Source organism: Pelodiscus sinensis, chromosome Z (assembly GCF_052426305.1).
Source record: "Pelodiscus sinensis isolate ZL-2025 chromosome Z, ASM5242630v1, whole genome shotgun sequence".
Taxonomy (NCBI): Eukaryota; Metazoa; Chordata; order Testudines; family Trionychidae; genus Pelodiscus; species Pelodiscus sinensis.
The window spans coordinates 4,150,368-4,413,705 of record NC_143085.1 but is presented as its reverse complement, the minus strand read 5'-3'; the positions used below and the strand labels follow the sequence as shown (position 1 = coordinate 4,413,705).

The 263,338-nt window shown below is 48.8% G+C and overlaps 3 protein-coding genes across 6 annotated transcripts; 1 reads left to right on the top strand and 2 right to left on the bottom strand.

The window, feature by feature from the left end:
• Nucleotides 1–32,830: 32,830 nt before the first annotated feature.
• Nucleotides 32,831–61,834, bottom strand: LRRC75B (leucine rich repeat containing 75B). Its single transcript, XM_075897983.2, has 4 exons — nucleotides 61,209–61,834; nucleotides 52,852–52,980; nucleotides 44,953–45,065; nucleotides 32,831–34,633 (listed from the first exon to the last, which is right to left on the bottom strand). Exons 1-4 carry the CDS (start codon nucleotides 61,491–61,493, stop codon nucleotides 34,087–34,089), a joined length of 1,074 nt encoding a protein of 357 aa, XP_075754098.1. The 5' UTR covers nucleotides 61,494–61,834; the 3' UTR covers nucleotides 32,831–34,086.
• Nucleotides 61,835–103,554: 41,720 nt separating this feature from the next.
• Nucleotides 103,555–170,637, top strand: GGT1 (gamma-glutamyltransferase 1). Of its 3 annotated transcripts, none has more exons than XM_075897976.2 (13): nucleotides 103,555–103,893; nucleotides 141,819–141,977; nucleotides 142,958–143,085; nucleotides 143,821–143,910; nucleotides 146,105–146,297; nucleotides 146,731–146,888; nucleotides 151,976–152,125; nucleotides 152,737–152,873; nucleotides 153,849–154,036; nucleotides 155,386–155,513; nucleotides 156,931–157,043; nucleotides 165,620–165,733; nucleotides 169,160–170,637. In XM_075897976.2, the coding sequence occupies exons 2-13, from the start codon at nucleotides 141,823–141,825 to the stop codon at nucleotides 169,298–169,300; spliced, it is 1,695 nt and encodes a 564-aa protein (XP_075754091.2). In that variant the 5' UTR covers nucleotides 103,555–103,893; nucleotides 141,819–141,822; the 3' UTR covers nucleotides 169,301–170,637. The 3 variants fall into 3 exon arrangements, with proteins under 3 accessions (XP_075754091.2, XP_075754095.2, XP_075754092.2); XM_075897977.2 differs by lacking the exon at nucleotides 103,555–103,893 and adding an exon at nucleotides 111,214–111,344; XM_075897980.2 differs by lacking the exons at nucleotides 141,819–141,977; nucleotides 142,958–143,085; nucleotides 143,821–143,910 and having other exon boundaries at nucleotides 103,557–103,893.
• A 155-nt stretch (nucleotides 170,638–170,792) lies between these two features.
• Nucleotides 170,793–234,478, bottom strand: GGT5 (gamma-glutamyltransferase 5). 2 transcript variants are annotated; one of them, XM_075897981.2, is made up of 12 exons: nucleotides 234,143–234,478; nucleotides 206,778–206,908; nucleotides 203,313–203,402; nucleotides 187,770–187,965; nucleotides 186,806–186,963; nucleotides 182,608–182,754; nucleotides 182,095–182,213; nucleotides 180,331–180,521; nucleotides 178,525–178,622; nucleotides 177,494–177,606; nucleotides 173,983–174,093; nucleotides 170,793–173,705 (listed from the first exon to the last, which is right to left on the bottom strand). In XM_075897981.2, the coding sequence occupies exons 1-12, from the start codon at nucleotides 234,298–234,300 to the stop codon at nucleotides 173,562–173,564; spliced, it is 1,656 nt and encodes a 551-aa protein (XP_075754096.2). In that variant the 5' UTR covers nucleotides 234,301–234,478; the 3' UTR covers nucleotides 170,793–173,561. The 2 variants fall into 2 exon arrangements, with proteins under 2 accessions (XP_075754096.2, XP_075754097.2); XM_075897982.2 differs by lacking the exon at nucleotides 234,143–234,478 and adding an exon at nucleotides 233,106–233,127.
• Between the last annotated feature and the right edge of the window lie 28,860 nt (nucleotides 234,479–263,338).

The window sequence follows — 263,338 nt, the reverse complement described above, 5'->3', positions numbered from 1 at the left end:
AGTAGAGAAGTGAAGGAAAGGCATGCAACAGACCATGGGGAAGAAAAGAGTATTTGGACTGGCTACTTCAGTGGGTCATAATGCAATTGAATAAACAACTGTTTGACTGAAGATTTGCTGCCAAAAATACTCCCTCCTATGTTCAGAGAAAGGGCCAAACGAAAAATAGATCCTTGTCTTTCATATCACAGTGAAGATGCATCCGGAATCTGAGTTGTGATTTTTCTCTCTCAAAAGATAAGATAAAGAAGCCTAAACATAGCTTCTGACTTTGCAATTATGAAAAGTTTGTCAGTAAGCTCCTGCCATCGATATTTCAGTAGAGTGACTTGGTGTATTTGGAGAGTTTAAAATGAGACTAATTACTCAGCTGCTACCACTTGATCTGCTGTAGTTTTAAGAGATTAAAATAATTTTGATTTGCTGTTTAGGGGTTTACCAAGTTGAATGCTCCTTCAGTTCTAAACCCATAAATATATGTGAAGAATCTCCTTAATTTTCAGTCATATTTTGCATCTTGCTGACTTAATGCTAGTGAACTTGTGACTAGCAATGTTAAATTTAGATTAACTGGCTAATCGAATAGTCGATACAATTTGCATTGACTATTTGATTAGTTGCTAAGCCTCTACAAAGACTGGAACATAGATAAGTAGAAATAGGAAGTTGTGGTCTATATTCCTGAGAATAGTAGTATACAAGCACGGATGGTATCCGTAGGGACTCAGCCCTCTCCAAAAAGACCTCCGGGAGTCAGTCTGCAGAGAGATTGTACCCCTCAAACTCACTGAACCTTGTTGTATCCCCTAACCCAGAGGGTATGACTACTGTATAGAAAGACTTTCACTAGTGGGTCCCAAGCTAGCATGCTCATAACTGAATTTCACGGCTCTGGCCAAGACTGACTGCCACCCTAACTTAGACCCAGGGTGCCAGGTGCACTTGCAGCATGGGCAACAGCTCAGGTTCTCAACAGCCACATCCCTGTTTTCAGCAAGCTAGCATGAGCTGGTGTAACCAGGGTCAGGTTCAGTCCCACATTCAGTGTAGACCTAGAGACTGCAACCTCACTGCACCTCAAAAGCCCCAAGCCCCACACAAACCCACAAGATGGGTTTGATTCTTATTTGCCTCATTTAAAATGAGCTTCAAAACTGATTTTTTTTCAATGACTACAAGATGCTCATTATCTAAAGTGCTTGAATTAAAATTTCTGGTGAGACTGGCAGGCTCCCCTCTCGGTCACTTGAAGCATTGTGAGAACCTATTTTATGTTCTGTGCATCTTGGAAAGGTCCTTCAGAAAGCGCTCGATCCTTCAGACAGCATGTGTAGCGTCTGGGGCTGGGGTACAGCGCAATGCTTTGCCACCGTGACAGGCAGATTATTTAAATTACTCAAACCTATTCCATATTATGTACTAGCAGACTTACCTGGCATTGCCTGGGTCCTTCAGGGCAGAGCCTTGAAGTTGTGTGTGTGGGGGGGGGGGGGGCTCACTCTCATGTCTCTCTGAACAGCTGCCTCTCCCTTTGCATGTTATAGAAAACAGTCCTTTTCCTGGGACTTCCAGTTGTCTGTGCCAAGACCTTGCTTTATATTAGGAGAGGAAGCTGCACACTTAATTTGGTGGCCCTAGTTCTTATTGTTTAGGAGGAGCTTTTGAACAAATGGACTCACAGACAGACACTCTAAAACTGGTGGCCAACCTGAGCCTCCCCACCCCCCCCCCCCCCCCAATGGCCGCTGCCTCCAGTTCACCTCCAGCCCCTGGCTCCGCTGTGCTCAGCGGGTTGTAATTCAAGATGGTGGCCATCGACGGGCGCCTGAGATGGCCCAAAAGCCTAAACTTGTTTCTTAAAGAGGCAGCCTCCTTTTTTTTTTTCCCCCTCGATAATTCTGGTGCAACTCTTCGCATTTTTTCTGCCGCTGTTTCAGCTCTCTTTGTTAAATGGGTTGGCCACCCCGGCTCTAAAATATATATTAGATATAGATGAAGATATGAACTCACTGCATATAGGCCACACTTTAGATGTGGACCATTTCTGCTACAGCATGTTCTCTCAGAGTAACAATTCTAGCAGAACTTGTTCTCTGAAATAAGAGTATAAGAATGGCCAGACTGGGTCAGACCAAAGGTCCATCTAGCCCAGTGTCCTGTCTGCTGCCAGTGGCCAATACAGATGCCCCAGAGGGAGGGAACACAACAGGGAATCCTCATGTAATCCCTCCCGTCACCCACTTTCAGAGAAACAGGCTAGGGACACCATTCCTACCCATCCTGGTGAAGAGCTTTTGATGAACCTAACCTCCTGGCTACAGGTATTGAAACAGGAGCTATTTCTTGCTGTAAGGTAGTAAACAACCTGATAAATATCAGAGCTGTTAAAGGATTCAATAGTATGGTTTGGTTTGTTCACACATGCATGACCACAGTGTCATAAGGTTTGGTGATCTTTTGAAAATGGAAAGCTATTCTTCTGTGTCTGAACACAGTGGTGGTAAAACCCAATCCTGTGTGTTGCTCAGCAGATTTTAAACATCTTCACAATCTTTAATGTATGTAGCTTGGTTGTACAGATAGGCTCTCATTCCTTGACATAAGCATCAAATATTTTACGATGTCTAACTATAATGGGTCTAGTTGATCCCTGCTGCAGCTGTACTTCTGTGGAGTTACACCACAGATGAATTTGGCCCATTGATTCCAGACTAAGTCCAGTACTGACTCTGTAAGTGTGCTTTCTTCGCATAGTAACAGAGAGGTAGCCGTGTTAGTCTGGTCTTGCTGAAACAAAAGACAGGACTATGCAGCACTTTAAAGACTAACGAGATGGTTTATTAGGTGTTGAGCTTTCGTGGGCCAGACCTCAATTTGATCTGAGGAAATGGGTCTGGCCCACAAAAGCTAATAAACTATCTTTTTAGACTTTAAAGTGCTACATAGTCCTGTCTTTTCTTTCTTCGCATGAGAGAATTTGATGCCAAATCTAACTTTATTTTAGATCTCAGCGTATTACCTTAAAAAAACCCTCCTAGTAGTTACTGCGTTTATGAAGAAATGCTGAGACAAATCAAGCCAAACACTTTCTGTAGGAGCAAAACAAATCATAACTTTAATTCAGTGTTGCATGGGTGTAGATCTTAGTGTGAACTAGAAAATGTACATTGAGCTTTATAATCCCTCCATTTTTCCTTTGGCTATCGAGGAAACATGTTTACTGTTTTGTAAAAATACTTGTAAACTTTATGGATTGTAACTTGATTGCTTTTAGCCGGGAACATTGTCTGCATTAGATCAAAGATCAAATCAATTCAGATCCTGTTAGTTGGTTTAATTTTGTGGCTGAGAGATGATGTTAATCATTGGAATTAGATTTAATGCTGTTTTCTAAAGATCAAAATATTTCATGTAGCCAAAATCTAGTGGGCTGAGAAAAATATAGCCGTGTAAACTGGTATGTTATGTTAACTGGCACATTCAACGGGGAATAGCCTTTTAAACAAGATGCAGAACTAACCTGAGCTACTGTCAAGATGATATACACCACACTTGGCAGATCCAAACAAATTCTAGGAGGAAGACCAATTTAGCCCTCATTTTATCATATTTGACTATATGTAGATGATATGGCTATTTTTGTTTAAACACTTGCTATAGGTAGAATTTGGCTTTAACACTTTTTCCATGTCTGAAATTATTCGGTTTGTTATGTATACATGAGGCTATATAGCAGTTATCTCGTCCTGCCTGCTTCCGTTGAGACCCTCTGTGGATTGATCTCCAAAAATGAAAGTCTGTGTATGAACTTGCCTACTTGTCTGTAACTGGAACCCCACTTAAGCATGGATCACTAGGAAAGTTCTAACATAGCGTTGTGATCAGTTTTATCGTGACTTTAGACCCACCCGCTCTGCAAGTTTACTTGTGATTTGAAGTTGAATCCTGAAATTGGAGCAACCCAATTGTGATTCCTGAATCTAAATGCCGTATATACACTTCTCCTTAAAATAACATAAGAACTATACTGGGTCAGACCAAAGGTCCATCTGGCCCAGTGCCCTGTTTTCTGACAATGGCCAATGCCAGGTGTCCCAGAGAGAATGAACAGCAGGTAACTAAGTAATCCTTCTTGTCACTCATTCCTAGTTTCTGACAAACAGAGGCTAGGGACACCGTTCCTGTCTACCCTGGCTAATAGCTATTGATGGACCTAACCTCCATAAATTTATCTAGCTCTTTTCTGAACCCTGTTAGGGTGCATCTGCTCTGCACCTGTGGCTTGAAATAATTTGAGCTATGCAAATTGCATGGCTTATTTCAAGTCAGTTTCAAAATAGCTAATTTCGAAATGTGGCGCTATCTACACAGTACTTATTTTGAAATAAATCACTCTTCTGAAACATCCCTTACTCCTCATGGAATGAGGTTTACAGGGACATTGGAATAGCAAGGCCGTTACATTTTGAAATAATGGGCGTGCTCAAAAGATGCAGAATAGCTATTTCAAGATACCTACAGTATCCCAAAATAGTGCTGCAGCATAGATGTGCCCTTAAAGTCCTGGTCTTCACAACCTCATCTGGTAAGGAGTTCCACAGGTTGACTCTGCGTTCTATGAAGAAATACTTCCTTTTGTAAGTTTTTAAACTGCTACCTATTTATTTCATTTAATGAGCCCTAGTTCTTATGGTAACAAAAAATATTCCTTATTTACTTTTTCCACACCTATAGATCTGCATCTTATCCCTCCCCAAAGGCTACGTCTATACTGCACCTCTCTTGTGCAAAAGCCTATGAAAAAATGAGGAAGAACGGCTTTTGCGCAAGAGGGGTTTTTTACGCAAAAAGGAACCATCTACACAGCTCCTTTTTGAGAGAAGGCTCTTGTGCCAAAACGGCCCCTTATTATGCAAGTGAAGTGTGACAATATGCTAATTTGCACTTCATTTGCATACACTTTTGCATAAGAGAGGTGCAGCAGAGGTGTAGCCTGTGTTGTCTCTTTTCCAGACTGAAAAGTCCCAGTTTTATTAATCTATGCTCAATGTCAAGAGATTTTTTTTTTAGATGAGGTGACTGCATCTGCATGCAGTATTCAAGATGTGGGTGTATCTTGGGTGTATATAGAGTCAATAAAATATTCTCTGTTTTGTTTACCATATATTTGAAAAAGTAATACTGAGTAGACCTGCAGGCTCTACAGTTTTACGTTGTTTTATTGTTGAATGCGGCGCCTTTCTACGTAATTTCACATTAGCAATGTCACCTTTCATGATAAAGAGATTGCACTACGGTACTTGCATGAGGTGAATTGAAAAATGTTATTTTTTTGTTTTTTACAGTGTCAGTATTTGTAGTCAAAAGTCTGTACTATTATAAGAGGAGAGGCGTCCGTCACACTGTCTGTCTCAGGGAACAGTTGAGAATACACGAGAAGACTTGAGAAGTTTAGGTTTGGAGCGGGTTCTCCAGTGGCCTACTGCATCCGGCCTAAGCCGCCAGAACCTGGGGTTGTGGATTCGAATCCTGAATCTGGACAGCTGCTGCCAGCTTCCCCAGGGACAGAGCGGGCACCAGCTGAGAGTAGGGAGATGAGCAGGAGTGAGCAGCTTGCTCTGGAACCACGGAGCTTCTTTCTCTGGCTGCAGTGAGACAGAAAAGGGAGAAACTGTGTGTGCAGGGAAAGCTGCCCCAGAATGTGCCTTCAAAATTTCCCCACCGACTGGTTGGAACACACGCTGTTTTTATTTTTAAAAGTTCTGCTTAAAGCTCTGGAGGGCAACACTGCATCAGCCTGTTTGGGTGAGAGGGTGGCTTTCCTGATCAGAGGTAGATGATGCCTTTAAAAAAAAAAAAAAAAAAAAATTGTTTAGTAATTGTCCTCAGCTGTTGTGGTTTTATGGTGGTGGAGAGGCCATTTGCTATCTTCATGGATTCTCTTAGCAACCCAGTCCAGATTTTCACAGGGACCACCAATGCAACTGAGTTCAGGTTCATGGGTTTTTTTATGGTAGGGCAGCCATGCCAGATATTTAACAGCATGTTGACTTAGGGTTTTAATAAAGGGGAGGATCCTATGCATTGGGAAGGGAAGTTTATTCATAGAGAAAAGTTAGGTGAAGTTTGACAGACAGCCTATTGACATCTTGGATGGATTGGTCCAGGCTGGCACTGCATGTGGCTTTTGGAAGGGCTACATCCAGGCATTAAGCAAGTATTTATTTGCATTTCTCTATTGTCAAGAGTTCCTAGTCATAGACCACAGACCCACTGTTTTGAGCTGTGATTGGAGGACAAGCTCAAGTTGGGAGCACATCATGAGTGGCAAAGTTGATGATTTGTATGAAGTTGTGGGGGACCAGTAACAACATCAAAGGCTGAAAGGAAAAACCTACAAAGGCCCTGAAGAGTGGGAACAGAATGACACAATCTTGAGCTCTCACCTGAGTCTAGAGCATGTTTCATTAATTGGCGGAGATTTAAAATCATGGATAGGATATCAGAGGGTTAATTAGGCACTGAAGTCCTTTGTAGAGAAAGGTGTAATGACATATACACTATTGTATATCATATTAGGCTACGTCTAGACTGCAGGCTTCTTGCACAAGAAGATTTTATTGGAAGAGATCTTCCACAAAAACATGGACGCGCTCTCACAAGTAAGCTCTGATTGCTATGGACAGAATGGCCACCAGGGCACCTGTGCTTTTTCCTCTTTCCTCTTTTTGCACAAAAAAACTCTCTTCCCCGTCCACACATGTTTTTTTGTGAAAGAGCTCTTTCACAAAAAGACGTTCTTCTTTATAGAATAAGGAATACCTATGCCAGGAACCCCTCTGTTCTTTCAGTTTTTTGGTGCAAAAATGCGCTTGAGGTATGGATGCTCCATGAGTTTTTTTCAGAAAAACTCTGTAGTGTAGACATAGCCTTAATAGGAATGTAATTCTTCAGGTCTTCATTCTGACAACTAATTGACTCTCCACTAGGTGGCTCTGTGGCCAAAAAAGCCAAACAAGGAAGGGGTCTAGCTGTGTGCGCATCTACAGATCCTAATTTTATTTGCCTTCATCTATTCCTTTTTTAAAAAGCAAGGAATGAATTTTTCTGACCTCAGACCCATAAACACATTAGATCTCTTCATCCAGAAGACAAAGCTGATTTCAGAAATTCCCTCTTAGCATCAGGTGAACCCAGGAACTCCTGTATGTGAGCCTCATACCTCTGTAATTCAGTTCACCTGTTCTTTTCCCCAGGCCTCATTTTCACTGGCCACAGAGCTGTTTACATTCACAATCACAGCAAAACCTGTTTATAAAAGCAATCTGGCTGGCTTGTATGGAAAAGGTCTAAACTAGGGCGGGCTGGAAAATGGTAAAACTTTTTTTATGGGGCAAATGTTGACGGGCTCTACAACTTTAATTGGAAACTTGAAAACATGGTCTAGGTCTAGTGTGTGTGCTAGTCTAATGTGGAAAAGCATATCTGAAGGGTTCACATACATGTCTAACAAAGATGCCTTGTTATAAATCTATGGTGTTGTAGGTAAAATAATGGAGCGGGGCAGCTTTAACCAATAAGTATGGTTTAGTGTATTTTTATTACTTTAGAAAAGTTTGCAATTTGTTCGCACAGAAACCAAAATAAAGTGTGCTAGGACATCAACCCTGGGTAAGATCCCTAGATTGCCAGAATAAATGTGTTCTCAAGTCAAATAATTTTTAAGTAACAATTAAAGAAAATGCAGGTTGGTACTTTTGTTCCCTAATTGTGAACATGGCAAACTGTTCTATTCACTAAAAGCAATCCTCAGAAGTGAGGTCTTCAACGATTGATTATAGCAGGACTGAGCTCTCTTAACTTTGTAGCCCAGACTCCCCATAAAGAAATACAAGCATGCTTGGCATCCCATTCTTACCTTACCATTTCATTCAAGTACACAAAAAGAGCAAATGTTATCCTGTCAAAACTTCGCAAAGCAGTAATGCAAATCTGATGTGTAGTTTACCCCTTTTGCTCCTCCAAAGCCCTTCAAATCCATTGGAAACTCTAGCACACTTTGCAGACCACCTGGCTTTCCAGAAGGGCGCTAGAGACAGTGAGCGCTGGATTTCCCTATGCACAGCTTGTCCCTGTAGCTGCTGTTGACTATTTGACCTCCAGATGCTGTTTCCTGACTCATGGCCACATTCTATCTCCTAGGCATGTGTGCTCAGGCATTTGGTGCATGTTCTTCCGGTTCGGTAACTTGTAAAAATGACATGTTTAGATTCAAGTGAGGCTTTTCTACTAAAGGTAGTGCAGCTGAGCAGTATTTTAGTGTCTCTGGCTTTCCTTGCTTTCATCTCAAGCTCTTGTATTTCTTTCCAGTCTGACAGTTGTTCGTGTCTTTTTCATCAGTGCTGATTGACGGAAGTTTTCCTATACCACGTTAGGCTCTGAATAAATTTCTGCCCATAACTTCCCCATCCAGGATGACAGGCCATACTATTGGTATGAAGTGATGTGGAGAAACTTGTCTGCGCTTCTAGAATCAAAAAGGGGCTCTTCTCTGAGGCACAAATGATGGTGCTTTGGAACAACAAGGAGTAAAAGGTTTTAGGGGTCAGTGGGGGATTTTCAGTGCAAAGAACTTGAGGTTTCTTTCTCATTGTGCCAGATGTGGGCCAGCTGCAAGTCAGCCTCAAGGCAGCACTGCCCCTCGAAAGTAGCTGTCGGAGCCTGAGGCCAGTTCCTCGGAAGGGAATGTACCCTCTCTTCTGTTTATTTCTGAGAGCCTAGTGCTCTCCGAACTGTGCCTGTCTTATCCTTTCCCCACTCCCACCCACGCTCACGGCTGAGTAGTACATAGCCTGCCAACTCACCGCTCACATCCCCACCTGAAAGGCACAGTCTTCATATGATCCAGACACTTCTAGCGCCCTGCCACGGCTGTAAGCAGTCCTGCCCCCCGAATTCATTTCTCATCACTGTGTGTGTTCTTCACTGGTTACAGCGAGAAGCCTTGTGCTCTGTCTCGGGGGAGGCAGCAGGGAATGGGAGGCAAGCAACTGCATTGGTTTCGTTCGTGTCATCACACACCCCAGTGTAAAAGCTACTTCCTGCCGGGTGCTCGGCTTTGGCTTGCTTGCAAAGATTTGGATGGGTGTGGGGCAACAGGCAGCAGTCTATGACCCCTCCCCACTCCTGTAACGTCCTTGCTAGCGCAGGGATGTGATTCCTGAACCTCCTTTTCTTTCTTTAGGCGTCCCATCCTGGTAGGTTGGCTGGAGGGGGCCAACTGGCCCTAAAATTACCTTGTGATGTCCAGAAGGGCAGCACATTCCAGCATCAGATTGCAACCCTCGCTCCCTATCATACTTAATTATTTCTTAGCATTTTTGGTACAGAGAAAGGATGTAAAATCCCATTTAATTAGTTAAATTCTTAATTATTAAGTTTAAATGGTTAACAGAGAGGAGCTCCGGCTCCTTCTGGTCCTGGATTAGGCTGTCAGCTCCCAGCCTGCATGGGCTAGGAGCCGGCAGCCCCATGGGGCTGGAGCCGGGCTGCTCCCAGATAACAATTAACCATTACCGGTAAGCACCACCTGTCAATAGTGATGGTTACCTGTTCACATCCCTAGTACAGAGTTGATCTTGACTTTAATGTCCCGTCCTCTTTAAAACTTGAACAAAGGCAGTGGGCTAATAAACTTCTGTGATGTTGAAAAACCTGGATTGTTGGGTTGCCAGGTAGAGAAATTAATCACAATCTTGGCCCTCTGGAAAATGATGATTTGTCCATTCACTGACCAGCCGAGACTGTTACCGCTGAGAAGAAAAGCTCCTTCAAGAAGTCACAACAGTTGTCATGCCCTACATACTCAAGCTGAACTGAATTTAATCTTGGTTTAAACATAGTTGTAGCTAAGTTGGTTTCTGACAAGGGCCAGATCCTTCTCCCACTGAAGTTAATAAGATTGGCTTCAGTAAAGCGGGAAACTGCCCCGTACTTTTTCTGCCAAGTGTGAAGGGGACAAATTACATCACCACCAGCTTTGCAATGTCTTCTGGAACAGTCTTGCTTTAGGAGCTGGAGCCATTGAAATTAATTTGCCAACACATGAGTGTCGCTGTACTTCACCAGGGCTGCAGAGGTAATCCGAGGCAAACGAGGCCTCTATCCCTGCTGTGCAAAGCCACCGTATCATGGGACGGGTCACAAGATGTTAGCAAATGGCCCAGCCAAAACATCAGTGGACTGTGCCTACTCGGCTACACCAAATTCTGCCCTAGTTGTCTCAGGTGTCCAGCCATCTGGTCCTGTGACCCAATAGCCTTTGGCAGTGTAGAGGAGCTGCAGGTTATCGGAATGGTTCTCAAAGCGTGGTCGGCAGACTCTCGTGGCAAGGGCGGAATTTCTGGAGGGTGTGGGGGGAAGCAGCTGTGCACTCCAGGACTGGTGAAGGGAGCTCATCAGCCAGACGTGCGAGGCTCGCACGGAATGCAGGCACTTTTCCCTCACTTCCTGATAGTCTGGGGACCAGGATGAAAAGCAAGCTGCATCTCGACATGCATGGCTGCTGCCCCCTCACCCTCCCGATTCTCTGCCCTTGACTAGTGGTTCGCAGCCATCTTGCAGTTGGGCCACGGGCTCAGGGCTTGCTCCCCCTGCAACTAAGAACGTGCACTGGTGCTCCAGCTCTGTCCCGCCCCACTCCCCGACAAGGCTGGAGCGCCAGCGCCAGCTTCTTCTTGAGGGGAGGGGGGCATGAGCCTCGTGGGCAGGGTCTGCTTGGTGGGGGGAGGCAGGGGCTCCACATGCTGCTCCTCCCCCTTCGCCAGCTGGGGGAATAGGAAACCATTTGCCTGGAGGCTTTCCCCATTGCTCCCATTGGCCAAAATCACGGCAAGAATGAGCAAAGAAGAAGAAGAAAGTTTCTCTGACGTGAAGGATGGGGAGGGGAGGGATGTTGTGCAGGACCTTCAGGGTTTGTTTTTGTATTTTTGTTTGTCTATCTGCTTTTTACATTCTAATGAGAAATATATCTGTGTGTGTGTGTGTGTGTGTGTGTGTGTATTAGCCTTGGCTTAGGGCCAAATTTTTGCTCAAGCTGGCATTATGCAGCGTTTTCCCACAGAAATGTTATCAAATAGGGTTCTTTGAAGAGTGGAGGTTTCCAGCAGCTGTAATTAGATGGAGAATTGTGCAGCCGTGGTGGAGAAAGATTTTGTAAGTCATAGGTGTGTTGGGGGAAGCTGCGAGAGTCACAGGAGAGTCCTTGACAGCTGCTGCTGTTATTGGACTGGCTGCACTGAGCATTTAATTACAGGTTTTTTTTCACTTTGGGGTTTAAAACATGCTGTCTGCAGTGATGATTTCCCCTGGTTTCAGCTCAGCAGCCAGACTCTAGTCTAGCTGTACCAATGCAAACCTCCAGCAGGATCAGCCATTATAAACCGTGACTTGCATGGGTCCTAATGGTTTTGTCTGTGTGTACAATGCTGCTCTAGCAGTGAGTTAAGCTGAGGCAATCAAGCCCTTACTATTTGTACGTGAGTAGCCCCTAAAACAGGTATGGGGAGCCTAACGTCCAGGGGTCGGATGCAGCCCCTGGCTTGCCTGGATTTGGCCTTCAAGGCTCGTGGCTTTCCCCCCCATCATTGGGGATTCCATGTTGGCACTCCAGTCCCTCCACCCCACTGCATGGGGTTGAAGCACACAAAATCTACTAGCCTGCCACTCCCTTCTCCCCCCCTCCCCCCGGCTCTGTTGTGCAAGGGGAATGTGGGGCGTGTCCTTCTGCTTCTCAGTCAGGGGCCACAGCAGTGAGAGTTGGGCCCCCGATCCAAAAAAGACTCCCCACCCCTGCTCTACAATATGCTAAGTGCTAAGCTCTGGCTGCAAAGCAGAAAGGACGATTCCCGCTCAGAAGTTTTGCAATGTTCAGTAAAGTTTTTGCAATGTTCGGTTTATTTAATTGCACCACACCCCAGGGGAATCGGGCTCAGAGCAGCTGCAGGCTGTGCAGTGGGAAATGACACACGGTGGGAAAGTCAGTACTTCCTGAGGCAACACAAACACTCATTCTGAACATTGATCTGCTTCCAGCTTGGTTGTGCAGGCCAATTAGACGGGGTTATAATGTCCAGCAGATTATTTTCTGGCATACATTTGTGGCCGCCCCTATGATGCTATCTGAGCACCTCGCCGCCTGTAACAGGTTTCTTCTCCAAGTCCACATGAGCCCGAGAAATAACTACAATCCTCTTATAAATGGAGAACCCAGTCAGACAAGTGAGGTGACTTGCCCGAGGGGTCATAGGAAGACAGTGGCAGAGCAGGGACTCACGCTCCAGTCTCACGAATCCTAGGCCGGTGCCCTAATCGCCAGGTTAACACCATTTATTGCTGAGACACTGGCTTAGCAGACATGGTCATTGACAATATTGAATGTTAATGGTGAGCACTGTGATGGGAATGAATGCTCCTACTCTAGAGAAGTCTGCTTGTCAGGAGGCTGCTGGGGCTGATGCCTTTCCAGATAGCCAGGCTGGATATCTCTGATTAAGCCGCTCTAATGCTCAGTTTTATAAAGGGGTTCTGTAGCTTCTCTTCTAGGTTTACTTCTTCTGGCCATTTGGTCTGACCATTCGAATTCCCCTGGAACAGCTATTAATCTGCCTTGTTGGGCAGTTTTGCTAACGTACACCAGATTTGCTCTTGCTTTGATTTTTTGCCTTTCCCCCTGGGCTTGTATCTCCCTTTATTTTTTAAAAACTGTCGGCAAGTGAAAAAAAGAGTCAATTGTGTGGAAGAGATTCTGGGGGTAGGTGGCAGGGCCGACTTATCCATTAGGCACAGTGCCTAGGGCCCACGACACTTTTGGGGGCCCACGAAAATGTTTTAATTTCTTTTAAAATCAGAAGACAAAAAATGAACTTTTAGGGTCGAAGAAAATGTTTTAATTTTTTTCTCACATCAGAAAATAATGACACTTTAAGGGCTCACGAAAATCTATTAAATTTTGCCTAAAACAGAAAAAAAATAAAATGTTGAAGTATTTAAAGTTATATCAAAAATAATTTTTAATATTTTTTTATGGAGGAAGGGGCCCACGAAGGCAAAAGTGCCCAGGGCCCACGAAAGTCATAATGCAGCCCTGGTAGGTGGATATGAACTGGCAACAGTCCAGTTCTGTTGCTGGGTCATGTTGTCCTGTCTCTTACCTCTGAGTGGCTGGACAGAGCATGCACAGAGAAAGGAAAGTGTTGTGGGCAAGATGCAAGACTAGAAATCAGGTGCTGGGGGTTTTGACCTTGCTTCTGTCATAGCCTCACTGGGTGGCCCAAGGTAAGTCACTCCACTGTGTTTCATTCCTATCTGTGTAAAGATGACAGCACTGCTCTCCCTCTGGAGGCTGTTGTGAGGCTCAATACATCAAAACCTGCAAGCTGCTCGAATACCACGGTGTGAAGTGCTACACGCACCACTCCAACCAGATGGAATTGAAGGCTGATCAGAGCATTCATAGAATCATAGAATCATAGAATAATAGGACTGGAAGGGACCTCGAGAGGTCATCGAGTCCAGCCCCCCGCCCTCAAGGCAGGACCACGCTCCGTATACACCATCCCTGACAGATGTCTATCTAACCTGTTCTTAAATATCTCCAGAGAGGGAGATTCCACCACCTCCCTTGGCAATTTATTCCAATATTTGACCACCCTGACAGTTAGGAATTTTTTCCTAATGTCCAATCTAAACCTCCCCTGCTGCACTTTAAGCCCATTACTCCTTGTCCTGTCCTCAGAAACCAAGAGGAACAAATTTTCTCCTTCCTCCTTGTGACACCCTTTTAGATATTTGAAAACCGCTATCATGTCCCCCCTTAATCTTCTTTTTTCCAAACTAAACAAGCCCAGTTCACGAAGCCTGGCTTCGTAGGTCATGTTCTCTAGACCTTTAATCATTCTTGTCGCTCTTCTCTGTACCCTCTCCAATTTCTCCACATCTTTCTTGAAATGTGGCGCCCAGAACTGGACACAGTACTCCAGCTGAGGCCTAACTAGTGCAGAGTAGAGCGGCAGAATGACTTCACGATTTTTGCTTACAACACACCTGTTGATACAACCTAGAATCATATTTGCTTTTTTTGCAACAGCATCACACTGTTGGCTCATTAGTTAGCTTTATGACTGTAGCCAGACACAAAAACCCCATCTTGTTTTTCCACGAGCCCCATCTTGTTCCCCCCTCCCCCCCCCCAGAGAGCAAGAGAAAGGCAGTCAGCCTTTGATGCCCTGGGAACACAGGTTTGCTGCCTGTCCCTGACTCTACCATAAACAGAAACCAGACAGTAAATGGGCTAGCTGACGACCCGGGGCCTCCCGTCGCCCTGATGGCTAGTACCAGTAATTGACACGCCTGCACTGTCCCAGAGAGGAATCTTCGCCCATCACATACCAGAGGTGCCCATTGTCTGCATTTTCCCAGGTGTGAATTATGCTTTGCACCCTTCGTGGGAAACTTGGCATTCAAAGCCATTTTTCCTAATTGGCCACTTGAGCCCAGGAAGAAGCCTACATGGACCCAAGGGGTATAAAAGAGGTTCAGCAGCCCACCCCATTTGAGCTCCAATCATCTATACCTGCTGGCAGGTATTGATTGTCTCCCGAGGTCTGTGGGATGCCCAACCTCGCCCTACTTCTTCCCGAGGGATTGAGAGAAAGACGCTGGCCATGCCAAGTCTGGAACGCAGGGGTGAGAATATATACCTGCTATGTGTCTATTTTGCATGCATTTAATAAGAGCTCAGAGAACCAAAGGGTTTCATGGTACCTGTAAGTGACTTATTAGTGTAATTTCTGTCCTGTCCTTTGTAGTGTCTGTGTTATCTGTAACACAGTAGTAGCATTTAACAACTAAGTTTACCCTGTAACAATAAAATAGTAACTGTTTAAGCTTTAACCTGACTCCTTCAGTTGCTGTAACAGAACCAAGCACAATTTAAAAGAACTTCAGCCGGTCATGAGGGACTCACTGCCCTGACCGTCGGCTGACAATGACCAAGAGGCCTGATGATTCCTTGGCATAAGCGACTCACCCGATGAACCGGGCTTTTCAGCAGAAAGGGAACTTTGGGCCACTTCTTGTACCAACACTTTTCTCATTTGAAGCATGCTGAATACTGTAGAGCTGAAAGGGGAGAGATTCCCTGACAGCTGGCTGGAGATTTTGGGGCCTGCTGAGTTTCCTTGACTTTATCCATTGTTGCTGGGGTCATAGGATGGTGATTGGTAGGTATTAGAATATTTGAGTTCAGTCCATCTGAGCCTAAGGCCACCTTAGCCATTCAGACTTAGTGGCCTCCCAAAAGGTTTGAACCACTTAGAGATGGTGTGGAGATATTCGGAGGCTTCTCCAGACCAGCTTGCTCCTGGTGAAATGAGCCCAGCGTTTCAGAACCAAAAGTCACCCGCATTCCACGTTCCCAAGGGAGATTGTGGGAACAGAAGCTTTTTCATTGTGTTTGCAGAATTTATGTGTGTTTCATTTGCCACACTTTGTACTTTTCAGCTGCAGCACCAGTAAACAGGCCCCTGCTTTGGGGAGTCGCGTGTGTTCTTAGAAGAGCCGTGCATGCTAAGTTCTCGCTGCCAGGTCGCTCCTGTCTGAGGGAGATGTTTGGGAGAGGCTGAGCAATACAAGAAAGACCCTTTAGGATAGGTTGGAGGAGTCCTTGTCCTTGGATGGGCATCAGCTCAAGGACACAATATCATCTGGTCTTGAACTAGTGGGGAGAAGCAGCTGTCCCCTCCCGGCTCTGGAAAGTCACGCAGTGGGAAGAAGACTGGCTGAGAGGCAGGAGTTTAGGTGCCGAGCTAAAGCATTTGTGCTGGGTGATTAACGTGTTTCCCTGAGCCCAAGGAGCAGGAGTGCTGCTGGTGAAAGCTCGTTTGAACCCTGCAGGGCTTCAAGCACCCAAGGAATGGAGCTTGGCATTTAGCCTCTGTGTGATCTGGAAGAGCTGAATCCCTTCTGTGCCCACGAGAGTTCTGGCACGAGAGTTCACTGCGCTGTCGTGTACCTCCGTGGCCTTCTTCCTGTGCAGAGCTCGCAGACCAGACTGCACTCCGCCCTGCACCCCTGCATTCCCGTTTACTTTAGTGGGCAGGTGCAACGGAGAGCAGAATGCAGTTCACTGCCTAATGAATCCTTCTGCAGTGTCCCCTGTGGTGTAACCAGGTGAAATGTTCCCATTTTACAGAGAGGTCAACTGAGGAGGAGTCTCTGAGGGAGACAGGGATGCGACTGTGTTGTCCTCCTGGCTTGGCTGGAGCAGACCTCCCTTCTACTTCACCTCGTGCAGTGGTTGCTTGCTTAGTGTTGGTCCAGCCCAAACGCTGAGCCTCAGTTGCAGAATCTGGGCAATCATAACAGCCTCCTCACTTGCCCACACACCCGGCTCTCCACCCTGTCACATCAGCTGTCACATGAGGCGTATGCCTCCTTCAGGGGGCTGTACTGACCAGCCCAAACACAGCGAGGGTGCATGAGTGGCCAGATTCTAGCCCAGACGGGCCCCGTGTTCATGTAGCACAATATGCATCTGCACGTGCCTGTCTCAGTAAAACACAGCAGCAATGGGAAATGATTTGCAGCAGCTGCATGTTCCAAAGCTAAAGTCCCGTCCGTCGTCAGACAGCTGGACCGAGTCACTAGTGCTTAGGTTCCACACTTCCCCGGCGCGCTGCTTTCGGAGGTCGAACACCTGGAGCCCCATGGCGCTCTGTTCCGGCTTCCACTGAGCTGCCCTTGCAGTTGCTGTCCTCCCTAGCAGTGCACCTGTATTTCCTTTGGAAGGCCAGGGGGCTGGAAAGGAATTCCTGAGCGGGAGCATCATAGTTCTTGCACAAGAAGCCCTGATTTCACACATTAGAACATCAGTGTTCTTGCGCAAGAACTCCCTGCCAGTGTAGACAGGCAGCATGTTTTTGCGCAAAAGTGGCTGCTTTTGCGCAAAATCATGCCAATGTAGACACAGCCTGAATGTTCTTGCAGCACCTTAAAGACTAACAAAAAATGGAGATGGTATCATGAGCTTTTGTTGGCCCAACCGACTTCTGATGAATGGAGCAAGAGCTACTGGGGTACAAATAAATAGCTGAAAAAGGGGGGAGATAGGGAGGGAAAGAGAAGGAAAAAAAATCTTAATTAGTGTGTCCATGCTAAAAGAGACTAATTGTCATTTGGGTGTTGAATGTAGTGGCCCATCCAGGTCAGGTCTTCGTTCAACCCTTGATTAAAGGTGTCAGATTTGCACATGAGGGCAAGTTCGGCAGCTTCTCTGTCCAGCTGGCTTTTGAAATTGCTCTGTAGGAGTAGAGTCCCGTTGAGGCCCATTAATGAGTTCCCGAGAGGCACAGGGCACAGTGGCTGTCCTGAGCTAGATTCTGTGAGGAAGATCTAAATCAGAACACAGAACCGGTCTGGTCCGCAGCCTGTCACACACGCAGGAGATCAGATGTGAGGCTTTAATAAAAGGCGGGCCCTGGAGGCTTTTCAAATAAGCAGCCCGATAGAGAGGGTTCCTGCTCGTCTGACGGTGAAGCAGTAGCCCAGCCCTGGGTCTTTGCACCCTTGTTCCCTTTGCTATTCTGCATCTCCCTCTCCCCAGGAATTGCATTCATCTGGCACGAGATTTCAACATCGCCCGCCCTAATCTCCAAGTGTAGCTTTGACACAGAAACATACAAGGCGGGATGTGTAATCTGGGAGGGGGCATGGCACCACCCTGACGATGCAGAGATTTAAAGAGGCTGCAGGGAACAAATTCTGGGTTTCACAACCTTTCCCATTGCTCCTGTGTCTGCCCCTGAGAAATCTTCCTAGCTTCTCTGTAGGCAGCAGTCCCTGGCTTTCCAGCAAGGCGGCTGGGGCTGAACTCTATTCAGAGTCTACCAAACTGCTTCTTAATTGGCTGTGGAGGTTGGTGTTCAGTGATGCAAATTGTCTTTCATGGACGAGCAAATCGTCCCCGTGTGCTCCCTTCAGGGACCGAGGGAGCTGTCTACGCAGCCGTCCTGTCTCGCTTCAGGGTCGCATGCGCTGCCCAGAGCATACATGTGTATAGCCAACCCTGAAGCCCACGGGGAAGAAGGGTTTTTAATAGACCTGCTGTGGGCTTCTTAATGGCATCTGCTAGTACAGCCACACTGCCTTGAACAGAGCACATCTGTACTTGCCAGGGAGTCATGCAAAGCCCCCCCCCCCCACCGATCTCCCCCCTGCAAACCAGATGCAGCAGGATCACATTGACAAGGGAGCCCACAGTAGGTTACAATAGGGCACATCTATCCCACACACCCAGTGTGGTTCACTGTCCCATGTAGTGGCACTTAGACCACTTGCAGAGAGAGATCAGAATGAGGAAGCTCTACTCCTTCAGCTGAGCTCCAGCTGGCTGCATAGTTCAAGGTGCCAGGCCTTCTACACTAAGCTGCAGAGGTGCTAGGTTCAAATCTGCCGTGGTGGTGGTTACACAAGCACATCAAGCAAGTACCTCAATGAAAAGAGGTGACTTGCGGTAGTGCTTGGGAGCTCTGCTCCTGCCAACGTTTCTGTTGCTAACTGGGGTGCCTCCTTGCGCCCCCTCCCTGTTTCTCTGGATGTCCCTCCCTGCACCCCTACCCCCACGGCACCAGACGGAGCCTGGTCTTGAACCTAGATCACGGTAGTTCCTTCTGTCTCTTCTTTTGACAGGGAAATGTGCTGTGGCTAGAAGAGGCTGTGAAAGGCTCTGAAGGGGAAAGAGAGCAATGCAGATAAAGTCTAACGACCATCCGTTCAGAAGGGGCCAAATCCTTTTACCAACAAAGCTGAAGCAGATGAGAGTTGGAACCATTTGCAGGTTTTTTTTTTTTTTTTTTTTTTTGAGGCAGCCGCCCTTTTTGCATCAGCTCCCTGGTGGCACGTATCAGGCGGGTGATTGAAACGAGGGTGAGGTGCTTGACAGAATTTCCATTCTCTTGTATTTGGCCTATGGAGGTGTGCGTCTTCCCGCAGGCCAGAGGCAATAGAATGGAAGAGTGGCAGTGTAACGGAGGTAACGAATCTCAGAGGGGTATAGCCGTGTTAGTCTGTAACTGACAAAACTTGCAAAACAACAAACAGTCCTGCAGCACCTTAGAGACACACAAAACACGTAGACGGTAATGAATGAGCAAGGAACATTTGAAGGATGTAAACATAATACACGGAGAGAGTTTATTTCTGCACATTCTACTCTAAATAATCTCAGGAGGAAGGGGAAATGTAGGGGAAACAGCAGGAGAAAACTCTCAGCAGTGCAGTGTGTTTAGGCTGTGGCTTAGGCTCTTATGGGAAGTGATGGAAGTCTTCTTATGCATTAGTCTATGCCCCACTCCTCAGTTACTATTTATAATGCCAAGCTGCCTTGCCACATTTCTCTTTGCTGCACGTTTCCCAATAGACAGAGGGATCATCCGGTGGTATCAACTCTGACCTCCTACATGTTAAGTGTCTTTGTTCTTTTGGAGACAGGATAATAGAGCCCTTCATTCATGTTGCTGTTTCACTGGAACACAGGGAAATGCCAACAAAGCCCAGGTATCTGATTACAGAGGTGCTTAGTGATGTCTTTGTTTCGGTTTTTGTCAAGAAGATGGATGGTGACGGGATGTCTAGTACAGTGGATGCTAATGGAAATGCAGTAGGTTTAGAAGATAAAATAAAAGAACAAGTTAAAAATGACTTAGAAAAGTTAGATGTCTGCAAGTCACCACGGCCTGATGAAATGCATCCTAGAATACTCAAGGAGCTGATAGAGGAGGTGACTGAGCCTTTAGCTATCATCTTTGAAAAGTCATACAAGACAGGAGAGATTCTAGAAGACTGGAAAAGGGCAAATCTAGTGCCCATCTATAAAAGGGAAATAAGAACAACCCAGGAAACTACAGACCAGTCAGCTTAACTTCTGTGCCAGTAAAGATATTGGAACAGGTAATTAAGTAATCCATCTGCAAACAACTGGAAGATAATAAGGTGATAGGGAACAGCCAGTATGGATTTGTAAAGAGCAAATCATGTCAACCCAATCCGATAGCTTTCTTTGATAGGATAACAAGTCTTGTGGATAAGGGAGAAGTGGTGGATGTGGTATACCTAGACTTTAGTAAGGTGTTTGATACAGTCTTGCATGATCTTCTTATCAATAAGCTAGGAAAATACAACTTCGATTGGGCTTCTACAAGGTGGGTGCATAACTAGCTGGATAACCTTTCTGAGAGAGTAGCTATTAATGATTCACAATCATGCTGGAAAGGCATAACAAGTGGGGTTCCGCAGGGGTCTGTTTTAGGATTGTGTCTGTTCAATATCTTCATCAACGTTTATATATTGGCATAGAGAGTACTCTTATTAAGTTTGCAGATGATACCAAGCTGGGAGGGGCTGCAAGTGCTTTGGAGGGTAGGGTCATAATTCAAAATGATCTGGACAAGCTGGAGAAATGGTCTAAGGTAAATAGGAGGAAGTTCAAATGCAAAGTGCTCCACTTAGCAAGGAACAATCTCTTTCACACTTACAGAATGGGAAGCGACTGTCTAGGAAGGAGTACTGCAGAAAGGGATCTGGGCTCATAGTGGACCACAAGATAAATATGAATGAGAGGTGTGACACTGTTGCAAAAAAAGCAAACATGATTCTGGGATGCATTAACAGGAATGTTGTGAGCAAGACACGAGAAGTCATTCTTCCGCTCTACTCTGCGCGGATTAGGCCTCAGTTGGAGTATTGTGTCCAGTTCTGGGCACCGCATTTCAAGAAAGATGTGGAAAAATTGGAGAAGGTCCAGAAAAGAGCAACAAAAATGATGAAAATTCTAGAGAACATGACCTATGAGGGAAGACTGAAAGAATTGGGCTTGTTTAGTTTGGAAAGGAGAAGTCTGAGAGGGGAGATGAGAGCAGTTTTCAGGTATCTGAAAGGGTGTCATAAGGAGGAGGGAGCAAAATTGTTCTCCTTGGCCTCTGAGGATAGAACAAGAAGCAATGGGCTTAAGCTGAGCAAGGGAGGTTTAGGTTGGACATTAAAACACTTCCTAAGTGTCTGGGTGTTTGAACACCAGAATAAATTGCCCAGGGATGTTGTGCAATCTCCATCTCTGGAGATATTTAAGAGAGGGTTAGACACGCACCTGTCAGGGATGATTCAGCTGGTGCTTGGTCCTGCCGCAAGGACAGGGGACTGGATTTGATGACCTCTCAAGGTCCCTTCCAGTTCTAGCACTCTATGATTACTTAAGGGATTGAAATGTTGCCAACTGGATTTTGTTCCAGTTGCCAACAATTAAATGAACAGGAAGTAGCAGTTTTCAAATTCTCTGTCTGGTTTCGGATACTTAAGTTCCCAAATTCCTATTTTAGGCACCTGCTGCCTGTGCTAGTTTGAGGCCCCAAATATGAAACTGGGGTGCTGTGAAAGTGAAGCTCTGTGCCTGGGCAGTGGGCTCACAAATCCCTTGTCCCTCTTCCCCCTCCCCCAAGCCCTGAACAATTCTGATGTAGCTTTGGAATATATTCTGCTTCCGGCAACCCGATCATTAGACGTGTCAATGATAGTGGACTGAAATACCAGGGGAAGGATCAGATCTTATGTCCTTGGAGTATGTGTCCATGTCGATTCCACACTAATAAAGCTGCACATGCGCACAACCAGTGACTTCTGAATTGCAGTGTCCTTTTGGGGCCACACTTTTGCCTCGTTAGCCTCCCAGACAAGACCATAAGGATGGAGCAGCTACATGCATCCCAAAGACCTTGTCTATACCTCAGTGTTAGATCAACCTAGGTACATTCCTCATGGTTGCGAAAAATTTTGCACCCTGTTCAGCGTAGCTAAGTCTGCCTAATACCCACTATAAAGTTTCAGAGGGGTAGCTGTGTTAGTCTGTAACTGAGAAAACTTACAAAATGAATGGTCCTGCAGCACCTTACAGACTAACAAAATGTAGATGGTACCATCTTGAAGAACCACATTTATTGCAGGGTAGGTAACCCACCCAATTGCTGGCTCTCTGGGACTTTAAAACCGCGCATAGAGCCCTAGTTTGCGATCACTGGAACATGTCATTTTATTTCACAATTGGCCACATTTTATCCCTTGTAAATTTATTTTTGCATTGTGGCTATAAATATCTATTCCACAGATGTGTACCACAATTATGAACTGTGCATTACTAGTGATGAGAGTCAACGACCGATTATTTTTATTTTAGGGCTGTCGATTAATCACAGTTCTCATGTGATTAACACAAAATTAATCATGATTAAAAATTCATCACGATTAATCACAATTTGAATTGTATTGCTAAATAACAGAATACCAACTGAAATTTATTAAATATTTTCGGATGTGTTTTTACATGTTCAATTACAACACAAAATACAAAGTGCGCAAAGTGCTCACTTTATATTTATTCCAAATATCTGAACTGCAAAATTGATAAAAGAAATAGTATTTTTCAATGTACCTTTCCCAAGTACTGTAGTGCAATCTCTTTACTGTGACAGTGCAACTTACCAATGTAGGCTGTTACATAACTGCTCAGAAAAAAAAATAGTAAAACTTCAGAGCCTACAAGCCCACTCAGTCTTTTTATTCAGCTAATCACTAAGGGTGAGTCTACACAGCAGCGTCATTTCGAAATAACGGCCATTGTTCTGAAATAACAATGTGAGCGTCTACACGGCAATTCTGTTATTTCAAAATAAATTAAAAATAACAGAGAGCTCATTCCAATTCTGGGTGTGTCTAGACTACAGGGATTTTTTGAAAAAAGTGGCCTTTTTTCAAAAAATCTTTACCTGCATCTAGACTGCAGCTGCATTCTTTTGAAAGTAAATTGAAAGAACGCAAGAGTTTTTTCGACTGTGGAAAACCTCGTTTTACGAGGCATAACACCTTTACGAGGAAAAACTGTGCTTTTTTGAAAGAGAGCATCCAGACTGCCTGGGTGCTCTCTTTCAAAAAAGTGGCTTGCTTTTTCGAAAGTACTGGTTGTAGTCTAGACGCTCTTTTTCGAAAGAGGCTTTTTTGAAAGTATCTTTTGAAAAAGTCTCTTTCAAAAGAGGCTTGCAGTCTAGACGTAGCCTAGCTATAAACCTCATTCCACAAGGAATAACACCTCTTCCGAGAAAGCTATTGAGAAACGCAGTAGTGTGGGTGTTCCACTGCTGCTATTTGGAAATAGCTCCTCCCCAGTCAATGTAATGACTCCTCTAGTCAATGTAATGACTCCTCAGTGCCTCCTGGGACTCTAACTCAAGGTGTCATGTTCATATTAGGGGAGCCGGCCTCAGACTAATTTTGAGTCTACCCTGTAGTGTAGACGTGCTATTTTGAAAAAAGCTATTTCGGAGTATTTCTTCTGGAATAGCTTAGTTCAAAATAAATATGCCGTATAGATGTCCCCTAAGAGAAATGAGTTTGTTTACTTTCACAGAAGACAACGCTGCCACTTCTTATTTACAATGTCACCTAAAAGTGAGAACGGGCATTCACATGGGACTTTTGAGGCCGGCATTGCAAGGTATTTACGTGCCAGATGTGCTAAACATTCGTTTGCCCTTTTGTGCTTTAGCCACCATCCCAGAAGACATGCTGATGATGCTTGTTGAAAAAGACGTGTTAATTAAATTTGCAATGGATTCAACTCCTCGGGGTAGAATTGGATGTCTCCTGTTCTGTGTTTTATCTGAGTTCTGCCACATATTTCATGGTGCAGCTGCCACAGATGACGGCCCAGCACATGTTGATCATTTTAAGAACCCCTTCACTGCAGATTTGACAAAATGCAAAGAAAATTACCAATGTGAGATTTCTAAAGACAGACACCGTGCTTGATCCCAGGTTTAAGAATCTGAAGTGCTGTCCAAAATATGAACCAAGTGAGGTGTAGTCCAAGCATCTAGAAGTCTTAAAAGAGCTAAACTCCAATGTGGAAACTACAGCACCTGAACCACCAAAAAAGAAAATCAGCTTTCTGCCGGTGCCATCTGAGTCAGCTGATGATACTGAATATTTGTGAGCAGCATGGACACACGTCCCCTGGAATAGTGGTAAAGGGACACACGAATCTTTAGTGCAGAGGTGAAAGTCAGTGGGTGCGCCCTGGGGCACAGCTCCCGCAAGAGATGGCTGAGCTGCTGCAAAAGCCAGCAGGGAGCTATTGAAAGAGCCGGCAGGGACCCGGGTTGCAATAGGGCAGTACTGGTAAGAAATTTTAAATTACATTCACCACTGCATTAGCGCCTCTGACATGTAAAAAATCTCAAACAAACAAACAAACAAACAAACAAACCAAAACTTCATTTGTGTGAATGGAAAAAAAGTAATACTGAGTAGACCTGCAGGCTCTACAGTTTTACATTGTTTTATTGTTGAATGCAGCGCCTTTCTATGTAATTTCATGATAAAGAGATTGCACTACGGTACTTGCATGAGGTGAATTGAAAAATGTTATTTTTTTGTTTTTTACAGTGTCAGTATTTGTAGTCAAAAGTCTGTACTATTATAAGAGGAGAGGCGTCCGACACACTGTCTGTCACAGGGAACAGTTGAGAATACAGGGGAAGACTTGAGAAGTCTAGGTTTGGAGCGGGTTCTCCAGTGGCCTACTGCATCCGGCCTAAACCTCCAGAACCTGGGGTTGTGGATTCAAATCCTGAATCTGGGCATCTGCTGCCAGCTTCCCCAGGGATAGAGCGGGCACCAGCTGAGAGTAAGGAGTGAGCAGCTTGCTCTGGAACCACAGAGCTCCTTTCTCTGGCTGCTGTGAGACAGGAAAGGAAGACACTGTGTGCGCAGGGGAAGCTGCCCCCGAATGTGTAAAGAAGCCCTTGACCTTCCCTGGGGAGCCACGCTGGCATAGGGGAGCTCCCAATTGTGGGGGGCAGGGAGTGGAGGTAAGGCTCCCTGCTTTCAGCACCTCACCCTGGGGACACCCTTCCTCCCCTGCACCAGGACAAGTAGAAGTAAAATTAGCGCCTTTAAAAGCAACCCTACAACAAACCAGCATGCCTGCCCAGGGGGAGAAAAACAGATACCTTCCCAAATACTTGCTATGAAGAATGAATTCAAAGAAATAATCGTTTCAATGTAGGGAAAACACCTTAACAGGTTCCATTCTGAAATACGTCGTATAAAAATAAATCATGCAAGATGGTGCTTCCAGATGCTCTCTGCCTTCTTACCTCTTGGAAATAGTTACTCATTTATCTCTACAGACCCCCCCCCCCCCTTCCCAGGTGTGCATGGCCCTGTGTCAAGGATCTGACAACCTAGACAATGTGAGAACACACAGCTCTTGGAGTTGAACATTGTAGGGCTCAGGGCAGCCACCAACACCCTCAGGAAAGGGTGTGTCAGTGTGCCTCAGCAAAGATGGACCAGCTGTTCTGGATCCAAGAAGCGCCGGCTTTCATCTGGGCCTGGACCCAAACCTAGTTGGGAGGCTGCTAAAACCTTATTTGTGACTTTGTTATTTCTTCTGCCTCCTGCTCCGTCAGCACCGCTCTTCCCTGAGCACTTAGCTGACTTCCCACTTTTCACAATTTCTAGCGTCCATGCAGGTTAAGCCACCGCGCACACCACAGCTCCTGTGGCTACTCCGCTAGGGAGACACCACGGGGGAAGACCCGCTTTGTCACTCCGGCTGGCCATGTCCCCCTTGACCCTTAGCACAGGGTGGGCCAGAAATACAGCAGCAAATAGCACAGAGTGAAGGGAGGGGGTGAGCTGTGTCTAGCCTGAGGCAACCACTGCTGCAGCCTGGCATTGGCGAGGAGTGTGAGTGGGAAAGCGTGTTTCTCGCCGCAGAGGGGGGGAGCTTTATTGCCTCAGTCAGCAGCAGAGTGGTTCTGAAAAGGGGCCAGGAGGAAGCTTTCAGTGATCTTCAATACAGCAGGGCAGAGTGTGCGCCTGAGGGATGGGATAGCGACACAGAGCATAAGCTGCAGGGTCAATGCTAGTGAAGCAAGAGCAAGCCAAGGGTGCCAGTGTGGTGCTGAAAGCTGCCACCCCTAGAAGGTGCATTTCAGGGCCACACGCGGCCCTATCCTCATGAGCTGGCTGGCCCGCCTGCTGAAGGGAGCAAACTCAGCTCTGCTCTTGGCCGCAGCACTGTGGATCCAGAGGGGCTCAGCGGGCATAGGTTTGCCCATTTGCTTCATCCAGCAGGGGGTACCTCTGGGCTAAATCAGTGGGGGATGACCAGGGAGAGCGTGTCACTGTGGACAGGGTCTAGTCTGGTAGCCAGGTGCAGTGTGAGCTCAACATTGGCCCTGGCTACACCGGGGTCAGGTTTGGCTGCTCTCCTTGCACAAGCCCCCTGCCTCCACCGTGGGTGTGTCACTCTCCTCTGGCCACACTCCCCACCTGGGTGTGGCTGTGCTGAGGCCCGACAGCTGGGCTAGCACTCAGTGAATGCCCCAGGAACGGCGGCTTGGGTAATTAGCTAATCAGGAGAGGCTGGGGAGGTGAGGAATGAATTAGCCCTCACCTGACTGGCCTGGGAAGAAGTATTCCAGAGGAAGAGTACAGGGCTGGGTGAGCTGGAATGAAGCGGGGGCGAGACCTGTGCCTGCCCCACTGCCTTTCGGCCGAGGGCCCCAGCAAAGAGAGGCTGAAAGGCGAGGTTAGGCATGCGGTGTTGCACTGTATGGGAGGACCAGGGATGTTAAATTTAGATTAATGGGCTAATTGAATCATTGCTGCTATTTCCATCGACTATTCGACTTGTCGATAAGGGCGCCTCCGCCTTTAAAGCCATAGCCCCAGGGCTGTTGCTACACTTCAAAGGCGAAATCACTGCAGGGAGCATGGGGGAGGGGGAGGAGGACTCAAGCAGTCCCCACTGGCCCCGTGCTCCCTGCGGCGTTTCAAAGCAGCAGTGCTGCATGGAGCCAGGGCTCAGATGGGAAGTCCCCAGCTGACCCTGGGCTCCATGCGGTGCTGCTGCTTTGAAGCAACCCCTCACCCGCTGCCTGAGTTGTCGACTAGTCATTGACATCCTGAGGGTGGATGGGTGTGGAATACGACCCAGCCTGCCCCCCAGGGAGGAAGTGGATCTGAGCACTTTGTAAAACTGGGCCGTGGTCCTGTTGCCATGGGTCCTCCACTGCCTCCAGAGGAAAGGCTAGTGTAGCTCATGTTCCCCTCCGGTGTCTGGGGGCAGCTTCCAGTGAAGCCTGCCTCCTGGAAAAAGGCCCTTCATCCTCACGGGGCCATTAGCCTCCCTCAGCTGCTATCATAGAACAGGAAGGGACCTCCAGAGTCCCCTGCCCTCACGGCAGGACCAAACACCATCTAAACCAGAGGGGCAAACATTTTTGGTGGGGGGGGCCACCCCAAGATTTTGGAAAGTGGTCAGGGGGCCGCGCTTTTCTGTGGCGGGGCTGCGGAGTCTGGAGTGGAGGCTGGGTGCATGTTTTCTATTGTGTTGTCACGTTTATGTAGGCTGGCCGACTAGATCGCCCTCGGCGGAGATACCGGATTGTGGGGATGGAACAGCCAAGTGCACGCCTGTGAGTGAACATCCCTCCAGATACAGCTTTTGAGTTTGCCAGCTGGCTGCTGGACACTCACAGCTGATGTAAGTGACAGCAGGGGGCTGCCTTATGCGGCAAGCCTAGCTAAGACTAGAAACAGGACCCTCCTGGTCTACAGGCAGTGGTATGAGTTGGAGAGGTGGGGCTGAGTTAGTCAGAACCGCACCTTGGGCAGATATACCTGAGCTGGCTCTACTCTGGCTAGCTTGGGTTCTAGTAGCAGGGAAGCTGTTACAGTGCCTGCTTCAGCATGAGCTAGCGCCCTCCCCCCTCCCCCAAAAAAACCCCAAAACCCAGTTGCTGGGTGGGATGGTGCAGCCAGTGCAGATGCATGCACTGCAGCCTCACTGCTCGTGGAAACAGCTAGCCCAGGCAGGCCCGAGTGAGCGGCACGCACATTGTGGTAGCTCCATGGACACCCTGCACAATGAGTTCATTCTGATCCACTCCTAAGGGCGAGAGCGGTGGTTTTGTGGGGACCTAGTCACTTTGGAAGGGAGGTGGCGAGTGAGTTGCGTTCTTGTTCTAGAGCCCTGAATTAGGCAGGGTGCCTCTGGGGCAGTGGAGGGAGCAATGCTTAGGAGCAGCTTGTTCTGGAGAGAGGGTGCACACCCCACCCTGCCATGCCCCTTTTGGAGTGTAGGGCCCTGGCAGCACTAAGGCTCCCTAACCTGGCCTTTGTATGCAAGCAGCAGGATTCTGGCTGCTTCCTGGACCTTTCCCCCTCATCTTCATCATGAGAATGACTGTTCTGGGTCAGACCAAGAGCCATCTAGTGACTTAATGCCAGGAAGAAGGAACAGAACAGCACAGTTTTGAGTAATAACCCCCTGTTGTCCAGTCCCAGTTTCTGGCAGTGAGAGGTTTAGGGAAAGCCAGAACAAGGTTTTGCATCCCTGACTGTCTTGGCTAATAGCCATTAATGGATCTATTCTCCCTGAGCTTGTCTAATTCTTTTTTTTTTATACCCAATGATCCTTTTGGCCTTCACAACATCCAGTGGCAATGAGTTTCACAGGTTGAGTGTGCGCTGTGTGAATAAACGCTACCTTATGTTTGTTTTAGATCTGCTGCCAGTTAATTTCAGGAGAGGACTGCGAGGTCTTGTTATATGAAAGAGTAAACAACACTTCACTCTGTACATTCTAGTCATGATTTTGTAGACTGTAACCATATCCTCCCTCAGGGCAGGACTATACTACACGGTAAAGTCAACTCAAGTACTGCAACTCCAGCGAGATGAAAGTAGCTCAGCTTATTGCGTTGTCTCCACTGTGCTGTGTTGCTGGGAGAAACATTCCCATCGACACACCTTAAGTTTCTTCTTCCAGTGAAGTACCAGAGTCTATGGGAGCACATTTGGCGATCAATTTAGTGAGTCTTCACTAGACCCACTAAATTGACTCCTGCTGGATTGATTACTGCAGCATCAAGCAACCAGTAATGGAGACACATCCTTAGTTTTCTCCTGAACTGAACTTTCCCTGTCTTTTTAATCTCAAATAGAAGTTGTTCCGTGCCCCTAATCATTTTGGTTGCTTTTCTGTGCACCTTTTGCAGTTCTAACATACCTTTTTTGAGATGGGGTGACCGGAACTGCATGAAGTATTCAAGGTATTGGTGTGCCCTGGATTTTATATAGTGGCATCCATATGGGGCAGCTGGGATCTGTCCCAAAATGTGCTTGCCTGACCATGCTATATCCTCCATGCCTCTCTGCCATAATACCCATTGATCAGGCCCTCAGTTTGCAATGTGCTTACTTAGCTTTAGCCTCCTGTAGGAAGACCAGGAAAATAGTTACCGTTTGGACCTTTAGATAGCAGCAGAGTGAAAAGTTAGGAAATAAATGTCCATGAAATCAGCATGAAGATTGGTTAGAAATAACAGTGCATGGTACTTGCCTCGCATTCAGGGGCATTAAAACACTCCCCGTCCATTCATGGATTTCCTCTGACAGCACCCAGGGGAGGCAGGCAAATGTCCTAAATCCCCTTCCGCAGACATGCCATCTGAGGCCCTGGAGTGTTAAGTGGCAGGTCCAAATCCCACCGTGTAATGTGGCAAAGCTGGCACTAGATTCCAGATCTCCAACTTAAATAGAACCCCCCGGTCACCCCTCCTTTCCCTTAGCTCGATCAATAGTCTAGAGAACATATGTTTTCTGGACGGGGGGTGGCGAGTCAGAATCCTGCCCCCTCCCTTCATGTGCTTTATATGTCAAAGTACAAGTGATTATTTAGGCCAGAAAAGTGTCCTTTTAAAGAACGGCAAGTCGGGAAGTTCACACACTGAAGAGTCACCATCCTTAATTTGGCTTTACTAACAAATAATTTAATAATTGACAAAGCTGAGACCAAATCTTTTCCCTGGGCATAGCTGCTCCCAGGGCTCCTCGCCCAGATCTACTCAGCCCGCACTCTAGATACGCTCTTTAGAGAGCCCCTTTTACTGCCTATCTATACCCAGCTGGGGGAATGAGCTGCCTGCCCCAGTGAGTCAGCTCAGCCCCCCTTAACCATCTCTCAGCAAGATCTGCACCCGCTAACAGGCTGGAATGTCTCAGACAAAGTCTCCCTGCCTGTTACAGCCTCCCTTTAGTGTCAGCTATGACCGTCTTTCTTCCTGATGTGTGCGCATGGGCAGTCGGTGCAGCTGAGGCTGGGGGAGGCAGCCTTGTGGTCCCTCCTACAGCCCCGCCCCCTCTGCTGAGGCCCCGCCCATGCAACGGGAAGAGCGCATCTCCCCAAGCCTCCCCAGTGCGGGTAGCAGCAGGAGGGAGGCAGCCAGGGCCCAAGTCTCCCCACAGCCACGTGCGTGGCTGAGAAGGTTCCTGCTTCTCCTCCTTCCCAGCTGCCCTGGAACCTGCCTGAGCCACACTGAGCAGCCCACAGCAACTGCACATGGCAGCTGGAGGCAGGGCCAGAACAGCTCAGCACAGCTCTGTCTTGTTTTGCTGTCAGGAACAGATGCCCATGTGTGTACAATTTGTCTATCCAGAAGTGGACCGAGTCCTCTCAAGGCAACTCAAGTTGGTCACCAAACTGGTGTGTGAAGGTATAAATGTTCCCCTGAGGCTTGATTGGAATCAGTGACATTCCCTCTTGGGTCCCTGCGTGCCACTGGCAGTTTTCTGGGCTACCTGTCCCCCAACAAAAGGCTGCCTTCCCCATGCTGGACTACTATAGTATCTCTGTCTTCTAATAACAAGGCCATGGATGATTCCAAAAGCAGGCTGAGAAAAGCCAATAAAGGCAGGGGACGTGTTTCTCTGCTCCATTGCACTATACCATTGTGTGCAGTGTGAATGGAGAATGGCCCTTAGGTTTGATTGGTTTGGAAGAAAGAAGAGTAAAGGGGAACTTTGACCGAATTATAGATGGTAATACAGAGGAAACCAGCTAAATAGTTCTATTTAACTTTTCCCAGAGTAATCAGGCAAATAGAAGGGCATCTAATGAAATGTAAAGGCCACAATTTTTAAGTGGGAAGAAGAGAATAGATTTCCCTGTACAACATATAGATAACCTGCAGAACTCACTGCCACATGATATTGTTAAAGTAAATAGCCTGGTATGATTATAAAAGAAGATTCACACACGGTGGCGTCTAGACTGGCAAGATTTTGTGCAAAAGTGGCTGCTTTTGTGCAAAAACTTGCCAGCTGTCTACACTGGCCGCTTGAATTTGCACAAGAGCACTGACATTCTAATGTAAGAATTCAGTGCTTCTTGCGCAAATACTTTGATGCTCCCGCTCAGGGATAAGCCCTCTTGCACAAGAATACTTGCACAAGAGGGCCAGTGTAGACAGGAACCTTAATTTTTTGCACAAGAAAGCCTGACGGTTATCGGAGTTTTCTTGCGCAAAAGCACGTCTATACTGGGCACGGATGCTTTTGTGCAAAAACACTTTTTGCACAAAAGCATCCATGCCAATCTAGATGCTGTTTTGCGGAAATACTTTTGAGGGAAAAACTTTTCCGTTAAAAGTATTTCCGCAAAATCATGCCAGTCTAGACGCAGCCTATGTGATTAAAAGTGGTGCTTCCTATACCAGTAAGGCAGCTAAAAATTAAAGGCTTCTGGATTTCCTGGTTCATAGACTAAGAGCTGACTAGAATCAGGAGGAAATTTCTCCTCTGGCACAACATTGCACAGGTGAGGTATATCAGAGGATTTTACAAACCTTCTCCTGGAACTTCGAAAACTGTCCACTTCTGGGAGAGAGGAATTTTTATAAGATAATTAATGTGCTTGAGAATGCTGATTCTACGCAGGCAACAAACCTGGTATCGACACCCTCGGATAGACTCCCGGTTGATGTAAAGAGAAGCACTGTTGTGTAATGGTTCAGACAAGAGGCTAGGTATCATGGCTCTGCAACTAGCTTGCTGCATGAACTTGGGAAAGTCACTTAACTTCTGGGGGGGCAGGGCGAGGGCCTCAGTTTCTTTATCAGTACTTATCATCTTGTGCAGAGCCCCAAGCAGGCCTTATGAAAGAAGCATACTGGGATCCCCATAGAGACGGTGCTAGAGAAGGCAAAAGCATCATTTTTAATTGCAGAGCATTAGCTGCAGTATCAGAAAATAGGGGGATGGAAGGGGAGAGAAGAGAGAGGCTTTTAAAAAGGGAACTGCAAGCGGTTTCTTAAGCAGATCTGCACTGGGCAGCCCCAGAGACAGGTAGCACCTCTTGACTACAGCTGAGGACACCCTGGCTGTGTCTACACTGGCACAATCTCACACAAAAGCGGCTGCTCTTGTGCAAAAACTTGCTGCCTGTCTACACTGGCCACATGTTCTTGCGCAAGAACACTGACGTTCTACTGTATAAAATCAGGGCTTTTTGTGCGAGAACTCTGATGCTCCCACTCAGGAATAAGCCCTCTTGCGCAAGAGCTCTTCCAGAAGAGGCCAGTGTAGACAGGCATATGAATTTCTTGCGCAAGAAGCCTTTATGGTTAAAATGGCCATCGGAGCTTTCTTGTGGAAGAGAGCGTTTACACTGGCATGGATGCTCTTGCGCAAAGGCACATGCCAGTGTACACGCTCTCTTCTGGAAGATTTTTTGCAGAAGAACTCTTCCGCAAAAGAATTTTTGCCTGAGAATGCGCCAGAGTAGACGTAGCCCCATGTTTGTACCTCCATGTGTGTCCAGCATCTTGCACAGTAGGGCTCAGGCATCTCCCATAGAAAACCAAATTGCAGTTCTCCTAACAGCACTGCTGCTATTCATTTAAGCTATGCCCACTGTGGCCTCTCCTGTGCTGTGTGGGCATTGCACCAGGACACTGAACTATATGTTGCAGCCAGTGCACTGCTAAAGCTAGAGGCACAAACGATCCAGACACTCACACATGGCATTAGTGCTTTACGCTCGTGTCCAAGAGAACCATTTATTGTGATCGCATACAGCATGGCAATGTGGAAAACACTGGAAATCTTGTGTCGCTGGTTTGGTTCCCTGGACAGTGCCAGAAATGGCGACTTGGCCATTCCCACCCCATCTATAATATTAGGAAACCCTTAGCCACAGATGGTCAGACGCACGGAATGTCTAACGGGGAGTAAGCCACAGTTCTGCTGCAGTGTGGGCTGTGCCCAGATGCGCTGCTGCGTCTCGCCCTCTAGCCCCCACCATCCATGGACTTTTCAGTGAGCTCTTCTTCCCCGCCTGCCTTCGGGTTTTGTCTGTGTTGTACGAAAGCAGAGTGTGCAACGCCAGTGGTGTGCATCCACAAGGAGTGGTTCTTTCCTCCCCGTGTGCTCCCCACCCCCAGAGCAGTGTCCCTGTCACGCTCCCACCGATGCCCACTCGTAACCTGGCCCTAAATATCCTGACACTGCAAGTCCAAGTCACGTGCCCTCACCCCCCTGGCTGGCCAGCACACTCTGTTGGGCCCCCTGGTTTTAACTCCCTTTGTCTGGACATTACTACAAATCACACACTGGGAAAATAGAAAAACTGAGCCAGGCTCAAGGGGAAGATACACTCTGCGGGGCTCTGACCTCAGTCTCTGATGCATTCAACAAAGCCGGACGGAATCTCTGCCCTTGTGGCAGCTCCCATTCCACAACTGCAGGCCTCAGACCCCAACAACTACCACACACGGAAGAAAAAGGAGGAAAGAAATCACCTAGACGGAGACATTGCTTTTTGCTTTGGGTCCCCCCCTCTCCTCCCACCGCCGCTGCCCTCTATAGACTGAGGGGGAAACGCCGAACCCTACAACTCAATTCCCATCTTCCAACGAGCCCCTGCTCCGAGGCCGGGCTGGCTGTGAGTATCTGCTTCCTGTCTGGAATGGGGACGATGGCCGTGGCGGTGGGGGAGGGGGAGGCAGGCTCTCACTGGGATGTCAGCAAAGGCGAGAGACGCGCCAGCAGAAGCCGGTGAAGCTGGACCTTCTTGCACTGGGGACGCTCCTTGCCGCGGCTTCCGTCCGACAGCCAAGGCCTGCCGCCGCGTCACCTTTCGCAGCACTGCTGAGGGAAGTCCCCGGGGGCGTCCCTGTCTTCCGCCACGGGCTGCGGGCCTCCCTCGCCCCTCTCCTCCGGGCGGCTGACTTCCTGCCCACCGGGCAGCTCGGCGTCGCAGTCGAGGGACTCGTAGATGGTGGGCAGGGTGGTCTGCTGGCTCAGGCGCTTGCGCAAGCCCACCAGCAAGGGCTGCGGCATGGAGGAGACGTCCACGTTGTTGCCCAGGTCTATCCAGGCCAAGCAGGGGAACTTGCTCATGTCCTTCATGGTGTCCGTCAGCTCCTTCATGGTGGCCCGGGTCAGCCTGTTGCCGTTGAGGGAGAGGTGAGTGAGCCTGGGCAGAGCCCAGAAGAAGGGCAGTAGCAGGCGCATCATGTCGTCGGTCAGCTCGGTGAAGCTCAGGTCTACGGCCGTGAGGCTGTCACCGTTGTTCTGTAGGTAATAGGCCATGCGGTGGACATCCCGCATGGTCAGGGGGATCCCTGATAAATCCATGGAGTCTTGGCTCAGCTTTTTCTGCAGGTTGGTCTTCAGGCTAATAAGGAAGAGAGGGAACTTGTTAGAAATATGCACCTGGAGAAGGGAGGGAGCTCGTTAGGAATCTGGAAATGGAATGCAAATCACATCTCCTTGGATGGAATTTCCCTTACGAGATGTCTTGCTCCCATTTATTTCCTCTTGGCCAGCCCAAGCCAATGGCTAGCTGGCCCGTGCACAGAGCTCTGGGTTTTGGTTGTGGCAGAGGTTGATGTCCAATAATCAGGCTCTAAAGTAGTGGTGGGCAACCAGTGGCCCACGAGCTGCATGTGGCCCCTTGGGATTTTATCTGTGGCCCATGAGACATTTTGTTTACTGCTGGTCAGATACAGGGTTGCCAGATTTTGCTGGTTTCCATCTGCATGGTTTTTTCCCTACTGATACTACAAAAGTGACACGTAAGTAAAGCCCGGGCACATACCGTTTGCACACAATGCTGACTGTGGGAGCCGTGTGCTCCCAGTGCATCCCATCCCAGCGCTGCTGTGGTTCAGCCAGCACACCCCACAAATTCTAGGTACGCACGTGCAGTGAGCAAACTGCCCCATCCTGGGAGCCTGTCTTGGTTAGTATCAGAGGGGTCGCCAGGTTAGTCTGGATCTGCAAAAGCGGCGAGGAGTCCGGTGGCACCTTATAGACTAACCGAAGTGTTGGAGCATAAGCTTTCGTGGGCAAAGACCCACTTTGTCAGAGTACATGCATCTGACGAAGTGGGTCTTTGCCCACGAAAGCTTATGCTCCAACACTTCAGTTAGTCTATAAGGTGCCACAGGACTCCTCGCCTGTCTCGGTTAGGACGATCTTGTGGCCCACTGAGACGAAGGAGAGCCACTCGTGCAGCCCACTCGCTAGCCCAGGTTGCCCATTGCTGGTCTAAAGTGACTTTAACTTCCAATCCTTCCACCTTGACTTCTGCTTTACAAACGCATGTAGGACATAGCCCTGGTGAAAGCCCGCGTCCAGCGGACGGGTCTGCGCTGCTCTGTGTCTATGGGTTGGCCGGGTCCCTAATCGAGTGCAGCGAGCTCCCGAGCCTCAGGATGGTTCTTGGGGTCATCTTCTGTGCAGCAGTCTCCCCTCCCTGAAGATCTAATTTGAAGCACGCAAGTGCCCCTGCTGGAGTCAATGGGGACCATTCACATGATGCTTCATAGGCCCCAGCTCTGCAAGGTGCCTAAGAATAAACTAAACCATTTCTCACCCCTACTCTCTGTTCTCAAGGAGGTGGCTAGGATGTGATCACACTTCATTGCAAAGCCATTTTCAGAGGCTGCAAGGAAATGCAATCCTCAGCAGGCAGGACAGTCAGTGTTCTTGGCGAGTGCGACAGCCAAAGGGCTACCGCCCTCTACCAAGCCTGAGACAACAGTGTTATCCCACCAGCTTCACTCTGCAGCAATTGCTCCTGAGCAGGTGTAGCCGTGAAAGCATATTTATGTACGTCACGCCTGCAGGGCACGGTGGACTCTGGGATGCTCTCTGATGAGTCGCAGGACTATGAGCTGGAAAAGGCCCCATCTGTCCCTCTGCACGTGCAGAATTTGTCCCTACTCGACACTTCGTGTCTGGGCTAGTTTCCAATGTCTGTGCGTGTCCCTGAGAGTCCCTCCCTCGGTACGGAGGCCCTAGTGTGGAAAGCTGTAATCTGGAATGGGAAATTGCTGCGCTAACTCAGTCAGTAATAACCATAATTAGCGACTTATGTTCCTGTGGCGCCACTTGGCCTGAGAGCCTTCCTTCTACGGCCATTGTTACAGACTCCATGGGCTGCGCGGTAGGTTTGCAGAGGGTACGTATGCAAGCAGTTGTGTGCCTCCATACACATCTCACACCCCACACGCTCGCATTCCACCCATCCCACCCCCTGTCCTCACCGTGCTGTGTGGGGTTATTTGCACCCATGCAAAGGGGCATCAAACCTATCAAATCACACTCCCTGCTTGCTTAGCTCCCACGTTGGGACAGGATCGATAGAGTTGCAAGGCCACGAAGAACCAGCACAAACTGCTGTTGCTCCATTGCAGAAATGCAGCTGTCATTGAACTAGCAGTGGGGGGTTCAGGTGGGCAGTGTATAATGCTCCACACTGGGGCTTTGCCAGATGCCCCAGAGGAAGGGAACACAAGAGGGAATCCTCACCTGATCCCTCTCTTGTCACCTACCTCCAGAGAAACAGAGGCTGGGGACACCATTCCTACCCATCCTGGCTAATAGCCATTGATGGACCTGACCTCCATGAATCTATCCAGCTCTTTTTTGGAACCCAAAAGCCAGGAGGGGGCATGTTCCTGGCTCACAGATCAGGCCTCTCTCAGGGCGACAGCAGAGAGAAGCCAGGCAGGGCCAAGAGGGAAAAAATTCAGGGCTGGGCCATTACCCACTAAAAGCAATGATGGGGAGGAGGGAGGGAGAGAGAACGGCAGAAACCCCCCTTTGTGCTCCACACATGCTGCCTGTGCCCAAGGTTGCAGGGTCTTGCACAGGGCCAGGTGAAGCAGCTGGAAAGTAATTGTGTGTTGGAATCCATTTGGGCTGCTGCCTATTCTCGTGCTCCGACAGTGAGCTGAGGAACCCAGTGCCAAACCGCGGAAGAAACACTCAAGCCAGCTCATAGGGCAGCCCCTGGGACCTAGTGAGGTGGGTTATGCTAACGAGGCGATTGAAAAGGGCCCTGTGCCATGCCAGGGATACAAGGGATTGTTCCAATGGCTTGGCTCCGTGCAGAGAGGAGCTGCCAGAACACGGATTCTCTGCTAATTAGCTGGTGGCAGCGTCTCCTCTCATTCGGGGCGGGTTGAGTGTTGACAGGAGACAGCAGCGCCGGGAAATATTGTGACATGTTTACGCTGTGGATGCAGGGGACCAAAACACACAACGCAAAGAGGGAGCAGGCTAGCAATTAGCCGGGGAGACAGACACGGCTGTGTGGCGGGTGCCTCTGGCAGCTGAAGTCCCAGCTGGCAGGAGCTGCGCCAGGACGCAGCAGGACACAGGGATCACGAAGTCCAAGCCGCGTGTGGATTGGGAGGCAGCATGAGCGGTTAGTCTTGGCTTCAGACAGCAGAGGGGATGGGTCTGGTCCATGTCACTTAGCATGGCAGCCTTCGCGTCAGTGAGGGAGCCACATGAAATGGTAAATCCTATGCAGGCCCTCTTAGCAGAAACACTGGTGTCCCCAACACAGGTCAGGCAGGTCACGCTGGGGTCTGCATCATGACCACTGGCCACTGCTCAGGTTGCAGCCTGCTCCAGTGTATTCGCAACTGGGGTGAGCCCCCACGCCCCAGTTCTGGGCAAGCTATCCATTAATCAGAAATGGGAATCAATTATTGGACTGTATCTTCGGAGCTCTTATGCACCCACAGATCCACGCAGCCTCCTTGTGAGGCAGGGAGACTCAGACAATGAAGGGGAAGTGAATTGACCAAGGTCACACAGAGAGTCGGTGGCAGAGCCAGCTGGCGCTTGCAGAGAAACGCCAGGGAGGGCCAAAAGGGAAAAAGGAGGGCACACAGCTCTCAAACAGGCAAAGTCTGGGCCAAAGGAACAAGCCCTTCTGAGCTGGGGAGCTAGTGCTGCCTGAGAAAATCCAGGTGTCCCTCACGGCTGCGGGAAAGAGCTGCTCTGTAAATCCTCACACTGTGACAGCACAGCAGAGCCACCACGGCAGTACATGGTGCATGCCCAGCAGCACAGCCGACGAGCACGAGGGGAGCTGAGCAGGGGCCAGTGAAAATCTGTGCTGATGGAAAAGGGGCGAGCTCTCCTCTTGGCCCCAAATTGTGGAAAGGCGGAGGGAAAGTGGGCGGGGCCCCTAGGACCTGGCAGGCACGGCATTTGGGCCAGACACGGAAAATTTCTTGTGGACGGATTCTTTCATCTACAGCAGTGAAGCTTCCTGCATTAGTTAAGCACCAGTTTGCAGGAAGCTGGCGTGCTGAGCAGTGTGCAGAGGCTTTTTGTTATCCAGGAGAAAAGCTGGGAGGAGGCAGGGGGAATGCATACGGGCGAAAGAAGTCTGCCTCTGGTCGCGCTCTTTCCACCAAGACTGGCTGCCTCCCCAAGTTTGCTCTGATGCCAGCATGCCTGGCCTGCTTTTTTGTCTCGACTGGCTGGGGTGCCCCATTTTCCTGCCCGAAGGGAAGGCAACATACATCGCAGGGAAGATGTTCACATTTGGCCCTGCGGTTTCCGGGGCTGGTGCAGTGTGAGTTTCACACAACCAGCTCTGCAAAATATTGCAGGGAACAGTTGGGGAACGGCAGGGTAAAACACAAGGTGAAGAGCGAATACAGCCCCTGTCATCTTGTGGGTGGAGTGGTTTGAGATTCATAGCTTCTAAGGCCAGACGGGACCATGGTTACCTTCCAGTCTGAACACGGGCCACAGAACCTGTCTACTATAATTCCTGGAGCAGATCTCTTAGAAAATCTAAGCTTTCTGTGTAAAAACAAGCACAACCCTCTAACGCACACAGTGGCACAGAGAAACCTCCAAAGTGTGACTTGGCTACGAACCAATGCAATGGTATCTGGCAATACTGGGGAGAAGCCTGACTCAGATAAAAGGTTTGAGAGAGGTACACCCTGTCCTGCTCCCTTGCGAGACTTTTTCCACTCTGGAGCCTCAGGGTGTCCATTGAAATGTGAAGAATGGTGATGATTTCACTGTGGATTAAGTCATGGAAGAAAGCAGCGGGAGAGTTACGTTCCAACGATCTCCACCAGTTATGGTGAACTCCCCCTGATGTCATGGATGGCCGGAGCCTGGAAGAGACCCATCACTATTCTACCCCACCCCTGTGCGACCCCTGACGTTCTTCACATACTAAACACAGAATCACATTGAAACACACGCTGGCTGGTTCTGACCTTGCCTGTACCAGCTTTGCCCCCGTGTCACGTCATTGATGGCAGTGGAGTTACTCCTCCCTGACACTCGCATGAGTGAAAGCCGCAGCTAGGGCCGTTACCGTGCCGTGAAGCAAACCTGGCTGCATGTCAGATAGGCAGGATCACTTTCTTTGCAGGCGGGGGTCGAGGAAACACCCCGCGTGCAGCTCATCCTTCCCTGAGTCAGGCAGGCTGCTGCTGTGTCTGTGTCCCACTGGAGTGGGAGGTGGGGGGGCCTTCGCCCAGCAATTTCCACAATTGCTTCACCACGCACGTGACCAGGATGTAACACGAGGCACGAAGAAGGGGCTGGATGGTGTCATACAGAGCTCAGCAGCTGCTGAACGGCCTTTGGACTGTAAGGAGCACTCTGCTCCCGGGTTCCTCTGTTTACTACACTGCTGGCTTGGGGAACGCGACAGATCAAGTCATGGGCCATGTTCCTGGCTGATGCTCTGTATGCTGACTACTCCCAAGCATCTCAGGACCAGCGAGTGCATTACAAGCACCTTCTGCTAGCCGATCTTTAGATGACAAAGCAATGCCATTGCATTTAATTGCCCCTGGTTCAACTTAGGTGATTGGCACTTACTACATTAGCGCCTACGGCTCTGCAGGGTTTCACAGCAATGGCTGAGCAGAGAAGGCCGCTGTGTGGCATGTGCCCCCTTCGCTTGTGCCAAGGGCTATATTAAATCCATGGTCCATTTTGGTGAATTTCACAGTCACACGATTTTTAAAATCATACTTTTCATTATTTCACCGATATGACTGAAATGTCACAGGGCTGTAATTGTAGGGGTCCTGCCCAAACAGGAGTTGTAAGGGAGGTTGCACGTTATTGAAGGAAGGATTTTGGTCCATATCCCCTGTAAACTGGGCATGTATACGGCATCTTGTGAGAGATTCAATGCTGCCCAGTTGATTAACAGAGTGCCCACAGCCAGGTTTTGTTTATACTGATGGTGCACATGCCTTGGTGCACATAAAAAATTATTCCACACGTGGATGGAAAAAATTCACACTTGGATGGAAAAGATTAGAGGGAACATTAGCTGCCATTGCCTTCAGAGCTGAGAAGTAATAAGAGAAACAGCCTATGGCAATCCTCCCTACAATAATCCTACAATAATGGTGAACAGCTGGAGAGCAGCAGCTGCTGGACAGGAGCCTAGCTTTGAAGACAGAGCCACCACTAGCACAGCGCAGAGGTAAGGATGGCTTGGTATAGTGCTGCCAGCCTTACCTTCCATGGTACTGCCTTCCATCAGCAGCCACCACACTTTGGCCACTCAGCTTTGCAGGCAGCAGCACAGAAGTAAGTGTGGCATGGCATGGTATTGCCATGCTTGCTTCTGCACCGCTGCTGGCAGGGCGCTGCTTTCTGAGCTGGGCACTCAGCCAACACCCTCTGCATTCTGGCTGCTCAACTCCCAAGGCAACACCAGAAATAAGGGTGGCAATACAACCCCCCCCCAATAACCTTGTGACCCCCTGCGACTCCATTTTGGGTCAGGACCCCTAATTTGAGACACGCTGGTCTTCCCCTGTGAAATCCCATACAGTAAAGGGCAAAAACACCCCAAAGGCCAGATTTCATGGGGCAGACCAGATTTCATGGTCTGTGAATTAGGCAGGGCCCTTGTCAAGGCTACAGCCCATGTCTGAACAGCTGAGTATGCTTTCTTGTTCAAGTTTGACTCCACAATATTGGGAGTCAATAGGAGCTTGGCCTCTGAATGCACTGGAATCAGGGATTGGTCTTTAATGAAGTGGAAGTCCAGCCTGAAAGCTCCAACAGAGCTTGGTTGAGAGAGGCACTTTAGGAACATAGTGGCTGTGTCTACATTGGCATCCCTTTCCGGAAAAGGGATGCTAATGAGACACATCTCAATTGCAAATCCGCGGGGGACTTAAATATCCCCCGCGGCCTTTGCATTTACATGGCTGCTGCTTTTTTTCCGGCTTGGGGATAAGCTGGAGAAAAGCGCCAGTCTAGACATGATTCTCCGGAAAATAAGCCCTTTTCTGGAGGATCTCTTATTCCTACTTGAAAGTAGGAATAAGAGATCCTCCGGAAAAAGGGCTTATTTTCCGCAAGATCCTGTCTAGACTGGCGCTTTTCTCCGGCTTATCCCCAAGCCGGAAAAAAGCGGCAGCCATGTAAATGCAAAGGCCGCGGGGGATATTTAAGTCCCCCGCGGATTTGCAATTGCGATGTGTCTCATTAGCATCCCTTTTCCGGAAAGGGATGCCAATGTAGACACAGCCACTATGTCACTGGGTTTTACAAGAGCGTGCTTTCTAGCCTAGGTAACCTCCTACTGTCCCTAGGAGATAGAAGCCTGATCCATACCTAAGAGGGTTAAACTCTTCCACTCTCGCTCTGCTGAAGTGTGTCCCAGTAGGAATGGGTTAGAAAAGAGTTTTCCTCCCCGCCCCCCACCCTGTTGCCTTCAGTGCGTGATTTGCTGGGCACGTTGGCACCATCTTTGAGGATGGGGACTGCACCTGGTTACATTCTAACCTGCTGGGTTTCTGCAGGAGATGAAAGGCTGGTGCATGGACCCCCTTGGAATGCAGCAACCGCCTCTGCGTCGCCTCCACATAACTACATTTCCATAACAGCCCAAACTTAATTGCTACCTGGCAGATGCTCCCAGTTCGCACCATGGCAGGGCTTGTTAATTATCTTCCGGACCCAGCTGACATACTGCCAGAAAGCGGAAATAGCATTTCAGATGAGAACTGGGGGAGGGAGGAAGGGAGTGTGTTTCTGCCTCTGCTCCATGACAACCAGCTGCCAAACTGGGCAGGAGATGGAGCAGGCAGGAGGAGAGCTCATCCCTGAACGCGGCGACCCTGCTCTGATATTTCCCAGCTGCCCTGGGATCTGCCTTTGAACTTCATTAAACAGAAGCTGACACTTCTCCCCGTTTTGTTCCACGCAGTCGCATGGCAGGAAGGGCTCCAGGAATGCGCTGCAGAGGGGCCGGTTCTGCAGTGCGGGGTGGGCAGAGGGGTTGAAAACACGTATGGGCAGAATGCGGGAGGGAGCAGAGCAGTAGTGTGGGTTTTATACACACTCTGCACAGCTGGAAAGGGCCAGGCGGTGGGGAGACAGGCCCAAGGTTGGGTGCGGGTATTTCTTAGCCTCCTGCTCCTGGCAGCTTCTTTCACTGCCGTGACATTGGACCCCAGCTCCATGGGAGCTGGTTTCTCTCCAGCTTCCATGCCTGCTTAAACACCTGAAGCAAAAGATCCCTGTGTGACAGTCCGTCAGGACTTGGCTTGGCCCAGGGGCTGGAGATCTTGGAGCTAAGCCAGCCCCGATCACAGCATGAGACCCATCTGGACCAGGTAAGAGCGGTATAGGGAAGAGCAGGGCATTGCAGTGAAAGGGGGAAACTGAGGAAGCTGTGGCAGAGTCAATATGGCAGGGGTGGGCAATAATTTTTTGCCAGGGGCCACTTTGAAAATTTTTGAAGTGGCCCCGGGTCACACAGGAAGGGGCGGGGCATTGCGCGGAAGAGGGGGGGTGTTAAGCAGAAGGGGCGGGGCCAAGATATTTCTGGGTTCACCACCCCCAGACAATGACTGGTCTGCGGGTGAGGGAGTGCCTTTGTCCCCACCCATGTTCCCCCAAGACTTCCCTGCCCCTAGACCAACTAGGGCCTGGGGGGGAGGAGCGCGCTTAGCCTCCTCCGCTCTCCCCCCCGCTGCGAGCTGCATCCAGTGCTTGAAAGCGACACGTGCTCCTGGCAGGCCGCGGAGGCCCCTTTGCCCACCCCTGCTATAGAGAGCAAAGAAAGCTCTCCAGGCAGGGAGCCCGGTGAGAGACCCTGACCGAGCAGGAGAGGAGGAATTTAAACCCAGGGTTGTGTGGAAGGACCCTGGTTTGGGGTGTTAGTCACAGTTTATTTGCAGTTCGTAAGCCCAGTCCCCAAGCAGGGGTGTGTCTGGATCAAGAGACACTGGAAGTGGGTTTATTTGAGCAGTCTAAGAGGGGAAACTGGGGCAGGCTACTGCTCATGTGACTCTACGCCACGAGGGGGTACACAGAAGGCACCCCTCCTGTTTACAACCGGCGTAGCTTGTAGGAACCTGCAGGCCCCTCCTGTCAAGGAGAGAAACTGAAGTTGGGGGCGGAGGAGGGCGGATGTCAGATGCAGAGAATGGAGAGAGCCATTTGTTGTCTGACCAGCAGCGATGGATTCAAATATTTCCTCTGCAGGACGGGGTGCAGAAGGCACGGCGAGCCATGCAAGAGAAGGTTCTGGTGTTAGGGTGTGGGGCCCAGATGTCTGGAAAGCCATGGACCGGGAGTAAGGTGTTCCAGAGGTTTTAGAGGCGGAAAGGCTGGGCACATTAAAAGGGCCTGTTCTTATCTGAAATCTGAGATCTGAGAGGAGCCCTGTAGATCAAGGGGGAGATTCAAAGAGAAGTTGAGTCAAAGGGGGAAAAGTAAGAGACACAGAACACTAGAACTAGAAGGAGCTTTGTGAGGTCATCAAGTCCAGTCTCCTGCCGCACGGCAGGACCCAGCACCATCTGGACCATCCCTGATAAGTGTTTTTTAACCTACTCTGAGAAATGGGATGAAATTTAATAGGGCAAAGACATCAGTGTAGGGACTAGCTATAAGAATGTTTGCTATAAACTGGGACTCCATTTGCAAACCTCTGGAAGATAAGGTGATAAGTAGCAGCATAGATTTGCCAAGAACAAATCGTGTCAAACCCACCTCGATCTGCAAGGAGTAAGGGAAGCCGACAGGAGCGTGTGCTCTTGTCAGCCCCCTGCAGTGTGGATGCCGAATGCCGCTATGCAGTTCTGTAGCTGGATAGTGTACTGTAAGTGTTGACCTAGGCCAAGGTGCCACAGGACTCCTTTTGTTTTTAGAAATCCAAGTGCCCTCCCCTCCTTCGAGGCACTCCCTACAGGGTGCTCTCGTTACCCCTCGGCAGACTGCATCTGTCGGAAGTCACTCCCCTGAAATGAATGGAGTTGCAAAAGGGTAAAGCTGCGGTAACCAAGGCCCCCTCTGGCCTTCTACCAATACCCAATTCATGCCATGTGACAGTCCTAGGGCTTTGAGTTATTGGATAGAATTCTCCATGGATGGCTTGGGGAGCTTTTAAGACCTAGGAGCCATAAAGAAATAACAAACGAAGCCTGCGGGGTTGCCATAAATTCGCCATGAACAATTTAGCTGAAGAACCTTTAAGAGATCAAATGCCAAGGAGGCATTTGGTTGCCACCCAGGTGCTTTTTGACTGTGGTCTTTCTCGTGGCTCTTGAGGGCGCAGGCAAGGCGGAGCTAACCCACAACCACAAGAGAACGGGGGGGGGGGGATCTTTTCCCAGCTCTCTCCTTGCCTCCCCTTCCCTCCCCTTTCCTTCCCTTCCCAGCCGGGTCGCTCACCATGCCTGGGACTTCCTGCGGGGCATGCCATGCCTATGCCATGTGGAGTGAGGGCTCAGGTGGTAAATCAGCTGCCTGCAGATCCTGTCTGCGGACTTCCAGGGGTCGTATTCCTGGAAATAAAAGGACACGTCAGCCCCCGGCCGCACGACTCGGGCACGTGCCAGGGTTGTGGGGAGAACGTGACACTGCAGAGTGTGTCAGAGAGGACAGATGGGATGGGGGAAGGGTAGGAGAGGCACGGGGCTGAGAGAGAAAGCGAAAGGAACAAGAGAAAGGGGGAAAGGCAAAGATGGGGCAGAGGTCTGGGGCAACAGGAGATGAAGTAATGGGCAAGGTGACAGGGAGCGGGAAACAGGAGAGTGGAAGGGGAAAGAGCTCTAGTGCGGGGCTGCCAGAGCTGAGAGTCAGGCTGAGAAAAGGGAAAATCCCTCCTACCCAACCACACACTTTCCCCACCGGCCCCTGGTGTGCTCTGGGCGGTGGGGGGGAGGGTAGTTGGAGTTTGTCCTCTTCGGAGTGGGAGGCATACCTGGCACCCGAATCACAGTTCTACACAGGAAGCCTTCTAGTCCCTTTTGCCATCCATGCAGAATAGCTGCATCTGCCATACCCCAAAGGTTAGGTGACGTGGAACAGAACGGCGCTTGCAGGCCAGTTTCATCCTGTCCCACCCACTTTTACCACCGCATTCGAACACATGCAAGCACACACGCACACACAGAGTTCGGGCTAAAGACTTACTAGCAGTCACTAAACCTTTTCTTACTCCAGTGGTTCATGGTAGCCCTCCAAGCGTCTCCCTCTTTAACACGCCACTCATCCCACTTTACTCAAAATGGAAAACCAGTATATGCTGGTTTCCTGCCCTACATGGTTAAAATGACAAAGGTGCAGACTATACCTCCATTTACTGAACCCTGCCTCAGCTTATGGTCTGCCCACGTCAGGGCAACAAACACTCCGCCACACCGTGAGAAAGTGGTCAGAACCGTGATGTGACTGAATGCGGCGTGGGAATGTACCTCTTTACAGTCATCAGGATACATCCAACAGTGTGTTTCCATGGCAGAGAAAAGCAATGGAGAGATGTCAGGTGTGGGGGGGGGGGGGAGGTAGGGATTTTTTCTCTCTTGCAAATGGTAAGTTTTACCGGAGAAGTTCCATTTTCTCTCATTTAGCTTTGCCAGAAAACATTCCATTTTTTGACAACAGAAAAATGAAAACTGTTGGATTTTCTGTTTCTGAAAATGGGAACCTATTGTTTCAGGTTTTGGTTACCCAAAAGCCCCACAATTTTTGTGTTTGGATTCTCTATGAAAACACGAACATTTTCAAAGAAAATGATGTTCCTGACCTGTTCCAGGGAATCTATTTTGGGGCAGGAGTGGGAAAGGGCATTAGCAGACTTCCCCCCAGGGACACAGTTTAAAAGAATAACTTTGTGAACTTCTATTTTTTTTCTTTTGTATGAGAAGCTGCCCTAGAGCAGATAGTCTCACACTAAGCTAAGGGTGGGGAATCTTTTTTGGGTTGGGGGGCCGCTGACCCACAGAAAAATCAGTCGGGGACCATACAAATGAGAAGCAAAAAAAAAAAAAAAAAATCGAAACGAAACGAAACAAAAAAAGCCCTCACTGAAGTGCCCCTCCCCGCCGAAGCAGAAAGACACTCCCCACATTCTCCTTGTACATCAGCACCTAGAAGTTCCAGGCTAGAAGATTTTGTGTGCTCCAGTCCCCTGGAGGGAGGCAGGCTACCCAATGCAGGGTAGCGGGGGAGCAGTGTGGCTCAGGAGACCATCCAGGCCCCATGCAGCTCCCGGGCCTTAGGTTTCCCACCCCTGCATTAAGCCCATTCTGAGCAGCATGTGGGAAGGCTCTTAGCAAGGGTTTTTCTGAATGAAATATATGGGGAACTCCTGCCAAAGATTAAATGCTCCATGGGGAGGGATTTCTTTGAGCATTGGATAACGGGAATGGAACTCAATGGTAATTATACTGTAAAGCCCAAATGAAGGCATTTGGATGTTTCTCATTCAGGGTATGTCTACACTACCACCCAGGTTCGAACTAGGGTGGTTAATGTAGGCAACTGGAGTTGCAAATGAAGCCCGAGATTTGAATTTCCTGGGCTTCATTTGCATCTTGCCGGGTGCCGCCATTTTTAAACGTCCGTTAGTGCGGACTCCGTGCCCGCGGTTACACGCGGCACGGACTAGGTAGTTCGGACTAGGCTTCCTGTTCCGAACTACCGTTACTCCTCGTGGATGGATGGAGCCATGTAGTTTAGACACACCCTGTGAGATTATCCTGGCCCTGTGCTGCACGGAACTGCTGGCCAGAGGAATTTGCACGGTGCGTAACACAGGGAATGGATGACACGATTTCTCTCTATCCAGGCAATGGCAGGGGAGGGCATGTGCACGCCCACGGGGCCTGGGGAGCTTCCTTCATCCTTTTGCCGCCCTCTTCATGAATGGTCATTGTAATGACCAAGACCAATGTTGGACATGTTGCTTGAATATAGGCAGGCGGCACCACTTAGCCTTGATACAAGAAGTTCCCGGGTGACTGCCATTGCTTTATGCAGTCAGGACAGAACATTTCCCAAGCCCTAAATCAGATTACCGTAAAATCACGAGTATAATGCGCACCGATGTATAATGCGCACCCTGACTTTTGAACCTTAGCATAATGAAAAAAACTGAACTCCTATCTATAAGGCTCTCCCCACTGTACATCGAGCTTACCTCAGACATTTTTCTTTAAAAAGGCCAGGAGCCGACCCGCCAGCACCAATCCCAGCCTTGCCCACTTCCCGGAGGCAGCCCCAGGCTGCAGGAGAGCGGGAGGGAGGGACATGCCGCTCCTACCTGCAGCCTCGCCCGGGAAACGTGCGCGCAGCCCGGGGAGCCAGTGGCGGAGTTTGAAACCTGTCCCTCACCCCTCCGGACAGCTGCCCACGCGCCGTGCCGAACTCGCACCTCCCGTGGGGACCCCTGGCCACAGCCAGAAGGAGCACCGGGCAGGCTGCAAGCCAGGGTGCTGCAGTGTGCTGGCACCGCTGGCTCCTTGCCTTGTCTGGGAGCCTGGTGGGGCTGTACGTTGCAGCGGGAAAGTTTCTGTGCGGAGGAGAGGGGGAGTTCCCCGGCCTGAGGCTACTTGCAGGTTCGTTGGCTTCTGCCAAAATAAAACTTTAAAATATAGCTCCTATGTATAATGTGCACCCCGACTTCGACACTAAATAACCCGGAAAAAAAGTGTGTATTATACTTGAGATTTTACGGTATTATTGTGATTTAACTTCTGTCCTTCAGATATTGCAGTTCCAGCCACCGGCACTCCCGCCCCATCCCCTCCCACTCCGAGAGGCTGGGACTTAATATCTGTTCTCCCTCCATTCCTGCCATGACGTCTGCTCTGGGTTACTGGAAAGAGACAGGGGGAGCTCCCAAGGGTCCGTAGTCTCATGCCGTTCCCTACGGCGCTTCCCATTGGACGGCACCAAAATAGCCGAGTTTGGTTGCACAAGTTCTCCTTCGTGCACACTGCAGGGCGACTACGAGAGAGGCAGAGCTAAAAGCTACGTGGGGGAGTCTACGCTGCACCATAGGTCAAAACAAGATAGGCAATTTGAGCTCTGCAAACAGCGTATCTTGTTTCAATGTTATTTCGAAAGAGCTTATTTTGGAGATTTCTAAATAACCCGCTATTCTGACACTTCCCTTACCCCTCATGGAACGAAGTTTGCAAGGGATGTCAGAATAGTGAGCCCGTTATATTTCCAAATAGCGGGCTTTTTGTGAAGACACGGGATAGCTCTGGAATCCCGAAATAGCGCTGCTGTGGGGACGTAGCCTGTGAGCACTATGGGAAGGTCAGGCTAAGACAATTTCATCCAGTGAGGATTCCCCAGTGTCCCCGTCTAATTTTAAAAACCTTCACGGCTATCCAGCCCGTACCTGTGCGACTGCAACACAACATGTGGAAGTGGGAGCCGTCCAGGAAAGCTGAGAGAAATGATGCTAATTTCATTCTTTAGGGCAAATGATTGAAATGCCATGCTTCTGGGCACCGTATCTTTACAAGGAAGGAGCTGAAGCATCCCAGCTCCCTGGGGACATGGGGCATGCATAATGCCAGCACGTGGCTTTCCGCTCTCGCTTACAGTGCCGCTTACCGCAAACAGCTGGCAGGGACTTGTGCACACCTGCTCTGCTGCAGCCTGCCGCATGGAATCCCACGCAGACTGGCAGGATCCCTGTGGTTCGGGGGGGCCCCTGCCTGTCTCTCTGCAGCCCACGGCGGGGCGCAGAGCTGGGAGTGGGGTCTGCGCAGTTATATACAATGTGACATGTTCTCCGAATGCCGTAGGGCTTTGTGTTCAGCTGCTTTCATTTTACAGCCTAGCACAGTCGGCTGCAGGCATTCCTACAGCTGAGCCCTGCCGCCCGTTCCTTAACTAGAAACCTGCTGCCCTGTAACTAGAAACCTGCTCTGATTTTAATGGCTGGATGGGAAATTGTGCACAGTCCCTGTTTAGGATCCAGAGCTTGGTGCTGCCAGGTATCCGTCTGGCGAACAGAACGAAGCAAGGGAGGGTGACTGGTCTCCACTATTTACCCCTTTACATCCCTGCAGGGCTGATACTGCGAGGTGCTGAGCCTGATCTACTCCTTCACTTCGCTCCTATTGACTTCAAGGGCAATTGAGGTGCTCAGAATGTGTACCCGCCCAGAGGGGTGTTTATAGGCAGAGTGCGCTCTGTCTGCTCACCCAGCAGAAGGTAGCACCATTTATCATCACCTCCCCTGGAAGGCACCGCACTTCCTGAGGTCAAAGAAGCAGTCAGCGTGAAAGAACTCGTAAGCCCAGAGGCCACGAGAGTTGCAGTTGCAAAGCACTTCCATTGCAAACCTTTATTTTGAGATGCTTATAACCTGCGGAAAGAAATAACCCTCTGAGAGGACATTTTTCATGCTGCTTTTCAGTGTGGAGGTGGTGGTTTAAAGTTTCCCCCTGCTGCCATTTGCCTGCTGGCAAGCCAGCTGCGTGGGGGTCAGGGTGGGGTGGAAGGTTGTTTCTCTGAGCTAATGGCCTATGGCAGCCCATGTTCCCTGTCAGCTGAGCGCTTGGGCGGCCGCCCAGGAGAAATTCAAGTGCTGTCCTGCTGACTAGCAGAGCACCCACAGCCTCGCACAGCCAGCAGCATGAGTTTCTATTGGTGGTGCACCTCCACACATACCTGGCTGCTCATAAAAAATTTATTCTGCACATGGATGGAAAAAAATTAGAGGGCACGTTGACCACAGCCAACCCGTCCTGATCCAAGGAGCCCTAGGCACTCCCTGTCACACTGACACTCTGCTGCTCTCAGGAAATGATGCAGGTGCCGTTTTGGGGCTTGGATACCTGAGCTGTCCCATGTGGGATGGTAGGAAGAACTCCCCCCTCTGCCCACCCTTCCTGCAGCAAAGGTCTGCCATGCAGGCTCTGCAACGGGGCTGACGCAGCATCCCACATGCACCCAGCATGGGCCTTTCTGCCCTCCACTCCCACGCAGGGCAACAGAGGGGGCAGCTCCCCACCCTGCAGGAACAGGCCCCCCGGTCACATTTTTAAAGCAGCTCAGCTCCTTTACTTGGGGAGTTTTCAGAAGGGCTCTCCCTAGCGAGCACTGGGCTTGACTGAAGATCTGTCCCCATGGGACTAATGGGAGCAGCTGGGGGGGCGAAGCACATCTTGAAAAATCGGGCTCTTATGGGCACCCAAATGGGAGCTGACCTCATTTGAAAATCTACTCCCCTATGTGGATTCTGAGCCCTGGGTTAAGTGGCCCTGAGCTCTTGGGGTCCCACAAGCTCATTCCTGCAAGGAAAAGCTGGTTGACTGGATTGGGAGTTGTGCGCGCAGAGGGCTCGCCGGGTATCTCTCCAGACGTACCTGCATGCATCCCAGTGTCTGCCCGAATGCATGCATGCACAGAAACACCTGCCCACAGCTGATGCAGAGCCCCAGGGATATTTGGGGGATGGGTGGGGCTATAGCTGGAGCTCCACACATTTGCATCTCACACCTCACCACCCAATACGCGGTTCAGTCCGATGGGTGGTCATTTGACTATTCCTCCCCTCCCCCTTCTTTCTGAAATAGGGAAACCCACAGTATACCGCTGATGTCAACGCCATGGCAGGATAGACAGCCAAGTCAGGGGCCTTGATCCTCCACCCCTTATACCCGTTTTACATTGGTGCCACTTCTTTGTATGGCCAGACAACACCTGTGAATGCACGTAGTGGGTTTGTGTGATGAAAGCTGGGCTTGCAAACACGGGACAGATTGCCCTAGAGACACCTGCACTTTTAACCCTCTTGTACACAAACGTGCATTGCAACTCAGTTTACTATTGTGTTGGGAGGGAATTTCCTGACTTCCTTGCACTGAACACTTAACACGCAGACTCTATGGGTACGTCTAGACTACAGGCTTTTGTTGACAGAAGTTTTGTCAACAGATATTGTCGACAAGGCTTCTGTCGACAAAGAGCGTCTAGACTACATCCGGTTTTGTCGACAAAGCAAGCCGCTCTGTCGACATGACAGTGTAGGCGCAAAGGACAGTGTAGATGCAATAACGCCTTCTGTCGACAGAGCTCAGCGGCAGTGTAGACGCAGGTTTAGTTTTGTCGACAAAAGTCCACTTTTGTCAACAAAACCCTGTAGTCTAGACACACCCTATAGATGTCACTCCCATGGGATTAGGTTGGCTCATTCTAGAGAAAAAAAATGGTCACCTCTCTTTCATGACTGTGGTTCTTCAAGATGTGTTGCTCATGTTCATCCCATGTAGGTGCGTGCATGCGCCGCGTGCACAATTGTCAGATTTCTCCATCACGGTACCTGTTGGGCCAGCCAGGGAACCTCCGGGAGTGGCGTTGGTATATTGGTGAATATATACCCCTGCTGGCCCTCTACCCCCTCAATTCCTTCTTGCCGGGACACTGATGAAGGTAGGTGGGATTTGGAATGGACACGAGCAACACATCCCAAAGAGCAACCGTTACAAAAGGCAGGCAACGTTTTTTTCTTCTTCCAGTGCTTGCTCGCACCCGTTCCATTTAACTGAATCCCAAACCCACGCTAAAGCAGGTGGGCTCAGAGGCTCACTGGAAATAGACTGCAACACTGCTCTGCTGGAGATGAGTTGCCCTGCCGATATTGAGGATGGGTACCCGCACTAAAAAGGCTGCTGAAGAGGCCTGGGCGCAAGTGGAGGGGCAAGGATTACTAGCCAGCACTTTAGTGAGGTCATAATAGGTCCTGATGCAGGCTGTGATCCATGATGATATACACTAGGCAGACTCTAAATACAAGGCCAAAGCATCCAGGGTTTGGTAAGAAGGCACTTGCAGAGGCAAGGACTGGAGTGTGCCAAGAACCATCATGGGTGGCAAGATGGAACTGAGGGGATGGAGAGAAATGCTCCCGCTTATCTTTTCCATCTTTGGGTGGATTTCTTCCACCCAGGTGTGGAATAAATTTTTATGTGCACTAAGTCACGTGCTGATGTGCACCACCAGGGAGAAACACAAACCCAGCTGGGGGCGCTCTGCTAATCAGCATTAGAATCTCTTGAGTGGCTGCACAGGCATCCAGCTTACAGGGAACTTGGGTGGAGGGATAGCCCACCCAGTGAGTACAGCCGAAGGAAAGCCTTCTGATGATCCATGGACACGGTGCGCGCACATCTACATGGCATGGAGGAGAACACACACTCCAAAAACTACAGCTCCTCGGTTCAAACGCAACAGAGAATAGAGTGGCACCGGCCAACTCAATAAGCTCATTCCTGGGTCAGCTGTTTCTCCCAAGGGCACCACTGTATGAGCAGACGTCACCTTTTTGGGGCACTGCAGGTCTCTAGCGAGGCTCATCAGCAGGTCGTGGGAGATGGGGTCCACCAAGTTGAGGAAAGTAGCGTTCTTGTAGAGCACTTCGCTGAGGAACGTCCCTTCCAGCCCCAGGTCCTAGGAGAGAACACAGGCAGTGAAACGCAGGGGCTCCTGAAGAACAGAGAGTTGTGACACTTTTTTAAAGTGCAGCGTGAAAGCCACGAAGCAACCCCGCAAGGGCCCAAGCAAAACAGATGGCATAAGGGAGGTGAGTACCCCTCCACGAGGGGGTTGGATAAAGCACTCCCACTGCAGGAGTGCCTGTAAGCATCGGGATGGAGGCGGCCGAGTCGCTGGCCACAGCTGGGTTGGACTGAGTAAGACTGGAGATTGTCTGCTGCTTGAGGGGAGGCCTCAACAAGTTTCACTCTAACCGAGGAAAGACCTGACAGTCCAAACCTATCTGCACGCTCCCAGCAGCGCCAGCCCTGCTCTGACTCAGCAAGAGTCACGGCTGGAACAGTGCAGGACAAGCAGCACGGAGGGACCCAACAACTTGCTCACCCGCAGCCGTCACTTTTGAGTCACAGGCGGGAGAGGAAGGCCCTAAGTGGTGGCAGTTTGAGGAATCTATTTGTAGCTTGTCCTCCAGGGCTCTCACAGGATCAGCAGGGAAGCAGCTGCCTGCTTCCCTCGTCTCAGCAGCTGCCTGCTTCCCTCGTCTCAGCATCCTTGGCACGAGCCCCCATCGGGAACGCGGTCCCTAGAGCTCCCCTGTGGAGTCAGGGCAGACCAGGAACATCGGGGGAGCCGGGGAGAGAGGGTGGGGATGATGGGGGTGATGGGACGGATCACTTGAACCAGGCTTTGCTGCTCCCTCTGCCCTGGCACATCTTTGCTGTGCTAAAAAGGAAGGCAGATGTCCAAGTGGGAACTGAGGGAAACTCTGATGTGGCAACGGTAAACAGAGATAGCAGGAAGGTGAGAAACTGAGGAGACAGGAAACCTGGCAAGGAAAGCGAGACACCGGCTCTGAGGAGGATGAAGGCAGCTGAAAGGGGAGGGGGAAGAATGAGAGAAGTTCTCGGGGTGGGGGGACTAGGCTGGGACTTGGTTCAGTCGACAGGGAGGATTCAGAGGAGGGAATAAACAAGTCCTCTCTCCAGTCTGTACGGCTGCCAGGAGACATGAGGAAGCAAATGGGTGGCCCATATGTCCTCATCACTCTGCCCCGTCTGTGCTTAATTCAGCGCGGGGCGAAAGAGGCATGGCACTTCAGCTGCCCCCTCAGCATTGCCATGCTACTCCTGCCCTTTGCCTTGGGCCTGCCCCCCACCTCTGCCCCCGCTCCCCACAGGAGCCTCCTGCTTGCTGTGCAGAGCAGGGAAGAGAGAGGACAGGGAACTGTATTATATCTCCACAGAACAGGGGGCAGAGGTGGCATAGCAGAGGGATGGAGTTTGCTGGCTGCTTTTGGGAGTGGTGCAAGGCCAGAGTAGGGGTGAGCCTGCCTTAGCCCCACTGCACCGCCACCCAAAATCCACCTGTGGCAAGCAGTGTCCAGCTAGAAACATCCCCAAACCCTCCTCCAGTCATGAACCTCTTCCTGCACCCCAAGCCCTGAGCCCCCAAACTCCCTTACAGAGCTTGTCACCTGAACCCCCTCCTACACCCCAGCTCCCTGTCTCAGGCTCAGCTCAGCGCCCCTTTCACACTCCAAATCCCTTAGCCCAAGACCCCAGAGCCTGTGCCCCAAACATCTGCCCCTGACTGGAAAAAGGGAGGCAGGAAGGAGGAAGGGAGGGAGGATGGAGTGAGAAGGGGCAGGGCCTTGGAGAAGGGCACAAAAGAGGCGGGGCAAAGGTATTTGGGTGTGAGGTGGATCCTGGATTGCATTTAAATTCAAAAAGTGATCTCGTGCTTAAAAAGGTTGGAGACCCCTGACTTGAGGGAAGTTGGCACAAGCTCTTTAGTCCTTTACTCACCCTCCTAAATATAGCGTGAAGCACAAAGGTGAAGAAAGCTATGGGGACCGCCGAGGGCAGGGGGGCATGGCTGGAAATACTGCCGCTGTAACTAAACCCTCTGAGCAGCAGCAGCAGCAGCAGCAGCAGTCCAGTTAAAGAAGATTCTGCATTCCCATTATAAATCCCTTAGGTGACGGGCTTGTAAATGACACGGCTATGAATACTGACTTCAGATTGATAGTCTGCATGTTCTCAGCACAGGAACAATTCCCCTTCCCCCTCATATTGTTTTAACGGGTTTGATTTGCAATTAGCCAACAGCACAGACTGATGGTTTTGATATTTTTGAGAGTTCTGTTAATTCCAGCGGGCCCGGTCCTCAGCGGGTGCAGCTCCCCTAATGTGTGTGACACCTGCCAGGCCCTCTGGTACCCCCAGAGCCTCTGGCTCCTGGTTTTGAAAACAGCAGCTGCAGCTGATGGTGCTGTCTCAGTGGTGACCCTCAAAGCCCCGCTTGGACTACGTCCTGGTAGTGGAACAGAGCCAGTGAAAGCACTGCTCACCCTCCACCCACTTCACACATACTGGCTTTTCTCAGATGAACTGCAGAAATGGGGAGGCTGGGGGCATGTGGCTGAGCTGGATAAAGCTGCCAACACTGTATTTCACAAACAAGGGCCTGTTTCCTTAGCACATCTGCTCCACCCCGCCTCCAAATATTAGAATTGATCAGGGTGGATATAAGGCAATGATGCTTTAAAAAAAATTAAAAATCAGATTTTTTATTTAAAGTAGATTTTTAATTGAAATTTGATTTTCTTTTTCTTTTTTTAAAATCATCAATACATTACTAAATTTCTCCTTTCAAAATAACAGTGACAACTAAATCTCACCACACACGTGCTACACCTACAGCCTGATGAAAAATGCACTAACTGGCTCCAGTCTGCCCACCCTAAATACCAGCTCTTGCTTCTCGAAAGTTCTGGGCTTCCAATTTCTGTTTCTCAGCTGAGTAATGTAGCATGTGCAAAGACACACACAGGCTGGACAGGACTGGTTTTGTTGTGTGCTTATGGAGCGATGGCCCTGGGCCAAGCCCGGCAGAGGAGTTAGTTAAGACATTGTCTTAAGACAAAGAGACAGTACATAGGAAGGGACGGAGGCAGCACAGCAAGGAACAGTGGCATGGACTGGAAAGAAAAAGGAAAGACATCCAGCACACACACAGCTTCCTACATCCCCCCACGCTTCTGCCACAGAAAAACTGGCCTGACTTCTGGGCATAAAAGAAACCCCATCTGGGAATATTTTGAAGAAAGTTGTTCCCTGGGTAAAAAAAAGAAATGGTTTCAACTGTAAGCAATGCAACAAGAAGTCGCAGAGCCTAGTTGCAAGAATGAAGGAAAACTGCTTATTGGAAGAAAATGACGTGGATATGGCCGAGTGGATAAACTGTTTAGTAACTTAAATCATTCATTTTGCAATGCATCATTCTTCAAGACTCTCTCTAAAGCCAGGTCTGCACTGGGGGAGAAATTCGACTTAAGGTTCACAACTCCAAATATGAGAATAGTGCAGCTGGAGCTGACGTACCTTAAACTGAATGTCTGTGGCAGCCCCACTATGGGAGGTCCATGTGAGAAACTAGCCCGTCGACTTCCCTTACTCCCCATGACCCTCTGGAGTACTGGAATAATGGCGACATCACCAACAATCAATTTAGTGGGTCCTTACTGGACTTGCTAAATCGACCACCGGAAGATTGATCTCTGGAGTGTTGATCCCCAGGAAAGTATAGACAAGGTCTAAGTGTGATTTGACAAGTAAATTCCCAAGCTGTTTGCTGTGGTGGATGTTGCTAGAAAAAAAATTGGCTAGCCTCGCTCATCCTTGTGGCTGGTTTAAATAGTTAACTAGGTTCAGAATCTGTCATCCTAATCTACAGAACAGATAGCTGCAGTAAGAGGAATTTTGAGTTGCCAGTTGCTGAGTGTAATTTTTTAAATGTTATATGACATAATATATGCCTCTTATTTTGCGGGATCATGGCCAAACAGTAATGGTGAAGCCTTAAGTCTATTTCCTCTTTTACTTCATCATAACTCAGCTTTTCTTAGAGAACCTCATTCTATACTTTTCTCAAAAAAAAAAATACCGTTGAGTAAACTGGGGCTCACTCCAATTAAGATTAAAATTAAGAAACAACGAACTGTCCTGTAGCACGAGACTAACAAAACATGCAGATGACATTATGAGCTTTCACGGGCACAGCCCACTTCTTCAGATGGCTGGAGTTTAAAGGGTTCAGTTTTCAAATAAATAGCACAAAGAGGGGATGCGGGGAGAGAAGGGGAAAAAAAGGTGGGAAAGAAATTGTCAATTACAGCATCCATGCTAAATGAAGCACTGCGTTGGCCATATGGAGTAGAAATCCATCAGCCACACAAGGAAACTCACACAGATCCAAACAAACATCATTTTCCTATCCAAGTGCACAGCTTCATTTGGCATGGACACGCTAATTGACAATTTCTTTCCCCTTCCCTCCTCCCTTCTTTTTCTTCTCTCCCCCCATCCCCTTTCTCTGCTATTTATTTGTCAACCCGGGCCCCTTAAACTCCAGTCATCTAAAGAAGTGGGTTGTGCCCATGAAAGCTCATAACACCATCTACAGGTTTTGTTAGTCTTTAAGGTGCTGCAGGACCATTCATTGTTTTGTAAATTTTTCCAGTTACAGACAAACAAGGCTACCCCTCTGCAAATCTAAAGTTAAGGGCACTGTATGCACAATCAGTCTTACCTTTTTTGGTAACTTGATTTAAATATTTTATTTTTTTTGGTGAATGACATCATGCTTTAAATCCATTATTTAAATCTCCTTGGTTTAAATCAATCCACCCGGTTATTGATTTATTTTACTATGCAGCTGCACTCTACATTTGCCAGAGTATGTCTTGCTGCTTTTTGCACCACTCAGCAACTCCTGATTTTGTTGTGTAGAGAGGAAGAAAAAAGGGATGTTCCTTCTCACCAGGAGTTGTTGGCAGCAGAGTAGCTGGACCAGAAAGAAGCTGTCTGGCCACGTGCAAAAGGTTTCAAAATGACCTTACTCTCCAGATGGCCCAATGGCTCAGCATTAAACATCCTAGCTGCCATCTAATGACCGTCTGGAGACTTTAAGATCCAAAAGGGGTTTAAATGTTTGTTTGGGTAGGAGTCTGAGCTCCACAGGAAATGACACTGTAATTCAGCCTCTGGCAAAGCCTACAAAAGTCTCTTCTTGTCCACATCACTGCATTTTGGAAGGAGGTCACAGACGATTCCTCCCTCCTCCCTGAAATAATGTCTCCTCTTAGACCTCTGTCAGCATGAATTGCCTCTTCCCCCACTGCAGGCTTTCTGTAGAACATGTATTCTACATGATTTAAAGTGAAGGGGCAGAAATGCTGGATTTATACCAACACCAAGACGAATGTATTGAGCCTATACGTGAAGGGAGTAGGGCAGTAGAGGAAATTCTTCTGCAAGAGGACACAATGGAATTAAGAAGCGACAATGATGGGTCCCGATTCTGCAAATTCTTGCTCTTCACTTGCTGTTACTCATGTGAGTAATCTTTCAAATAAGGTTACTCATAGGAACTAATTTTGTAGAATCAAGACCTTACACAAAATTGTATAAAAGCCACTCTTTGCGCCAGGGATCTCCAACCTTTGTAAGTACAAGGGCACTTTCTGAATTTAAGTCAATCCAAGATCTACCTTGCACCCAAATACCCTTGTTCCACCTCCTTTCCCATCCGTTCTTTGAGGCTCTGTCCCAACCCTTCTCATCTGCACGGTCTCGCCCTGCTCACTCTGTGGAGATGGGGTACACCAGTGGGTACACCTCTTGTGCCTCCCCACCCTGCACACAAGCAGGAAGCTCTCAGGGGGCAATTCTAAGGCAGAGGGTAGGAGCAGCAGGGCAGTAGGCTCCAAGATCTATTGGTTCGTGACCACTGCTTTACACAATGCCCTGTGAATCTATGGAACTCACTGCTACAGGATGATTGCTACTATACTGTAGTAATGCATAGAGGCCCACTTTAGATACATTAGTCAAGACACTGCATGAATATGACAGATGGCCCCTGCCCAGAGAGCTGACACACTAAATAAGTATAACTACTCAGTCTTATGCTGAATGTTTCAAATGAGGGTTAGATATGAACAAGGCTGACACCGGCTAGGATAAGACATGGTTAAGGACTTTTAGTCCTCAGAACTGCCTGCCCACCATGGCCAAAGTGAAGTGTCCTGCTATGGTACAGAATACAAACTTAACTGCATGGGGGTAGGAGGCTGTACCTTTGCTGGATGGACTGTTCCAGTAATGGTACATGCCCGTCTGTGGCAAACCCCCTGAGTTGATGGACCTATTCCAGCAGGGAGATAGCTGTGTCCCTAGGATCAATTTAGCACAGCGTTGTCTGTATATTCCCTTTTAGCTCCTGAATGGACACAGACAAGAACAAGTTTGCCTGCGATCCACTAACCCACTTACCTCTCCCTTCTTGACTGGGTTATCCTCAGACATTCAGTATTCAGGTCCATAGACAGACCACCAGATGTTTTACAATGGGCCCCAAAACTTTTGTATTTGTATCATCATCATCTCTGGAGTCTGGATCTTGACTATATCTTGATCAAGATATTTGGATTTCGGCCAAAAAAAATGCATCCAGGCTCCTTGGTAGCCCATTTTGAGAGAATCAACAGGCAGGATTCATCTATGAAAGGGGGCTATTTATCTCTGGTATACAATGGCTTTGATTAGTAGGTAGCTTTGCAAGGTCCTTGCCTGAAGTTTTGCTCACAGATTTTTGGCTCTACAGTCCCGTTATAGCACAGCCCTGGCTGTGACCCTAGGTAATGCCCTCTAGTGCCCTCTTCCTAAGGAGTCTGGGTAAGCTCTCCCCCTCCCACACAATGGGTATGTCTACACTACCCCGCTAGTTCGAACTAGCGGGGTAGTGTAGACATACCCAATGAGACTTAGATGCTATAGCAATTACAGATGAATGTCTGGATCGGTGTTTCCCAATTGGTGCTCCGTGGAACCCCAGGGTTCTGCTAAGTGAAAGTAAGGGTTCCGCGAGAACGCGGCATTGCCTCACCCCCTCTCAAAGAGACAGAGTATTTTGCAGGTTTTTTTGCTCAACCAATTCTGGCGGGGCTTTTTTTTTTTTTTTTTTGCTTGCCAAATTTTACTCTGGGAACCCTAGGGGTTCCTTGAAATTATTTTAAGCTGAAAAGGGTTCCACGGCCAAATAAAATCAGGAAACACTGGTCTAGATGGCTAGCTCTCTGGGTTCCCCTGGTTCCTCCCAGCACCCCCCCCCCCTTAGAGGGCAATGTCTCTAACCAGCCTTCCGGCCACTAGAACAAAGAGGCTGCCTCCCTCTCTCCTAGTCCACACCCATAGTGGGACTGATGACCCAACATCCCCATGCCCTGCTAGGTAACGCAGCACTAAGCTCAGACCAGTCAGGGCGCAGTCACTGGAGGACTCTGCACAAATTCACTCCCCGCGCCCCCAGCATCCCAGAAAGGGGCAAATCTGACCCCGCCTTGCAGCTTTGCGGGGAGAACATCTGGGGCGGAACACAGCAATGGGGAAGGAGGAAAGGACTCTGCTCCAAAGGGACCATGTGCAAATTCATTTCAGAATGAGGGGAAATCGGAATCCCCTCCCCAAATTTCTCTCACGCTGACAGGACCAAGGGCTATTGTCTTGCCACAGACTCAGTGACGCCCAGTTCCTAACAGCCCTCCCCAAGATTAACCCCTCCCCTGCTGTCATGTCGGGGTGGAAGCGCTTTGTTGTGTTTTAGCATCACTTTGTGTGTGTGTGGGGGGGGGGGGTTTACACCTGCTTGCACTGATATATTGCTTTATTAGCACAATGCATTTCACCCCTCCTCTCACTTCTTAAAGGGCCTTGCTTACGTTCCAAATTGGTCTATTAATTGTATCCATTTCCCACAGCTCTTTTTTTTTTTACTGCTTAATTTTGCATGCACTTTCTGCCTGCCTTCCTAGTTTGCCCTGCTTCGTGTATGTCCGCGTGTTTAAACATTTTGCATCGGGGTATCGCTTTTCCGCATTCTGTGCATGCACATTTTTTTTCGCACTGCCTTCTTGCTAGTCAGCATTGTTTTATTTCTGCACCCCTTGCCAATGTGGTCAGCATTTTGCATGCATGCACTTCTCCCCCCCCCCCCCCCACACACTTTAGCTGGGCTTTACTCTTTGGCTTGCCCTTCTCTTTGCCTTGCTTGGGGATTTATTGCAACAACTGATACCGCACACACACACCCATACTCTTCCTCCCCCCGGCTTCGTCTTTTACCTTTCTGAGCAATCGGAGAACGTGCACCGCATGCTCCCGCTCGTGCTCCCGGATGGTCGCTTGGATCTCTCGGATCCAGCCCACCCTCCGCACGTAGGGCGCCGGGCTGCTCTTCCTCAGCACCCCGGACAGCTTCTCGGAGTTCAGGAGGGAGGCGAGCTGGAAGTCCCCGCGGCTCCTCTCCGCCCTCCGGCGCGGCTCCTTCCTGGCTACCCAGGGGCGCGCGTCCTCCCCCGCGGCGCTCTCCTCCTCAGGGCTGCTTTGCCGGCTCAGCCGGGAGCCCATGGCCGGGCTGGCTGGCACCGGCTCCGCGCCGGGTTGGAACCAGGCGCCGGGCGCAGGCTGGGGGGCGCCCAAGTCAGCGCCGCAGAAGCAGCATCCGAAGCGCAGTCACGCCCGTTTGCAAAGCGGAAAAGCAACCGACCCACCCTGGGAGTGGGAGAAGGGAGCCCTAGCGGGCACATCCCCCCTCCCTCCCCAGCAGATCCCCCCCCCCCCGCACCCACACAGACGTGCTTCCCCGAGTGAGGTGTAGCCGGGGGGCTGGTCGAAGGAGGCGCTGGTGGGTTCGTGCCTGTCTTCTGCAGCCAATCGAGGATGGAGCCAGGGCGGGAGCGGTTGGGTGCGGGTCCAGATCCCTCTGGAAAAGCAGAGTCTGGGCTCCATCGCCCCCCCCCCTTCCCTTCTCCTCCCTCCTGTCCCCGTGTCCTGTGAGATTTCTGCAAGAGGAATACACACGCACACACACACACTGTGCTGCTGCGCCCCGCTGCAATTTTTTTTGGAAGGAAGGGAAAGAAATGGCCACGGTGCCTCTTGCTTCAGTGGCTCCTGCCCAGGCGCGTGTTTATGTCTGCCAGCCCCGCGAGTGGGTAGCGCCATACACGCCTGGAGTGGAGTAAATTAGAGGCTGCAGTAACCGCGCCGCCGCGCCTGGCTTTTTGTGCATTCAAGCGCGGTACCGTCAGCCTTGCGATTCCAGACTCTTTTCATCCGCTGCTGCCACCTGGTTGCCCAAAAGGGACTGATGGCTGATTTCACAGACTCATAGAACACTAGGACTGGAAGGGACCTCGAGAGTCATCAAGTCCAGTCCCCTGCCCTCACGGCAAGACCAAATACTGTCTAGACCATCCCTGATAGACATTTATCTAACCTGCTCTTAAATATCTCCAGAGATGGGGATTCCACAACCTCCCTGGGCAATTTATTCCAGTGTTTGACCACCCTGACAGTTAGGAACTTTTTCCTAATGTCCAACCTAAACCTCCCTTGCTGCAGTTTAAGCCCATTGCTTCTTGTTCTAGCCTCACAGGCCAAGATGAACAAGTTTTCTCCCTCCTCCTTGTGACACCCTTTTAGATACCTGAAAACTGGCTGTCTTCCATTCTAGAGTATCAGGCCCTTTCTGTAAGCACCCACCTGAAACTTTAGCTCAGATGTTACACCTTCCTGGACAGCCCTGGGAGGGGGGTATGTTAGAGTGCAGTATTTTGATCTCCTGACTGTGTCTTTTATTTAATCCTTCTCTGCCTCTCATCTGCCACTTCTGAAAATGGTGAACCCACCCTGTAGGTTAAAAAATAAACTCAGGAGCTGGTGGCAGGGTAATAGCCAGTTTCTGGTTCTTTTCTGTGTCTGACCTTGGATAGACTTGCCAAAAGCAGCCAGTCCTGACCATCATGGGCAATGTTTTCCACCACTTCCCCTCTTAGAGCCAGTCACAGCGATTTTAGAAATCCAGACTACCCTAGTCACCCATAGTTTGCAATGGAGACTAAGATTCTGGCATGTTTCCTTGACAGGGTGTGGGAAGAGATTTTTTTCTTCCTTAGACACCCCCACCCCCACATCCTCACCCACCCACACTCTTAAGTTTCTTCTCTGGCAAAATCATCTTTACTGGGTGAGGAAAGGATGCTAGAACCCCACTAGGAATAGCTGTGTAGCTAGCAAAATTCTGATCCCAACACTGATAAAGCCTCCATCTATCCTTCCATTGCTAGAGGTACTGGAGCTGTTCTGGACCCTCCTCCTCTGTGGCATGGCTTTGGCCCTGTGAGAGTAGATAAGAATGTGCAAAAGGTTCGGATCAGGGGTATCTGGACTCACAGTGCTGCCTGGATGAATACATTGAAGGTGCATAAATATATTTACAAGGCTGGGGATTCGCTCATTTTGGTGATACTTGTGCACGTTGACTGTGTGAGGCTAGTCTTGTGCATCTGCCAGCTTCCCATTTCAAAGGTTGTTGCGAGAAAGAGAGAGGAAAAATGGTTCTTGTTAGGATAAGGCAAGAAGCAGCGGGCTTAAATTGCAGCAAGGGCAGTTTAGGTTGCATGCCGGGAAAAACTTCCTGTCAGGGTGATTGGGCACTGGAACAGCACCACACTTACAAAACAGGGTGCTGTGTGCAGTCTGAGGCGCTCGGCAGGGTAGCTGGCCTCTCCACAAAGGGGGAGTTCCTCAGGGTGGCAGGGCCACGGAGGCAGGAGCTGTGGGGGGCAGGGCCAGGGCTGCTGGGGGCTGGAGATAGACAGGGAGGAGCAGGTGGGAGGTGCAGGTGCCAGCCTGCGAATGGCACGATGAGCTGTGGGCCAGAGACAGAACGGGGGGTAGATGTGCAGCCAGCCCGTGACGAGTGACCGTTTCCCATTCCACTGGAAGGGAAAACAGCTGGTGAGAAGTGCCAGTGACTGCGGGGGTGGGCAGCCCACAGACCCTCGGCGGGGGAGGGGCCGGCTGCCAGAGTTGGCGCCGTGGCATATGCAACATGCCGCTGAGTAGGGCACCAGGAAATATGGGGGAACCTGCGTATGGCCCTGCATTGGAATAAGTGGCCTAGTGGCCAGTGACAGAGGGTATGTCTACACTACCCCGCTAGTTCGAACTAGGAGGGTAATGTAGGCATACCGCACTTGCAAATGAAGCCCGGGATTTGAATTTCCCGGGCTTCATTTGCATAAGCGGGGAGCCGCCATTTTTAAAACCCCGCTGGTTCGAACCCCGTGCCGCGCGGCTACACGCGGCACGAACTAGGTAGTTCGGACTAGGATTCCTATTCCGAACTACCAGTTCACCTCGTTCCACGTTCCTCGTTCCACGAGGTGTACCGGTAGTTCGGAATAGGAATCCTAGTTCGAACTACCTAGTTCGTGCCCCGTGTAGCCGCGCTGCACGGGGTTCGAACCAGCGGGGTTTTAAAAATGGCGGCTCCCTGCTTATGCAAATGAAGCCCGGGAAATTCAAATCCCGGGCCTCATTTGCAAGTGCGGTATGCCTACATTACCCTCCTAGTTCGAACTAACGGGGTAGTGTAGACATACCCAGAGACTTTTAAGAGCAGGTTGGACAAATACGCTGGGGATGGTCTAATACTGGGCCCTGCCGTGAGGGCAGGGGACTGGACTGGACGGCCTCTCCAGGTCCCTTCCAGTCCTAGTCTTCTCTGATTCTCACACAGAGGCCTCTAGAATTGAAAGCTGGAAGCTGAAGGCCTTATCCGCAAAGCAAGCCCAGTCGCAACCCAGCCCCCTCAACGGGCAGGAGGGGAGTACTGTCCCCAGGACCAGAAAGTCCTCGACATCTCTGGGGAGACACCGACAAGGTGGCTTGGATGGTAATTGTGGTTTGTGGCCGACTGTGTGGGGTAGGTTCATCCGTGAGGGCACCAAAGGTGCAATGTGCATTGGAGCAGCCACACACAAGAGAGCCCACCCCAGGGAAAGTCTCACCACACACTGGTCCAGGGCAGCTGCCACTCCGCCTTGCGCGCCATAGAACTCGCGACAGAGACAAATCAGTAGATCCCCCTGGGGCCGTTCCTTTCCCCCACCTTCCAGCCCCATCTACTAGTGCTGTTCTAGCCAGCTCCTGGCCCCGGCACAAGAAGGGGACTGCTGGTGACTGGCATCACCGTGACCCCCTTCCAGGTTCACTTCCCATCACCAGCGGCCCCAGCCAGCCCAGGATCTGGAGGCAGAAGCGAGTCTGAGCTGAAACGGGTACCAGGAAATAGATCCCTGTTGTCACACTAGATCTCGGGCTCTGGTTATGATGGGCCCAGTCTGGAGGCCCTGCCTCGGCTTTTACTCAGTCTCAGCCGTTAGTCCCAGGAGGACTTTTGCCTGCCCGAGCTGCTGCAGCAGCAAGTTCTGAAATCAATGAAGTCCCAAGGTGAGGCTCAGTCGTTACTCAGGCAACCTCTATGGAGGGAGTAAATCCTGAGCAAGGATGTCAGGGTTTAGTCTGATGACTTTGCAAAAATAACTGGGTGCAAACGAAACTGATGGTTTTGCAGTTGGTCCCCGGGGTGCTGGCTGTGTCTCCAAGGAATGAGATCACCAGCCATCAATGGGGGAGAGCAGGAAATACCAATCAGTGGTAAGTGGGGAAAAGTGAGGTCCAAACTGAGACCAGGGTGTCAGCCTCGCCCTTCCTCTCCAAGGCTTGATGGGACATTTCCGTTCCATGCCCAGTCTTACTGTGCCGCATGAAAAGGTACAACAATGGTAGCATTTGTAACCCAGGGATCAGTTTAATAAATGAGTATTTTGGATGACTGACTTATTTCATGGCTTATCTCCGGGACACAGGGAATAGGAACATAATCTCCTGTTGACACGTACTCCAGGATGAAATCAGCATGCATTGTTCCATGGTGGCGGGAGAACTGAAAAGAATTAGTTAATCAAAGGACGGTACCGTTACCAAGATACATCCTCTGTGCACTCAACTTGAAAACAGCCCACCAGCGAGCAAATCCTCTTCACAAACAGGGGAACTGTCTGCAGAATGAATTGTCTGTGTGCTTTAAAATAGGAAACATAATAGTAGGAATAATGGGCACTAATTAGAAATACACAGCAAGGCTAGGCCACTTTTGAGAGGGAAAACGGGAGGCTACTGGCTTATTTTAGACTAGCTAGGGCAAACTCTGTTCCCTCTCTCTGCATGTGTATGCAAAAGGCCCGTGAGCAGTGGAGCAGGGGGAGCGCCACAGCCAAAGTGGACGGCAAAGAGCAGAAGTTTATGAGGGATCCCTGCACACTGCCGTTCCGGGAGGAAAACGGGTGTGTGCGTGGGTGAGGGGGGAACAGGGCCAGACTAGAGGAAGAATTAAATGAACTCTTCCTCTCCCAGAGGCTGAGCAGGCTCTGGTTGTCATTAGAACATGGGTTGTCAGTCCCGGTTTTTATAGGTCAATGGGCGGAGAGCGGGGAAAGAGAGCTCAAACTAGGGATGTTAGACAGCGGGTAATTGGGTAACCATGTAACCTCTGAAAATCTCAGGGGTTATACGGTTACATACTGTGGGTTTTGCAGAATAAATCTTACACTGCACAGCCCACAATGCAGCTGGCTCCCTGGGAGCAGAGCTGGCTGGCCCCACTCCCGGGGAGCCGGCTGTGCTGAGGGCTCTGCAGTACAAGCTTTATACTGCAGAGCTTACAGGGCGGGGTGGCAGCCGGCTCCCCAGGAGCTGGTGTGTGCTGGAAGCCGGCTTTTAAGCAGGCTCCTGGTGTGCACCAGCTCCAGCCTGCCCCTACTCCTGGGAGGCTGTATCAGAGGCAGCAGCGCGGAGTGGCAGCCAGCTCCCCAGGAGCCGGTGCACACCAGGAGCTGGCTTTTAAGCCAGCTCCCAGTGTGTACCGGCTCCCAGGCCTACTTCCAGCTGCTGCCCCACTCCCAGGGAGCTGATTGCTGTTCTGTGCTGTGGGCTTTGATTCAGAGCCTGCAGCGCAGGGTGGCTGCCAACTTCTTGAAGCAGAACTGGAGCCTTCATGTACCTATTAATGTTAACTGATGAGCCCAGGTTTATCAGTTACCCATTTAAATAGTTATCCTCTTACATCCCTATCTCAAACCAATGCGGGGGAGAGGAGGAAAGGGGATGACAGTTCCCTTAGCTTTTTTTCTGTGGAGGAAAGGTGGGGAGAGGAGTTTAGCTCTTATTGTTATAAAAGAGACTGACTTGGTAGAGGAGTCATGCTAGTAGGTGCTAGTATGGACGGAAAAGCAGGTAACTCTCAGCAATTATAAAACAAAAAAAGCAGTCATGTAGCACTTTAGAGACTAACAAGATGGTTTATTAGGGGATGAGCTTCTGCAGGCCAGACCCACTTCTACTTTCAACATTTGGTGTTGATGGTAAAGGCCCAAATACTGGAGCTAGCTGAGCAGGGGAGACACACGGGTTTCTTTTTTGTTTTGTTTTTTTGCTTTTTTTAAGGAAGGTCTGTGCCTCGCCCTCAGGGTTTCAGAGAAAAGCTTGTAAATGCCACCTCTCCATGAAGCCTAAAGACTCCGAAACTGGAAAGGCCTGTAAGAGAACCCAACATTTATTATTTAGGGGGAAACATAAAACCCTTGGTTCTTAGGCCAATCACATTCATTTCCATACCTGTCACATAGTTTTTTGAACCCTTGTGTTGGGAGCCCTGGAAGGACCACCTGTATGCTAGCATGCACGGACTCCAGAAACCAGCACTCTGCACCGGTTTGTGGGAGGTGCTACACACACGCATCTCTAGCAGGGAGGTCCGTGTCACCCTCTGTCCCTGGTCCCCTCCAAACAGGAGATGCTGATGGACATCTCAGGGCAGGAGCTAAGGATTGGTGCATGTGTTCCCTGATCTGGCAGTGGCCACTAGGCACCTATCCCCATAAGGATCATTTGTAGGAGGAGGGGAAGAGTGGTGCAGGAACTTGCATATGGTTGGATATTAATGGTGGTTCTGCAGCACTACAGCCACTTCGAGGCAGCTGGGCTGAGACACAATTTTCCCCTAAAAGTGCCCTTCCATGTGAGAAAGCAGTTGGGGAGCACAGAGGAATGCTGTTGATGGGTCGTGCTTTGCTCTGTTTGCACAGCACCTTCGCACAGAGGTCGTGGGCCTCCTGGCCTCTACAGATACACACGGTGAATGCCACTGGCAACAGACCCCACCTCACCAGTGCAAATACATCTCCTTATTTCCAGCCAGTGGAAGGGTTGTGATTCGAGGTCAGCCACTCCTGGCTCCGAGACTCAGACTCTCTCCACTAGGCAGGGTTGCCTTTGTCACTGTAAAGTCGGGCAGCACAGGATGTGGCACTTACTGCCTCTGGGCCTCAGTTTCCTATATGGATAGTCACTGCAGACCCCTTAGGGTTATCCATGTCTGCCAGGTGCTTTGAAAATGCCCATCGCTGTCATTTTTGTACCATTTCATCCCAATTTCTCCAGCAATTCCCCAGTCCTAGGGTCCAGGCACTGTGACTTGGGGACTTTCTTCCTTCCGCTCCATGGTTTTACAAAGTATGTGTTGCATTGTCTGTCCCCCCTTGTTCAGTTGCTCCTAGGGATGTAAAAGGTTAACTGGTTAACTGGTTACTCAGTAAGCATTAGCCTTACTGGCATGCCTAACTGGTAAATGGTTAACCAGAGGGCCCCGCCAGTAGGAGCAGCTGGATCCCACATCCCCCGATGGCCCAGCCAGCAGGACCTTGGCCAAAATAGCCTGGAGTAGCCCCCCCAGTCGAAGGGGGGCAGAGCAGCCTGCAGTGACGCTGGAACAGCCCCTGCTGCCTGCAACAGGGCTGGCAAGACCCTTGCTGCTAGGGCCCAACATCCCTCCATAGTTAACTGGTTAAATGATTGAAATTATATTGTTCATCTTACTTACTTAGTTCTGCAAGCCTCAGCACTCCTTCAGAGATTACGGGGCTACCCCGGTGCAAACAGAATTCGCTCCCTCCGTGGTTCATGGTGTGACGGCAATGCCAATAGCCCCTTGCGTGGGGCAGACAGTCTATCACACACATTGTACGCTGGGCAGGCCAGCGGTGGATGCTGCTGCTCATATATGCAGTTTTGACTGTTGTTGCTAGGCAGGAAACATAACTGATTAGCCCCTGTTAAGGGGATTAAGGGATGTGGAGAGGCTGCTGTGCCAGGCGCCCGGGGGCATTCAGAGCATCATTTTTGGTTTACCAATAAACTGGCTCCGTAGGCCTTGGGCGTGGCCAGCTCGCATTGGGGTGCTCTGGGCAGCAACATCCCCTCTGGCAGCCTTCTCCAAGCCCACCCTGAGCTCATTGGTCTTGTTGTCTGAACGTAGCTATAATCCCTGGAGATCCGTGCTTGCAGCTCTCTGTGCCACTTGCAGGGAACTTCCCATCGCTGGCAGGTCAGTCCCTCCTACTCTTTGTGTCCCCCTCTCCCCCGTTTAACGGCCTGGCCTCCATGCCCTCTGCCGCGGGGTGTATTGGGAAGCAGGGGCAAAGTCTGGCCAGTGCTAGTTTAAACAAGGCACTGCGGGTTCCAAGTCTGGGGTGGGGGGGAATTGCTGTCTGGCCATTGGGAGAGACCAGTTTCAGGGGAGGAAAGGAGGGAGAAAGGAGGGAGAATTTCCTACCTCTCTTCTCTGGATGCTGCAAAATCGCTCCGAGTTTGGTGGGCAGCATAGTGGCGGATTCCCCCCATAACAGCACAGCATTTGTGAGAAGGCACGCTGGTTTAGGGGTGGGGGGAGAATCTTTCTGCCTCTTGGTGTGGGGGACACATGCAGGCCATCCCTGCTAGCAGGAGCTGGGCTACCGTACAGGGAAATCCTTGAGAGCAGGGTCTGCGTGGGCAGTTGTGACAGCCCCGTGCAGACACAGCTGTGGCCTGCACTGCATGGCATGTTTGTAGCAAGGCCCCAAGTCATGTTAAGTAGCTCTGAAGCGTTCTTCCTTCTCTCACAGCTGCGGCTCCCTTGTCAGCTCACAATGTCCCTTTAAGGTTATGGCACTGCTGGGCAGGGGCCTGTATCTGTTCAGTGCCCCGTAGGGAGGGCAGAAAGGACAGAGCTCTGCTAACTACTTATGGATGAAATTCCTGCTGATCGTGTGCAAACAAATCCAATTCCAGTAGAGCTCCCCAGAAAACACACTGGCTGGACTGAGCATTCCCTAGATGTCTCAGAAGGGCAGCTGGGTTAGTCTGGAACTTTAAAAACCACGAGTTGTCCTTAGAGACTAACACAAATATATAGAGAGAGTATCATGAGCTTTAGTGGGCAAAACCTACTTGCTCATCTGAGGAAGTGGGACGGGCCCAGGAAAGCTCATGATATTACATTGATATATATTGTTAGTCTCCTGGGTGCTACAGGACCCCATGTTATTCCCTGTGGGTATGTCTATCAGAAAATGATACGCAAAATGCACTCCACATTTTGCGTATTTTTTTCCAACATTTTTGTTAGAAAAGGCTTTTCTGAAATTTGGCCCATCTACACTGGGCCAAATTTCAGAAAAAAACCCCTCTTTTGAAAGCCCCCTTCTTCCTCGTGGAACGAGGAATACAGGGGTTTCCAAAAGAGTGTGTTTGCTCTTCCACAAAAAAAAAAAAAAAAAAAAAAAAGTGGAAGAGGAAACGCTTTCCCTGGACACGGCGGAGTTTTTTCAGGATACCTCTAGTATCCCCAAAAGCCCCCACAGTCTAGCCACACCCTAGATTAGGGATGGGCAAGAGGCAGTCAGCAGGATGGATCCAGCCCCCCAAGCCACTGGATCTGACCCCCAGCTGCCTCCCCAGAAACTTTAGGCAGAGAGCAGTTCAAACTGCACTCTGGTCTCTGGGAAGGGAGGAAGGAGGCTCCGGGTCAGCCCCGCCCTGTAGCAAAATCTCTCAGTTCTCATTGGCCTGTTTCCAGCCAATAGGAGCCAAGAAATTTGCTGGCGGCAGGGTCAGCATGTGAAGCTTCCCTCCCTCTTCCCCCTCCCCCAATCCCAGCACAGAGCCACATGGTCAACCAGCCCAAGAGCCTGGGACTGCAGCAGACAGACTGCCTAAAGTTCCTGCAGGGCTGCTGGCTGGGAGCCACCTAGGTAAGCGCCTCCCATCCAGAGCCTGCCTCTGGCACTTTTCCCCCTCCTTCTCCTCCAACTACCTGTCACAGGCCACCACCCAAATCCTCTGTACCCCGTTCTCCCAGGCCACAACTCCCTCCCTTCTACAGCTCTCCAGGCCAAAATCCTCTCCTGCACTCATACCCCCTCCTGGACTCTGCACGCCAACCCACTGCCCCAGATCATTGTCACCTTATTCACCCAAACTCCCTCTCAGCCTCCACACTCCCTCCTGCACCCAACCTTCATCCCAGGCCCTGCACCCCTTCAATAGAAGTGCGGCCCTTGACAATTTGCCAAAATCTTGGCATGCCCCCCCTAAAAGTTATTGCCCCTCGCCCCTGACCTAGATGGAAAGTCTTGGCCATTTGTGCTCTCCAGGTCACACTTAGAGTGTGTGGACACGTTACTGCGAACACAGGGGAAATGACTGACCTTAGGCAGTGCTGCATGGCATGGCCACGCCTTACCTTCCTCAGGGATCCAGGCTCTTCCTACGCTTAGAATGACCAAATGATAGAGAACCTGGTTTTTAACCAGCAGTAAATAGTGGGTCTCGCAATCCATCCCCTGAAATGTCCTTTATCCAGCAACGACGGCTCCATCCACTATCTGCTCCCCGGTGGCTTGGGCAGCTTCTGAGCACAGCTTCACAGAGGGCGTTCACACCAGAGGCTTACACCAGGGCATCTGACAAGGTGGGGTTTTGCCCCCGAAAGCTGATGCCCAAATGAATCGGTTAGTCCTTCAGGTGCCACAGGACTCCTCGTTCTTTTTGTGGATACAGGTTAGCATGGCTCCCATTCTGGGACTAATCTACACCAGTGATACTCAGACTGAGGCTTGGGAACAGCAAGCAGCTCTTCGGTGTGCTTCCTGTGGCCCTTGGCAGCACATGATATTAAAACACTGTGATGCAATTATTAACCAATCAGAATCATAGAACCATAAAACACTAGGACTGGAAGGGACCTCGAGAGGTCATCGAGTCCAGTCCCTTGCCCTCACGGCAGGACCCATCACCGTCTAGACCATCCCCGGCAGGTGCCTGTCCAACCGAGAAGGCTTTTACTATGTTATTAACCAATGGTAAGGTTCCGTCCAGCCCTATATTTGTCTAATTACAGCCAAACCTGTTGCTTTTCATGGTGTCACCTCTCTCTTCTAGCTGAAGCAAACTCTTCACTGATTTGATCAGCTACAGAAGGTGGAAACTCCAGCCCTCAGACTCCACCCCATCCTTCCATGGCTGTCACACTACCCAGTCTGTCACTCTTCTTGGGCTGAGCATTGTTATTCCTTTTCTGCAGTTTAAGCCACCCCCATACTGCCCCAGCACGGCTCCTAATCCCAGACCAGTGCTTTGTTGGAAAGCCTGGCCTTAGCCCTTCATTTTCTAGCTCTCTAGCATTGTATGGTTTTGGCGCAAATGTTCCTGGAAGGGAATATTCCCTTAACTGGCCAGGGCCTTTTCTCCTTGAGAAAGCAGCGGCAGTTTCACATAAATCAGTTCATAAACAACATAGTTAAAGTAGAGCAAACCAATGTGCCATTCTCTTATTTTTGGTGTAAGAGCAGCTGATCTGTGCATTAACGCCTGTGGGGGCAGCGCACACACACACATGCACACCCCTTCAGGATCTGTGTTGGCTCAGAACTTGATCAAACGACTAGTCCTGTGGCACCTTAGAGATTTAACAGATTTATCAGGGCAAACATTGGTTAAGTCTCTAAGGCGCCACAGGACTCCTCGTTGTTTTCGTAGGTACATACTGGCACAGTGACCCCCTCTGAGACTCGGCACTAGAGGTTGTCAGGAGGGCTGAGCTGGCTTTGTAAGTGCAGGTTGAATCTCTCTAGTCCAGCATTCTCTGGTCCTTAAATATCCATGGCCTGGCATGATGTTAGTTCACTGGATATCCACTTTTCATGGGTGTGACCAAGTTTACTGCAATCCCAGAAAGTTTATTTACAGCCAACAGTCCTGGCTCTCTGTGGTCTGTGCTGTTATTTAGCTCTTATTTACCCCTGAATGTTGTCTAGCAGCCCAGTATGCAGTGGAAGTGTTGGTGATGCTGCTAGACAACACTGAACTCCTGTAGTCCAGCAAATTCTCTGGTTTGGAACCAGTCAGGTTCTGAGGATGCTGGACTAGAAAGGTTCAAACTGTAGCTCATTCAGGGTGATGCAAAGCTCCATCAATGGCATAAGCTCTTTAACTCACAGACCAGAAGAATAGAAAACTTCAGAGGCCTGATCCTGCTCCCCTCTAGGCAAAACTTTTGCTTATTCCACTGGGCGCTGATGCAGGTCTCCAGGGAGAAATTCACTCTGAGTAAACTTCCAGCACAAGGCCCATGTACTATTAAGGCATGGAACTGGGCCCGCTGCAGAAGGGTCCGGGCAGGAGACGATTGCTCCAGAGGACAGGAGCTGTGTATGTATTGTAATTACATGCAATGCTGTAATATCGTGTCATTTGGTGCTCCAAAAATGCAGGAGAGTGAGGTTAGGATTGCCAGTTTTGGTTGGACGTATTCCTGGTGGTGTCACATCTGTTATCGTTAATTAACGATAAATCTTTAATTCTTGGAGCCTCCAGGACAGTACTGGAGGCCAGTTGGCAACCCCAGCTGGAGAAAGAGCCTCATGCCATTGCTTAGCCAGATCTAAGAGTCTGCAATCCAGAGAAGGACGAATCGCGTGTCTCTGTTGTGTGGGAATTTTGGCCCTTTAGTTGCCATATCAACCTGTTTGCCGTTCACTGCAGGCTTGGGAACACGACCAACTGGCTCTGTTCCTTTTCCAATCAATCTGCTTTTCTCTCACAATCTCAAGGGAACCTTTCTTTGAAGAAACTTCTATCAGTTAAAAAAAAAAAGTGAAGTGTTTCCAGGAGAGAAGGTGGCTCAGATTTGCAGTGTCAAAGTCAGACAGGACTCACAGTTTTGTCAGACCACTCTGTTTATTCAGCAAAGCTCTGCTAAAATGCATGGAGAAAATGTGAGTGCCACACAAGGTTCAAACCCCTTGATTTATACAGTCAAAAGAAAGCCAAAATTAACAGGATTAAAAGGGGGGCAAAACTTCACATAATTAGTGTGAGGCTACTTAAGTATTCTTCATTTCCACATCAAGCACACAGCAATCTCCTGTCCAATTGCTTGGTTATCTCAATTGTTTTCTCCCTAACACCTAATGTTCCTTTTCCTATTAACTCTGGCTAGCACTTTGTAATCTGCATACCTACAAACAACATTAACATACTTTTCTTCTTCCTGTTCAGAGACAAACAGAATTCCTTCAACTTATTCAATTATTACAGCATAATTCATCTTTCTCTTATAGTATAATTCTTTCTACTTTCACAGCAGACTGGAACATAAGTGCCTACCTTTCTGCTGCATACACCTTTGGAGTCACAGCAGGCAGTTTCATTGGCTCACACTGCCTCCTGGGACTGCAGTTATTAAAGGTGACCTGGCAAGTAGTGAAAATAACTGGGCGGGGTTGTGCCCTTATGTTGCTTCTTTGAGGTGCATAAAACCGGCCTCAACTTTTCATTTCCTGCTCTTTTTTTCACTTTAGAAAGCTAAGTTGTGCCAGGGTTCTAGGATGACCCAAATGTTTGTGGAATAGAGACCACCCCGGAACTGAGAACGAGACTTGTATAGGGAAAGGATTTTTGAGTCAGACTGTTTAATACCCTCTGTCTTCTGGTAACAACCCAAACTTCAAGGACTAGTTGAGTTTTGCATAAGCGTTGTTTTCACCAATCCTTCCGTTAAGTTGTGAGCGTTCCCATTGCACATCCGTGGAGAAGTGCACAAGCCAAGGAAGAGCTAAGCTGATGTTCCTGATTCATATGGCCAAGCGGGGAAAAACCCCGCAGGCCAAAAATGCTTTGTGTGGCTTATGTATTCATCTGGAAGGCAATTATATGATGGCTCCTAGTTCCCATCAGGTGGAGGAAGGAAGCAGTGAGATGGCTGTTTCTGGTTTAGAACATGTGGGGCTTGTTAGAGGAAAATAAAGCAGAGAGAAAAATGGATTAATTCCTTTGCAGCTTGCTTGGATCTGGCCCCTGAAGCACAGGACTTTTCCCTCCTCACCACTGGGGGTCCCATGCTGGTGCTCCAGTCCCTCCTCCCCCTCCCCCCCCCCCACTGTTCTCCCTCAGGCTATGGCTACTCTGCTGGGTTTTTTTTTTTTTTGCAGAAGAGGATATACAAATCACACTCTCATTTGCATATCTTCTGATTCTTTTTGCGGAAGAGGTGCTGCCGATAAAAAGACCTGCGTAGACGGGGCCATTTGTTGGGAAAAAAAACCCACCTTTTTTCGCAAGATGCTGTAAACATTGATTTTGGAGGAAATGCCTGTACAGGTTCCCAGCTGTGGAAGGGGACGAGAGAGGAAAAGCCCCAAGCCTGCAGCTCATTTGCAAGACAGTGGCGGACCACTAGTGGGCTGTGGACCACATTTTGAGAGCCACCAATCTGCAGTCACCATGTTAACCTTTGGAGTAAATGGGATTTCTAATGAAGCGATATCAGAGGCCAATGGGCATGTTATAAAAATACATTGTCCTTCTCTGTCCACTACCTCTGGCTTATGTGTGTTAGGCAACATTGGCCTTGTAACATCCGGCACAAAAGACCCTTCTTCATCCTTAAAGGTTCCAGCAGACTCGGAGGTACCTGCTGCAAGTAGATCTGCTGGGAAGGAAGTACTTTTCCATCAGCAAGAGCTGACTCATCATAACTGAATGTTCTGCAGGAATGGGATGATTCTGAAGAAATTCTGAGGGAACCAGCCAGGCTTTTGATTTTGCTGCTTGTTCCCTTGGCCTGAGGGAGTCCTAGCTTCTAGGATCCCAGCTCCTCAGTGGGGTACCTCTCAATTAGAGCAGTCCACCCGATAGGCTGCCTTGGCCTCCAAGCCCCCAGGAGGGGGGACCCAGGGACACAGGGACACAGGCTACAGGGCAGCCTGCTAGGCAAGCCCAGGCTTTCTGAATTGCTGGGGAGTCAGTTGGCTAGTTCCCCACCAGGACAGCTTCCCAGGTTGCCCTCTTGCCGGTGGGCAGGCTGACTGTGAGCTGGCAGCCGGGACAGCTATTCAGATATAATTCAGAGGGGTTTTGGTTGTTTTTCGTGGAGCAGACAATCCCGTCAGGGTCAGCCAACTCCAAGCCTTCGACGCTCACGAGCCAGGCCCTCAGGACATACGAGACTGGCTTCAAATACTGAGATTTTTAAGAATAACAACTTTAGGGATCCATTTATGGCTTGCTGGGGTTATAGCCTTCCCGGGCCATGTTTTCACACTTTCCTCTGCGGCCACCAGGAAACTGACCCGGCGTGAATGTCGAGATTGTCCCAAAACCTCATGTCACCTGGAGCTGGGACCTGAAGAAAAGCACCCAATATTTCAAGCGCAAGAGTCAGATTGCAAGAGCTGACTTTATAGCCGGAGAGAACGGCAGTAGTTTCATGATCATTTTTTACTCAGTGCCCCAAGAGGGAGACCAGGGTGCCCGTCTATCTCGAGGGCGCTGGGTTACAATCCTTCTTCTGTCTCCTCCAGAACCTCCTGTTGAGGTTCTGGCTGCACCTCTCCCCTTACTTACTAATCTATGCACATCCCATCTGTGGCCCCACAAAGTCATGGGATCTCCTGGTCAGCCTCCTCCTGGCTTTCGCCAAGATGGCCATTTATAAGACCAGGGAACAGAGGTTGGCTGAGGTAGGGGCAGCGACTGTATCCTGTATATGCCTCCAGGCAGAGTTCCATAGGGCGGTGTCTTCGAGGGGCAATGGGCGCTGTCCAGGGCTCTCTGCTCAGTGTCCCCATCCGGTTCCTTCATTTTAGCCCTTTGATCTCTTCCCCCCTGTTTTCTTTTAATTTGTAATTATTTGGTGTTCTGGGTTCTGTGGACACCCCGTAGGCTGTGTGTGAGTGTGTATATCCCGAATATTCCCGGGCTCCAAAGGGAGCAAACATCAGAGACACAAAGTAGTGATAATAAGAATGATCGTTATTCTTATTAAACTTCGGTCACTTTACTCTGCCCCTACGGCCTGGCCCAGGTTGAGTGGTATTGTGTGATAGCTGTGACCTCACCCTATGAGCCAAAATGGGACAGTGGGGGCTACTTGACAACCTAACTTCAAGAGGGAAGACAAAATCATAGGTCATTAGCTGGCTTCTCTGTAGCTGGGCACTTTGATGAGTCATTTATCTCAGTGCAAAGGGAGTGCAGTGCAAAATGCTACCCAATCTGAGCCATCGTGTAATACACAGTCACCTCTCCAGGAGCAGAGGTGCAGAGAGGGGAGGGTGGGGGGGAGGCAGTTGCCCCCGGGTGCCATGCGAGGGGGATGCTGCTGGGGTGGGAGCGCACAGCCTCATGCGTAGTGGTGAGACCAGTGCTGGTGGGCCATGTGCTCCCTGCAATCAAGCTGCCTAGGTAGGGCCGGGTGGTGGGAGTGGGAACTTCAAAGGTACATTTTCAGTACATCTGGTGCTTGGCTCTGCGGGAGATGGTGGGGGGGGGGGGATTGGGTTAGAGTGGGAGGCAGTGCCTGGCGGTGGAGGAAGGGTGAGTGCATTGGGTTAGGGCAGGGAGGCTGGGGTGCCTGGCTGTGGAGGAAGGGTAAGGCATTGAGTTAGAGGGAGAGCTGGAGGGCTGGCTGTGGAGGAGGGACATTAGGTTGGAGTTGGGGGGGATGGTGGTGCCTGGCTCTAAGGGAGGGCATTAGGTTAGAGCGGGGCAGCTGGGGTGCCTGGCTCTGGGGCAGGGGTGGGTGTGTTGGGTTAGAGCAGGGAGGCTGGGGTGCCTGGCTCTGGGGCAGGAGTGGGTGTGTTGGGTGTACTTATACTTTTTTTAAAGGGGTATTTTATTTAAAAAAAAATTGAGAAACACTGCTCTATACTCTACCATTCCTGTTGGCCTCCCTGTTTCCTTTCTCCTTCGGCAACTTGGGCAGGCAGCAGTTTTGGTAAAAATACCTGAGCCATGTGCACTCAGTGCCGCTCAATACCTGAGCCATGTGCACTCAGTGCCACTCAATACCTGAGCCATGTGCACTCAGTGCCACTCAATACCTGAGCCATGTGCACTCAGTGCCACTCAATACCTGAGCCATGTGCACTCAGTGCCGCTCTACCTCCGCTGGGGCGGGATAAGCAGAGCCTCAATTCTAAAGGAGTTGGCATTACAGAAGTGATCGATCCCCCCATGTTTTGTTGCGGATTTTCCAGAGCAAACGCTGGTGTTGCCTATAGGCCACCCACATCCCCCAGTCCTAGCAGAGACTTGGGATTAACGTGGCTTTCTCAGCTCACGTTTTATACATGTTCGGACGCTGTGATTGTGGACACCTGTTAGGCAATCTGCCCAAGGCAATCTTGACATCTATGGCTTCAGCAGTGTGTGCAGTTTGGAAGAGCAGCTCAGAGAGACCTCTCCCCTTTACTAAGGAGAGCATCTCACAGCAGCATGAAGGAAAAAGTCCCCGTGGCAGACAGAAAGCCAGGCTTGCAGGGTATCCTCAGCCCTAGGCTGCTTATTGCTTCAAGTGCCTTCAAGGAAGTGAGAGTGAATCTCATGTTGTGTGTTAGTTTTATTTAAAAGTGTTTCTGAGTGTTATTTTAACAGGAAACTTAATCTCTTAGGGTATGTCTACACTACCCCGCTAGTTCGAACTAGCGGGGTAATGTATGCATACCGCACTTGCAAATGAAGCCCGGGATTTGAATTTCCCGGGCTTCATTTGCATAAGCGGGGAGCCGCCATTTTTAAAACCCCGCTGGTTTGAACCCCGTGCAGCGTGACTACACGGGGCTCGAACTAGGTAGTTCGAACTAGGCTTCCTATTCCGAACTACCGGTACACCTCGTAGTTCGGTACACCGGTAATTCGGAATAGGAAGCCTAGTTCGAACTACCTAGTTCGAGCCCCGTGTAGCCGCACTGCACGGGGTTCGAACCAGCGGGGTTTTAAAAATGGCGGCTCCCCGCTTATGCAAATGAAGCCCGTGAAATTCAAATCCCGGGCTTCATTTGCAAGTGTGGTATGCCTACATTACCCTCCTAGTTCGAACTAGCGGGGTAGTGTAGACATACCCATGCATTCATAACTCTCATGTAGTTTATCGCTGTGCGATAGTGTGAAACTCGGTAAGTAACCAGGCAGTTAGGAAGCATTACAGATTGCAATTACAATAAGTTTGATATGCTCAAAATCTTTTTACCTTTTATTCATTAAAGCAACAAGTTGGTTGTTTGCTATAACAGTGGGTTTAAATGCTTGATTGAAAGATAGTGATGAAATTCATGGTTAGGTTGTATAACATTTCTTTCTCTTGTGTTTTATAACACTTACATATGTTAAGCATTTGACTTTTTTTATGAAAAGACATGAACCTAATGAGAACAGGATATGAACAAATTAAAGAGAAAAAATGATTTAACAGACTGTAAACCACAAAAACTATCATTTGTATTTGTCTGTCGTTAGTAAAATAAGTAATTCGTTAAACGATAAATATCTGAAGAGGTGGATTATTTACAGTGGAGTAGCGAGGGCGATTGGGGGGGCAGTTGCCCCTGGGTACCACTCTCGGGGACACCAATTTAGTCCCGCTTTCGCTCTCCCTGTGATCCCTCAGCTCACCTGCTCCTGCTGGTGGGTTAGTACATGCAGGGGTGTAGTGGGGCCCGGAACCTGGAACACGGCTGAGCCCAACCCTGAGAGGAGGGGGTGGGGGAAGACATGGTGCCAGCTACCCCCCCCTCCTCTCAGAGTTGGGCTCAGCCGTGTGCCAGGTTCCATGCCCCGCCGCATGGTGGAGGTGGTGCAAATTTTTCCTTTGCTCCTATGCACATAACACCCTCACTGCGCCTCTGCCCAGGAGCAGGGGAGTGGAGAATCCAGCCTAGCAGTGCAGAATGCCTGATGTAGCCTGTCTCCTTTGAGGTCTCTGAGACATACCTTTGCATGCAAAGTAGCTCATTCAAACAAAAAAAAAAAAATCACAGATCGCCTTTAAATTTCCTATAACTCATGGCACATGCCATCTTCTGTCCAGGCAAGGCATTGCAACTTACTTAAGCTTGTCTGTTTCACCCAGGAGACCAGACAGAGGGAAGTTGTTCTCAAGAAGTCTCCTCTCTCTTCAAAGAAGCACATCATCAGATAAACAGCCTGTGAGGTGATGTGTTGAAAACACCTGTGAAATGCCTCACAGACTCTGTGGAAAAATCAGACATAGTTCCAGGTAGGCTTATGTGTGTCCAGGTGTGTTTGGGGTTGGGTGGAAAGGGGAAAGAGGCGGTTATGGGGTAAGGTTTCAGGAAACATGCCCACAGCACACATAGCTGGAGCAGCCAGGAGCTGAGGATGCTGAAGATTTTGTAAGTAGGAAGGGGAAGAGCAGTTGCTATGACTGCTCTTTTTCCCCCTTCAGATATTAAATTACCTTATCAAGGTCTCAGCATGCCAGCGGCAGAAGCCCATCATAATAAATGCAGTGACCTACCTCTGTTTGATCTTGAATTGCTCTGTCTAATGAGTTGTCATTTCTATTGCAATCTGAGCGATACGCAGCTGCCTGAGACTGGAAAACACTTTTCTTTTAGTACAGGTTGCCCAGCACAGTCTCTGTTGCGCCATTTCCTATACAGGCAGCATAGACAGAGTCGTATTGTTATTTTTCAGCGCTGAACTCCGGCGGTTGTTGATTGATTTGCCAGTTCTGATGCTTCACTCTCTCCTCGGTCCCCTTTCTGCTTTCCAAAGAAATGCCTTCTCCCCTTCCCAGGCACTATTTCATTTATATGCCATGGAGAAGAGGGAATGAATTAGGAGCTATCAGGATCTGGATGACACATGCAGTGCCTCCTGCATCCACTTCTTACTGCATGTCTTCACACATGGATAGAAAAAGATTTTTGTTTTGGGGTGAAAATTTCTCCTAAACCATCCATCTGCATTGGTAAGCTGTTCTTTCCCCCAGGTATTACACGTATCATCATCCTATTGCCCCACTTCTTTTCAAGCTCTTCACGAGCTCCTTGCAAACTTCCCTGGGGTCTGACGAACCTAAATTTGAATCCTCACCCATTTCCTCAACACTCCCTCTTCCAGATCATTAATAGATATATTAAACAGTACAGCTCCCACGCAGCCATAGGGCAACCCTACTTCTAAGCACTCCCCTGTGCTGAGTCCAGGTAATTTATTTCTATATCTTTTAACCAGGACAGGGCTGCACAATGAAGAAAGTGCTTTCTTGATGGTTCCTTTATTAAAATCCTTATTTAATAGTTCTGTGGCTCATATCCAGCCGTTCCACACAAAGGATCCCCTTTTGCTAGCACGTGATAGTCGCCAGTTTACCCTGACACACTGCACTGATCAGAAAAGGGTTGTAACTCGAACGGTTTTTCTCGTTTAGCACTCTCAATACTTAGGTTAGCATTACTGGTCTAGAATTCCTGGGAGCTCCCTTTAAGCTTTTTAAAAAGTTACCACATTGATCCATTTCTGGCCCGCTAGAGTAGTGGCTGGTTTCACTCATCACTCAGCCATTTCATTTGCTGCTACCTCCAGCGTTTTCACAGGCCTGCTATTTGGTCTTGATGATTGATTGTAGTTTAAGAAGCTGATCCTGCAAATAGAGGCTGGAATTCAGGAAAACGTTCAAGACTTAAGTCCTTTTGAGCTGTGAAGGTGCTATTGACTTCAATGGGACTTTGATACATGGTGAAAGTTAAATGTGTGCTTAAATGCTGTGGAGATGGATTCAAGCCTATGCTAAAATGCTTTTCTGAATCAGGGCCCCATATTGCTGGTACATGGAAGGTACTTTTGTGAGTATGGGAGGCTGCTCTCAGGCCTTCTCTGCACTTACTGGCACAGTTGATTTACTGGAGCTATACAAATAGCATAGCTGAAGTCAACATACTCACCGTGGCATCTTGCATGCAGTAAGATTGGTGGGGGCTGCACTTCCATCAGTGCCGGCTACTTTTCTCGTCTCGGTGGAATATGGGGATTGATGGAAGTGTGCCTGGAGATCGATTGATCATGTCTTCAGCAGACATGATAAATCAATGGCTGGTGGATCAATCGCTGCAGCGTTGATCCACTGTGCACTGTGGAAAAGGCAAATGCTGTGCCCACTAGGGAATCATTGTAGGACTGGGCTCTTGTTTCTCAGGCTATTCCATCAGCTTTTTATTGATCTCTCCGCCTGTGTTGAGGCCTTGCTCCTGCTGCCTGGCAAGAGTAATTTGGGTGTTTGTTTCTGACAGTGATTCAGGCAAACAACTCAATTAGCTGAGTTGCAGCTTCTTTGGCTGCTGGCTCCACAAGGTGCACTTGCAGTTCTGGCTCTCCAGAAAGCTTCCACCATGGACATGCCCAGAGAATTCCTGTGAGTGTCTCTAATCTCTTTGGCTATTAGTTTGCCATGTCCCTTCTCAGACCTCACGACATCTGTTGTGTGTCATGCTATGCTGCACCCAGTACAAGGCACTGAGGAATTGCAGGAAATGCAGAGGTTCTCCCCATGGTATCTATCAGCACTTCCCCTCCATAGCTCTCAAATGGCTTTAACAAAGGAATTCAGGATCAGTATTCCTGTTTTACACACAGGGAAACTGGGGCATGGAGCAATGAAGTGACTTGTCTAAGATCACCTAGCAGGCCAGTAGGAGAGCCAATAATTTCATCCACAACCCCTGAGTTCCAGTCAATGTTTCCAATAATTTTTCCATCCACGTGTGGAACAAATTTTGTTATGTGCACCCAAGCAGGTGTGGACGTGCACCACCACTAGAAACCCAAGCTGCTAGCTGTGGGAGCTCTGCTAATCAGCTGGGAAGAATTTGAACCTCTTCTGGGTGGTCAGCTAAGCGCTTAACTTATAGGGAATGCTGGTCCCAATCCAGTGCACCATCCACTAAGTTACCTTTTTTCCCGTGATATGGAAGACCAGGGAGTTTGCTAACATTGCCTGGCTGTAAATGAAGACTGACCTAGGTCACCATCCCCACTGCTGAGAAGGTGCTTTGCTGTGTCTACTGTATCCTCCCTCATCACCGCTGTGGCTGCTCCATTAGGAGAGTGGTTGAGTTGAGGTTGGGCTTCGATAACATGGTTGCTAAGTAGGGATGTAAAATCCTATGGGTATGTCTACACTACCACCCTAGTTCGAACGAGGGTGGTTAATGTAGTCAGTCGAAGTTGCAAATGAAGCCCGGGATTTAAATATCCCGGGCTTCATTTGCATCTTGCCGGGCGCCACCATTTTTAAAGCCCCGGTAGTTCGGACTCTGTGCCCGCGGCTACACGTGGCACGGAGTAGGTAGTTCGAATTAGGCTTTCTAATCCAAACTACTGGTATACCTCGTTCCACGAGTAACGGTAGTTCGAATTAGAAAGCCTAATTCAAACTATCTACTCCGTGCCGCATGTAGCCGCGGGCACGGAGTCTGAACTACTGGGGCTTTAAAAATGGCGGCGCCCGGCAAGATGCAAATGAAGCCCGGGATATTTAAATCCCGGGCTTCATTTGCAACTTTGATTGACTACATTAACCACCCTCGTTCGAACTAGGGTGGTAGTGTAGACATACCCTATGTAATTAGTTAACTGCTTTAACTTTAAGTTTAACCAGTTAACTGATTAAAGGGGGGTGGCCGAGCGTGGGGCACAGCCGGGTTGGATTGGTACCCCCATCGTGGACAGAGGCTGCTTCCAGCCCTGCATGGGGCTGATGACTCCGGAACCGCTCTCAGACACCACCACTTGTAGGAGCAGCTGCTGCTTCCACTTGGGGGGGGCCACTTCCATGTGGGGCTAGTAGCCAGCAGCCCCATGCCGGGGCCCAGCAGGTCATGGGCGAGCAGCTGCTCCCCGGATACCAGTTAACCATTACTCAGTAAGCGTCACCTATTAAGAACACTGCTCACCAGGTTACCGGTTAACTTGTTACCTGTTAACATCCCCATTGCTAAGCCAAACTCAGCTTGGCACCTGGGAAGCCCCTTGCATCTTGACCCAGCTGGCTGAATTCTAGCCAGACCCATGCGGTCACGCGTGATTCTCAGGTGAGAAATTACAACAGGATTTTAATAAGATGAGAGCAACTTAATTTGCCCTGGCATCATAGCGTCCGTGCCAGTCTAGACGCACTTTCTATACTAGAGCAAAGAGTAGGATATGCTTCAGGGTACAAGAAGCAGTAGTTTACTTTCCTCTCCCCCGCCAGGAAGGTGGGTTATTCGAGTGAACTCCTTCCACAGCTGAGTTTGCAACCCACATCGGAAATTGGGATGGAAATGTGACAAAGAAGGACCTGTTTTTTTTTTTTTACATGACTTGGACTCTGGGGATCAATGATTATTAGGCCCAATGAAAAGATCCACAGTGTGTAGCTTGGGTTAGCCCTAAGACACAGAGGCTGCGTCTAGATTGGCATGATTTTCTGGAAATGCTTTTAACAGAAAAGTTTTCCGTTAAAAGCATTTTCGGAACAAAGCATCTAGATTGACAGGCAAAAGCATTTTTTGCGGAAAAGCGTCTGTGCCAATGTAGATGTGCTTTTCTGCAAAAAAACCCCGATCGCCATTTTCGCCATCGGGGCTTTTTTGCGCAAAACAAATCTGAGCTGTCTACACTGGCCCTTTTGTGCAAAAGGGACTTCTGCCTGAACGGGAGCAGCATAGTATTTCTGCAAGAAGCACTGATTTCTTACAGTAGGAAGTCAGTGCTTTTGTGGAAATTCAAGCGGCCAGTGTAGACAGCTGGCAGGTTTTTCCGGAAAAGCGGCTGATTTTCCGGAAAAACTGGCCAGTCTAGACACAGCCATAGAGTGTGCTTATTATAGAAGTGTGTTACGGAGCAGGCTCATCCCACACTGGGCAAGAGAGAGTGAACCTTGTGCTGAGGGCTGAGAAAACCACGCCCCTTCCACCATACTGGGTGTGCTCCAGGTACACAGGTATAAAAGGGAGCAGCTCAGCTCAGTGGGAGCTGATGGCCGGAGGGAGAGGACTTGCATTGCCTACTCTGGGCTAGCCGCCGCGGAAACCCAGCCATTGAGAGTCTGTGACTTGGGCTGAAGGCCCACAGGCCTCATCGAGCTTGGAGGCGATGAGGAGGGAGCAGCCCATGAATCAGGGAGATGAGATGGAGGCCCACACCCCAGCTGTGGGGACGGTGGCAGGACGTAGCTCAGAGGAGGGTGACAGCTAAACAGTGAGTGAGCAGATGCTGGGGAGTCAGCATGTTTCGGCAGGAGCGTTTCCCCACTGACTCAGTGCCTGAAGCTACCACCACTAATAGGACTGGGATCCAGTGGACAGGGAGGTCTGGGCTTCCCTGCTAGGAGCTGTAACCTCTTTCCATGTCACCTGCCTCTGGCCATTGGGCTGCACTGCCCTGCCCTGCAAACTGGGGTGAGTTTAAGGACTCTGACTATTAGGCCATACTGCCCCATGACTAAAGGCAAAGCTATAGGTTGAGGAGAACAAAGCTGGGGATGGCAGGCACACTCCCCAAGGAGGACAGATGCCCTCTCCCCATGCTGGGTGTGGTTTTCCCCAGGGAAGTCCCGCTTGATGGAGAATGTTGCTATCGGTGCTGAACCGCCCACAGACGATAACGCAGGAACTGGCAAGCCCAATAGGAAAGGCTTGTCCCGCAATAGGCAGCGCTACTGCGATCTGACAGCGCACCAACCAGTCCTCCAGGGGATGCCGACCTGGGGTCTTTTCCTCCTGGACTCACCCTGAGACTCACGGAGCTGGAGCCCGGAGACGATCCAGAGGCCTTTCTAGCTCTTGAGCGGGTGGCTCTGGCTACACAATGACATTGGGCTCCCCTTCTAGCCCTTATGTAACAGGGCCCTCCCAGGCAGCCTGCCCCAGTTTAGACCCGCGGGACGCTCTGGCGTATGAAAAGGTGGCAGCTGCCATCCTGGCCCAGGCGGGACTTCACCCTGAGACTTACCGGCAGCGCTTTTGGCAGGGGTGATACCCGGCGTGGGATTGTGCGTGGCAATGGCTAGCGTCTGGCCAACGGCCCAGCAGACGGGGAGCAGAGTAACATTTGAACAGTTCGCCCCAGTGCCCCCAGTGGGAGGGAAGGAGCGGGTGCACAGGCACCACCCCACAACAGTTACGGAAGCAGCCAGGCTGGTGGGAGATTATCCGCCAGCAGAGCCGCTAGACCACAGAAGGTGAAAGACAGAAGAACACACACGGACAGGACAGTCAACCAGGGGGCAACCCCAACCAGTTCCCCAAGGGAACAAGTTCCCATGCACGTCCCCTTCCCCTTCGTCAGAGATCGATTGCCTCCTGGGGTCCCGCCTGGTGGGAAGAGGTGCCCTCCTGCTGGGAAGGGACAGGCCACCTGGAGGAGTGGGAGACCGTTCCAAGTGCAGCCAAGAGGGACACTTTCAGCAGGACGGCCCATCCACGGATTGCAATTACAGGCAAGTCTGGGTAGCTTGCCCCCGAGCCCGGAGATGGGACCCCCAGCAGCGTAGCGCGTATTCGCATGCCCCAGCGCTTCTCTCCTCGTTTCTGGAGGGAGCCGGTGGCTGATTTGTGCTGCAAGAGTGGCCGCTGTGGGTAGAGAGCAGGTACAGAAGCACATGGGCTCTATGCCCCTCAGCCCTGGCCTCTTGGGGATCCCCAAGACCTATGTAGGTCCCAGGAATGCACAAGTTTGGAAAATTTAGCCTCCCTCCCCACCACGTTTTGCAAAGGGACAAGCCAGGTGTGTGTGGGGGGGGACCCCCTCCATTGCTGCCCAAAAGGATCTGGTACATGTCAGCTCACACCTCTGCATTCTCTTTCTATCAGTCTGTGCATTGCTGTGGGGGCCCCAGACTGAGCCTGGGGGTAGCGGCTGGCTCACAAAGGGCATGTTCCTGGCCCACAGGCTGCCAGCTACTCACAGCTCTGGCTGTGGGTAAAAAGAAGCCGCAGTAAAATCCTGCCCGGAGATCCTGGCACAGCGGGGACAGAGATCCACGTTCCCTGCCGGCTTCGGGAGCAGCTGCCGCAGGCGTGGGGTAAGGCAGGTGAAAGCAGCATCAGGCCCTCTTTGGCACCCACACTAGCCATCGGGGCTGGCGAGCTGCCGCCGTCCATGGCAGCAGCAGGGTTGGAGCTCGTTCCCACGGCAGTGCCTCTGACACCAGCGTGGGGGCAGTAGCAGTTTCTCCTGCGCTCAGCCGGAGGTGCTGCCGCAAGCCCGCTCTGAAAAGGAAGGGGACTTGGTGGTGATGCAGCACTGGTGAAGGGTGTAGCCTTTCCTGGCTCTTCCGCTGGGGAGCAATAAGCTCACCTCTCAAACTCAGGGCACCCCAACCTTCCCGGGACCTTGCGCCTCTGGTAGCGGGTCCGCACGCTAAATAACAACCCAGGCGGACGGCTCGATTCAGCTTGCTGTGGGGCAGAGACGGCCTCTCCTCGCTGTGTTAAGTTGCCTGGCCCCTGGGCGGCTCTGCACATGATCCAGGCGATGGGGGCGGCCGATTCTCTCTTCTCCTGGCAGGAGTGCAGCTCTGTGCAGAGCCAGCCCACGACATTTTGGCACCTGAGGCGGGGAGCTCAAATGACGCCCCCATGCTCCCTCGCTTGGGCCAAAACTTGGAAAGGTCTCAATTCTGCCTCCTTCCTGTTCTACCCCTCTCATGGTACTGCTCTGCTACCTACCTATGCACCAGCAGCAGGCACAATTTCTACACTCTGGGTCCTAGTGGTGCCTCTCCATAGTCTGGCACCTGAGGCAGCTGCCTCAGTTCCCCTCATGCTGAGGCCGGCCCTGGCTCTGTGTGTAATTAGCATGTGAGGCTGGCAGGAGCTCAGAGCTCTGCGTTGGCTCTAAAGCACCAGGCAGCCCCTTGGTGCAGGAGAGACTTGCCCATATATGACCACGTGTGCATTACCGCTTCTTCATGCTAAAGGCTCCTGCAGAGCTTTATCCAAAAGAGCTGGCCTGCTGCACCTCCGCCTCCCCCGCAAGCCATCCTATCAGAGTAATGCTTAAACGGCTGGGGCCCTGGTGCCCACACTGTACAGTCGGGGGGAGGGGAGGCACACCTGCTGCTTGAGATGGGGAAGAGGAGCAGTTTTAACCCGTTCCCATCTGTAACGATAAGCTTCGTGGTTTCGCACCAAAGTGGCCAATAGCAGGAGCCTGGGCTTACGTCCACTGACGTCAAGGGGAATTAAGAAAGTGCTGCAAATTAGACACGTGCCTAATGCTGTGACCTCAGTGATGAGTCTGTCCATCTCCTCTGTGGCAGTGACTGGCAGCTTAGGCTAGTAAGCAGGCCGCAGGAGTGGCCCTCCTTCCACTCCTTGGGCCGCAAGAGCGTGGGAAGCAAGACTGTCTCCCGGGACGGGGCAGTGTTGCTCACTGCGCTGGCGTACCTACAACGTGCGGGTGGTGCCGACTGACCTGTAGCAACGCTGTGATAGGAAGCAGAGGGGGTGCACGGCTTGTACAATCAGCACGCCCCTCCCTTCTGGTGCCCTGGCTTTACATGCATGTGCCATTGTAGTGAAACAGGCATGAAAAAACCAACATGGATGGAAACCAATGGAATGTGGCAACCCGGCATGTGGGCACTAGGAACGAAATGTCTTGCGGGCCGCACATAGAGCCCTTGTAGGATGCATGTGACCCTTGGGCTGCAAGTTGCCCTTCCACAACTCTATGGGGAGGTCTAGGTTCACTAGGCAGCAGGGACAGCCCAAGTGTTTTTGGCCCCTCAGGCAAACTATGACTTGGGTGCCTCCTCCCCCAATTCAATATAGAGAAAAATTAGAAGTCTAGAATTAAACGTTTCCTTTATTGACTTGGCATTCGAAATGAACAACATAAACATAAATATCGCATTGATTTTTTTCTTTTCATGAATCCTAACATAATTATACTATACATCATTAACATTCAACATAATTATAAACTACCTAGTGGCTGATACTTTAAAGTGTTAACCATTTGAGTTGTGCACAGTGTTTCTAGTCAGCACTTTAAACAGTTACATTTCAAGATGCACCCGTCTTCCTTCCAACGGAACTGTTTTTTGGGAAGGGATGAAAATCTTTATTCCTTAATATTGAATGAAGTCTGGTTTTGAGTTGTAACCTTGCCTCATGAGTTACTACGCCTGCAATGACATTGTAGTAACATAAATCTGGTGAATTTTAATTGATTTTATGAGCTCAATGTTTATTTAAAACTAGTTAAAAATTAAACAGAAGGCCAGAATTTCTATTATTATTCAACATGGATTGCAATTAGAATGGAAAAGGAATGTATACGTTAAGTGGTATTGGTTAACATTAGCAGTCAGGTGTTCAAAAATCTGGGCTTTACTACTATTTTAACAGTATAAATATACAATCTTAATCTTAAAAACACTTGTGATTCTCCCTTTACAATCTTGATCAAACCTCTTCCTGAAATTTTTAAGTCTAATACAATACAAATTCTTTGTGGGCATAGCGTGTTTTGGATCACGGCTTGTAACATGGCAGGACAGCTGTTGTGGGTTGCTGATTGGCCTTCATTAACTGGTGAGCAAACACTCGGGCTACATCTAAACTGCAGAGCTTTTCCAGGATACTGGAGGTATCATGGAAAAACTCTGCTGTGTCCAAGGAACATGTCCACTTTTCTGGGAAAAAAATGTTGGAAAAGCAGACACTTTTTTTGGCATTCCTGTAAAACTCATTTTATGAGGAAGGAAGGAATGTTCTGAAAGAGGGTTTTTTTCCTGCAATTTGGCCCTGTATAGACGCAAATTTGCGTACCGCAAATTGTGTTTCTTTTTCCGATTTATCTTTGTAGTGTAGACATAGCCTGAGTCAACTGTCTGTCTGACCAACACTGAGAGTGACTGAACTGCCAACCTTCCCACACTGCCCCCCAGGCAGCAAACTCAACCAGTGCTCTTTTGAAGCTCTACTATGACACAATTCAGCTGTATATACCTGCACAGCTGTGCTCCACAATGTGAAATAAATAACACAACCTAACTTCCGATGTGGCAATGATGTGTGCTGTTTGAGACATCTGACATTTTTGTTAATGAGATAACACATTAATATGTTTAAACAGAAAAAAATCATTTCCGTCTGATTTCGTGTCCCTTAAAGTCTGGTGTTCGAGGCAACCTGCTCAGTTTGCGTTTATGGTTGGGCCAGCCCTGGTAGGAAGGTGGGGTTCCCTAGGGAGGGGGTGGAATCTCCATCCTTAGAGGTTTAAGTCTTGGCTTGACCAAGCCCTGGCTGGGATGATTGAGTTGGGATTGGTCCTGCCTTGGGCAGGGAGCTGGACGTGATGACTCCTGAGGGCTCTTCCAGGCCTAATAGTCTTTGATTTGGTGAGCCCCTGGTACAGCCCATCTCTTGTACTGTTTGAGGACACTGGCAGCAAACTCAATCTTTGTTCACTCAGTGCTCCTCCTGCTGTTCATTCCCATTCTGAAACAAAAGGCAGGACTATGCAGCACATTAAAGACTAACAAGATGGTTTATTAGGCAGGAGTACAGGATCTTTCGAAATTGGCAGGAGTACAGGATCTTTCGAAAAAGCCTGTCATTTTCGACAGAACTGTGTCTAGACCTCGGTTTTACTTTCGAAATGGCACTTTTTCAAAAGAGCCATTACATGCTTATGCAAATGAAGCTAGTGATATTTAAATCCCCGCTTCATTTGCAATTTTGAAGTGTCTAATTTATATCCCTCTGTCAAAAGAGGGATGTAGTCTAGACACAGCCCAAGTGCAGTAGTTTATTCTAGGTTGATCTAACTATGGTATAACTACTATCCACAGGGAAGTATTAGCAGCAGGGGTGGAACTTTTCAGAAATAAAGATCCTATTTAATGCTAGTAAGCAAACAGAATGTTAGGAGTATTAAAAAAGGGATAGAGAATAAGACAGAAAATATTTTATTGCCTCTGTATAAAACCATGATATGCCCACATTTTGAATACTATGTACAGATGTGGTCTCCTCATCTCAAAAAGATATATTGGCATTGGTGTGACGGACCCAGCTGGGTCCGCACTTGAACCCACGGGGGAAACCCCCCCCGCGACAGGAAAAGCGGCCGCCGCGGCAGCCGAACGCACCGAGGCGGCGGTGCTGGGGGCCGGACGCCCCGCAGCGCCGACAGGAGCGGGGAGCAGGAGGCGGGGCCGAGCACGAGCGGCCAGAAAGCACCCGCCTCTGCCGCCCCGACTGACACTCCAGCCGAGCACCCGGGAGCGCGCCGGGACACCCGTGAAAGGGGCGGCGCCGGGGGGGCAGAGCTTACCACTCCGACGTCATCCCCCGGCGACCATAACAGCCGGGAGCGTCCCGGCAAGAGGGGGGAGAGTGCAGCGGCGTGCGCCCTGGCGTCCAGGAGCACCAAACCCCCATCCCTCGGGGCAACCCGGAGGGAAGGACTCGGCAGCTGGCGGCTCGCCCTGGGACGGGCCCGACGACTCCGACGTGGTGAGTGACCCTGAACTTGTTCCGCCAGCAGGACAAGTCAGCGGGGAGTGGAAGGAGCCCGAGGCGGGACCCTTTTGGCGCCCGTGGGCGGACGAGCTGAGGGCCGCAGCCCCGTCTGCCGCGGAGGGCAACAACCGGTCGCTGACCTCCGCTTAGGGCCTCGGGCTGGGACCCGGAGGTGAGGGAGGGCCCGGGTCCCCCACTCCCCTTCCCCTTCCACGCCACAACCCTCTCCTACCCCGCCAAGTCGAGGAGCAGGAAAGACCGACAAAGGGGTCGCAGAGCCCCCCCAGTCCCTTGGGGGCTGAGGGGTGATCGCCCCCGCAACTAGAGACTACTACCAAGACCCCGGGTGGGGCGACCAACGAGTCCAGTTCAGACGGTGGGTACGCTGGGCCCCGCCCCCTCCCCAGACTAGGGCCGGGATCGGCTGGGGGAGAAGGGGCGAGGTGCTCGCACCCAGGAAACTCTGTCACAATTGGAAAAGGTTTAGAAATGGGCAACAAAAATGATTAGGGGTTTCGAACAGGTCCCATATGAAGAGAGATTAAAGAGACTGGGACTTTTCAGTTTAGAAAAGAGGAGACTAAGGGGAGATCTGATAAAGGTCTATAAAATCATGATTGGTATGGAAAAAGTGAACGAGGAAAAGTTATTTACTTATTCTTACAATAAAAGAATCAAATGAAATTAATAGGCAGTGGGTTTAAAACAAACAAAAGGAAGTTTTTCTTCATTTAGCACATAGTCAACCTGTGGAACTCCTTGCCAGAGGATGCAGTGATGGCTAGAACTTTAACAGGGTTCAAAAAAGAGCTAGATAGATTTCTGAAGGTTAGGTCCATCAATGGCTATTCGCCATGCTGGGTAGGAATGGTGTCCCTAGACTCTGTTTCTCCGGAGGTTGGTGACAGCAGAGGGATCATGTGAGGATTAACTGTTGTGATCTCTCCCTCTGGGGCATCTGGGATTGGCCACTGTGGGCAGACAGGATACTGGGCTGGATGGACCTGAGCTGACCCAGTCTGGCCGTTCCTACGTTCTTATGTTCAGTAGCGCTCATCAGAAAGAATAATGGGTGGGTAGTAGGCCGACAGCCAAGGCTAATGACAGACTTCATCAGGCCCTGGGCTGTGTGTGTGTGTACCCTTGGCTCCAGACTCCTGGGAGGGGTGGGGCCTTGATCAGAAGTGGGAGGGGCTAGGGGCAGCCAGCCCTTAACACAGTGGTTCTCAACTCATTTCAGTCCATGGGCCACCAGGCCAATCAAAACATTTTCAGGGACCACCTCCAGCACATGTAGCACAGGGCGAATGACACAGCAACCTCTCAGCACGATGGCGGCAGCTACACTGATGCTCCGAGCCTCAGACGGAAGTTACTGGCAACACAACGTGGTTGCGTCCTAGGTGATGCTATGGATGATGTGCCGTGTGCTTGTGAACACGGCGTAAAACAGCCTAACGGCGGCGCCTGCTCACGCCATGTGACGTTGGACAATGTTCCTGTGGACCGCCGAAAAAGTCACCATGGACCGCCAGTTGAAAACCACTGCCTTAGCCTAACCCTGACCATGCTATGCCTGCCCAGCCAGCCCTGCCCACAGCTCACAGCATCTGTGTGCATTCAGGTCTTGACTCTGCCACTGGGATTAACAAGAAGTGGTTTATTGGCTCTTGGATAGAAAAGAGAGTAGGATTGATTTGTGCAGCTACCGAGAGTGGACTTTGGTTACTCCTGGAAATAGCCCTCATTACTTGGGTTTACAGCCCTCCCACCTGAGTAGACTTTAACAGGAATCAGTCACCTAACAGCTCCTTACAGCAATCTGAAGGTTTTACATTAAATAGCAGGTACTTTGAACGTCTTTTCAACTCCTTTGCCGCAATGCAATGTGCCCTTGTTTTGCTTGAGGAGTCTGAGTTGTCTTCATGTTTTATTCATTTCTTGTTTACACTGGAGGAGAAACCAAGCCAGAAGAGCCAGTAACAGCAGCCCACACAGCTCCCTATATTTGTGCAGTCAAATCACAGCCATCATTTTCAGTTGCCATTTCCAACTTAGCCTGGGTTTAACACCCATGTTAGCTAAATGAAAGAGAGAAGTGTTGTCTGTTGACTGGAGACAGAAGCTTTTTGAGCACTGATTTCAGCTCTGACTCTGTTTTTCTTCATGGCCTTGAGCATGAAGAAATCTTTCCAGGTCTCTGTTTTCCTGTCTTTCCTATGGGGATAATGATACTTATTTTATCCAGAGTGGGGGGATTAATTGGCCCTACATATCAAAAGCTGTCAAGAATAAAAGTGTTACTTAGGCATAAAGCTGTGCTAAGGTTTCCAAAGGAATGTGGAAAGGCGGACATGTGGGATTGGGGAATCCTTTTCGTATAGTTTAAACTGTTTTTAAATAAATTACCAAGCCCTCCCCTTCCCTGCAGTTGCAATATTCTGTACTTCTGGCCCAAGCCGGCCTGTGTTGTGCATTGTAACAGGGGCATTCCCCACTAGGGGTAGCTGTAATTCAGTGGTAGGGGTAGCTGAAACAAAAAACAGGACTATGCAGCACTTTAAAGACTAACAAGATGGTTTATTAGGTGATGAGCTTTCGTGGGCCAGACCCAGGCTAAGAGATCCCATTGGCCGCTGTAAAGCTTGGAGGAGATTACACAATTGTACCTACAGGCCACACTGCACGTAAAGAAGGAACAGAGAGAGACGTAATCTCTGCTTCTCACTCTACATCTGCCCTTTGGGCCCTCACAGTGTGGGAGGGACCAGCCACAAGGAGCAGAGGCAGGGGACACTGGCTGTTTCTAGTTTCAGCAGTCAGCTCTGACACCTGGCCAGTGCCTGCCCCTCCCTTACGTTGGGAGAGCTAAGAAGGAAGGAGCCTTTTTTAAAGGACGTGTGGGCAATCGCAGCCCACTGGTTAGGCCCGGTGTATCACAGGGCATGGGAGTCTGTCCCTGTACAGCACAATTCGCAGCGACTGCTGCACCTGTCTTCCTGCTCTGTGGCATGTGAAGGGTTCCTAGCTCCTACCCAGCACCTCTTTTGGGCAGACGTATGTGTGTCTCTTTCCATCCACAGCAGGGTTTGAAGGCTCAAAGTTCCCAGGATTATAAAGTGATGTGCCCAGGAAGCCAGACTGTTTAAACAAGCCAGTGACTGCTTTGCTCGCTCTCTCTCTCTCTCTCTCTCTCTGGGGTCTATGACCAGTGTTTTGCTGCAGTTTCAGGTTACTATAGCTCCTTCCAAGCAAGATGAATGATAGAATCATAGGGTTGGAAGAGACCTTAGGAGGCATCAAGTCCAACCCCCTGCCCAAAGCAGGACCAAGCCCAACTCAGTCATTCCGGCCGGGGCTTGGTCAAGCCGGGACTTAAAAACCTCTAAGGATGGAGATTCTACCCCGTCCCTAGGGAACCCATCCCAGGGCTTCACCACCCGCCTAGGGAAATAGCTTTTCCTAATATCCAACCTAGACCTTCCCCACGGCAACTTGAGACCATTGCTCCTCGTTCTGCATCCCTCACCACTGAGAACAGCCTCTTCCCTTCAGGAAGTTGAAGGCTGCTGTCAAATCCCCCCTTGCTCGTCTCTTCTGCAGACTAAATAAACCCAAGTCCCTCAGTCTCTCCTCATAGGTCATGTGCTCCAGCCACCTCATCACTTTGGTTGCCCTCTGCTGGACCCTCTCCAAGGTGTCTACATCCTTTCTACAGTGGGGGGCCCAGAACTGGACGCAATACTCCAGATGTGGCCTCACCAGAACTGAATAAAGGGGAATAATCAGTTCCCTCGATCTGCTGGCAATGCTCTTCCTAATGCACCACAGTAGCCCATTAGCCTGCTTGGCTACAAGGGCACACTGTTGGCTCATCTCCAGCTTCTCATCCACTGTAACCCCCAGGTCCTTTTCTGCAAAACTGTTACTTAGCCAGTCAGTCCCCAGCCTGTAACAATACTTGGGATTCTTCCCTCCCAAGTGCAGGACTCGACACTTGTCCTTCTTGAACCGCATCAGATTTCTTGTGGCCCAATCCTCCAATTTGTTTAGGTCACTCTGGACCCTGTCTCTACCCTCCAGTGCATCTACCTCTCCCCGTAGCTTAGTGTCACCCACAAACTTGCTGAGGGTGCAATCCATTCCCTCATCCAGGTCATTAATAAAGATGTTGAACAAAACCGGTCCTAGAACCGATCCTTGGGGCATTCCACTTGGTACTGACCACCAACCTGATATTGATTCGTTGATCACTACCCCTTGAACATGACACTCTAGCCAGTTTTCTATCCACCTTACAGTCCATTTATCCAGTCCATACTTCCTTAACTCGCTGGCAAGAATATGAAGGCCTTACAGAGAAATTGTGTGCAAATATAGGCAGGCTAAGAGCTCACCCAGCAGGCTGGTGTTCCAAGCAGTCCCATATTAAAAGGGATGTCCCAAATTTAAATAGAAAATTGCCTGTCCCGTACGCCATCCCTGTATAACAAGAGTGGGAGTTGCTGAGTACAGCAGAAAAGCAGCAAAGAAACACCTCGGTGAATGATTGCAATAATTAATTAATGGCTGGCAGTGGGGTGGGGTAGGGGTGCTAGGAACACCCTCCTTTGTATTTTGAAATGCAAGGTTGGCAACCCTACAGAATTCTGACGGGGCCTTGGTAGGTCAAGTCCTTCTAGCCCATCTGCCAGGCTAGGACTCCCCTTGGCAGCGGGGCTTTTCTGTTTGTTGGATCATAAAGGAGGCCCTGAGCGAGCTGAAACTCAGGCTGTTTATTCTGCAGGCCTTTATTGGTTGGTTTCTGGAGACTACTGAATGGGGTGTGTCTGAGTGTGCCTGGGTGATGGTACCTCTCTGGGCGGGGAAAGGGCTGATCACCAGCCACTGTTTTTAGTTCCTGGAGGCAGTGTGGTAATCCCTGCTCCGATCAGAACTGAATCTTTATTTCAAACAATGGCTCCCCTAAGATATTGCACGGCATTGCAATTTCTATCAAGTTTCCCCTAGAGAGATGACATACTTCTCAATAATACATACACTTAATACAGGAAGTCTCAGAGGGGTAGCCGTGTTAGTCTGTAATTGGAAAAACTTAAAAGAACAACAAATAGTCCTGCAGTATCTACATTTTTTTGTTAGTCTCTAGGGGTATGTCTACACTACCACCCTAGTTCGAACTAGGGTGGTTAATGTAGGCATTCAAAGCTGCAAATGAAGCCTGGGATTTAAATATCATGGGCTTCATTTGCATCTTGCCGGGCACCGCCATTTTTAAATCCCCGTTAGTGCGGACTCCGTGCCCGCGGCTACACGCGGCACTGAGCAGGTAGTTCGAATTAGGCTTTCTACGAGGTGTAACAGTAGTTCAAATTAGAAAGCCTAATTCGAACTACCTACTCCATGCCGCGTGTAGCTGCAGGCACGGAGTCCGCACTAACGGGGATTTAAAAATGGCGGCGTCCGGCAAGATGCAAATGAAGCCCATGATATTTAAATCCCGGGCTTCATTTGCAAGTTCGAATGCCTACATTAACCTCCCTAGTTCGAACTAGGGTGGTAGTGTAGACATACCCTAGGGGTGTGTCTACACTACAACACTATTCCAAAATAACTAGTGCTATTCCAGAATAACTTAGTCCGTGTCTACACAGCCGGCAATTATTTTGAAAAAGTGTGGAAATACTGTCAAGCTGAAGGACTTCTTATTCCGACTCCTGTAACCCTCACTGTATGAAGAGTAAGGGAAGTCAGAGGAAGAGTGCTCTACGTCAAAATAAGTGCTGCGTGGACGATACCTATTTCGAAATAAGATACACAATTGATGTAGCTCAATTTGCGCAGTTTATTTCGAGTTAAGCCCTGCTGTGTAGATGCACCCTAAGGGTGTGCAGGACCATTTCTTGTTTTCTAAGTGAATACAGGAAGGGCTTTCAAGGGTAGTGCAAGAAATTGTTATATCTGTCCCCCTCTTAAAAAGTGATTGTAACTTAGGGTACGTCTAGACTACCGCGTTTTGTCGACGGAAGTTTTGTCGACAGATACTGTCGACAAAACTTCCGTCGACAATTTGCGTCCAGACACATGGAGTTCTGTCGACAAAGCAAGCCGCTTTGTCGACAGAACTCCGTAGTCTGGACGCAGTGTTACAGGCAATAACACCTTCTGTCGACAGAGTTCTGTCGACAGAAAGTGTTATGCCTCGTAAAATGAGGTATACCAGCGTCGACAAAACCGCGGAGTTCTGTCGACGTTATGTCGACAGAACTCCGCGGTAGTGTAGACGCTGGTATTGTTTTGTCGACAAAAGTCCACTTTTGTCGACAAAACTAGGTAGTCTAGACACACCCTAACAGTGGCATAGGGCAACCCACTAACTTACTTCCGGGCCAGGATTTAAGCCATTACCCTTCGACACTTCAGATTTCAACAATGAATATAACCATCTCTGTGACCACTCTGTGGCAATGTCCCAGTTGAATTCAGTCAGGTTATGTAGCTTGGACAGGCCATTGTATGAAAACTGCAAATGTTTACGTATTGTTGTGGGATTCTATGCAATGTCTGCATGAAGCGGAATCTGCTTTATGTATAACCTGGAGGATGTGTTTGAAGTGCCCGAGGTCTATTTTTAAATGCGGTGACCTTTCAGAGGTAAGTGGATTTTCCAAGATATCTAGGCAAAGGTGTATGCAAATGTGACTCCCCCGGTTATGCAAAAGCCCAGCCTTTTGATGTTGTAGCCTCTGGAAAAACACAGTGTCTATGAACTACCTATGCCCAGATCAAAGACCCAAGTTGTTGACAAGCGGGACTAAACTTTTCAAAGTGGGTATAAATGTGTAACCACAGGGCTTGAGGGGCTTTTAACCTGCCAGAGCCCTTTGTGACATTGGGGTGATCCGTGGGACCCTTATTTGCTTTTCTGCTTTTGCCTTTTTTCTGCAATGCTTTCACCTTAAGAATAAATGCGCCTGCTTAGAAGGTGCGGTGTGGGCCTTTACCCATGAGTATTGTATAGCCTCTGAGGAAGGCAGGCAGAGCAGGCCTGTTCACAATGTAGGAAAGGAATGGAAATACCCAAGACACGGTCTCCCTCATTCTCCTGGGCAGAGCCCGGCACCTCACTCCCTCCTGACCTGTGCACTCCCTGATTTACACCTGAAAGCCCCAGCAAGCCAGGCTGCCGAAAAAGCATTTTGTCATCTCTCCTTGGGCCACATGTATGATGTCCTGGCAGCCAGGCTCCTCCAACGTGGGGCCAGCCCTCTCCCTCGTCCCTGCCTGCCAGCCCCGTGCACTACCCCGAGTGTTCCTGCCTGCTGCCTGACTTGAGAGACCTGCCCTGCGTTCTTCCCTGTCTGCAGCCTGTAGCTTTGCTGGGGGTGCTCCACTGCCTGGCTATAGGGAGCAATCGTGACAGCAGGCTGGCTGTTGCATCTGCCGAGGGGAGGAGGCCCATGGCATTCCCCTCCCTACCCCCTGCAGATCCAAGTGGAGACCTTCATGCTTGGGTCTTGTTGAGTGTGTGTGGTGCCAGGAGTGGGGAGGGGGTTGGAGGAAAAAAGGGGGAGGAGAGGAGAAGAGGGAAATGGGGGCCCCATCCCCATCCCCTCCCAAACTCCAAATCCCTCCTTGGCACCCTAGAGCCTGCACCTCAACCCTCTGCCCCAGCCCTGAGTCTCTCCCACATGGATCTCTGAGGCAAGGTGGATACGGGGCAGTTGGGGTTTCCAGGGAGAGGAGGACCCCAGAGTTCAGGGGCCCTGACTTCGGACGGGAGGAGGAGGAAAGGTCACCATGGGCGGGAAGGGGGCGATCCAGGGCTGGAGAGCTAATTCCCAGAGTGACCAACGGGCAGGGCTGTGGGAGTGAGTGGTTGTCCCTCATCCCCTGCCTCTCAGCCCGACAGCCTTAACAGGCAGGTGTTTTGGGAGGGGGGCTGGATTTGGACTGGTTCTGGGCACCACCAAAACTTATGCCAACCTGCCGCCTAGGGATGTCTAATGCAGGCCGATACAGATGGTCACACACATCTTTCTAAACAAGCCCCTTTAAGGTAAAGGCACTACAGAGAAAACAAACCAAGAACACCGGGTAACCCTCCAGCCATGTTGAAAGGCTTAGGAGAGTTCAATTCAAGCCTCAGGTAGCTTCGAGGCCTTTAAAAGGACCCAGGATTCCTGGCTGCTGCTGTGACTGTGGCAGCAGTGGCCAGATCCCTGGGCCCTTTAAATTGCCACTGGAGCCCTGCATGGTGTGCTCTGGAGAAGACTAGCCCTCGCCCCGCCCCTTCCACCAGAGGATGCAGCTGAGCCCTGCCCTTCTTTGCCTGTGGGCCCGATGAGTCTGTCATCCCCACTCGTTACAGCCAGGTTATCCTTGGTGTTATTAGTTCTTATCTGTCATTAGAGCAGGAGCCAGAAGGAAGGCTGGACCAGCTATTTCATTACACCGCTCGGGAGAGTTTTTGACTCGAATCCCACGACTTGAACTCAAGTCGGACTTAAGTCGCCGAGGTGACTCGACTTGAGACTCGACTTGGGTTCATTGTTCATGACTTGAGACTCGGCTTGAGACTTGCTAATTTTGTTAAATCGACTTGGTGAAAAAATGGTCCAAAAATGTCGATATTGATGGCTTGTACAAAAGTGACTTGACATTTTTAAAATTAAGACTTGAGACTCGACTCGAAAGTGACTTTAGGGACTCGAGACTCGACTTGAGACTTGAACTGTAGTGTCTTGAGACTCCACTTGGACTTGATGATGACGACTTGAAGACAATACTGCCGCTCGGGTCTTAGATCTTCATCTTTTGTAACAGGTCAGCGCGTATAGCTTCTGAGTTTTCTTTAATTCCCCAACTCTAGGATTTCCTGACACATTTTCAATAGAGTCCTGTGAATCCACAAGCCTCTCCTCTGCCACATTTCCCTTCCTGCCCCACATTCTCCCTGTTCCTGGAGAGATTACCTGCAATCTCAGCCCACAATAATACAGAAACTTAATACAATAATAAAAAAACGCACCCCAAATAGTCTGGTAGCACTTTATAGATTAACAACAAATATAGATGGTATCATGAGCTTTTGTGGGCACAGCCCACGACTTCAGATGCCATCTAAAGAAGTGGGCTGTTCCCATGAAAGCTCATGATGCCATCTACATGTTGTGTTAGTCTTTAAGGTGCTTCTAGACTACTTGTTGTTTTTTAAGTTTTTCCTGTAACAGACTCACTCGGCTGCCTCTCTGAAACTTTTAATGCAATAAGAACTTTCAGGTTCCATCAGGAAATTGTCATATCTGTCACAAATACATAACAGGGCCCCCAGTGTCCTAAGGACCTAAGTCTGTTATAGCCCCTCCCGGGGAGACTTGACTCTTTAGTGCCTGTTTTCAGCTCTGGAGGTCCCCAGCTCATCAGGGCATGTTGGACAAAATGGTGGCTGTCTCCTACACCAGCTCTCAGCAACAACGTTATCAGCCCCCTGCCAACTTCCGAACAACACCGTGTGTCTATGGCTGGAGTTCTTCCTGCAGTGGGGAAGATGGGCTGCAAGGGGTCAGTAGGTTTAAGTATGATTGATGGACAGCCCTTGCCGCCCACCCCAGCCTGGACACTCCCGCTCACCTCAGGGAAAAATAGCTACTGTTTTTCATTGAGTTTAATAAGAGGGGAACTGTTCTGCCCTGGTTCCCCATGTGTTTTGGCAAGATGAGCTAGTTTGCAGGGTTTTTTTTCAAATGCTCAAAGATGCAGGTAGATACAAGATGCTGAATGAAGCCACTGGCATGATTACGAGGCCCTTCCTGGGTGTTAGGAAGGCAGTTCACAATATGGTAAATGAGGCAGTGAGAGAAAGTGCTTCACCCAAGATCAGAGTAAATCATAGGTTAGCATCAGGAACTCACACCTTCTGAGTCAGAGGCTTGTATGGCAGCCTGAAGGCCCGGCTCCCAGATGTCCAGATGATGCTGTTTATACCCCGTGCACAAGCCGTGCTGTATAGTATGTAGGATGTGTCACACAAAGACCATAAACCCTACCCCAGAGAATTTATAATCCCTGGGTATGGGGCAGACTGGTGCCATGGAAGGTACCTGGCCGGTGTTGCTGGATGCCTTTTTCTGTGCAACGTCTATGATTTCTGGTAGTAACGAGAGATATCCCACAGCAATCTTCATGCCAAAGCTGGGTGTGCTCTGGGTGCAGGCTGCATTCATGACCCTACTGGCTAATAAGTGCCTTGTCATCTGTTGAGGTTCTTGGTGTCCAGCAGGGTGGAGCTGCTCTTGGAGACCCTGGAGAGATGCAGCTAGACTCAGTCCAGGTCAGTCGAACTAAGTTTCATTTAGAGGGTGAAACAAAACATCCCAAGGTTGTGAGTTCAATCCTTGAGGGGGCCATTTAGGGATCTGGGGCAAATCTGTCAGGGACAGGGCTGGCTTTAGGCTGATTCCCCTGAATCGGACCCTGTGCCCTAAAGCCGCTTGTGTGCCAGGCATGCTGCAGGAGGGGGGTCAGCCCTAGGGTTTGGCAGGAAGGTGGGTCATGACTCTGCCCTGTAGCTGGAAATTTAAAGGGGCTGTCACTCTTTTTTTGTGTGCAGGTTTTTTTTTTTTCTCAACAAAAAATCCTGGCTGCTAGAGCCCCATCGAGACTGTTCGAATTGGGCCCCACACTTCCTAAAGCCGGACTTGCTCAGGGATGGTACTTGGTCCTGCCGTGAGGGCAGGGGACTGGACTCAATGACCTCTCAACATCCCTTCCAGATCTAGGAGATAGATTATATCTCCATATATTATATGACTGCTCTCCAATTGGTCAGCCAATGGAAGTCACATGGTGCAGGGTGGGTAGAAGGTTCTCAGCTTGGAAGCCCAGGAAGACTAATAGATATCTGAATGGTAGTGTGTTTTTAAAGTGCCATGGGGGTCTCTTTGAGACTGATAAGGGAAGAAAGATAGCAGTGTTTTTCTCTGGCTGTGAAGTAATTCTCCATTAGAGCTGGAGTATTACACGGTGGCTACTTCACAGCCAACGCTGCAAATAAGTTTCCATTATAATCCTTCTTTTTATCCTGACCTACTTCTAGGTCACTAAAATCCATTAACAAAAGGAAAATCAGCCTCAGGTTTGGCAGGTTAGGATTGGGACTGAGGCTAAATATAAAGAGAATTGGATACGGGTTTCCAGAATTATCACAACCCTCTGAAATGAGAGGTGTTCTCCTCCTCCCAGTCGTCTAATCTCTCTTTGCTCCTTGGAGTGGAAAGAAGAAGAGAAATAAAACTTTACTGGACTCACCTAACTGTGGTCAAGCCTAATGATTAGCTTTTTTAGGGTTTCGTTTTAAAAGTTGTTAAGGTTTTAAATACTAACGTTCGATAAGCCTATTGGCTCCAGTGCACTGAAAACTGAGTGTTGAATGACCTCTGGAGTTCTAGGCTTCCATTTAAAGCAGGGTTGAGGAAACTTTTTTGGGTTGGGGGCCACTGACCCACATAAAAATCAGTTGGGGGCCACATGCAAGTGAGAAGGGAGTGGGGGGTCGGGGGGAGCCACGCGTTCACTGAGGTGGCCTGTGCCTGAGAAGGAGAAAAGCACTCCCCATATTCTTGCACGTCAGAACCTATGGGGACCCAGGCTAGTAGATTTTGTGTGGTCCAGCCTCACAGTGGGGCAGTGGAGGGCTGGAGTGCCTGTGCAGGCTCCCCAATGCTGGGGGGGGGGGATGAGCCTCAGGGGCCAAATCCAGACAAGCTGGGGGCCGCATCTAGCTCCCAGACCTGAGGATCCCCACCCCTAGGGACATGCAACCCTAGCTCCAGCACTTACGGCTGAACCTTCCAAAGTCCATCTCTAATTCAGTATCTGAGACAAAGCTTCCTGCAAGGGACAGAGCAAAGCCACAGAGAAGGAAACGGAACCCGAAGCGAGGGGGTAAATTAGCCAGGGTGGGAAAAGAAACCCAGAACTGAGGAATGAAAAGAAAAATGAACAGGGAAGCAATTTTCCAACCCCATCATTGGTGTTCAAAGAGCTGCCAGCTCCTTACATCAGACTCCGGAGTCCCTGTTCTGTGTCTGACCACTCCCATTTATAAAGTTTAACAGCCACCAAGCCCTGCCAGGAAGGTCTCACTCCTGAAATCACTTTGCAAGTGGGGACAAGGCAAGAGGGCCAAAAGAGCTGTCTTGGGTGTCCTGGCAGGAGGTGGACAGCTCCCAGCTAAAATCCCAACTTTTCTGAGGGTAAGTAAGGGCATTATCATTTGGGGTTGTGCTGTGTCCAAATCTTGCTTTTTGCCTTGAAACAGCCCCTTTCTCTGGCTGTTTTCATAATGCTGCAGTGTCTTGGCTTTCTACACAACTGGGTCCTGTCCACAGATCAGGTTGTGCAGAGAGAGTGTGTCTGATTTAGCTGGATGGTATCTCTTTGCAGAGAGTGTGGTTAGAGTGCGGGACTGGGCAACCCATGTCCTCTGATCGTTTCTCAGCTTTGCTAGTGACTGGTTGGGCAACCTAAGGTAAGCTGTTCAACCACTGTGTGACTCAGTTTACCAGTCCATCTATTAGTAATAGTAATTCCTGCCCACCTCCTGCAGGAGTAGTGAGGCTTCGTTAATGAATCTGTGTAGATGAAAGGGCCGGTAGCAGTGCCAGGTTTTTGTGTCACAAGCCTGAGTCACACACTTTGACTTAGGTTCTGTCTATAAGAGGGCGGGGGGATGAGGGAGGCTGGAGAAAGCTGGGCGACATGACTGAGAGGAACCTGCCAAAATTACAGGGGAGAACTTGCTGGGCTGAGTGGTAGGGAGTATGTGGGGGGGGGGGGGGGGGGCGGGAAAGGGGATTACCCAGCCTTCTGAAGAAGAAAAGGATTTGTCCTCTGTCATGGCCCCATCACTAGCATGGAGCCCCCTTTAGGCCACTGGAAACTAACTGGACTAACTCCCAGGTGGCTGATACCTGATCAATAGCTAATTATCTGGGGCTAGGGGTTGGGGGAGGATTCTGTACTGTAGAGCCAGGGGGACTGGGCATCTTGGAGTTATTGGGTGGCCCTCCCTGCCTTCCTACCCTTCTTTTTCCCCTGCTTTACACTCCCAGGTGTCCCCCCCCCCCCCCCCCACCTCTGCTTATTCTCAACCCCAGTCAAAGGGATCAGCTGCCGGAGGCTGGGACACCAAGCACTGAGCAGGAATGGGAACTAATCAAGCAGGGAAGAGGGGCCATCAGGCTGAAGAAGGGGATCTCTCATTAGGGTGGATTTGATTTAAACCAAATTGATTTAAATCATTATTTAAATTAGTAGTCAAGAAGACTTGAATTAATCGTTGGTTTTTACACAAAAGTCTGTTCTTGTTGGTTGTTATAACCTTAGTGCGTATTTTTCACAACTCAGAGACAGATGTAGGTTTCATTTTTAGAAAGTGCACACTACACATTTTTAAACAGTGATTTATTTTGAAAACTTTTCAGATTAGTTTTACAGCTATATCAGAAGATGAATGATTGGTTATTTCATTTACCAACGATAAATGAAACAGATATTTATGAAGTCATTGGGAGGTGAACGATCTCCAATTTAATAGGTTAATCTTTAATATTTGGAGGATTTTCTTGCCATGCTGTAGTAGAAGGAGAACATCATGAGACAGATGTTTAAATTGTTTTATTTAACTAAAACAACAGTATGTGTTCTGGGTTTTTTTTTAACAGCAAACATATAATGTTTTAACAAAACAGGCATGTTAATTTTTTAATTTAAACATTCAAGTTTTTTAAAATCAGAGTTTGATAAAAACAATAGTTAAATGAAATGTTTTTTAGATAAAATTTAAATCAACTATGTCAGCCATATCAAAATGAGAAACTTAAAGTATTTGTTTCTTCAGGTATCTCAGTTGTCTTCACCTTCATTTTCCTGTTTGTTCATAATCTGGAAAAGAAAAACAAGCTTTCCTGTTTTTTCTGATCCCAAATGATTTCTCTAGTACAAGGGAAGAAAATGTTCTTTCTACACTGGCAGAAGAAGCTACTGCTGTTAAAAGTGAGATTATCATTATAACATTCTCTCAATCCAAGTACTTAAATGACTTCCACCAATTCGGTGGCATGGCTTTCTTTAAAACATCATTGGCAAACATATATTTCCTGAATGGTTCACTTTTAGCTCTGAAGTTTATTATAGCTGGCATTATGGAGGGATGATTGCTGGATGCCTGTGTTATAGCCAACTCCTCTTCTTCAGTTTGGAAAAAAGAAGGCTGAGAGGAGACGTAATAGCGTATCTAAAAGGGTGTAATGGGAAGAGGAGGGAATTGTTCTTCTTGGCCTCTGAGGATAGGACAAGGAGTAATGGGCTTAAACTGCAGCAAGGGAGGTTTAGGTCGGACATTAGGAAAAACTTCCTACCTGTCAGGGTGGTGAAGCACTGGAATAAATTGCATAAGGAGGTTGTGGAATCTCCATCTCTGGAGATATTTAAGAGCAGGTTAGATAGACATCTATCAGAGATGATATAGACCTTGTTTGGTCCTGCCGTGTGGGCAGGGGACTGGACTTGATGACCTCTCGAGGTCCCTTCCAGTCCTAGTATTCTGTGATTCTTCAGCATTTAAAATTTGACTCTGGTACTGAGTACTGAGAATGTTTGCAAGAAAATGAGCTAGAAATAGTGCTTTTCCCAGTCATTTTTAAATGCTTTTTTAAATTTAACTCAGTCCTTGCATATTTCTCTTTTTAAGATCTCACTCAGTTCTTTCCAAACAGCATCAGCAATAAAACAGCTATTTCTCAGCATTTTGTTCAAGGCTACAGAAATAGGCTCAGCATGTGTTCAGCATTTCTCTTAAGCTCAGTGTTGAGAACATTGATGGTGACAGTGACATCAATTTTTTTTAACAATTTTGTTCACAAATTGTCATCAAATTAGGCCACTTCTTGATAGCAATGCTCAATAGGGATGTTGGCGTTTACTTGAGTAACTGGGTAACCGATAAGCTGATACTTATTGGTTAATGTTATTGGTTTTGGTTAAACTGTGAAGCCACTTCCTCCGGATCAGAGTCAGTAGCCTCTGCTAGCCCAGTTCCCGGGAAGACGGCTCCACTGTGGCAGAGAAGCAACCCCACTCCCAGAGATGTTTTGCTGGGAGCTCTGCAGAACAAAGCTTATTTAGGCTTTATGCTGCAGAGCTCACAGTACGTGTAACCATATAACTGCTAAGATTTTCAGCAGTTACACAGTTACCATTTTAACTGACTTTTTACATCCCTAGTACTCAAAATAGTCCCCTGCTGAGTTCCATTGCGTGTCCTGTGGGAACATTAGCTTGAACTCCTCCCACTTTTTTCAGAGCTGTTGCTGCTGCGAAGTGGTGATTATGGAAGTATTTTGCAATTTCGACATTAGCCTTTATTTCTGGAACACTGAAGTCTTTGGCCAGGAGGTGCAGTACATAAGCACTGCAAATGTAAGTTATTTGCTTGGGACTCTCTTCACTCTCTCCTTCATTTCATCTCATCTTGGATACATTTGCAGCATTGTCTGTGACCAAGCTGCGTAGTAGACATTTGGGTTTTTTTTCACAGTTTGGTATGGCTTTTGCAGCTATTTCTTGTGCACCTTCTGCTATGTGTGCATTTCCTGATCTAGCAATGGTTTCTGTAAGGAAGACATTCCCTCCTTCTGTTGTTACACAAGCATATACAACAGGATCTTTGTGGACATTGCTCCACTCATCAAGACTCAGGTTAACAATTTTGCCCTCTAGACTTTTTACACATGGCTCAGTTTCTCTTTCATATGCTTTCTCCAGCAATTTGCCTGCAATATCTGCTCTGTTAGGTGAACTGTATCCTGGTCTTAATGACAGAACCATGTGAATTAATTGTGGGTTCTCAATCATACGGAAAGAAGAGTTTGTTGCATAAACACACTGGGCAATTTTTTCATCGACTATCGCTTTTTGTAATCTGCTGGTTCTTATCACAAACTTATCCAGGGCTGTCAAGTATCAGAGGGGTAGCCGTGTTAGTCTGAATCTGCAAAAGCGACGAGGAGTCCTGTGGCACCTTATAGACTAACTGAAGTGTAGGAGCATAAGCTTTCGTGGGCAAAGACCCACTTCGTCAGATGCATGGGTCTGACGAAGTGGGTCTTTGCCCACGAAAGCTTATGCTCCTACACTTCAGTTAGTCTATAAGGTGCCACAGGACTCCTCATCGCTTATCCAGGGCTGTTTCTGGATAAGAACTTCAAAACTAAGCATGTCTGATGTTACCTTCTAGACTTAGCACTGAGTCTCATTGGGGAGATAGAAATATATTAACCTACATAATTTATACAGAAGCCTCTAGAACCCCATAAGACTGGGTCCCTAATCCATGAACTATTGGAACTCATTTGCAAAATGTTCTTAAAAGTTACATGAATATATTGCCTCCTGCTATAGAATTAGAAATTATAATTTCTATTTCATGATGAGATATCTTTGAACTACAATGTATCTTAATTAAAACTATCTTAAGATAGGTTATTTTCCTCAAAAAGCATTTTATCAGATAATTCTGATTAACATTTTTAAAAATCCAATTTTTTTATTTTAGAAAAATCATTGATTTTTATCCACTCTCCTCTAGTGTTTGTCGGGAGGAGAGAAGAGGCCTGGGGTGATGTAAGAAGCCATATTCTGTTTCGATGAGGTGGGGAGGGGAAGGGAGAACAGAGCAAGGCTCCTATATGAGGCAGTGGGGAAAAGATCAGGGAGAGAGTTGCTTACCCATTGAGAGAGGGAGGGAATGTACCCAAGCGGGGAGGTCAGGGAGAGGGTGTGTGTGTGTGTGTGTGTGTGTGTGTGTGGAATGTACCCAAGCGGGGAGGTCAGGGAGAGGGTGTGTGTGTGTGTGTGTGTGTGTGTGTGTGTGTGTGTGTGTGTGTGTGTGTGTGTGTGTGTGTGTGTGTGTGTGTGTATAATGACCGAAGCAAAGGGCACTGCCAGAGACAGTAGCATTAATCTGACTAGGGGAGTGAGGCTGAAGAGAGCTGTCCAGAGGCACTGAGCTGGCCAAACCTGATTCTTGGATCAGTCATCAAAACTTTGCGGATCTCTTAAGGGCAGCTGCAGACATGCATGGCTGAGCAAGAACTGGCTGGGACAGGCGTGCAGAAGGGCACTTGGCTGACAGGCATCCAGGAAGCAATTTATCTTCCATGAGAACAAGGAGGGCCCAGGGATCTCGCTGATCCATTCACAACCCTCTCCTCCCGCACATGCCCTCAGGAAGGTGTCTTGTGGGAGAATTAGCTTGGGCTGCTCCCCTCAGCCCCATCTCACTCCACAGGTATCTCGGCCACATGCTGCTCATCCTGCCGGCTGGGTCGACAATCCCTTTGACCATTCTGCTGGAACAGCTGGTCACAAATCCCCTTATTACAACCCACCCTCGCCGCTTGTATCTGTGTCGTTCAATTGCATGTGTGGAACGTGAGTTCTCTCTCGGGCAGGGACCGCCGGTGCACAGCTGTCCATCTAGTGCACGTGCGAAATAGCTGCCACATGGACACTGTCAAACTTGCTAGGAGCGGACAGATAAAACAAACCAGAGCTATTCCTAAAAATCTTCCTAGTAACTGTGAAAGCAGCACGCCTTTAATCACACACTCTATCCCAGGGGCGAGGAACCTTTTTTGGGTTGGGAGCTGCTGACCCAGAGAAAAATAATTGGGGAGCCGCACACAGGTGAGAAGAAAGAAAATACCCTCGCGGACGTGACCCCCAACTGACACACAGAAAGACTCTCCCCACATTGCTCTACCCCACCAGAACCAAAGGGGGGACCCAGCTCAGTTGGTTTTGTCTGCTCTGGCCCCACGGTGGGGCTGCTGGAGTGTCAGCGCAGGTTCCCCAGTGCTGGAAGGGGCCCTGAATCTTGGGGGCTGGATCCAGGCAAGTCAGGGGCCACATCTGGCCCTGGGGCCTGAGGTTTCCCACACCTGCTCTACACTCTCTCTAACAAGTGCCATTAATTGAATGCAAGACCCTAGAATACAAGTCCCAACACTAGAACAGACACAGATGCCAGGGAAGGAGCGTACCTATGGCTAGGCCTTTTGACTGAGTGACTGGCTGGCAACCTGCTTAGTATGGGCTGGAGGGCCCGGAGCAAGGTCTTTTTCTCCATTAGGGTCACTGCAGGCAATGTGACACCAACTCCGCCCATATTCCTGTTTTCCTCTTTAAGTGAAGTCCCTTGTTTGGGAAAGTACCTTACGCACCTGCCGAGGTCCCACTGCCTTCAGTGAATGGGGATGGGGGAGGGAGGGCAGATTTAAGCAGGCAGGCAAGTCCCAGATCCTCAAAGTCATTTGGGTTCCCACTGTCTAGGGAAACCAGTGGCAGTTAGGAGGAGCCTAAAAACCTTTGAGGGCCAGGGCCACTTTCCTGACTCAAGGTCTGAGCACTTTTCCATTGGGGTCTGTGGAACAAATTGACTGCTGCTGCGGCACGTTTTTAAAAAAACAAACCACTAATCTCAAGAGAGCAAAATACTGTAAAAAAGCAAATCCCGAAAGGAACAAAATTATGCCTTCTACTTTCCCTGCAGCTTGCAGGGCCAGCAGGAAATGTCTGCATAGGAAAAGCCGTCCAATCTGCCTTAGCAGCAGGACTCAGTGAACCAGCAGCAATTAGCTTAATGGCTGGGCATCATATCTTGCTTTGTCTTCCCCCTTCTCTATGCTTGTCTTCTTTCTCTCCTTCTATCCCCCTCTTGCATTCTCTGTCTTGCTTTGTTTCTACTTTTCTGGCAAGTGTTTGTTTATTCTGTCTCCTGCAGGTATTTATTCTTTCATGTCTGGCCGGCTGTCTTTCTTCAAAAATGCCTCTCCCTCACCCTGCCTTCTTAAAGAACTGGGAGAGTGAAATGATTTCTGTGGGGCCCCACCTGTGGCGCAGGCTACACCTGTCTGTGGTTAGCAGAGGCAGACCCACTGTTATGGAGAAAGGAGAGTCTAAGAGGTGACCTGACAAGAGGGTTCAAAATGATGAAGGGGTAAATAAAACAGCTAACCTGCAACCTTGCAGAAACTACAGAGCAGGCCTTAAAAGCAGGAGTAAAGAATGAATGAAGAAGAGTAATCTAACCGATCAAAGAAATTGATGGAACCTTACATGAGATCCTCAGTGTTCTTGCGGAAATTCAAGCGGCCAGTGTAGACAGCTGGCAAGTTTTTCCGGAAAAGCCGATGATTTTGTGGAAAAACTTGCCAGTCTAGACACAGCCAGAGAGTAGGTGCTCAAGGGATATAGCATTTGCTTCTAGAAAGGAGGAGCTGGAACAGGTTCGGGGATGGGGTGAAACCTAATCAGCGATGGGCCACGGAACACTGTGAGTTAGCCCCCGTGGCTGGCAGGGAAAGGGTTAAAATCTCTCTTTAGCACATACTCACCTGCCTTTCTTTATTGCAGGGAGCCTGGGTGCTGGGGTCTCCTGGAGTTAATTGCTTCATTAGAGAGTAAATCTAGGGATTACAAATAAAAGCACATGGTGGGAGCTAGTCTCTATTGCTGGCTGGATTACTCCTGGAATGAGAGTGTGAACTGGCTCTGAGATGCCCTTTAAACTATGGCTTTAGGACCAGTGGGTTGTGCCTGGGCTGGCTTTGGTCTCTGTTTGCTTTGCCCTTTCCCAAGCCAGGTAACCTTTTTATCTTTTTCGCATGTCTTCTCTTCACAGGTTCCAGGCAGCTGACTACTTGCTTTCTAGAATTCTGTCAGAAAAGCTGCCTGCTTCTGTGCTCTGAGGCTCAAAGGCTGGCCCAGGTTAGCAAATGCTGCCTTTTTATGACCCTCATATAGGGAAAAGAACAGCTGCCAGTTTTTTAATGAGGGAAGTGAGACAAGCTGTGGTAGTCCCATTGCACCCTGGAGACTAACAAATATATAGGACCATGAGCTTTGGTGGGTAAAACCCACTTCACCATATGAGTTGGAGTGGAAATAACAAAATCCAGTTATATACCTTGGTTCATCAGTGATTTAGATAATTGCATAGAGGGTACACTTTGCAGATGATACTGAGCTGGGAGGGGTTGCAAGTGCATTGGAGGATAGGGTCAAAATTCAAACTGATCTGGAGAAATGGTCTGAAGTAAATAGGATGAAGTTTTTAATAAGGACAAATGCAAAGTGCTCCACTTAGGAAAGAACAATCAGTTCCACACATACAGAATGGGAAACAAAAGATGGGACTATGTAGCACTTTAAAGACTAACAAGGTGGTTTATTAGGTGATGAGCTTTCGTGGGCCAGTCCCACTTCCTCAGATCAAATTGTGGAAGAAAATTGGCACGACCATATATACCAAAGGGATACAAGCAAAAAAAAGTGAACACATAAAACTGACTGTTCGGACTTTAGAACAGAAGAAGGAGTGTGTGGGGGGGGGGGGAGGCTAGTGTCTGAGGTCCCCCCCCCCCCACACACACACACCCTCTGTTCTAAAATCTGATTTGTCAGTTTTATGTGTTCACTTTTTTTTGCTTGTATCCCTTTGGTATATATGATCATGCCAATTTTCTTCCACAACTTGATCTGAGGAAGTGGGTCTGGCCCACGAAAGCTCATCACCTAATAAACCATCTTGTTAGTCTTTAAAGTGCTGTATCGTCCTGTCTTTTGTTTCAGCAAGACCAGACTAACACGGCTGCATCTCTGTTACAGAATGGGAAGTGACTATCCAGGAAGGAAAACTGCAGAAAGGAATATACGGGTCTTGATGGGCCATAAGCTAAATGAGTCAACAATGTGACACTGTTGCCAAAAAGAAAGGCAAGCAAACTTGATTCTGAAACTGCAGCAAGGAAAGCTTAGGTTGGATATTAGGAAGGTTTTCCTAACAGTCAGGATGGTTAAATACTGGAATAAATTGCCCAGGGAGGCTGTGGAATCTCTCTCAGGAGAGATGTTTGTCCAACCTGCTCTTAAATATATCAGGGATGTTCTAGATGCGGCTTGGTCCTGCCTTGAGGGCAGGGGACTGGACTCGATCTCTCGAGGTCCCTTCCAGTCCTAGTGTTCTATGTTATCTATACACTTTGGATTCTGTTATTTCCACTCCAGCTCATGCTATAATATATTTGTTAGTCTCTAAGGTGCCACAGAACTACTTGTTGTTTTTAAAGTTATGAACCAACACAGCTACTCCTCTGAGACTCCGACTAGTATCAAGAGGAGTAACCATGTTTGGGCATAAGCTTTCATCGCCAAAGACCCACTTCATCAGATGCATTGGAGTGGCAATTACAGAGGCAGGCGTCCGTATGCAAGCACATGAAAAGAAGGGAGTTACTTTATCAAGTGGAGGACCGGCACTAGCTAGGCCAATTTAATCAGGGTGGGTATGGCCCATGCTCAGGATGCTGATGAGGGCTGAATACCAAAAGAGGGGGACATAGTTGCTCTTGTAGTGAGCCACTCATTCCAATCTGGGTTTGAAGAAGCAGTGAGGCTGAGGGGTCAAATAATTGCCAGGAGGCGAGTGTTTAATGCAGTTCATTAGGGGACTAAACACTGGCTTTCTGCTTCCTTCCACCTCCCACACAGTCTATGCACCTGATTCTGGTGCTGCTTGCATGGGTGACATACTGGTTGGAATGGACTTGCACTTGCATGATACTGGTGTATGGGAAAGGAGGAGGCTCTAATAATCTGTAGCACGGGGTGGGGATCCTTTTTCGGGTCAAGGGGCTGCCTAAGCCATAGGAAAATTGGCCAGGGCCACACACAAGTGAGAAGCAAAAAACCCCACCAAAAAACAAACAATTATTCTTGCTGACGTGGCTCCCAGCGGAGAAGCAGAAAGGCTCCCCGTATTCTTCTCACACACCAGAGCCTAGTGGGTCCCCCGCTGGTAGATTCCATGTCTCCCACCCTGTGGGAAGGTGGCAGGGGGCTGGTGTGCCAGCTCTGGCTCTCCAATGCTGGGACAGGGGAGGGGAGACCTGAGCCTTGGGGGGGCCAGATCCAAGCAGATCTCTCCCACCCCTGCTCTAGCAGCTCCTACTGGCTACGTCTAGACTGGCATAATTTTCTGCAAATGCTTTTAACGGAAAAGTTTTCCGTTAAAAGCATTCGCGGAAAAGAGCATCTAGATTTTGCGGAAAAGCATCCATGCCAAGCACTTTTTGCAGAAAAGCGTCCGTGGCCAATCTAGACGCGGTTTTGTGCAAGAGAGCCCTGATCGCCATTTTTGCCATCGGGGCTTTTTTGCGCAAAACAATACCATGTTGTCTACACGGGCCCTCTTGTGCAAAAGCATTTGCACAAGAGGGCTTTTGCCCGAACGGGAGCAGCATAGCATTTCCGCAAGAAGCACTGACTTCAGACAGTAGGAAGTCAGTGTTCTTGTGGAAATCCAAGCGGCCAGTGTAGACAGCTGGCAAGTTTTTCCACAAAAGCAGATGATTTTGCGGAAAAACTGGCCAGTCTAGACGCGGCCACTGTGTTCTGCCTCATTTCATAAAAGAGAACTTCAACACCCATGTCCTTAGTCTAGGGGGAGACGGCCAGGCAGCAACATGCCCCCAGTTGGAATGAGCTGATCTTTACCTCATAATCTTTGAGGCGCACTTTTCATGTAGCATCTTCTGGGGTGGCTTCTAGGAGGCTGATGAATGAGGCCTGGGGGCTCTGGGAGGGAGGCTGGGTAAGTCTTCTATGTGCTACATAACATGGAAAGACTTGGGCCACAAAGAGCCATTTGTCTGACCTCACTCCGAAAAGAGTTGCTGATAAGACTGCATGTGTTGTGATAAGATTAAGCTTCAACCTGCCTCCCCCTCCCTTCTCCCCCCCCTCCCCACCTCCAGCTCCTGGGGGTGGGCTGGCTCTGCACTCCTGGGAGGGATGAGGCTGGGGGTAGCCTGCTCTCCATGCCACACAGAGCATGGCTTGTCCTCTCCAGCCCTCTTAGCAGCACACAGTGGCAGGGAGCCCCAGGCCCCTTTAAATTGCTGGGCCCTGTGGCAACTAGCCCATTGCCTTTTCCCCACCATCTGACCCCTCTGCAAAGTGGAGCCTCCCCAAATAACCTCATTCTTGACCCTTGAGGAAGGAAGCATCCATAAGCGCCAACGGAACACGTTTTAAATGGCTGGCTTGTAGCCCCCAATCAGGGCCAGCTTTGGGAAGTGTGGGGGCCCAATTCGAGCCATTTTGATGGGGCCTCAGCAACCAGGATTTCTTTTACACCCCCCCCCAAAAACCCCACAAATTTTGGTTGAGCAAAAAAAAGTCACAGTTCCCTTAAATCCCCAGCTACAGGGCAGAGTCACACTCCTGTGGTGCAGGAATAAACGGCCACACTCCTCCTCCGGAGCCGACGCCCCCTCCCGCAGTGTGCCCGGCACACCAGCACACTTCCGGCTTTAGGGCACGGGGCCCTCTGGCTTTAGGGTGTGGGGCCCTCTTAGGCACAGGGCCCGATTCAGGAGAATCTGGCGAATCGGCCTAAAGCCAGCCCTGCCCCCCATATTAACCCTGCAATGCTCTCCAGTTGACCATATTGCATGGGCTCACATCGCACAGGCCAGAGAAGGATGGTGCCTTGCTTGTGTCTGCGTCTCATTTATCTGATGGTGCTTCTCAGACATTTTGTCAAGGCCTGACCCAGCGTTTTAGCATCGTAGATATGTTCTTGCTCGTTCTTTTAAGATCTCTCATCTTTGTTCAGGTCAAAAGTCTCTTATCTTGAATAGGAGCAGATTACAATGATGGGAGAGCGCTGCTATCAGAGGGGAAAGGTGCCTGATGAAAGAACGAAGTGTTGTTTATTAAGCACAAATATCTGACAACTGACCCTTAGAGCAGAAGATGGTAATGACTCAGCAGCTGGAGAGCACAGGGTTGTATATGACTGCCCTGTTTGCATCTTTCTTTCATTGCTGAGACCAGAAGTTCTGTTTACGTGCCGATTCTCGTCAGGGATCTCAGAAGGTGCCTCTGGGAGAGTCTGTGATGAAATTTATCACTTAGGATTGATTATGGGTTAGTGAAATAGTAATAGACATGTAGCCATGTTAGTCCTGTTTTTTGCTTCAGCTACACCAAACTATGTAGCACTTTAAAGACTAACAAGATGGTTTATTAGGTGATGAGCTTTCATGGGCCAGACCCACTTCCTCAGATCAAATAGTGGAAGAAAATAGTCACAACCATATATACCAAAGGATACGATTTAAAAAAAAGAACACATATGAAAAGGACAAATCAAATTTCAGAACAGAAGGGGAATGGGGGGGAGGTGAATGTCTGTGAGCTAATGATATTAGAGGTGATAATTGGGGAAGCTATCTTTGTAATGGGTAAGATAATTAGAGTCTTTATTCAAACTTAGATGTAAAGTGTCGAATTTTCAGAGTGAATATGTGGACAAAGCTGGCAACGGGGTTTGTTGCAAGCCAGATGAATACCTAGAAACCATCTATTTCAAGACAGACCCAAGAAAACCAACAATAGAACACCACTTGTCATCACCTACAACCCCCAACTTAAACCTGTCCAACACATTATCAATAGACTACAGCCTATACTGGAACAGGATACTAAACTCCAAGAGGCTCTGGGAGACAGACCCATAGTCTCCCATAGACAACCACCTAACCTCAAGATGATTCTTACCAACAACCACAGGACATACCACACTAATACCAATCCTGGTACTTTCCCTTGCAACAAACCCCGTTGCCAGCTTTGTCCACATATTCACTCTGCTGATACCACTATTGGACCTAACCAAGTGAGTTATAAGATCAAGAACACACATTCCTGCGCATCCAGAAATATAATTTATGCTATGATGTGCCGAAAGTGTCCGTCTGCTATGTACATTGGACAAGCGTCTCAGACACTTCGCCAAAGGATCAATGCCCACAAAACAGACATTAGACAGGATCACAAAGAAAAAACAGTTTCTTGCCATTTCAACCAGAAAGGACATTGTCTCAACGACTTGATTACCTGCATCCTGCTTCAAAGGCCTTTTAAGACTTCACTTGAAAGAGAATCCTCTGAACTGTCATTCATGCTTACATTTGACACCTTACATCTAAGTTTGAATAAAGACTCTAATTATCTTACCCATTACAAAGATAGCTTCCCCAATTATCACCTCTAATATCATTAGCTCACAGACATTTACCTCCCCCCCCCCATCTCCCTTCTGTTCTGAAATTTTATTTGTCCTTTTCATGTGTTCATTTTTTTTTAAATTGTATCCTTTGGTATATATGGTTGTGGCAATTTTCTTCCACTACTGAGGAAGTGGGTCTGGCCCATGAAAGCTCATCACCTAATAAACCATCTTGTTAGTCTTTAAAGTGCTACATAATCCTGTTTTTTGGGTTAGTGAAAGGCAGCTATAAAAAAAATCTGCAGGGGTGCAAACTTTGCAAGTGAAAAGAGGAAACAATATTAACACATCACTCCAGAAATAATCTCCAAGGTGCTTGAGGTATTTTCAATGTTCTCCAATTGTCTCCTAAGGAAAATAGAGAAAGAGCATCCCTAATGTAACTGAGAAATATATTCCTTTGGGAGAAATGGAAATTAGAGGGGAAAAACTTGGGCAAGCTGTTTCACCAGAATCCTGTTTCATCTAGGAGAGAGATTGCAAAGCTGGATGCTGATTACTTTCATATTAATGTTCAGGTGAAGGAAAGAGGAAGCATAAAATATAATAAGGCGTTTTCTTTTCTAGTTAAGTGAAACATGACCTATTCAATGTGACAAGGGAAACAATGTTTGACATTTGGATTTTCAAGTTAGCTAATGTCTTTTATTCTGTGCCAGTCAAGCCTATTTCTTTATCCACATGAAAATGTTTAGTTAACTGAAGGCTGCTATGTGAGGCTCAAAATGACCACTATATATGTTGCTGAAAAACCTCAGAACTAGAAATTTCGGTTCAAGTTTGGGTTGAAGATGAGTTACATAACTTTAACAAACAGCCCAGTAAACAGAGCAATTATCACTGATCAGAATCCAAAGTACTTTATTCTGCCTCTGTAACAAGTAACACGCAATAATCACAGACTAAATCAGCCTGTTGTAGAAACACCACAACTGTTCCATATCTAGGGCTGTGTCTAGACTGCAGGGTTTTTTCGAAAAAAAGTAGCCTTTAAAAAAAAAAAAAAAAAAAAGTTTCACCTGTGTCTAGACTACAGCCACGTTCTTTTTTGAAAAAGCAGCTTGTTTTTTCGAAAGTACTGATTGTAGTAGTCTAGATGCTCTTTTTCGAAAGAAGCTTTTTTAAAAGAAGAAGCTTTCGAAAGAGGCTTGCAGTCTAGACATAGCCTAGGTGAAAACTTTTAGACCTTCATCTGAAGAAGTGGGCTGTGGCCACGAAAGCTCATGATACCATCTACATTTTTTTTTGTTGGTTTCTAATGTTCCTCAAGACTATTCATTATTTTTAAAGCTTTTTCTAGACTTTAAAATTGATGGAGATGTGTTATTTAAAAAGCCAGATTTCATAATCATTCATAACTCTCAAATACCATGCTCTTATAACATCTTTGGACAGTAGAACTAGGTTCTAAACAGAAAACCTTCCCCTGAGCAAAATAATTCCATGATCCTTCAAATAGATATGTTGGTGAATAAATGTTTTTAAATGCTTCAGGAGCAGGAAGCCTGCTAAACAACCAGTAGTCCCTGTGGACAATTGAGACACCAAAGGAGAACTCAAAGATAAGGTCATTGCAGAGGGACTAAATGAATTCTTTGCTTGGGTCTTCCCAGCTGATGATATTAGGGAGATTCCCAAACTTGAGCCATTCATTTTAGGTGACCAATCTGAGGAATTGTCCCAGATTGATTGATTGTCATTAGAGGAGTTTTTGGAATACACTGATAAACTTAACAGTAAATATGGTTTATGTAAAGGGAAATCATGCTTTATTAATCTGCTAGAGTTCTTTGAGGGGGTCAACAAACACATGGACAAAGAGGATCCGGTAAATACACTCTACTTAGATTTCCAAAAAGCCTTTGACAAGGTCACTCACCGAAGGCTCTTAAGTAAAATAAGTTGTCATGGGATAAGAGGGAAGGTCCTTTCATGGATTGAGAACTGGTTAAAAGACAGGAAACAAAGGGTAGGAACAAATTATAAGTCTTAAGAATGGAGAAAGGAAACAAAGGGTAGGAACAAATTATAAGTCTTAAGAATGGAGAAAGGTTATCTAGTGGGGTCCTCCAAGGGTCCATACTGGGACCAATCCTATTCAAATTAATTATAAATGCTCTAAAGAAAGGGGTAAACAATGAGGTGGCAAAATTTGCAGATGATACCAAACTGCTCAGGATATTTAAGACCTAAGCAGACCATGAAAAGCTTCAAAAAGATCACAGAAAACTAAGTGCCTGGGCAACAAAATGGCAAATGAAATTTCATGTTGATAAATCTAAAGTAATGCACATTGGAAAACATAATCCCAACTATACCTACAATATGATGGGGATTAATTTAGCTATAACTAGTCAAAAGTGAGATGTTGGAGTCATTGTGGATAGTTATCTGAAAACATCCACTCAATTGCAGCAGTAGTCAAAACAGCAAACAGCATGTTAGGAATCCTTGAAAAAGCAATAGTGAATAAAACAGAGAATATCTTATTGCCCCTATATAAAACTATAGTATGCCCACATCTTGACTACTACATACAGATGTGGTCGCTTATCTCAAAAAAGGTATATTGGCATAGGAAAATGTTCAGAACAGGGCAACAAAAATGATTTGGAGTTTGGAACGGGTCCTATATGAGATTAAAGACTGGGACTCCTCAGTTTAGAAAAGAGGTGACTAGGGGAGGGGGTGGAATAGGATAGAGGTTTATAAAACCATGATCGGTATGGAGAAAGTGAATAAGGAAAAGTTAGTTCTTGTTCCCATAACATAAGAACTAGGGGTCACCAAATGGAATTAATAGGCAGCAGGTTTACAACAAACAAAAGGTAAGTTTTTCTTCACACAGTGCGCTGTCGGCCTGTGGAACTCCTTGCCAGAAGAGGTTGTGAAGACCAGGACTTTAACAGGATTCAAGAAAGAACTAGTTAAATTCATGTAGGCGAGGTCCATCAATGGCTATTGGCTAGGATGGGTAGGAACGGTGTTTCTAGCCTCTCTCCGAGGCTGGGAATGGGTGACAGGAAAGGGATTACTTGAAGATTCTCTGTTCTGATCTCACCCTCTGGGGCATCTGACATTGGCCACTGTTGGCAGACAGGACACTGGACTAGATGGACCATTGCTCTGACCTAGTACAACCGTTCTGATGTTTTATAAGACTTGCTATTGACCTTGGTCTACAGTAGGGGGGTAATTCTGAAATAGCTTCCCTTATTTTGAAATAACAAGCGGAGCATCCACACCACCATGCCCCTTATTTTGAAATAGGGGTCTGGTTACTTTGAAATAACTCCTGCTTTCCACAAGGAATAACGCTTTTTTCAAAATAGCTAATTTGAAATAGCAGTAGTGTCGATGCTCCGTTGCTGTTATTTCAGAATAACGACTCCCCAGAGTCATTCAGAGTAATTACTCCCCAGTGCTTCCTGGGGCTCTATGTTGATTCCACATTAAGGGAGCCTACCTTTGACTAATTTCAAGGCTTCTCTGTAGTGTGGGACATGCTATTTTGAAACAGTTATTTTGGGAGTTAATATTAGATGTTCTTTAGAAATAACTTCTTAATGTAGACCTGCTCATAGTGTTGTTCCAAAGCTGAGTTTTTATATTACATCAGAAGTATGTGCATATAAGCTAACATACAGGAAAAAATGTGTACCACAACTCACAGCGTAAATTCTTCACCTGGAAAGCATATTCCATGTTTAATATAAAGTTATTTAAAGTACTGAGAGAAGCACAGGTTAGATTCAGGCCCATTGACAGCAATTCTGGGCCCCAGGGCAGAAATCAATGGGCCCCCTTCCCCCAGAGAAGCACTGGACCAGCCCGGTCACATCTTCCATCTGAAGGGATGAGCCCCAGGGCAGCTGTACTGAGCCTCCCCTTCCTTCCTCACAGCCAGTCAGCCTCCTGGGGAGGGGGAGAGAAGCTGCAGCAGCATCTCTTAATTCAAAGATGGTTTTGATATGCCCCATATTGGACTCTGGAACATATAATCCAGCCCTGCAACCTACACGGGGCATATAAAAAAGGTTTTCAATTAAGAGATGCTTTCAGCAGAGCTACAATGGCAGTGATCACCCCCCCCCGCCACCTCCTTGCCTGGTCCCTGGGAAATTGCTCCCTTCCCCCCGCCCCGCCCCTTATCAGCAGGCATGGATAGAGCTACAGTAGCCTTAGTGCTGATTCTCCTGCACATAAAAGTTAGAATAACCTTGCTTACGTAGTCACGGCCATTTCATCTACCAGGTAATTTGGTGGAGTCATTCAATATTTTAAAATACTAGGCACACATGGGCTGAGTTTTACTGACAGTGGTAATAGTGGTGTTTTGTAATCTACTTAGACTTCTGTAGGATGTTTGACTTGGGCATGCACAACCTTTTGTTTAAAAATCTATAAAGATATAAAATTAACTAACCAGTGGAACAATTTACCAAGGGTTGTGATGGATTTGTCATCACTGACCATCTTTAATTCAAGATTGGATGTTTTTTCTAAAACCTCTGCTCAGGGAATTATATTGGGGGAAGTTCTTTAGCCTATGCAATATGGGAGCTCAGAATTGATAATCATACTGGTCCCTTCCGGCCTTAGTATCTAATAACCACAGGCACCAGTTTGGATACTTATGGTTACGAGTGGTCTTACTATTTCTCCATTTCTGATCCTCTTCAGTCTACAACATGTTAATTCCTTCTGGTTCAAAATGTGGGTCTCCATTACCTACCTTCCGAAAGCTTCCTTTTGTCTTGTCCTCCTCTTTGGATTTTTTACAACCTGCCTCCACCCCCACACACTAAACTTACACTTCAATTCTACTACAAGAATAACACAAAGGATGCTTTCACACTTCTGTTGTGTGATAGGATTTTTACTTTAGTTATATGCCTCATACTCTTATCTCGTGTAACTTGAGGTATTCACCAACTTTTACATGCAAGGTTGCCAGGTGTCTGGTATTCACCCGGACAGTTCAGTATTTTCGCTTCCTGTCCAGTAAAAAAAATTCAGGGAATACCAGACACCTGAGATGTCTGGCATTCTCTGAATTTTTCCCCGGCTAGGAGGAGAAAATGCCGGGCACCTGGCAACTCTATAAAAACTCAGCGCCTGGCCTTTCTTCCCCCGGCCTCTCCCTGGCTCCCAGCCCCCATGCTTACCTGGTTCCCCAAAACTGCCAGCACAAAATGGCTGCCGGCCAAAAGATTAGTGCTCAACTGCTCCACTGTCCCTATCCCTGAACTCACTCTTAAAGAGGACATGCTGTTTTATTTAAATGGTGTGGGGTTTTGTTTTTTTGGGGGGCGGGCGGGGTCCTTTTATTTTATTTATGTATTTAATTTTTTGTTCAACAGCTTTGATCTCCTTCCCCCCTCTTTTTTTCTCTTCAACAGAATTTTTTCCCGGTATTTTTCCTGGAGGGGGGTGTTCAGTATTTTTGTTTCAACCACCTGGCAATCCTAGTTACATGCTATGCAGGGGACTTCTGTGTGTCTCTGAGGCTAGAAAATAGATAATCTTATTCCAATATTAATAAGCTAATATAAATGTTTAGTAGAACTTCAAGTTTTGTTTTGATTTTTACCTTTGGGGACGGTGTCCTGGAGGAAAAGAATCACACTTTTATTTTAGGAAGTAATTGGCAACTACTCCTTTTATTCTTGTAGTCAAGTCAAACTACTTTAGCATTTCAGTGTTGTACAGACAGTACATTTGTTATAGTGCTTCCTGCCCTGAGGCAGGAGAACTTGGGTCAAAGGTTGGAAGGGGGTGAGCTGGCCGAAGACTGACAATGAGATTTTTAGAGTCTTTAATGATTAGGTGTCTGGTTTTAAAATAGCATCTGTTGCTAAAGGCCAAAAGTTAACATATGATGGTATTAACTGACATCTCTGGAAGGCTGAGCAAGGAGCCAAAGGAGTGAAGTATTTATGTTCCCAGAGGAAAGCAGTTCCAGGAGTTAGGGCATGCAACTTGGGATAGCTGGTGCAAGTTCCTGCTCAATTATGGGCAAATTGGTTGGTCTGTCTTTGCCTTGGTTCTTCCTAGTTTTAATAATATTTCCCTACCTTGAAGGGCTGTGAGGTTAAAGGCACTAAAGACTGAGTGATTCTGCTACCATGGTAACAAGGGCCATATACATACATAAGAGGACTCTGAATACTTTCCTCCATAGGAGTGACCCCTCTTCATCAGAAGTCAGATATCACAGTGTAGTGTGGGTAAGCTGCTGTTTATCTCTTGGTTCCATTTATAGGTAAGGACTTCACTCTCCCAGGCAATCAGTATGGTACCTTTTTAATTAGCCCTAAGTAAATATGAAATGAGGTGAATTCTTGATTCTGCAGTTAATGATTAACTAATGTTCTCTTTTGAGACTGTTAATTGAAAAGTAAATAGATGGAGGGAACTCAGCCTCAATAATCAAGGCAGTGCAACATCACACACCGAGGAATTCCGCAGAGAGCTTTTCAAGAGAAATATAATGATTGCTAGTGCTAGGACAGTACATTGGCACTTGAAAGAGCAATTACTGCTATTTGGAAAACTGCATGAAAGGACAGGAGCTGATAAAAATTTGCACTTGTGAGAGATAAGAAGGGATTAGAGAGGTTCTACAGCAGAGGATCACCTAGGACCTACAGGTGACAAAGCTCTTTTATGAGATTGTATATGGACAAGGGAACAGCAGATTTGCCCTTCATGCCTTTCTTGATTACTGGTATATATTGTATATAGAAGCTGGCCAGTCCTCTCATTTAATAAAGCACAGAGCTCTCCAAAATCTTCTTGACACAATGTAGGGGAAAAAAGCCTTTCTACATCTGGTTTTCTCAAATTTCTAAATATAATATTCTATTGAAGGCTTTTTCATTTTGATTTCCCCCACTGCAAAATCAAATTAGTTTTGATTCAACAGTTAAAATGTCATCTTGAGTTTTAGAAAATGAAACTTTGATTTGTATGCTTCCAATCTTTAGACTTTTGGGAAGCTATCCAAGTGGAGAATGTTGGCAAGTAAAGTGGATTTTCTCCACTTATCATCTTCTCCCACCTTTGTTCCTTTGGAAGTAAAGACGGAAAACTTATATTAAAGAATTACATTTTCAGTCAAAGCAAAAAGAAAATCAGATTAGAAACGAAAATTGATGTGGAAAACCCCAAGCTCTGTTGGAAAATTTCAAATTATTATCTTTAGATGGAATTGGGGAGGTTCTGGTTTTCTGGCTCATTTAAGCTTTTTCCAAAGCTCACAATGCGGAGAGAACTCAAGGGTAATGGATATAGTCTTTGCACAGCCTAATATTCCCATGGAGAGGCTGCAAACCCTTGTCTGCCAAAGTGCTCTGAGTGAACTGTACACACAGATTGCAAACCTGCTGCTGCTGACAATGTCACAGCAAGGCATCTATACTTTTCCAGATGAACTGAATCCTGTTCTAGTAAAAAATGTATCGAGACACAAGTGGTACGTTCTCTCTCTTCAGGAGTAGTGCTCTGCTAGGTGCTGTACGTGAGGGGGAATTTGGACTTCATTCAGGCCCATATTTCTTCAATATATTTGGAAAGATATTGGCCTCTGTTCAAGCCCTAGACTCCACACAGGAAGAGATGCAGGACATTGTTAAGGGTACGGCACGGCTACGTCTACACTGGCATGATTTTCCGGAAATGCTTTTAACGGAAAAGTTTTCCGTTAAAAGCATTTTCAGAAAAGCACGTCTAGATTGGCACGGATGCTTTTCCGCAAAAGCACTTTTTGCAGAAAAGCGTCCGTGCCAATCTAGACACGGTTTTGTGCAAAAAAGCCCCGATCTCCATTTTAGCCATCGGGGCTTTTTTGCACAAAACAGTACTGTGCTGCCTACACTGGCCCTCTTGCGCAAATGATTTGCGCAAGAGGGCTTTTGCCCGAACGGGAGCAGCACAGTATTTCCGCAAGAACATGGACGATCTTACATGAGATCATCAGTGTTCTTGCAGAAATTCAAGAGGCCAGTGTAGACAGCTGGCAAGTTTTTCCGCAAAAGCAGATGATTTTGCGGAAAAACTTGCCGGTCTAGGCACAGCCCACCTGTTTTTGCCCTTCCAAAGTCCTTGGGCAGAGACCTATATCTCTCCCTTCTGAGCAGAGTTTCTCTGATCTGCGTCAGATCCTACCTACTCTGTAATTTCCATAGCAAATCAGACCATCTAGAAGACCCAAAGCCTGTGCTTTGCTTTCCTCTTGGAGGCTATAAACAACATAGCTGTCCATAAGATAAAGTCCTTTGTAAAGCAAAGTCATTTCTTCTTAAGGTGAAAGTATAATAGAGCACTTACTAAAAAATGATCATTCCCGTACACAGTTGTCCCTATGGGGGGCATAGGACTTGGGGCAACCCCCCTGCCACACACCCTCCCACCAGCCTGTCTCTGGCTCTCAATGATTTGTAAACTTAATATAGTAAATTCTCCCCCAAGATATTGCAGGGAATTGCCAGAATTGTCACAATGTGAAAAATGTTCACAAAACTTAGGCTGTATTACAGTTGTGTTCATTTGGATTATTTGAGCCCAGAAGAACTTCCCTCAAATTTCTTTTGTTGTAAAGTAGCTGTGTTCAGAAATGGTTTGATTTCAATTGTGTAGTCATAGTGAACAACCTGAAATGTCTGAAGACTTGGCCAAAGACACTTTTTGATAAACTTTGGTTATGTAACCCTTATCAGTTACTTTTAGGGAAAATTGATAAGTGTGGGAAAACAGAGATGAGGTCTTTTTTACATCCTTAACATGTCAAAAGCTACAAAAAGAAGGAAAAAAGACTATGAACACCCTTCCCCCCTTCCTTTCTCTGCTTAGTTTTACTTTGAAAATCTCTATAAAACTGTGAAATAAGATGTCTCAACTTAAACATAACTCACCAAAGGTCTCTGGCTATGTCTACACTATGAGTTTTGCTGGAAGAGGCACTGCAAATGAAGCGCGGATTAACATTTTCTCCTGCTTCATTTGCATAATCTCTTCTGATCCAGTTTTGCACATAAACAAGCAGTGTGGACATTTCCTTTTTGTGCAAAACCCCCTTTTTGTGCAAGATTCAAAAAGAGTATGTCCACATTGCTGGTTTTTGCACAAAAAACAATTGGAAGAGATTATGCAAATGAAGCATGAGAAAATGTGCTTCATTTGCAGTGCCTCTTCCAGCAAAACTCATCCTGTAAATGTAGACTCAATGTTTCATCTCAAAACTGAAGTTCAAATGTCTTTTCAAGGATTGTATAGACAAGCAAATGGAAGATACTGCTAGACATGTAAAGGCTCACATTTCTGCATCAGAAGTGATCCTTATTAGCCAACTGTGGAAGCCACAAACTTACAGTTATAGATGAAAGGAAACCACTTCTGATTATGTGTGGGGTATGTGTTTTCTCTTTCCTCTTATTTCCTCTTATTTCAGGATGTCTTATTAGATATCTCTTACTGGCCAGGAAAATAGCATGGGTTCATCCTGCGACAGGGTGTATGAACCTCAGCGCTGGGTCTGAGAGGGTTAACCTGGCCTCACCTGGCTGAGGAGGCCCCGCCTCCAGCGGGAGGCCCGGTATAAAGGCTCAGTCAGGGCTCCTGGGAAGGAGGTGCCAGCGGAGTGGCCGAGGGAGAGCCACTGACAGACCGAGGCGGCCAGGGGGAAGGGACGAGGAGGGCTGTACAGAAGTGACGGGTAGGAAGAGCGCAGGGCACGTATCCTGTGTTTGTCGTGGTGGGATTCCCCACCGTGCCGGTCCACTCCACCGCTGATAGGGCCCGGGACGGGGACCCGCTATCCCCAGGTACCCCAACCCTTCCCCGCTAACCGAGCATGGGCACCGATACCTGCTGGTGGGTAGGCCACACTGCCCGCGAGAGGGGCCTTGCCATTGACTGGCGGGAGGGGCAGCACCGCCCTGAGAGGGGAGGGGCATCGCTCAACCCTGGCGGATGGGGGGCACCACCCTGGTGGGGGAGGCCCATGGAAGGGGGTGGGGGAGGGGTTGCCTGACCTTGGCGGCGGGGGAGGGGCGCGGTCGCCTGACACTGGCGGGTGGGGCAGCGCCGCCCTGAGGGGGGGAAGGGGCGTCACTCAACCCTGGCAGGTGGGGGGACACCACCCTGGGGGGGAAGGGGAGAGTTGCCTGACCCTGGTGGGTGGGGCAGCACCACCCTGAGGGAGGGGGGGGAGCGGTCTCCTGACCCTGGCGGGTGGGGCAGCGCTGCCCTGAGGGAGGCAGTTGGCGGGGGGGGGGGGGGGGACCCTAGCGGGTGGGGCAGCGCCACCCTGAGGAAGGCTGGGGGGCGGTCACCTGACCGTGGCAGGCGAGGGGGGGGCAGTCACCCTGAGGGAGGCGGGTGGGGGGGGCAACGCCACCCTAAGGGAGGTGGGGGAGCGGTCTCCTGACCCTGGCGGGTGGGGCAGCGCTGCCCTGAGGGGGGGGGCAGCACCACCCTGAGGGAGGTGGGGGAGCGGTCTCCTGACCCTGGCAGGTGGGGCAGCGCTGCCCTGAGGGGGGGGGGCAGCACCAGCCTGAGGGAGGTGGGGGAGCGGTCTCCTGACCCTGGCGGGTGGGGCAGCGCTGCCCTGAGGGAGGGGGGCAGCACCAGCCTGAGGGAGGTGGTGGTTACCATTGACTGGCACCAGTAGGGCAGCGCTGCCCTGAGTAACGGCTTGTTGCCATACTGCCCTGAGAGCAAGAAAGATGGGTTTAAAAACTTGACCCAGCAGCCCTGATGGCTGGAGAGGACTGTGAGTGGATCTGTCATATGTGGGTGAACACTATTTGAGGGGGCCACTGAGGGCCTGACGCGGACAGACGAGAATCACCGAGAACTCCTGGAGAACGTGGGCGTGAACACGATCCCTCCCTTGGGACAAGAGGACATGTGAACAGGTCTGATAAGACCCCAGGGAAGGGCTAGTGCAGGGCTTGGTAACCTGCGTGTCAGGAGGCAGCTAGATAAGGCTGTTTTGAAGCTCAAACCTAGCGCCTCGTTACTCCCAGTGCAGCAGGCATGGCCAGAAAACACAGTGCTGGCTAGATCGGGCCTGCGGAAGCAGCAGGGAGCCGAGGCAGACTCCCCTGATTGCGCCGCTGCCGCGCGAGAAAAGCCGCAGCGGGGCCGTGTGTTTCCCACACACTGGGAGAGGAGTGAGGAGCGGTGCTTCATGGCTGCTCCCACCCCCAGCACAATCCCATTGGCCGGTTCTGGCCAAAGGAAACTGCCTTTTTCAAGGACAGGCAGTGTTGGAAGCACCCTCCACTCAGGCTCTTAGCCACCACGCACGTGGCCAGGCAGCCCGTGTGGCCCTGGAGAAATGTTCTGGGCTGCATGTCCCAGTGAGAACCTGCCTCTGGCACCCCAGAATCTCCCTCCCCCAGCCTTCTGCTCCCTCCTCCAACTCCCCTTCCCCACATAACCCAAAAACTTTGTCCCACTCCTGAGCTCATACCCCCCTCCCAGACACTGTACCCCAATCTCCTGTGCGAGGTCGCAGTCCGAATGCCTGGCCAGACAACCAACAGCACCCTGCCCCTCGCCCCTGGCCAGACCCCTATTCCCAGCTTGCTCCCCCTATCACCCTGGGGCCGAGCCAAGTTAGCACAAAAACTCTGGAATTATTGCTGGTGTTGGCTTGATGCTGACGGGAGCACAGCTAGAAGAGGTTTGAGCAATTTTTGCAGCTCCTCCCCACCAGGTTGCAGGGTAGGCAGGGGTGGGTAAAGTGTCACTGCCCGGCATCGCTCACTAAGGCAGTTTCCCAAAAGCCCCCTTGATAGCATTGCTGGTGATGAGGGTTCCTTTAGACTGGTAGGTCCTTTGGGGAAGACTAGTTTGAGGTGCCAGGATTTCCTAGAGAAAATAATCTTGAGAAAATAATCCCTAGATTTACAATAGAATATGACTGTTCATTTTTCAGGAAGAATTAGCAGAGAATAGGACTAAACTTGAGAATTTGTATTTGTATTACATACTCACCACAAGTGAGAATTAAAAAATTCCAGGAAAGAATAGACATTACATAAGGACTAGATCTTTTGAGTCCTGGTTGGTTATGAGAGTGCATTGATGTCAGACTTGCCAAAATCATGGATTCAGTAACCTGAAGATGGGACAACATCAAATTTGGGGAATGACCAAAGAGAAGGCACCAAAATCATGACCATGATCTTTCTGGGGGATGGTTCATCTCATCAGTCCAGCCGCAAAGAAGGATGCATACAAACTGTGCCACCATTGAATGAATAGACGCAGCCTCATCTGAAGATTCTGAAATCCAGGTTCTCATGATCTGAGCTAGAGAGAGTGGCAACCTACTTCAAGCAAGGAGTGTTCAGTCATTGAAGTTTCTTTACGTGAGTCATTCATGGACAAACCTTTGGGTTTGTTTCTGAGTCCAAAATCCTAACCCTAAGCCCAGTTTCGAGAAAGACAGGAAACTTTTTTTCCCTGAAGATCTGAGATGCCTAGAAGATCCCGTTGCTTTTTGAGAAGTCTAAAGACAACTGAGTTTAAGGGTGATGATATATTAATCTGAGGCAGAGACTGAAATAATAGTTATTGCTAAAATATTTCATAGGGAAATTCTGCACCGAAAGGTGATGCGGGACTTAGCTTTGCGGAGCAAGTATTTTGCTTTCCAACTTAAAAACTTCTAGAAATAAAAATGAATCGTGGCTGTAAATAGAAAGAAAGACCATGCTAGAAAAAAAGAGATTGCACTGAAATAGCATTAAGAATTTGAACTCCTTCTGTGAGTCATAATTGGACTGGGAAGATTTGAGCAGCAGGGCAAACAGGCACAGCAGGCTTGGGGTGTGCGTGGAGTGGTGGCCTGCTGGCTATTCAACGGGACCCAGGGCTCCAGCTACTGCTGCAGTAGCAGAAGCAGTGGCCAGACCTTCCAGGTCCCTTTGAATCGCAGTGCCCCAGAACAAGTGTCCCCTTTGCTCCTCCCTATCAGAGGGTCTAGATTTGAATTGGGCACTCTAAGAATAAATACCTTTGCCTGATCTATCTGCATATTTCCCAATGGAGCACTGTAACCCTTAAAAACCACATTTTGTATGATAAGGCTTTTTAGCCTTACTAAAGGTATCTTTTTTCTTTTACTGCGTAAGACCAGTGTTTTATAATGGTGTTATGTCTATACGCATGTGAATTATTGTGTATCCTGCTTTTGTGAGATCACGGTTTCATAGTTACCTCTTGACCTGCTCACACTTTCCAAAGACGTGAGTACTAACGAGAATTTCTTAGCCTTAAAAACCTCTCTCTATGCTCCCTATCTAGCTCATATTGACCCCTCCTCAACAGTTACTATGCTGTCTTTTGTAAACCTTACCTTTACTTCAGTTTTCACATATGCATGTAAATGCTAAACCACTCTTCTACACTCATTCAAATTATGGTGTGTATTACTAACTACAGAAGCTATTAAGTGTAGGTAAAAGCCTCGCACTTTTAAATGCTGTCTCTATTTCCACATTTGTGTCTTTAACTCAAACTATGCTTGGTTTACCTTTGTCTTAAATACAGTACTGTGTTTTGTGGCCTATATTTTCTTTTCTATGTATCCACTTTGCAAACTTTTGTTTAGTGTTTTAAGAGACCTCCTCTCTTCTCTATGTAAATTGACTTGGATGGCTCACCATCACTTCCTGTGCACGCAACTCCACTTTTTCCAGACACTTTTTGCTTTGCCTGATTTCAACTTCCCCTTAACACTGCTTGGCTGAACTGCTTCATTATTTCTCCCATAGTTTTTAACACACATTAACTCCACATACAATTGGAGCTACACCATTTACTCTATATTGTTACAACAATTTTCAGCTAGATGTGTATACAAATGCTACAAGTCCTTAAGTAAGAATGTCATATGATCTTGAGATTTATCTCTTTGAATCCTAGGCTTAGTTCTAGAAATACCACTTTCTTAAACCAGGATTAAAAGGGAATTACTTGTTACTTTACTACCCTTTAAGTTGACGTTGCTTAACAGTATCCTGTCTTTATTAGCTTGAATCTTCCCTTTTTCTGTAGTTCATATTTTAGACTTAAAAAAATTAGGTTTTGATCTGCTTTGATTTCATCATACAAACTGTTGGGGGAAAACATTTCCATTTTTTTATTTAAACTTACAGATAGGCAAAGTAAGAAAAATTGTGCTTGAACTTATTAAAATCTGATTTAATGATACTTTGTATATTTTGAAGCGTGATGTTGACAGTTTGAGTTTTAATGATTATAAAACTCTAATCTCAATATCTGTATTAAATCATTCTCGCCCCCTATTGGCTGCCCTTTCATAATTTCCTGCAATTATGGAAATTTAAATAAGAGAGCTTAAAATAAAAATGTATTTATCCTATTAAATAATGGATTCAGACAACTTAGATATTTTTAATCATTTGAAATTTAGTACAGTAATTACTCGTTTAACACCTGCCCTCTTAATATGTTTTTGCAATAGCACGATTTTTTTAGGGAACGTTTTTAGAATAACATGACTGTCCCCGAAATAACACAAATAATCAAGTGGCGGATGACTTTGCATGGCAGTATAAGTTGGTGAAAACAGTAGTAATATGCATGAGTGGATGAATACACTTGGTCACAGTGCTCCTTCGCTCACTCACATGTTTATCTTTGTGTTTTAACAAACCACGGTGACTTGTGTTGCTAGTTATCTTGTGTTGCTAGATATCTAAAGTTGTCATTGACAATCCAGCACCAACAAAAAATTGACTTTGCCACCACCACCTGAAACGCAACCCCCACCTTTTCCATTTATTTGTAATGGGAAAATTGACCCCCGCATAGCATGTTTTTGCTTAGCACGAACATTTTCAGAAACGCATCTATAGTGTTGAATGAGGAATTACTATATTGTTTTATGACTTAGTTTAGTTGAATTTATATCTGATTATATGCCAATAGTCCTTTAATTATGAATGTAGATTAGTAGTCTGGCACTTTCAATCTCTATTGAATAGAAATATTCTTTTGAAGCAATAATATTCCAAGTAAACAATTGAATATCATTGTGTTTGTCACTGCTTGTTGAGCTTTATATTCCCATAACATTAGTTCTTCAGATGTAGCAAATCAAATTATCTCTCTAATTTCCTTACATTCTAGACTTTCCCATGATTCAGATGTTCTTGACCCATTAATATACGTGTTTATAATTTTAAATTTGCATACATTCATCTGGTTTGTTTTCTTCAGTAATTTGTCAAAATTAAGTTTCTTTTGTTAATTTTGGTTGTCATCTGCTAACAGAACATAGGATCAGCTCCCTGGAATAATCTCAGAAGTAATTGTTATCAGTACTTCTGTGTGGGGTGTTCCCCCCCCCCCCCCCCACTGATCTAGCCGTTTAATTGACATTTTTCCCCTCAACTTTCAATTTTGACTTAGGTGTCTTGGTGGCTTTAACTTTAGTTACCTGGTACTTCCCCCTGTGTCCAAGTCTCACAGGGAAGAAGGGAATTTAATGTCTGCTGCTAAGGGCGTGGTAGGATATGGAAGAGACCTGATGGGCAAACATGGTGGATGAACAGAAATGGGTGAAAAATGGCATAAGAACTACCCTGAAAACCAAAAAGTCCTCCAGAAAGAGACTTGTACTAAATCAGGGGTGGGGCACCTTCATTGGGTCGGGGGCCACTGACCCACATAAAAATCAGTTGAGAAGCCAAAAAAACCAAAGCTAACCATCGCTGACCTGGGCCTCTACTGAGAAGGAGAAAGACATGGAACCTTGGGGGGGTCCCCAGCTAGTGGCTGTGTGCTCCAGCCCCCCCATGAGTACACCAATACTGCAGGAGAGCCCTGAGCCTCCAGGGTTGCAGCCAGGTAAGCTGGGGTCACATCTGGCCCCTGGGCCTGCGGTTCCCCACTCCGTACTAAATGATGAGGTCACAGTTTCTGTGCTGTGTGTTTAAGAAAGGCTGGTGGGTAAAACAAAAGCTTCCATTTTAAATCTAATGGACTGCTTGACTGTAACTAGGGGGAGGAGGGAACCTGTCTTTTGATTTATGGGATTATTCTGATTCACTGGAAAATTAAATATTTCAGATCTTTGGTATCAAGTAACAGACCCATGGCCATCTAGAATTGCATTGCAGCTGCGGCCATCTAGAGCAAATTACCTGTTTCAAAGGCAGACGGTACCAACTGTGTTGAAGGGAATTTCCATTATCTGCTAGCAATATTTGGGCCTATGTCCAGCAGCTGAACTATTGCAGTTTCACTGATGTGTGTGTACACACTCCAAGTTCATTACAATGGTACATGATAAAAGACTCTTATTCTGTGTAATGTGTTCACAACCTGCGAGTTAAGTAATTCTATCAAATTACAGTGTTAACAGAGCCCAACAGTTACCTCTTACTAAGGATTGTTTAACTTGTCTAATAACACCCCTGGACAAGTTGTCTGTAAGGACTATTGTTGGGAACTGCCGAGTGAAAAGTATAATCCTCTATTGCTTGAGCTAAAAGACCAATCAAATCTGTCAGATCGGATGCAGTAGAAGGCTCCTACGTCTAGACTGGCATGATTTTCCAGAAATGCTTTTAACGGAAAAGTTTTCCGTTAAAAGCATTTTCGGAAAAGAGCGTCTAGATTGGCAGGATGCTTTTCCGCAAAAAAGCCCCGATCACCATTGTTGTTTGCGAAAAACAAATCTGAGCTGTCTACACTGGCCCTTTTGCGCAAAAGTTTTGCACAAAAGGGACTTTTGCCCGAACAGGAGCAGCATAGTATTTCCGCAAAAAGCACTGATTTCTTACAGTAGGAAGTCAGTTCTTTTGTGGAAATTAAAGCGGCCAGTGTAGACAGCTGGCAACTTTTTCCGGAAAAGCAGCTAATTTTTCCGGAAAAACTGGCCAATCTAGACACAGCCACTAAGTATGGTTTAGCACTAAAGGGAGACAAAGATGGTAGTAGAGGTCATGCTAGGATAAAGCTTAGTGAAAGCAGGTGCATGTGAATGGGGACTAAATCTGGCTATTGTTTAAGTTTAGAAGAAACAAAGTTCTTAAATGTTTTCTGCACAAATACCACCTGAAATCACTGTCATTTGACCATGTCCAGGACAGGTTGAGTATATTCTGACTTCACTGAGGGTGTGTGTTAGTTTTCCTTTTCTCAGTACTAGAAGGTGTCCTGTGGAGCAAATAATCACAGTTTAATGGGCTGTATCAGTGATGAGCTTGTGTGTGTGTGTGTGTGTGTGTGTGTGTGTGTGTGTGTGTGTGTGTGCACGCGCATGCGCACGCGCATAATAAGACCACAGCATCCAAAGATATAAACAATGGCTGACTAGGCTTGAATACAACATCCTAGTGGTGATCAGGGTTTCCAAGGCAGAAGGAATAATTTGTTTTCTGTTACACAGAGGTAAAGTGAGTTCATGGTCTGACATGTGAGTGAGGAAATGATGGTTTATTCCACTTATTGGTTAAATAACTACTGCAACCTACCGTGAGAGAATGAAGAGAAGTCATACACCAATCATGACTATTATCTTGTACTCTAGCGGCTTGTTGGCAAATGCTGTCACGTAAGTACAGAGATATGAGGGAGAAGGCACTGACAGCCACAACTGAGGGAATGGTCGCTGGGTAACAAGGGATTCTTCCCTTAACTGGGAGACTGAAGGCAACGTGCTGCTTTGGAGAGTGACTGATCTATATGCACCTCTTCCTCTGAGCGGCAGTGGTTTCTTTGGAGGGGAGAATGTAGGTGTCTTCTACTAGGTTTTGGGTTATGGACGAATGTTGTTGGCAGCTGAGAGATCTGAATAATGTTTAAATCTCTTCAGGAGTTCTCGCTGCAGCCTTTGCCCTGACATGCTGAGGTGTCTGGAGTAATAGCTTGTGAATGCGACTCTTTCAACTTTTCGGAGTCATCCTCCACAACCCACTTAATGCCCCCCTTCTATTCTGGTCCCTCCCCAGATCTCTGGGCAACAAGACCTGCCTTCTGCTGGAAAGGGGGCCGGCTTTGTCTCCATTCCATGCCACACCTTGCTGTGCCTTCGTGTGGCCAGAGGAGAGCACCACGAGACCCCCTCCCAGACCTGGGTATTTCTGGTACAGCATTCTGAACTTCGAATCATAGAAGATGAGGGTTGGGAGAGACCTCAGCAGGTCCTCTAACACGGATTTCCCTAGACTCCATCCTGGGGTCTATAGCCCCTCCCCAAAATTTCCCCAATGTCCCCTCCCCCCCAGTTATATGCAGTGTTGCCCATTTAGTTGGTTGGAAATCTGAATTCAAACAAACACTAATACATCTAAAAGCCTATGCAGTATAGGAGAAATATTTGTACCAAAGAAAGCATAATGGGTTTGAAAACGATGAACTACTGACACATCGTTACTGTCACAGAGCTACTGTCTGTGTGTGTGTGTGTGTGTGTGTGGGAGGGTCCTACTTGCATTCCTACCCCCCCTTTGCTGCCTCCCATCTACTGTGCTTCTGCCTCTATTGGGCCCAGCAGCATGCGTGGAGAGGGGAGGGAGCCAGGTAGCACCACAGAGATGGTGCTGTGGGAAATCAGATTCTAAGCTGGCTCCCCCCAGCACCAGCTCCTATTCCCCCTTCCCCCTTGCTGCCTGTGATAGAGGTAGCAGGGGAAAGAGGGGGGATTCCAGTAGTCAACTACTCACTTACAAATTAGGGATGTAGTCAAGTGAGCTCTTCCCTGACAGGCAATGATGAGCAAGGGTGAGTGGAAAGGCTTCAGGACCAGGCTGTATTTACATGAACATGCCTATTCTTCATAGGTGTCTGGCAGATTAACTGTGCTGCCCAATTCTGGCTATTGTGGGATTGATTACAAATAACTGTAGTATTAATGTGTGGGGGTCACAAAATGTGGCTACCCCTTCATGGCAAGATACCTTTTTGTCTCAGCAGTTTCCGCTCCTCTGCCTTGGCAAGATGGGCCTGGGGTAAATCAACCCCTATCTTTTGTGCGTGACAGTCTTTTCCTCTCCCCTCCAGGGAAAGACACACAGCCTCTCGTGGAAATGCTGACTCCTCTGCCACTAGCCTATTAATACCTGGTCTCACCCCCTTCTCTCAACAAGGGAGGGGTTTAAAAAGGTTTTAGGCAGCTGTTAACTGGATTCAGCTGATCCTTATTGGCCAGTGGTAACTCTCTTCCCTATCTGGTAAGAAAGGGCTTTCAGCATGCCAGACCTTGTAGCTCTTTCTTCTAATACCCTCTTGTAGCCGGCTGGGCTGACTCACACCTTATCGTATGAGTAAAGGGCAGCAGAACGGTATGCAACCTGACAGACTGAGGGGTCTTCCTCAGCGCTTCAATTGTGCTAGGGCTTGCTAGAGCTAAGCCCTCACACCTTTAGGCTTGGCAGTTCACAGCCTGGGCATCTCTGGGCTTGCTATATCTGTTAAAGCAACAGCCGTGCTGAGCCCCTGGTCACAACTGAACGGTACTCCCTAAGCAGGTGGTTTGGCTGTCCCACCCCAGTGGAGAGACACACACGCATAGTGGAGTCACACGTGCTGTTTGACCTGCCTCTCTCTCCTGTTTAGAGAGCTGATTAGGCTCCACTGAGAATTTTTGGTTTGTTCCATGACCACTAGAGCTGCAACCACTGATAATCAGGTCTACATGCTTCGATGAACTGCAGGAGCCTGTTTCTGTGGAAGAAACAGCCCAGCTTAGCAGTCAGATTCCCCACAGAGTTGAAATCGCGGAGTTGGACAGACCCTCCTGACTCTCCGATCACAGTGCCGCGTGGCAGCAGAAGATGTCGGTGCAGCACTTTGGGAATGGCCCAACAAACAGCAGAAGGTTACTATCAAATCACCTTCACTCTTCTCTATTGTAGACTAAAGAATCCCTCAGCCTCTCCTCATAAGTCATGTGCTCCTGTCCCCAAATCATTTTCCTTGCCCTCCCCAATGCATCCTTTCTGCAGTGGGGGGGAAGGGCAAAAATGGACACAGTCCTCCAGATGTGGCCTCACTAGTCCCAAACAGAGAGGAATAATCACTTCCCTCTATCTGCTGGCAATGCTCCTACTTATGCAGCCCACTATGCCATAAGCCTTCTTTGCTACAAGGACATACTGTTGATGACTATCCAGCTTCTTGTGTACTGTAATTCCCCTGTCCCTTTCTGCTGAATTGCTGCTCAGCCAGTCAGTCCCCAGCCTGAAACAATGCTTGGGATTCTTCCAGGAGTGTACCAGCAATCAAAACAGGCCTGGGAAATGGGTTGAGAACAGCCCTCCCCATGACGTCACCCCTGTGTGCCCATCAAGCCCCTCCCCCTGTGTCATGTCTGGCACACGGTGCAGGCGATGGGTCGGGCTCTGCATACCGCATACAGTGCGAATGTGGAGCTGCTCCAAGTGAGGGGCAATGGTGTGTGGACACGACAGCCTACCGGGAAATTCCCGGTATCCCGCCAGGCCAATCCACCCCTGGATTCTGCACTTGTCCTTGTTGAACCTCCTCAGATTTCTTTTGGCCCAATCCTCCAATTTGTCTAGGTCCCTCTGGACTCTATTACTACACTCTAGCATACCACCTCTCTCTCCAGCTTGGCATCAACTGTGAACTTGCAGAGGGTGCAGTCCATCCTCCAGATCAGTAGTTCTCAAACTGTTCTGTTGGCTTGCTTAGGGAAAGGTGCAAGCAGGTCTGCAGAGCCTTGTTTACCTAAAAGGTCCACATCCACAGAACCTTGCTGCTCCCATTGGCTTCCGGTTTTGTGTTCAGCCAAAGGGAGCCGTGGGAAGCTGCAGCCCAGGCCACACCGCTTCCTGCGGCTCCCCTTGCCTGGAAATAGCCAACTGGAGCCAGTGGGAGCCACGACGCTTTGTGGCTATGGAACCTTTAGGTAAGTCAAGGGCCTGCTAATGGCTTTCCCAAAGTGGGCCCATGGAACAGTCTGCGTACCACTGATCCAGATAATTAACAAAGAGATTGAACAAAACCCTAGGATGCTCCGTTTGATACTGACAGCCAACTAAATATCAAGCCGTAGATTGCTACCTGTGGAGCCAGAAGATTTAGCCAATTTTCTATCCACTTTAAAGTCCATCCCTCCAATCCATACCTATTTAACTTTCTGCCAAGAAATCTGCATCACATCCTCCACTTTCCTGTATCAACAGAGCAAGTTACCTCATTGTACAGGTTGCACCTCCCTTAACCAGGACTCTCTTGTCCAGCAAGATCCATGGTCTGTCATCACCACACATGTTCCTGGACAAGAGAGCCCTGGAGGCCACTGAGGCTGGTAGTAGATGGGCCACAGCAGCTAGGGAAGCAGCAGTGCTGGGCAGTGGTGGAGTGCAATCGAGGCTGCCTGCCGCCCAGCAATGGGGCTTGCACCACAGCAGTGCAGGAGGGGAAGGCTGACTCGGGATGTGTCAGCCTGGGTGGCAGCAGAGCAGCAGTATCCTGGACACTGGCAACAGGGCCACAGCAGCCTGGGAGGAGAAACAGCACGGCTGGGGCCATGTGCCACCCAACAGAGGGGCTGCGGCCACAGCAACCCAGGAGGGAAAACCTGGCCGTGGCAGTGGCAGCCCAAGAGGGGAAGCTGGGCTCGATTCGTGGCAGCCCGGCAGAAGCAGCACAGCTGGGTGCACGTGCCACCCAGTAGGAAGTAGAGCTGGGGCTGAGGCGGTGGCAGCCTGATTGGGCTTAATGCTGCCTGGCCGGCGGCAGAGCTGGGGCTCGGACTGGCCAGCTGGCAACCTGACCAGCCAGAGGAGCCAGCAGCAGGGGGGGCAGCAGGCTGAAGGGCTGGTGTCAAGGGACCTCCCCTTGTCCAGCAAATTCCCTCTTCTGGGACTGGTCAGATGCTGAGAGTGCCAGACCAGGGAGGTCCAACCTGTAGAAGGCCATTAGGTTGGTCAGGCACAGTGTGTCCTGGTGAATTCCCATTGACTGTCCTGGTCACCTTCCTCTCCTCCAAGTGTTCCAAAATGGACTTCTGGAGGGCCTGTTCCATGACTTTTCTAGGGCCTGAGGTGAGTCTGACTGGTTTGTGGTTCCCTATTTCCTTTCCTTTCCTTTTAAAGATGGGCACTAAATTTGCCTCTTTTTCCAGTTGTCTGGGACCTCACCTACTTGCCATGAGTTTGCAGAGCCATTGGCCATTATCTCTGAAATCACGCCAGCCTATTCTCTCAGATGCATCAGATCTGGCCCCATAGGCTTGTGCATGCCCCATTTTTCTAAATGGTCTTTAACCTACTCTTTCAACACTGAGGGCTGCTCGCTTCCTCCCCATACTGTGCTGCCCAGTGCCGCAGTCTGGGAGCTGACTTTGTGGCAATTGAGGCAAAAAAAGCATGGAGTACTTCAACTTTTTCCACATCATCTGTCACCAAGTTGCCTTCCCTTTTCAGCTAGGGTCCCGCACATTCCGTGAGCTGCTTCTTGTTGCTAATATAGCTATAAAAACCCTTCTTGTTAATGTTCACATCCCTTGCTAGCTGCAACTTAGTCATTCTTTGGCATTCATGATTATATCCCTTTATGCTTGAATCACTCTGCCTGGTAGTAACTAGAGTGGTGTGCTGGGATTTTAAATAAAACTTCCATATGTTTAAGACTGTTCAAGTTGTGACACAAATTAAAAACTCGCTGGTAAAGTTGTTCATCCAGCGATAACTGTTGCTTGCTGTTCTTCCCCTACGTGAATTAAGACAGGTCCGGCTTGGCTTTGTTCAGTGCTAGGCAGGAAATTCAATGTCACAACCCTAATGTCTGAGAAGTAATTGTAGCCCCCTTAATTACTTCATAGCTCCTCTGTCATGGTGGCCTGCTGCTGAGAAGTGCTGTCTGACGGAAATACTAACAAAGCCTCAGCAGAGCTGAGAGGTTTCAGAGGTTAAAACCATTTGCAGATAACTGCTTGCTGGAGAGTTACAGCACCTTCTGCTTCAGACAGCAGCGGAAAGTAATTGTTCTGACTGGACCCAGCAATAATCCTTGGAGAAAAGACACAGCTTCAACAGGGAAAAACTAGGCCATTTTCACTTAACACTCTTGTCTATGCTACCTAGCCAGAGGCATCAGGTAAGTACTGAAATGTTACTCGTAACATTAAGCTTCATGCTGCAGCATTCACATTCTCGTGTATAGGAGGCATGTTGCCCTGTAGTGACTGGCCCTTCTAGGGAACCTAGTAGCTTTACCTCAGGCAGTAAAGACTTGTTCTAATCTGCGCTGTGCTCCGGATTACAGGAAAAGCAGGCAGCTCAGTGCTCCAGTTTCTTACAGCAGTCAGACTCTCTTCCCTGACAGGGTCCATCTCACGCTGAAGTGTTTCACTGAGAGGGCTTCTTTCTTCTGGTTGTAGATCCATGTATGTTCAGTATCCTCACTGGCCCTTCTGCGTGCATGCTTTTTTCTTCCTGCTTTGGCAGGACTTGGCCTCAGGTTATGCTAGTTAGAAATGGAAACTCACCTCTTAGCTGAGAGGAGCCCTTGCAAGGCTGGGGAGCTGGTCGAGGACTCATTGGATGTTCCACTATTTCTAAGCTCAGAGGACACTTGGGAGCTGAGTGCTGAACTGCAACACAGACTGTGACCGTAACACTTGAGCGCCTTGCTGTCTGATCATCCCTGCCCTGAGGAGCAGGCCCCGCAGAGCTGCACTGCCCTAATAGGAACTTCGGGGGTGGTCGTCGTTCCAGGAAATGCTCCCAGATATGCAGGCAGAGACATTGACACCACTGTTCCCCTGTGTCTTTCCAGCTGTGTGGAGCCAAGGGAGTGAGAGGTCATGTCCTGGCCTTAGCCTGGCCCTCTTTGGGGGGCTACAGGGCGACTGGCTGGGCCTGCCTCCAGACATGGCGTTCAAGGGAAGAGACGCTTTGTACAGTATGTGCACAGCCTAGCCTTCAATAGCCTGGAGTGACATCCCTCGCTATGGTATTTGAGTCACTTGCGCTGATTAAGAACAGTGAGAAACAAGGTCCTTTGTAATGTAAAGGGCCTGTGATAAACTCCTCCCCACCCCTGCTGGAAGGATGGGTCCCTTATCAGTCAGTGTGCCCCACGTCCACTCCCGGACAGCCAGACCACTCAGCGCACTGTTGCCAGCGGCGTATTGCATCAGGCGGCAGTCCCAGGCTGCAGGGGCAGGGATGTGGTCCTTCAGAGGAGCCACTCCTGGCACTCTCGTGAGCAGGAAGCTGCAGAGACCAGCCCAGATGGGACGAGATGAGCCTTTAACGTCGGATCAAATTACGAACAGTTGACTGAGGGACACAGAGTGATCTAATAGAGCTGGAGTCTGGCAAAGCATCTAACAGGCTTCGCAGTGTTCACGGAAGTGAGGTGGCATCTGAACCCCGCTGACAATGAGGGCTCTTATCTGACTGCACTGCAAGAGCAGGAATAACCCACACACCTAGTGAGGCTCACTGTCCCATGCAGTGGCACTTAGACCACTTTCAGCAAGAGAGAAGAGCAAGGGAGCTCTACAGCCTAAGCTGAGAGCCAGCTGTAGAGGCCTCTACACTGAGGTCCCAGGTTTGGTTCTGCCGGTCAGTAGTTACACAGGCGTGCCCAATGACTTCACTAGACTTTTTGGCACGGGGGTGAGTTCTGAAAATCAAAAGTGGGAATCAGGCATTCGGGTCCTAAGTAACGGCCATTTGAGTTGGGGGCCCATTTGCCTTGGGTAGCTTTAGCAAGCTCCTAGTAATCTACCTCCCTTCCAAATGGAGTAGCTGCAGTCTGATTTCTCTGAATGGAATGAGACTTTGGCCTCATTCAGTTGCTCTTTTCTGCACACTCCCTTCAGAGGAGACCACTGGTAAGAATCCAGGGTGCAATTTCCATTGTATTTGAAAACTGATCGCTAGAAGCAATCCCCTGGAACCATTTTAAGGGATCCCCTGTGGGGTTGCCTGCTCACAGTGTCTCTCTCCACAGAAAGATGAAGCGCTATTTGATGGTTGGGCTTCTGACTGTCTTCCTGGTGGGCCTGGCCCTTTTCTTTGGACTTTTCTTCGGGCTGCGCAATTCCCCTACAATTCTCTACAAGAATGCAGCTGTGGCTACAGATGCTGAGCAGTGCTCCGTAATTGGAAGGTATCTGTCATTACTTGTGCCCACTCCTTTCTCTGAGCTCCTGTAACAAAGCCAAGGACTGTTCTGTTTGCTCTCCCTCAGGAGCTGCATGCTGGCTGTCTGCCTGCCATGCACCCTTGTGCTCTGCAATCTGTCCCCTAGCTTCAGGAGAACGGAACTGCGGAGTCTTGCATTGCTGGGTTTGCTCCCCATGCCTGAAAGAACATGGCTGCTGGCAATCTGTGAATGGGTTTAGAGGCCACAGTCAAGGGAGCCATGAAATAAACTTTTCGAGCTGCTCTGAAAATCCTTTTTTTTTTTTTTTTCAGTCTCCACAGGGATGTTAATGGCCCATTTAAAATACAAGTGGGACCATTAAATGCCACAGGCAACTCTCTGAAACCTGAGCAGGGTTTTCAAACTTATCTTAATGCACATTTGTCCAGCCCACACCAGCAGGAGATGGTGCTTAATAAAAATTGCTCCATCACAGCAGATGGAAAGAGTCAAAGATGATGCTACTTGGGGAGAGCGTGGTTTTCTGCGGGCTTCTTCCCTGTGAAACTGCACCAGCATCTTTGTCATCTCAAGTAAAATGCCAAGAAGGTGGCTACATAGTGCTTCCCTCCTGCCTCTGTGCTAAAGCCAGCAACTCCTGGAGGTCCCGTGAGCAGGAGGAGGGAATGGCGGCTATACTGGGATGCTAAAGCTATTTTATAATAGCTAGCTGATGCTATGTGTAACACAATTTATTTGAGTTGCTGGCCTCCAAGCGGGCAGCATGTCAACGTATCTTTACAGGGAGAACACATCTCTTGTATCTCTCTGTTGAAATCCCCATAGCCAGGCCAAATCTGGTACAAAAGGCAGTCTTGTCTGTAACAGCCCTGCCATCTACCATGTACATGGATGGAGTACCCGACTGGGGTCCTGAAAGTGCGGGAAAAGAGGCTGCTGTGCTTATCTGGATTATAATATTGTTCTCTTTTTTGCCTGTGTAGGGACATCCTTCAGCAAGGAGGCTCCGCCGTGGATGCTGCCATTGCAGCTCTGCTCTGTGTAGGCCTCATGAATCCACACAGTATGGGAATTGGCGGGGGTCTTGTCTTCACCATCTACACCAACTCCGGTAAGAGGGTCAGGACAGCTTGAACCCCTGGTCCAGCATCCTTGGGACCTGACCAGTCCCAAACAAGGGAATTTGCTGAACCAGGAGAAGTCAATGCTGGCTCTTTTGCTGCTGCCAAAGCAGTTCCCTGAAGCTGAGAAGCTGGCATCGACGGAGCGTGGAAGGGGGCACTTAGGGGAAGAAACAGGACAGCTGCAGAACTCTGCACCTATGGCCCCAACTAGGGGACTCCGCAGCCGCCTCAAAGTTTCTCCCCCACATCTCTGCTCCTCCTAGTCTTGCCTTCCCCCCTCCCCCGAGTTTGAATGCTGCAAATGAGCTATTTGTGATGCTCTGGGAGAGCAGGGGAGGAGTTGCTGAGCATGGGGCACCTGGCTTTTTCCCCAGGCATGCTCCAGCCCCAGAGCAGCCACAGATGCCCAGCAACAAATGTTGCTGGATGAGGGAAGCCTGAACTACAGAGGTGCAACCTGTAGTAAATGCCGACACTATGGCACTTGAAACACGGCTCTGTCTAAGCAAAGTTATTGCTGGTATCCTCTCACAAGATGGGTATGACGAACATCACCCCTTCCAGTAAAGGCAGGGCATTCTCTGGCATCCCAGCCAAGCAGGAGTTGGTTCTCAGTGTTGTAGTACTCCAGTCCAGTTCAGAGGTTCGGTAACTCAAAGCCAGGGTACTGTATGTTTGGGGCAAAGAGCAAAGACCATCCTTCTCCCGGTGTGTCTTTAAAGGACAAGCAGAAGTCATCAATGCAAGAGAGGTGGCTCCAATGAAAGCATCCGTGGGCATGTTTGGGAACAACACAGAGCTCTCTGTCCTAGGTAAGGAGATGTGAGATGGTGCTGATATGTTGACTCCAGTAAGTGAATCCTTGGACTGTTCAGACTTTTTAGCTACAGTTACAATGTCTCTGAGGTTCAAAGCACTGACTACTCTGCATCTTATAGCTGGAGTTGGACCTGGGATGCCCTCCGCCTCCGTTTCCCCAGAAACCTCTTCTGTTTCCTGCTGATTGCCATTGTGTATCTTGACTTGTCCAGGAGATCCGAATGTACTGTCCCCATTGTTTCATTCATACAAAGAACAATGTAGAAAATTGATCTTAATACACAACTGTTAAGGGGCTATATATATATATATATATATATATATATATATATATATATATATATCTTTTTTTTTTTTTTTTTTGGTATTGCAGGAACAGTACAATATTGACCACTTTCCTCCTTCAGCTCTGACAGACAGTCTTATTAATGGTGGCTCTAATTGGAGGCTTAGAGCAGGGTGTGCAACCTGTGTCTGTCTTTCTGGGGGTTGCAGTGCTGGGCTGGTCACCATTTTGTTTTTTTGGTGCATGCAGCGGGGATGGGGGGAGTAGCAGGAACAGACCTGCACTTGAAATTAAAGGGGCTGCAACAAAATGTTCCAGCCGGGGTTTTTTGCTCAACCAAAATTTTCCTGGAAATTAAAAAAGGTGCACCACCGACTTAGAGGATCTAGAGAAGAAGCAGAAATTCTCCTTATTGGAAATGACATAAAGACGTGAGTCAGCTAAGTTAACTGACTTCCGAGAGACCTTTAAGGGACCTCGGAAAGAAAATTCTTTTGCTGGGGTATATCTGTATTTGAGGGGCAAGGGGAAAAGCCTTGCGGAGGAGGGAGAGCTAGTATCTGAGAAATACATGATAATTTGTGGAAGTGTCAATAACTTTATACATGACGTGAAAGTTGTTGCACCAAACCATGGATTGAAATCCCTTCCACATGGGTTACAATGCTTCATGTCTACACCCAATAGCGATCCCAGTGCAGCTGGTACCAGGTGGATGCAGTGAGACCTATGGTTCAGCCCTAGTTCTGTTTGTGTTCTATCCAGTAGTGTTTCTCCTCTTTTGGGACAGAAGCCAGTCAGTAATCACTTATTTGCCAAAAAATGCTGTTCTAGGCCAATGGGGACTTTGTGATTTCAGGCGGAATTTACCACAAAAATTAGCTTTAAGAAAACCTGAATGTTTAGACATTTCTGAAATGAAACCTTTTGACTTCTCTTCTTGAAACATGTTTTCATTTAGGTTTAATTAAATAGTTTAGTATACACATCATCACCAACACAAAAATTGTGTTGAATTGAATGAATTAATTTTGTTCAAAACCAGATTTTTTGTTCTATTTTTTTTTCATTTTGGTGAGAAACTAAACTTCCTGTCTGGAACACAACAATTGTTTCCTCCCAGTTTGTCAACTGCAGTGCAAACAACAACAAAAAATTGCTTGCTTAGCTCTACTGAGGATTAGGGAAGTAAGCCACTAGTTGTTTACCAAATAAACATACTTGACTAGTTGCTCCCCCCACTTGCTGCCTTTCAAAGAGAGGCAGCAAGGGGGGGAGCAGGAGTTTGTGCTGGGGGAAGCCGGCTTAAAAGTCAGCTCCCCTGCAGAGACCGAGGCGCAGTGTCTAGGACCAGGATAAACGGGGACAACTGACACCTGACTCACACTCGTCTCTCTCCGCCCCCCTCCTTCCCCAGCACTGTGCCTTTTTCTTTTAAATGTATGAAGAGCCTGAAGACTCTTAATCCATTTAAAAGACAGAGCTGCAGCAGGGTTAGCTCCCGGAGCAGGGAATTTATCCCACTGTGGCTCTGCAGTTTTCCCCCTTATTGACTAATGGAGTTGATGGAAATTCCAATTTAACATCCCTAGTGAGGATATGCCTGTGGAGAGGTGTCGCTTCTCATTCTGGAAGTGGCAGGCCTGCCAGCTGGGGTGGGGGGCAGCTGCCTTGGGGCCTGGAGATTTGAAAGGGCCCATTCCCCTGGCCCTTTAAATCACCCCGAATTCGTGGACGGTGCCTTCCAGGTGGTGCTGAAGGGCTGCTGGGGAGCCTTGCTCAGAAACCTGGTAGATCCGTCAGCCACTCTCAGAAATGGGTAGATGTAAAGAAAACTCTGTCTTTGCTCAGTGTTTGCCCAGTGACCTAATGTAGTCCCTGTCTGCTCCCCATTGTTTCAGGGGGCCTGTCTATTGCGGTGCCAGGAGAAATTCGTGGATATGATATGGCTCATAAGCGGCATGGCAGGCTGCCATGGAAAAGCCTTTTTCTGCCCAACATCAAGCTGGCAAGAGAGGGGTTCCAAGTTGGTAAAGCACTGGCAGATGCCTTGAAAGGAAAACAGAAGAATATTGAAAGCAATCCTTCACTGTGGTAGGTAGCACTTTGGATCTTGTGTCTGTTATGCCCCTGGGACTGACAGTTATCTTGGAACTCGGGAACTTCAGAACCATCCGCATGAGCCTCTGCCATTTGAGCGCAAGGACAAGCTCCGTCGCAGGCTGCTGTGGTGGTCTTGCTCTTCTATGTAGACCAGATACTACTGGGCAAAAAGCCATTATCTGCTAGTGTAGGTTACACTGAGCAGGAATTCTTTTTGACTCTTCAGTGAGCATGCATGGTATTATGTATTTTGATACATATGTCCGGGGGACCCTGTGAATAGCAGGTCTTCTAAGTCAGCAGTCCTGGTTTTCTCCTGGAAGCTGTTTGACCAAATGCTGTGTGTAATGCAAAGCTAAAGGTGTCACTGCTGATGTGCAATACTACAGCTGATTCTCTCACTGCCTTTTCCTTTTTCTTCCAGTGAAGTGTTCTGCAAAGGAGGAAAGATCCTACAAAAGGGGAATGTCATCAAAATGCCCAAACTAGCAGATACCTATGAGACATTAGCCAATGAGGGAGCAGATGCCTTTTATACAGGGACCCTGGCCCAGCAAATTGTCAAAGACATCACAGAAGCAGGTGAGGAACCAGGGGCTTGAGTATCTTTCTTTTTTTGAATAAAACCGAACACCCTAAACTTACTCCTCAACAAGAGGGGCAGGAGGTCAGCTTTAATGAAGGAAAGTCTTTCCTGTGATCTCAAGTTTCTGTTCTAGCAAAACTTCTTACAAGGGTCACAAAGCAAAACCCATTAGCAGCTGGCTTAAATTAAGTCATTGATTATAAGCCAGGAGTAGTGGAACTTATCTATTCAATGATTTACAGAAGTGACCCTCAGCCTTTCAAGATAAGTGTACTGCTTTCAGGAGGCTGACTTCTCTTGCACACTCCAAGTTTCACTTCACTTAAACTATTTGCCTAGAAAGTCAGACCTAAAAATACAGAAGTGTCACACAACACACTAGTACTGACAAATTGTGTACTTTCTCCCTTTTACTATATAATTAATAAATCAATTGGAATTAACTATTATTTACATTTCAGTACATAAAGAAGTATAAAACAGCATTTGTGTGTATGAAATGTTAGTTTATGTAGAGTTTGCTAATGCTTTTTATGTAGCCTGTTGTAAAACTAGACAAATATCTAGATGAGGTCAAGTATCCCTTGAAAGATCTCTGCGCACACCTGGCTAACTTAAGAACCCCTGATTAAGAGCCTTAATAGAGAGAGACATTTTTTATTGGAAGAATATTTTGTCAGATTAAATTTAATCTTGGGGGAGTAATCAATAAAAAAAGTGTAGACTGTAGACTTCCCTTCCTCCCTCAGCCAGTAAATAACCTGAAGTGAAATCTCCGGTCCAAACATCTTTTGCTTTTAGGCTCATGGGGTATACTGGCTTCCCAATACAGATTTAGGTCTAGTCTGAGATGCAACCTCTGATAATAATTTAAAACCACAAGGCCCATACCATATGAACATAATCTGTTGTGTGGGAAGGTTTCAGAGGGGCAGCCGTGTTAGTCTGTAACTGAAAAAACTTAAACAGCAAATAGTCCTGCAGCACCTTAGAGACTAACAAAACATGTAGACAATGTCATGAGCTTTTGTGGGTACAGCCCACTTCTTCAGCTGAAATAGGTTGTGCCCACAAAAGCTCATGATACCATCAACCTGTTTTGTTAACCCTGCAGCACCTTAGAGACCATTTGCTGTTTTTTATGTTTGTTCTATGGGAATGTAGCTTCTACACTCGTAGGCCACTAGATGGTGACAGAAGCACAGGCTTAGCTAATACATTGTACACGGCTTCAGAGTTCTACTGTGTTTGTCCTCAGAGGGGAGTGAATTCCTCCAGCTGACTATATACTGGGATTTTTTTCAAAGTGATTCCTTCAACTGGTTGTAAATGCTCAATATCACAGAGTGCCCTTGCTGTTCTTGTATTAGGAGATAAAGATCCCAACATAGAGCACTTTTTCATCTGATCTCAAAGCACTTTGTAAAGGAGGTCAGTCCAATGGGGAAACTGAGGCACAGAAAGAATAAGAGGGATGGTTCAGTTTTGACAGTATCCCTTAGTTCCTGTGCTTGTGGCCCACACCCAGATCTGGACCTGCGCCTAGGAGAGACAGGGCCTGGCCTGCATCACCCCACTATTACAAATGTTCCAGTGGCACTGGTGTTACATCTAAGTGGAGAATGGGTGGTCCAGACCATGGCCCACCGAGGCACACCCATAGTTATACCCCTGCTCTTTCAGACATTTTTATTGTGCCTAAAAATCAAGGTTAGTTTTTTAGCAATAATGAAGCGATACCATGAGTCTGGCCATCAAAAACATAAAAAAAAACCCCAAGGTGATGCAAAAATACAGTTTGCCATCTTATTTAAAAAATCTTGAAGTATTGAATAGAGAACATTCATCAAAGTATGGGCGAGTAAACATCTCAGTCACTAGCTGAGTTGTCGGGATACCAGGATGACTGCATATGTTGAACAGGTGAACCCTGAAGTGGTAATGAAACTACAAATATTGGTAATTTTGTCAAAATAAGAGAAGAAACCTATCCTGAAGGCACTGTATTATGGCCAAAATCTGTTTTATTGGATATGGTAGAATATTTCTTAGCAAATAAATTGAAAAACATAGGTAATATGAAATATTTGAGAAAAGAGTATGAGGTTGGAGGACAAAAGGAAATTGGAGGCCTTCATGAATCCCATTTTCTGAGGATGAAGAAAAATGGGACCATGGAAATGAGAAATTGGTTGTTTTTGTTTTTTGGGATTTTTTGGAAACCACCAAGGCAGTCTACTGTTGTTAGCAAATTATTCCCTCACCGGAGTAAAAGAAAACAAGCATTTGTTGATGGGCACTCTAACTGGAGAAATGTTGCAAGAGATATTGTTGCTTATGAAACTTCCAAAGCTCATATTAATGTTATGTGCAAGTTTGTTCAAAGATGTAAATTATCTGGAAGAGATGATTCTGCATTATCAACTGAGTTTGAGAGAGAGAGTGTTCTTATTGCAGAAAATGCCAAGATGTGTTGTTGCGTCGGTAACACTGCTGTTTTCTTTGGGACCGCCTCTAAGAAGTCACGAGTCATCAATGTCAAATAGAAAAGGGAATTTTTTTAACCTGCCTTGAATATCTCAATTAATTTGACAATTTTCTCAATGAACATTTGAAAAATTATCAGTATAGTGGCTCAGGGAACACCAACTTTTTAGACACCAAAACTACAATGAATTCATTACCATAATGACAGAGCAGTTCAGAAACCAATTCACTAATGCCAAGTACTATTCCATAATAGACTCAACACCAGATGTGAATCATGTAGACCAATTAACATTAATTTTAAGAGGTGACCGGCAATAGTGAAGTTGTAGTCTGATTTCTTTATTGTGTTCCACTAAACCCCCGCATTTCTGAATGTCTAGAGACAACTGTTTTAGAAATCAATGCAAATTTAGGTTTGGATATCAAGTGTGGAGCTTTGATTACACTGTACATATGGCATGAAAATATTCAGCTTTATAGGCAAAACTGAACATTGCAAATGCCTCTGCTTTATTCATACTGTGTTTCAGCCATTCCTTAAATTTAATCTGCAATGCTACAGCTACATCTTGAGAGAAAGCTACACATTATTTTGACTTTGTTCAAAACACATATGCTTTTTTTTCGGTTTCCACACATCAAAGGAGTATGCTACAATCATGCTTGGAGCAAACAAATGGAAAACATTTGATAGTCAAAAAATTTGTGATACCATGTGGTCTGCTTGCGCAGATGCTGTTTCGACTTTGCAATTGAGCTATGATGTTTTAAAGAGAACCTTATTCGACATAGCCACATCAAATTCTGAAAAACCATATGTGAAAACTGAAGCAAAATCCTTGGCAGAAAAGTTTAAAAAGTATGCTATTAGTGTTTTTACTATTTTGTGGAACTGTTTACTTAAAAAAATGAATGCTGTTAGCAAATCACTGCAAAAAGTTGGTGCAAATTTATTGAATGCTGCACAATTGTAAGGCTCAGTTACAAGTTTTGACATGGAAGTTTGAAATGACTAGAGGCCTGTGGAAGTGGAGGCACTAATATTAACAGCAGATTTAGGTTCCTCTGATATATTTGATGAGAAGCGTAAAAAACAGGACGTTATTTTTCAATGAAACTAGAGACCATGAAATCAATTTAAAGGGGAAAGAGAAGATCATCATTGAGACTGTCAATGTTATTTGTGACACAATAATAGTACAATTGCAGAGTAGAGGTGACTCTCTAAAGAATCTCTAAAGAAAACTTGATTTATTTTGCATGTTTTTTGACAGAAGTATGAATAAAGATGCAGTAAGAAATTAAGTGAATTCTATCAAGAAGATATAGACACAAATCTTTTTGGAGATGAAGTAAAACATTTAATTTATTTTATCGAAAATGATGAGGTCTGTGCTTCGAGATCACCAATAGATCAGTATAGATTTGCACATGATGGTTTGCCAGCCACCTTTCCAGATGTAGAAACCATTCTGAAAATATTTTTAACAATACTTGCCACAAATGCTTCTGGTGAACATTCTTTTTCTGTATTGAAATGAGTTAAAATTACTTGCGGTGAGTCAGGAACATTTGACAAGTTCAGCAATATTGACAATTGAAAGCACCTCTTTACATAATATTATTTATGATGACTTAACTGACGATTTTGTAAAGAAAAAATGTGGGGAAAAAAGCCTATCTGAATACGTTTCTTCAGAGGAAGAAACTTTTATTTTTATTTTATTTTTTTCCATTCATGTGTCATCTATGCATTTCATTTTAAACATTTTTCATGTTAGATTAATGCAAATACAAGCATTCATCTAGAACAGAAGTTCTCAAAGTGTTATCTGAGAATTCTGAGGAAAGGTTATTATGTTTTTTTCTTAAAGTGATCTTATCCAAAACACATTACTGTACAATAATTAGCTCATGGTACAAACAATATGTAAGAGATCATTAAGTGGTCCACTGAGACTCTCCGCAATTTTCAAAAGTTTGGGTTTGTCTAAACTATACCCCTCTTTCAAAAGAGGGATGTAAATTAGACAAATTGAATTTGCAAATGAGGCCGGGATTTGAATTTCCTGCGCTTCATTTGCATAATGGCGCAAAGGGCTTTTCAAAAGTAAAACTGCCATCTAGATTGGGTTCTTTTAAAAAAAAAAAATCTTTTTTGAAAGATACCTGGATCTTTCAAAAAAGGTGTTTTTTTATTATTATTATTATTTTATTTTTAAAGAACTCCATCTGGACAGCAGTTTTAGTTTCGAAAAGCCCTTTTTCGAAAACGAGCAGCTGCCATTATGCAAATGGCATAATGCGGGAAATTCAAATCCCAGCTTCATTTGTAATTTCAATCTGTCTAATTTACATCCTTCTTTCGAAAGAGGGGTGTAGTCTGGATATGTCCTTAGTCTATAAAAACAATCGAGGCACCGCACTTTATTTTCATTTACTACCTATGACTTATAATTTAGGAGGATGAAGAAAAAAGAAGGAAAAATGGGAGGGGCTAGGTCCCCAGGGAGGGCCCAAAAATGAAACTGAGCACTGAGCCCCACTACTTCTATATTGGACACTGCACAGATGGCTTTTCTCTCTGTTCTAGGAGGCATCGTTTCCTTGGAGGACCTTAAAAACTATACTCCGATCCTGACTGAAAATCCTTTAAACATCACGCTGGGGGAGTTCACCATGTATACAGCCAGTGCCCCCCTGAGTGGCCCAGTGCTAGCACTGATCCTCAACATACTGAAAGGTAAGAGCAAATCTGGGTGAGTCACTGGTACAGGCAAGAGCAAGTGTCTGCTGTTCCAGTTGCTTTGGTTCTGCCACAGATTGGCCTACTGTTGGCCAATCTCAGTAGGCCAACGGCAGCATTCCTAATTCTCCCTTGGGTCTGAAGCGGCTGGTGACTGAAGACTGTTAGCAGGAGGCTTCAGATGTCTGTGAATTGGTCCTCGAATTCCATAAACGTAGGATATATGGCTTCCGCATATGAAATTAAAAGACCGTGGACTTAAGTGACTTCACTTTTTTTAATGTGCTTACCTGCCATTCTTGCACATGACACCTGAGGTTATTCTAACAGAAACTAGAGGAGCTATTCTCCTTACAGGGTTTACAGTGCTTTGTAACAGGGGCCTGTTTTTCCTGAGGAGGGTCTTGCATGCAGCAGTAGTAGAAAGGGAACAAATAAAGGTGACTGTCAGACCCCAAGCAGTGGTGGCTGTGGAGCAGAGGCTGGGCTGATACCTTCAGCGAGTATTTTCTCACAATGGCTTATTTCCGGTTGACCATCCTGAAGTGCTGGTTCCTGTTTGCCACCCACTGGCTACGTGTTCACAATGTGCTGTCTACTATTGACAGGATATAATTTCTCCAGTGACAGTGTGTCAACCCTGGAGAAAAGGGGTCTAACTTACCACCGTATTGTGGAGGCCTTCCGCTTCGCATATGCCAAGAGGACTTTACTGGGAGACCCATTATTTGTCGATGTCAAGGAGGTAAATAGCCAAGAAGTCACTGTGTCCCTATCCTTTCTGCATGTCCAGAACAGTATCAAAGCTGAGTGGGGACTGGCTTACAGCCTCTGACAAGGGACCCCCAATATTGCCAAGGACACTTCAAAGAATTCTGTTTGCCATCAGCAAGCTGATGAAATGAAGATCTGAATCCAAATGTAAAGCCATATGTTTCTACTGGTCTATGGGTTATGTGCAGGAGAATTTACCAAAAAAAAAAAAAAAAAGATTTTGCACTGCCATAGCATGTTCAACATGCTGTGCAAACAATAATCAACTATGATCCAGGATAACTCCACGGGTATGTCTAGACTACAGGCTTTTGTTGACAGAGGCTTTGTCGACAGACACTGCCAACAAAGCTTCTGTCGACAAAGAGCATCTAGACTACAGCCAGTTCTGTCGACAAAGCAAGTCACTTTGTTGACATGAGAGTAGATGCAAAGGACAGTGTAGATGCAATAACGCCTTCTGTCGAAAAGGTGTTATTCCTCAGAGAATGAGGTTTACTGCCATTGACAAAACTGCCGAGTTCTGTTGACGTTATGTCGATAGAACTTGGCAGTAATGTAGACACAGGTATAGTTTTGTCGACAAAACCCTGTAGTCTAGACACATCCCACTTGTCTGCCTACCTCATGGGGAGGGTGACAAGGTGCTTCCATAAAGTGTTTTAACAATGAAAGATATCACTGAGACCAGTTTATATTAATGTTGCTGGCCTGTACAGCGTTCTCTTTAGTAAAGCGTGAAATGCTGGTCTAACAGCATGGGTTCCCCTTTCTGTAATGAACAAAGGATTCCAGGCAATGGAAAGCCAGTGGCTCCCTTGCTGGATACCCTCCATTTTTCCCTCTAGGATCTGATGTGCCCCATTTCATGTGAGTTCCAGCATAGAATTTATGGTTTTAATTGAAACTTATTGTCAGCTTTGAGCGGGATTGTCTCTTCTATTAGGTGCTCAAGAACATGACCTCTGAGTTCTTTGCGGATAGCCTACGGAGGAGAATCACTGACAATACAACCCATCCAGTTGACTACTATGAGCCACAGTACTACAATCCAGATAATGCCGGTACATCCCATCTCTCCGTTGTGGCTGATGATGGCAGTGCTGTGTCCGCCACCAGCACCATCAACTTACAGTATGAGTCCAGACCTTACTTCCATGTACGGCTCTCCCATCTTTATAGTAGTTCTGTGGCTGGTATAAACATCACTGGACTGGTCTCTCCATTGCGGGTTAGTCGTTGGTGGAGGAATTGTTGCCTGGAACTCCTTTTGCTGGAGTCCTATAGATTGCACTGTACTGGTAGGACTTCTGTGTTCTTTGTTTTCTCTGATCTGGTGTTGCATTAGTACCCGCCAGCCACTGAAATCCATGGGAAGCTGAGGGCAACTTTGCAAGTTAGGCCCTTACTGCTGAATCCCATGTGATTTGAGTTGGACATATAAAATATAAGGACTAGATGTTTCCATTATGTTTGAGTCAAGTCCACTTTTGTTTAACTCTTGCAATGACCTCTTCTAGCCCCTTAGCTCTGACATCAGGAAATCCCCTGCCACACTCTAGTACCCCTTTTCAATTAACACTTCCTTGAATTATCAGTCTCTCTCTGTCTTCTTTTCTTCTGCCATAGCAAAGGAAGTGTACTTACTGCAGCTGTTCTGCCCATTATCAGCACATTGAGTGTTGTACTGTCATTGGCTATGAAGATAGTTCCCTAGTTAATAAACAAGGGCTTTATCCTTCGTTACCGGGCTGCAGCCAGGACCACTTTTCCTCGCTTCTGTCAGAGTGAATCTTTCCTGTCTAACCCACCTGTGAGGTCAACATCCAGCCTATCAAAATGCCTATAACGTAACACATGCTGGGCTGTGGCATTGCTGAATGGATTGGGTGTGAGACATGACCAGTTTATAAAGGCGGTTGCAGTTTATTCAGTCACTGAGTGATGTAATCAGTGATGAGAAAATGTGACTGCTGCTGCCTTGGCATTCTGTTCTGGCAGAGATGGGTCTGGGTCCAAGCATGCAACCCGATCCGATCTCCATGATGGATTGTACTGCAGCACTTATAGCCCTAGGGCAGTTGGGATTCCGAGTTCAGCCTTCACATTTGGGTATTTGGAGGTTTGCTTTGCCCCTTATACTGGGACTGATTGTCTGCTGCCCTCACACCTGCTGTAGTGCACATGAGAAGTGGCTTTAAATAGTTTCCCACTCCTGTACGTGGAAGCCTTCTGTACAGCGAAGGTTACTATACTCATGTGAGGTGAAAGGAGATGGAGAATAGGTTTTCCCAAGTGAGACCCAAAGCCTGGGGAAGGCCCATCTGTTAGTTTACCTAGGAGCTCTGTCATTATGGGCCTATTCCTTGCAGGGTGTGTGGCCTCACTCTGCCAGACAATAGTTCTGTGTAATCGGCAGTTTACTTGAAGCTTGTCCAGGAGTCTGGGTTTGACGTGCCTTCCCTTCTGCTTGTTCTCTTCAGCTTTGGCTCACAAGTTTGCTCCAACGTGAGTGGCATCATATTTAATGATGAAATGGATGACTTCAGTTCACCTTTTATTACCAATAACTTTGGCGTCCGTCCCTCCATTGCAAACTTCATCAAACCAGGTAGCACTTTACTCCCTCTTCTTAGCTAGTCTCATGGCTGCCTCTTGCATGTCAAAGTAATGCTGTTTGCCGGCTGGAGAGCAACATTCTCTCAAGCCTGATCTGCAGTGGGGGAGAGAGTTGACCTAAGAGATGCAACTCCAGGGACATGAATAGCGTAGCTGGAGTTGATGTACCTTAGGTTGAATTTCTGTGGCATCTCCATTGCAGGAAGCCTACGGAATAATCTCTGCTCTCAACGTCCCTTGCTCCTTGTGACCTGGTGGAGTCCTGGGATTGACGGGGGCACTGTCGGCGGTTGATTTAGCAGGTCCTTCCTAGATCTGTTAAATCTAACCCTGGGAGAGTGGTCCCCACAGTTTCAATCTCTCTGTAAGTGGAGGCAAGCCCTAAGACTTTGCAGTAAGACATAGCTCCGGGGAGTCTGAAGTCCCTGTAACATGGGAAACCCGTACGTTCTGTACGCTACATCCAGTTTTCCTTGCTGGGATCTGTGTGCACGAGCGGGCTGAAAGGAGCACAAGTATTTGTGGTGTCAAGGAAAACGCTTGGGACTTGCTTATCCCCGGCTGTCCGAAGCCCTCACAAAGGTTAAAATTAAGTGAAATGTGCCATGACTGTGCCTTGGGCATCCCTGCTGTGGGAGGGGGCAAGCCTGAATGAGGGAAGTTGGGGGGAGGGGTGTACAACCCTGCAGCATTCCAACAGTCTGTGGGCTGTAAGTAATTTGCATGACATTTAAATGTGTTTAAATGATGTTGTGTCCATGTGTATGCTCTTCCTCCCCCACCATACCTTTGGAATACAGCTGGTGGGCGGGGGGGGGGGGAATATACCATATTTTGGTAACCCTTAAATCCAGGTCTATTCCTTTGATTCCATTTATTTTCAGGCAGAATGGATTTGGAGAGGGACACCCCCTTTATGTAAACCTTTTTCGAATGGCCTGCAGGGATCCTGGGCTGAGGAAGATGAGATGGGGGCTATGGGGAAGCACCAAGGTTTAGTGCCAGGAAGCCTCTCCAATCAGATCAAGGGCTACAGAGATTCTCACCCTGATAGGGCAGCGACCAGGAAGGGCCCATTACTCAGGGCTGAGTTCTGCAGTTGAACCGTGGTCTCCAGTGTATGGGTGAGCCCAGACAAATAGCAGGCATGCTGAGGAATGCCCGTTTGTCAGGAGTTGGCTCAAGCCCTTGTCGTTTTCACTCCCACCCCATCAAAGGGGGTTCAGAAAATGACAGACTCTCCTAGGGCAGCTGAGGAGACTCTTGTGCTGAGCCAGCAGATCTGGGATCTGCAAAAGAGCATCAGTAGCAGCACTCTGTATTTCTAGCCTACTCGGGCTCTGGTGAGGTGAACCCAGATACTGAGCATGTAATTAAGCACAAATTAATGTCTGTGCACGTTCTTACAGGTAAACAGCCCCTGTCCTCCATGTGTCCCACAGTCCTGGTGGATAAAACAAATAAGGTTAAGATGGTGGTTGGTGCAGCCGGAGGAACGAAAATCACCACAGCAACAGCACTGGTAAGTGTCACGGTGTGGGACGGATGAGAAGACAGTCCGTAGAGGCCAGACAAGGTTGGTTAGTCACCTGAGTTATAAAACAAGGTCCCCATCTAAGACCATCCCTGTTTATCCAACCTGGACATTCTGTCCTACTGCTCACTAGGAGGTTTCCATGAGAGTGACTTGAGTCATAGATTTTAAGAGTAGAATGAAGCATTATGACACTTTATTCTGACTTCCTGAAAAATGCTAACACCTCTCCTCTCCCAGTGACTTTTTGCATCAATCCCACAACTACTGTCTAATCTGTAGCATTAAGAAATATAGTCTGGATATAAAGAATAAAAGTGACGGAGAATCCACAGCCTCCCTGTGTAAGTTCTTTCATTAGTTATTTGCCATCACTGTTAAAAACTGGCACCTTAATTGTAGTCTGAATTTGTCGTTTCCAACCATAAGGATCTCATCATGCCTTTTTCTGCTTGATTAAAAAGCCCTTACCGACACATCTCTTAGAACTTAAGAACGGCCGTACTGGGTCAGACCAAAGGTCCATCTAGCCCAGTAGCCTGTCTGCCGACAGCGGCCAGCACCAGGTGCCCCACAGAGGGTGGACCGAAGACAATGATCAAGCGATTTGTCTCCTGCCATCCCTCTCCAGCCTCTTCTCCGTGTAGTTAATAACAGACCGTGATCAAATTGCCTCTTAACTTTCTCTTGGTGTAAACTCAATGAAGAGAGTTAAGAAGCTTGTTAGTAGAGCTTTCAGATCTGCAAATATCCACTTTATATCTGTGAATGTGGATATCCGTGGCTCATGTTTGCAGATGAGGATGGAATGTCCCAATTTTGTAACCATGCAGGGCTATGTCCATTGGAAACAGTTTCCAGACCTTAACTATCCTTTCTCTGAACCCTTTTTGATGCCTGGACATCATGTCTGATAATGGTCTCACTAATGGTGTAGACAGAAGTAATATGGTTTCTCTCATCCTATACAATAGTCTTCTGCTTAGATATCCAGGGTGTGTCCACTTTCTCAGCTGTAGCATTGCACGTGGAGCTCTGTTAGGGTGCACAGATAGAAAGGTTCTAAATTCTGGGGTTCTGTCTCCCATTTTGTGAGATCAACATGCTTTGGTTCCATGGAGGGTGTTGCACACAGCAACCATACTGTAATCTCTCCACTGGGATGCAGTTCGGAGATCTACGTTCTGTTCCCAGCTCTGCTATTCACCGTTCTTGGGAGATACTCACCTGTACCTCCTCCCTCTCCCCTCGATAAAAGGATGATGACTGTGCTCACCATTTTTGGGTCAATGGGTGACAATGCTCTACAGGATCAGAGCACTATTTAATGAAAACTGAAAAAATGGACCTACTGGGTTAGTTGCATACATATTAAGCCCTAATGTACATCCCAGCCAAATCATTCCCCATACCAGATTCCTTTGACTTGGACATTATTTTATAGTAGAGTCTCGAATATCTGACCTTCCTTTATCCGACATTGCGTGTTATCCAACCTGCCTGTGGCCACCCAAGGCAATTGTGCGGGCGGCGGAGCCAGCAGAGTGGAGCATGGAAGGGAAGGCACCAGGCACTGCGGAGACAAAGGCAGAGAGGGAAGAGGGAACAAGGTCCATGTGGCAGGATGCCGAAGCCCAGCCGTCCCCTCGCCCTGAAGGTCATGGGACGCCCCGAGCTCCCCCATCCCTTCCAGCTAGTCGCACTGTCCCCAACTTCCCCTATCTCTCCTGGCCAGTCGTACTGCCCCCAACCTTCTTGATCTTCCCCCGCCAGCCACGCTGTCCTCACCCGTCCCTATCTCTCCTGGCCAGTCGTGCTGCCCCCGACCTTCTTGATCTTCCCCGGCCAGGCATGCTGCCCTCACCCATCCCTATCTCTCCTGGCCAGTCATGCTGCCCCCGACCTTCTTGATCTTCCCCGGCCAGCCACGCTGCCCTCACCCGTCCCTATCTCTCCTGGCCAGTCGTGCTGCCCCCGACCTTCTTGATCTTCCCCGGCCAGCCACGCTGTCCTCACCCATCCCTATCTCTCCTGGCCAGTCGCGCTGCCCTGTGGCTGGCTAGGAGAGATAGGGGAGGTTGGGGGCAGTGCGGCTCCCCATGAAGCAGCCCAGCATCTTCAGAGCAGCAGCTGACAGGGAAAATACCTTGGATCCCAAAGGTATTTTCCGTATTATCCGACATGTCGATTATCCGACCATCTGTTGGTCCCCTTGAAGTCAGATAACTGAGACTCTACTGTAAATGCATGTTTTATGTTCCTACAGAACTGAAACAAAATAATCAACAGAGCTGGGTGCTGCTCTGCCAAATAGATACAATGCAATCAGTACAAAGTGGTTAGTTTTACGATAAAGATATAACCCTAACAAATGTAGAAATGCATAATTAAGACTTTTGTCCGATCCCTCACAACACTGTTACCATGGAAAACAGTATGGAATCATAGGCTGAAAGGGCCTTGAGTCCAGTCCCCTGCCCTCCTGGCAGGACCATCCCTGACTGTGATTGTCTAAACTAGGATGTTAAGGACAAGTCGACTATCCGATAAGCAAAGGCAGCAAAGGAAGGGGGGAGGGCCACGGCTCCATGCCACTTTGAAGTGGCCCCAGCATTTCAAAGGGGCAGCACCACGTGGAGCTCGGGGACAGCTGGGGAGTCCCCAGCTGATACCGGACTCGGTGTGCTGCTGTCCCTTTGAAATACTGCAGTGCCATTTCAAAGGGCAGTACTGCCCTATCAACTAATTGAATAGTCAATGCAAAAATGCATCGATTACTCAGTTAGTCAGTTACATGATACGTAACATCCTTAATCCAAACTGCCCTTAAATATCTCCAGAGATGGAGATTCCACAACCTCTTTGGGTAATTTATTCCAGTGTTTCACCACCCTGACAGTTAGGATGTTTTTTTTCTAATGTCAAACCTAAACCTCCCTTGCTGCAGTTTAAGCCCACGGCTTTTTGTCCTATCATCAGTATGTGAAAGCTGTTAACATGTCCCCCTGTCTTCTTTTCTCCAGACTAAACAAATCTCCTTTTTTTTTTTCAATCTTGCTTCATAGGTCATGTTTTCTGAATTTTTAATTATTTTTTTGTTCTTTGCTGGACTTTTTCCAATTTATCCATAGTTGAGGCCTAATCAGTTGAAGCCTAATCAGCATAGAGTAGAACAGAAGAATTATTTCCCAACATTTTTGCTCTTTTTGCACCCGTGTTTCCCTGTTGATTCATATTTAACTTGTGGTCCACTATAACCCCCAGATTCCTTTGTGTCGTGCTCATTTCTAGGCTGCCATTTCCCATTTTGTTGTGTTTCTAAGTGGAGCACTCTGCACATGTCCTTCCATAACTTCATCCTATTTGCCTCAGACAATTTCTCCAGTTTGTGCCCAGATCATTTTGAATTACAGTCCTATACTCCAAAACACTTGCAACCTCTCCCAGGGTACGTCTACACTACAACGTTAATTCAAACTAACTTAGTTCGAATTAGTTAATTCGAACTAAGCTAATTCGAACTAATGGATCCAGACTAAAAAACTAGTTCGAATTAGCATTTTGCTAATTCGAACTAGCATGTCCACATTAAGTGGACCCTGAACCAGGCTTAAGGATGGCCGGAAGCAATGCTGGCAGGGCATCAGAGGAGGACTTAGAGCGTGGAGATGCTGTCTCAGCAACCCCCACCCCGGACAGACAGTTCTCAGGGCTGCCCCGCTTGCAAAGCAGTCCTGGCTTGGAGTGCCTGGAGTACCCACACTGGGCACATCACAGCACTCGGCCATCAGACCGGCTGCACTTGCCGCAGGCTGCCATCTGCGGAGAGGGGGCAATTGGGGGGCTGCAGGAGAGCTTCCACCCCAAAAGCCCGCAGAGCCAGCCCAGTCCTCCCCACCAGGGGTGCATACCCCATTCCTCCCTCACCTCCTTCCACTTACCCTTCCCTAGCCCCTCTTCTTGATGTACAAAATAAAGGACAATTGTGTTCAAAAGTTGAATCTGTCTTTATTGAACAAAACTGGGGGAGACTGGGAAAAGGAGGTGGGAGAGGGGAAGAGAGAGGGTGGGAGAGGGGAGGGCAACTACAATGATCAGGGGTTGGGAACAGGTCCCATATGAAGAGAGGCTAAAGAGACTGGGACTTTTCAGCTTAGAAAAGAGGAGACGGAGGGGGGACAGGATAGAGGTCTCTAAAAGCAGGAGTTGGGTGGAGAGGGTGCATACAGAAAAGTTCTTCATTAGTTCCCATAAAGAAGGACTAGAGGACACCAAAGGAAAGGAATGGGTAGCAGGCTTCAAACTAGTAACAGAAAGTTGTTCTTCACAAAGCAAAGAGTCAACCTGTGGAACTCCTTGCTGCAGGAGGCTGTGAAGGCTACAACTAGAACAGAGTTTAAAGGGAAGTGAGATCAATTCATGGAGGTTGGGTCCATGGAGTGGTATTAGCCAGGGGGTAGGAGTGGTGTCCCTGCCCAAAGTTTGTGGAAGGCTGGAGAGGGATGGCACGAGACAAATGGCTTGGTCACTGTCTTCGGTCCATCCCCTCCAGGGTCCCTAGGGTTGGCCGCTGTCTAGCCGGCATTTAAAAATGGCACCGGCCGGCTTTATGCAAATGAAGCCCGGGAAATTCAAATCCCGGGCTTCATTTGCAATTGCGGATGACTACATTACCCCTGCTAGTTCGAACTAGAGGGGTAGTGTAGACATACCCCCAGTGGCATCATCCATGAATTTTATACAGGCAGTCCCTGGGTTACGTACAAGATAGGGACTGTAGGTTTGTTCTTAAGTTGAATTTGTATGTAAGTCGGAACTGGTACATATTGTAGGGGAAACTCTAGCCAAACATTTCTCCAGAGCTCAGTTTTATTCTCCCACACCTCATTTCCCTCAGTCCTTTATTCTCAAGCTGAGGTGTCTGCTGAGAAAAGCCGCTCTGCGTCTCCCTGGTCTGCTGGAGGGGGGCGCTAGCTTCGCGTCTCCCTGGTCTGCTGGAGGGGGGCGCTAGCTTCGCGTCTCCCTGGTCTGCTGGAGGGGGGCGCTAGCTTCGCGTCTCCCTGGTCTGCTGGGGGGGCGCTAGCTTCGCGTCTCCCTGGTCTGCTGGGGGGAAGCAGCTAGTGCGGGGTTACCTCACCCTGTTTGTAAGTAGGGATCCGATGTAAGTCGGATCCATGTAACCCGGGGACTGCCTGCAATTGCATTCTTTATACCAGTAACTAAATCCTTGCTGAATATATTGAACGGAATATTCCAGCATGACTGTGAGCCATTCATTCCTACTCCCTAGGAATGGTCTTCCAACCAGTTATGCACCCACATTATAGTAGCTCCATCGAGGTTGTATTTCCCTAATTTGTTAATGAGAAGGACACTACAGGCGGAAGTCACAGAAGTTGCTGGAAGCCACAAATTCTGTGACAAGTTGTAGCCTTATTTTTTGAGAATGAATGGGACAGTCAGGAACTCTGCATGCCTGTGTTTCCACTTATCAAAAACGTATGTTTCTGACAGAAGGGTAGGGAAAGGAGGTGGGGGGGGGCAACTGCCCCCAGGCACCACGCCAGGGGGGCACCAAATTGGTGTGGGACCTGAGCAGCCCGCGCGGTGCTCTTTCAGGCTGCTGGCTGAGTGCTGCTCCAGCTGCCGGCACCGGCTCTCTGCAAGGTGCAAGCCAAAGCAGCCAGCCGAGGGGGAGAAGCAGGGCTCTGAAGAAGGGTACCTTCCTCCATGCCTGGCTGGGGGAGTGGATTTGGGGGGAGTGCTCCCTCCCACACTGGGGGTGCCTGGGGGGGCTGGCTTTGGGGCAGGGGTGAGGTGAGTGTATTGGGATGGCATGGAGAACGCTGGGGGGGGCTGGCCCAGAGGAGGGGGGTGAGTGCCTTTGGGATGGGAGGTATTGGGGGGGGGCTGGCTCTAGGGCAGGGATGGTTGTGTTGTACTTAAAAGTACTGCATGGGATCTTTTGGGGGGGAAAAGGCAAAATGCCACATTTATTGGTAATACACACATAGCAGTCAATAGTCATATGCATATGATACAACAGACAGAGGCTATGTCTACACTGGCATGAATTTCCGGAAATGCTTAAAACAGAATAGTTTTCGTTATAAGTATTTCCAGAAAAAGAGCGTCTACATTGGCAGGCTGCTTTTCCGGAAAAGCCCTTTTTCCGGAAAAGCATCTGTGGCCAATGTATACGTGCTTTTCCAGAAAAGAGCCCCGATCGTCATTTTCGCGATTAGGGCTTTTTTCCGGAAAAGACTACTGGGCTGTCTACACTGGCCCTTTTCCGGAACAGTGTTCCGGAATAAGGACTTATGCCCGAGCGGGAGCAGCGTAGCTTTTTCGGAATAGCGTCTGATTTTGTACAGTAGAGCGTCGTTGCTTTTCCGGAAATTCAAGGGCCAGTGTAGACAGCTCGCAGCTTATTCTGGAAAAGCGGCTGATTTTCCGGAGTAAGTGGCCCAGTGTAGACACAGCCAGACAGTCTTGTTTTTACCAATAGCTGTTCCACCTAACTGCTGGCCAGATCAGTTAGGTGGGGGAGGGTTGGAGCCAGATCAGTGCTTGACTGCAAGATGCCTTTAGAGATGTATAGTGTCTTCCTTCTCATGCAGAGAGTCGTCATGTGCATATGCAGTTATTCATCTATGGCACCTTCTTCTGGGTGTATTTTTTTAAATGCTCCCCCATTCACATTCAAAGGGGGACCTTCCAAAAGCAGCACTTGGTGCTTACTCCCAGGGCATCTATAGGTCCAGCCTTCTTTCGATGAGCCCGCTTCACTTACAGGTCCCATTGTTCTTATTGTTCTTGAATCTGGCTTCCAGCTTTCTCCACCTATTGCAAGAGATGCTTTTCTTTCATGCCTTATCCATTCACACCTCCTTCACTCAACAAGATAATCAATGTAGCAAAGGGGAGAGGAGGGCTAAAAAGTCTACAAGATTTCTATGTAAAAAGGCTTACTACAAAGATTCTATAAAAGGACAAACTAAAGACTTATTACAAAACTAAAAGGACTTGATACAAAGTTAAAATAAAAGATTGAGAAAATGATTAATACAGAGATTAATGAGATTTACCTACAGCTGCATTGGTATGGAGGGGGCTGAAGTGCCTGATCTGGGAAAGGGATGTTGTATTGGAATGGGGGGTGCCTGGCTCTGGGGAACGGGTGAGTGTATTGGGGGTCACTTATTTTTTTAAATAAAAGATGCTTTATAACAAAAGGAAAAACTTAAAAAACAATAATCTGGTAGCACTTTAAAGTCTAACAAACATGTAGATAGGCATGTCCAACTTGAAGCCCTCTGAGGGCCACACAAATGAAAATGAATAGCTTTCAGGGACACCAAAGATAATGTACTTCTATAGGGCAGTTGCAATTATTTATTATTATAGATTGTTTTAGGTATATTTTATATTTTTCAGATCTTGTTTTAATATAATACAGTAATTTGATGTGTAAAATTATTTGCTCAGTAACAAATGATTGGGGGGGGGCACAAACTTGGCCTTTGCCCCCGGATGCAAAACATCCTCACTATGCCTCTGATTTCTGAGAACTACATGGTATTCATGGGAACTGCTGCTTTGTGTGTGTGCTAATGCACAACTCAGCTGCGTAGTGCAGCTGCCATTTATAGGTCACATTTACTGGTACTCTAACTTGGCTTCATTTCAGCTTACTTTAGAAATGTGGATCCTCATGATTCACTGTACCAACTTCTGTAAGAAGTCTTCAAACAGGATACTGGGATAGAAGAACTTTGGTCTGACCCAGTTTGGCTGTTCTTATGTTCTTGCATATGGAAGCAGCCGTACAAAGTGTTATCATAGAATCATAGTACACGAGAACTAGAAGGGACCTTGAAAAAGCATCGAGTCAAGTCCCCTGCCCTCATAGCAGGACCAAGTGCCATCTGGACCATCCCTGACTGGTGTCTGTCTAACCTGCTCTTCAATATCTCCAGGGATGGAGATTCCACAACCCCCCTAGGCAATTTATTCCAGTGTTTAACCACCCTAACAGTTAGAAAGTTTTTCCCAATGTCCAACCTAAACCTCCCTTGCTGCAGTTTAAGCCCATTGCTTCTTGTCCTACCATCGGAGGCCAAGGGGAACAATTTTTCTCCCTCCTCCTTGTAGCATCCATATGGTATCATGCGGGGGAAGCTGCTTCCTTTCATAAAGGCTGGCTTTGGGCACTTCAGAGTGACAGAGGTGTATATATGGTCTAGATACTGAGAAGTGCGAAGTTCAGATATTAACTCTAAGCTCTAAGCCAGGCTTAGGGGAATTTTGTCCTGGCAGGCTTGAAGAGGGTGTGGAAAGCTGAGGTAGTTGCTCTGAATCACCCAAGGAGACCTGTATACAGGGATCTCCTATGTTCAGTGCAACCAGCTTTAGAGGCAGTATTGTACGGGTAAGGCAGTGCAAAGTTAACCTAAGGTGCTGAGGAATCTGGCTGTCTTTTACTGTGGTGTTTTGAGACCCCAATGATATATTTTTCTGGGGGCAGGTCAGATACTAATGCTGTGGATTTCTGCTTCATCCAGACGATCATCAACTCCCTCTGGTTTGGGTACAAAGTGAAACAGGCTGTAGAAGAACCTCGAGTTCATGATCAGCTCTTTCCCAATATTACACAGCTGGAGCCCAACATAGACAAGGTCTGTCTTTTTCTCTGTAAGGGACTGGGGCATGGGGTCGGAGGTCTGGCATGATCCTGGTTCCGCAGGTGCTGTGGGTATATTTCATGGGAATATTTTTTCCATGTTGCATTGTGTTTCTGCTTAGAAGTTCAGCTGCAAACCAGCCCTGGACTAATGCAATGCTGTCCCTTGACCCTGGATTGTTCAAAAGCCTTTCACAATACCTTAGCCTGGGCTAGGCACAAAGTCTGTAACAACTTCAAACCCAGTACATTTTGAACAGGCTGTATCTCAATGTATCATCAATCGCTTCATGATCCTGAAGAACTGAGTATGAAGCCAAGTCAACTTTTGGCATTTGAAGGGTTGGGATGTTCGAATCAGCGGTGGCTCTAGGACAGAGCGAGCAGGGCAGCTGCTCCAGGCCCCGCGCTTCAATAGGCCCTGTGCAGATGCTACTACCTATCGGCTGTGGTGCATGAGCAAAATTGTGCTGCTCCAGGCTCTGCAATTCAATAGGCCCCGTGCCCTGGGCCCCGCAAAACTCTCATCCGCCCTTGGTTAGAATAGTTAGCCAGTTAATTGTTAAAGCTTAACCAATTAAACCATTTTAACCAGGGGTCCCGCCACATGGCCTGCTGGCCCCTTCAGCATTGACGGAGGCATGTAGTCTAGACACACCCTAAAGGTTTTTTTGAAATGAGGAGTAAATAACACTTTCTCCAAACCAATCAAGATTTTATAGACCTCTCATACTGCCTCTTCAGCCTGAAAATGAGACAATTTGAGAGTCCCCAGTCTTCTTAACATACAGAAGCTGTTCTAGACCCTTGATTGCTTTTGTTGCTCATCTCTGTACTTCTGTACCCTAATACCGTCTTTTTTGACATTGGGAGACCAGATATGCACCCAGTATCTAAGGTGTGGGTGTACCACAGATTTTTATAGCAGTATTATGATGTTTTCTGTCCTAATGGTTCTCAACATTGTTAGCTTTTTCTGACTGCTGCTGAACATGGAGCAGATGTTTTCAGACTCCAAAAATCTTTCTTGTTGTATAATTGTTCATTTAGACCTCATCATTTTATATGTAGAGTTAGGATTGTTTTCCAATGGGCATTCATTTGCCTTTATCCACATTGAATTTCATGTGGCATTTTGTTGCCCGGTCATCCACTTTTGTGAGATAATTTGTAGTTCTTTACAATCTGCCAGGGATTTAATTACCTTGAGTAGTTTTGTGTCATCTGCAAATTTTGTCACCTCACTGTTTCACTCTTTTTTCCAGATACTTTATGACTATATTGAACAATAGTGGTCCTAGAACAGCCTTTCTGAGGGACACCTCTATTTACCTCTCTCCACCTGAAAACTACTTTTTCCTGTCCTTTGTTTCCTATTTTATCTATGAGAGGACCTTCCCTCTTATCTTGTGACTCCTTACTCTACTTACAAGATTTTGGTGAGGGACTGTATGAAAGGTTTTTGGATAGTGTACTTCGACTGTATCATCCTTGTCCACATGCTCATTAACCATCCCAAAGAATTATAATGTATTGTTGACTCTCTTTCCTCAACAAATCATGTTCATCTAGGTGCCTGATTAATTCTGTTCTTTCCTATAGTTTTCAACTGATTTGCCTGGTACTGAAGTCAGGCTTACTGGTCTATCATTACAAGACTCACCTCTTTAAAAACTGGTGTCACATTAGCTATCCTCCAGCCATCCAGTACAGAAGCTGAATTAACTATTACCAGGGCTCGACAAAGAAGACAATCTACTCGCCACGGATGAATAGACTGTAACCCAGAAGAGCCGGGTTTGAGTGATCTGAGCATGTGCAGATCACTGGATGGTGTGGCTGGCAAGCCCTGACTATTAGGAGATATAGATATGATATATATCTCATAGAGGTGGAAGAGAACTTGAGAGGTCATTGAGTCCAGTCCCCTGCCCTCACAGCAGAACCAAGTACCACCCCGACAGACTTGCCCTAGATCCCTAAATGGCCCCCTCAAGGATTGAACTCACAACCCTGGGTTTAGCAGGCCAATGCTCAAACCACTGAGTTATTTCCCCTCCAGTGAGTAGCACTGCAATTTCACGAGTTCCTACAAAACTTGTGGGTAAATCCCAGCTGGCTGACCAATTTCTGTTTATCAGTTTGTTAGAAAACTTCCTCTGTTGACAATCTAAGACAGTTCCTCAGCTTTGTCTCCTAAAAAGAATAGCTTATGTGTGGGAAGCTCCTTTACATCCTCTGCAGCAAAGACTGACGCAAAAAAATTTAGTGTCTCTGCAACAGCCTTATCTTCTTTGAGTGTTCATGGAGACTTTAATCATCCAGTGGCACCACTGATTATCTAGAAGGCTTCTTCTTCTGATGTACTTCTTTTTTTTTTCTATTAGTTTTAAGTCTTTAGCTAGTTGCTCTTCAAATTCTTTTTTGGCCTGGGAAATTATACTTTTACACGTGATGTGCCAGAGTTTATGCTCCTTTTAATTTCCTTCAGTAGGATTAACTTGCATTTTTTAAAGGATGCCTCTTTGATTCTAACCATATCTGTTACTTTATTGCGGGGCTACTCATCTTTGGAAACCCCGGGGGCTCCAATGATACAGCACATGCCAAGGGCTGCAGATTAAGTGTAGTTGCATAGACATGCAAATATATATGCAATAGCTTCTTTCGCACTGGTGGACATAAATACAAAAATTAAGGCAAGACTACACAACACACAGGCCCCATTTAAGTCACTTCTGCTGATATTAGTAAAATGCAATATTTACCCAATTTTCCACCCAATTTTGCACTTTTAATGAGCAATGACAATCCAGGAATTGAACTACTTCAACTCATATCAACCGAAGACCATTATATTGACTACTTTTTTGGTTTGGCTCCCGCCTGTGGGCTGTGTGTTGAGCCCTGCATCAACCCAAACTGCACCGTGGGCTACAAACAAACTGGCCATATAGAGTAACCCTGCTTTATTGTTTAGCTATAGTGGCACTTTTTTGGACTCTCTCTTGAAGTGTTTTTAAAAAGTTTCCATGTAGCTTGCAGGCATTTCACTTTGGGGATTATGTGTTTTTGATTTTTTGTTTCAACTTTCTGCCAGGGCTGCCAAGGGATTTAAAAAATGTATTTGTGATTAATCGCGTGATTAAAAATGTAATCACGATTAATCATGTGATTAATCACATGTGCCTCCCCTTTGAAATGCTGTAGTGACGTTTCAACGGGGCAGTGCTGCATGGAGCCTGGGATCAGCTGGGGATTCCAGCTGATCCCCCGGCTCCACTTATACTGCCCCTTTGAAGTGCTATTTTGGTGCTTTAAAGGGGCAGCACATTAGGAGCCTAGGATGAGCTGGGGACTCCAGATGATTCCCAGCTCCGCATTGCAAAGCCCCTTGTTTACTCTTCTCTCTGCATTTCAGGGCATACAAGTGGAATTAAAGAAGCGGAAACATGAAACTGAGTTTAAGAATGGTTCTATCGTCCAGGCCATTGTACGGACTGATGATGGCTGGGCTGCTGCATCTGACTCCCGGAAGGGTGGTGTCCCAGCAGGCTACTGACCGGGTTCGTGCTACTCTGATGGCCTGTTTCTTTGCAGATTTAGTGACCATCCTGTGTTTGGGGAAAGGGAGGGGAGAACTTGATCAGTGCAACTCAGGGACTGTCACAGAAAGGAGAACTTGCCTGTGGTTCTGCTAATGGACCGGAATAGATGTTCTTGGAGAAAGGGGCACATTGCTGAGAAGTGCCTTACAACAGATCAGCCCACATCTGCCAGAAATATACAGTGCTTACCTAAAGAGTCTAGACCCTCCTCTTGCTCTCTTCCCATACCCACTGACCAGGGCCTAAGTGCACAGTACTTGGACAGTCCAAAGCACCAGCACCAGCAAGTGTTGGTTTATTTTTCAGTTTTATCCAGCCAGTTGCTGGCCTTGTCTTTTCCCTAGTTGCGACCTGATTCCCATGAGAAATGTCTGATGGAGTGTGAAGGGGGATGTAAGGTGTTGACCTTTGTAAGCTAAGCTGTCCAGCTACAGTCTAAATATGATTGAGAGAACCCTTCTCCTCAAATACACTTGTTGGGTTTTTTTAAACAAAATATTGCTTTGCTTCTCATTTCAGAAGTTTTTTAGGGATGACTGGGTAGCTGAAGATGTGATGGTGACAGTGTCTTCTGTGTTAAGTTTTTAAATATATAAAAAGCAATCCAGGAATGAAAGAGGCTGCCTGTTCCACTTCTTCATTTTCTCTCTCAATTTCTGTTGAAAACAAAACTTACCTTTTGAAAAAGGCTTAGATTTTTGCAGTTACCAACATGTAATTTCTTAAATGTTTTGGGCTGAAAACTTGCATTTTCAAATTCTTTTTTTTTTTTCATTAAATGTCATTTGAATTCATTTCCTGTTCCATTCTATACTGACCCTTTTGCACCAGGCAAAGGTTCTCAAGCTTTTTCCACAGTACAGCAACATTGAGCTGTCTGTGTGTTGCTTTACATTTACAGAAACTTCACTGTGACTCAGTTTGTGACAAACTGGTATGGACTTCAAAGATTTGAACTGAGTTGTGCTGATTTTGTTTAAAAAATCCAGAAACATGCACTGACAGGCTGAGTGATTGAAAGTTCCCCATGAAGGAAATGTTGATACTATTTTGGAAAGCACCTCAGCAGAGCAATGACCAACTTCTCTGACTTCTTTAGGTCTTTGTAATGACTCCATTTTTTCCCCATATATCTAATTTAAGGAGCCTGATAAAATCTGTAGCAAGAGTTAAGCTATTGCTCTTTGACAATCATTGGTAGACCTCCCACAGTTCAGTGCATGTAACAAAAAGCAGTGGTTATGGACCAAGCCACGAAAGCACAGTGCAGGCCGTGATGTCCTTATTTCAAAAGTGCACGTGGTCATTCATTGAATTCCTTGCTGCTATTGTAAGAAATGCCAGAACTCCCTAGGACGGCAGTGCCCCTGGTTCCGTTTGCTAAGAACTGAGCATTGGATGGGTGACACAGAACTGCATGCTACAAATTTCCAGCATGTACAAGCCTTTTGGAAAAGTAGTTTATTAAAAATATAACTTTGTAAAACAAACGTCCATTGGAAGCAAACGCCTCTGCTCCCACTGTTACATAAAAGTCCATGGAATGGCAGAGAGACAGATAAATTGCCTCCTTCCCATGGCATCACTTGGAGGTGGGAGGGGAGGAAGAGGGAGGAAGCAAACGGAAGAGACTGGGGACTGGAGATGAGGAATGCTGAGGGCAGGTATGAGGTATGATACAATAACAAAAATATTGCTTGCCTACTTTCAGCCCATTCCTTATTTTTATATACACTAAGCAGCTTTCAATCCGCCACAAGTAATGATAGCTCTAGTGCTACTTCTGTTCAGTCTATTTGCCTAGTATTTTATGGTTCTAAGAGATAGTTCCACTAGAGTACATTTAGTAGGCCTGAGCATAAAGAATTGGATTCTTCTTTGCACATGCTGCTGTGGGTCTATGTATTTACCCCATAATTTAGCATGGCAACTAACTGTGCTACAATGGCGTAGTCAGTCTGCTTGCAATACAGGTCATTAGATTGCTAAATTGCAGCAGACCTTAAAGCACCAGACTGTAACACAGATGTAGGTGAAATTAAAGCCATGCCAAAAAGCAGGGTCCCTATCATTCTATGTGAATGCTAGCAAAGCAAGAACATACTGCGACCCATCACATTCTGTCACATTTACTACTGCTTCAGGCAGTAATTTAAAACATAAGCGCCATGCCAGGAAAACACATGCTTTATGTACTAGTCACGTGGTAAGTTCCAGACAGACCATCAACTTCCTGTAGCTTGTGCAATCATATTTCTGTACGAGCAAACAATATGATGCAGTTGTAGCCTCTCATGGAGGCAATAAAGACATTTTTTGGTGTATTTTCTAAAGGAAAAATGCTTTCTGGAGCAAGTTTCATTTTCAATAGCTGTAAAATGCATCTAAAAGCTGACTTTGTGTCTCCAAGTCAGCAAGTTTCTAAGTGACTAACGTTTCAGTTACATGATCATGGCTTATAGGAAGAACAGGCAGGCAGGAAGCCAGCAATCTGGTTACATTTGATATACAATATTTTTTAAAGGTGTGTGCTTAGCCATTGGTAACAAAAAGATAATAATCAGAAGGCTCTGTAAAGACATTTTAAGCATGAGTTTTAAAAAAGTGATGGGAGAAGAGTTTTTAAAAAGAGAATGGAGTAAAAATACTAAGGTCTGACATGAATGCATTTGCATTTCTTCATATATGTTAACATAATAGGGATCTATTAGTGCAAAAAAAAAGGCACTATAAGTCTGTTAAAGGCAAAGTTTTCAATAAGTCTTTGAAAAGCGTATCATAGTCTCAAATTCCTGCATGCCACCAACGGTCCCTGTACATGTAAGTGACTGCAGGTCAGCACATAGAATGTTTCGTCCTATGAATTTTTTCAAGCCCTTTAAAATGATCAATGTACAAATATAAGCACAGTGGCTGCATGGCCAATCACATTTATGGCAGGGATGAGGTATAGTTAACCCCCAAGGCCACTTGTGACTCAGGGGAGCACTATGCTGCTCCCCTGCTACAGAAGTATTAGCTCTTTGGCATAAGAGCTAATATTACACTTGTCTCTCTCATTCTCTGGACTATGTGGCTCACCCACACTAGTTAATCAGAGGCAACTATTTTTTGTGAAGCACATTTCTTCCTGCAGAGAGACATGAAATAGCCACAGAACACAGAGTATGACTCTAGAACAGCACCCTTATGTGAAAGGCTCCTCTCTGACCCCATTTCATTTTCTTTCCATGTCAAATCATCCAGGGGCCTGTTCTCTGCTTTAGTGCAGAACAAGGATGAGCAAGGCAATTTAGTGAAGGCTTGGATGGGGAGGTGTGACCCTGTAAGACAACCTGTAACAGCACGTCTTCTGAAGGCAAAAAGAATTCACATTGTCTGTGCTACTACAAAGTCACAGTTTACACCGGCTCCCTTTTAGGCAGGGCCTAAGAAAGATTAAGCGCTGCTAGGGAAGTCGCCCACGTTCCAATAGTAGCTGAGTTCCCCAGCAGTCACCAAATCACGTTTGTGCTCATTCTACCATCAAGTGACAGGGTGGCAAGAGCTAGACAAAATGTTGTTAGAGTCACTCCTTTCTTGTGCATCCATGCAAAGCTGTCACTTGCAGCTCTGCTGTGCAACACGGTGATGCTGGGAACACATCAGAGGAAAGAAAGAAGTCAGTCATTGCTTCCTATTGCACAGGAACGGTGGGACCAGAAGCCACGTTGACACCTGGCAAGGGATTGATTGGGAGGTTCCAAAGCTAGAAAGAAAGCAGTCCTGCTTTGAGTAACTGTAGAGGCTGGGGAAGGTACAGTCAGATCCCTGAGCACAGCTCCCACTGGTACTGGGCCTGGTTCCCTGTTTCAAATTCCCACTGCTTGGTTAATGCCTTGTTTCTGGATTCATATTCTTAATAGCTGCTCTGTTTGCAAAATATATTTCTATATATCACACAAGTGCTGCTCCTTTGTCCTCTGGGCCCTGCTACCAAATTAAAAGGAGGCTATGAGTCTAGCCAAGACTAGCACTTGTAACAACATGAAGGTAGCTTGCTGTATATTGGCTGGTCAGTTGTTACTATGAGTCTTGTCCACACATTCTTCTAAGAGGCTTTAAGATGCCTGGTACAGGAGATGTGAGTGGTGCTTCTAGGCCAGCTGGTGCTCTGACCCCAATAACTTCACACTCTTTTTGGCTGGAATAAAGTGCTTGTTACAGCACTTGTTCTTAATATCCAGATGACTTTCCAATCTTCCTTTTGTCAGAATAAGCAAAGATGCATCCGCCTTCTTTGGAAACCCCCTGCACCACATTCAGCATAAGCATTTTCTCTTCACGGTGTCCTCTCTTCAGAAGTCCCCCCTTCACAACCTGAAAGGGGAAGAGTGGGAGAAAAATGAACGCTGTCTTTCCAGGGCCACTGTTGTCTGTTGCATCTGGATTTATTCGTCCAGGGGCTGGAAACAGCGGTTGTGCAGCTGGACCAGGGACTGGGTTTAACTAAAAGGGACACCCCCTGGAAGTGAGACGCCTCCTAGCATTTGGGATGGCAAGAAAAAAAAGCAGCCTCCGCTTCCTGCCAGTGATATTTGTAACCAGCACAAAGGACAGGAAACAAGTGCAGGGTGAGCCCACTGAAGCTGCTCACCTCATCAAACATTTTCTCAAAATGGAGAATGTTGTTCATGGCAGCATGGAGAATGGGCGTTGAGATGGCATGCTCCAGGTCGTAGCCAAACCAGAGTTTGTTCATGATTGCCTGCAGGGGAACAAACTCAGCAGTTAGTGACAGGTGTGGCACTGGCCCATGTTCTGCCTGACACCCGTGCAAACCCAGAGAAACTCCTTGGAAGTCCTTAGGTTGCCGCCTACTTGTGCGGCGATGTAAAGTTTGAAATAACACCAGACTCTACGTCTACATCTACACTACATGATTCTTGAGCAAGAAGCCTTTTGTGCGAGAGTTTTTCCATAAAAACGTCTTGCGCAAGAGTACATCCACACGTCAAAGCACATTGCAAAAGCCATCTGCTTTTGCGCAAAAGAGTGTCCACACTACCAGGAACACTCTTGAGCAAGAAAGCTCTGATGGCCATTCCCAGAATGGCCATCAGAGTACCTGTGCTTTTTCCCATAGGGGTGTCTTGCGCAATAGCTGTAGCACTAAAAGCAGTTATGGCTCAGAAAAGGAGGTTTACCTACGGTGGAAAAAGCCCTCTGTTCTGCTGTTTAACTGCTCATTTAATTGCGCTAGAGCTCATTTGAGTGTGGACACTCCCCAAGTTTTTGCGCAAAAACCTTGTAGTGTAGACGTAACCTACTGGTTTACACCAGTTATTCCAGCAGAATTCAGCTTAGATTTGTTTCCTTCCCGTTTCCTCTTCCCCTTCCTGTCTTACTGTCTCACAGTTCCCAAGGAAACTGCACTCCTGACTCCTTTGTTACAATACTGAGTCCTCAAGTGACAAGCACAAATCTGGCATATGTAGTGCAAACGTTCATGCAAATTCCCAATGACACACATGGGGCCAACAGGGATTGGAGAGAGCTAGCTAATGCGTGTTGTTAGACTCGCAGTGTGGGCAAGAGACTTTGTCACAGCAAGATATGTTGGAACCCCACAATGAGTTTTCTAGCCATCACCTCTCCTGGGGCAGGAATGCACAAGCCTCTCCCCTCATGCCAGAGATTTATGCTACAATTCACCTGCCAGCAAGGACAGCTCACTAGCGACTCGCCAACTTTCACAAAGCAAAACAGTATTCACACCAAAAGCATTCAAGAGTAAATACATCTCCAGAAAAAAACCAGCTTATGCACACATCTGACTTATGTTGTGTCCCCCATTCTCCATGCAAAGCCTGGGGTTGATTTCTAAGAATTTCAGGGCCTCTCTTGGGACCTGGCCCTTTGGATCAAAGCCAATGTTCCCTCTAACCTTTTCAATCCATTTGTGGATTTTTTCCCATGAATGTGAAGAATAAATTTTATGCACACTGAGGCATGTGTGAATGTGCACCACCAGTAGAAACAAAGAACCTAGCTGTGGGTGCTCTGCTATTCAGCTGTGTGGCATTTGAATCTCTGAGAAATGGCCATACGAGCGCACAACATACAAGGAAACATTGGAGTCTCATGTCTGTTCCAGGCTTGCCTGTCAGTGACTGTTCTCTCTAGCGCCGGGTTGGCACTATTGACCATTTTCATTGGCTACATCTTGACTGCAAGCCTCTCTGGACTACAACCAGTACTTCTGAAAAAAGCAAGCCGCTTTTTCAAAAGAGAGCATTCAGGCAGTCTGGATGCTCTCTTTCGAAAAAGCACAGTTTGCATTACATAGCGCCTTTGTTCGAAAGAGCACTTTAGAAAAAAAAGCATTCTTCCTCATAAAATGAGGTTTTCCGCAGATGGAAAAAACTGCTGCATTCTTTCGATTTACTTTCAAAAGAATGCGGCTGCAGTCTAGACGTAGGGGAAGTTTTTTTCCAAAACTTTTTACAAAAGGCCACTTTTTACAAAAAAATTCTGTAGTCTAGACACACTTACAATGTCATGCCTCTTGAACTTGATCAAACTAGCATCTGCAGTCCCCCCACTCCACATGGAGGTAAGCTTTCAGTAGACTTGCTACCTACCTAGGAATTTGCATTATCTTCTAGTGGTGCAGGGAATCTTGTAACTCTCTCTTAGAGCCAGAGCACAATCTGTATCCCATGAAAACACCTCTAAAGTTGCTACCATGGCTTTGCTATTGTGCCCCTGGCTCTCAAAGAACTGGCCATAAAGGAGATGTGCATAACAAGGAAAGCAGATTATTCCCCATCTGCAATTGCTTCACGGGCCGATGAAGGCTAGACATGGCTTCCTTCAACAGACCCAGGCTATCCCAGAAACAGGTGGAGGGACAGATGCTTTCCTGTCATAAACACACAGAGGCTTTCCTGCCATACCCCACCTCACTCGCTGGCCAGAATTTGACCTGTGCTTTTTCGGAGCACCTGTTGTCCAGCCACACATGCCTTTTTGCACAAGAACTCTTGTGCAAAAAGGCTTATTCCTCGTAGAAAGAGGAATAACTCTTGTGCAAAAAGCCCTGTCTTCTGATGAGCTGCTGTACTTTTTTTTTTTCACAAAAATGTGCATGTAGTGTGGACGCTCCGCGAGTTTTTGCACAAAATCTCTGCAGTGTAGACATAGCCTGAGAGAACACTTTGGCCTATAGACTTGGCTTCCTCCATTTCGTGTCAGAGAGGGGCCTGGTCTAGAAAAGGAGGGAGAAGAGAATGAAGGTGACGTGACATCCAGAGCTGATGGTTCTGACAGTGAAAGGGAGATTTGCCTTTTGAGCTGGCCTGAAATTGACTCTGAAATCCTGTGCCCTACCTGGAAAGCATCCTGGAGACACTTTGGTCCCAATGACATAGAGAGGAAGTGATTTTTCCCTACCCCCAACCTCTAAAGCAGGCCCACCAAGGGGGTGAAGTAAAAGGTGGAGTTGGCCCGGTGCCCAGCAATTCTAAAGGCTGATCCCCAAGCGACATGCTCTGAGCAACTGTCAGGGGTGGAATTTGGGGGCCAGTGTGGCGTGCTCCTGGTGGCACTAAGGGCTGGCTGTCCTAGCCCCGCCCCATACCCAAGAGCCCACCCCTTTCGGGAGCATGGAATTGACCCTTTTCCCTTCCCAGTGGCCTGGTGTGGCTGTTGGCCCCCTGCTCTAATGAGAGGTTGTTTTAAGGACAGGACTAGCAATCAGGTTTGGGGAAGAGGACCTGGGATGTGCAGGAGGGTGGGCACATTCCCTGTCTTCTCTGGGAGAAAGTAACGTGATGCCCATTTCATGCTCTCTACCTCCAGGAGATATGTCACTTCTTGCTTTTCAGCAAGAAAATCTGAGCCATCCCTGTGGGACCATGACAGAGCTGCCATGAAGTGAAGGACACGCCAGCTCCTAGCGATCTCAAAACCCACTGGGGCCAGTGTCCAGCCTAGGCACAAAGGCGGGTGAGCCAGCTGCACCGGAAGATGGTACTGACAGCTCCGAGGTGCGCTGCCACCCCCTCAGCCCTGCTGGCCGGTTTATGAACGTTCTGCAATGGAGTGCAGTAACGTCAGTGCTCCTTCCGATGCCCGGGAGACGGGCTATGCGGCCACTTGCTCACCAAGGCTGTGGCGCTGATAATCAAGTCCCCTCCGGAGCCTCCAATCACCAGCTTAGCGTTCTTGTCTTTGGAGATGAGAATGGAAGGAGCCATGGCAGAGGGGGGTCTTTCTCCTAGAGAAGAGGGAGAACATGTCAGTGGCCCACCTAGCCAAAGCAGGGAAAAATCTTTTGTTCACTGTGAATCTGTCTCCGCCCTGTCCCACACAAACCCTCCCCAGTTTCCTCAGCAATTCAACTTTCCATCAGTTCTTCCAGAAATGAAAGGATTTTTTTGTGGAGGGGGGGGGTGTTGTTTTTTTCTCCCTTGGCCAGAGGAAGCCCATCCTGCACTAGAAGAGGCTTGGAACTACAAAAAGGGTCTTGCCACCCTGCTCAGTTTTCTAAAGTACTGCGGCTTCAAAGTCTTTTGGGACCCAGTGGAACTAGACACCACTGATAGGCACAAGCAAGGCTCCTCAATAGACATGGTCAGGATACAGTCACTGGTCTGTCAGCCTTTGCCACATGAAAACGTTCCACAGGGTGACATTTATCGAAAACAATGCGTGAATAGTCCCAGACTCAAACACTTTATACAGCGCTAAAAAGTTGTACAGCTATTAATACACCGTTAGCACTATTATAAAACCATGTAAATTCTTGGTGGATACATGTCTTGGGGGGATTATTTTTTTCTCCACAACGTGAGAATTGTGAAGTCATGAGGACCCAAGAATAAGGATGGCAGCATTTATCCCCATATGACTACCAGCTATTTTCCTGAGCTCCTCTTCTCAACAGTTTGCCTGTGCTTGGAATGCCCTGGCCATTGAATGAACAAAAAGCATTTTACACACCCAGATGCTCCCCATTGGGGTTTTACCCTGCACCAGTCCAGAACAAACTCATGTCTAGTGCTGGTCAGAAAGGGTGCTCGTCCGGCGCAGGGGCACGGACGGGTTGCTCCAGACCTGAGAGCATATCCAGAGGGCTGTGAGTGCCCTTGGTATGTTCTGGCCTATTGTTTAGCTCAGGGTTGATGGCTCTCACCACGCATGATCTCGCTACTTGGCTTCTTCTTGCAAAAGTCATGGAGCTCGTTATTCAAAATGATCCCAGTGGCTGGAGAATATACCATGGAGCCAAACCTGAGTGGAGAAAAAGTACGTGTGAGATGCCACAGTCAGGAACTGTTACGCCAGATGTCACAGGCAGAACAGCAGCGAACACGGTGGGAATTACCACTGGCCATGCTGCACCATGCCGACCTAGTGCTGCCAGATACAGAAGCCAACAGACAACTCTGCTAAGCCCATATTCAGCGCGGGGGCGATTATACAACGGTGCCAGTGCTGGGATACCTTTATATTTACTGCTGTTTGGCCGTGTGGGTTGCAGAGTTCACTAGCTGTAAGGAGAGACAAGAGAGTTTCACCTTTTGTAGGGCTAAGTTTTGAAATCAGTGTCAATGGGAGTCTCAAACGCATTCTTCCACACCACTCTAGCCTCCAGGAGGACTTCCCTATGGCCCTTTTGGCTTTACGGCCTAGCCCCATTACAAGCTGATACTTGTTATTACCAATATTCCTGAGAGGGCTATGCAGGACCCAAGCATTTCGCAATCGAGGCCAAGAGCCCCTGAGGTCCAAGGTGTGTGTGTCCATATCTGTCCCCCAAGTCTGGCCCATTCCCACCTCCACACACCCCCTTGCACCTTTTCCTTTAACCCCTGTCCCCCGAAATACACGGTTTCAGGGGAGGGAGCTTGGGGGAAGGTGCAGGGCTTGAGGGCTGGGGATACATGCACCCCCCTCCACCCCGGGGACTTCAGGCCAGACTGCCAAAATGCTTAGATTGCAGATGGGCCATGAGTTTGAGGCCCCAGTTTGTAGGCTTGTCCTGGGCCAGCGGCATTACTGAGACACTTCTGTTTCCTAAGCCAGCTGCGCCCAGGCCCTTGTAAAAGAGTTGCCGGCAGCCGCTTCTTAGGGCTCCACGGGGTGGCAAAAACCGCTCAGCCAGCCTGATGTGCCCACTTGACTGCTGAGTGGGCAGGGCAGCGAGGCTGTAAGGGGGACTTCTCTTGATAGCCGGAGGCTGGCTCACTGTTCCAGCTGGGAACTACCAAACTCAGCGGCCAGGCTGCGAAGGAAACCTCCGCGTAAGACTGTCCTGTGGGTAGCTGCATATCCCTGCCCCGGCCTTGCCTGTCTCTGGGAAATGGAAACACCGGGGCATGGCATTGCTCATTGCCAACGTGGACCACAGAGAGGTGGGCGAGTTTCGGTGTAGACTTGGGCCAGCTGGTCGGGGAGCTGACAGCCTGTGTGGGCCCCAGGGCAAGGCGCGTGTGTGTGAGGGGGCAGCCGCACAATCCCAGAAGGGGCGGAGCCTTGGCCAGAAAGGGGCGGAGCCTTGGCCAGAAAGGGGCGGAGCCTTGGCCAGAAAGGGCGGGACTAGGGCCGCCAGCCCTCAGAACCGCGCGGTGCACGCAGTGACATAAAAGGCCCAGGGTCTGGCAGCTGCTGCCAGTGGCCGGGAGTCCTGGGCCCCTTTGAATCCCTGGGCCCCGGGGCCCTTTGAATCGTGGGGCACTGCCGCCTTTAGCCCCTCCCCCCTCCCGTGCGCCTGCATCTGCTCCCCTCCCTACCCCCTCCCAGAGTGCTGGCACCAGCATGTGCCGGCAACCTGGGAAAACGGGGGGGAGGGGAGACAGGTGAGACCTGCCATTTCCCCCGAATCATAAGATGGGCGCTGCCCGTGCTTGGAGGCTCCCATGGCCCCCGGGGCCCGCTCAGAAGAGAGTCCAGTTGCACACCCGCCGGGTGACCAAATCGCCAGGGGCTGGCCACTTACGGCTGGTTGATGGTGCTGGTGACTGACACGGCGCTGCCATCCTCAGCCAGGACGGAGACGTGGGCAGTGCCGTGGCTCGTGAAGCCTGGCTGTGAGAGATTGTAAAAGCTGACTGGGTGGTCACCTCTGTCGTCTATCTGCTTCCTGACCTGGTCAGCAAAGGAGCTGGACAGCAGTTCCTGAATCTTCCCCTAGGAATAATGCCGACAGCAGTGAGAGGAGAGCACGGGGGGTGGGGAGATGCAGCTGCAAGCTGAGGAGTCCTGTCTAGCAGCATGACCAACACTTCCACGGCTCGCTGGGCTCTTAAAAGACACTGAGGGGCAAATCAGAGCTAAACAGCAGCTGGGAACGCTGGGATCCAGGACTGGGGGCTGTAACCCAGTGGTCCCCAGCCAGTCCAGCGGGATCCACCAGTAGATCTTGGAGCTTCTGACTGTCCAGCTTGGCCAAGAGGCTGTCAAGTGTGGGCACTTCAGCTGCCCTTCCCCCCCACTGCTGCGCACCTCCTGCCCTTTGCCTTAGAGCTGCCCTTAACCCTGGGGAGCCTCCTGCTTTCTGTGCAGGGCAGGCGAGGGAGAGGAGCGGGCTGATGTCAAGGTGCCCCCTCCCACTCTGTATCCTATCTCTACAGAACAGAGTGGGGGGACTTGGGATGGAGTTTGCTGGCTGCTTTGGGGAGTGGTGCCTTAGCCCCACTGCACCACCCAGGAGCCACCTGAAGTAAACAGGGTCCAGTTGGAGCCCACATCCTGAAACCCTACCCCAGTCATGAGCCCCCTCCTGCACCACAAACCCCTGCACTAGCCCCAAGCACCCCCTGCATCCAAACACGCTTCCAGAGCCTGCACCTAGAACCCCCTCCAGCGCTCCCAACTGCCTGCCCCACGCTCAGCTCAGAGCCCCTCTCAACTACAAATCCCTTAATCTAAGACCAGATCCTGCACCCCAACCTGCTGCCCCAGCCTGGTGAAAGTGAGGGAGGATGGAGTGAGCAGGGGCAGGACCTCGGAGAAGGGGCACAGAGGAAGTGGGGCAAAGGTGTTTGGGTTGGAGGTGGATCCTGGATTGAACTTACATTCAAAAACTGATCTCGTGCTTCAAAAGGTTGGAGACCCCTGCTGTAAACAAACTTTAGGGGACTACGGGAAACTTGGCCACACCCATGAAAAGTGGACATCTGGCTCATTCAAATCATGCTGGACTACAGATGTTGCTGGACCAAAGAGTGCTGGACTGCAGAGGTTCAACCTGTACTTCTTCCCCAGTTGCAACAGGACTACGCAGAGTAAATTCCTACTGAGTATGAGTGAGCAAGGCAGAAGTAACATTGAACTCTGTGGGGTAGTGCTCTAATGAATGTAATGAGGTAGTTTGGAAGGTTTACCCTGGAGAGTGTAGTGAGTTTATTATGACAAGGAGGTTTCGCAACAGAAATAGCAATCCTGCATCAAAGCGATAGAACGGAAAAAGGGCCTCCAGGCAAACAGCTTTTTCCATTACAGTGTTACCTACCAACTATTCAATGGACATTCAGGACAAGATGTCCAAGTGGGCACACGTTCATCTTACAAGAGGTGGAGGTGCTCTGGGTTGGTGAGCTGTGAAACTGTTTGGTGTTTTGGGTACTTGAATCTTATCAGCAAGGAAATATTGGCCAGACTTTAAAACACACGGACAATTTACTGCAAATTGATTTCCTTTTCCTCCCTCCCCACCCCTGAGTCTGAGTTCTAGCTGTCCCATGGTACTGCACCAGCTCACCTGCTCAGTGTCCAGTTTTGACTTTTGCCCATTGCCAAACTTCAGGGCCTCTGCTATACGGTGGTAGGTCTCGATCTTCCCTTCGGGGGACTTCATGGACTCTGGCGTGAATTTAAACTCTTTGGGGCAGGATAAACCAAAAGGATTAATGGAGGAGGGAAGACAGCCAGCAGCTGTCCATGATGAGCACTAACCCCATCCACTCATTCTGTCCCATCTGTATTCTTAATCCATTTCCTCCCGCCCAACAGGTTATGCCCCCACAGGCTGGGAGCCGGGAACAACAGAATTCTTATTCCGACTCTGAAATCTTTGTGACCTTGGGGAAGTCAGTAATCGTCTCTGCCACTGTCCTCCCAGCTGTCAGGTGGGGCTGTTTCGAGGATTAGCTGAGCTAGAGCAGTCACATGCTTTGAAGATAAGGGCCGAGGAGTATTATTACTTTGCTGCTCCTGAGCCCATGCTGCCCTTCCACGCACCAGGCTGAAATCTACCTTTCCTTCCAAAGATTACCTTTGAGGATGTTGAGGATGAAGAGGAGAATAACGCCCCCAGAAGGTAGCGGAGGGGAATATATTGTGTAACTCCCCAGAGAAATATTCAAAGGTGTTGACACTTCTGCTTGGAAGTCCTTGAGGTCTTTTAGCGTCAGGCTGCCATCTTCAAGAAAAGACAAGAGAAGTGTGTGGCTTTGGCGTGTTCACTTACTCTGTTCCTGCCTTAGGCAGAGAGCCAGATCCCCTGCCAGCCTGATGAATACTGCATCCTCCCCTCACCACCCTTATCTTTTGCCTTTCCTCTTATGTGTGTCAAACTCTGGGACAGTAAGAAACAAAAACAGCTGGCGAAACAATTGAACAGTGGCCCTGTCCCTGGTTCCTGTCTGCCCTCAGCGGGAAAGGGAAATAGCTCCTTTTGCCTGCTCTTGGAACGCCGCCTGCTGGCGCCCCCCACGGGACAACACTGCTACCCTTCCCCTAACGAAGGACCAGGTGAGCCCGCACTGAAGAGCCGGAGGGGAGCTCTCCCACTAGGGACGAAAAGGAAAAAATTCCAGTGTATTCTGCACTCCGGGGCTACGTCTACACTGGCACCCTTTTCCGGAAATGCTTAAAACGGAACCGTTTTCCGTTATAAGTATTTCTGGAAAAAGTGCGTCTACATTGGCAGGATGCTTTTCCGGAAAAGCACTTTTTCCAGAAAAGCGTCTGTGCCAATGTAGACGCGCTTTTCTGCAAAAAGTCCCAATCGTTATTTTCGAGATCGGGGCTTTTTTGTGGAAAACAAATCTGAGCTGTCTACACTGGCCCTTTTCCGGAACATTTTCCGGAAAAGGAATTTTGCCCGAATGGGGAGCAGCATAGTTTTTCCAGAAAAACAATGACAATTTTACATGAGATCGTCAGTGCTTTTCCGGAAATTCAAGCGGCCAGTGTAGACAGCTGGCAAGTTATTCTGGAAAAGCGGCTGATTTTCCGGAATAAGTGGCCAGTGTAGACACAGCCCGGGAGTCAACAAGACATGAATAAAGTGCAGCAGCCGGTTGGGAGTCAATATCAAAGGGGGAAATGAACATCAAGTCAAACAGGGGACTTGGCTTCCCCCTTCCTATCTCACATCAGGACCCGCTGGGCAGAGTCAGCTTCCTCATGAGATAAAATTGCTGCAAGTTCTCCTCCTTCCTTCTTCTGATAAAATTAGCCAATTAGCCCGTCATAAGACAGGATTTTCAGGTCTCTCCTCCACATCAGTCTTCTCTCTTGAGCTTCCGGTCTCTCTCTCTCTCTCCTCCTCTTCCTACTGCCTGCCCCCCTCTCTCTCTCAGCTCTCCTCCCCCTCCTGCCTCTCTCTCTGTCTCTCTTTCACTTCTCCCCCTCCTGCCTCTCACTCGGGGGACTGCGAAGCCCAAATGGTTGTTTGGGCTCCGCACTCCCCGTGCTGCATGGGGAGTGCGGAGCCCAAACAGTCTCTTGCGCCACTTGCTCCCACGCGGCAGCCTGGCTGAGCGGCGCAGAAGTCAGCTGAGCGCCACGGTGGGAGGCGAAGTGAGGCGGGGCAAAGATGTTCACGGCCAGGGGGCGGGACCTGGAGCCGCTGTCACGCTGCACGTCACTGCCCCACCTCCGTTCCCCTCCCACCGTGGCACTCAGCTGACTTCTGTGCCTCTCAGCCAGGCCGCCACGGGGGAGTAAGCAACGCAAGCGGCCGTTTGGGCCCCGCACTGCCCAGAGGGAACAGCCAGCATTTCGGCAACAGCGCCGCCCAGAGGGAACAGCCAGCATTTCGGCGTTACAGACTCACAAACACTGGGCTACTATATATATGATACCCTCAGCTGCATTGCAGTCAAGACAGCAGCTTTCATGACTACTGACCTGTTTTCTTAGCTAGTCTGTGGAATGTCACCAGGCCCGAGTTTGACCCCCATGCCGAGGATTACACGGAGACATCCAAGTTGCACCAGGAACTTACAGGCCTGGCATTTTCACCAATCCTTGCTCTAATGTCAATTTTTTAAAAAGATGACTAGTGCCATTGAGAGCCTCAGTTATTGGGGACTCCAACTGAGATGCCCCTGAAAGCGCCTGAGCAAGAACTCAGCACCCTCCTCATGAAAATCAGGACCCTTCAAAAGTGTCGCCTTTGGGCACCCAAAAAACCAAAGGGCCCCAAATCATCAGTCATATTAGAAAATCTTAACCAATACCACTCAACCCAGCTCTGCCACTATGCCCTTAGATAAGACACCCCAAAAAACCCTCCACCCACACAAATCAACAACAAAATACCAAAACACTCAACCATCTCCCTGCCTGAGACTATGTCTAGACTACATGGTTTTTCTGGGATTCCAGAGGGATCCCGGAAAAACTGCTGCATCCTGGGAACGTGTCTGCTCTTCCGCTTTTTTTTGCGGAAGAGCAGACGTGCTTTTTTGGAAGCCCTGTTTTCCTCATCCCATGAAGAAGAAGGGCTCTTCCAAAAGAGGAAGCTTTTCTGAAATTTGGCCCCATGTAAACGGGCCAAATTTCGGAAAAGCCTCTTCCAACAAAACTATCGGAAAAAGGTGCACAAATTGCGGAGTGCATTTTGCGCACCTTTTTTCCAGTAGCTCATTGTAGTCTAGATGTAGCCTGAGTTTCCCTGTCTATTAAATGGAGATATATACAGACCCGCTTTTGTAAAGCACTTTAAGATCTTGGGGTGTATATAACATTTCTTATTACTTCTTAATATTAATGTTATAGAAACATAGAAATGTTGCACTGGAAGGGACCTAGAGAAGTCATCAAGCTCTCCCTCCCGTACTGAGGCAGGACCAAGTAAACCTAGACCAGCCCTGAGATGTGTTTTGTTCAATCTGCTCTGAAAAGGCCCAAGTGATGTGGATTCCCTTGGAAGCTTATTCCAGAGTTTAACTGCCCCTTCTAGTCCGAAAGTTGTTCCTAATGTGTCCCTTGCTCCAGATTAAGCCCATTACTTCTTGTCCTATCTTCAGTGGCGATGAAGAACAAAGAGCCCAGTGCTTTTTATAACAACCCATAACTCACTGTAAGATGTACCAGCTCTCACTCAGGCTATGGCTACACTGCCGTGTTTTTTGCGAAAGAGGATATGCAAATCGCGCTTGATTTTTGAGGAATACGGGACCGTGTGCAAAAGAGGGTTTTTCTGACAAATGGCCCTGTTTACACGGGGCTTTTTATCAGCAAAACCTCTTCCACAAAAAGAATCGGAAGAAGATAAGCAGATGAGAGCACGATTTGCATATCCTCTTCTGCAAAAAACAAAAAACAAAAAAACGGCAGCGTAGCCCCAGTCTTCTTTTTTTCAAGACTAAACATCCCCAGCTTTTTTTAAAGTCTTTCCTCACAGGTCAGGTTTTCTAAACCTTTTATCAATAACGGGCCTTCTCCAATTTGTCTATCTCTTTCCCAAAGTGGAGCACCTGGATTTGGACATGATATTCCAACCGAGACCCCTCCCCCTGGCCAAGTGGAGCTAGAGAATTACCTTGAACATGTTACAGACAACATGCCTGTGAATACACTGTAAAATTACATTAGCCCTTTTTGTAACTGCATCACACTGTTAACTCATATCCAACTTGTGATCCACTATAATGCCAGATACTTTTCTGAGTACTGCCACGTAACAGTGACACTCCCAATTTTGAAGGGGTGTGCCTGATTTTTTATTATATATATATATTTGTAAATGAAGTTCTTTGCACTTCTCTGTATTGAATTTTGGCCAGTTGATTTCAGAATAATTTTCCAACTTCACGATGTCCTTTTGAATTCTAATTCTGTCCTCCAAAGTACTTGCAAGCAATGTTCCCTCTAATCTTTTCCATCCATGTGCAGAATAATTTTGTTATGTGCACAAGGCATGTGCAAATGTGCACCACCAGGAGAAACACAAACCTAGTGGTGGGTGTTCTGCTGATCAGCTGGGCAGCATTGGTATCTAGGGAACATGACCACCCTTTAATTTGATGCCATCTCCAAAATATATAAGCAAACTCCATTATCCAAGCAATTAATGAAAATACTGAATAGTAGTACATCCAAGATTGACCCCCCCCCCACCAAAGCCCCCTGAGATATGCCCTCCCAGTTCAAAAGTGAGCCTCTAATCATGTCTCTTTGAGCATGGTCTTTCAACCATCTTCCAGAAATTTCATCTATGAAGAATAACTGTTACCTACTTTCCTTCTTTATGTCCATCAACAAGTTCTGTGCTATCTCGCCCTCATAAAATTCTTGGGCTCCCTTCTCTGCTACAGCCTTCAGTGTTTTCAGCAGGGCTGGCCAAAAGAAGATCTCATCCTCTTTTACAACCGTACCATTCTTAAAGAATAGCTTCCTGTTAAAAGAGAATTCCAATGAGTTCAGGTTCATAGCATGCATGTGGTTATTTCTCTCCCCTGACAGACTCTCCCGTTTGCCAGCCAAAGCTTGTTCACAGTTTGTTCCTGTTTTCCAGAGCTGCCACCAGGGAAGGCCTGTCCTTCTATAGTAGTGATCCCCAATGTGGTGCTGGGGCATTTATATGTGCCCGCTGAAACATCTGGGCTGGTCCCGCCCCCGGAGCGCGGCACATGTGCGGTGCCAGCCCCGGGGGTAGGGCATGTGGGCGGCCCCTGCCCCAGGCGCATGGTGCATGCGTGGCTCCACCCCCGGAAGCGTGGCATGTGAGCGGCCCCCCCGGACGCCCGGCACATGAGTGGCCATCGCCCTGGGTGCCCAGCAGCCACGAAAGGTTGGAGACCACTGTCCTATAGTGCCTCTCCCTGGGCAAGCATGTCTCCCTATCACGTCCCACACAAAGATTGCTCACTTCGGGCCAGAAGCTGCAGCCTTGACTCAAGTAATCCCAAATGGGAACCTTCCCGCGAGTAAGACTGCAGGTTTCTGCTCATCCGTTGCCACCGTCTTCTCAACGTGTGGGCGTAAACCTCCTGGGTGCGGAGCCGCTCAAGAAAGGCTGACAAAGGGGAGATGTTTCTGTGCTATTTCCCCAACCTCCCACAATTGATTTTTTTCCTTCAATGGCAAAAATGTTGCCACTTGCCAGAAGAGTATTCCACACTCAAGCCGATGGCATGGGGCAGCCCTGTGTCCCGTCCCCCGCCCACTGCCACCACCTGCTGCCATGTGAAATAGACTTACCCCAAGGATGACTTTTTCAAAAGAGGCAGTAGTATGGGGTAATTGAGAAATTTGTCCAGCACTTTCGGAATTCTGATTCCACTTGTAAGGAGCTTGATGGTTGGTTCAAACAGCGATTTCCAAGGCAACTGGCCATATCGCCTGTGGGCTTCTTCATAGCCACGAAGCTCCCCGGGCACTGCAATCCACTGGCTCCCTGCACAAGCAATTATAGCATTACCCACTGCAGTAACCCCTCTCCCCAGTCAATGTAGCCTCTACATTTTTCCATAGCTGTGAGGAATACATTTTGTTCTGTGCACTGAGGCATGTGCAGATGTGCACCACTAGTAGAAACACACACTGCCGGCTGTGGGAGGATCTGGCCTCTGTTAATCAGCTGGGTGGCACTTGAATTGCTCCTGTGTGGTCAAGTGTGCTCAGACCTTCAGGGAACGTCATCCCCATTATACTGATCATTTGGCACATCTTTCATGGCCACATCCAGCCGAGGCCACCACCAACAGCTATGAGATGCTCAGAAGCAAAGCAGAATCTAGCACCAGGAGTTGCCAATGGTTTCAAGGCATAGTCCAGATCTTGGAAAGGAAACCGGCTCTCAGACGGTTCCTCAGCCTGTTAGAGATAGCACAAGCCACCTCCCCGCACCCACTCATTTCCACTGGTGACAGCACAGGCCACTCCCCCTGCACCATGGAGCCATCCAGATCACCCCAAAATGGCAGCAGCTGCTCCTCAGACAAGGGGGGCAGCACCAGAGATGTCCTGGTGCTTTCCCTCCCCTGCTCTGCACCTAATTAATAATGGAGATTGCCTATCTCCTAGAACTGGAAGGGACCTTGAAGGGTCATAGAGTCCAGTCCCCTGCCATAGCAGGACCAAGTGCCATCCCTGATGAATTTTTGCCCCAAATGGCTGCCACAAGGATTGAACTTACAACCCTGGGTTTAGAAAGCCAATGCTCAAACCACTGAGCTATCCCTCCCCCCTACTTCTTGTCCCCTGCCCATTCTGCCAGCTCTCAGCCCCACCAGCCACTACCTCTGCACCCAGCCCTACACACACCCTCCTCCCCGCCCCCCCGCCTCACACCTAGCTCTCAGCTTCCGCCCGCCCCAGAGTCCTCCCTGCCTCACAAACAGTCCCAGGGAGGCTGTCAGGCTGCAGCACACCATCTCCACCAGGGGCTGGGCATTTCTGGGGGCCTAGAGGCCAGCTTCCTGGGTTCCTGGTGCCCCCTACTCCATTTCTCCAGAGACCTGACAAAGGGGCAGCCACGCTAAAGTCCCAGATCCGGCCAGGGGCCAAGAAGAGAGCCTGGGATGTCTGGACCTTCCCCCTCCTTGCACCCCTGTGGATCGTCACTATAAGGCCAGTGGCAGACCTGAGAACAGACCCCTTCTCTCCCCCAACACTCCAGTTTCCTGCCCTGTGCCCTATTCAGCAGGCCAGCGCTGAGGAATATGCATCTGGATCTTCTCCACATGCACGCCTCTACAGAGGCCAGGCACATTGACAGCCTGGCTACGGGCTTGTTCCCTGAAGCGGGAGCTGTGATGAGTAGTGGAAAGGGTGATGTAAATTCTTAGATAGGGAAATAGAGACTGCACCCTCTTAAAGGAGCCTAGTCCTCTGCACGGTAGCTCTTGGATCTCCTGTGGGGAAGGGGGAAACAGCTGAGCTCTGCTCCTTCAAGAAATCACAATGGTTTTACCACGTCTGTTCCTCAGCTTATTAGCCTGTAAGAGGGACACTAAGAGTTGGTCTACGCTACATCTGCCTGTCCCCCATGGAGCTAAAGATACACAACCTCTGCGATGTGATGTTGACGTACTTAGAACGACTCAGCACAGGGGCTTCCAGGCAGTAAGGTTGGTGGCTGATGCTCTCTCATCGATTCCACCAACTCTTCATCCTGGTGGAGCACTGGTATCGACAGGAGAGCACGCAGAGATTGATTTATCACGTCTAAGCAGACGCCATAAATCAACAGTGAGTGGATCAATCGCTGCAGCTTCTATCCACTGGGCTGTGGAGACAAGCCCTAATACCAATCTCCCTAGAGTGTCTTGAGGTTGACTTCAGTAGTGCCTGTAAAGAGCTTTGGGACCCCTGGATGGAAGGTTGTAGGTATGAATGGTGGTGAAGGTAGGGCTGGGGGAGGCAGAACTGGAGCACAGGGAGGGTAGGTTCTTGGGGCAGCAAAACTCCACCCCAGTACACCTACAGCAGATGTTCTGGGGCAGAGTGAGGGTGGAGTCATGCCTGGTGGTTTGGGAAGCCCCCACCTAGGATACCTAGCTAGAATTCTCTTTACAGGAGTAGGGTCGGGGTAAGACAAAAAAAGTTGTTTCCAGGCTGTAGGTGCTATTGGGAGAGAGAATAAGACAGAGAATATCTTTATTGCCTCTATATAAAACCATGGCACATCCACATCTTGAATACTGAATATAGATGTGGTTGTCTCATCTCAAAAAAGATATATTGCCTTTGGAAAAGGTTTAGAAAAAGGCAACAAAAATGGATACGGGTTTGGAACGAGTCCCATATGAAGAGAGATTAAAAAGACTTGGACTTTTCAGCTTAGAAAAGAGGAGACTGAGGGGGGATAAGATAGAGGTCTATAAAATTATGACTAGTATGGAAAAAGTGAATAAGGAAAAGTTATTTACTTATTCCCACAATATAAGAACAAGGTTCACCAAATGAAATTAATAGGCAGCAGTATAAAACAAACTAAAGGAAGTTTTTCTTCACTCAGTGCACAGTTAACCGATGGAACGCCTCGCCAGAGGATGTTGTGAAGAACAGACCTTTAATGGGATTCAAAAAAGAGCTAGATAGATTCATGGAGGTTAGGCCAATCAATGGCTATTAGCCAGGATGGGTAGGAATGGTGTCCCTAGCCTCTGTTTGTCTGGAGGTGGGTGACAGGGGAGGGAATCACATGAGGATTCCCTGTTGTGTTCCCTCCCTCTTGGGCATCTGGCATTGGCCACTGTCGGCAGACAGGACACTGGGCTGGATGGACCGTTGATCTGACCCAGTCTGAGTGCTGTTATGTTCTTATGTACTAGAACTCAGGAGACCTGGATGCAAGTCCAGTCTCTGCCACAGATGCCCTGAAGGATCTTCGGCAAAACACTCAGGACTTGAGTATCTTCCAACTTTAACTGTGTTCAGTGGGAGCTGCTGGGTGCCATGCATTTGGAAAACACATTCCTGCTTCCAAGGTTCTGTATAAAAGGCACCTCCTTACTCAGCCAGTCTGGCCTGCGTGTGGCCTTTCGCCTCTGCCAACATTAGTGACAAAAGTAATTTTTTAAATGACTTTTACTCCTGCAAAGTCAGGCTACAAGACAAACTGCTAGCCTCCGGTCCTGCTTGTCCATCAACACAGTAATTTGCTCAAGTCAGTCCAGTGGCGTAGCCTCGAATGGGCCTGACTGGAGCTGACTCCCACTTTGGATCCAGGCCCACCCACCCCATCTCCCCACCACCTCCTGTCCTGCTCAGCTGATCTGGTGCTCCTGCCAGGAAGCAGGGTCAGGACACGGAGCTTGGGAGGTGGTGGAATCTCCCTCTCTGGAGATATTTAAGAACAGGTTAGATAGACATCTGTCAGGGATGGTGTAGACGGAGCTTGGTCCTGCCTTGAGGGCGGGGGGCTGGACTCGATGACCTCTCGAGGTCCCTTCCAGTCCTATTATTCTATGATTCTATGATCTTACATTCCAATGCTCCAGCTATGGAGCCCGGTCAGGGACAAGCTCCCATGGCATGGGAGATTTGCTGCTGATGCACAGGGTTTGGTGGTGATGGGGGAATTTAACTACCCAGAAAAATGTTGGGAAACTAGCACAGAGGGGCACAGATTATCCAACAAGTTCTTGGACTGCATTGGAGACCATTTTTTATTTCTGAAGGTTGAGAAAGCTACTGCAGGGGAAGCTGTTTGGATTTTAACAAATGGGGAGGAATTAGTTGAGAATTTGAAAGTGGCAGGCAGCTTGAGTGAAAGTGACCATGATCCTAAGGAAGGGTAGAAGGAACAGCAGCAAAACAGAGACAATGGATTTCAGGAAAGCAGGTTTTAATAAACTCAGAGAACTGGTACATAAGGTCCCATGGGACGCAAAAAAAGAGGAAAAACAACTGAAGAGAGTTGGCAGTTTTTCAAAGGGACATTATTAAGGGCCCGAAAGCAAACTATTCCGCTGCGTAGGAAAGATAGAAAGTACAGCAAGAGACCGCCTTGGCTTTTTACATGATCTAAAAATGAAAAAGGAGTCATATACAAAGTGGAAATATAAGTGAATAACACAACTATTCAGGGGCAAGATTAGGAAAGCGAAGGCACAAAACGAGCTCAATCTTGCTAGAGACATGAAGAAATCTGGAAGATGATAAGGTGCTAAGTAACAGCCAGCATGGATTTGTAAAGAACAAATCATGTCAAACCAACCTGATAGCTTTCTTTGATAGGATAACGAGTCTTGTGGATAAGGGAGAAGCGGTGAACATAGTATACCTAGACTTTAGTAAGGCGTTTGATACGGTCTCGCATGACCTTCTTATCAATAAACTAGGTAAATACAACTTAGATGGGGCTACTGTAAGGTGGGTGCATATCTGGCTGGATAACCTTATTCAGAGAATAGTTATTAATGATTCACAATCCTGCTGGAAAGGCATAACAAGTGGGGTTCTGCAGGGGTCTGTTTTGGGACCGGCTCTGTTCAATATCTTCATCAACGAGTTAGATATTGGTATAGACAGGACACTTATTAAGTTTGCCGATGATATCAAGTTGGGAGGGTTGCAAATGCTTTGGAGGAGAGGGTCATAATTCAAAATGATCTGGACAAACTGGAGAAATGGTCTGAGGTAAATAGGATGAAGTTTAATAAGGACAAATGCAAAGTGCTCCACTGAGGAAGGAACAATCCGTTTCACACATACAGAATGGGAAGCGACTGTCTAGGAAGCAGTATGGCAGAAAGGGATCTAGGGGTCATCGTGAACCACAAGCTAAATGTGAGTCAACTGTGTGACACTGTTGTAAAAAAAGCAAATATGATTCTGGGATGCATTAACAGGAGTGTTGTGAGCAAGACACGTGAAGTCATTCTTCCGCTCTACTCTGCGCTGGTTAGGCCTCAGTTGGAGTATTGTGTCTACTTCTGGGCACCGCACTTCAAGAAAGATGTGGAGAAATTGGAGAAGGTCCAGAGAAGAGCAACAAGAATGATGAAAGGTCTAGAGAACATGACCTATGAGGGAAGACTGAAAGAACTGGGCTTGTTTCATTTGGAAAAGAGAAGATTGAGGGGGGACATGATAGCAGTGTTCAGGTATCTAAAAGGGTGTTACCAGGAGGAGGGAGAAAACTTGTTCTCCTTGGCCTCTGAGGACAGGACAAGAGGCAATGGGCTTACACTACAGCAAGGGAGGTTTAGGCTGGACATTGGGAAAAACTTCCTGCCTGTCAGGGTGGTTAAACACTGGAATTAATTGCCCATGGAGGGTGTGGAATCTCCATCCCTGGAGATATTTAAGAGCAGGTTAGACAGTCACCTGTCAGGGATGGTCCAGATGGGGCTTGGTCCTGCCGTGAGAGCAGGGGACTGGATTCGATGACCTCTCGAGGTCCCTTCCAGTCCTAGTGTTGCTATGACTCTATGGCCTGACCCTGCTCCCCAGGAAGAGTACCAGATGGAGTGGCACAATCCCTACTCCCCTGAATATGTTCCCCAGAGGGAGACCTGGGCAGGTTGGGGCAAGCCCCCATTCCCATTCCTTGACTGTAGTGATGGGGGAGGGGACAGCACAGTTGGGGGTACACTTTTCATTGCTCCCCTCCCTCCTCAGGACACTGGAGGTGGGGAGAGCTGGTCTTGATGGCTTCTGCTGTCATAGTAAGAGCTGTGTCCACCAAAGACCAGTGTTCACGATCCGTCAGGCATTTTTCATGGCCGTGACTTTGGCAGGGCCTTCATCCTTTTGTACACCATTCTGCCAGACGTGCATCAATTCAGGAAAACGGCAGGGAGCTAAATAATATGCAAGGGCTCCTTTAGTGTCTGCTTCCATTTAAGACACATCAAGAACGCTGCATGTACCGTAGCTGCTTAGTACCGCCCAGTCTAAAGATGGTTATGCTCTATCACATTCCCCATCACTGTCAGACTGTCACAGGGCTATCCATATTCCATATGGAAATATGCTTATGAATATGCATGTTCATAACTAGAAAATGCTTTATGCAAAATACTCCGAGTACAGTATCATTTCAAAAGTTCTAATCTGCGGAATGTATATATTTGAGTTGTGTGCATGTCCTATTCCAGTACTTAATGTTAGAAGCACGAAGGCTACGTCTACACTGGCATGATTTTCCGAAAATGCTTTTAACGGAAAAGCGTCCATGGCCAATCTAGACGCACTTTTCCGCAAAAAAGCCCCGATTGCCATTTTCGTGGAAAACAGTACTGTGCTGTCTACACTGGCCCTTTTGCACAAAAGTCTTTCGGAAAAAGACTTTTGCCCGAACAGGAGCAGCATAGTATTTCCGCAAAAGCATTGACGATCTTACATGAGATCGTCAGTGCTTTTGCGGAAATTCAAGCGGCCAGTGTAGACAACTGGCAAGTTTTTCTGCAAAAGCAGATGATTTTGTGGAAAAACTTGCCAGTCTAGATACAGCCAAAGTGTTTATCTCTTTTCCTGATCCAGACATGCTAAGTGAGGGCCATGAAGAGAATGTCAGAAACTCGATTGCTCACGGATAAGGACAGTGATCTGTAAATGGGTTTGTTTTTCCTATTGTGAAAGTAGAAAGAATTATACTGTAAGAGAAAGATGAATTGTGCTGTAATAATTGAATAAGTTGAAGGAATTCTGTTTGTCTTTTAAGAGATCAACGTGCTAGCCAGGTTAACAGGAAAAGGAACATTAGGTGTTAGGCAGAAAGCTATTTGAGATAAACAAGTAGATATGGACAGGAGATTGCTGTGTGCTTGATGTGGAAATGAAGATACTTGACTAAGTCTCACACTAATCATGTGAAGTTTTGCCCCTTCCTTTTAATCCTGTTAACTTGACTTTCCCTTGACTATATAAATCAAGGGGTTTGAACCTTGTATGGTGCTCACATTTTCTGGATGCATTTTAGCAGAGCTTTGCTGAATAAACAGAGCGGTCTGACAAATCTGTGAGTCCTGTCTGACTTGGACACTATGCAAGGGGCTGCGTGCTCCAAAAGTTCTTCAGTCTAGGTCACCTGATGCTGGGACCTCTCTTGTTCCTTCTGCTTTTACACTGGCGGTGGGAAAAAGTTTGAACTGAACACAATCATAGAATCAAGGCAGGACCAAGCTCCGTCTACACCATCTCTGACAGATGTCTATCCAACCTGTTCTTAAATATCTCCAGAGAGGGAGATTCCACCACCTCCCTTGGCAATTTATTCTAATATTTGACCACCCTGACAGTTAGGAATTTTTTCCTAATGTCCAATCTAAACCTCCCCTGCTGCACTTTAAGCCCATTACTCCTTGTCCTGTCCTCAGAAACCAAGAGGAACAAATTTTCTCCTTCCTCCTTGTGACACCCTTTTAGATATTTGAAAACCACTATCATGTCCCCCCTTAATCTTCTTTTTTCCAAACTAAACAAGCCCAGTTCATGAAGCCTGGCTTCATAGGTCATGTTCTCTAAACCTTTAATCATTCTTGTCGCTCTTCTCTGTACCCTTTCCAATTTCTCCACATCTTTCTTGAAATGTGGCGCCCAGAACTGGACACAGTACTCCAGCTGAGGCTTAACTAGTGCAGAGTAGAGCGGCAGAATGACTTCACGAGTTTTGCTTACAACACACCTGTTGATACAACCTAGAATCATATTTGCTTTTTTTGCAACAGCATCACACTGTTGACTCATATTCAACTTGTGGTCCACTATGACCCCTAGATCCCTTTCCGCCATGCTCCTTCCTAGACAGTCGCTTCCCATCTTGTATGTATGGAACTGATTGTTCCTTCCTAAGTGGAGCACTTTGCATTTCTCTTTATTAAACCTCATCCTGTTTACCTCTGACCATTTCTCTAACTTGCTAAGGTCATTTTGAATTATGTCCCTATCCTCCAAAGAAGTTGCAACCCCACCCAGTTTGGTATCATCTGCAAACTTAATAAGCGTACTCTCTATCCCAATATCTACAACATTAATGAAGATATTGAACAGTACGGGTCCCAAAACAGACCCTTGAGGAACTCCACTTGTTATCCCTTTTCCAAAGGATTTCTGCTGTGGGCAAAATCTACAGACGGGTGGGAAGTCAAACAATCGGCTTCCAGACAACAGGGCACCTCATCCTCAGCACCCTAAATGCCTGCTGGAGACATCCAAGATTGAATCGGAGTCGGGAGAAACCAGGCCCGGGCTGGGAAGCTGCCTACCTTGTGAAAATACATGATTAGAACTACTGTGAGGGTAAGGAATCATATGAAAGAAGTGTCTTAGTGTATCAGGCTTAGCTGGCGTTTATTTTGCTTAGTACCCGAGAGCCTCACAATTCACGGAATTGCTATTTGCAGATCTACATATTTGCGGGAAGTGGGGGAGGTCTCCTGCCCCGGCCTGAGGGAGGGATGGCACAGGCTGTGAGCTATGGGGAACTCACCCCGGCTCCCCATGGTGAGTTCCCCATAGCTGCCCAAAGCCAAGAGCCGGCATATCCTCCATGGAGTGAGTTCCCTGCAGCTGCCTGGCACCACATGAGTTCCCCGATGTTTCTGGCAGCTGCAGTAAGTTCCCTGCAGCTCCCAGCCCCCATAGCGAGTTTGGGAACTGTAGGGAGCTCATTGCGGGGGCTGGGAGCTGAATTTGCCGTTCGCAGTGGGCGCAGGATGCGAATGGAAAAGGGTTTCCTGTATCTTACTTTGCTCTCTGTGCTATCACTTGTGACCACTTAAATCCCACTTTTTGTACATAATAAAATCACTTTCATGTATTAATCAACCCGGCAGGTGGCGATAGGCGCTGAGGGGAGGTGTGTGCTGTAGCGAGCTGGCCGGGCCACTGCCAGGGGAGAGTCAATGTGGCTAGTCCTGGTGGTCTCCCGTTCAGGCTCATCCCTTGCTTCTTGCTGTTAATCTGCTGCCCTCTCCACTCAGCCACAGCTGAGCCTCCTCAAATGCTGCTGGGGTTGAATTAAAGCAGGGCCTGGGGGATTTTTTCCAGCCCCTGTGCGGAATGAATGTGTCTTATGAGTCTTTGTTGTTCTGTGCATCCGTGTACTGCAGCACACAACAAAATTCATGGGGGGGGGGAGGTTCTGAATGTGGGAGGGGCCTCGGGGTGGGGACGGAGGGTTGGGATGCAGGAGCATTAGGGTTATGACTGGGTGTTCGGGATCTAGGGTGGGAATGGGGTTGATGGGCTCAGGGCTGGGACAGAGGGCTGAGATGTAAAGGCTTTAGGGTGGTCTTGAGTTTGAGGGATTTGGAGTCAGAGGGGGTATGGTCTGTGGGTTAGGGTGCAGGAGGGGGTATGGTCTGTAGGCTGGGGGTTCGGTGCAGGGGGGGTATGGTCTGTGGGCTGGGGATTGGGTGCAGGGGGGTACGGGCTGTCGGCTGGGGGTTGGGGTGCAGGAGGGGGTATGGTCTGTGGGCTGGGGGTTGGGGTGTAGGAGGGGGTACGGGCTGTGGGCTGGGGGTTGGGTGCAGGGGGGTATGGTCTGTGGGCTGAGGGTTGGGGTGCAGGGGGGTATGGTCTGTGGGCTGGGGGTTGGGTGCAGCGGGGGGTATGGTCTGTGGGCCGGGGGTTGGATGCAGGGTGGGTATGGTCTGTAGGCTGGGGGTTGGGTGCAGGGGGGGTATGGTCTGTGGGCTGGGGGTTGGGTGCAGGAGGGGGTATGGTCTGTGGGCTGGGGGTTGGGTGCAGGAGGGGGTACGGGCTGTGGGCTGGGGGTTGGGTGCAGGGAGGGTATGGTCTGTGGGCTGGGGGTTGGGTGCAGGGGGGGTATGGTCTGTGGGCTGGGGGTTGGGTGCAGGGGTGTACGGGCTGTGGGCTGGGGGTTGGGTGCAGGAGGGGATATGGTCTGTGGGCTGGGGGTTGGGTGCAGGAGGTGGTACGGGCTGTGGGCTGGGGATTGGGTGCAGGGGGGTACGGGCTGTGGGCTGGGGGTTCGGGTGCAGGAGGGGGTATGGTCTGTGGGCTGGGGGTTGGGGCGTAGGAGGGGGTACGGGCTGTGGGCTGGGGGTTGGGTGCAGGGGGGTATTGTCTGTGGGCTGGGGGTTGGGGTGCAGGGGGGTATGGTCTGTGGGCTGGGGGTTGGGGTGTAGGAGGGGGTACGGGCTGTGGGCTGGGGGTTGGAGTGTAGGAGGGGGTACGGGCTGTGGGCTGGGGGTTGGGTGCAGGGGGGTATGGTCTGTGGGCTGGGGATTGGGTGCAGGGGGGTACGGGCTGTGGGCTGGGGGTTGGGGTGCAGGAGGGGGTATGGTCTGTGGGCTGGGGGTTGGGGTGTAGGAGGGGGTACGGGCTGTGGGCTGGGGGTTGGGTGCAGGGGGCTATGGTCTGTGGGCTGGGGGTTGGAGTGCAGGGGGGTATGGTCTGTGGGCTGGGGGTTGGGTGCAGGGGGGGTATGGTCTGTGGGCTGGGGGTTGGGTGCAGGAGGGGGTACGGGCTGGGGGCTGGGGGCTGGGTGCAGGGAGGGTATGGTCTGTGGGCTGGGGGTTGGGTGCAGGGGTGTACGGACTGTGGGCTGGGGGTTGGGTGCAGGGGGGGTATGGTCTTTGGGCTGGGGGTTGGGTGCAGGGGTGTACGGGCTGTGGGCTGGGGGTTGGGGTGCAGGAGGTGGTACGGGCTGTGGGCTGGGAGTTGGGTGCAGGGGGGTACGGGCTGTGGGCTGGGGGTTGGGGTGCAGGAAGGAGTATGGTCTGTGGGCTGGGGGTTGGGGTGCAGGGGGATATGGGCTGTGGGCTGGGGGGTTGGGGTGCAGGGGGGGTATGGTCTGTGGGCTGAGGGTTGGGTGCAGGGGGGGTATGGTCTGTGGGCTGGGGGTTGGGTGCAGGGGGGGTATGGTCTGTGGGCTGAGGGTTGGGTGCAGGGGGGGTATGGTCTGTGGGCTGAGGGTTGGGTGCAGGGGGGGTATGGTCTGTGGGCTGGGGGTTGGGTGCAGGGGGGGTATGGTCTGTGGGCTGAGGGTTGGGTGCAGGGGGGGTATGGTCTGTGGGCTGAGGGTTGGGTGCAGGGGGGATATGGGCTGTGGGCTGGGGGTTGGGTGCAGGGGGGGTATGGTCTGTGGGCTGAGGGTTGGGTGCAGGGGGGGTATGGTCTGTGGGCTGGGGGTTGGGTGCAGGGGGGGTATGGTCTGTGGGCTGGGGGTTGGGTGCAGGGTGGTACGGGCTGTGGGCTGGGGGTTGGGTGCAGGGGGGTACGGGCTGTGGGCTGGGGGTTGGAGTGCAGGGGGGGTACGGGCTGTGGGCTGGGGGTTGGGTGCAGGGTGGTACGGGCTGTGGGCTGGGGGTTGGAGTGCAGGGGGGGTACGGGCTGTGGGCTGGGGGTTGGGTGCAGGGGGGTACGGGCTGTGGGCTGGGGGTAGGGGTGCAGGGGGATATGGGCTGTGGGCTGGGGGGTTGGGGTGCAGGAGGGAGTATGGTCTGTGGGCTGAGGGTTGGGTGCAGGGGGGGTACGGTCTGTGGGCTGGGGGTTGGGTGCAGGGGGGGTACGGTCTGTGGGCTGGGGGTTGGGTGCAGGGGGGTACGGGCTGTGGGCTGGGGGTAGGGGTGCAGGGGGATATGGGCTGTGGGCTGGGGGGTTGGGGTGCAGGAGGGAGTATGGTCTGTGGGCTGAGGGTTGGGTGCAGGGGGGGTATGGTCTGTGGGCTGGGGGTTGGGTGCAGGGGGGGTATGGTCTGTGGGCTGGGGGTTGGGTGCAGGGGGGTACGGGCTGTGGGCTGGGGGTTGGGATGCAGGAGGGGGTATGGTCTGTGGGCTGGGGGTTGGGTGCAGGGGGGGTATGGTCTGTGGGCTGGGGGTTGGGTGCAGGGTGGTACGGGCTGTGGGCTTGGGGTTGGGGTGCAGAAGGGGGTACGGGCTGTGGGCTGGGGGTTGGAGTGTAGGGGGGTACGGGCTGTGGGCTGGGGTGTTGGGGTGCAGGGGGGTACGGGCTGTGGGCTGGGGGGTTGGGGTGAAGGGGGGTACGGGCTGTGGGCTGGGGGTTGAGTTGCAGGAGGGGGTATGGTCTGTGGGCTGGGAGTTGGGTGCAGGGGGTATGGGCTATGGGCTGGGGGTTGCGGTGTAGGAGGGGGTATGGTCTGTGGGCTGGGGGTTGGGTGCAGGGGGGTATGGGCTGTGGGCTGGGGGTTGGGTGCAGGGGGTACGGGCTGTGGGCTGGGGGTTGGGTGCAAGAGGGGGTACGGGCTGTGGGCTGGGGGTTGGATGCAGGGGGGGTATGGTCTGTGGGCTGGGGGTTGGATGCAGGGGGGGTATGGTCTGTGGGCTGGGGGTTGGGGTGCAGGGGGGGAACGGTCTGTGGGCTGGGGTTTGGGTGCAGGGGGGGTACGGGCTGTGAGCTGGGGGTTGGGGTGCAGGGGGGGAATGGTCTGTGGGCTGGGGGTTGGAGTGCGGGGGGGGTACGGGCTGTGGGCTGGGGATTGGGTGCAGGGGGGGTATGGTCTGTGGGCTGGGGTGCAGGGGGGGTACGAGCTGTGGGCTGGGGGTTGGGTGCAGGGGGGGTATGGTCTATGGGCTGTGGACTGGGAGTTGGAGTGCAGGGGGGGTACGGGCTCTGGGCTGGGGCTGGGGTGCAGGGGGTACGGGCTCTGGGCTGGGGTTGAGGTGCAGGAGGGGGTATGGTCTATGGGCTGGGGTTGGAGTACAGGGGGGGTACGGGCAGTGGGCTGGGGTTGGGGTACAGGGGGGGTACGGGCTCTGGGCTGGGGTTGGGGTGCAGGGGGGGTATGGTCTATGGGCTGGGGTTGGAGTACAGGGGGTACGGGCAGTGGGCTGGGGTTGGGGTACAGGGGGGGTACGGGCTCTGGGCTGGGGTTGGGGTGCAGGGGGTATGGGCTCTGGGCTGGGGCTGGGGTGCAGGGGGTACGGGCTCTGGGCTGGGGTTGGGGTGCAGGGGGGTACGGGCAGTGGGCTGGGGTTGGAGTGCAGGGGTGTACGGGCCGTGGGCTGGGGTTGGGGTGCAGGAGGGGGTACAGGCTCTGTGCTGGGGGTCTGGGTTTGGTGTGCAGAAGGGTTGGGGGAGGGCTCAAGCTGAGTGGGGAGCTGGGCTTGGGGCTTTCAGGGGCCAGTGAGGAGGGTCTCCTTCCTGCCAGCGGTGGCAGCTCCATGCTGGAGCTGGCAAGGAGGCAGCTTTGGGGCCCAGGGAAAGATCTTTCTGCCTGCTGCAGCCCTGAGCCCCTGTGTGGGGCTTCATGGGAAGCCACTCGGCCTAAGAGGATCTTAGCTGGGGAGCCAGATTCAAGGGTCTCATATGACCCACTGAAGAAGAAACACAGAGCACATGACAAACCTAAGGCAGATGGTCGGCTCTGCTCCATCTGGCGCGGTCAATGGGCCGGTGGTGGGTGGATTGAAGTGACTGTGACTCCTTTCCGCTCCCGCCCCCCCGCAGATCCGTGGCTGGAGCCTCTGGCAGGCGTCAGAGTAGCCGCATGGCTGGCTGAGACTTGCCAAACGAGGCCGTTGTTTGCAGGTGACAGGCTGAACTAGTTCCATTATCGACTATTGACTGAAGCGGGTTATTTAAGTGTGTCAGGGCTTGTCTAGGTGGACGCTTAGTGCTCGTTAAAACAGGTCAAACAGCTTATTACTTGGTCTGCTCAAAAAGGAGGGGAGCAAAGCACCCACAGGACCCGGCCGTGCAGATCAGCGGCGCTCGCCCAGACCAGGGGCAGCGGCTGCGAGCCGAGGTCCATGCGGACCAGCTCTTAGTGTCGTTTTGCTGTTTCGTGATTGTACATGATGCCTAAGAACAGAAAGATTTTAAACAAGCCAGTACCGCGGCCAAGGAGCCTTGACAAGCCCAGCGTTCTGGAGCGGAAATTGTAAACCTCTTCAGAAGAATAATAAATATTGCCACAGCCGGCTCTGTGATGCAGAGGAGATTGAAAGAGGATCACAAGAAAAAAAGGCAAACGTCCTTCCAATGAAGCCGTGTTGATCAGCTGTGGGGTAAGGACGGGACAGCTTTCCAGGCTTCTGGTTTGCATTTCAATGTGTACTCATTTCCATGGTACTTTCTCTAGCTGATTGGAGGGTCCAAAAGCTCTCCACTTCCCGAGGCCTGTGCTTTAGAAGACGTGTTTTAAAGGCCAGGCTCTCAGAAGTGGCTGCTGCTAGTGGGTGTCTCAGATTGGGGCTACCTCCCTTTTTGGTGGCTCCATTTCAAAATCCCTGATGTGTCAAGAAGCGCTCGGGGTCTTCCCTTTCCGGATTTCTCAGGGTGGGGACACAGACTCACTGGCCACAATGTTCAGCTGCACTGGCCTTCCTCTTCTGTTTCTCTGCATCCACAAGCTGCGCTATTCGTTCAGCCGGAATGTATTTGAATTTGGATTGAGGAAAACCCGGGTGAAGAAAGAGCCTGGGGAACGCTTCTGTGACAGGCACAGGGCACGTTTCCTCGGCAACAATCTGTGAGTGTCTGGGAAATACGTCTGTGTCCTGACGCGGGTGCCACGGAACGGCCCGTGTCACTGACGTTGGTACTGGGGTGAGATCATCCCTTGTAGGCAATCCGACATGGAGCGGAGGGCCTCCGCCCGGCAAACTGCCAAACCAGTCAGAGTCCACGGGCTCTGGACGCTCTCCCTGCTCAGACAATGGGGTTCCTTTGGTTCTTGACTAGATTTCTGTCTCTCCTCCAGCGCCCCAGGAGAGGGTGGGAATTCCTTCGGAGGGAGGCAAGGGGCTAGGAGAAGGGCAGTCTCTTGGCTCTGCCACCCGACCCGGAGCTGCTGGGGCTGTTCTACAAGGCAGCTCTTGTGAAGCTCTTGCCACGTCAGCAAGGGACGATCCCGCAGAGGCTGGTGTGGAGGCAGGACGGGCTTGGGCCCCCCTACGGACTTGGAGCAACCCCAGGGACTCAGGGAAGGGGGTGAAATCAGTCTGAGGGGGGCGCCCTTGGGAGTTGTTGGTCTTCCAGCGTTCTGCAACTCTCTGGCGCTGTGAGGAGTGAAGTGTGTGCGCGCGTTTAAGGAATTCCTTTGCTAGCTGCCGTCTCTGTGTGTTTTGGCCTCGTTGTGTCTGAAAAGGGTGAGCGAGAAACTAGAGAGTGCCCACAGCCAGCCGGCCTCTGGGGACGAGGAGTCTATGCAGGCATTGGCTCCACATTCTTGCCCCACAGATTAGGGAGTGGCTTTTCCCAACTCTGTTTAGCTTGGTACTCAAGAGCAAGAGTGACCCTTCAGAGACCATGATCGCCCCAGAAAGCAGGGTCCACTGTCCTGTCCTATAATCCCTGGCTCCACCTGTGCTGACTGCACCACGCTGTTGGAAAGGAAACCAGTCCAGTTCCTATCCTTACCTACTTGGAGTTCGTCTTTACACTCAGTTAGCAAGTTTTCCTTGATTTTTGCCGGCGCCCTTTCACGAGCATTAATCACCACCACTTTTCCTAGAAAGAAGAAGGGAAAACACAAAGTCTGGTCAGTTTTATTCACCACAGGCAGGGGGCAGAATGCAGAGGGCTAGAGTTTATGCTTTTTTTGTGGAAACTGGCACAGGGCACAACCAAATCTGCTAAGCTCTCGTGTCACCTTTACGAATGCTGCAGCAGGACGCATGTGCAGAGTTTACATCTTCCCCACAGCTTTAAGAACGGCACATCTCATCCTGCTGGTCTATTTGGCTCTGTACTGGATCATAAAGCAAGATCACGCATCCAGACATACAGAGGGGTTAATTCTGGCTGTATTAGTCTTACAAACTGTCATGGCCTTTTTATGGTCCGTCAGTGATACAAAGAGGCACTAAGTTGGCTTAACCCGCTAACTGGGAATTCTCATCTCTACATCACTCCTGCACCTGTTGCAGGGGGCAGGGTGGGTGGCAAGCTGCAATCAAGTGGCCCTTCGCTGGCATATCAGAATCAGCACGGAGCCCTCTCCATCAGACTCCATGGCACCTTTTCTCACAGGAGGGCACTTGACTTTGAGAAGGGTGCACTTCAGAAGTTCCCTGGCTGCTGGAGACCAGGCGGCAACTGTGGTGTAACAAGCAGGCTTCTGGAGGTGCTAAGCCAAGACTGCTTTTATCACATAGACATGCAGGCTGTGTCTAGACTCTAGACTGTAGGCTTCTTTCAGAAGAAGCTTTTCTGCAAGAGTACTTCTGAAAAAAACTGCTTCTGAAAGAGAGTGTCCACGCTGCCAAAGCACACTGAAAAAGCGATCTGCTTTTTCGAACAAGAGCGTCCATGCTGAATGGACACTCTCTCGCCTGCAAGCTCTGATTGCTATGGACGGATTGGCCACCAGGGCACCTGTGCTTTTTCCTCTTTCCTCTTCTTCCAAAAGAACTCCCTCTTCCTAACCCACACACGCCTTTGTCCGAAAGTGCTCTTTTGCAATAAGCCTTCTTCCTCATAGAAAGAGGTTTACCAATGTCAGAAAAACCCCTCTGTTCTTTTGATTTTTTTTTTAAAGTACACGATTGCAGTGTGGACAAAAGTGAAGTTTTTTTGGAAAAATGGCTGTTTTCCAAAAAAAACCTCTGTAGTGTAGACATAGCCTCAGTTCAAGCTGGTCTGCTGACTGGGAACACCCAGGCTGTGTCTAGACTGCATCCCTTTTCCATAAAAGGGATGCAAATTAGACACATCGCAATTGCAAATGACGCAGGGATTTAAACTCCCCCCCCCCCCCCGCTTCATTTGCATAAACATGGCTGCTGCTTTTTTCCGGCTCGGAGCTTTGCCGGAAAAAAGCACCAGTCTAGACGCGGATCTTTCGGAAAATCTTTTCCAAAAGATCCCTTATTCCTTATTTTAAGAGGAATAAAGGATCTTTCGGAAAAGGCTTTATTTTCCGAAAGATCCCCATCTAGACTGGCGCTTTTTTCCGGCAAAGCTCCGAGCCGGAAAAAAGCGGCAGCTATGTTTATGCAAATGAAGCGGGGGGGATTTAAATCCCTGCGTCATTTGCAATTGCTATGTGTCTAATTTGCATCCCTTTTACAGAAGAGGGATGCCGTCTAGACACAGCCCCAGGGTATGGCTAGACTGTGGGGGGTATCCCGAAAAAACTCCACTGTGTCTGCTTTTTTTTGTAGAAGGTCATACATGCTCTTTCAGAAGCCCCTGTATTCCTCATTCCACGAGGAAGAAGGGGGCTTCCAAAAGAGGTTTTTTTTTTCTTAAATTTGGCCCGGTATACACAGGCCAAGTTTCAGAAAAGCCTCTTCTAACAAAAGTATCGGAAAAAAATATGCAAAATGCGGCATAGATTCTCGCTGTCTAGACATACCTCCAGACAGGAAGCTGCAGAAGTGGAGTATTTTAAAGTACTGATTGTTACAAGTTGCCCTGGTCTGGGTTGCATGCCAGAATGTGACAACGACCTTCTCAGTTATTCTCCTCTGCTTCTTTCCATTACAAGTCCCTGCAGCCATCTAATACCCTATATTCGTCTGGGTAAGTCAGTCCATTTTCCTAGTGCAAGTCAGTCATCAACACAACCTTAGATGTGAAGCACCATACACATGCTTACAGAACTGACTATTAATAAAAATTAAACCAGAGGTAGGCTCAGAGGCGGGGCATGAGTGTGAATTATATTATCAGGCAACAATAAAGTGCACAACTATCATTCATATCTGCCACTGAGAGCACTTCGGTCCCTTTCATGTGCTGATGAATGGAACTCTCCTACCAATGAAGGGGAAAGAAAGTGAAGACACAGGAAACTTCAGGGGGGTGTTGGAACCACAAATGAATGCTGCACTGCGGGTTTGCAGCTGGAGGATAGTCTAGTCTGTTGGGATCAGTCTGTGTGCAGACTGCTGCTGCCAAAAAAAGCACAAGTGCTAGAGCGTGACAATGTCTTGAAAAGGAGAACAATGATATCAGCAAAAATGAAGAGTTTGGTTGATGGGGGACAACACACCACGCTGTGCTGAGGAAAAGGACAATTTTGCTAGCACCGCCTGCATATTGCCAGCCTTTTAACTGACCTTGTTTGCTTGCTTTAAACTACAGTGGTTAGTCTGACTGCTAATGTCTATAGGCTCTGTTGGCTAGGTTAAACTCAGGCACTATTAAAACACCAAAGCAGGAACCCAAACAAGGTTCTAAAAGCCAAACAAAACCAACACGTCTCACGTTGAGGACGGAAAGGCGCTAGACTGGAGCACTGCTAGATTGCCAGAGGGTCCTGGACCTCCCCCAGCTCTTTGTGGACGCCCCTACCACCCACACCAAGTCCTGTTCTATCCTTGCAGCCTTTTTCACGGGCATGGTAAAGGACCCAAGGTGAAAAAGTCACACAGCGTTAAGTCCACAACGTCACCAATAAAAGCGCCCCCAAATGAGGAGGGTCACATTCAGCCCTCAGTGCAGTCATGCGCTGACTATGACCCAGAGTATTCACACTGACAGTCTTGTAACAAATGATTCTCCTCCAATCTCATTGGCATTGGCTGAGTGTACGGTGAGTGTCAGCCCTTCAGATAACTGGGACCCAGATAATGTTCAGACCTGGCTAGGTTTTTCGCCAAACCTCTAACATTCCCTCCCTCCGTGAGATTTCTTTTTGACTTACTGAGATCCCCTACTCCCTCTGCTGTGAGTAAACACGTCTCCTTACAACAGTCACTGTACTATACTGGATAGTTTGGTCTGGGAGTACACCATAGAGTGCAGCTGTCACTGAAAAATCCTTTGCCAAAGCTTCCAGGACATTGGTCTCTGCAAGGCTACGAGTGACCTAGCTGGTGAAGGGAGGGTGCAAACGCTATGGGAGAATTACCTAGAAGGGGCAGACCTTCACCCTACCTGTGGTTGCATCATAGATGGTAAAGATGACCCCTCCTCCCAGGCCCATACTCTGGGGGTTCAAAACTGAAGTGCAGACCAGAGCAGCAATAGCAGCATCCACAGCCGAACCTTTTTGTTGTAGGATGTCCCTGTAGGAGAGAGGAAGAGAACATATTGTTAAAGACCAGGCAGTGCAGAACCCAGCAGGCAGGTCCTGCTTGTAATGCAAATTACATGCCGGTGGCAAGTTGGACGGAATCAATAGCTAAGTGCACGGAAGCAGCTGGGGGTGATTTCAGGGGGACTGGCAGCTTCTGTGGGCCCCCAGGCAAGATGGGGGAGGTGGAGCCATGCTCTCAAAGAGGCGGGGCCTTGGGAAGAAGGGAGGAGCCAGGGCAGTCAGCCTCCAGCCCCGAGAGCCGCACAGTGTGTGCAGAGTGGTGCTCTGGCAGCAATTAAAAAAGTTTGAGGTTCCCACCACCACAGCCGCTACCGGAGCCAAGAGCCTCGGGCCCCTTTGAATTGTCAGGCCCGATGGCAACTGCCCTCTTTGCCCTCCCCCCCACCCGCAGTGAAGGGCCCAGATGATTTCACAAAGCTGGGGGAAATGACAGTAGTGAGAAAGGAAACTGGGCAGCGAAGAGATAACCCCTGAAAAAAGAGACAGCAATGCTCTGTGAAGGAAGGACCGAAGTCTTACAAGGAAGTGACACATCTGGACCATGCCAGCATTGGCACTTAGCTGGAAAGTGAAAACAGAGAACAATCATCGGAAATCGCATCTGCTTTTTAAGTCACTGTGATAGGGCAGAGCAGGAAATGTCCATACAATGAGGTGGAAAGCTACTAAAACCAGAAGCCCCACTCCCCTCCCCCAGGCAAGCACAGGACTCTGTAATGCACAGACAAACGCTTTACAGATGTTTTGAGTAATGTGATTTGTGGCTAGTTCAGATGTGCTACGTTTCCAGCTTGTACAGCAATTAGACAGGGCACCACGTGGTTATTAAATGTGCTGGAGAGGGGGGAGGAGTAAGAGTTAGAGGTAGGTGGGAAACAAGCCCGTAGCCCCAAACACTACCTCCATGGAAATTCAGGGCCTGATTCTGCACTCGCTAACACCAGTGTATCCCTGCTGGTTTCAGTAAAGCTACTCCAGATTTACACCAGTGTGAACAAGCTCATTCAGGGCCCCGGGTGGCAAACTAGGCTCCATTTCGAGCTCCTCCAGAACACAAACCTCACTCTGACCCTCGCCTCCTCAGGAAAGCCGGGATCCATCAACCGCCCTGTTCATGGGACGCTCAGATCCCTGCTCCCTGCAGGCCACGCCTTTCCATGTCTCTACTTCTTGCATCTCCTGGGGGCCCCTGGCCATCTTCCCGACACGAATTTGTTTAGCCTCACAGTGCTCCTGGCAGAGGGGTAGAAGTATTCTGCCCACTATTCAGAGAGAGGCACGACTGGCGCACAGAAGAGCAGAGACAGAGCAAGGGTGTTATGCACCCAGGGGCAAAGGAAAAATTTGTGCCCTTTCTCCCCCTGCTGCCACCGTGGCTGCACGACACCCACAAACCTGGCACATGACTGAGCCCGACCTTGGGAGGAGGGGTGAGCGGAGCTTGTACCACGTCTTCCCCCTCTGCCTCCAGTGTGGGGCTGGGCTCCCCCATGCACTAATCCGCTGGCAGAGATAAAGGAGGGTTGGACGGGGGCGGAGAGGTGGGGAGGAGGCTGCAGCAGCTGGCAGCAGGTAGAGGAGGAGCAGGTGAGCTGAGGGATCACAGGGAGAGCGGAAGAGGGACTAAATTGGTGTCCCCGAGAGTGGTACCCAGGGGCAACTGCCCCCCCAATCGCCCTCGCTACTCCACTGTAAATAATCCACCTCTTCAGATATTTATCGTTTAACGAATTCCTTATTTTATTAACGACAGACAAATACAAATGATAGTTTTTGTGGTTTACAGTCTGTTAAATCATTTTTTCTCTTTAATTTGTTCATATCCTGTTCTCATTAGGTTCATGTCTTTTCATAAAAAAGTCAAATGCTTAACATATGTAAGTGTTATAAAACACAAGAGAAAGAAATGTTATACAACCTAACCATGAATTTCATCACTATCTTTCAATCAAGCATTTAAACCCACTGTTATAGCAAACAACCAACTTGTTGCTTTAATGAATAAAAGGTAAAAAGATTTTGAGCATATCAAACTTATTGTAATTGCAATCTGTAATGCTTCCTAACTGCCTGGTTACTTACCGAGTTAACCTAGTTGTGTTTCACACTATCGCACAGCGATAAACTACATGAGAGTTATGAATGTAAGAGATTAAGTTTCCTGTTAAAATAACACTCAGAAACACTTTTAAATAAAACTAACACACAACATGAGATTCACTCTCACTTCCTTGAAGGCACTTGAAGCAATAAGCAGCCTAGGGCTGAGGATACCCTGCAAGCCTGGCTTTCTGTCTGCCACGGGGACTTTTTCCTTCATGCTGCTGTGAGATGCTCTCCTTAGTGAAGGGGAGAGGTCTCTCTGAGCTGCTCTTCCAAACTGCACACAAGCCATTCAGCTGAAGCCATAGATGTCAAGATTCAAGGCCGGCCTTGCCTTGGGCAGATTGCCTAACCAGGTGTCCACAATCACAGCGTCCGAACACGTATAAAACGTGAGCTGAGAAAGCCACGTTAATCCCAAGTCTCTGCTAGGACTGGGGGATGTGGGTGGCCTATAGGAAACACCAGCGTTTGCTCTGGAAAATCCGCAACAAAACACGGGGGGATCGATCACTTCTGTAATGCCAACTCCTTTAGAATTGAGGCTCTGTTATCCCGCCCCAGCGGAGGTAGAGCGGCACTGAGTGCACATGGCTCAGGTATTGAGTGGCACTGAGTGCACATGGCTCAGGTATTGAGTGGCACTGAGTGCACATGGCTCAGGTATTGAGCGGCACTGAGTGCACATGGCTCAGGTATTGAGCGGCACTGAGTGCACATGGCTCAGGTATTGAGCGGCACTGAGTGCACATGGCTCAGGTATTGAGCGGCACTGAGTGCACATGGCTCAGGTATTGAGTGGCACTGAGTGCACATGGCTCAGGTATTGAGCGGCACTGAGTGCACATGGCTCAGGTATTGAGTGGCACTGAGTGCACATGGCTCAGGTATTGAGTGGCACTGAGTGCACATGGCTCAGGTATTGAGCGGCACTGAGTGCACATGGCTCAGGTATTGAGTGGCACTGAGTGCACATGGCTCAGGTATTGAGTGGCACTGAGTGCACATGGCTCAGGTATTTTTACCAAAACTGCTGCCTGCCCAACTTGCCGAAGGAGAAAGGAAACAGGGAGGCCAACAGGAATGGTAGAGTATAGAGCAGTTTCTCAGCCTTTTCTTATAAAGTAGCCCTTTTTTAAAAAAAAACCACCATTATAAGTACCCCCAATGCACCCACCAGTGCCCAGAGCCAGGCACCTCCCCCCTCCCTCTCTAACCCAATGCATCCACCCCTCCCCCAGAGCCAGGCTCCCCAGCCCCCCCCCCCGCCCCCGCTCTAACCCAATCCACCTCCCAGAGAGCCAAGCACCAGACATAGGGTGACTCTACCGTTGAAGTTCCCGCTCCCGCTGCCTGGTCCTATCTCGGTGGCTTGATTGCAGAGCGCACGTGGCCTGCCAGCACCGGGCTCGCCATGACATGTGGGGCTGTGCGCTACCACCCCAGCCTGGCACCCCCTAGTGTGGCACCCAGGACCAACTGCCCTCCCCTGCTCCCCCTCGCTACACTTCTGCAGAGGGGGATACTGGGACCTGCCCAAGATCACACATAAGGTTTGTAGCAGAGCCAGGAACAGCACCTAGATCTCCAGCCCGATGTTCTATCTGCAAAGCCATTCTCCTGCAGTACGTGGAATACATGTTTGCATCACTTCTTCAAGAACCACAGCTCCAGTAAACAACTGTTTCTTTTATCATTATATTGGTGGCCCTTGGCCCTAGGCTTACACCCAACCAGCAGCTGGGGATTGACAAAAGGATACACTCAATATTCCTTGGTTGCTTAGCTCTGGGAAGAGTAAAGCCAAGTCTACACTAAAAACTGTTTACCAGTCTAATTAGCTAGGCAAACCCTCTAGTTTAGGTGCAGTTTATGCTGGCCCAAAAGTGCTTTTGATACTAGATCTTATAGGGCAGTGGTCACCAACCAGTCGATCGGGATGTACCGATCGATCTTGGAGCCTCTGACAGGGGATCCTGACTGGTTTGGCTGGGAAGCTATCAAGGGCTGGCACTTCAGCTGCCCCTTCACCCACTGTCATGCTGCTCCTGCCCTCTGCTTTAGAACTGCCCCCCTGGGCGCCTCCTGCTTACTGTGCAGGGTATGGGAGGGAAAAGGGGGAGTGCTGATGTCAGGGTGTCTCTCCTCCCTCCATTCTTGTACCCCATCTCCTCACAGAGAGAGGGGGAGGAGGGAGCTTGGCAATGCAAATCTCTGTCACTCTCACACACTGTGTGTGTGTCTGTCATTCTCACAAACACAGCACTGTCCTTCCCTCCTCTCCTGACCCAACACGTACCTGGTGTTGTTACTTCGGTTACTGTTTGAAAAGTGGGTTAGTTTCGGTTTTGACTGGTCTGTGCAATTCAGCATTTTCATTGCTCCCTTTCGCTTTGAGTACTGAGTTCTAAAATGCCTAATCTGTCATGGCGGAAGTCATTATCCCTGTGGTAATTGCTGCTCCTGGAAGTGGCTGGCATGTCCCTGCAGCCCCTGAGAAAGGCAGAGCAGGGGGGTCTCCACATGGTTTCCTTGCCTGTGGACACCACTTCTGCAGCTCCCATTGATTAGTGATGGGGAATCGTGGCCAGTAGAAGCTGTGGACTCAGTGCCTGTAGATGAGGGGCAGCACATGGAGCCATTGATGTACATGCCAGCTGCTTTCAAGAGTGGCACAGGGCCAGGGCAGGAGTAAGCCCTGCTTATCTTAACTCCACTGCTAAATCACCCAGAAGCAATCTCAGTTGCCCAGTGCCCAGCCAGAGCCCGCTTCCTGAACCCCTGCCCCAGCCCTGCCCCAGACATGAGTCCCCCTGCACCCAAACTCCTTCCATGAGCTTGCACCCTGAAACCCCTCCTGGACCCCAGTCCCCATCCTGCTCTAAGCCTGGAGCCCAGAGTCTTGGCCCAAGACCAGAGCCTGCACCCCAACTCCCTCCCCCAGCCTGGTGAAAGTGAGTGAGGTTCAGAGAGGAAGGGGATGGAGTGAGCAGGGTGAGGCCTCGGAGAAGGGATGGAGCAGGGGCAGTGCCTCAAAGAAGGGGCAGGAAGGAAGTGGGGCAAGGATATTTGGGTTTGAGGTAGATCTTACGTTGCACTTGAATTGAAAGAGTGATCTTGTGGTTGAAAAGGTTGAGGACCCCTGTAATAGGGTATGTCTACATAGCAGCATTATTTCGGAATAATATCAGTTATTCCAAAATAATGTATTGTGCATCTACATAGCTATTCTGTTATTTCGAATTTATTGTGAAATAACCAACTACTTACTCTGGCTTCTGTAAACCTCATTGAACAAGGAGTAAGGGAAGAGTGCTCTGTTTTGAAATAAGTGCTGTGTAGACCTGCCCAAATAAGCTATTTCGACTTAAACTACACAATTAACATAGCTCGAGTTGAGTAGCTTATTCTGAGTTCAGCCCGGCTGTGTAGACGTGCCCATCAGTTCCCTGAGTGAAATAAGCTACTCCAGTAAAAGCACTTTTGTGCTGTATAAATACAGCTACACTAGAACTTTTACCACTATAAAAATGTCACACACAAAAAAGTCACCCTTCCCCAATCAATTTTACTATATTTGAAAAATATTCTGGTGTAGACCTGGCCGAAGTGAAAAGGGAATTGCACATAATCTCACGCCACTGATCAGAAGTCGTCTTCCTGTGGGGGCTTGTTTTGCAAGTGTTTCTCAGAAGCACAAGTATAAAAATACCTTCATTCACTTTGAATTCCCAAGAACATTCTTTGTGTAAACAGGTGGCCCTTACAGTTGGAAATTTTCCAATAACACTGCACTTGACTGATGTGCTTAAATCATGCTGAATTCCTCTGATAGCTGATCCCGATGCCAAAAGCCAAGAGTGAAATATCAGATTAAGACACTAGCTGCAGCATGCTTGAACAAACAGCTCTGCAAGAGCGTCAGGCTGCTACACTGGGTCGCTATGTGTGCCACTGTGTACATTTTTCAGAGGGGTCACTGTGTTGGTATGTATCTGCCAAACCAAAAAGGAGTCCTGCGGCACCTTAGAGATTTATTGGGCCATCCGCTTTCATGCAAAAAGCCACTTTTGATGAAAGCTGATGGCCAAATGAGTCGGTTAGTCTCTAAGGGTATGTCTACACTAGAAAGTTAGTTCGAACTAACGGACGTTAGTTCGAACTAACTTTCCTATGCGCTACACTAGCGCTCCGCTAGTTCGAATTTGAATCGAACTAGCGGAGCGCTTAGTTCGAACTAGGTAAACCTCATTTTACGAGGACTAACGCCTAGTTCGAACTAGCAAGTTCGAACTAAGGGCTGTGTAGCCCTTTAGTTCGAACTAGTGGGAGGCTAGCCCTCCCCAGGTTTCCCTGGTGGCCACTCTGGCCAACACCAGGGAAACTCTATTGCCCCCCTCCCGGCCCCGGACCCCTTAAAGGGGCACGGGCTGGCTACGGTGCCCGTGCCAGGTGCAAGCCTGCCAGCACCCAGCTAGCAGACCCTGCACCTGGCACGGCACAGAGCCACCCACCCGATGCCCCCCAGCCCACCCCCTCTTGCCGGGACCAGGCTGGCGGCTCCCGGGAGCTTGCCCTGGACCGCAAGAGGCGGGCATCTTCCTGACTAGTGCGGACATCGTGGACCTTGTCCATGATCTCCGCACTAGGCACAGGAAAGTGGCCGTCTAGGGCAGGAGAGCTGCCAGCCTGGCCACCCAGGAGCAGGTGTGCATGAAAATCAAGGGGGTCCACTGAGACCCCCGACCCTGAGCTTACAATGGCCGTCCTGGGTCAGACCAAAGGTCCATCTAGCCCAGTAGCCTGTCTGCCCACAGCGGCCAACCCTAGGGACCCTGGAGGGGATGGACCGAAGACAATGACCAAGCCATTTGTCTCGTGCCATCCCTCTCCAGCCTTCCACAAACTTTGGGCAGGGACACCACTCCTACCCTCTGGCTAATAGGACTCCATGGACCCAACCTCCATCACTTTATCTCACTTCCCTTTAAACTCTGTTCTAGTTGTAGCCTTCACAGCCTCCTGCAGCAAGGAGTTCCACAGGTTAACTATTTGCTTTGTCAAGAACAACAACTTTCTCTTACTAGTTTCAAGCCTGCTACCCAGTCCTTTCCTTTGGTGTCCTCTAGTCCTTCTTTATGGGAACTCATGAAGAACTTTTCTGAATGCACCCTCTCCACCCAACCCCTGCTTTTAGAGACCTCTATCCTGTCCCCCCTCCGTCTCCTCTTTTCTAAGCTGAACAGTCCCAGTCTCTGTAGCCTCTCTTCATCTGGGACCTGTTCCCAACCCCTGATCATGTTAGTTGCCCTCCCCTCTCCCAGCCTTTCTCTTCCCCTCTCCCACCTCCTTTTCCCAGTCTCCCCCAGTTTTTTTCAATAAAGACAGAGTCAATGTTGGAAGAAACGTTATCTTTATTTTGTACATCAAGAAGAAGGGGGGCTAGGGAAGGGCAAGTGGAAGGAGGTGAGGGAGGAATGGGGTACGAGCCCCCGATGGGGAGGACTGGGCTGGCTCTGCGGGCTTCTGGGGGTGGAAGCTCTCCTGCAGCCCCCCAATTACCCCCTCTCCCCAGATGGCAGCCTGCGGCAAGTGCAGCCGGGCTGATGGCCGAGTGGTGTGATGTGCCCAGTGTGGGCACTCAGGGCACTCCAAGCCAGAACTTCTTTGCAAGCGGGGCACCCCTTAGAACTGTGTGTCCGGGGTGGGGGTCGGGACCCTTTAAGCGCAGCCCTCGGCTAGCCTGAGACAGTATCTCCATGCTCTAAGTCCTCCTTTTATGCCCTGCCGGCACTGCTTCCGGCCATCATTAAGCCCTGTTCAGAGTCCACTCAATGTGGACTTACTAGTTCGAACTAGCAAAACGCTAGTTCGAACTAGTTTTTAGTTCTAGACGCGTTAGTTCGAACTAGCTTAGTTCGAATTAACTAATTCGAACTAAGTTAGTTCGAACTAGCGCTGTAGTGTAGACGTACCCTTCGGTATCACAGGTCTCCTCGATGTTTTTGTTTATATTTTGTTAATTGCTCTGAAGCAGCCAGGCTGAACCACTACTAGAAAGAGAGCACTGAACTGGATGGGCCTTTGGTCTGCTCCATGTGCCCACAGAAAGTTTCCAGTTTGGCTTTATCTCCCCATGGGTATGTCTAGCCTGCATCCCTCTGTTAGCAGAGGGATGCAAATGAGGCAGGGATTTAAATATCACGTGCCTAATTTGCATAAAAATGGCCGCAGTGTTTTGCCAACTCAGCACTTTGTTGGCGAAAAGCGACAGTCTAGAGAGGGATCTGTTGGGAAAGAAAGCTTTTTTCGGCAGATACATTATGCCTCCTGCAAGGAGGTTTATGGGATCTGTCAAAAAAAGGCTTTCTTTCTCAACAGAGCCCCCTCTCAATTGCCACTTTTTGCCAACAAAGTGCTGAGTCGGCAAAACTTGGCAGCCATTTAATGCAAATTAGGCTCAGAATATTTAAATCCCTGCCTCATTTGCAATATCGACTTGCCTAATCTGCATCCCTCTGCCGACTGAGGGATGCAGTCTAGACATACCCCAAGTGAAACAAATCTGCCACTTTCCACTTGTTCCCAGAGGGGCACATTCACTTGAAAAGAGAGCAGTGAATGTAGAGCCAGGGGTTGGTTAAAGATTGGCTGACAGGTCTGTCTCTCTTCTCTTCATCCATTCATAATGAGTCCTGAGGCATCAAACTAACAGATTTATTGGAGCATAAGTTTTTGTGGGTAAAACCCACGTCATCTTCACCCACAAAAGCGGATGCCCCAACGGCTCTGTTAGTCTCCAAGGTGCTGCAGGACTCTGTTGTTTTTGCAGATACAAACACGGTGATCCCTCTGAGACTTTTTAATTATAAAAAGTTCCCTTTCCTGCTGTACACATATGAAGGCTTTTTTTTTTCTTAACACAAGAGGTTTTAAGGGAGTAGGGATGGGATGTAAAACATAAAAACCCTATGACTCTCACATGAGTTGCTGATTCTTCTGTAAGAGCAAGAGCCCTTGGCTGTGTTTAAACTGGCCAGTTTTTCCGGAAAATCAGCCGCTTTTCCAGAAAAACTTGCCAGCTGTCTACACTGGCCGCTTGAATTTCCACAAAAGCACTGACGATCTCATGTAAGATTGTCAGTGCTTTTCCGGAAATACTATGCTGCTCCCATTCGGGCAAAAGTCCTTTTGCGCAAAAGGGCCAGCGTAGACAGCTGAGATTTGTTTTCCACAAAAAAGCCCTGATCGCGAAAATGGCGATTGGGGCTTTTTTGTGGAAAAGCGCGTCTAGATTGGCACGGACGCTTTTCTGCAAAAAGTGCTTTTGTGGAAAAGCATCCGTGCCAATCTAGACGCTCTGTTCTGAAAATGCTTTTAACAGAAATCTTTTCCGTTAAAAGCATTTCCGGAAAATCATGCCAGTTTAGACATAGTCCTTGAGTTTACAGCTCTACTGATAATGAATTACCACATTTGCCGTTCCTATGAGCCACTGTGTCCAATGGTCTCAAGTTAAGCATTATCCTTTCAGAGCAACACAGGCAAATTCCCCATCCCATCCTGAACATTAAACATTATCAAAACCTTCAGAGGGGAGCCGAGTTAGTCTGTAACAGGAAAAACTTAAAAAACAGCAAATAGCCTGGTAGCACCTTGAAAACTAACAAAACATGCAGATGGTGACATGAGCTTTCATGGGCACAACCCACTTCTTCAGATAATAACCCCAGTCATCTCGAGAAGTGGGTTTATGCCCACGAAAGCTCATGATACCGTCTGCATGTTTTGTTAGTCTCTGAGGTACTGTTAGATCAAGGGTGGGCAACAATTTCTTGAGTGGGGGGCACTTCAGAAATTTTTGAAGTCGCCTCAGGCCACCCCAGAAGGGGTGAAGACTGAGGCAGAAGGGGCAGGGCCAGGATGTGCCCATGCTTCCCTGCCCCTGTGGGTGGGGGAGCACGTGCAGTCTTTGCCCCTCTCCCTCCAGACAGGGCCGGCCCAAGCCACTTTGGTGCCCCAGGCCCGGGCGCACAGCGCCGCCTCCGGGTGCACGGCGCATGCATGGGTCCGTCCCTGGAGCACAGACCCACCCCCAGGGTGCACTGCGCATGCACTGCACAGCCTGGCCCAGCCACCGCTGCTGCCGTGCAGCCCGGGGCAGGCCGTGCCTGGCCGTGCAGGGCCCCGCAGCCATGGGGGGAGAGCGCTGGGGGCCGGCGCCACAGGGATGGGGGGCCAGCGCTACGGGAGCCGGGCGCACGGTGCCTGATGGCAGCTGTAAGGGACGCTGTGCACCCTCTACAGCTGCCATCAGGCGCCCCACAGAGGTTGGCACCCTGGGCAGCTGCCCGGCTCGCCCACCTCTTAGTCCAGCCCTGCCTCCAGAGAGAACCGCCAGCTGTTCTGAATAGCTGGCCATTCCCTCGAGGTCCCCGTGCCCCTGGTAGTGGGAGGAGACTTTACATACTCCCTTGCCCCCCGCTCCCAGGTCAATCCATCTGCCCCTGCCCTGAAAAAATGAGTTTTACGCAACTTTTCGAAAAAGGGGGGAGGGGGTTGCCGAAAAAATGCGCCCCAATGACTTTCACTTTCAAAAGTGAGAGCAGAAGAAGATATGCAAATTCCCACATAATTTGCATATCCTCTTTCAGAACATCGGCATAGTCTAGATGAGCCCTAGGTCACCCATCAGCAGAACAGCAGCTGGTGGCTGACTAGGTGCCCAGCCCCTTGCAGGGCAGGAGGAAACTTTGAGCATTCCCCTTGCCCCCAAACCCTAATTGGCCTGGGGGCAGGGGAGCAGCAGGACCACCTTGCACTGGATCATTCCACTTGGAGGGCCAGATCTGGCCTGTGGAGGCCTTTTTGCCCACCCCGGTAGTAGACTATTCGTTGTTTTTTAAATTTTTCCAGTTCCAGATTAACACGGCTACCCCCCTGAAGCTTTTGAACACACCAAACTAGTTGCTTATCTTTGCCAGGAGATGAGCAGTTAATTCATGCATAATCCTAGGAGATAATACTGAGTGTTTACCCTTCATAGATAGACAAGTCTTTCCACTTCATCCAAACACACAGGAATTCAGAGCCAGTGACTTCCGCATTTTAAACCTATTAGCACATTGTACTAAGTTAGAGGGTTGGAGTCTATAGAAGTCACACATAGGCTCCCAGCACTTCTGTCTGCTACTTATAGTTTGTAAATTCCCAGCCAAAGAAACATTTGTTTAACAACAGCAACACTGTGTGATAAGCACTGCTTAATTACTGCAAACACTTCTAGAGTTTTAGTCTCGCACCAGCCATACAAAACAGTGAGACCTCCATGTGTAGTAATCCCCTGTCTCCCGCAGACCTTGACACAAGCTAATAAAATTCAGGCCAGGTCAATGCTCTGAAATGTGAATCCAGTTGAGGTCACTGTGAGGTGCCCGCAGCCAGGCCTAAGAGAGAAAATAAATAAATAACTGTGCATTCAATAGTCCGAGACAAGTTCCTATTATCTGTAGCCCAGTGGGCCACCCAACCTCTCTTGTACTCACTGCTTGCGGACACCATGGAAGACTGGTTAGAACTCATGCAAAGCAAAGTCACTACAGGTTGGAACTCCCTGGTCTGGCACCCTGAGGACCTGATGGGTCCCAGATGAGGGATTTTGCTGGACCAGGAGAGGTCATGTCTGGCCCCCCTGCTGCTGGCCCCATCCCTGCACTGCTGCTCCATCCGCTCCCCCTCCCCTGGCAGTGTGGCAGCTTCCCAGCTCCTAGCCCCCAGGGCAGCGCAGCAGGACAACATACCGGGGAGCTCTCTCTCCCCCCATCCCGCATCTGGCTGGTCTCCCAGCCCCCACCTCTAACCCCATCACATCAGGCTCCTGGCCCTTTCACCCCCACCCCTCCCAACACTCCCTGCAGTGTGCAAGGACTCCAATCCTAGAACATTGGTGGGCCAGTTGCTGGACCAGAACGTCCCATTTTGTAGAGGTGCATCCTGTACTCATGTTCATTCACTGAAATAAGGGATTCACCATCCAGCCCAATGCTGCCGAATGTACTTTGCTAACCGGCCATGTGGCAGCAGAGTGAAAGGGGGGTGCAGGTAGAATCCTGCCTGCTATTGGTTAGTAAATAGTGAGTTCTGATTTCTGCTAAACTCCGTCCGTGTTAGAAGTTTTGTCCTTCCAACCCACCCCAAACGCTTGTCTGTTGCATTGTATCTTCAATGATGAGCTCTCTATGAGAGACATTGTCTTTTTTTCCCCATGCCCACCTCCTTACCTGGAGGTGCTCGGTGCTACAATAATACAAATAATAACACTGGAGCTAAGTAGGACTCAATTCCTGTTAATAATTTATAAGATTATTATCTTTTCTGTTTAGAAAAGAGGAGACTGGGGGGGATATGATAGAGGTTTATAAAATCATAAGTGGTATGGAGAGGGCTGATAAAGAAAAGTTATTTATTAGTTCCCATAATAGAAGAACTAGAGGACACCAAATGAAATTAATGGGGAGCAGGTTTAAAACTAATAAAAGAAAGTTCTTCTTCACACAGCGTGTAGTCAACCTGTGGAACTCCTTGCCAGAGGAGGCTGTGAAGGCTAGGACTATAATAGAGTTTAAAGAAAAGCTAGATAATTTCATGGAGGTTAGGTCCATAAAAGGCTATTAGCCAGGGGATAGAAATGGTGTCCCTGGCCTCTGTTTGTCAGAGGCTGGAGAGGGATGGCAGGAGACAAATCGCTTGATCATTGTCTTCGGTCCACCCTCTCTGGGGCACCTGGTGCTGGCCACTGTCGGTAGACAGGATACTGGGCTATATGGACCTTTGGTCTGACCCAGTATGGCCGTTCTTATGTTCTTATGTAAGAGGATCATGCATCTTCCAGTAAAGCACATTTTGAATACTTAATCCCTTGTTTGGGTAGCACACATTAACCATGTATGAAACCTCAAGAGATGGCAAAGAAAATTTGCAGTGTGCCATGAAACCAGTGTTTTACATACTCTTTTTTACTGACTGATGAATAAAAACATAAGTAGAAGTGACTTTATCCATCTTGAAAATGCAGCCATCTGTGGTCAAATCCAGCATCTGTCCAAAAGCATACAGGGTGTCTTGCTATTTCTCAACTGAAAGGTAACATTTCAAAAAGCACAATTCCCCTCTCTCCCATTACTACATAAGGGTACTGTATCACTGACACCATTTCTTGCAGCACCTGGGGTCTCCCGTCCAAGTACAAACCCTGCCAAGCTTATGAGTGGTGCATTCGATGCAGCCATAGTTTGAATTTTAGGAACTTTTTCATGCATTGGCAACTGCCAATATCCTGTTCAGTTCCTGACCGCAACTGCAAAGGTAGCAACATTCAGCAAACACAGCTGCTCTTTTAAAGGAACCTTTCCTATCATGAGTGTAGGTTTGTGGTTCAATCGAACCTGGATTTCCATCACAGGCTGCGATTCCCACCGTCTCTTGCAGACGGAAGGATGCCCAATTGTGCGTTTCTCCTGCCCCTTGATGTGTTTCTCTCCGCAGCTTTGCTTGCAGCTTCCACTGGCAAGGAAGGCAGCAGATCTCAAAGGGCAGGCACCAAACAGTGTGTCAAAGCAGCGCCATCAGTAGCAGGTCTCCGCTCTGTTCTTAGCGGTGCTGGTGTTGGCCCTTGGGGTGGTTTCCTGGGAGCAAGAGCAGCAATTAAGGAGCAAAGGTCTGAAGCGGGAGAGATGTTTACAGTCGAGCAGTCCCCTGAAGGGAGCAGGCACACGGAGCAGATAAGCACTTGGCTCCTCGCCACACCCAGGTTTTGTACCAATCTGCTAACGCAACCATAAACCAGAGGAATTTCCAAGGGGATTCAGGAGAGACCAAAAAGCGGAATCGCAGTCTCACAGGAGCAGAAGGGACCTTGAGAGATCATCTAGGGCAGGACTAAGTACCTAGACCAGGGTGGGCAACCTGCTACCTGTGCACCCCTTGTCTGCCTCCCACCCCCACATGCATGGGGGCACCGGCGCCCCGCACTTCCTGCTCATTCCCCTCCCTCCCAGCACTTATCAGGAATCAGCTGCCGGTGGCTGTCCAAGCTGTGGGAAGGAGAGGGAGAGGCAGAGCGAGAATGGGTGGGTTCATGGCACTCTGAAAGTGCCGGCAGGCAGGGGGAGGAGGGCAAGTGTAACCACCACCAGGTGGAGTTGAACTTGGGACCTCTGAAGCAGAGTCTAGGGGCCTCTACCCTCCCAGCAAAAAGCCAGCTGGCTCCCAGCCCATGCTATAGAAGTTTCTTGATCTTAACTGTTGCTGTGATCTAGGTACTACTTGCATTGCTCAGTAACCACACAAGGGCTGTGTCTACACTGGCAGGTTATTCCAGAAAATCAGCCGCTTTTCCAGAAATACTTGCCAGCTGTCCACACTGGCCGCTTGAATTTCCGGAAAAGCACTGACGATCTCATGTAAAATCATCAGTGCTTTTCCGGAAATACTATGCTGCTCCCATTTGGGCAAAAGTCTTTTTCCAGAAAACTGTTCCGGAAAAGGGCCAGTGTAGACAGCACAGTACTGTTTTCCGCAAAAAAGCCCTGATCACGAAAATGATGGTCGGGGCTTTTTTGTGGAAAAGCGCATCTAGATTGGCCACGGACGCTTTTCCACAAAAAGGGCTTTTCTGGAAAAGCGTCCTGCCAATCTAGACGCGCTTTTCCGAAAATGCTTTTAATGGAAAACTTTTCTGTTAAAAGCATTTCCGGAAAATCATGCCAGTGTAGACGTAGCCTAGGTGTGTGGGTTACACAGGGCTCCAGTGCCCCAGTGTGCCAGTGGGGTGTAGAGAAAGGGGGCAGAGAGGAGGGGCCTGGGCTTCAGGTTGCCCACCTCTGGATTTCAATCATGCAGCCCACTGAGATGAAGGAGGGACACTCCATGCATCTGACGAAGTGGGTCTTTGCCCACGAAAGCTCATGCTCCAATACATCTGTTAGTCTATAAGGTGCCACAGGACTCTTCATTGTTTATGCAGACTCAGGCTAACACGGCAACTCCTCTGAGACTTGTCACTAGCCTTGTTTGCCCATCACTGATCTAAGCCATACCTGACAGGTGTCTGTCCAACCTGCTCTTAAATATCTCCAGAGATGGACATTCCACAACCTCCCTGGGCAATTTATTCCAGTGTTTAACCACCCTGACAGCCAGGAAGTTTTTCCTAATGTCCAGCCTAAACCTCCCTTGCTGCAGTTTAAGCCCATTGCTTCTTGTCCTGTCGTCAGAGGCCAAGGGGAACAATTTTTCTCCCTCCTCCTTGTGACCCTCTCAGTCTTCTCTTCTCCAGACTAAACAAGCCCGGTTCTTGCAGTCTTCCCTCACCGCTCATGTCTTCTAGACCTTTCATCATTTCTGTTGCTTTTCTCTGGACTGTTTCCAGCTTAACCACATCTTTCCTGAAGAGTGGCACCTGGCACAAGGGAACGCCCCGGCTCCAGGACACAGGGACATGTTGGCAGCAGTGGAGAGTGAACCTCAGGAAGATGTTTTAAGCCCAGTGGGGCATTGTAAGATGCGTGAGGGCAGCTAGTGAGGCTGAGGAACACATCAGGGGAGAGAGGGCAGGGCACTGAGGGGCTGGGGAATGCAGGGGTCAGGGAGCGTAGGGAGCAGCAGCTGGTGAGCTTTGGTGGAGCCAGGCTGCAGGCGTGCAATATCCCTGGAGATGGGCACCATGGGTCCATACAGCTCACTGGGGAACAAAGAGCAAACCCTTGGAGTGCGAGGAACGCAGCAGCAGGCCGGGTGCTGCTGCAGGGAGAGGGCTGGAGAGACGGCTGTGCTGCTTTCGCATGCCTGAGCCCGGAGGGCTCACAGAGCTACTCTTAATGCTGCTCCCAACAGCTGAGGAAGTTGCAGGAGAACTCAGAGGGAATCCCAGGATCGGGGATCACGGCACTGTGGGATACGTACCCACAATGCACTGCTCATATTGTCAGTGACGGTGCCCCTCTCTCACATGGACACGATCTGTTGGCCACGGTAGCAAGTGGGAACACCCTCCGGCACTTTTCGTTGTGTTGACTTTTGGCTGTCGACATACAGCAGGGAGGTAGAACCTAGCTTAAGGCATGGCTGCTTGCAGATGTCGGCCTGCATGTGTAACCCTTCCCCACCAGCTGACTTTACACTCGCCAGGACTTATATGGCACACCGGAGAGGAGGCAAAGTTATTTTGCACCAGCAGCTGACTGTGTGTACCGATGTCAGGTTAGATATTGGACACAGGCCTCCACACAGATGGGGTGAGTTTCCTGCACAGGCTAAAAAAAAAAAGTTCTGGGCTGATAATGACCAACTGTAAGGAGGCAGGGATGAAATGTAAACACCTATAATTAAAAGTGAAGTGTTTAGATGCGTGGGCTTTTCTGCAGCTACAAGGCAGTGCTAGCCAGGTCTCCTGGCAGCTCTCTGCAGCATCACATGCCTCCGTACATCTGCCTTCCTGCTTATCTATTTCTACCGCACACCGAGATGATTGGAGCCGTGCTGCTGCTTTCTCTACCATCTACCTGCCCCTCCCGCTGATGCTTTTTCTTCTATTTTACTAAAATTGTACATTTTCCTGTTTCTTTGTTTGTTTGTTTGTTTCTGTTTTTGCCACAGCAAACCCTCAGGTCTAGTTATGATGCAGGAAGCTGTAAAGCTTCTAGGGTATCCTGCCCACAGCCAGTTAACAAACAGCTCCTGCAGTCCCGGGGGGGGCTGACAGCCTGGTGTGGGGAGTGGCTCCATGCTCCCAGAAGGGTGGGGCCTCAGGCAGAAGGGATGGGGCAGCCAGTCTTCCATGCCAGACACAGTGCAACGTGGCCCCTCTCCCCCAGCCCTCGGCATCACACTGAGCGCAGAGCATGGGGCTCCTGCACCCATTTAAAAGTCCCGGGGCTCCAGCTGGCAACACAGAAGTCCTGGCCCCTTTATATTACCGGACCCTAGAGCAGCACCCCTTTCCTCCCATCAGCAAGCCTGCCTGCAGCAGTCGTGGCTAAACAGACCGTCAGCCAATTCTCAGATATCAGGGATAATACGCTGGTCCCACTGAAGTTATTGACTTCACTAGGACTGGGATTTGATCCTGGGCCAATCAGAGGGAGAAATTGGAGAAGGTCCAGAGAAGAGCAACTAAAATGATGAAAGGTCTAGAGGACATGAGGGAAAGCTGAAAGAATTGGGCTGGTTTAGTTGGGAAAGGAGAAGACAGAGGGGGGGACATGTAGCCATTTTCAAGTATCTAAAAGGGTGTCACAAGAAGGAGGGAGAAAACTTGTCCATCTCGGCCTCTGGGGATAGAACAAGAAGCAATGGGCTTAAACTGCGGCAAGGGAAGTTGAGGTTGGACAGTAGGAAAATATTCCTGCTTGGGTGGTCAAACACTGGAATAAGTTGCCTAGGGAGGTTGTGGAATCTCCTTCACTGGAAATATCAAACAGCAGTTTGGACAGACACCTGTCAGGGATGGTCTAGACCAGGGGCACATGTGGCTCTTCAGAACTTAATACGTGGCTCCTTGTACAGATACCAAATCCAGGGCTGGAGCTACAGGTGCCAACTTTCCACTGGGCCAGAGGGTGCTCACTGTTCCACTCCCAGCTCTGCCCTAGACCCTTTCCCCCTAAGATCCTGCCACTTCCTACCCTCTCCACTGAGCCTGTCGTACCCATGCTTCCCCCTCCAGTGTCTGCCACTGAGAGAGCTGATCCCAGTGGGCAGGAAGAGGAGAAGAAAGAGGCACTGACCGGTGGGGCTACCAGTGGGCGGGATATGAGCAGGTGGGTGGGGAGATGAGCAGGGCTGGTGACATAGAACTGTGGCTCTTTGGCAATGTGCATTGGTAAATTCTGGCTCCTTCTCAGGTTTAGGTTGGCCACCCCTGATCTAGGCAGCGCTGGGTCCTGCTGCGAGGGCAGGGGACTGGACTCGATGACCTCTCGAGCTCTAGTGTTCTATGGTTCTATGATCTGTGTCGCTATTGGGTAAATGCTGGAAATGTGAAGGCATGAAACACTCTTGGGAGAAATTGACAGGCAAGAGTGTGTCTGAGGATGATACCAGCCCTTGTCTGGGCTGACTCACTTGGCTTATCAAGAGTGACGGCAGCAGCTGTTCAATGGCTACACTGATAATTCTTACACTTGGGATTCCGAGAAAGATAAACGAGATACACCAGAGATCTTCAAAACTGCAAATGGCTCTTGTATAGTCTATCCCTGACTTATGAGTTGGTTTTCATATAAATGCAAATGTCGTTTCTTTGTAAAATGTTTGGCCTTCTGATCTGCCCTTCTTCTAGGGGCATAGCTGTGAGGAAACTAGTAAAGCACCACATGGACGCTGTTTTAAGAGAAATTAATTTCCAGCATTCCCCTTAGTACTAGGGAGGTTGGAAGACTGAAGGCTGCAGGGAAGGAAGGTCAAGTCAAGACAGGATTCCTGGCTGCAGTAATTCCCCGCTGGCCCTGCCTTTCTCTGCTAGGAAGAGACTCTTCTCTTGTGGTCTGCCTTTTCAAAATCCTCTGTCACCTCCCGTTGATGGTTCATCCCCTTACATCCAGTTTCAAAAACAACAGGAGGCAAAACAACAAACACTACAACAGTGAAGGTTGGAGCAGGCTTCTGCCCAGAGCTCCCAGCAGGCGGCCCCAGTAGGAGGTGGATGGAGGCAGGAGGGAATTGGAATGTCTAGGCCTTTATCCGCTTAGGAGGAAGAACCCCTTCTAATGCTCACAGAAGGAGATACTGGGTACGTTTTATAGGGCAGGGGCTGGACAGGCCACAGTATTTACAACTGTGAATGTAAAATAGTTATAGCTCCCACAAAGTAAAAGTCTGGGGACATTCAGGTTTCCTGCTCAATATACTCCACATACTAGTGGTTCTCATCCTTTTTTTATGCCGTGAGCCAACAAACTCATTCAAAAATTTGGCAGACAGATATTGAGACATTTGCTTATTCATTATGTCTGCGTTTCTCAAACTGTGGGTCCCAACTCATCGGGGGAGGGGGGCCGCAAGCAATTTAGGGGGGGGTCATGGTATCACAAAGTTTGAGAACCCTTTAGTTATGGTAATTAACTGATTTGCATATTTGTGTATCCATTGCGGGGATTAATTTTGAGCAGGGATGTGTTACTTTACAGTGCAGCAATAAGGGAACGGGGGGCAGGAAGAGAGAGATGGAGAAGAAGGGAAGGGAAAAGGAAGAAAGGGGCAAAGACTGCAAGCAAAAGGGGACCAAGCCGGGGTAGGGCTAAAAGCAATGGGGCACTGACTCCGGCTTGGAGGGCTTCTCCTGCCCTGTCTCCTCACTCCACCCCAGCTGCGTGGGCAGTGGCGGTCCAAACTCTGGCCCAGCCACCCCATCCCCGAACCAGCCCCAGGGCTCAGCACGGCCAGGCGACAGCAGGTCCCTATATGTGTGAGTGCTGGCTGGGCCAGGAGCAACCGGAGGCCAGGGGAGACTCTTGCCACGCGGGGAAGGAGGAGGGAGCCACTTGGCAGCGGCAGCGTGGGCAGGAGGAGAGCAGGCTTGCAGCGTGGCTGGTGCCGTGGTCTCTCCTCCTGCATGAGAAGACTGGCGTGCGGGTGCCCAGGAGCTTCCACCTCTAGCTGCAGCAGACCTCCATGCAGGCGCTGGCCCCGGGCACTGGAACAGCCGCCTGCCGTGCAGCCCTGCCAGCTGGCCACGGGGAGGATGCCCCTGCAGGCAGAGGGAACTATGCTCCCCAGCCACGAAGCTCTCTGCGGGCAGAGCTCAATTAGCATCTGCATGGCCACGCTGCCACGCCGCTTACAGAGAGCTCCGCCAAACCATTCATCAAGCCACGCGCCTAGCAGCATGCCACAGCCTGGCAGCCACAGTTCGCAGCCCAGCAATGGTCCGTGGACTGGTGCCCAGGGTCTGTCAATAAGGTAAGACACCCAATAACATAATAGTCCTTTCCCCCTCTCTATTCTCCAGAAACCCTCATATTACACTTGTCATCTTTCAGCTGTGGAGTGCTTCTGTATGGCCCGGGAGCCAGAAATGCTTTCTCCTAGCCACAGAATCAGCCACGGTACAGCTTCTGTCTCTAAAAGCTCTGAAGGGCGAGCCAAGCCTCAAAAACATCCACTGGAGGGAATTATCATGGTCAGTGGGGAAACTGAGGCAGCGGTCACCCGTTGCCAACCACAGCTTAGCTGCAGAGCCTGGAGTAGCACGCTGGATGCCTGAGTCGGCCTCTGAAAACCACTGAGTTATGCTTCTGCCAAGGTTCAAGTACATGGTCAAGTCAATGAAGGAGACAGATGCCTAAAGGGCTTCTTCTCTCTCCCCTGCTTCGCTCTTCAACGTTGGTGTCATCCCAGCCAAACAATTCATCAGACTGGGGATGAGTAGGGCTTTGTCCTCAAGACTCCAGGGAACAGCTGTTACGAGGGCTGCAGTCCAACCCCTCTTGGAAACTTTCCTTTCAGTTTAACAGGAGCTGCATGGGACCTGGGTATCACATCTATTAAACACCACTAATTGGCCAGCCGGGAAGCTTGTGAAATGCTGCAGCATGTAAGGCCACAGGCATCCCGTCTCCATTAAGGGCTGCTCGTTGCAAAGCATGTGACTGATATTTTGTTTAAAAAAAATATTTTGACTAAAGAATAAAGACCAGCCAAGTTTCCAAAACCTGGAATTAACTCGGTCAGAGCAGCTCTCCTTGCAGAGACTCCGTCATCGCTCAAGTCACTTGCAGTTCGGAGGACTGAAACAGAAATCCAGGGATGGACAAGCCGGGATCAGGGAGCGGGAGGGAGGGAGCCATGCAGCCTGGAGGGAGCTCTGTGTGGGAGGGTGGGGAAGAGGTGATGACAGCACGGACATAGAAGTGTGAGCCAGGAGGAAAGGGCAGGTGGCAAGAGACGCTACAGAGGAAGCAGCAATGGGATTTGGTGAGACGCGCGATGCTAGGAAAAGAGCCATCCTTTCTCCTCATCCTACATGGTACGAGCACTGGCGCAGTTGCCAGTGAGAAGAGGAAGGAAAGAGCAAGAATGGTTGGGAAGGGAAGGGAAGCTGAGTCAGAGGAGGTCCAGGAAATGGGCAGAAGCAGGGAGGCGTATGGTTTAATGAAGCAGGTTTCCAAGTCACCTACATAAAGGCAGTGCCTGAAACCTTGCGAGCTGCTGAGGGGTCTGTGGGAGAAAGCTTGGAGGGAGGAGAGGAGCAGGCTCCCATACACAACAGTTCCCACCACAGCAGGGGTGCCATTTCAGATATTTTGGTGGGGGAGGGAGCGACCTCTGCATGCCATGAGAGTACGGAGGGTGAGAGTGAGAGTATGGGGGGAGCAGACTAAGGATAGCAGCTTCAGCAGCATTTCTCAGCATGCTCCGTAGAAGCCAGGCAGCATATCAGAGTGAGAGGGACTGGCCCTGTCCTGCACACATGTCACCTCTTTCCAGGGGTACTCAGGCACTTGAAAGTTTTTAATTTTTGGCAGATAACTTAGCAGTTAGCTGAGAGGAGCACTGTATCTAATCCCTATATAAAAGAAAGAAAATTAAATAAATATTAGCTCCATTCATCTCTAATACTAACATGTTGTGGCAAGTCACTTAAGGTGCACTGGTTGGCTTTGGCATTTTAATACATATTCTTTCTTTGATGCTAACTCCGTAGAGACAGAGAAACACACACACAGTCAGGACTCCTGGACTATATCTCAGCTCTGGGAGGCAAGCAGGGTCTCTTGGGTTACAGCAGGGGGCAAATACATCTGGGTTCTATATAAGAAACACAGAAAATCCATATTGGGTCAGAGCATTGGCCCACCTAGCACAGTGTCCTATCTTCCTGTCAGGTACCCCAGAGGGAATGAATAGAATAGGCAGCCCTGAAGTAATCCCTCCCCTGTCGCTCATTCCCAGCTTCTGGCAATTAATTAGAGGCTAGGGACACAATCCTTGTCCATCCTGGTTGGAAGAGGATAGTGCAACTGTCCTCCTTGAACTTATTTTGTTCTCATTGGAACCCTGTTCTAGTTTGGACCCTTTCAGCATCTCCTAGCAAAGAGTTCCATCAGTTAATTGCAAAGGAATAATTTCTTTTGCATGTTCTAAATTGGCAGCCTAAAAATTTCTATGAGTAACCTTGTGTTATGTTAGTGAAAGAATAAATAATATTTCCTTATTCTATTTTCACACACCATTCTTGTTTTATAGACCTCTCATTTATCCCCCGCCCCTCCACCCCCCACACACCCCCTTTAATAATTTATTTTACAAGCTGAAGAATCCCAGTCTTTTTAATCTCTCCTCATATGGAAGCTGTCCTCATCATTTCTATACCCCTTCTCTGTACTTTTTCTCAATCCAGTTTATCTTATTTTAGATGGGGTGACCAGATTCGCATGCAGTACTCAAGATGTGGACATACCATGGCTTTGTATAGAAACAACAGGCTATTTTCTGTCTTCATATGTATTCGTTTCCTAATGATTCCCTGTATTCCGTTAGCTTTTCAGATTGCTGCTTCATATTGAACAGATGTTTTCAGAAGTCTATCCACAATGTTTCCCAGAGCTCTTTCTTGGGTGATAACAGCTAACTTAGATCCCATCATTTTTGTATGAATAGCTGGGATTCTATTTTTCCAAGTGCATTACTCAACACTGAATTCCATATGCCCTTGTGTTGCCCAATCACCCAGTTTTGCGCCATCTCATTCTTTACCTCCTTTTTAAGATCATTTATGAATGTGTTGAATAGCACTAGTCCCAATACAGACCCCTGGAACAAACCTGTTTATTCCAACCCTTTGTTTCCTACCATTGCACCTGGCAATGTGTTCATGATTATCTAACAACCCTTCATTTGCTTGAAAGACAAGCCTTTTGTTATCTTAACCACCCTGCCTCCCTGGTTGTGTCTACACTGGCACGATCTTGCACCAAATGGTTGCTTTTGCGCAAAAACATGCTGCCTGTCTACACTGGCGGGGAGTTCTTGCGCAAGAACACTGACATTCTAATGTATGAAATCAGGGCTTCTTGCACAAGAACTATGATGCTCCCGCTCAGGAATAAGCCCTCTTGCGCAACTGTTCTTGCGCAAGAGGCCAGTGTAGACAGGCAACATGAATTTCTTGCGCAAGAGAGCGTCCACGCTGCTATGGGTGCGCTTGCGCAAAAGCACTTCTCTTGCGCAAAGGCAAATGACAGTGGAGACGCTCTCTTCTGGAAGAGTTTTTGCACAAGAACTCTTCTGCAAAAGAGTTCTTGTGCAAAATCATGCCAGTGTAGACTTAGCCCTCTGTTTATAGACAAACGCCCTGTCCCAAAGGCAGTAGCACAAGTTCTGTTGTAACTAAAGCACAAACCCTAGCCCAGACAAAGCTCTTAAGCAAACCTCAAGTACATGGGTGGTGATGGCAGGGCTGGGGGAGGCAAACCCCCCACTTCTGGCCCCACCCCTTCTGCTGAAGCCCTTCCCCTTTCCCACCTCCATGGGGAGGGGAGGCTTCATGCCATGTGTGTGCGCCTGCCTTCCAAATATGGGGTGGGAAGAGGAGTGGGCTGGCTCTTGCTTCAACCTCCCCAGCCCCATAGGAGGGTGTGCCACCCGGTCCGGCCTCTCCAGTCCCGGAGCTTGGCTGGGAGAGGGAGGACAGAGGGTGCACAACAAGGCCTGGCCCACCCTCTCCAGCACCAACGGGGCGGGTGCTGTGGGCAGCAACACTCCGCCCCCGAACGTCTACAGCAGGTGGTGTGGGGGCAGAGTATGGGCGGGGCCGTGCCTGGTGGTGTGGGAAAGCAGAGCCTTCCCCCGCCTTATGCTCCGGACACCCATGATCAAGTATGAAATTCAGAGTTTCAGACTTCGGAGGGGTGGGGGAGAACTACAGCACCAAAGGGCCCCCGCACCACGGCACTGGCATCTGAAGAGGAAAATTCCCCGAGAAGATGGGTTGGGTACTCCCTTGGTTTTCCCATGGCTTTCATGGTGTGACGTAGTGGGGGTACCTGGCTGGTTTCTATGCTGCTGGCTCTGGGGTAACCCCCACTGGCTGCCGTGGGTACCACGACCCAGCAAAACAGGATGAGTCACTATGCAACCAGTGGCCAGACACCCCCCATGGAGAGGAACAAAGGAAGGTGGAATGCTGCCCTGGCTGGGGGGCAGGGCTGGAAGTGGGTGAGTGAGTTGCTGGCTGTCTGAGAGCATGGAGGAGACAGCCTAGGGGAAGGGGCTGGAGTTTAGGGGCCGAGTCTCCCCCATCTCAAGGGGGCCTGAGGCATCCTAGCCCAGCTCTGTGACCAGATTCCATCTGTGCTGTGCTGTATCCTGAAGAGGCAATAAACTTCCTCTATTCCACCGGCTGGTGCAGTCTGTTTGTGCCATTTCGGGGTGCAGGAGACGGGGGACCCCCAACGCGCCGTCACACATGGGCATGCCCTGGCAATGCAATAGCCTTTGAAATGCTGGGAACTAGACCCTCACTTCCCACGGACTTGGCCTCTTGCTGAGCCAAGTGTCAGGAATTCCCAAGCTAGCTGCCCCGCTAGCCTCTTCGTGGTCTCCTTGGGGGCACTCAATTCACGTCTCAGGACTCTAGCAAGCCCCTCACTGAGGGAGGGAAAGAACCTATAATCTCCCGAAATAACCCCGTGGGGACTGAGTTTGTTATCTCGAAAGCCACTATTCCGGAAAAGCGGCAGTCTGCAATTATGCAGATGAGATGCAGGATATTTAAATCCCCGCTTCATTTGCAATTTCGGATGTCTACATTTGCATCCGTCCCTCGAAGGAGGAATGCAGTGTAGATATACCCCACGAGAGCATATTTCGACAGCCATAGTTTACATGTCTGCTAGGGATGTGAAAGATTAACTGATGAACCAGTTAGACTGTGGTTAACCAGTAACAGGTGGGGGCTGGAGCAGCTCCCCATCTACTGTGGACAGAGGTGAGCAGCCCCTGTTTGTGGTGCCCCACAGGCAAGGGCTGCTCCGGTAGAGGCCGGCAGTCACCTGGTTACTTGCCTAGAGTCTTGCATTAATCCCTCACCTTCAGGTCTTGCAGGAAACTCCTGCACCTCCTGCCCCTCCTCCCCAAGTCTACGCGGATACACACAACGCAACGTTGATACCATAGTCTCAGGAATCCATAGCATATAGAGGTTGACATTGTCTATAGGTGAACATGCTTATTTTCAATCACACACACCCCGGCACCAATCACTGCACAGCCTGGCTTGTTTCTGGTGGACGGAGGGGGGAGAATTAAACCCTTCCCACCCAGCCACACCAGGACAAAGCAAGCAGAGAAACTGAGTCACGCCTGGTTCCAAAAGGACCTATCAAATGTTTTCCCGCTTTTGACACATGGCATTCGGAGAACTGCAAAATCTTGGCCTTCTTTTCTTTGGCGTTAATTTCAGATAATTAGGTGTATTCATTTCCCCACGCTTGCCCTGTCACTGATATCACGGGCATTTCATCCCACCCAGAAGCTACCCACAAGCCGAGGTGTTTGGTCTTTCGCAAAAACCTAGCACCAAGTCTCCATGTTACGTCCATCAATCGGCTGCCTGCTTCTCCTTGAGAGCGGCTTGTGGGAGGTCAGCTCATACAGCCACCCAAGGAAACAGGGTTACAGAGCAGCCAGACTTGTTAGGTGTGAGAGGAGGGAGAGCCACCCCTGGCTGGCATGTCAGCCCAAGGCAAGTTTGTTGCCAGGGCTCTTACACCAGGAATGCTCTTGACCTAGGACCGGCAGCATGGGTTCAGGTATCTGGTTCACCTGCAAAGGTGAAAGGAAGGAGGTGCGCCCTGGTGTGGGGCACCAGGAAAGAGCAACCAGCCTGGGCCAGGGCCCTAGATGCTGTCGGCACCCTGGGGAGCACAAGCACAGTGAATCCAGGCTCCAATTCTGAGAATCCAGCAGCCAGGCAGCATAAGCCCCTACCTCCCTGGACAGCCCCGAGCTCCCCCCACAGCCCAACTCCCCCCGCCCTGACTCCTGCCCCATCCCTCACTTACATTTCTTACAGGTACTGTCCTATTGTAACCAGACCCTCTCTGGGGCCGGGGAGGTGACGCTAGAACAGTACCTGTAAGAAATTTAAGTTAGTTTCGCCCCTGGGTGTAACTCTTCAGACTGAGGATTGGAGGGAGAGAGGAGACGGCTCAGCTCCTCCTGGCCAGTCACTGGGGAATGCTGGTTTTACCTGTGATATTATCTTCCTGCCTTTGGCTCTGGATCTAGCAGGGGTCTCCAACCTTTTGAAGCATGAGATGACTCTGAATTTAAGTGCAATCCAGGATCTACCTCAAACCCAAACACCCTTTCCCTGCCTCCTTCCTGCCCCTTCTCATTCCATCCTCCCTTCCTCCCCCATCCTCACTCACTTTTATAGGCTGGGGTGCAGGGGATGCGGAGGCTGATCTTGGGTTAATGGATTTGGAGTGTGGGTGGGGTTCTGAGCTGAGCCAGGGCAGGGAGTTGAGGGGCAGGAGGGGGTGCAGGGTACTGACTGTGGGAGGGAGTTTGCATGCAGGGGGACTCAGGGCTAGAGCAGAGGTTTGGAGTACAGGAGGGGTTCAGGACTGGGGCCTGGGTTTGGAATTCTGGCTCCAGCTGGGCACCTCTTATCACGGGTGGCTTCTGGGTGCAGGTGGGGCTAAGGCAGGCTCACCCCTACTCTGGCCCTGCACTCCCAAAAGCAGCCAGCAAACTCTCTCCATCCCTAACCCTCCCCCCCCGCCCCACTTTGTGGAGATGGGGTACAGGGGGAGGGGGAGGGGCATCCTGACATCAGCACACCCCCCTCTTCTCTTCTTCCCGTGCCCTGCACAGCAAGCAGCAGGCTCCCGGGGTAGCAGGAAGGAGCAGCACAGAAGTGCAGAGAAGGGCAAATGAAGTGCCGGCACTTGATAGCCTCCCGGCCAAACCAGTCAGGATCCCCTGTCACAGACTCCAAGAACTACCGGTAGATCCCGATCGACCGGCTGGTGATCTCTGCTCTACAACATGCTCCACCAATACAAGTTACCAGCCACAAAGTCCAGGCACATACCTGCCAATGTCTGAACAGGTCTCGGTGTCGGCGGCAACGGCAGCATGCCGGTAAGTTCCAGACGCGCACCTGGGCAGCACCAGGATCAGAGTGACAGCCACTGCAATAGCCAGGAGGAGTAGGGACAGCACAAGGCAGCAGATCCTCCCCTTAGACATGGTGATCCGGACTCTCCCCAGCGCAGCGGAGAAAAAGAGGGGATTTCAGCTTTGCTCTGAAGCAGTGAGAGCTAGAGGAGGGAAGCTCTCATTATAAGGGATTCCTTGACTGCCCCACCGTGGCTTTGAAGGAAACAGTCTGGATATGAGGCATGTGCCGAACATTTACGCACATGAATCTCAGCCAGACTTTCTCCCCTTCTATGAACATAAATTGTTGGGTTTTTTTTGGCAGAACATGCCAAAGTTTGCTATGGAAGTAGAGCCAAAAACTATTAACCCTTTGACTCCTGGAGCATTTCTTGTGGAAAATCAACTTTCCACACAGCCTGATTCCAGCGCATGCCAGCTGCAAAACTCCATGCAGAAGCAGATGAGACAGTATGAACCCTGTTCCAAGCAGTCTCCGCAGGACGGCATCCCTGTGCCATGCCCTAAGATCCTTATTCATACATCAATTCTGCAACACAGGGACGCTTACCTTCTCCCACAAGTACTACCCTTTGTGACTCTCATGGTAACAAAGTTAAGCATATAAACAGGTAATCGCTGCCTGAGTTGTCACACTTTCAACCAGAACGTATTTTATTTTAAGTTCAGAGGTCAAACAAAGAGAACCAAATTCCCTCTAGTGACTGTATTGTGTGCCCTCCACAACAGCCTGCACTGAGCTTTACACCAAGTGGCTTCTGTTCTGCACAGATAGCAAATTCCTGATACATCTAAGGGTAAAGTGCACCACACAGATACACATACTTCAGTGAGAATTTTGCCTGAGTAAGAACTGTGGTAAGACTTCGAGATCTGACCATTTTAAATACAGTGGAACTCACCCATTAAGAATTACTGATACAAAACTAAAAAATTAATAAGAATCAATTCCTTGGACCCCAAACCATTTTTAACCTCTTAATTGTAATTGCAGTCATTAAAAGAATTGGTGTCTAAGGCATCACATCAGTTTAATTGTTGTAAAAAGCTTTTATTCATGTATCATTCATTCCTCTTTTTGGAATTCTGTACCATCCTTCTCCCAAACTTTCCAAGATGTGTGAATTTGGAAATTTCTTAACAAACAGAAAATAGGCCTTCATATGGATAAAGAAAACATTTACAGTTACATTAGCTAGGCTATAAGACATGACAAGAAATATGTGCCTTTCTGCTAAACAACCACTAACTGATGGAACTGGGAAGAAATTTCCCCTGTGAGCAGGTTATTCCAAACTTATATGTCACAGGATGTCTTGCACTTTCTTCTAAATCATCTGATACTGGGCACTGGTCGTGATGGGATATTGAAAAAGATGGACCAGTGCTTTTACCTGGAATTTCAATATCTATGTTCCTATGGAAGTGTCTCTTCAGACCCCAAGACCATCTAATACTATACTTCTCACAGTAAATTGTTGCTTACACAGGCAGAGTACAAATTAATTCGCTGATGTTTGTGAAGGTCTTTGAGAATTCAAAGTGATATATAACTCTAACTGTGCTGAGTGTTATTAAAACTGATAAGAATAAAACACCTCTAGGAATACACCCTGGAGGCAAATATTTACCATATTTTCTATTATAAGGCAGCAGGTAGATTATTCCTACACCTTTTCTCTTCACTGTGTAGTTCTAGTCTGCCCAGTTATCCAAACAAGATATCACATCCCTGATAAAGGACTTGCATCGTTAGTGGGTTGGGTTTGTTTTTGAGGAGACAGGGAAGGAGATTTTCCATGCACATTTATTTTAGTCCTGGGCTTTTCCCGCAACTGTCTCTACATGGAATGGGTTGTGGGGAAGCTCGCAGCTACCTCTGTCCAAATCGCTCCCAAAAGAAGTCACTATAGAAGATGGCACAGGAGCAACGGGATAGGTCGGAGAGAGCTTACAGGCTGTAGTGAATTGTGTAAGAGTGCTGAGCATGGGAGCTCACAGATCACGCACAATGGTACTTGTTCCAAAGCCAGCCTCTAGGACCGAGATGTCGTACACACTAGCCGCTAGCTCCGGGCTTGAACCATGTGGCTATCTGGCCAATTGAGTGTGGCTAGCTCGCGACAGCAGTCACCACTAGCGTGACGACTTCTTCAGAACTGGCCGGACACCACGGCTCTAGGAGGCCCTATAGAGAAAACGCAGCTTCCAAGAGAACTAACATTTATTCGTAGTAGTCAGAAAGGCAGCTGGTATGAGCATTGGAAGCACTTTCCTAGCTCATTCCAGCAGAAGTGCTTTGGAGTAAGAACTCTAGCAAACTCCATGTAGTTTTAACTGAGATCCAAACAGCCTCCATGAAAAATCTTTCTTCCTTTTCAAACGGATGCTTTTCAATTTGACTCTCTCAGAAACCAGCTGCTTTATGAGAAAAGTCATCACATTCCTCAGGGAATTGGGTAAGAAGCCAGCCTTGCACTGGTGGTCCAGAGCAGTGAGGAGGAAGTAGGAGGGACTCCAAAGGGCATTAGCTAATGTTTTTTTAATTATACAAACCCTGTAGCAGCGCCGTCTCTCGTTCCTTAAAAGAATGCACAGAACCTTAAGGGTCTGACCTTGTGCATACCCTGCCTCTCATTAACTGCAACGGAGCTTTGCACAGCAGTGAAGGTCTACATGTGAAGATGCTTTTGCTGAATCAAGAGGTGGGTTAATGGTGGTCTATGAATGGAATCAAGAACAGTGAGTATCTGCACTTTCCTCCATATCCCTACCTAAACTTCCATCAACACACAGAGGACCTGCGTGGGAGCAAGCCGTGTTTGCTTGTGCTATTGCAAATCACAAGCCTCTAAAACATCCTTACACATTAGGATACAGTTAGCAAGGAAAATATCACGGCCCCAGTCTAGACCCCCATCGAGAACAAATCCAAAGAACGGGGGAGACAGGAGGGGAAGAGCCCAAAGCAGATCCCCTCACATTTATCTTAAGTAGTGTTTGCTGCACAGAAAAGATCTGCTCCCAATCTGTCTTTTCACAAAGTATCTTAAGGAGACCTCAGTGCTGTTGTACACTGGCTGCAGCCCTCAGTGGCCCCTTTTGCACCCAGAAGGGGGGCAGATTCATCTAGATGCCCATCTAGGAGAAACACTATAGTGCTAAGATTTTAAACATCAGTGTTTTAATTGCATCACCTACCGAAATGTGCCCTGCCCCTGAACATTTTGTGAATGATCCTATACAGACCTGGAGTTAATACAGCTTCTGAGCCTATTTCTAGCAGAGTTGTGGAAAGGAGAATACAGATGAGCAAAAGGAGATAAAGGTAAGGGAGAGAAAAAGGGGGATTTTCACTGTATATCTGTACTATTCACATGGGCTCATACAATTTCTGTAAAGAGTAGGGCCGCAGAATACGGTTTCTGTGTAAGTAAGGGCACAGAAATAAAGGCTTGAAATAAAAGGTAACAAAACAACCTCTCATTATAATATGTCTCATTCATGTGGCTCCTTCCAGGTAAGAAATGCAAAATCCTTTCCATTCACTACTTAAGCGTCACAGTGCTCCTACCCAAGTCTGCAGCAGAGCCAATATTAGAGAGTACAAGTTGTGACTTCTTCCTGAAGTTACTTCTGCGCAAGTTCCCTATTAATTGCTATCTCCTCCTGTCAGAGACTTGAACACAGCAGCTGAAGGACTTGGAAACTTGTTTCAAAGCATAATAGCCTCAAGGCCCACAGTTTAGTCTACATCACAGCACTGCTATTAGCACTGCCTGCCAACTGGCACCGGAACTGAATCACAACACTCACAAATTAAACTTTCAGGATTATCGTACTCCACCCATTTAAGATTGGTGCCACTGCAGATACAATTCAGATTCAATTCAGTGGGCTCAGAACCAATGTTCTCCTCTATTTTTTTCTATCGATGTGCAGAATAAATTTTGCTACGTGCACCAAGGCCTGTGTGGATGTGCACCATCTGGAGAAACACATGCTGCTGGCCATGGGTGCTCTGCAGATCAGCGGGGCAGCATGTGACTCTCCCGGGTGGCCATCCAAGTACTCAGCTTGCAGGGAGCCCTGCTCAGGACCCATGTGATAGAACTGCCATGAAATGCCCTTTGAACATGGGAAACATGATTCAGGCATGTCCTGCTCCATATGAATTATCGTATCTAAAGTAGCCCAGTGTCTGTGCGTCTGTAACGCTGACACTCATGCTGACGTACACGGCTACGCCTCCTGGCCCTGTACGTCAGCGCCCTGCTCTCCTTCCCCTCCCTCCCTGGCGGTTTAGCCGAGCTGCACTGCTCAGCTGGGTCCCGGCAAGGGAGCAAGCGGTGGAAAGCGACCCTATAGGGTTCAGGGAGTGTGGACCCCAAAGGGCTGCTTGCTGCCTCGGCCCGCAGAGCTGCGCTCCTGCCGGGGGACAGCTAAGTGGCGCCGGTGCTGCACTGCTCAGCTGGGTCCCGGTGGGGGAGCAAGCAGCAGCAAGTGGCCCTTCGGGGTCCTCACTCCCCATGTGTGGGGAGCGCAGCCCCCAAAGGGTCGCTTGCTGCCACTTGCTCCCCCACCGGGGCCCGTCGGGAGCGCCGCTCAGCTGGGAGCAGCGCAGCGTGCCACGGGGGGGGGGGGGAAGGAAGGGGAAGGGGGTGGGGTGAGGCACCATGCAGGGAGGGGAAGGGGGCGGGGCTGGCCAGAAGAGGGGTGGGAAGCAGAGCTGGGGGGGATCGGGGCCTGTAGGGGAGGATGGGGGGGCCTGGAGGAAAGGGGGAGGGAAGCAGCGCTGGCGGGGGGATATCCGGGGGGGCAGTGAGGCTGGCCAGCAGGAAGAGGGGGTGGGAAGCAGAGCTGGGGGCCATGGGGATGGACAGGAGGAGGGGGGCGGGAAACAGACCTGGCGGGGGGGTGCAGCCACAGGCCACTTGCTCCCCTGCCGGGGCCCAGCTGAGCACCGCTCAGGTGGGCCCGGTGGGACAGGAAGGGGGGCGGGGTGGTGACGTACACGGCCAGGGGGTGGGGCTGTGTACATCACCGCCCCCCCCTTCCTCGTCCCGCCGTGGCGCTGAGTGATGCGCCCCTCAGCCAGGCCGCCGCGGGGGGGGGCGGTGACGTAGACAGCCCCGCCCCCTGGCCGTGTACGTCACCACCCCGCCCCTCCTCCCCCACAGCGGCCCGGCTGAGCGCACAACACTTAGCCGAGGCACCATGGAGAGAGGGGAAAGGGGGCGGGGCGGTGATGTATATGGCCAGGGGGCGGGGCTGTTTATGTCACCGCCCCCTTCCCCTCCCGCTGTGGCACTCAGCTGAGTGCTGTGCCCCTCAGCCGGGCCACCGGGGGAGCCAGCAGCGCAAGGGGCTGTTTGGGCTCCCCCGGGGTGGGAGTGGAAGGGGGGGTGACGTACACGTCCCCAGACCCAGCCGTATACGTCACTGCCCCGCCCCCCTCCCTCGCAGCAGCCCGGCTGAGCAGGCAGCACTCGGCCAAGTGCCACAGTGGGGGGGAAGGGGTACAGGGTTGGGGAGAGACGGAGGGGAGAGAGAGACAGGAGGGGGAGAAGAGAAAGAAAGAGATGGAGAGAGAGGCAGGAGGAGGAGGTGGAGAAGAGCTAAGAGAGAGGGGGGAGGCAGTAGGAAGAGAGAGAGAGAGAGACAGAGCGAGAGAGCTCAGGAGAGACGGGCTAATTGGCTAGTTGTATTAGAATAAATTGGAGGATTCAGGGTCACAGTACTGCCTTCCTGACCCCAGTGCTTAAGTGGTCTGAAAAAACAAAGGGGCAGAGGTGACTTGTAGTCAGGAGGTGCTCCTGCAAAAATGTTAACACAGAATGGGAGACACCTTGCTCAGAGAGAGCGAAGGGGGACTGTGCAGTGAATTGTATGTTGGTGTTTAGAGTATTTTGGTTTCACCTGGAAAACTATGCAGCGTTGCTAGTGGTCAGTGCAATCCCATACACCCAGCCAGCCACGTAAGTAATAGATTTTTTTTGTCTATCCATTGAACAAGCTTGGATGAAGATAAAAAAAATTGCCTAATTTTCCAGAAGAGAAAGAACATTGTTTCATGCCTTGCCCTCTAGTACACATCCCCTCTCATTACACTCTGGTCAGGTCTACACTAAAGGGGATGGTCAAATCAAGATACGCAACTTCAGTTACATTAATTAGGTAGTTAGAATCGGCATACTTTGATTTGAGTTTCTCTGCCATCCCCATAGTGGGAGGCCAACAAGAGGAAATGCTCCCATTGGCTTCCCTTACTCCTTGTGGGAGCAGCAGTACCAGACACTGATGGGCACTCTCTCTGAGTTTGATTTAGCAGGTCTTCACTAGAGCCACTAAATTGAACTCTGGCAGATCGATTGCAGCAGAATCTATCTTCCCCGGATTGAAGACATAGCCTCCGAAACCTGCATTTCGATATTGCCAATATTTGCCCAGGGCAAGCAGGACTGCCAGAGTGCTGACGAGGGTGCATCAGACACATACCTTGTGACTTTACCTGAGGTCAGCCAGCTGGGCAGCAGGGGAAGCACTGCTACAAAAATGTCTCAAATGTACTATGTGAGGAAGGCAGTGACTGGCACGCTTTGTGCTTTGTTGTTACTGAAGCAGAAATGCCTTTAAGAATACAGGGACATGAAGTCGCAGCATGTCTCTGGACTGGATGGCTGAAAATTATTCAAGAAGAGGCATGCACAGTGAAAACAAAACCAGATGGTTTGGATTGAAGTGGAAGAGCATTCAGCACTAGGGCCATAAGAGTTTAATCCAATTAACTGATTAGGGATGTGAAGTCAAATGCTTATTGGATAGTCAACAAGTTAGTCAACTAATCGCTTCCCCATCCCTTACTGTCTCTGTCAGAAACGGGGGCGAGGAGCGGAGAAAAGGGGGTACTTCAAAGCAGCAGCAGTGCCAGACCCCAGGCTCCATGCAGTGCTGCTGCTTTGAAACCCTGAGCACAGCCCAGAGCCAGCTGGGGTGCCCCAGGCTGTGCACGGCATTTCAAAGTGGCAGCGTCACATGGAGCCCGGGCTCAGCCAGGGACTCCCCCACTGACCCCGGGCTCTGTGCAGCGCTGCTGCTTTGCAACACTGCTCGGAGCCTGACGCTGGGCTCCCCTAGGGCTGTTGCTACACTTCAAAGCCAAAATGGGTCAGCTACTTGGGACATTTAACATCCCTATAACCAATAAGCATCAGCTGATCAGTTTCTCTTATGCTTAAACTCTGCCCTGCGGGCACATGCTGGCTTTATACTATCAAACTTAATTGTAACATCTGCAAGGCCAGACCTGTCTCTTTTTTGTATTTGTTTACAGAGAACCATTCTCCTCAGATGGCATGCACCCAAGAGAGCTGAAAGAACTCAAATGGAAAACTGTGGAACTATTGACAGGTTTGTAACCTACCCTTTAAATCAGCTTCTGTACCTAATGACTGGAAGATCACTAATGTGACGCCAACATTTAAAAAGGGCTCTAGAGGTGATCCTGGCAATTACAGACCAGTAAGTCTAATGTCAATACCGGGCAAATTACTTGAAACTATAGTAAAGAATAAAATTGTCAGGCACATAAATGAACATAATTTGTTGGGGAAAAGTCAACATGGTTTCTGTAAAGGGAAATCATGCCTTACTAATCTACTGGAGTTCTTTGAGGAGGTCAACAAACACACGGACAAGGGGGATCCAGTGGATATAGTGTACTTAGATTTCTAGTAAGCCTTTGACAAGGTCCCTCACCAAAGGCTCCTTAAGTAAAGTTAGTTGTATAGTGCGTACAGATGTGATCGCCTCATCTCCAAAAAGATCTATTGGCATTGGAAAAGGTGCAGAAAAGGGCAACGAAAATTATTAGGGGTTTGGAATGAGTCCTATATGAAGAGAGATTAAAAACATTGGGACTTTTCAGCTTAAAAAAGAGACTAAGGGTAGATATGATTGAGGTCTATTAAATAGTACTAGTATGGAAAAAGTGAATAAGGAAAAGTTAATTACTTGTTCCCACAACATAAGAACTAGGGGTCACTAAATCAAATTAACAGGTTTAAAACGAACAAAAGGAAGTTTTTCTTCACTCAGCACAACGTCACCCTGTGGAACTCCTCGCCAGAGGATGTGGTGAAGACCAGGACTTTAACAGGGTTCAAAAAAGAGCTCGATAAATTCATGGAGGGTAGGTCCATCAAAGGCTATTACCTAGGATGGGCTCTGTCAGAGGCTGGGAATGGGTGAGGGGAAAGGGATTTCTTGATGATTTCTATTCCCTTCATCTGAGGCACTTGGCATCGGCCACTGTCAGCAGACAGGACACTGGGCTAGATGGACCTTTGGTCTGACCCAGTGTAGCTGTTCTTATGTTCTCTTCAGTGGTATGTGTTTCTGAAACAAACAATAACATTAACAGTCTTGGACAAATGAGAAGCTCTAAATCAAGTTTACTCTGGTTAAAAAGTTCTGGAAAAGTTCCCAACCTTCATGAAACAAAAAAACTACATTGGATATATTTCATACATAGTTCATTTCCTCCTCCCAGGCAAACATAGTTCTAACCATAGGACACCAGCTGTTTCTAATATAATTAAATTACATGAGCTCAAGAGGACACATGCAAAGCTGACTACCACAGTATCTACAGTTATACTCAGTTTCGTTGGGGACCTTCTTTTCACCTCTGGTTTTGTTGAACCCCAGACAAGAGATGCAGCAGGGAGCAGTTCAGCTGCACAGTCCCAAGGATCTTCCAGTGCACAGCACTGGCTCCTGGGGGTGGCAGCGTGACAACCGTCTCCTTTGGTCATTGTGTTTCCTGAGACTAAAGTCTTGAGGATCAGCAGATACTGATTTCTATCCACGGATGTCTGCACCCATGAAAAAAATTCTTCATACATGCTGGGCTCTATTGATTCTTTGCTCTCATTTGGATGAAATTCTCTCTTTTGCACAGGGTCAGTGTAAATCCTCAAAAATAAGTCTTAAATGGGACTTAGCCATGCATAAACCTTGCACTGCCCACTGCATGCGGATGAGGTTAGTTCATTTATTTTTAACTAGCAGGTAAGGCCAGTCGTTGACCAGGCAAAGTCATTTTGCATAGATTACACTTATAGGAAAGTTCAATACATTAAATATATGTAATAGAATGTTTTATTAATGTGCTCACAAAAGGGAGGAAAAAGAACAGTTTTAAATTGATAGAATTTCAACTTCAAACATTATTCATTTTATTGAATAATTACCATACACCGTAAATTTGAATCAGAAACACATAAAGCTGCCGTTACTTTTTCCATGACAAATTTGAACTATTTTGTGATTTCTAACAGTAAAATTTTTTTTTGCACTAAAAAGACAGTTGAATGGGCAACTTGATTTTAATTTTGTTAGCAAACATTTTTTATGAACTCTAATCATAATAGTCATGACTTTTTGCAGAAGAAAAACAAAAATAATTATTTCAACCTTTCACCCAGCATATTGCAGTGTACAAAGTAGTACATGCAGCAAATTTAAGTGGCAGGATTATTTATGAAAAATTTGGTCTCTGTAGGTAATCGTGAAGTATGACTTTATTTTCACAAACAAACAAACAAACTCTTTAATATATACAGTAGATTACTACATTTGTTGAATACCATCTGGTGGTTTCCAGAACAGCACCTACTCTTGACTTTTACTCTCAACAGTGCATTCACACTCAAGGTTAGAATAGTAGAATTTTGTAATTTCACTAATTAACTCTCTAATTGGATTTGGGAACAAATCCAGCAAGACATGTTTTCTGGAAAACAAAAGCTCATTAGAACAATTATGGCAGTGACCGAAAATTATGAAGCAAAAGAAAGAAGGGGCTTTTCTCCCACCCAGACTTTGATACAGTGAACTTTATCTGAACTGTGCATTGGCTAAATTAGGTTCAAGAAGGACTTTAGCAAACAAAACGATTGTATCTGGACTTTCAGAAAACCTTAGAGAAGTTCTCTCATCAAAGGCTCTTCAGCAAAAGCAGGCAATGACGGGATAAGAGGGAAGGTCTTCTCATGGATTAGTAATTGGTTGAGGGAAAGGAAACCAAGGGTAATAAATGATAGAAATGTAGCCGTGTTAGTCTGGTGTAGCTGAAACAAAATACAGGACTATGTAGCACTTTAAAGACTAACAAGATAGTTTATTAGGTGATGAGCTTTCGTGGGTCAGATCAAATAGTGGAAGAAAATAGTCACAACCATATATACCAAAGGATACAATTTTAAAAAAATGAACACATATGAAAAGGACAAATCACATTACAGAACAGAAGGGGGATGCAGGGGGGGGAAGGAAGGTGAATGCCAGTGAGTTAATGATATTAGAGGTGGGGAAGGGTAAATGTCTGTGAGTTAATAGTATTAGAGGTGATAATTGGGGAAGCTATCTTTGTAATGGCTAAGATAGTTGGAGTCTTTGTTCAGCCCCCTGCTGAGAGTGTCGAATTTTAGCATGAATGCCAGTTCAGAGGATTCCCTTTCAAGTGCAGATTTGAATGTCTTCTGAAGTAGGATGCAGGTGAGCAGGTCATTGAGACAGTGTCCTTTCTGGTTGAAATGACAAGCAACTGTTTTTTCTTTGTGATCCTGTCTAATATCTGTTTTGTGGGCATTAATCCTTTGGCGAAGTGTCTGAGACATTTGTCCAATGTACATAGCAGACGGACACTTTCGGCACATGATAGCATAGATTATATTTCTGAATGCGCAGGAATATGTGTTCTTGATCTTATAACTCACTTGGTTAGGTCCATCTGTTTTCATAATGGAGTGAGGTAAATATTGGTTTTCCCCAAAGACCTATGTTGGGACCAGTCCTATTCAACATATGCATAACTGATCTGGAAAAAGGGTTAAACACTGAGGTGCCAAAATGTGCATGGTGTAGGTGAGAGCAGAATCTAGCCTCCTACATGTACTTCAGTATAAACTCTTCTGATGAGTACAGACTTCCAGGGTCACTTTTAATGTCATGGACTTTTCTAGCTCACAAAAACAAGTATCTGATCATTCAGGTTAAAGGCGTGCTGAGGCAGCACGGAGGGCATTTATGCAATGTATCTCCGCTGTCATGATTTGCCACATTCCTGATCCCCTGACATTGCACCTTGACCAGCTCCAGGCCCTATCTGATGGGAGGGGCCAAGAGGGCCATTTGGTCTGACATTTTTCTACCGAGTCATTTCCATTTATTATATACAGGCAGTCCCCGGGTTACGTACAAGATAGTGACTGTAGGTTTGTTCTTAAGTTGAATTTGTATGTAAGTCGGAACTGGTACATATTGTAGGGGAAACTCTAGCCAAACATTTCTCCAGAGGTCAGTTTTATTCTCCCACACCTCACTTCCCTCAGTCCTTTATTCTCAAGCTGAGGTGTCTGCTGAGAAAAGCCGCTCCGCATCTCCCTGGTCTGCTGGGGGGAGGCGCTAGCTTTGCGTCTCCCTGGTCTGCTGGGGGGAAGCAGCTAGTGCGGGGTTGCCTCACCCCGTTTGTAAGTAGGGATCCGATGTAAGTCAGATCCATGTAACTCGGGGACTGCCTGTACCATGCAGTTATAACAGAGACAACAAAAGAAGCTGTATAGATCAGCAGATAAAACCTCAGGCCTTCACCAATTTTTCAGTCCTATACGAATTTTCATCTGCCTGACTGGAGACAGGAGTAGCTTGTGTAATTAGTGAGTCTATATTAGGGGTATGTCTAGACTACATGGTTCCGTCAACAGAGCCATGTGAACTAGTTTACCCAACATAGTCAATGAAGCGGGGATTAAATAAAAAATGGCCACCGCGCTGTGCCAACAATCAGCTGACCCGGCACAGTGCAGCAGTCTAGACGTGGCACGGTCGACAAGGGAAGCCTTTGTCGATGGCTCCTTTATGCCTCGTGAAACGAGATTTACAGGGGCGGTCGACAAAGGCTTTCCTTGTCGACTGATCTGTGTCTAGACTGCTGCACTGTGCTGGATCAGCTGATTGTAGGCACAGCATGGCGGCCATTTTTATTTTAATGAAGCGGGGATTATAAATCTGATCCGCGTAACTCGGGGACTGCCTGTATACACAAATAGTATAGCTGAAGTTGACATACTTACCACAGCATCTTCTATGCAGTAAGGTCGGTGGGAGCTGCTCTCCCATCGACTCCTGATACTGTTCTGGTCCTGGTAGGATACCAGAATTGACAGCAGAGTGCTCAGAGATTGATTAATCGCATCTAAGCAGATGCGATAAATAGTGCACCAGCGAATCAATTGCTGCCATGTTGATCTACCCCATAGTGGAGGCAAGGCCCTATTGAGTTGTTTTGACTTTTTAGCTGTTCAGTTCTTCCAAGCTTTTCTCATCTCTCAGCAGGATTGTAAAATGCCTGTTGGAAAAAAGCTTCACTTCTGCAGTATGGCAAGCCCCACAAGACTGAACTTTCTCTGGGGAAACCATGTGTTATATTTCTGCCATTTCTTTCTAATTTATTAGTATGTCAAGAAAATGGCCCCAATATTTACATTTGAAAAACTGAGTATTCATCTGAAGCCCTCATATCAACAGAGATGCTAGAAAGCTTGCAGATGTCGGGTCATATCCTTAGCTGCTGTAAGGTGGCATCTCTCTGCTGAAGTAACTGGAGCTGCTCCAGTTGGTACCAACTGAGAACATGTCTTTTAGGATTTTACAATGATTTGAAAAAGGAGACCAAAGACATCATGCTTTTTTTGTTTTTGGAGGAAAAGTCCTTAGAAACTGCTGTCATACAGCACAGAAAAGCAGGAAAGGGCAGGAATGCCTCTTTTCTTTTACAGATACGGGTTGAATCTCTCTAGGGTGGCTCTGTCTGGTCCAGCAGCATCTGTGATCCGACATGATTTTAGTGAGCCAGATGTCCATTTGTCATGGGCATGGCCAGGTTTCCCACAGTTCCATGAATTTTGTTTGCCACCAATAGTCCTGGATCTCAGTGTTCTGTGCTGTTGTTTAGCTCTAATTTACCCCTCAATGTCTTCTCAGAGCCCAGTGAGTCGTGGAAGTGTTGGTAATGCTGCTAGATAATATTGACCTCCTGTGGACTGGAAAATTCTCTCATTTGGAACCAATCACATTCCGAGAGTGCAAGACAAGAGAAGTTCAATCTATCATTTTTGGGGGGCTCTTTTTTATTGCCTTTTGTTTTTTGGGCCTTTAGGAGGTCTCATTTTCAAATTTTTCTTTGCAACCATGAGGGTCAGACATTTACTTAAAAAACTCCACTGAGATTCTCACATGATTCCAGGAAAAGGAGCGTTATGAAGAGAATAACGAATGTCACAAGATAAAATCGCAACAGCTGGTTACTCTATGAAAGAACGTCCTGATGCTGAAATCCACTGCATACAATCTTATTATTTTGTTTTAAATAACCTGGAAGAGAAAAAGATGCCAGTAAATTTCAGCAGCAGCTGGGCACCACTGTCACAGCTAAACTTCCAGGAGAATTTCTCAGCTATGAAAAAGTCACATCAGCACATGGTCTATGAATCCCTATATCAGGAGCTAAAGCAAAATACATGTGGGCGCATAATGTCACAGGTTCAAGGCAAATGCACCTTTTTATACCTTTCTCAGTCCAATGGGAGGACTCACTTTAGACTTCAGGTTCTCAGCCATCGTCCCTTCTGGATAGAAACCCATATCTCATACCCTCCTTGCTGAGGATTTTAAGGTTGCACTGCTCCCTGATTTACCCTGATAACCCCAGCAAGCCTAAAAAAGGCTGGTGCCTGAATTTTGCCTTTTCACAACAACTATGACCAGTGAACTACCTGCAGTTAACACTTATTACACAGATCTTTCTAAACAAGCACGTTTGTTCTTAAAAGAAAAGCAATCCAGAGAAAACATTAAAACAATACATGGCCCCTGAAAAGTTTAGCAGAGATCATCCCCAAATCCAAACAAGGGCTTTGGTAGGTGTCAGTCCTTCAAAACTCCACCAACGGGTTTTCCCTGTGGTTACAAGTTCCTTAGTCTTTAGATCAGGAACCAGACAGAAGGCTAGGTTGGTCAGCCCTTTCTTTATATATCTCAGGCCTTAGATCTTGACTCTGTGCTAGGTAACCAGCAGGCAGGTAACCATCATCTTCTTAAGGTGCAGCTTCAAAAAGCCCGTTCTGTTTTATAACCGAAGCTGAGGAATTTGCATTAACTGTCCTCTCACTCCCAGAGATCCCTGGGAAATCCACTGAAGACTTATTGTCCATTCATGACTAGCACTCCCAGGTCTCATATCAGTCACATCTCCTGCCTAGAATGGTTACTTACAACTCTGGCCCACAATAATTCATAAACGTAATCCAATAAGATCTTTAAGAAATGTTACAGGGAATTGACCTTTCTGTAACACATTGGGCTCACACCAGCTCTCTGCACAACAGTGACATTCCCCCATGACTTTTTGTACCACCTAAGGTCTCCATCAGACCTGTGGAGACTTTCTGAAAGCAATGAGATATTTTTATCTTTTGATCACCAATAGTATTCAGAATGGTGCCTGTTTACAAAATCACCATGTTTCCAGCATCTTTTGAGACCCTTCACTTTACCAGGGAGCAGACATCAGCAAGAGATGGAAATTTATAATCTTACTTTCTCATTCCCTCCTCCCTCTTCACTCAAAGGGTACGTCTAGACTACAGGCTTTCGTCGACAGAAGTTTTGTTGACAGATACTGTTGACAAAGCTTCTGTCAACAAAAAGCATCCAGACTACATCCAGTTCTGTCGACAAAGCAAGCCACTTTGCTTCTTTTCAGCTTGTGACACGTTGCTGGAGGTTGCCCTTTTGAGTAGATCGACACTCAGAGCAACTACAACGGCAACCATCAGCAAGATTCATCTATCCCTGAGCAGAGGCGACCCATGCTCTGTGGGGGAGGGGGGCAGAGTGAGGGAACCCAGCTTCAGCAATTAAAATACGGGAGGGGGTCAGTTCACCCATCTCGGGGTGTATGGAATCCCTTGTGCCCCCCCACATCACCTATGGCCCTGAACCCTGCTGAGTCCCACCTCTCCACCCACAGAGATGGGGCACAGTGGTTCGGGGAGGGGCGCCCCAACATCAACACCTGCCTTCCTCTCCACTGCTCTGTGTCATAAGCAAGAGGCTCCATAAGCAAGAGCAGCTCCAAGGCAGAGGGCAGGTGCTGTAATGGAAGAGGAACCCAAGGGAAGTGGGTGGCACTAGGTGTCTTAGAGCAGTGGTTTCCAAACTTTTTGGCATCACGCCCCCCCCTTTTGATTTTTGAGAAACCCTCACGCCCCCCCCTTCCCAAAAAAATAGCAGCAAAACTTGGGGTGGTTTTGATTGGGGTGTGTGGCTGGGTTGCCTTGTGTCCCCCCCCAGAATTTCTTCATGCCACCCCCAAGGGATCACACTCCCAGTTTGAGAACCCATGTCTTAGAGGGAACTTAGCTCACAGCTTATTCATGTTAGAATTTTCCAAGCTGGACTGATAATAATGATGCAGATAAGTAATGGTGGCAAAACAAAAACTCAGACGCCCCAGCTCAGCAGGCTCATAAAAGCTACACTTTGACTTACAGAAATCATTCTGGGCGCAAGGGTGTTTCAGTGAGCTGACCATAGCCGCTTGCACTGGTCTGCCGGGTCAAGCTGGGCTCAATATTAGTTTAAATCCTCTCTGGTCCAGTTCTATCTCGCAGGTCTTGCCATCTAAACCAGCCTTCCCCTACTCTTCTTCGTTCCAAATTGCATATAGAAATGTCTTTTCTCCCCCTTTACCTATACTTCTTAAATCTTCCCTCTATGTGCTGTTACTTCCGTAACTCTGCATTTTCCTGGGCACCTTGAGATACCCCTTGTGAGAAAGTCATTATACAATAAAAAGCGGGACTGTACAGGAATTCATCAGCCTCTCTGCTTGCACATTGGGCATTGGTTCCCCTGTTTCCTAGCAGTATTTCCCTATTTACTTTGTCAAAACAGACACTGAGACATGATGGGCGCTAATTTGGTCCTATTTAAACATCTGTCTATCACAAAATAGCCACAAAACAATCGAGTGGAAAATCACATAGGAAATTACTTGTAATTGCAGTGCAATGATAATGCTACAAAATTAAGCTCCGGAATCTTCCTTTGGCAGTCCTTTGGGATGTTGCATTAATTTTCAATTGTATGTTCTTCCCAAACAGGCTGCTTTATTAATCATCGGAAGATTTACCCTGCTGCATCCTTGACTCAGTTTTCGTTTTTCTTCATTTAAATCATTGTACTGGAGTGGGGCTGGGGAGGAAGGGGTCCAGTATGCAGGCTGCTCCACCCCTCTCTTGCCATAGCAGCTTGGGGCCAAAGAAGCACCTCAGGACAGCCAGGGAAGGGGTCCATCGGGCTTTCTTGCACAAGAAATTGATGTTACCTGTGTACACTGGCCTCTTGCGCAAGAATACTTGCACAAGAGGACTTATCCCTGAGCAGGTGCATCAAAGTACTTGCGCAAGAAGCACTGATTTCATACAGTAGAACATCAGTGTTCTTGCGCAAGAACTTGCAGCCAGTGTAGACAGGTGGCAAGATTTTGCACAAAATCTTGCCAATGTAGACACAGCCTATGGGTTCCAGCACAGCCAAACCCTGGCCTTGGTTCAAGTTAGGATAAGAGGAGGCTGCCTGCCGAATGTGGTGGTCCTAGCTCTTACCGTTACGGGGAGTTCTTGAAGAAACAGATGGGTGCACAGACAGACAGACAGACAGACAAACTTTCTTAAATCTACAGTGCATTAGTAAGGCGACCAGTTAGTCGTGGAGGTCACTGAATTCGTAGAATTTGTGACTTCCAGTGATATTGGTGACTTCGGGCTGCGGTGGGCAGGAACTGCAGGATCCTCTGCCACCCGTGGGAGCAGGGAACTGTGGGGTACCTCTGCTGCTCTAAGCCTCTGCAGACGGTGGGGAACCCCTTGCAGCTCCTGGCCACCACAGGCAGCAAAGTCCCCCATAGCTCCCAGCTGCCAGGGAGGGTGGGGAAATTCCTCAGCTTCTGGCTGCTGAGAGCGACGGGGGAACCCCAGAGATCCAGGCCGCTGAGGGGTGGGAACCCCAGAGCTGCAAATGGCAGGGGAACAATTAGCTCCTGACCTCCCTGCATGCCAGAGAACCCCACAGCTGGCCACTGCTGGGGAGAAAGCCCTAAGCACTCAGCCATCTTGAACCTCAGGAGCTGCATGGCTATCCTGCATCTCCGGGCTGCCATGGGGGGCCAGAGCACCCCACAGGGCTTAGCCCTGCAGGAAATGGGGATCCCAGGAGCTGCAGGGAGATAGGGGTCCCAGCTGCCACTACTGACTGCAGACTGCTCCGAGTCCCTGTGCAGCTCCCCTGTTTCCAGCAGTGCAGGGGCCCCGGATCTCCATTTTGTCAGGGATAGTTTAGTAAAACTCAAGGACAAGTCACCATTTTGTGAATTTTTTTTTTTGGACCTCTCCAAGACTCTACTAAAAATAGCCATGACGGAAGCTTAGCCTGAACGATTAGTGTTTGTTAGATGCTGATCGTGTGTTCAAGCCAAGACAGAGGGTGGAAATAAAAACTGCCTCTTCCCCAAACTGCTTAACAAGAAAGCTTCAGAACTGAGCGATCTCTCCGGTGTTAAGTGGGGCTGCTTCCGCCATGGAATGACCTTGGGTTGGCTCCCGGCCCATGGAGGGTGTCATGGAGTATATGTACTTCATGCTGCAAGCACGGAGGGTAAAAGTGCTGCAAGGAAGAAGGACAAGGCGGCTGTCAGAGGAGCGAGCAGGCTGGAGAAAGGAGCGCCTGTCAGCCCACTACTAAAGAGCCAGGGTAGAGTCAACAGTCCAGATGTGGATGAAGTGATTGACAGGCTAGGCAGCCTGCAGAGATGCAGGAGAAGGTAGGAGGCAGCTTACGGCACTGTCACAGTCGAAGGGTCCCGATGCTGCTTATCTAGCTTGAGGGGCTGTGACGGACCGGGCCAGTCTGGGCACAGCTGAGGGCGTCCGCTCAGGGTGAATTGCTCAAATTCGGGGCTCCTTACAGCCCCCAGACTGGTGACCTCTCCAAACAGACCACAAACCAGTCCCACAGAGCGCTTCAGCTGCCTCCCTGAAGCCTCACGAGCAAAACCCCTCCGACGCCCCAGCAATATCCGTGCCCCAGATGGCCCCAGGCCTCATACACCGGTGGGGGGGTCTTAGATCCCAATCCCACCTACCCCAAACAAGTTCTGTCCGGTCCCAAGAAGCCAGCCATAGATCCCTGGTCAATTTACCCTCTGGACTTTACCCACAAATCACACTGGGCCAATCCTTTAGCATCTAACATCTGAAGGTTTATTATTACAATAAAGAAAAGCATGAGAGTAAGATTCTTAAAGGATAGTACATTACATGCACCGAATCTCCCAGTTCTCGATGCAGGCTCTAGCAGAGATGTTACAGCTGCTGGTTTAAAAGTCCTGCACATCCTAGGATCAGGATCTTCAATCCCTGCATTGCTGCCTCTGGGATGAAGTGCTGAGCTGAGTCTCCAGATGGAGTTGACCACATGGCCTATTTATCCCTCCTTCCTGGTCTCTTCATGGCTGCAGCAGGTCATCTGGCCAGCGGCCTATCCCTGTGTTCCCTGCTGGCAGCTCTCAGGTGATGGCCCTCGTTCTTTAGGTGTGTCCTTGGCCCATTGAGTGCCATTGTCCCACAGGGCCTCGCTAATTATCATGTCCATAGGCCGGGCTCTGCCCACTGCTCAACCACATGCAGGGAAATATTCAGTATCCACACAAAGTACATGCTTATATTTTCACACACGGGCATTATACAATCACATGACTAGCGTACATAGGATTAGCAGACAATAAGCTTCTATTCAGCACCTCACATGGCCCCCTTTTATACCATTTTTGGGGCCAACACCCCCACCTATGGGTGCAGCCGTGATCTGGCTGCTTCCCTCAAATTCAGTAACATGACAGGGGTCCTGCAGTGGAAACCAGGGGAAGGCGCAGGCCTGAGTTAAGTCCCCTAATGCACTTGGGAATGAAGAAAGGGATTTCAGACTCCTGGGTGCCAGGAAGAGAGAGACAGCTCTGAAAGGCAATGTGAGCCCAGGGGCTTGGCCAGAGGAACAGCCAGGCTGGATCAGACCAAAGGACCATCCAACCCAGTGTCTTGTCTGCCAACAGTGGCCAAGGCCAGGTGCCGCAGAGGGAGGGAACAGAACAGGGAATCCTCACGTGATCCCTCCCCTGTTGCCCATTTCCAGACAAACAGAGGCTGGGGACACCATTCCTACCCACCCCGGCTAATAGCCATTGATGGACTTAACCTCCATGAATGTATCTAGTTCACCGTTGCATGGATTGATCACATCCCAGCAGAGATCTGAGTCTTTTCCAGGCCCCGGAATTAGCCAGATGTGCATGGGAAAAGCAACAGGGTCTGGTCTGCATGTAGGGGCTGACGAGGCACTCGCAGGAGCAAGATTTGGGTTTCAGGAAACCCCTCTCTCTCATTTTCTGTGACACTTGGAAAGCCAGGCCGAAAAGTCTGTGCCGTGGGCTTTGTGCACTTTGCTTAGCTCACCGCGCTGCTCAGGACGGACAATGATTTGCCCACAGGGACCCGCTGCGCCTGCAAAGATTTGGTGCGATTCTAAAAACTCCCTGGCGGCAGCTAACTGGAATATGGAAGCAAATGAGATGTTTCTCTGGAAGGTCCTTCTGATAGCAAATGCAGCCTCCCTCTGGTAACTACAGTGAAGCTGATTGCTCTGGAGAAACAAGGGGATTTTTGAGCTCTCTCCCCCAAAAGAGCAATTTCTAATGAGTAAGTTCTTCCAGGAATTCACAGAGAAAGAGGCTGATGACCCACAGTGAGCTCAGTCTCAGTGTGCTTAGTCAGGCTAACCTTTTAGCCAATGAGTCAGGACGAAGGCATGGATCCAGCACTTGTTCCAACATCTGTTGCAGAGATGGTTTCATTGGGCATGAGCAAAAGGCCCCAGGGAGAGACGAAGGAGCAGAGCCTACCTTTCCCTGCAGCCCACACTGGGCCTACAAGGCCATGTCTATGGTGCTGCTGGGAATGTATCTTCCAGCAGGGCTGCACACACATGGAACTAGTTACTAAACATAGTCGTGTGGATGTTCTGGAAACATGAAAGTGTCATGGGCTGGCCATCCTTCTTAGGCCCAGGGGGGTCGAGCGGGCTTGTGCTTGGAAGGCTAGTCTATAGGACCGCCCATGCTACAACATGCGTACTGCTATTGTTGGCATGCTAACTCACTCACACGTGTCTGGCTCCCAGCTGCAAGGTGAACATACCCTAAGACTTTTCCCACTGCCTTGTATGTTGGCCCAACTGAACAGTCTTTGGGACAAAGGTTAAATGGACACAAATCAGACATCAGAAATGGTAACACACACAAACCTGTGGGACAACTTTTTAACCTGCCCGGGTGCTCATTAATGGATTTAAAATTAGCCATCCTCCTACAAAGTAATTTCAGGAACCAGCTTAAGAGAGATGGTGGAACGGGCCTTCATCTGCAAATGTGACACTGTTTTCCTGGGCCTGAACAAAGACATTAAATGGATGTCCCATTATAAAACCAGCCTTCCTTACATTTAATACCTCATTGACATCAAAAGCTGAGTATGGGACACTTCAAGCCCCCCAGTTAGCCGTTCTACAATTGACAGGTACTTTTATTTCATCTCCCTTCTTTTTTCTGTTATAAATTCTGGGTCCCTCTTTTTCCCCCCCACTCCAGCTCATCTGAAGAAATGGGTTTTGCCCACAAAAGCTCAGGATACCTTCTATATAATTTTGTTCGTCTCTAAGGCTATGTCTACACAGCAACATTGTTTTGAAATAACTTATTCCATGTCTACACAGCAGGCAGTTATTTCGAAATAATGTCGAAATACCGCCAAGCTGGAGAACTTCTTACTCTAAGTCCTGTAATCCTCATTGTACAAGGAGTAAGGGAAGTCGGAGGAAGAGTGCTCTACTTTGAAATAAGTGCTGTATAGACAGCACCAAAGCTCAAAATAAGCAATTTCAAAATAAGGTACACAATTGACATAGCTCAAGTTGCGTAGCTTATTTCGAGTTAAGCCCTACTGTGTACACAGCCCTAAAGGATACATCTACACAGCAGGGTTATTTCGGAATAATAGCTGTTATTCTGAAATAACAATGCGAGCATCTACACAGCCATGCTGTTATTTTGAACAAAATTTGAAATAATGGATGGCTTATTCCAAATTCTGTAAACCTCATTCCATGAGGAAGAACGCCTCTTCCGAAACAGCTATTTCAAAACAGCTGTAGTGCGGACGTTTCAAAATATCTTCTCCCTGGGCCATTCAAGCTAATTACTCCCTACTGCTTCCTCGGACTCTAAATTGAGGTAGCCCATCCACATTAGGGAAGCCGGCCTTGGACTAATTTTGAGGCTTCCCTGTAATGTAGACGTGCTATTTCAAAAGAAATTATTTTGGCGTATTTCTTCCTGAATTGCTTAATCCAAAATAAGGGTTCAGTGTAGACATACCCTAAGGTGCCACAGGACCACTCGTTTTCAAAGTTACCGATGAACGCAGCTACCCCTCTGAGACCCACTGACACGATTAAATCTGAGGAGGGGAATCCGGCAAGATGTACAGTGGTGAACTGGAACCAGAAAGCCACCCCAGTCAGCATTCCCAGCTCATTTCCTGACTGGCATCAAGTGGCATCCACCCCCCCTTTGGTTGAAGTGCGCAAAACTGGAGGGCTTATTCTCTTCTAAGCAAAGCGTCTAGGTGCTGATTTCATGGGCATTCTGGGGCTGGAGCGCCCATAGAAAAAAAGATATCGGGTACTCAGCACCCATTGGCAGCCATGCCAATCAGCGCCTCCCTCTCCCCCAGCACCTCCTGGCCACGAGTCATCAGCTGTTCAGCAGCGTGCAGGAGGTGTGGAGGAGGAGCGGGAGGAGTGAGGGAGACGCACATAGGAGGGAGGAGGCAGAACAGGGCTGGAAGAGGCAGGGTGAGGGTGGAGCTATGGTAAGAGGCAGGACAGGGATGAGGCTTGGGGGAAGGGGTGGAGTGGAGTCAGGATCTGGGATGGGACAGAGGTCGAGCACCCACCTAGGAAATCAGGGTATGTCTACACATCAAAGTTAATTCGAAATAACAGCTGTTGTTTCAAATTAACTTTAATAGCGTCTATTCAGGCAAACCGCTATTTCAAAATCAATTCGAAATAGCGGAGCCCTTATTTCGAATTTGATAAACCTCATTCTATGAGGAATAACGCCAAATTCGAAATAGCTAATTTGAAATAAGCACGGTAGAGATGCTTATTTCGAAATAGGGGGCCTCCAGCCTTCCCAGGGAGCCCTGGTGGCCACTCTGGGCACAACCAGGAAAATAACTCTCCTCTCCCCCAGCCCTGGAGCCCTTAAAGGGGTTGACTCTGGCCACAGTGCCTGTGCCAGCTCCAAGCCTCCCAGCCCAGAGACAGAAGTCACTGTCCCTGACCCAGCGGTCCCAAAACATGAGCCAGCAAGCCACTGGCAGCCAGCCCTCCACTGCTCCCCAGGAGCAGTCTGCCAGCTCCCAGGAACCCTCCAGGCTGCGGAGAAGGCGGGCGCCTTCCTGGTCCAGGGTGGAGATCATGGATCTTATTCAGGTTTGGGGGGGATGCCCCCAATGTCCATGATCTCCACACTAGACGGAGGAATGCAGCCGTCTATGGCAGGATAGCTGCCAGCCTGGCCACCAAAGGCCACATGGGAACCCAGGAGCAGGTTCACATGAAAATCAAGTTGATCTGGCGAGCCCCCCAACCCTGATCCCTGAGCTTCCCCTCCCCCTTCTTCCCCTTGCTTCTCCCTTCCAGCTCCCTCCTCCCAGGTTTCCCCCTCCCCTCTCCCACCCTCTCTCTTCCGCTCTCCCTCCTCCTTTCCCCAGTCTCCCTAGAGCAGGCATGTCCAAAGTCCGGCCCGCGGGCCAATTGCGGCCCGTGTTCCGGTTTAATACGGCCCCCGCTTCCTCCCCCTCTCCTGGCTCCCCGGCGCTCTTTTGAACTGGCACGCCCAGCACGCCGCTTCCGGCCACGCCGCCGCCGCTGCCCATGGCCTCCGCGGTCCTAGAGCCTGCCCTGTAGGGCACGTCCGCAGCCCCGCTCCCCCGCTCGGCTGTGGGTTCGCCCTGCCACCTGGGCCGCCGTGAGGCCGGTGTGCCCTGCGCTCTCCGCCCGCCTCCGACCCCGCGGACCCTCCGCCTTGGTGCTGAGAGTGCGGGGACAGCCCTCACGCATGTTCACTTCTTCAAATCTGGCCCTCTTTGAAAAAAGTTTGGACACCCCTGCCCTAGAGTTTCATTTCCCGCCCCCCCCCCCCAGTTTTGTTAAATAAAGAGAGTTTGTGTTCATGAAACTATGTCTATTTTATTTGACATCAGGAAGAGGGACTGGGGGAGGGGTAAGTGGAAGGACATGAGGGAGGAATGAGGCACAAGCCCCCAGTGGGGCAGACCTTAGTGCTCCTCAGGGTGGACGCTCTCCCGCAGGGCCTCCTGGATACTGACAGCCCCCGATGGACCTCCTGGATGGCAGTCTGCAGCAATACAGCCAGGCTCACAGCAACACGTCCATGAGAAGCACCAGAGTGGCCAGGGGCAGCTCTGGCTCCATGTTGCAGAGTGCTGTGGAGTCCCGAATGAGGGCAACCAGAGCATGCAGAGACAAAATGCTTTGCTGTCCCTCAGCGAGGTAGGCAAGCAAGCAGGGAAACCTGAGAACTGGCTGTCCAGGTGGGAGGGGGGAGGTCCCTTTAAGCACAAGCCTCAGGCAGCCTCAGACAGCAGTCTCACAAAGACACTCCTGAGCTGAAGCCCTGCATGAGCTGGTTCCAACCAGCCTTCATTTCGATTCAGAGTCCACTCAGTGTGGACGTGCTATTTCAAAATAGAAAAACTCTATTTCAAATAGCATTTTATGTGTAGACACGTTATTTCGAAATAGCTTATTTCGAATTAACTATTTTGAAATAAGATATTTCGAAATGATGCTGTAGTGTAGACATACCCTCACAAAGTCAGAGCCTGTGCCAGTGTTACAGATGTGATGCAAGGGGGTTGGGCCAAGGGTTCTGCTTTGAATCCGCCTCTGCTTACAACTCCTTTCTTCCCAGCGCACTTCTTACTAGCTGCAGCTCAAACACAAACCAAAACCAAACAAAACTCACACACAACCGTCCAAAGAGAATGCAGATGGAATCGCCGCTACTAGGCAAGGGAGAAAAGCAGCACATTCATGAAGGCTGCCAGGGATTTCACCATAACACCCTAATTTTCCTGGAAATCATCATCTAACTAGCTAGCTAGACCCTGTGTTTTTCAGAACCCCACTGAGCAGCCATCTGGACATCTCAGTGCAAATCAGACCAGAATGAACTAATAATGGAAAGCCTGCTTTTTCTGATACAGTTTGGCTCCTAAATCTTTCCCTAGCAGCAAGCATGAAATACCCTTGATCTTGTGCAAGAATACAAGAAAACATTGGAAAATTAGGTTGGTTTTAGGTTTTAGTTTCTTGGCTGGTTTTCTTTCACTTCTGTTTTACTTTGGAAATCCCCTGAGGGGGAAGGGGACTGGATCTTCAAGAGAATTGTTTATGCTTCCAAGTTCTTGCACAATGTGCCTTTGGGATTGTGTCTTTAACTACATCCTTACCCACTTTCCCACAACAGCTCCCCTCTTTAAAAAACACATGTTCTCTGTCATATTTCACACGTTTTTTCTTACAGAGAAACTGATCTTGTGCCAGCATCGTCTCCTAGTCTAGGTATGTAAAATAGGGATTGGGATGACTGAGTTAAATCTCAGCCCTGTTATTCACTCATTATATGGTCTTGAACAAGTCACTGACTTTTGTTTGCCTTGGTTTCCCCAGCTGCAATATGTGGATAGTAACAGCTGCCTGCCCTGAAGGAGCATTGTGGGCAATCCATCAATTAATGTCTAGGGATATGTCTACACAGCAACATTATTTCAAAATAACGTAGTCCGCGTCTACACAGCAGGGAGTTATTTCGAAATAAAATCGAAATACTGTCAAGCTGGAGGACTTCTTACTCCAGCTCCTGTAAAACTCATTGTTAATAGGCAGCAGGTTTAAAACAAATCAAAGGACATTTTTTTTCACTCAGTTCACAGTCAACCTGTGGAACTCCTTGCCAGAGGATAAGGTAAAGACTAGGACTTTAACAGGGTTCAAAAAAGAGCGAGATAGATTCCTGGAGGTTAGGTCCATCAATGGCTATTAGCCAGGCTGGGTAGGAATGGTGTCCCTAGACTCTGTTTCTCTGGAAGTGGATGACAAGGGAGGGATCACGTGATGATTACCTGTTCTGTTCCCTCCTTTTGGGGCATCTGTTATTGGCCACTATGGGCAGACAGGATACTGGGCTGGATGGACCTTTGGTCTGACCCAGTCTGGCCGTTCTTATGTTCTTATTGTACGAGGAGTAAGGGGCGTCGGAGGAAGAGTGCTCTCTTTCAAAATAAGTGCTGTATAGGCATCCCCAATTTCAAAACAAGCTATTTTAAAATAAGCCAAGCTACTGATGTAGCTCAATTTGCATAGTGTGACGGGGCTGCGGAGCCCGCTGGTGCCGCCTCCGCCGCGATCCCCAAGCCCCGCACTACAGTTGGCCCCACAGTAGCTCTATGTGGGGAGACAGTAGCGGTGCGCCGGACCTGCGCTGCCTGCTCTGGAGATGCCCTGCGGAATTGGCCCGAGGCGTGGGATGACGTCACAGCCAGTGCTGAGGGCCGGTGTGGTGTGACGTCAGAGGATGGTGCGGGGCTCAAAAGAAGCCCTGGAAATCCCCAGGGGAGGAGGAGGAAGATGGAGAGGAGGAAGCTAGGGAGGCAAAGGCACCTGAGAGGAGGAAGCCAGGGAGGCAAGGGCGGACTGGGAAAACAAAGCCCAGAAGGCAGAGGAAGCCCGGGGGGCCGAGGGGGTACACAGGGAGGTGGAGGAAGTCGAGCATGTGGAAGAGGGGAGCCAGGAAGGGCCAAAGGCCAGGAGCATGCCGCATCATGACGGAGGGTCAGTGACACCCAGCGGAGGAACCAAGGTGACTCAGGGTGGCCGAGAGGCGGATACGGACGCCGGACAGCACGGAGGAGAGGAAGAGACCCAGGACTGTGTGGCAGAGCCAGGAGGTCGCTTGAGGGTTGGTGAGTTACGGGTCGCCCCACTAACCGGGTAGGAAAGCGTGTCCCTGTCCTTAGGGTCCAGGGTCGGGACCTGGAGCGAGGGCGGGCCCATGTCTCCCTCCCCTCTGTCCATCGTTTAGGCGAATGAAGCAAACCTGGGCAAACGCCGGGTGGGCCTCAACGTAAGGAACGCTAGCAGCTTGAGACTCGAAGGGACCAAGAGACGTCCTAGACTGGGACCCTGGGAAGGGAGGAGGGTGACCCAGAAGCAAGGTGCGACCGAAATGGCCTCCTCTCCCCGATGAGGACGCCTGGAATTCTGAGGGGAAGCGCGGACCGTGACAGGTAGCTTATTTCAAGGTAAGCCCTGCTGTGCAGATGCATCCTAAGAAGTGCTAGATGTATGGTGAGTATTGTTCTGAGAGTGGTCCAGGGAGAGATTTTGTGTGCTAATGAAGACTTCTCCTTGCCCTTTTTTCTATACTGTAAGTTCTGTTTTAAAGAGTCAGGAATATATCTGGAACGTGTAGAGAAGCTCAGAATACACCAGCCACTTTCAATTTAAAGGAGAAGAAAATGCATATGTGTCAAAGACAGCCGCAGACTCGGCTGCCAAGAGTTTCAAAGGTGAATAAACAGGATATCCAAATCTTGCCTTTGAATACTCAGATGAGTACCTAGGTGGGTGAACCGTGCTAATGGATTTCGGAACTGCGTGACTGCTAGGTGATGATTGAAATACACACACCCAACAACACTCAATCAAGAACAATATGTTCAGCATTGTGTCATGGGCATGCAAGAGAAAGATTCTAATGACAGAGAGGATGATAGTACAGATGTACGGAGAAAGGAAATGTTTTTTAAGAATCTTTAACAATGCCATTCACTTATTCCCCTCTTGCTGAGATCCACTGGGAGATGGAATGTGTCACGCCAAACCGATAGGAAAACACAATTCTGAGCATTGCTTGTGGTGGGTAACAAAATCCACAGAACCCAGAGTAGACCAATTACTATTTAACAATAGTCCTACCAGAAATACTTACTAACCGACCATTTACCACAAAACGCCTTGGCTGGATTAGACCCAAGTGGGCAGCAAAACACACCAGAGCCAACGGCAAGCTGGTCAGCCAGCAAGGGAAAAGACTGAAAGCTGGGAAAATAGCAGATCATTATTTCCATTAGCTCAGCGAGTGTGGAAACAGCCATCACACACTAGGGGGGCTGCTGTATTGCAGCAGCAGTGTAGCAATCTCTCTAGACCAATTCATCCCAGTGGGAAACCTGCCCTTTGTGCTATTTGTACCAAGCTGGGGAGTGATGAGCTCATGGGTCCATGCAGATTTTGGAGGAGAGGAAACACAAGTTCTAGTCTTCTATATTCCTTCACTCTTCAAAGCCGGATCCCTGGGGAGGACGGAGGGGACGATGTCAGTGCCTTTGAGCACCTTGACCCTCCATCGGGCTAAATACTACATCAGCTTGCTCAAGTCATCCCATTCATTGCCAAGGGACAGGACACCCACACCCTACTTTTCTTCCAACACCAGTGTAAATCAGGATTAACGCCCCTGCAGTCAAAGGACTTACACCGCCAGGCCTGCATACAGGGGTGTGTGAATGGTGTGAACACCCCCACCCCCATGGTCCCTGATGGTCCCCCCCCATGGGGCCGATTCTGGCCAGCCGGGGGAAGGCAGGAGCAGCACTTTACCCCAGCCTCTCCCCCCGTACCCCAGCCAACCAGGGGAAGGCTGATTTCCCTCCCCTCCCCCAGGAACAGTGCACATATTCAGGCTCCAGCCTAAACCCAAGCCGTGGGAAAGGAGGTGGCTGGCTGTTCCCAGCTGGTGGGCACACAGGGGCGGACAGTAGCCGCCACCTGACCAGGGTGATGCTTCCTCCACAGTCAACGGTGGCTGCGGCAGCACGGGGGAAAGCTGTAAAAAAAAAGAGGGGGAGCAGGGACGGGGCAGCAGACCCTGCGAGAGGGGAGGGATCAGGCTGGCTGCTGTGGCCGTGGGGCATGGTGAGCTGGGGCTAAAGCCGTGGGGCTGATTGCTGCCCCCCCCCTTCACATTGCCACGGAGGAGACAGCGCAAGGCTGGGGGCCTGGTTCCAGCAAACTTCGGAGTTGGATCTCTCCTCTTGCCCTGCCTGCCACCCCCGTGTGCTCCCTCCTGGTGCATCCCCTGGTGCACTGCATCCCGTCCCATGCCTCACTCTCTCCACAGAAGGCGATCCAGTGCTCACAGCTCCAGCCCCATGGTGGGGCCAGAAATGAGGGGTTCAGGAGGGGTCTCCAGGCTGGGGCAAGGGGAGGAGTGAGGGCTGCCGATGAGGGTGTGGGCTCTGGGGAGTGGCAGGGGTGAGGGTGTTAGGTGTAGGAAGGGGTGAAAGCCTTGGAGTGGAGAAGTAGGCTTTGGGCTGGGGCAGGGGATAGGGGTACATGGTTTGGAAGGGAGCTAGCCTGCAGGAGGGGGTTTGTGGTGGTGGAGTGGGATCTGAGAGGGAGTTGGGGTGTAGGAGGAGGTTCCTATCTAGGGCAGGGTGTTTGGGGCGTGGGCTTCAGCCCAACAGTGCTTTCTTGAGGGGGTCCCCATCAGCAGCACAGCTGGGCTAATGCAGATTCCCTGCCCTGGCCGTCTGCCACTCCTGGAAATGGCTGCCATGTCCGGTCCCCAGGTAGAGGGGACAGGCAGAACTGCATGGTCTGTACCGGCCCCATAGCTCCTATTGGCTGTGGTTCTTGACCAATGGGAGCTGCAGAGCGATGCTGTGAGCCAGATGAAATTAAGTATCGGGCTGGATGTGACCCATGGCCTAGAGGT

Excerpts from the sequence above, each read along its gene's own strand:
- GGT1 (XM_075897976.2), top strand. The coding sequence starts at position 141,823 with ATGAAGCGCTATTTGATGGTTGGGCTTCTGACTGTCTTCCTGGTGGGC. Across the intron at positions 141,978-142,957 it reads CAGTGCTCCGTAATTGGAAG|GGACATCCTTCAGCAAGGAG; the intron begins GTATCTGTCATT and ends TTGCCTGTGTAG. Across the intron at positions 146,298-146,730 it reads GAAAGCAATCCTTCACTGTG|TGAAGTGTTCTGCAAAGGAG; the intron begins GTAGGTAGCACT and ends TTTTTCTTCCAG.
- LRRC75B (XM_075897983.2), bottom strand. The coding sequence starts at position 61,493 with ATGGGCTCCCGGCTGAGCCGGCAAAGCAGCCCTGAGGAGGAGAGCGCC. Across the intron at positions 45,066-52,851 it reads ACCTGCAGTGCCCCAAAAAG|GAATACGACCCCTGGAAGTC; the intron begins GTGACGTCTGCT and ends TTTTATTTCCAG. Across the intron at positions 34,634-44,952 it reads CGCAGGAAGTCCCAGGCATG|CCTGAAGACCAACCTGCAGA; the intron begins GTGAGCGACCCG and ends CTTCCTTATTAG.
- GGT5 (XM_075897981.2), bottom strand. The coding sequence starts at position 234,300 with ATGTCTAAGGGGAGGATCTGCTGCCTTGTGCTGTCCCTACTCCTCCTG. Across the intron at positions 203,403-206,777 it reads CATCTATGATGCAACCACAG|GAAAAGTGGTGGTGATTAAT; the intron begins GTAGGGTGAAGG and ends TCTTCTTTCTAG. Across the intron at positions 186,964-187,769 it reads TTGAAAAAGTCATCCTTGGG|GAAGCTATTCTTTAAGAATG; the intron begins GTAAGTCTATTT and ends CTCTTTTAACAG.